This window comes from Xyrauchen texanus, chromosome 29, assembly GCF_025860055.1.
Source record: "Xyrauchen texanus isolate HMW12.3.18 chromosome 29, RBS_HiC_50CHRs, whole genome shotgun sequence".
Lineage (NCBI taxonomy): Eukaryota > Metazoa > Chordata > Actinopteri > Cypriniformes > Catostomidae > Xyrauchen > Xyrauchen texanus.
Window position 1 is genome coordinate 16662534 of NC_068304.1, and position 281543 is coordinate 16944076.

A 281543-nucleotide genomic window follows, 5' to 3' on the forward strand; every position below is an offset into this window, starting at 1 on the left:
ATATAATGTATATAAATATTATAATGTAATGAAGTTATGAAGCTTAAATAAAAATGTTAATGTACTGTATATAGGTTAGTGCTATTAATGGTCACCACTTCTTTTTTCAACAGTTTTCCCCCATTTTAAACAACCTTTTGGTTTATTTTGTAGTTTGCATTAAAGGGATAGTTCACCCAAAATGTTAAATTCTCTCATTATTTACTCGCCCTCATGATATCTCAGGTGTGTTTGACTTTGTATGACACATTTGAAGAAAAATAGAAAAATATCTCAGCTCAGTAGGTCCTTAAAATGCAAGTGGATGGTGATAAGACTTTTGAAGCACCAAAAATCACAGACAGTCAGCATAAATGTCATCCATAGGACTCCAGCTGTTAAATTTATGTCTTTTATAGCGGTAAGATAGCTTTTGGTAAGCTTCACGGGGGTGGAGATCACGTGGTCTCTCGTGTGACATTTTCATGTTGCTATGTTACGGATGTAATCTCACGCTCTCCTCTCAGCTGAGACAAATCCAGGATCCAGGATACGCACACAAATGCACCATGTAAACAAACCGATACAAATACAGATCTAAACCAAAACCAACTAAACTTCTGTACAGCATTCCTCCTACTCAGCGCTGCTCTTCCGGGTGTGTCAGTTCTCCCGTGTCTTACGTGCCAATGCGATTGCGTCATACGTGCATACCATTGCTGACCTGAAGTGATGATTTACAGTTATCAAAGTACTTACATATTGATCTTTTTCACATCAAACTCGATCGTGTCACTTTAGAATATATTAATTTAACCACTGGATTCGTACGGATGATGTTTATGCTGACTATCTGTGATTTCTGGAGCTTTAAAAGTCGAATCACCATCCACTTGCATTTTAAGGACCTACTGAGCTGAGTTAAAATTTTCTTCAAATGTGTTCTGGTGAAAAAAGAAAGTCACACACACCTGGGATATCATGATCTCTCCTGGGATATCTGTTAAAAGGAATGAACTACCCCTTTAAATATTTGTGTTGTGTGACAATTTTCATACATTTCTCATTAATTCATTACATTCATGAATTCCATGTGGTGTCTCAAGTATTATTGAGCCATAAACGGCATGAAAAATGTTTAATTACAAATTAGAAAAGAAATGTGAAGTAATTTTAGATTACCATATTACACTGCAGGCAACTGCTCTGCCTTTGCTTGACATGTCATTTTAATACCGATACATACATACAACATACATTCTTTACAAATGGCTCTCCAATTTACTTATTTATTTATCTTGATAACAGGACCGTGGTCTCCAAAGATTATTGCTAGACTTTTGAACATGTTATAGATATGGAAATTACAACTAAGAAAATCTCTATTTGGTTACTTAATAGTATTGTAATGACCAAATGGGGTTCTGTTGGTTTATATCTGTGGTTAGGTGGGGTATCAATATTTGATCTATTTATACATTAATAAATAAATAATAAATTATTTAATAATTTAAAGTGATGAGATGAGTTCTGGGCAGAGGAAACTGAAAACAGCAAGTTTTGCAATTCCAGTGATTCTAACGGAATCCATTAAGACTAAACTTCAACCTTTAAACTTCAACCTGTCCTAAATCTTGACCTGGTTGCCGAACACTGTCCCTCAAGAGCTAAATGAAGGACGCGGTCACAACGATTCATTACACTTACACAGCTACAGTATTTTGTCTAAACTTCTCCCTACGACCTCCCATCTTTACAAGCATACATGCCACATATAGTGGATGTGTGCAGGTACTCTGCTACTTATCCATAAAATTCTGTTTTTTCTTCATTAAATTCTGGAAAGGACGTTATGTAAGTACATAAGAGTTATGTAACAATGTGGTTGAGAAACAGAAGGAACGGGTCTATCAAATAAACACATTCTGCCTTTGAGACATTTTTTTCCATCACAGTTTGTACAAAAGCACTTAGCATGAATAAAGAATGCAGTAGAATTGTTGTGTGATTGTGATTTCCAGAATGATTCCAGAACTCTCATTTAATATAAAGAGTGAATAAGATTTTCTTCTGCTTATTTATTTTCTATGAAGTTACTGTATCCGCAGTTTTTATTCACTTTCTTAAGCATTAAAGTTCTCTTTGTTTACCCTTGATTCCTGACTAAATCTTTCAGTTATTTATCTTATTTGTTTTTGCACATCGCTGCATTTAAATATATTTTATAGCCAAAATATATTTCCATGTTTCTTTAGCCCCCAATCCAAAATGCTCAGTAACAGATATTATTTTTTGTCTGACAGACTCAACAGTATGTGTACAAAAACATTTTAAACCAGTAAAACAAATAATAACATTAATAATATAACTTACTAAAAAAAAATCAAACACTTCAAAAACTGAATATCTTCTTTGAAAAGTACTCTGCTGCTCACAGCTGAATAACTGTCAGGTGAAGCATCAAAACGCTGGTTTGATATACACTTGATATTTGAGCCAATGGAATATAACTGAGCTCAGTGAAACATCAACCACAGTTTCCTGGACTACTGCTAAAGAAATCTAAAAGCCCTCCAGAACATTTCCAAAGGAGTAGGATGTTGTATTATTCTTGTGACATCACAACCAGGAACATTCTGTTCTTTAAACCAGCTTAAATCCTTCTAAAGATAAAGTCAAGGAGCCACCTCTGACCTCCACAGTGTTTAGGCAGCTGTATACATTATAACTTTGACACGTTCACTCTGAAGCCAAGAAGGAAGCTTTATATTTTTCAATCTAGTTCAACCCTTGCATATATGACAGCTTTCCTTTGTATCTTGGATGAAATAGTATCACCACACACACAGCCTATCAGAGAATGACCCTTGTCGGTGAAAAAGTTTGAATAGAGAACATTTCCTGCAAATTAAGTCCCTGAAAACAGTCCTGATACATTTTAATCATAAGTCTCAAGGAGGTCATAAGAATGCTTAAACATAATGAAGGCAAAAATCAAAACAAAATTGAGTGAGTTTTATGCTTAAAACAAGAAAAGCTATTTGCCAATAGAGTGAGACAAACAAAGGTTATTCAAGATACATTCTCTGAAAATAAGTCTCAAAGGGATAGAACATTTTGGCATCTATTGCTCACCCTCATGTTGTTCCAACTCATATAACTTTATTTTTTTCATGGAACATAAAAGGAAACGTTAGGCAGAATGATAGGCGTAGCCACCATTTACTTTCATTGCAACTTTTGTTTTCCATATAATGAATGTGAATGGTGACTGAGGCTATCATTATAGAAATGCTAGCCTTTGATCCATTAAATAAATAAAGTCATGCATGTTTAGAACAGTGAGAGTAAGTAAAAGATGGCATCATTTTCATTTTTGGGTGAACAATCATTTTAATATATCATTACATTTGTCTTCTCTAGTAACTTTATCTTGTTTTAATGATGAGATTTTTTTTTTTTTTTTTTTTTGACTGGAAAACAACAAAATAATGATTAAGTATTATTTTTCATCACACACACAATTTTGATATAGAACAACAGGAAGGGAACTAATGGAAGTTTGATTCTGGGTTCATATATTCTTAATATGAACATACGTTTGAGTAACACTTATTTTTATGACCATGGAGATACTTAAAATACTCTGCTGACTGGAGGAGACCCATCTGCGGTACAGAAAGTTAAATCCTCCTGGCCCCCACGCTTCCACTCCAGAGGTGTTGGTGGGATCCTGGGTTCTTGATCAACACTGGGGCCTTCGCCTAGAACATTTGAGCCTGTGGAATTTCCTCTTACACAGCCTGTTAAGCCAAAGGATATAAGGTCTGCTAAACAGCATTGAGGCACGTGCCTGTCCCTGTACTTGTGCAAGAGATAGAGAGAGAGAAAGAAATGAAACAGAGCAAATTATGCAGAGAAAGCATGAAGTAGAGTATATTTATAGCAAATAGGATGGACAGGGTTTCAAAACAAAAAGAGTTGGAGAACAGTGCATTTGAAATAACTTTAGTTTTGAAAAAAAAAGAGCTGACAGGAATAATAAATGCAGAAATGTCCCAATACTTAAATGTAGAAAGTCATGAAGACACTTTTGCAACACAAGGTCTTTCAATATGAGAGCATATATTCGAGTTAAATGCAAACTATGTCAACATATAAGCAAACAAAATGAATGATTGTGTTTACAACAATCAAGTGTTGCACAACTGAGTATATGGGATGTGTGACAATGACAGATAACAAAGTCTAATTTCTGGAAATAATGTTCTCAATGTAAAGCGATATCTGTGAGAAATTATCCAATACCAACTTGGCATTTTTGAAAAAGTATTTGCCCCCATAGTTAATAAATCCCCAAATCTGTGAAATTGCATAATGGGGTTTAGCTGGGCTAGACACACCCAGGCCTGATTACTGCCAGCCCTTTTCTATCAAATCAACACCTAAAAATAACTTTTTCAGCAGCACGAAGTTGGCTAAAAGATCTCTCCCGTAGCACACCACGCCAAGGTTGAAAGAAATTCCAGAAATGATGAGGAAAAAGGTGAATGAAATACATCAGTTTGGGAAGGGATACAAAGCTATTTCAATGGCTCTGGGACTCCAAAGAACCACAGTGAGAGCCATTATCTCCAAATGGAGAAAACTTGGCACAGTAGTGAACCTTCCCAGAAGTAAGTGGCTGACCTTCCAAAATTCCTCCAAGAGCACAGTGACAACTCATCCAGGAAGTCACAATAAAGCCAAGGACAACATCCAAGGAACTGTAGGCCTCTATTGCATCAATAAAGGTCACTGTCATTGACACTATCAGAAAGACACTGGCCAAAAATGAAATCCATGGAAGTGTGGCAAGGCAAAAACCACTGCTAACCCAGAAGAACAAAGAATTTAGCCAAAACACACCCTTAATTTCTCTGTAAGGACACTTACGTGAACTTTAAGGGAAATTATTTCATAAATACTAAAACCACTAAAAACACGTTGACACTAAAAATAGCTCAAAAAAGGAAAACTAGTTCTTAAATATGGTCAAAAATATGTGCTTGCAATGGAATTTCATTTTATATTATGACATTTAAAATTTGACTGAAAAGCACAAAATTCAGAGCTAAATTTAACAGTCCAAATGTACTCTGACCTGCATTATAAAGATGGAAATTGGCTTGAGTTTAATGAGTGAAATTCTTGAAAACCCATATTGTAAAAATTCAGTGTTGTAATGGCCCTAGATTTTTAAAAGACAATTACTTTTCCAATACTTTAAACAACATCTGCACTGTACAGCCATTTGTTCTAACAAACATTAGATATTTGTGTTGCAAAATCAGAGTTCTTTAAATAAACTGGCAAAAATAGAGAAACTGCATGATTTGCATTGTTTCTCTCTTCCTTTTTGTGTCATTACATCTGGCTGCCAAGAAGAAAGCAGAAAAAATGTATTTTTCTCCACCTCTGTTTTCTTCTTGACCAGAACACACTCTGATATTCACATGAACCATACAAGCATTCTAAACAGAGGCCAAAAAAGTTATCCATGGGACAGGGAACCGTGTCCCTAAACTAGGTACTTGTGAGCAAAAGGCAACATACTGCAACACAATCAAGACACTGAGGATAAGAGGTGACCAAGGACCCAAAGTTGACATGCACTAAGTGCCTAGTGTAACACTGCAGCTTTCTGAAAATGCATTACATGCAAATGTTGTTAGGGGAAATGCCAAGTGCAAATGTTGCCCTCTGCTGGAATTCATGAAAAATTCAGAAATTCCAGAATTTTACTAGACTGTAATGACTTCTTCCCCTTCAACAAGCTCAAGTGTCAGAGTTCATTAAATAATTGTTATTGCACAAAGAGATGTACAGGTATAGGCTTACAGACGTTCACATTACAAGTACTGAAATGCAATTAAATTAGTATTAGCAATAACCTGTAATTTTCCTGATAGGATTCTCTCCATAGAGAAAGTTTAGTACTACTACAATCACATATTTGCCTAGATCTATGCCCTCCAACTCTCCAGCAGGTTAGTTGCAGGTCTGATTCAAGTTGGTAATTTAACTGTGCATAACACGGGAGAAAAACGAGTTGAAACACTAAATAAAACAGCACACAACTCATTTTGTGGATACAAAACAGGTTTTGTTGGACACAAAACCAGTACAAAGAAAATCACACACAAGTCTGTATACAACAAATGGTACAAAGAAAATGCAAAGCCTTGCTGATGTAAAAATATTGGCATGTTCAGTATTAGCAATCTCAGAGAGCTGTCTCTTTAGATTCTGTCCCCGCTGGCCTTGGCTGGAAGGTCAAAATTTCAGTGAAGGTAAGTCCTGGTAAAAAGAAGAGAGTGATGAAGAAGGAAAGAACAGATATGGACAGATGGAGAAACAATGGAGGGAAAAGTTTGAAAACTGGTTATTTCTTATTTCACTGGAATGAACCTGAAACTAAAAAACAATTTTACAAGTATTACCAGAGTCAAATAAATATAACATTTTTGCATTTGGTGGATGTTTTTATCCAAAGTGGCTTACAGTCCATGCAAGGCAGGCCTTGCCCCTTCTAGCTTTGCCATTTGAGTTGCAAGAACACAGTAAATAAATACTGATTAATTAAACAATAAGAACTACAAATCTTATTGTTGTGAATCAAACATCACTCATACAGTATGTTTTCAATTTCAAGTGTGGAACATCCCTTTCCCTAAACCTACTTTTCCATTGGTCCACTGACTGATCAGCCTCATCCAATGAATGATCATACGGTGGGGCCTCAGTCTCCTCCTCTGGTTCACGGAATTCAGAGAAGTAAGGAAGGTCCAGTCCTTCTGCTGCTGTTACTCTACTTTCAGGGTCCAAGAGTAACATGCAGTCTAACACATGGATCGCTGAGACAGAGAGCAACAAGATTCAAGAACAGACTTATGTGATATTCAAACTTGATTTCAGTAAAGACATGCATGGCAGTACGCTTGATTTTTTCAGGAGCTTCTGAAAATGGGTAGTTGATGCATAACATGTCCTAGGACTTTTTTATATCCACATCCAGATTTCATGTTAAAATGTATATGATTGTACAGTACAGTATAAGGGAAAGTGTATATATTTTAGGTCCTGTAACTGCAAACCATTTTCTTTCAGTTTTTCAAAATTTTAAGTACATTTTTTACCTTAATGGTTTGTTTTAAATGGTCCTATAGTGTGAAAAAGAAACTAAATTAAAGGGATAGCTCCCCCCAAAATGAAAATTCTTTCATCATTTACTCACCCTCATGCCATCGCAGATTTATTAAGAATTACTTGTTTTAACAGAATATCTCAACTCTGTTGGTCCATACAATGCAAGTAAATGGTGACCAGAACTACAAAATATCCAAAAATGACAAAACAGAGGTATAAAAGCAATCTATATGACTCCAGTGGTTAAATATATATCTTCAGATCAATATTTAGGCCATTTTTACTATCAATCTCCAGCATTGACCAGCCTCAACCAGTAGGTGGCTGAATATGAAAGTCACTTTCACACCAGAATGTGGAAATGAAAGTGAAAGTGTAGATTTACAGTTAAAAAAAGGACAAAAAATATTGATCTGTTTCTCCCCCACACCTATCATATCACAGAGCTGAGATATTCTTCTAAAAATCTTTGTTTGTGTTCTGTAGAAAAAAATAAAGTCATACACATCAGGGATGGCACGAATGTTCATAAATGATGAGAGAATTTTCTTTTTTGGGTGAACTATCCCTTTAACAGGAGGTCTAAAAAGCTGCACACACAATAATTATTTGCAAATTTCTTAATAAAATATACTTATATAGCATGTCACAACGCAGGACATGTCAACAACCAACAAGTATGCTAATAATAATTAACAACCTTTAAACATGCATGAATCCTCTTCTTTGCATTTTATCAATTTAATTTAGGACAACAATTAAAAAACAAAAAGGTCTTACCTTGCTGGTTAACATTTGGTAACAATGCCCGAAGCTCTCTCTTTCTAAGTTTTGGTAACTTTGTAACATAATTTCTAGCCTAGAAAAAAAGATCACATCATTTTGGACATTCATATTTCTACACATTTTGCATAATATATCTAGTGAGAATTCTGCAAACTGATCTTTATAAGGAAATGCCATTGAACACACACATCTTCAGATTGTAGTTTGGCAGTGAACTCTTTTGTGGGGGTACCAGTAATCTTCATGATCTCCATCAACTGATCCAGGTCTGAAGGTATAGGGTCAAGGATAATGATAAACTCAAATAACTAATCTAGTGAGTTGCTGTTTGAACATAAAAATCACAGATTTGCTGCGAGAAAGGATACGGTCGTTTCCTTTGAACAGTGGTTTCCCTAGCAGCATCTCTGCCATGATACAACCAACCGACCAGATGTCCACTGAAGAGAAATGTAATAAAATGTGAATTGTTCAATAAGTTTCTCATTTATTAAGTAGCTTTTATTGCCTTTATGAGGGAAATAAAACAGAGTAACAACTTTTGCCTAATTAAAGATATTTTTAGATCATCTTTAGTTCATCCAAAGCTACAACAAAAGAGTACTGGTAATTACAAGAACAGTCCCACAGAAGCAATCTGAGCTCAGAATATACAACGAGTGACTAACCAGTCTGTGTGTAATGCATCCAGTTAAGAATGACCTCAGGTGCTCTGTACCAGCGTGTCACAACGTAACCCGTCATTTCACTGTCTGCTTGCCTTGCTAGGCCAAAATCCAGGATCTATTGTATAAGACACAAGACTTTATGATGCTACCAGATGCAACAGAACATATACTGCTTTCATACATACACATGGTGACATACCTTGAGCTCACATTCTTCATTTATTGCTAGATTGCCTGGTTTGAGATCCTGCAAGTTTAAAGAGATAAAGTCAGTGATTTGTGGAAATAAATACAGTTATATATGTGGATAGAACAAAATGAAACATACTCACCCTGTGTATAATCCCAGCAGCATGGATGTACTGTTAACATAAACAGATCCTTGAAAATATGTTTGAAGGAAAATGAGCATGCTTTACCAAGGGCTTAAAATACTCACTTTGAGCCCTCTTAACATTTGGTAGACCAGATACTGAACCCTGTCCTCTGACATTCTCTCCATTTTCATCAACTTCCCAAGATCAGTACCCATGAAAGGCATGACCAAGTAACTACACAATGGGATGGGAGAAGGGGAGAGGAGGAGTATAAAGCTTATTTCAGGGAAGGATCATGAATCTAAGGATCACTATGCATCCTTCAACATGCAGACAAGAGTGATGTACACACTGACAAGAGTGATGTACACTACCGTTCAAAAGTTTGGGGTCACTTGCCTGAAAAGTTTCCCATGATCTAAAAAAACTTTTGATCGGAAGGCGTATGCTTAAATGTTTGAAATGTTTGTAGACAAAAATATAATTGTGCTAACATATTCATATATTTAATTACAAAACAAAATTTTATTTAAAAAAGACTTGGACTGAATAATTAAGAAAAGCAGACACAAAGTACCCAGCATATAGATGGGAACTCCTTCAATACTGTTTAAAAAGCATCCAAGGGTGATACCTCAAGAAGCTGGTTGAGAAAATGCCAAGAGTACATGTATGCAAATATCACAACATAATTCCCATAGTTCCATTTCTATTATTCCATAGATGTGATGACTTTACTATTATTCTAATATGTGAAAGAAAAAGTAAACTTTTGAAAGGTAGTGTATGTAGTCACAAAATCAGTGGTACTCGATCACACATGGTCACTGGAGATGTAGTGTTATTACCAGGTGTAAACAGTGATCTGTCTTGTCATTTGACCGCTTGTGATCAAATCGCTCGAGACGGATGTTAAAGCAATAGTTCACCTAAAAATGAAAATTCTCTCATTTACTCACTCTCATGCCATTCCAGATGTGTATGACTTACTTTCTTCTTCAGAACACAAACATAGATTTTTAAAAGAATATATCAGCTCTGAAGGTCCACCCAATGCAAGTGAATGGTGATCAAAATTTGTAGCTCCACAAAGCACATAAAGTCAGCATAAAAGTAATCCATCAGAGTCCAGTGGTTTAATCAATGTCTTCTAAAGCGGTCCAATCAGTTTGAAGCTCCAAAAGGAACATGAAGGCATCTTAAAAGTAATCCATATGAAGTGTGAGTGAGTCAAGTGAGAGCAGACCAAATAATGACATATATTTCAATAAAAATCTTTACATCAGTAGTCTCCTTGGCAATCATGATTTCAAGCTCGATTACACTTTCAAAAACCATCTAGTGCTCTGCGCATGTGTCAAGCACAAGGAGGTGTAAACGAGTTTGAAAACATGATCATGCCTAGAGACTGCAATGACAAGATGTTTAGTGAAAAAGGAGCTACATTTTGGTCTGTTCTCACTGAAAACTGATCAGATCACTTCTGATGACATAGATTTAACCAAAGGAGTCTTATGGATTCCTATAAGCTGCCTTTATGTGCTTTTTGGAGCTTCAAGATTTTGGCCCATTATTCATTATTCAGAAAAAGAAAGCCATTCACATCTGGGATGGCATGAGGGTGAGTAAATAATGATTTCTTCTTATTATTATTTTTTTTGTTGCTTTTGTTCAATTAAAATTTTTGGGTGAACTATTCCTCTAATTCCAGGTGTAAACAGTGCAAGACAACCTGAAACAGTGACCAGACCACATAGTTAAATATTAGACCAAAATGACACAGCACAGTGGTTAGAGATAATTAAATCCTTACAAGTCATGGAATTTGTCAAGAGACAGGTCTGCGGTGAAAACATCCAGGAGTCCAATAACCTGAAGCAATTACAAAAAGGTGCTTGTCAAACAGAGTGTGACGTAAAGCCTGCAAATCTGTTAATTCAAGTAGAAATGAGAAAGCTTGAACACGGAGTGTCCGTCGTTGGTTTCCTACATTTTCATGCTTCATGTGTTTGAGCAGCCTGAGCTCCCGATAAGCTCTTTTGGCAAACAGGGCAGACTGGAAAGGACGATGGAGCTTCTTGATGGCCACCTTTGCCCCCATCTTCCGGTCAAATGCATAGCTGAGGGACAGATCAGTGTTAAATGCTTACAGGCATTTAGAATTAGAATAGCTGGTAACGCTTCACACTAAGGTTGTATTTGTTAACATGAACTACTAATGAACAATATTTTTAAAATGAGAAGTTATCTGTTCACATTATTTATTGTACTTGTATTTGTTGTATTTATTGTATTATACATTAGTTATTGCATTATGAACTATCATGAACAAACAATAAATAACTGAACTTTAAAAATCAACATTAATAAAGATTAATAGATGCTGTAAAAATATATTGTTTATGGTACGTTATTGATACCTAATGCATTTACCAAGGTTTAATAATACAACCTTATGTAAAGCATTACTGAATAACTTTGTTCACCACAACAAATACAGATGAGTTTGCTTCGATTATCACTAAGAATAGCACCTAACATTAGAACACATGGTAGAATAACAGTCCCCAATCCATGCTAGATACAGTACACAACATTATACATTACATGACAGATTTGACAGACAATTGATGACTGATGTTCACAACAAAAGCTTATGCAAAACATAAGAAGCAATTTTATTTAAACACTGTTGTAAAATACTCTAGAATGCACTCATATTGAACCATTACAAAAAAAAAAAAAAAAAAAACGTATTGTTACATGTAGCACGGCATTTTAAATACATTTTATGAAGGTAATGTGTGCCTAAAATATTTGCATGTATAGAGTAAGAATTTTTTGTGTTAATCGAAATGCAAGTGTAAAAAAATTTCATGCGCAAATAACGTTTTGTAAAGGTGTAACAATTGCATGCAATTGCAAGTTGCATGCGTAATAATTTATTTATTTTAATATTTTGTTTAATATTTTTTAATCTGTATCTTCATGTAAACACTAACTAAACGTTTTTAACCAACCAGGTCAGAGTAGGCTAAACTTGTTAACGAAAACATAATTTGATTGGTTACAAGAAGCATGTAGACCCGCCTTCACCTTCCCGCTTGCAAAACTCTTCTGAGTGAGAAATTCTGGAATATTCCTGGAAAATATTTATGCCACAAATACAAGTCATTTACACATTTACAATTGTTTATTTTACACATACAGACTGCTGTTCATGACACCCTTTCTTTGCTTGCATATCGCTGATTACATGTTTGCCATGTTTTTGGCCGTGTTTTGGTGAAAAATCTGTGGCAAAAGTGTAAACTTCATTAACACCTTTACAAAACATTCTGTGCCTATGCAATTTTTTACTATTGCATTTCGATTTAAGCTTTTACAAACCTTACTCTACCCACGCAAATATTTAAGGCACTAATTTAGGCAACCTTCTATGTTTTATTACCAGAAAATACATTTTTAGAAGCGTTTATTTTAATTACTATTAAGGAATGGCATGGTAAATAGTATAGTTTGACCTCAAAATTGTTTTATCTGTTAGCCTAATATCCTACCGATAATCCCTTGATAATAATAATGTTAAAAAAAGACAATAGATACATTTCCACCAATATATTGTGAAGCATTTAATTAATTTATAATGGCAAAAACAATCACATGTACTCATGCCATTTTTTATGTAAAGCTGGGAGAAAGGGGGACGGGGGAGAGAGAGAGAGAGAGGCAATATTGTATTGTTTACAGAATTGAATTGAGAGAGAGAGAAGGCAATATTGTATTGTTTACAGAATTGAATTTAGAGAGAGAGAGAGCGCGCAATACAAACAAACATCAGCGCACGCTTTGAAGAACGCATATAGTTCAGAGAAAGAGAACGGACGACCGACATACAATAATCCACAAACAGCATTCGTCAACAGCTGCCATTTTAAAATAATAACAACATAGTAATGTCGAATAAGCAGTGCAGTTTTACAGGCACTTTTGTTTCTCTATTCATAGTTCAGGTTTTGCTTAACTTTATAAAAACACAAGCATACATCTGAAACAGAGAGAAATACACAATGCCCTATTCCCAATTGTATTGTAAAACTGACTCTGAATCAAAACATTGTGCACCTTGTATCTGACTGTAAAGTAATCTTACTTTCACTTGTGCGTGACAATTTTTCTTCACATCACTTATTTTGAATAGAATCTCCCTACACGGATCTGCCTCCAGTGACAACATGTATTCAGTGTTTTTTTAAAAGAGACACCATATCAACTATGGATCATATCAGGAAGTTGTGAAAATGAGACGCACTCACCATACTGTACCGTATGCCCCAGTCCCCACCTGTTTCAGATCTCTGTATCTCTCCGGCACCTCCCAAACTGTTTTATTCACTTCCTGGCGAAAATAACCAGGTCTTGAGCGGACTGACATATTGGTAAATACACCTTTAAACGTGTTATTTCGAGTCCAGCGGCCGTGATTTCCAGGTTTACCTGAGCACCGATGTTAGTAGAGCCTACCTGTGTGCGTGCATAGACTGTGAGTGTGCGCGTGACCGCTCCCTCTCCAGCGTGGCCGTGCGTTACGTCACTGAGACAAAACATCCATGAACATGTTTACCCTTTGGTGCGTGTGAGAACTGCTTTTATTTAGTTTTACAATAAGAACAAAGTGTTCCACCCTCCATATGAGATATATTCATGTCTACAAATACTTGATAATGTTTATAATAGATTTGCAATACTTTTTAAGAGCACACCTAAACCTGTATAAACATGTTCCCCAACTATTGGGCCCCAGGCACAGACATTCCAAAGCTTTTTCCTTAACACTCTTACAATTAAAATGTTTTGAGTGTCTTTTACAAATGTAAAACTTTAGCATTACCAATATAATCCTGGTTTACATGCTGTAACGAGAACAAAGAAATTAGATATTTATTTGTATTATGTTTCTTTATCTTTGAAGTATTGCATATTACTCAGGACAGTTAATAAAAACAATTAAAAATTATCATGTAAATAATGCCTGAAATCTGAAAATCATATCCGTAAATCATATTTTTTAACAAAACTGAAAGTGTATTTCAGGAATGGGAACAAACGATGTAAAAACACTCCAGCGGTTGACCCAAAATAAAAAAAATGTATTAAAAGGTCCACACTCAATTATTTATGATGCATTTTGTTATTACATTTTTTCCAGAAATATGGTTCAGTTTTGCCAAAGACAAAAGACAAAGACCTCTATTGCATTCTGGGTGATGTAGTTTCTGAGTACCACATGTGGGTTGGTGCGGTTCATCACACAAACTCTCACCTCCTGTACAGCTTTAACATCAACCGTTGACTCCCACTCACGAGCAAGTCGCCACCTTATGAGGTAAATAGACAACATATGAGGTACACCACAATAGTTTCCAATCAATAAGGGTAGAATCAGTAATTAATATAAGTAAAATAAATTAAATTAAAGAGGCCTACTTAGGAGTGCCATCAGAAGTGAAACAATCACTGATTCTAAGAAATCAGAACTTTGTGAATGAAATTGTCTCATATGCTACTTATGCTTCAGTTTCAAATAAATGTTTATTAAAAAAATAGCAATGCCCTTAAAGGAATAGTTCGCCCAAAAATGAAAATTCTCTCATCATTTATTCACCCTTATGCCATCCCAAATGTGTATGATTTTTAGAAGCATTTCTCAGCTCATTTGGTCCATACAATGCAAGTGAATGGGTTCCAAAATTTTAAAGCTCCAAAAATCCCACATGTCAGCAAAAAAGTAATCCATAAGACTCCAGTGGTTAAACCAATGTCTTCAGAAGCAATATGATAGTTGTGGGTGAGAAACAGGTCACTTTCATTTTCTTCTTCTTGAGTTTTTGGTGATTCACATTCTTCATGCAAATCACCCCCTCCTGGGCAAGGAGAAGAATTTCAAGAAAAAAAGGACTTACATATTTATCTGTTTCTCACCCACACCTATAATATCACTTATGCCAATATGGATTAAAACACGGGAGTCATATGGATTACTTTTAAGATGCCTTCATGTTCCTTTTGGAGCTTCAAAGTTTTGGTCACCATTCACTTGCATTGTGTGGAACTACAGAGATAAAATATTCTTCTAAAAATATTTATGTTCTGCAGAAGAAAGTCATACACATCTGGGATGGCATGAGTGTGAGTAAATGATGTGAGAATTTTAATTCCTGGGTGAACTATTGTTTTAAAGGGCACCTATTATGGCATTTAAAATGTTCCTAATATTATTTGGGAGTCCCCAACAACAGTTTTACATGCATGCAATGACAAAAAACACTTTTTTTGTCTTATAATATGCATTTATGTTTACCTGATTTGCTCACCGACTCCCAAATGATTCAAACAACGACTCATTTTTCCAAACCCCTCCTTTGCGTGACGCTAATCTGCGGTGATTTGTCAGATGACCCAGTCAGTTGTGATTGGTATACTCTGTGCAGAGATTGTTGGAAACGGAACGCCCATCACCGCTTTGAAGTAAAAAAATCTAAATCAGAGAAGGATTTGAGTTGATTTATGTTAGCGATCATAGCCCAAAGTTCGGTGGTAAACACCCAATCAGTTATTGTTTGCGTTAGCCCAACACATAAACATATTGGTAAAGCACTGCATTTCTACAAGTTATTGCTCTATTCTTTATGACAACTCCAATAACATCGACAAACATTTCACATAATTCAAAAAAATTGACATTGGAGACCTAGAAGCTGCGCTGAGCGTAACTTACACAACACACACAAATACTTATTAAGCATGCTAAAAAAACACATAAAAGCAACAATTATTAATAATACTTACAGGTTGTGATTCGGAGGAGGAAGCTGATCCAAATAAACTTGGTACTGAACCTTCCTTCAGTATCAACCGGCTCGCGAATCCACACTTGAAAGCATTCATGTTCGTAAAGCAATCGTCATTAAAATGACGCGAACACAGCACAAGGTTCGGGCTACACTTGTGTGGTATAGTTGTAAATATAAACTCTAGCCACTGATTCTTCACATGCTCGTCCCTGGGCAGTGAAAAAAATTTCACTTTTGATATGCATTTCAGATCACAGCGTCTTGTTGTCGACATGATGTTTTCAAGTTTTCCCTGGTGTCTGCGCTCGCAATGAGTGGGCGCCCACAATTTGATAATTTTTTGTCTTGACGTCACAACGAAAAGGAAAATGACTCGTTGGAAAAACGATTCATTACATTAACTCAGTCGACTCCTACTTTTGAGAGACAATAACTTTTTTTACGGTGAACTTTCATATATAAAACTTTGCAGGATGTTTTTGTTCACTTAAATCTATGTTACACACTACATGAAAGGTAATTTTCAAAATTCCATAATAGGTGCCCTTTAATAAATCAGTATAATATATCAGTATAGATTATAAAAATCTATAATTTTGAAACTTGTGCAGATTAAATTTATACCGAACACCACAAAAAAAAAATATATATATATATATATTATAATAAATAAAATATTTAGCTTGGTCGATCTTTAGTGAAATGAATTAACTCCTGATGATGTGACGCCAGTAGGTGGCAACAAATAAACGTCTTTTATGTGTTTTGAGTCATTAAACCATTGATAAAGCACGAGCCATTCACAACCAGTCTAATTATACTTTATTCATATCAGCATGTCTAGTAAGAGACTTTAGCATTGTTTGAATATAATAATTATTTTCCCTGTAAATGATAACAAAGCATATCCTTTTGTGCACAGCTGTGCATGACCATCAAGGAACAGCTATACAAAAAAGACGACCAGGGCCGGCCCTGACCAATTTGGTGCCCTAGGCAAGATTTAAGCTGGTGCCCCTTGCATCGCAGCCAATTCCAGCACTGATCATTGTGAACAAACTATCATTCTTTTTGAGTACATTAGCAGCTTCTTCTGATTATTTCTCCACTGACTAAGTTAAAATAGTCATGCTGACACCTTCTCTTGTTTTTTTGTTTCAGAAATGTGAAACTGTATTTTATCCTCTGAGAACAAATTCTGTTGTTACCTTATATCATTTAAAACAGATGGCCAGTCAGTAGGGTCTATTGGTTCAGTTGTGCTGTGCTAAGGTAGATGGGACAGGTGCAGTTGATGCTGCATCACTGGGCAGTGCTAAGGTAGATGGGACAGGTGCAGTTGATGCTGCATCACTGGGCTGTGCTAAGGTAGATGGGACAGGTGCAGTTGATGCTGCATCACTGGGCTGTGCTAAGGTAGATGGGACAGGTGCAGCTGATGCTGCATCACTGGGCTGTGCTAAGGTAGATGGGACAGGTGCAGCTGATGCTGCATCACTGGGCTGTGCTAAGGTAGATGGGACAGGTGCAGCTGATGCTGCATCACTGGGCTGTGCTAAGGTAGATGGGACAGGTGCAGCTGATGTAACAATGCTACTATAAATGTAGTCAATGTAGTAATCGATGCAGATTATGCGTTAATATTGACTGAAAACTGCTGCAAATATAGTCGCTGATGCTGTCTGCCCCGCTTAAACCCATTCAAACAGGTTGACAGCGCGGATTTGTTTAGAACTATTGAGAGCGTCATGAACCGCGTGGCGGCGAGGTCAAATAGTGTCGCAACCACTGATCTATCTATCTACTGATCTATAAGGTATATATATATATATATATATATAGCAGTAGTCGCAACTCTCTTTTCCAATGGCGCTGGTCCATTCCTGCATGTGAAAGAGATCTGCGTACAATAATATCGGAACACGAAATGTAAAGCCGTGTCAAACGAGTTACAAAAGAAGCCATTCATATCATGCTAGTGTATATAAGCGATCAAACTTGTTAGATAAGCAGATCGACTCTCATCCTTACGTAATGCATGACACAGCAACTTGCTTCCAAATAGAACTCCGGTCCGTCCTTGTTTTCGTTCCCCCAGAAACAAACGCATCCGGAACGAATAGCTTATCTGTTAGAACGGTGCGATTACTTGCACAAGTGTCATTTAAGTTAATATAACAATGTAGGACATACTGTTTGACATGGAATGTTAATATTGCTCATCGTCTGTTGGATAGGGTCTTATAATATGCAATGTATTTACATGTTCTGAAGAGTTTAAAATAGACAAATGTCATATATTGGAAAATGTATTTGACAGTATATTAGATGAATATATAATATTCACATAGTTTTATATATTTTATTAATATACTATATCATAATTAATCAACAGAAAGCTATATTAATTGAATGAGCATCGGCTTGTTGACAATGACAAACAAATAACTATAAGATAGGTTGTATAATCATCATTTTATTCCCCTTTACATACGGTTAACAATGGTTAGATAAAAATGTCATTTGTAGCAGAAAGGTTTAGGGATGTACATTAATGGTGTATCAAGTATTTATTGCCCATGCCCTTTCTCATTTAATCAGAAGTGCATTGAATCTGTCTGATCAATAGTAGTAGAATAGCATGAAGTTTACAGGAAGACAAGACAATAGAAATACACAGTTTCTTTTTTAGTTTACAGGAAGACCACAGCATTTTGAGCCCAATCTTAGGGGAACAATGGAGTCAATTAGTCATTTCACAAAATACAATCTAATCCAAAATAAAGTAAATTAAATGCAGGGAGAGTTGCTCTACTGGTGGCATTATTATGCACAAGGGCACTGACTGACCAATACCACAGAATACTATTGTACATTTCAAACCATCATAATCAGTTTACAGATAGCTTAAACTGAGAGATGATCACAATAAGCCATAAACACGGATAATGGTTAAAAAACACACTGAATCTCTCCATGTTTCAAAACGGGGATCAGTTTCCATTTAGGACCATGTAAAAATGTAAAAGAAAAAAGAAAGGCAACTTTTGGCATTACTCATTCCCCCCACAGTTTTATAGTCACACAAGTGTTAGTATTGTGCTTAGAATGTCCATGTGCCCTATGAATTTTATTTTCAGTCGAATCCTATCACACACAAAAAGCTACATATGGAAAAACAAGTCAAACTGTGATGTACAGGTAAAGGCAGCATTGTATGGATTTGAGCAGACAAACAAAAATATCCCCACCTTCCCACTATGTATGTAAAGCATGATTCCAGAATTGTGCCCTGATGGTCCATGCTAGTGATGGCTTTTCTTACTAAGAGATCTACTGAGTGATATTCTCTATACTCACAACAGCATAGTTTCAAGTTGTATTTGATTGTCTGATTTGCCATTTAGGACTAACAGCTTGAGATAATTGTAGCCTGATGATTAATAATAGAGAAAAAGTTAAATTGCACAGTTATCAGCAAATAATATTTACTTCTTCACCAATTTTGTGAATTTAAACTGCTTCCATGAACTCCTAAATGAAAAAGCTATAATAATAAAAAGCTATTTAAATTGGAACTAACCAGAACTTATTGCTTTTGCAATTATGTTTAAAAGCAAATCATGCAATTCCCCCATTTTGTGACAAAACTTTGCATAAACCTATAAAGAAACATGCCTAATTACTTGTATAATTCACTGGTTCTTAAAAAGGACAGATCAGTTATTAGCAAGATTGGTTGTGTTACCATTACCAATTATGAAGCAGAGACGTGACATACATAAAACAGAGAACGCCAGATTTACTATTACCCATTTATTAGGACTAAAGGTAAAGAGAGCACACATCAGTCTGACCAGTCTCTATAACTTTAAGCCCTTTCCAGGTCATGTGGTTGAAAAAAATTATTGTCTGTCTCTTTCTTCTGTGCTAGCATCTTTACTACTCTATACTGCAGATGTTGAACTTTGTATGACAAATTGCTTGCTATATGTCTAATTTGTAAGTTGCTTTGGATAAAAGTATCTGCTAAATGACTAAATAAAAAAATTTAAACAACTAACAACCTAGAGAGTCGTACTTTAAGAATGAGAAAAAGTGAAAAGGGGAAAAAAAAAAAGCACAGTCTGATTTCTTGGGCAGTACAACTCTGCATCCACAGGTACACACAGCAGATGGACAGTGGGTCAATGAGGTGACAGAGAGCCAGTCAAAGGCTTCCACCCATAAAATGAAGTTCAATTCACATGGGATGCAGGCTATGTCAGCCTCTAATCTTCCATTTATCCTCCACCTCTATCCTGTAGTTAAGGCTATGGGTGTTCAGAGTGACATCCTGATCTTACTGGAGAAATGTCTGTGTCGATAAGCATAGGGTCAAACGGCAGGCGTTCGCATATTTTCAAGCAATGATTGGACAGAGGGTAGGGAGAGTAATGCCCTGCCCACCCGCTTGCTGGCACGAAAACAGGCATAGCCAAGAAGCCCCCACATTCCTCCCTTGAATGCGCTGCGCAATACCCAGCCAAACCGAGATGGAGGAGCAACACTAAGAGAAAGGAAACGAAGATATTTGTCATGACAAATCTGGTACTGTTAGACACCACAGCACATGGGTAGTTGACATGACCTGTGGTGTGACAAGCTATACTCTATCTACAACTATTTTAAATAAAATATGACTAATTCAATAATAAATGTACATGCATCTTTTAAGATCTCATATTCAGTCACACTGTGGGACCATTAAAAATGAACTAGTTGAACTAGACAAAAAGCTTATTAAAAATGGTTAAAAGCCTGAAGACGAAGTGTGCAATTTCTGCTACACTAGTGCTGCCAAACGGAATTGCAAAAATAAACAACGTTTATAAAATAGCTTTCTAAATAAGGCCCTCGTCTGCTGTTGTTCGAACCGTCAGGTAGTCCTGCCCCCAACTTACGTCTTTGGTTGAGTAACATTGTTGGGATGGGTCTAACCGGGTAGCGCTAAACAATCAGCATTTACAAAAAGCTAGACACAGCATTTACAGTTTTCGAGAGAATGAACATCTGAAAGACTTGTAGTTGTCTGCACATTAAGATGGGATAGGACGACATGTTTTAACACTGAAAAAGTTACATACTTCAGCTTTAAAACAAATGGTACACACAGATACACACTTGACCTTGTATGTCATAAATATATATATATTTATATTTTTTATTATTTTTGTTACCTTAAATCTTGATGTTGAAATATATGTCCATGGACAATATAAGTCCATGGACATGCTTTGCAATGCATTGCTATGCATACATAAATGTGACTGCAGATACACACCTCATGATCTCATGAATATTGAGCTCTTTGTCCCAGTTCCTCTCAATGCCAGGGACATGACCCATCCCAACCACTCCAACCACTACAGCAGGCACTTCTGAGAAAGAGAGGGATTTGGAACAAGAGGTTTCATAAAACAACAACAAATAACATGACACAGTAGTTTTAGACTAGTAGTTTTTTTTTTCTTGCACCGATGAAGCACTGGGCATGCCTGAATATTTATTACTGAATTTAAGAAGATTTTCTATTCAAATTAGCTTCCCATTCACTTTTATCAGTGCACTGGATAAGATTGTGGCATTATGAAACAGGACTGCATTACTCACTCTCAGCATTAGTAGGTGCTTCCACGCAGCGTGCTGCCTGTCTAAGTGTATGTGTGAGGTAGATGTCTCGTTCTGCAACAATAGTGCGGTGGAGGGCTGGAAACTCGCCGATCATCTCTGACATGGTCTGCTCCAGAAGATCCTTTTGTTTACACTTCTCTACATCCTCTTTACTAATAAATGCACAAATACAGACATCCAAAACAGATTCACTTTACATGTGAATCTCATCAAACCAGTCAAGAACATTTTACAAAGAAATCAAATGATAATGACAGTATCATTACTGTAATGACAGGATCTGTTTTTGACAGGAAAATTAAAGCTGTTTTGTTTGCCTTCTGAAATTCAAAGACATGACTGTAGTTTAATTGTTAAAATTGTTAACAGATGTTACTGTTGTTAATATCATAAATCTGTATCTCAACCTCAAAATCAATGCCGTACTTTCAAAAGTGCATTTCAATGCACATAACATGTAATATTATTGGTAATTGCATGGGTGATACCAAAGAAGGTGCTGGGGCCACATTTTCAAAGGGTCCCTTTGAGGGCACATATAAACCCTGATGCAGCCCAGGCTGGAATTGAGTTTGACAACCCTGATTTAATCTATACTTTGACCAAAATATGTTAATACAGGTCCAGCGTTGCAGGCGTGTGGATGCGCACACAACAGCAATGCTCCTGAAAAAAATTCTAGGGGATACTGCAATGATCGACAATGTTGGGAATTGACAAAACCATGGTGCTTAGAAGTCACCAAATATATTTATTATTCCAGGGTGTGAAAATTAGCACCCATCAAATGTGGGTATTTCATGAGCAGAGGCAGCTTTTCTCATCAAGTCATCTTATTTTTTTTTGAATAGCACTTTTCACAACACACATTTCAAAGAAACTTTTCATCAAATTGTGCTGTAACAGAAAATTATCCCATGATGACTTTAAGTGCTCATTGTGCAGTTTAAATGAATAACATGATTGAAAAACTTGCTTAAAATAATTATTGATTTTGTGACCTGTAAGACATCTTGGAAAAACATGACAAGAACTGCTGTAAGACAAAGATACACGCATGAAGAAACACTTTATTATATTTTTTAAGAACAGACGACAGAAAAGCCATTAAGAGGTGTAAGCGGGGGTCCACCTATTGGTCCAATGGCGGCATCCAACAGCGTGGATGAAGGTCTCCTGCGTGTTCTGTCTTATCGTGCGCGTTCAGTTTAAGTTATTTCATTCCAATTACATAACTATATTATTCATTTTAAGATCCTCGTTTATTTTATCTGACTCCAATTATAAAAGTTTATAAGGAGATATTAATGTTCTAATCTTAGGTATTATTATTAAATTTGATTTTACATTGAATCATCATATTTAACTCTATTTTATATTGTGCTCATTCATTCGGATTCCTGTCACTTAGAGAGTCTCGCGCCGGCCTTGAACGCGGATCTCACGGTCACAAATATGCCAGTTTTGGTCATTAAAACAGCAATTGACTAAATACTAATTAGATGGCTGCTCCTGCTTGCCCTTTTATCTACAAGTAATTTGTTTAGTCCACCTTAGATAGTAAACACTTAGAGTAACATTTCTACCCAGAGGTAAAACCACTACATTTACAAAGATAGACCAACAAACCCAAGTTCAAGTAGTTTTATATGATCATGCCATAGTTTCCTATGTACACATAACTAGAAAATATTACAATAACCAGAGGTTTAGACTTCACCCTATTTATGCTTGGTCGACACTAAACGGAAATTCCCTATCGAGCCTTTACACATTAAGTACACTAGAATTAATGCCTATTAGTTAGTGGGAGCTCTAAAGTCTCAGTCGGTGTGCCCCACGTTCCACTCAACCGGCTTTAGTCCGCTGGTAACCTGGTCGAAGATTTGCGGAAACAAGAACTTAACGTAATCTACTAAAGACAATAGTTTCAGAGTAAATCAGAATAAACTCAAATGTAACAACTTATTGACCAGGTAACATAATAAATTAATCAATTCCAATTAGACAGTGATAAGTCAAATTGAGATATTTTATCAAAACCTAAGAAATTCAAATTGCCATTACCTGATATAAACTACACACAGTAAACTGTGTGGGATCATCTGACTACAGAGAACCATGAACAATGTGTCACATCTCCTTAAATACCCAAACCATGATCAAAGGGAATTTTGGGAGTGGATAGGTTTGGAAGTCCTGGGGACATACCTCATTAACATACAGGCATACAGAATGGGGACAGACCTCCAGAATTATATAGCATTTGGCAAAGACCTTATAACTTTGTTAACAATAGAAAGAGACCATATACCAGTCACACAGAGACATTTTAAATTATATGCCTAGTCACATTATTTGTATACATCAGTCATGATATTTTTACGCATGTGGATCTTAGGTGAGTTTGAAGTGATTTTGAGCTGAAGGGGAAGGAGGAGTAGAGGGGGGCAGATGTTTGTGAGTTTTAGGAGAATAGGCCTAAATTGGCCTGAGGTGAGATAGAGGTCAGATGTGAGATTTGTGTTTTATTGTCCTTGCTCAGTAGGATGTGTTGACTCAGGTGAAAATGTTCTTCTGTGTGAGTTTTTATGACTTGGTTCTCGCAGAGTTCTTTGACTTTTACGACATCTTGATGCCAGCCTTACAGAGGCGTGCACAGCGCAAGTGTGTCAGGTGGAACACAAACATGCAAAGGATTCTCACAGTTTCCTTTTCCTGTTGTCAGAAAACGGTTGCAAGAATAATGTTGTCTATGAGAATGCTGCGAATGACCTCAGATCATCTCAGTTGATTTCTGAATTTAGATTGCTTTTTCCACAGAGCAGTTCATGCTTAATATGCATTGTGAATGGGAATGCAACTCTGCAGGTTTACTTATATATATATATATATATATATACATGTTTGGATTTGGGGAGGTGGTTATATAAGATTTCTTTTATTTTGATGCCATATCAGCAGCAATGGCTATATTCATGGCAAAGACAACTTTCAAATTAAACAATGTTTACACTAGTTTGACAGATACAAAAAAACAGTAGTAGTAATAACAATTACATCGAATTTTTCAGTTTAGTATGTGATAGAAATTCTAAATGTTTTCCCAGAAAGACCTTTTTAAAAATATCCATCAATGTATTTTCTGAATAAAAGCGTTTTCTAATATCATTTAGATATGGACATTCTATCAAAATACACTATCTCACAATAGTTTTGTAACTATTTGATTATACCTTTTCATGTGACAACACTGAAGAAATTACACTTTGCTACAATGTAAAGTAGTGAGTGTACAGCTTGTATAACAGTGTCAATTTGCTGTCCCCTCAAAATAACTCAACACTCAGCCATTAATGTCTAAACCGCTGGCAACAAAAGTGAGTACACCCCTAAGTGAAAATGTCCAAATTGGGCCCAATTAGCCATTTTCCCTCCCCGGTGTCATGTGACTCGTTAGTGTTACAAGGTCTCAGGTGTGAATGGGGTGCAGGTGTGTTAAATTTGGTGTCATCGTTCTCACACTCCCTCGAACTGGTCACTGGAAGTTCAACATGGCACCTCATGGCAAAGAACTCCCTGAGGATCTGAAAAAAATAATTGTTGTTCTACATAAAGATGGCCTTGGCTATAAGAGGATTGCCAAGACCCTGACACTGAGCTGCAGCACGGTGGCCAAGACCATACAGCGGTTTAACAGGACAGGTTCCACTCAGAACAGGCCTCGCCATGGACGACCAAAGAAGTTGAGTGCACATGCTCAGCGTCATATCCAGTGGTTGTCTTTGGGAAATAGACATATGAGTGCTGCCAGCATTGCTGCAGAGGTTGAAGGGGTGGGGGGGTCAGCCTGTCAGTGCTCAGACCATACGCCGCACACTGCATCAAATTGGTCTGCATGGCCGTCGTCCCAGAAGGAAGCCTCTTCAAAGATGATGCACAAGAAAGCCTGCAAACAGTTTGCTGAAGACAAGCAGACTAAGGACATGGATTACTTGAACCATGTCCTGTGGTCTGATGAGATCAAGATAAACTTATTTGGTTCAGATGGTGTCAAGCGTGTGTGGCGGAAACCAGGTGAGGAGTACAAAGACAAGTGTGTCTTGCCTACACTCAAGCATGCTGGTGGGAGTGTCATGGTCTGGGGCTGCATGAGTGCTGCCGGCACTGGGGATCTACAGTTAATTGAGGGAACCATGAATGCCAACATGTACTGTGACATACTGAAGCAGAGCATGATCCCTCCCTTTAGAGACTGGGCCGCAGGGCAGTATTCCAACATGATAACGACCCCAAACACAACTCCAAGGTGACCGCTGCCTTGCTAAAGAAGCTGAGGGTGAAGGTGATGGACTGGCCAAGCATTTTGCCAGACCTAAACCCTATTGAGCATCTGTGGGGCATCCTCAAAAGGAAGGTGGAGGAGCACAAGGTCTCTAACATCCACCAGCTCCATGATGTTGTCATAGAAGAGTGGAAGAGGACTCCAGTGGCAACCTGTGAAGCTCTGGTGAACTCCATGCACAAGAGGGTTAAAACAGTGCTGGAAAATAACGGTGGCCACAAAAAATATTGACACCAATTTGGACATTTTCACTTAGGGGTGTACTCACTTTTGTTGCCAGCGGTTTAGACATTAATGGCTGTGTGTTGAGTTATTTTGAGGGGACAGCAAATTTACAAGCTGTACACTCACTACTTTACATTGTAGCAAAGTGTAATTTCTTCAGTGTTGTCACATGAAAAGATATAATCAAATGTTTACAAAAATGTGAGGGATGTACTCACTTTTGTGAGATACCGTATGTTTTATACTCAAGAAATTCTTACATGGATCACAAACCAGTTCCTCTTCCCCTTTCAATAAGAATGAATGAGTGAGTCTTGAGTTGAGACATCTCGTATATACAACCTGGTCATATCTATTTTCAAAGAGGAAATAATAAACTCCTTGATTTAGCACTGGGTTTGTACTTCATGTTGTTTGTTATATATACATTCATTCCATTCTACATTTGTTGTAAATGTACATATTCAATATGGGTTTAACATCAGATGCTGGTATAATACATACTGTCATGTCCAACTGAAGTGCTTCCTTAGCCGCTTTAGCTGCCTGTTCATTGCCAGCCAATCCCATATGGCATTATATCCAACCAAAGACAATATTATAATCTTATTTTTTTTTTTTAAGGAGTCCACTTTTACTATTATGCAAATAATTGTAGGTTATTCTGTTTTTAGAGTTTCGAGTGCTTGCAGGCAGGATTTAGAATCTGTACAAATTAGAAAGTGACTTTACTGTTCCTTTTCTATTTGTTCTAAAGCTAGTAACAATGCACAAGCTTCTGCTGTGAAAATTGAACTTTGTCCAGGAATACGTACACTTGCCAAAACGTTTTGGGCCAATCCCAACTGCTGCAAATACTGACTTTGATCCGTCTGTCTACACTGGTACGTGAGATGGTAAGCTACATCTTATGTCCAGGAATTTCTCCTGGTAGACGTTTGGATGATTTATCTTTTTAGTATACTAAGCCAGGTTCATCATGATAGTTGTTTTTTTATATATTCCAGGGCAGTATAGGGCAGAGATTTGTCGATGTTAGGATATCCAGAGTAATGTCCATGTTCTCAAAGTGTGGTTTTATGCAAATTCCAAAAGGACTGGTGTACCTGGTTCTGGCTTCATACAGGTGTGAATGTTGAGGATGAAAAGACATAAGATTTCTTTTACCACTTATTATTAATTGCTTTTTCGTTTCATTTGAATTTAGAAATATTTTTGGTTTAAGTTTTTCATGGCTAAATAAAATAATAAAAATTTTAAAGCAAAGAATATGCACTGATCCCTCACTAGGGGGGTTGACAATGTAATCGGATATCGTAATGTTATTTTTTTTAAATATCGTTTAAGTATTTCTTGCATATCGCCTAGTCCTATATTACAGTACTTTTACAATATACAATTACACTACAATTTGGAGTAATATTATGGGAATTACAAAAAACATACAAATGTCACAATGCAAAAACTCTTAATACCCCAAATAATATATTTTTAAGTAATAAAATATGCTTATTTTTCCGCTATGCGCAACATTTCTTTTTGTCATTAAGATTTGGGGTGAAAGGTGACCTGGATGTGATGCCAGAGTGAGTTTTTGTCAACATGTTTGCCATGGCAGTTAAAGCTGTTATAGATTCATGACACTTCTTAAAAAGTTCCAGGAATGTGACTGCTGTGCATATTGAGACAAAGTGGTGTTGGCAGATATTGAGTTTGTACCTGATGGGGTCAGATAGAAAGCACAGGCCCCAGGCCAGTCGAGCCTTCTGCCACAGACTCAGAGCAGCGATTGCACGTTTAAATGTCACTGGGATGGGCCGATCCCCAAGGTGAAATTTACAGAAGGGCACTTTTCCTGCCTGAGTTAAGTAAAAAGACAAAAAAAAAATCCATATTGTTAATTTGTGTAGAACACTATTTGCTGTGTCATGTATTGCAAAGTCAACAAGTTTCATATTTCAGGATTTGTGACTGAATGCATTTATTGTGCTTTAATAATTGGTGACATCTGCTAGAAGTCAGGCATGAGTTACAGAGCATTTCAGGAATATGAGGAACAGAAATGAGTGTTTGAGTTAGGAAGAGGATGTGTATCCATGCTGACCTCCTTAAAGGCTTCTCTAAACTCTCCTCCGGGGGCCATGCCCAGCTGTTCTGTAATGTGAGCAGAGACTTTGAGCAGCAGTATCTGCATGAGGCCAGACATCACTCCGTTCTGACACAGAAAATGAGAATGGAGAAGAAAAATTTAAATTGAGACATTAGAGATTAGGTTACACTGATAAAATTTCTGATAAAAATGAATGCAAATGAGTTAGAGGAATTAGTTTTAATTATATCAGCACAGTCTTTTCTTTCATGGCTGACCTGTTTAATGGCCTGTTGGACCTTTTCGAAGTTAATGTCTTTAGCCTCCTTTAGCAGCGTTTTCTCATCCATCTTGAGCATTGACACTCTATATTGACATAGCTCCACCACCACCACATCTGGCTGGACCGCTCGAATTGTCTGAGGCAAATAGTGTCAAAAAATGTGCAAACATCTAATAGATCACTCATTAGAACTATTGGATAGTCCTTACAATGCAACTTACAATCAAACCTTGGTCACTACAACACAAAAAAGGCAGTTTTTAATAAATCTAATTCTTACAGTGGCAACGTCCTTCTTGCTGCTGTCGCTGAAGTGGGCAGTGCCAACCAGGTAGACAATACAGCCCTCTGGTGTAGTGAGACATGTCACAGTGTCCGGCAGATCAGGCTCTGCTTGCCGTCGCTGGGCTCGAACCTGCCACAATACTTCCACTGCCTCAGAGTCCGCTAAAAGGACAAAAACATTTCAAACATCCAATATCATAGCATCAGAATGAGGAGTGAGAATGTTGCTTTTGTTACATTGTGGTCAAGTCATTATAGATGGGCAGCTACCTGAAATAGTGAGCTGAATTTAGCACTGGAAACAGATGAAAATTAAAAATTTGAATAATTTTTCTTTTTTTTTTTAAACATCCTTCTCTGCATATGAGCTTGTAATCAAAAGCATTGCAAGTAAGTAGCTGGGTTTCCATCCAACTATTTTTAAGTGCATTTTGAAAGTGTGCAAAAGAAATCCTGAATGGAAACATATGATATGAAAAACTCACTAAATTCACTTTTTAAGTTTCACTTAGTTAAAATGCACATTAAGGTGATTGTTTATTTGCAAAACAATGACGTATTTTGACCATTTGTCACGCGTCATAAGTGTGTGATAGCATGAATAAGATTGGCACACAGTTCTTTAAACATAGCCATGATATTCTGAAGTGTTTAGCCCACAAATGGTCATTACAGTGGGTCCTCACAATCCGCCAGTAGTTTTGAGCACGGGTGCTTGCAGGTATAGCGGGGGCTGCAGGTAGGCATTTCAATTCTCATATCAGACACTACACTTATTCTGTGTCATCTCCTGGCAGCATTTAATAAAACAATGTACAATCCTGCAAATAAAACTTTCCTGGAAGCTAGGAGGTCATTCAGCTGCTCCATCATGACAAGGTGGCTCCATCAAGTTAATGTGTATGATGTAGTGGATGGATTTGCATTTTCTTTACACTAAGTGTGTGAATACTGTAGGAACAAAAAGCATCTTCTTTGCACTAAGTGCAAATAGTGTTGAATGCTTTTTGCAATTTGGTGCAAACAGTGGCAGATCCTATTTGCGCACATAATTAATTTGCGCTGGACTCAAGATGGCACAGAAAATGGCTGCTGCGTTGCGAACTCCGACACAACACTGCAGTTTATTGTTTGTTTTGTTTACAGTTTTTCTTTTTTTCTCTTGGATGTTGTCTGCCTTATTGTATACGACAGACAAACACTTTTGGACATTGGTTCTGCAATTACACCCGGAAACCGGACTTCAAATTCCTCAATGCCGACCCGCTGTTTACAAACACGCCAGCGGAGCCCTTTGTCTGGGCTGTCCGGTCGCGGAAACGCAAAATGAAAAGGGGAAAAAGAGCCGCCGTACTCATCAGAGTAAGACGTCGCGCAAATCAACCCCCGCTACCCAGTATACTACTGGCAAATGTTCAGTCTCTGGACAACAAGCTCAGCGAGCTCAGAGCGCAGATCTCATTCCAACGAGAGATGAGGGATTGCTGTGTTATCTGCCTTACAGAAACCTTTCGATGTCTGCAGAGATTCCAGACTCGGCCATCGAACCCACTGGGTTCTCTGTGCACAGAGCGGACAGAGCGAAAGACCTCTCAGGTAAAAGCAGATGTGGAGGTGTATGTTTTATGATCAACAAACCATGGTGTGTACATTTTCTCAAGTCTTTCTGCTCTCCTGATCTGGAATATCTCATGCTTCTGTGTCGACCATTCTGGCTACCGAGGGAATTCACAGCAGTCATTATCACAGCTATGAACATCCCCCCACAAGCAGACACAGACCAGGCACTCAAGGAACTGTATGGGAGCATAAGTGAGCAGTTAACCGCGCACCCTGAGGCCACGTTCATTGTTACCGGGACTTTAACAAAGCAATTTTAAAACAATCACTCCAAAATACCACCAACACATCAGCTTCAACTCACGAGGGGACCGGGTTTTGGACCATTGCTATTCTCCTTTCCGGGATGGCTACAAATCCCACCCCGCCCACCATTTGGCAAATCAGACCACCGCTTACAGGCAGACACTGAAACAGGAAGCACCGACCCTCAGAATGATCCAGTGCTGGTCGGACCAATCAGACTCTATGCTACAAGACTGTTTTGATCACGTGGACTGGGAGATGTTCCGGTCCACCTCTGATGACGACATCGAGGTTTACGCTGATAGCGTAACATGTTTCATCAGGAAGTGCAGAGGACGTCGTTCCGACCAAAACAACACTGATCTACCCCAACCAGAAACCATGGGTTAACGACGATGTTCGCGCGGCACTTAATGCGCGGACCTCCGCTTTTAATTCCGGGAACGCGTAGGAGCATAAACAAGCCAGTTATGCCCTCCGTAACTATCAGAGCAGCCAAACGCCAGTACAGGCACAAAATTGAAGAACAGTTCAACACCACCGACTCAAGAAGTATGTGGCAGGGAATTAACATCATCACGGACTACAAAGGGAATTAACGCTGCCTCTCTCCCGGATGTGTTTATTACATTTTATGCTCATTTCGAGGACAATAACACCACCCTCGTGGAGAGAGCACTCACGGCTGACACTATAGAGGTTGGTTCCCTCTCTGTCTCTGTTGTGGATGTAACCCGATCCCTCTGGGCTTAAACAGCTCACTGTGCAGCTGGATCCTGGACTTCCTGTCAGGCAGACGTCAGGTGGTTAGAATGGGCAGCAACATCTCCTCATCACTGACCCTCAACACTGGAGCCCCACAGGGCTGTGTTCTCAGCCCACTCCTGTATTCCCTGTACACACATGACTGTGGCAACACATAGCTCCAATGCCATCATTAAGTTTGCTGACGATACGGCGGTGGTAGGTCTGATCACTGACATTGATGAAACAGCCTACAGAGAGGAGGTGCACGCTCTGACACAATGGTGTCAGGGGCACAACCTCTCCCTCAACGTCAGTAAAACCAAGGAGCTTGTAGTGGACTTCAGGAAGAAAGACAGAGAACACAGCCCCATCACCATTAATGGAGCATCAGTGGAGAGAGTCAGCAGCTTCGAGTACCTCGGTGTCCACATTACTGAGGAACTCACATGGTCCGTCCACACTGAGGCCATTGTGAAGAAGGCTCACCAGCGCCTCTTCTTCCTGAGATGGCTGAGGAAGGTTGGAATGAACCACCACATCCTCACAGGGTTCTACACCAGTACTGTAGAGAGCATTCTGACTGGCTGCATCACCGCCTGGTACAGCAATAGAACCGCCCACAACCGCAAAGCCCTGCAAAGGGTGGTGTGAATTGACAGACGCATAATCGGAGGTGAGCTTCTCTCCCTCCACGACATATATTACGTGTGGTGTGTGAAAAAAAGCTTGGAAGATCAGAGACTCCAGCCACCCGAGTCTTGGGCTGCTCTCACTGCTACCATCAGGCAGGCGGTATCGCACCATCAGGATCCGCACCAGCTGACTACATGACAGCTTCTTCCCCCAAGCAATCAGACTTTTGAACACTTGATCTCTCACGATCAATAATCAGCACTGCACTTTATTAATTATTTTTTATATACACTCTTTTTTATTTTTATTGTATGTGTATTCTATATGGTGTGTATTGTTTACTGTACATTGTATATTATTATTGTGTTGTGTAAGTATGTGTATATTTGATATGTAAATTGTGTTGTGTAAGTATGTTGTTTATTGTAATTGTCTCATCACTTTCATGACTGCTATGTTGCTCGGAGCTGCACACAAGAATTTCACCTACTGTTGCACTTGTGTACATGGTAGTGTGACAATAAAGTGATTTGATTTGGATCACTACAATGTGTTTATTGTGTTTATTTAGAGTCCCACAGACACCCTACCCCTAAAACTAGCCCTGAGGGGTCTTCTACTGCTGTATCCCATACATCTCAATATTCAACATTTTGTATATTCAGAAATGCTTTTCTGCATAGCACTGTTGTGTAATGGTGGCGGGCCCAAAAACCAGATACAATTTTGGATTTTAAATAGTTCCAAAAATAATTTTGGGTGCCAGAGAGGTTACTGTCTACTGGTAGATTTTTACCCTTAAGGGATTGCTCATAAAAAAACACCAGTTACATACACAAACAAAAACAAAATACCACAAACAACTGAATGCAGTTCAATATGATATATACCCCGCCCCCCCAATCCATAACACAATCATAAACACAATGTTTAACAGAAACAGTTGTAAAAAATTTTAAAAAACACTGTAGCTGAAAATGTCTATCGGTGATGCACTTTATTCAACTATTATTCAACTATTCAACTATTCAACACTATTTCAAAATTAGCAGATTTCGAGTGTCCTTTTCACTCACAAGTATAAAAAAATAAAAATAACAGGGAAGCAAGAAATAGAGGGTAATTAGATTGGCACGAAGAAATTTCTTGAATTTAAAGAAAAGAAAAAAAACTACAGCGAGGCGCGAATGTGGGGCTGTGAATGTATGCAGTTATGTGTGTGTGCGCGTGTTTGTGTGTGTGTGTGTGTGTTTGCAAAACACTGACCAGGGATGGCAGGGAGAACTATTGTCGGGGCTTGAGGTTGCAGATAAGCCGACACAAGTCGATTACCTGAACTGGTTATTTGACAACATCCTTTGCATAAGATGACACACTCTGCAGCCGGCATTAGAAAGTGCGGCGCGGAACCGCTTCACTCCACACACACAGAGCGCGTCCCGCTCTAGCTTAGGAACCGATCTTGGAACCAATCTCATACACCCTCAGGTAATCCGTGCACCTCGCTTTCTACTTGCTCCTCTCAACTTCCCCCTGTCTCCATCTTTACCTTCCTTTTTATAATTTTCCTTAATTGTTTTTGTTCCATATATGGGCATGGATTGGGCGGATTTTTTCATGCACCGCCACAGTTGTAACGCGTGTTTATTTGGGTTACTGCCACCTTACTGTCAGCTTGGACCAGTCTGGCCATTCTCTTCTGACTTCTGTCATTAACAAGCCGCTTGCTGGTTGTTTTTCGCACCATTCTTTTTATTGATTCAAAAAACAGGATTACACAAACAGAACATACACATACTGAAGTTATATCTCCCGCCCCCTGAACATCCTTTCAAATGACGCTATCTTGCCCAATTCGGTCCACCATTCATAAAAAGAGGGAGCACCCAATGATTTCCAACCCCTCAGAATTATCTGTCTCCCGATCATCATATCGTTGAGAGCCCACCTCTTTACATACCCATCGGCTATATCAATAACCACCCCATCACCCAACACACAAAGTCTGGGACGGGACAGAACAGAACTTGAGTGCCCAAAATTCTGGAGTCTCGGCCAGAAAGCATGTGTTAAACCTCAATCCCACAAATGGCATCGTCTGCAGGTGGGTGTGCCTTTTAGACAAAGCCTATACAATCGAGAGGGGGTCAAATATAATCGATGCAAAATCTTAAATTGCATCAGATGCACCCTTGCATCTCTAGATGTAAACCCGACATTTTTAGAATCCTAGCCCACACGCCCTCCTCCAACACCAAGTTTAAATCTTTCTCCCAGAATCTCGCACATAGCGTGTTAACCTCCCTCACAACCCACTCTGACCAGCAGGAAGTGGACTTATTAATACATAATTTGGGGTTCAGCCATATTCACGAGGCAACATTTAAATAATGTCAGAATTAAACACTCTGGAGACTTTTGTCCATACTACGTGCAAATGTGAGATAATAGGGTGTGACTTAATTTCTCCGGTTAGTTTGAAAGAAAGGCTTTGCAATGGCAAAATAGGGGCAAGAAATTCCTGATCAATACAAAACCAGTGAGGGGCTCTCTCAGGTGGAAGCGACAAATGAGCCAAATGTCTGAGACCTAATGCATAATAATAAAACAAAATCTTGTGTAGGCCTAGACCACCTTTGTCAATCGGCCAATGTAACTTATTGAAATATAATCTGGGACGCTTAACATTCCAAATGAAGGACTTCACTATGCTATCAAATTTCTTGAAATAAGAGAGGGGGAAATCTACAGGGAGAGACTGTAGCAGGTAGTTGAATTTTGGAATACAATTCATTTTAATAACATTAACCATTCCAATCAGAGATAAATTAAATGAAGCCCACCTGCCCACATCGCTCGGTAACCTTTTTAATAAAGGGTCAAAATTAAATCACTAAATCACAAACATTTTTGCCAAAATACTTGATGCCATCTTTGGGCCACTGGAAAGCACCCGCTGAGCCAAAGCTTCAGATTTAGACCAATTATCTCTGTATCCCGAGAACTTGGAAAAGGATAAATAATAAGGATGAATAATAAAATAAAATCTGTGTAAAACAAAAGCTTATGCACCACTCCTCCCACCACCACCCCTGGAAAATCATCTTCTTTTATTATAGCAGCTGCTAATAGATCCAGAGCGAGACAGAACAATAACGGGGAAAGAGGGCAACCCTGCCAGGTATTTCATAATATGAAATTAATCAGTTTGTTTGTAACACCGCTGCACCATTCTCTATACACTCTATAGACTGTTGCACGTGTAAATCCCAGGAGATCAGCAGTTACAGAAATACTCAAACCGCACGTCTAGCACCGTAATCATGCCACAGTTACGGAGATCACATTTTTCCCCATTCTGATGGTTGATGTGAACAATAACTGAAGCTCCTGACCCATATCTGCATGACTTTATACATTACACTGCTGCCACATGATTGGCTGATTAGAAAATTACTTGAGTAGATGTACAGGTGTACATAATAAAGTGGCTGGTGAGTTTATAGTGAGGTTATTTTTTCCCCCGCAATTACTTTCCTTTGTAGTTATGCAATTATTTTACCCCTAACATATTAACCAAGGTGGGTAAATGTGCACTGCACAAGGAGAGTGTAAACATTATACAATACGTATATGTGAACTTTACCTTCCCTACAAATCAAGAATCATTTAAGGCACTGTCATAGTGTACATAGCACTATCACTCACAAAATAAAATATGAAAAGAAACAGATTCAGATAAAGACTAATTACTCACAGAGTCCATGAGGAAATGAAGGTTGTGTGTCATCTTCTGGAGGGCCAACGTCATCCTACAAAAAACAATGACATCCATTTTATAAACTTTAGAAGTGCAAAAGTCTAAGGCAAATAAGATGTTTCACAAAAACATTCATCTTAAGATAGTTATGTATATCTTCAGCTTTAGTGTGTCAACAGGAAATATAAATTTTAGACTCCCAAACATTACTTTTGTAAATAGAATAGAAGAACAGGGAGCCCTACAAAGACCCCCTAATGAACATAGAGTCAGTCTGGGATTAAATGAAGAGATAGAAGCAATTGAGACCACCTAGGGCTGGGCGATAAAACGATATAGATACATATCATGTATCCACGATAAAATCCACGATAAGCTTTTGAGGAATTTTTGATATTTAATGTGTGTCGCTAAAACACAAGCAGTTCGGCTTTTTCAGGCTTCGTTTCCAATGGGGCGGATGAAATCTCAAATATTGAAATCCCTGTAATCTTGAATATTGTTCTCTAGCACCAAACATGCATAGCGTCTGCCCTGTCCCGCTCCGCACGCGTTGCCTCTTTTCCCTGCATGTGTGTAGACATGAAGCGCCGCAGAAGTTAACGTGGTTTCAAAGCAACTTTTAGACCATAATGTTTTTTCCCTTCTAAATGTATCTTTATTAATCAGCATGTTACGAGCCTTTAATAATAAACAAATCGATTTCTTTTCTAATTTTGTGAAAATGAATTAGATGTCTGGAATGAATAAGGAAAGACTAAAATTACTAGTTGGTAGACTAGTCTCTCATTTTAATGAAAATATACAAATGTTTTTTACATTCTTTAAAAAAACGTTTCAAAATTTTCTCTTGGGACACCCCGTAACCCCTATTCAGCATCATTCCACAGTCACAAGGACTTCTATGCCCCATACTTGTGTATCTGAATCTAAAGAAATATAAAAAATATTTTGTTTTAATGTAAAAATATTCCAACAAATACTGGACTGCTGCCACTATTCTTCAGAACAAACAGATGATCTTTTAACATTCATTTTCAATTGATAAACGGTAAAAGACGGTAAAATTGGTCAAATATCCTGCAGACCCCACTGCTTTGGCTGTCTCTGGATCCCCTGTGCAGTTTTGTGGAGACTATTTTGATTGTTTAGAATGTATTTTTTATTATTTTCTTCCGTCAACTTTGAAATAAAAAAAGAAAGTGCAATGTGTAAATGTATATCGTGATAAATATCAATATCGAAACAATATGAAAAAGATTATCGTGATAACAATTTTGGCCATATCGCCCAGCCCTAAGACCACCTAAACGGAGTAGTACCTGACGATATTATCGTCTGATATTAGTCTTTCACCGATATATCGTATCGCCATATATTTTTACCGATATTTGACTGATACTAACCATACAGTACTGATGTTTTTTTTAGCTATTTGTTGTATTTTTATTTATTAATCATTTTGATGGTCAGCATTTTACTGATACTAAACATACAATACTAATGCTTATTTACCTATTTATTGTATTTTTATTTATTCTTTATTTTGATGGTGAGCAATTGACTGATTCAGAACATACAGTACTGATGTTTTTTTTAAGCTATTTATTGTATTTGTATATGTTCTTAATTTTTTCAGTTTTCATTTCTAGAATTTGTTATCAATGAAGTACATTAATAATAATGTCAAATATTCTTTGATAAAAATATTTGTTTAAGAAAGCAGCCTTCTGAGTACCTTTGCATAGTCATTTCGGAGCAAAATTGGTGCAGAATCCACATAGAAAAGGTCTGTTTTCATTCTAGCTCAAAAATTAACTATGTCGGCCACCACATCGGTAATAAGTGAATTTCCCCCCACTAAAATCAGTAATGCTTGGCATTAATTGATAAATGAAAACTTTTATGGCATTATTTTTGAAGGCATCCTCAATATGCAACATTTTTCACCAGTGCCTAAAACTTTTGCAAAGTACTGTACATACATACTAGCAATTTACAAAACAAGTGTGAACAAATACAGAATTCATTTCTAGGAAGCAGAAACTCTGAACATTTTAGTTTCTGCAGTTGAGTGCATGTTAAGCAGATGAAGCATCACAAAAACAAATACGGTGCAAATGCAGTGAATATTTCTTCACCCTGTGAAAAGGCCACCTAAATAAACAAAAAAACTATTTTCCAAGTACCCACAAGGCAGCAGCAAAGAGACAATATCTTTAAGATTTTATCAGTTAAGCCATTTTTGGCATTTCTTTCAGTTATAAAAACCAAATACGCTCCTTATATTTTGAATTATATGTCCATGGGCTTTAATCAAATTCATTATTAGTTACTAAACAGCTTGCATAATAACAGGTAAAATCATAAATTATTTTACAAATAAATATTCCAAATACATTTCCCACTCTCCCAAAGAAGTGAAAGAAAATCCCTCATGGCACAAAGCAGACTTCCTGGGAATCCTCCTGCCAAATTCTTACCTCTGAGTTGTCCTGTTCCATTGTCCGCAGTTCAATTAACTGATGTCTCACCTCACTACCTGGAGAAAAGATCATATATGAGCCAGATGCAAAAACAACCCTTAAATGACTCAACATAATGAGTGAGCCATTCAACAGCCCAATGACAAACTGTTTACTGCTCTATCTGAAATAGCTGTCTTGCTTTACTCAACACTGAGCCTAACTCAGACAGTGTCTGATTAAAGGATTTGAAACTTTTCAGACTTTTTATTAGATGTGTATGGCTGTGTAAAGTGAGTCATCATAAGGACAGGCTCGATTATCAACCTGCCATCTTGACTGGTGCGACTAGACCACGTATACCTTTCATAACTACTGTGTTTCCAGCACACCAGGTTTGCTTATGTCTGAAATATCATGACCAACTCTTTTAAGTCACACTAGAAAGCATTTTTGTGTTGACAAAACAACAGCTCAAATCCTACAGAAGTCAGACATTAAAAGGATGCTACTTGCTGTCATCAGACCGCCTGATTAGCACTTCAAACCAGAGCAAACGAAATTCAGACAACTTGCCACCTATAGTTTTCAAAACAACTTTTGTAAAGTCAAAATTCGAAAATAATTATTAATCCTAAACTCAAATCCTAACCGCCACATCATTTTTAAATGACAGCAGCCGCAGACTGATAAACTATAGCTGCAATCACAGACACCACTCCATAATTTATATAGAAAATCACTCTTACATTTGGCTTTATAGGCAGCTTTCCACTCTTCCCACCTGATCGGACTGTCAGTTTCAAGGGAGGTATGATTCTTGATAAGTTGGTCAGCTACAGGCTAACAGCGAACACTCACAAGCAGCTGTTAGCCGATGCTATGCTAATATAAGCTAAGATCCTTTAAAAACTTAGAAAAACTGACCAAGGCTAAGTTATTAAGGTCTGGTTCTCCGTTCAGTATTTTTCCAGAGTTTAATTTAGCATATTTTCTATGCTTGATAGATAAAAAAAAAAAAAAGCGCACACAACCACCTAGACTTAAGTTTGGATCTAGCCTCGACAAAAAATGAAATGATTAAAGTTAGAGGTATTGTCAGCTGCTTACATGAAGTGAGTCTGTAGCTCCGCCCATGGCAACAATGCTTCCTGGGCAATGTAGTTTATAAAGAAATAGATAATCAAAAAATTATAATTCTGTCATCGTTTACTCACTTATTTTCTTATGCCATTCCAGATGTGTATGACTTTCTTTCTTCTGCAGAGCACAAACAAAGATTTTTAGAAGAACATCTCAGCTCTGTAGTAGGTCCATTATGCAAGTGAATAGTGGTCTAAATTTTGAGGTTCCAAAAAACACATAAAAGCACCATAAATGCAATTCATATAACTCCAATGGTTTAATCAATGTCTTATAAAATGATATATATTATTTTTAGTGCACAGACAGAACTAGGAAATGTTTTCAAGCTTGAAATCATTATCGTGTCAAGAGACTACAAGTGCAAAATATAAAGTGAAAATAAATTAATTATACTTTGTTCTGTTCCCACCCAAAACCAATTGGATTCACCTTAGAAGACTTAAACCACTGGAGTCAAATGGATTCATTTTATGCTGCTTTTTATGTGGTTTTTAGAGCTTCAAAGTTTTGGTCATCATTCACTTGCACTGTATGGAATGTATTTTTTGTACTGCAGAAGAATAAAAGTCATACACATCTGGGATGGCACGAGGGTGAATAAATGATGAGAGAATTTTTATTTTTTATTTTATACCCACAAGTTAGGCTATTTAGAAATCGAATTTTCTGTATTTATGTTTTGGGGCCCCGGGGAAGTAAGTAAAAGTTATAATAGTCATTTCAAAAATTACTAATTTCGAAAAATTATTAATTTAATCTGACCCATTTGACAGCTTTCATTGTTGCTTTTGCCCTCTACAGTGTGTGTGCTATCAGAAAATGATAGCATGTGAAAATTAATTTCATGTTTTATATTAGGCGCCTCTTGAGACAAGATTTTAATTGGCTATTATGGAGGGTTTGTGATGAATGTTATCAAGTTGAAATTTAATTTTCATAAGATTAGAAACAGTCATGAAGTATCAGTATGACAATTAAATGTAAAATTGACTGTTTTTGTGATATTTAATGAGCTTTGGGGCTCCAAACAAATCCTTAGAGCTAATATCATGTTTAAATCAGGTTATATTGCTTAATGTAAACAGTACATTCTTTTTCATAATGCAGTTTAGCAATTTAGAAAACCAAACAGGTCTAAACATTTTTATTACTCTATGACTACAATTCATTACCTCACCACACCAAGGGAGTAGCAGCCAAGGGGGACATGGGGGACACATCCCCGCACTCTTTATAAAGGTGATTTTTGCCCCCTTCACTTTTTCAAGCTAAACCCATAAACCTAGTCCAAATGGTGGATTTGTATACAGCATTCTTTGCGTTTTGTTACTTTGGGCTGATTGAGCGACCATCCAGTCGATCACAGTTGAGTTTCACCACCCTTACATAAAAGGCCATCAATCATACAGTCTAATCAACTAGGCTCCATTAATTTCTACAAAGTTGCTTTCAGATATGTTCATTTATCCATGTTTTTATCGGCATTCATGTTGATCTAAATTAATAATCTAAATACGAGGAACACACAAATGAGAGTTGTTATTCAGCATAATGTTCTTGATTGGCAGCGTTACATGAAATGCACTGAAGAAAAAACAAAACAATGGACAATCCTTCTTTTAAACACACATTGTAAGTGGAGTTTATATCAGCGCAAGAGTCTTCATTAAATTATTATTTTTACATTGTGAGGTAATAGTTTGATCGGTACTGGTGATGTTGATCATTATAATGTTGGTGTGCAGTTGCAGGCATTTTACTGAAGTCTATATACATATGTGTGTGTGTGTGTGTGTGTGTGTGTGTGTGTGTGTGTGTGTGTGTGTGTGTGTGTGTGTGTAAATGTACTGATGTGTCATTGAAACTCAGAATTAGTCTATTATTGTTCTCTTTTGATTAAATTCATGCTCAGCAGCTCACAAACTGTAGGGAAATGATAGATTTGCTTTGTTCTTATAATGCTTAAATCCTCTACTAAATTCTCTTTGTAGGTCTCTAGTCATACACATTTTAAAGGATGAAATGTTTCTTTTGATCGTTGATTCAGTAACTAACTCATTTCACATAAAACACTTATTTGTCACCACCTTCAGGCATCACCAGAAATGGTCTCTGAATCAATAAATGGATCTGAACAAACAAAACACTCCAGCCACTTGGATAAATATAAATCACAAGCACAAGCACAGAGTAAAAAATTAAATTGTGCACATGCACAAATTACATTATTATAATTGATTAAATAATTTATTCAAGGACCAGCTTGTGCTCAGTCTTTTATTGCCATGTGTGAAACAGAAGAAGATGCCTTTTATTTTTGCAGCTAATTTAGCTACATTTTGCACTTAATTGCAATACAAATACTACAAATACTGCAAGTATATAATACTTATATATTAATATAATACTTATACTTGTATATTAATATATACTGTAATATATAAATACTGCACTGTAAGTGTTGGGTCTGTGTGAGCCACCTACTGATAGCTGTGTCATCACCTATTACAGATATTTCTTATCAAACATATACAGTACATTTGTGGGACAGTTCTTCTAAGTGCTTTTAGATCACATGCTTTGTGAATTGCAGTGGGTCAGAGAGATTAAAAGATAAAGGGCTGACCTGTGCAAAAACAGACTAGGTGAAAGATCAAATGATTCAAATCATATGTGTATTTAAAAAATGTAACATGAGTGTAATTAACAACTGGACATACGGTATACAACCCATGTAATAATCTTAGCTTTTCTCTTTTTTAGCATAGTCTAATGGATTTCTAAAAGCAGGTTACTTTCTTGAAATGCTGCAACTCCATAAATATACTGTATATAAATCACATTTTCAAGAAATCCAAGCTTAGTTTGTGGAGCAGAAATAGATAAAAGAAACAAAAAATAAAAGTAATAAAAACATAATTTCGAACTATAAAAATATTCATTTACAACCCTTCAACATAATATAACAAATAGTACAAGGTAATATATATGTGGAAAAAAATAAAAATTACTTTATAAACCTTTTTGATACATACCTTGTCAAACACCATTTGGACATGTTGGCTCAAGTACTAAGTGCTATTCATACATTCACAATTCTAGATTTTCAAGTGTGAGATTAGCACCCAACATGCCACCAAAGTATTTTCTGATTTAAAAAAGCCATGGTTCTTTCCACTCAAATGGTATTGTCATTCATGATCTGTGTTACCTGTATCATATAATTGTTATCAAAATATTGCACTTGGAACATGGTATGTGCTGGAAAAAACAGAGGGCTGCAGTAGTTATTTCCCACTGTCAATCTCATGCCTTGTGGTTAGAGGTGCTCTTGGATTATAAGTGTTGTGAGTTCTTGCGCTTTTCACAATCAGTGTAATTTGTTTTTGTCAAGCTATTTGTTATACATCAGCACATGTTGCTTCAGTGAATATCAAATGTTTTAAGCAGGATTTACAAAGGTATTTACAATGACAATATCCATGAGTTGTGGTTCATGTGATGGTGAACCAGATATAAAAAGCATGTTTTCCTCTTCAATTTGAAAAGGTAAAACAGAACTTTGCAAATGAAGAAATCCACCCTTCATAACCCTGTCAGTTCAAAAAAAGCTGGTGTAAGAATCCCTTTGTTCCTCTGATGATCTAGAGTTTAATGTTTTTAACACTTTGAACCAGAGACCTAGATTGATTCAATTCCATTGAATAAGTGCACAGAAGGTGTGAGGATAAACAAGCCATGGGATTTGTAAATTACCGTAGTGATTATCATTTTTGAACAAGGAAAATGCCTAAAATATTTCATATTATTAAATGAAAGAAGTACTTTTTTTCTATACAGCTTAGTATATACAGTCCATATCTGCATATTATTGCAACAATAATAACGTGAGGTTGCATATTTTAAGAATACATAAACTGTTTTGCGTTGGATAACTCTTGACATCAGTGAAAAAAATGTGCTGTGTAAAAGTGCATGAAACTGCATTGAAATTAATGTTATAAATGAACAAATCGTGCTTTTTGCAAAAAAAAAAAAAAATGTATGTGCGTCTGCCTTCATTTGAAATGTTATAGGGGACACATCAACACATTGGGTAAGCAACAAGGTCTTGGGTGTCTCTCTCCTGAACTGGTATCTCTGGCTCCCCTTTATTTCTCTCTCCTGCTAATTAATTGACTCAGTTCCGGCCGTGCAACCTCACGGCCCGGCCATGCCCTCCGAGAACGGCTCCTCACCTTCCTGGCAGATGGCAGCACTTCCTCCGACTCCCGGTGGCTGGCAGTGACTCCTATTCGCAGCAAAGAGACTCCACAACAGCGCATCCCTCCTCCTTCCCGAGTTTCTAAACCCTCCCCTGGTGGACGGAAGCAGCAAAGAGACTCCACAACAGCACATCCCTCCTCCTTCCCGGGTTTCGGAACCAATGTAATGGGTTAGGGATGGGGACCCGGCAGAACAGTCAACGTAAACTTTAATGACATAAACGCAACATAAAACAACATAAAACAAACATAAACACACACACACACACACACACACACACACACACACACACAGAGTGGCCGCGTGTGTTTCACTCTCTCCCGAACTGGTGTCTCCGACTCCCCTTTATCTCTCTCCCCTGCAAATTATTTGACTTAGCACCAGCTGTGCACCCTCAGGGCCCGGCCATGACCTCCGCCTCGTCATAATTGTGAATGTGTTACTGTATAACATCTCAACATTGCCTACCAAATGTCCCATAATCATTATCTCTGAAAATGTATTAATCAGTAATCCACACATAACTGGAAATCCAAAAACATTACCCTAAAAACCAGCATATTCTTTTGTGCTTCAGTTCATATTCTAAGTGCTATTGCATTTGTGTGAGAGTATGTGCACATGTTTATCTGCCTTCAGCACTCTCCATCAGCAATCAGCTCGCCAGGTCTGGTTAGTCTGGCTCTTTTGCTTTGCTCCTCCTCTTCCTCATGCAAGGTGTGATGGATGCTCAGCAGTGGGTGCGAGGGATTTTTGCTGAAAGGCCCAGGTTGGCTCTCAGGTTCAGCCCCCTGATTGAGAGGATCCTTGACCTTCAGGGAGTCTGAAGGAGGCAGGTTGTTTGTATCACCATTCATATAGGATGTTGTGGAGAATGTGGCTGTGGAGAAGGTGGTGGTTGTGGACAGTGGAGGAGAATCTTTCTTCTCTAAGGGGACAGTAAACAAATAATTTTTAGTAGTACCAATATAAAACCTTCCAGCAAAATCTTATTTAAACATATAGGTAGACAGACAACAAGAGGGTTTGGCTGCCCTGGTGACATATTCTCAAAAGAAATCTCTGCATACCAGTTAGAGAAGAGGAGACATGGCCAATTGTATGTGGGCCCTCAATATAAACATTGTCGAGAGAGTGCTCAACAGGGGGTGGCTCGGAGTTCAACTTTTCTGGTTTTGCTTTCTGGATGGTTAGCATGTAAGGATGAACATCCAGCGTGAGATTAAGAGTGTGTTTCTTCTCTATATTATATGTTTCTGCAGTGGAAAAATTAAATTAGCATCAGTATAAGAAGAGATAATGGGATTTTAACCTCAGTAAAATGAACAATACTGACTTGGACCAGGTTTCACTCCAGCATTACCTTTGGTAGTAGGAGGATGTTGTGTGCTCTTACTATCCAGAAGTGGAGCCATAATGCTTTCATTCTTCCTCCGTACTGGTTTAGGTTTTTCTGCCTTCATACTATTTTCCAGCCTGGTTAGAGTGAGGGGTTCCTGTTCAAACACATTAAAAAGTTAATTTAATCAATTGAAGGATCATAAGAAAAGCAGGCTATTTAATTATTATGATCAGTAAGAGTTCAAAGTGCATTAACCAAAATTTGTTCTAGAAATTTGCATATAAATGTGCTACAATGAATGAGAACTTCATTTCAAGTCTTACTTTAAAGGACTGTGGCAAAGGGTTAGATGTGGGGATCCATTTCATCTTCTTGCGGGGTCTTTTGATTACTGAGGGTTCTCCACTCAGCTCTCCTACACCAAGCACAGATGGGTTTATACTGGGGTCAACAGTCTGGATACCAGAGTCTCTCACAGTCGGAGTGGCATCCTGGTTGGACTGGGCTAAGGCTGCCAACAGCTGCCGCACCACATTATCATACATGAGGTCACTCTCATTAGTGATAAAGTCCAGTCTGTTAAGAGACTTAATGTGGTCTCTGTTCTCATTACAGAACATGGCAAGAATATTGATGTCACAAAACTGTGACTTTTGCCAGCGCCTGCGTGTTTTAATTCCCACTTTGTGCAGCTTGTCGAAGACAAAGTTGGACTTGCGCACCACAAACAAATGCAGCAAGTTCAAAAGGATGATGAGGTTCATAGTACAGAGCAAGGCGATATCCACGGCAGCCATAATGCGCTGGAGCTGCACGGCTGGCAGTTTGCAATTAACATTTAACCGCAGTTCAGGAATGCTGCTAGTGTCAGGTGGCTCGCCCAGGGCACAGGTGAACTCATTCTGCCTCTGACGGGCATAATAAGTACTCAGGTAAGTAATGGGGATTGAGCTGAGGCAGATGATGGCTAAATGCCGTGCCAAATACAACTTAGCCAGAAAATTATTCTGCCCTCGCCTTTCTAGATACTTTTCAAACAGGTTTTGCTCAGGGCTCTTCTCCTTCTCAGCATTCTCAATGATCTCACGTCGCTCGCTTTCTGTAATCCCTGGCCCTTTGGACTGGATCTGCTTCTCAATCTTGGGTGCTCGGCCCTCGGCTGCCCTGTGGTAGCAGTTGTCGATCTCTTGAAGGAGGAAGTTGAGCTCAGAGGTGAGGCGAGTGGAGGCCAGGAACTCCCATCCCAGGACAGGTATGTACATTATGCCTGCAAAGGCCATCAGAGCATAAGGCAGAAACTTGTGCTCAAACAGGGAAGGCCGGAGATCAGGGTCAACACCGGGTAATGCATCCCGCAGCTCTGTCCAGCAGTAGCCTCTGGCATACAGGGCCTGATCTCGTGTGAAGTTGTGTGGGGTGTAGCAATATATAGATTCCTCTAAAAGGGAAAGGAATGATTAATTAACTGCAAGAAACCACAAGAATCCCTCTTGCCAAAATAATGAGGATTATGCCATTCAGCAATCTGTTAAATACCCCAACTGCCTCTGCCCATGAAACCAGTATACTCCGAAGAGAGTTGTCTCTCCTGCTAAAAAGACCAGCTTAACCAGCATGGAATTCCCATGCAGGATAATGCTGGATCAGTGCTGGTCTAGATGGTGGACCGACACAGCCATGCTTTTCACCAGCAAACTAGCTGATGAAGTTAGTTGACCAGCATGGTTTTTCTGGTGAAGCTGGTTAAGTTATTTAAGAAGACTGGTGGGAACACCAGCATCCCATGCTGTTGGACCAGCACACAAAATACAACATATGCTGATCCAGTGAAGAATCAATAATAACATTTGCCTACATTTGTGCAAATTGGACATAGCTAGTGGCTAATTATTTTACAGCAGCTGTAACTCTTCACTCTATGTCTAAGTGGATTGTACTTTTGCCCAGAATGAAACTTTCATTACAAAAAATGCAAGTTATGCAATACAAATTGGTTATAAATTACTTCCGCATTACACAAATGGGGATTTGCACAACTACAATTTTTATGAGTCCATATTAACCAACTTGTGTGATTTCATACAATTACGACTTTTCATGTGTCATGGTATGTCTCGTTTCTGTTCTTTCCCTCTACTCTGTCGCCCTCTGCTGATCGTTATATGTTACTTGCCCTCTCCTTTCTCTCCTCCTCCAGCTGTTCCTCATCTCCCCTGAATTCCTCGTTAATTCTCTTCCCACCTGTTCCCTCTTTCCTCTGATTAGCTCTCTATTTCTCTCCCTGCTCTCGCTGCATTCTTTGTCGGATTCTCACTAGAGTTTCTCTCACAAGAAGCAAACTACAGTCTTGTTTTGTTCTGTTTATTATCGCCCTCTCTGCGGGTTGTTTGTTTGCATACCTCTCAAGGAGAAGACTTTGTGTTCTTCGTTATTGCTTCCTGAACAATCATTAAAAGACTCTGTTTTTGGTTACATCGCCTTTGGGTCCTCAGTTACCGTCATAACAGAAGAATCCGACGACGATGGACCCAGCGACTCCGGATCCTTTACGGTTTGCCGTCAAGTTCCAGGGCGCGATGCTGGGCAGACACGAGATGGAGCTATCTGCTGCGCGACATGCCGTCGAGACCCTGGCTGCTCAAGTCGCCGACCTCACAGGTCAGGTACACCTTCTTCGCCTTTATTCATCGGTCACCTCCAAGACTCCTGTGCCTCTTGAACCCAGGATCAATAACCCGCCGTGCTATGCTGGTGAGCCCACAGAATGCCGCGCGTTTCTCACCCAGTGTGATGTAGTTTTTTCTCTCCAGCCCACTACTTATTCCCAGAGCAGAGCCCGTATCGCCTACGTGATATCTCTCCTTTCTGGACGGGCTCGAGAGTGGGGAACGACCATCTGGGAGGCGGAGGCTGCCAGATACCAACCGTTATCGGGATTTTAAGGAGGAGATGATATGGGTTTTTGACCGCTCCGTTTTTGGTGAAGAGGCTTCCCGGGTCCTGTCGTCTTTGTGTCAGGGTAAGCGATCCATTACTGACTACTCCATTGAGTTCCGGACTCTTGCTGCCTCCTGCGACTGGAACGAGCCGGCGCTGCTCGCCCGTTTTCTGGAGGGTCTCTGCGCGGAGGTTAAGGACGAGATTCTTTCCCGAGAGGTTCCTTCCAGCATGGATTCCGTGATTGAGCTCGCCATCCGCATAGAGAGACGGTTCGACCGTCGTCGCCGAGTTCGTGACCAGGAGTCCACATTTTCCTTTGCTCCCCTCTCCGCAGCACTACCATCCTCCTCCTCCACCTTGGTTTCTGAGCCCATGCAGCTGGGGGGTATCTGTATTTCGGCTAAGGAAAAGGAGCGGAGAATCACCCACCGTCTCTGCCTCTATTGCGGCTCTGCCACTCACTTCGTTACCTCCTGCCCGGTAAAAGCCGGAGCTCGCCAGTAAAAGGAGAGCTACTGGAGAGCGCTACTACTCTGGTCTCTCCTTCGAGGTCTTGCACCACCTTTCCCGTCCATCTCCGCTGGACCGGCTCTTCTGCCACCTGCAGGGCTTTGATTGACTCTGGGGCGGAGGGCTGCTTCATGGACGAGACCTGGGCTCGGGAACACGGTATCCCCCTCATGGATTTAAGAAAGTCCACGGCCCTATTTGCCTTGGACGGCAGTTCCCTCCCCAAGATTCAGCGTGAGACATTACCTTTGACCCTCACTGTCTCCGGTAATCACAGCGAGACCATTTCTTTTTTTATTTTTCACTCCCCTTTCGCCCCTATTGTTTTAGGCCACCCCTGGCTAGTCCAACATAACCCCTCTATTAATTGGTCTAAGAATACTATCCTCTCGTGGAATGTCTCTTGTCATGTGAAATGTTTAATGTCTGCTGTTCCCCCTGTGTCCTCTGTCTCTGTTTTTCAGGAGGAGCCTGGTGATTTGTCGGGGGTGCCGGAGGAGTATCACGATCTGCGGACGGTGTTCTGTCGGTCCCGGGCCACTTCTCTCCCTCCGCATCGTTCGTATGATTGTAGTATCGAACTTCGTCCGGGAACCACTCCCCCCCGGGGAAGACTTTACTCGCTGTCGGCTCCCGAACGTCAGGCTCTCGAGGATTATTTATCTGTAGCTCTCGATGCCGGTACTATTGTCCCCTCCTCCTCTCCCGCCGGGGCGGGGTTTTTTGTTCAGAAGAAGGACGGTTCCTTGCGCCCCTGCATTGATTATCGAGGGCTGAATGACATAACAGTTAAGAATCGTTACCTGCTCCCTCTTATGTCATCAGCTTTCGAGATCTTGCACGGAGCTAAGTTTTTTACTAAGTTGGATCTGCGTAACGCTTACCATCTCGTACGCATTAGGGAGGAGGACGAGTGGAAGACGGCGTTTAACACTCCGTTAGGGCACTTTGAATATCGGGTTCTTCCGTTCGGCCTCGTTAACGCCCCTGCTGTTTTTCAGGCACTAATTAATGACATCCTGAGAGATATGCTGAACATCTTTGTTTTTGTTTACCTCGACGACATCCTGATTTTTTTCTCCGTCTCTCCAAATTCATGTCCAGCATGTTCGCCGCGTCCTCCAGCGCCTATTAGAGAACCGCCTTTACGTAAAAGCTGAGAAATGTACTTTTCATGCCGCCTCCGTTAGTTTTCTCGGCTCTGTCATTTCTGCAGAGGGTATTCGAATGGATTCTGCTAAGGTCCAAGCCGTTTTAGATTGGCCCGTACCTAAGTCGCGCGTCGAGCTGCAGTGCTTTCTCGGTTTCGCCAATTTTTATCGACGCTTCATCCGTAATTTCAGTCAGGTGGCTGCTCCCCTGACTGCCCTTACGTCCGTCAAGTCGTGCTTTAGATGGTCCGTTTCCACCCAGGGGGCTTTTGATCTCCTCAAGAACCGCTTTACGTCCGCGCCCATCCTTGTTACACCTGATTTGTCTAGACAGTTCGTGGTCGAGGTTGACGCGTCAGAGGTGGGCGTGGGAGCCATCCTTTCCCAACGCGCTCTCTCGGACAACAGGGTCCACCCTTGCGCGTACTTTTCTCATCGCCTGTCGCCGTCTGAACGTAACTACGATGTGGGTAACCGCGAGCTGCTCGCCATCCGCCTAGCTCTAGTTGGAGAGGGCGACCGTTCCTTTTGTCGTTTGGACTGACCATAGGAACCTAGAATACATTCGTTCTGCTAAACGACTTAACGCACGCCAGGCTCGTTGGGCTCTGTTTTTCGCCCGATTTGATTTTGTTATTTCCTACCACCCAGGCTCCAAGAACACCAAGCCTGATGCCTTGTCACGTCTCTATTCCCCCGAGGTTTCCACGGACCCCGAGGGGATTCTCCCTGCGGGACGTATTGTTGGGTCGACTGTCTGGGGAATAGAGAGGCAGGTTAAACGAGCGCTCACTCTCACCCCCTCGCCGCGCACCTGTCCTAGACACCTTCTCTTTGTTCCCACCCCTACCCGCCTGGCCGTTCTTCAGTGGGCTCACTCGGCCAAATTGGCTGGTCACCCCGGCGTTCGGGGCACGCTCGCTTCCATTCGCCAGCGTTTTTGGTGGCCCACTCGGGAACGTGACATGCGTCGTTTCGTGGCGGCTTGCTCCGTCTGCGCGCAAACCAAGTCTGGGAACTCTCCTCCGGCCGGACTTCTCAGACCTCTTCCTATCCCTTCTCGGCCGTGGTCACACATCGCCTTAGATTTCATCACCGGACTCCCTGCGCCGGCGGGCAATACAGTAATTCTCACGGTTATCGATCGATTTTCTAAGGCGGCCCATTTTATCCCCCTCGCTAAGCTCCCCTCCGCTAAAGAGACGGCGCAAATTGTCATCGAAAATGTTTTCAGAATTCATGGCCTCCCCTCTGATATTGTTTCGGATAGAGGGCCGCAGTTTACGTCTCAGTTTTGGAGGGAATTTTGTCGCTTGATTGGGGCTTCCGTCAGTCTCTCGTCCGGCTTCCACCCTCAATCTAACGGTCAAGCCGAACGGGCCAATCAGACTGTTGGTCGCATCTTGCGCAGCCTTTCTTTCCGTAACCCTGCGTCCTGGTCCGAGCACCTTCCCTGGGCAGAATACGCCCATAATTCGCTTCCTTCGTCTGCTACCGGTTTGTCCCCTTTTCAGAGCAGCCTCGGGTACCAACCCCCGCTGTTCTCGTCTCAGCTCGCCGATTCCAGCGTTCCCTCCACTCAGGCTTTTGTCCAACGTTGCGAGCGCACCTGGAGGGGTGTTAGGTCAGCTCTTTGCCGTTATAGGGACCAAACTGTGAGAGCTGCTAACAAGTGTAGAACTAAGAGCCCTAGATATTGTCGCGGCCAGAAGGTATGGCTTTCCACTCTCAACCTTCCCCTTAAGTCTGTTTCTCGTAAATTGACCCCGCGCTTCATCGGGCCGTTCCGTATCTCGCAGGTTATTAGTCCCATCGTGGTGCGACTTCTTCTCCCCCGCTATCTTCGCCGTGTCCACCCAGTCTTCCACATCTCCTGTGTTAAACCCACTCTTCGCGCTCCCACCCGTCCCCCTTCCCTCCCCGTTCGTGTTGAAGGCACTCCCATCTACAGGGTCCGCAAGATTCTGGACATGCGCGCTCGGGGTCGTGGACATCAGTTTCTGGTGGATTGGGAGGGATGCGGACCTGAGGAGAGAAGTTGGGTCCCCTCTCGGGACATGTTGGACCGTTCGCTTATCGATGATTTCCTCCGCGGCCGCCAGGTCTCCTCCTCGGAAGCGCCAGGAGGCGCTCGTTGAGGGAGGGGTACTGTCATGGTATGTCTCGTTTCTGTTCTTTCCCTCTACTCTGTCGCCCTCTGCTGATCGTTATATGTTACTTTCCCTCTCCTTTCTCTCCTCCTCCAGCTGTTCCTCATCTCCCCTGAATTCCTCGTTAATTCTCTTCCCACCTGTTCCCTCTTTCCTCTGATTAGCTCTCTATTTCTCTCCCTGCTCTCGCTGCGTTCTTTGTCGGATTCTCACTAGAGTTTCTCTCACAAGAAGCAAACTACAGTCTTGTTTTGTTCTGTTTATTATCGCCCTCTCTGCGGGTTGTTTGTTTGCATACCTCTCAAGGAGAAGACTTTGTGTTCTTCATTATTGCTTCCTGAACAATCATTAAAAGACTCTGTTTTTGGTTACATCGCCTTTGGGACCTCACTTACCGTCATAACATCATGAGATCGAGCTGGTGTATACAGTCCACTTTTTGTCAGTTCTAGTTTTACAAAGCAATGTTTTATGTTTGGCTAGATGAACCTCTAGCTTGCATGCTCTTCTTTAGACATCAGTATTTACTGACAGATGTAATACAGTTTCAAATTATGATTTAAACATACTAACCCTTAACTAAGCCTCAGCCAAGAAAATGAAGATGGTTTGACCTTTACATGTACTCTTTTCTGATCACCATTAAGTGTTCAGGATAAAAGTCTTTTCCCTATCAAAATAAATAAATATATACACTCCCAATGTGAGTGGCAACTCATATAAGATGAATAGGCAATTTTAGCTGCAGTGTAACATGAATTTCAGCCAAAAGCCATCCTTAGCAAAAATTATAGTATATCGCTAACAGCTATTCAGATCTAAACTATTCTGCACGTTTCTCCTCAGGAGGATTCTTGATGTTCAGTCACAGCTGGTTGGTGCTGCTTTGCAGTAAGACTGACTCAGTGTTTAGAGTACACTCCCCAAACAACCTCTCTTTATCATTATCTCTCTCTCACTCTATTCATACTAAATCACCCTACGATCTCCCTAGCAAAAATAAGCACTGTGTTTTAACTCCTCCTTTTCTGGGCAGCATTAGTCAGCAAGAATAGAGAAAGCCCCATAGAGCTGTTAGTAAGAGATGAAAGGTAAGATCTGAGTGATGTCAACAAATAAAAATTGTCACACCGTCACCAATGCTTATTCTAATATATTTCTGAAATAGAATTTCATGCCATGCCATCTAGTTAACATTTTTTAAATGAATGTGTTTTTAGTTGAATGTACTTTATGTATCATGTCATGCATTTGGCAGCGGCCTTTCGTCCCATGTCTGTCTCGTGTTTCGTGTACGTTCTTTGTGTGAGTGCACGGATCCAATTGTTAGTGACTGCAGAGCGCAAGTTACCGCCGCTTGCTCTCCGGTGATGTCACGATCCTGTCAGGTTGGATTTTTGTCTGATGAGGAAAGCAGCATCATGCTGGGGCATGGTGTCTGGATCCTGACTTCCTGTCTGGTTTGGTTTTGGTCTTTGTCGGGATCCGGACACTCACGCTCCATTTGTTTTGTTCCAAGCATGTTGAAGTTTTCGCCCTCATGTGTTTCAGGGGCCGCTGGAATGCGGAATCAGCATTTCCATGGGAACCCTGATTATTTCCATGGGAATGCTGATCATGCCAATTTTCAGCTGCGAGCAGCACCTGCCCCTTGTTTGTTCATGCCTATATTAATCCCCTTGTGTGTCATGTCCTTGGATTGTCTGATTTAATGTTAAATGTAGTTAATTTTCGACTGAATATCTCACTAGATTGTTGTTTTGGTGTGAATTAACTAACCTTACTCTTTCTACCTAGTTGGTCCTGTCTTGTGTATCTGTTGGTTGCCAGCGTGTCGGGTGTGTTGTTGCCTTCCAGTTTGCTGTATGTCAGCTGGGTTTCAAATCCTTTGAACTGTTCTTCTGCATTTGTGTATTTTTGTCTCGCTATCGATCTTTACACCTTTATGCAAAGTAACAGCACATTCAAGGTATACATTTTGCCAGTTTGTGTGTTCCCTTGGAATCAAACCCAAAACCTTTGTATTGTTAACACCATGCTCTACCAGTTGAGCTACAGTAAAACAATGATCAAATAATAAGTGGTAGATATGATGGAATGGTATGAAACTGCAGGGCACAAAACTGAAATTGGCATGCCAAGCAACACAGTTTGGTTGCATCTAGGTGCCCATGAGTGCACTACAAATATTATAAGTAGGGTCAGCTTCAATGAACTGGTAAATTTTTCAAGAAAATGTTGCATAACATGCTGTCGCTGAGGCACACCACTAACCTGCAAAGTTCCGTGTGAACACTAATGTGACCAGTAGTATAGGGATGATGACAGTTCCTATGGTGACGACCCGGTCAAAGGGCAACTCTAGTTTGAGCTGCACCATGAGACCAGCAAGTACCCCACCCTTCTCATCCTGGGTGGAACCCGGCAGGATCAACTCCTTCAGCTTTTCACCCGCAAGCAGAGCCGTGGCCATGTCCAAGTTCTGCTCGAGGATGTTCTGCATTCGGCACCAGCAACCTTCTCGCTACTAACCTCACAGCACTCCAATTGGGATACTCCTGAAGCCCCTCCTCCTAACCCATCAGCCACTGGATTGGCTGAGGGCTGTTTTCTGCAATAATATAATGATTTGTGTTTAATGTAAGAGGTGTTAACTTAAAAGATGAGAGTGAATCTTCTAAAAGTCACAAAGAGAGCTTTGTGTTCAGCCTGAGAAGGCTGACCTGTTGATGGATTGTGCTCTTTCTGATCTTGTCAAAGGTAGACTGAAGAGAGGGAAATGAGAGTTGATTTTTTGTTGGTGCAGCTTATGTGGACAGCAGAGATTAGTGAAACTACGCCACTTCTCAAAAAACCTGTAAATGAACAAGAAAGTAAATTCACTGTTGAGTCAAAATTAAAGCTACCAAAATGCTGTCAATAACATGATATGCTAACTATAAAAGTAGTTTGACTTTACTCTGCATGTTCAGACTCCTTGAAAGTGCACTTTCCTTCAATTCAGTGACCAATGAAGTGTGCATATCTGCATAGTCCATTGAGAGCATGCAGCTTGTGCAAGTCGCACCAAGGACAAAATGACATCCTTACTTGAGTCTTAATCATTCAAGACCATTCATGTTAGAGTACAGAGAAAGTCCAATGTACTGAAGGTATTCTCCAAAGGAAGTTTTGATTAGATCCTTTTCAACAATAGAAGGAAGCTTGAGCCATCACAGAATGTCTTTGCCCTCAACATAAAAACTAGACAAGAAAATATTTCTCGTATATTATAAAATCAGTATATCTTGCTTTGAGTTCAAGAAATCAGCAAGGTACTGCTTTCTAACAAATTACGTTTAGTAATCTTAATATCTGTATTAAATTACATTTCTATGCAATTATTTTGGTGATGGAATAAATCAGTTTTTGGTTATGCAAAGTTCAACTGAATACATTGAAGTTATTTTACGTTCAAATAAAAATGATTTTTGAATATTTATTAAAAGAAATTATATGTAAATTGTATACCATACATCATTCGATATTGGCACACAAAGCTAAACACAGTATTGCAACCCAGTATTATTTTAGGCCACCTATTGATGTGTGAGATCACTTACTGTGAGTGTGTAAAAGAGGGTGTATTAATGCAGGGTTAATGAATGGTTGAATAAATGTCCTTCAAGCTCAACAGTATGTCTGAATTTCCCTATGACCCATCACTGCTCTCTCTCTCTGTCTCTCTCTCTCTCTCTCTCTACACTTGTTTTCTTTGTTCTTTTCTGCCAGTGATAGGATGGATGGCACGTGGGTTAAAGATAACTTTGAGCTTATTGTTTTGATCTTCCATGTGCTATAAATTTCTTCAGATAGTTGATAGTTGATCAGTACACCCACTTCATCTCTGTCCTGCTAAATTCAGTTATTTAAAAGAATACATTCCTACATAAGAAATAACACTGCCTTTTTCACTTGATTGAAAAACCAGGCATTTACTGGTGGTTGAGCATGGTTTACTGTTGATTGTAGAAACTTTAAAAATGAATAATTAGCTTTAAGCTTTTACCTCTGCCAAGCACAGTCTTATAAATATTAACTTGAAATAAATTGGCATAATATGCTATTTAAATCCTCCATGCAACACATTTACATTTATTCATTTGGCAGACGCTTTTACCCAAAGCGATTTACAAAAGAGGAATAATAATACATCATAAGCGATTCATCTGGACACAGTGGTACAAAAAGTGCTGCATTACAAAGTTTCACTTGCACCAGAATAGTATTATCTAAGAGAGATTAGAGTGCAATTATATATATATATATATATATATATATATATATATATATATATATATATATATATATATATATAATAAAATGTACATTGAAAAGGAAAGTCCGGGAATGTGTTTTGGTGCCTCTTTGTGTTGGTATAAGGCGCCGCTCATTAGCCAACAGCAGGCTTCTAGTGGAAACATCTCTTAGACTAAGAAGACTGGAACAGTTGATAAAACTCTCAAACAAGTTGATATTGTAGGAATGTGTCACGCAAGCGCGCATCAACAGTGTGGTATAGGTTTCAGCATAATAATTACACTCTCATAATAGTCTCAGATAAAATCTTGCTTTATCGACACAGCTGTAATGACACGGACCGACATACTGACATTAGGACAGTTAAATGTTTCGGACCATTAAGAGGTCACGCAGTGCACATCGCTTATGCTCAAACGCGGAGCTGTCCATCCACCGGTGCTGCAGAGCATCATCACTGGTTAGAATGACACATAGGAGCTTAAAACATAGAAATAATCAAATAAATTCTCCATTATAGAGCAGGAGTGAAAGAGTGAGAGATGACTGAGTTGAATAGGCTCTCATCTTCATGATGTGTCACATACCTGTGCCAGTCTGCCAGTCAATGGTAATAAGGAATGCGCACCGCCCGAAGCCCATTATCAAATAAACAATATTAAGAAAGATCAACGCACAACGACAGATCCACAAAAACAACGCAGATGCGGTGACTTGTGCTTCACTCAGCGTTGAGCTTCTCTGGCGTCTCAAGGGTTAATCTGCACTGCGGGTGAGCCGCTTCAGCATGTATCCGGGAACACACACCGGTTTGTTCCGCCTCTCGCCATCCTTCTCTCCCTCCCATGGCAAACCTCTCACTTCTCCGATTTAGACGATCATGTTCAGGCAGACTCGCAAGGATAATCGTTTTAATCGCTTGTTCTCCATGTATCGTTTTCGTTCCATGAATTGAATGTGTATGAATATGGAAATACAAACCATAAAAATCGACTAATCTTTAAGGCGTCATTAAGAAATGGTAAAGAACATACATCAGGTCTTCTGATAATATCAACATTATGTGACCTTAGTTGAACCTGATATGAAGATTTTGGGAATGTTCGTGTTTAAAACAACAACAACAACAACAACAACAACAACAACAACAACAACAACAACAACAAACATTCTGTATAGTCCACAGGCTGCACTTAATGTTGCAGACAATCATTTGCACAAGCCCTGGCAATGCATATTCTATTCTATAGGCCTATGTTTATGTATAATTAATGTTAACCTTAAGTTGTGTGAAATGTTAAAAGCTGTAGCTGTTGTAGTGTGGGAAATGAAAAGATTACTCGAGAAACATGCACATTCAGTTAGATTAACATTCCTCACTGGTTACAGTCCTCTTTTCATGACAGCTACCAATAGACAATATAATAAGTATAAAAAGATAATTGATTTTACTGTCATGTGAAGTAAAACGTGATTTAGTTTAACTGATTTGTCTGTCCTCTTAAATGTTTGTCCCCTGTTGTTTTTAGACTATAACAAGTTGCTTCCTAGAGGAATTAATGTACAGGGTTCCACCCCTTTTTGACCAATGAATTTCCATGACTTTCCAGTTATTTGGAATTACTGGTTACAGATTTTTAAAACTTATTTTGATTCCAATTGACACCGATTTGCTAAAGAATCATTTATACTGTTTTGTGAGCTGTTTAAACGAATTCAATGAAAATAACTAACTCAAAAGAAGATTCACTCACCTATCACACGTTATTATGGCATGCAGCACGTTTTCCTCTACACAACAGTAATATCTAGCCCATAAACTATTTTAGAGCAGAGAAAACCCACAAATATAAATACTATGCTATATATAATATAGGCAATTGTGAATTTTTTATTTTGTATTTGTGTAGTGAGAATATTTAAAAAACAATAATGCCATTAATCATTTTTGTTTATCAATAAATTTCATACAGGTTCAGTAAAAATTAAATTTTTTTTAATCAAACTAGGTGTGACCACCATATGCCTTTAGAGCAGCACCAGGGATGCTGTAGTGTTTTTAAAATCTAATTTAAGACCAAACAAACCCAAATAATCTAAATCATGTATCAAATACTCTTACTTAAACAGGGAGGGGAACATATTCAGCATGGCCTTAACATTGCTTATCCCATTATATAAATAAATATAAATTAGAGGTCAACCAATATTGCATTTTGCTGAAATGAGTATGTGTTAAAAAAAAGGCCATTAATCTACCAATAGTTTTTAAAATTTGTAGCCTATATTCAGTGTTGATAGTCTGTCCATCCTGTGATGGGGAGGGCCAGATAGAGGCTATAAGATTAAAAATTTTATTAAATTCCAGATGCAGTTTTAAACCAGGGGAAGAAAAAAACAATTAACAGCGCGGAACTTTAAAGACCTAAGCATACTCCACGCAATTACATGCCACCCAAGCTTGATTTCACGTGTTGTGAAAACAGCGCCAATGTTATATAATAAAGAATATATATATATATATATATATATATATATAATGATCAGTGCTCAATTCATAACCCAGCACAAGTACGCATTGCTTTCTCTGCGTTGCCACAAGGGGAACTAGAGTGGGTTTTCTTCTTTCAGTCAACAACTGTCATGGCGGACTCGAGCAGCAATTGAGTTTATCTTTTTGGAAAAATATATATTACTTTTTGTCCCCAGTCCATTCAAAAGAATGTGTATATTCACCGTGTCTCTCCCCACTTCTCAACTATCGACTCATCTACCAGGGCTATGTGGGGGCCATGTCATCTGTTGCAGGACTTGTTTTTCTACTTCTATTTTATTTGCAAAATAAATGTTTAGGAATTTAAAATTGACATTTGCGTTTCGAACTGTACACTGTATATTTATATCACCTTTGTGGTAAATGCAGGGAAACTCAAGGTCATTGTCCTCACCTGACTAAGGTTCATAGAATGTTTATAAAATATATTTTCCACAAGTCTCTATTTTGTCATATTTTATTGCTTGCACATTAGACTCTTACTAAATATCTCTAAAATTAGTGTACACAATCCACAAAAAACATACTCTGAATTGTATTGATCTTCAATGCCAGTTCAATGTAGAACCTACATTTTTACATTTGTACAAATTTAAAATCTAATGAAGTGAAACTGTTGAAGGCAGCTAAGCACATGGTAACATTCTGAACTGCAATATGGTTTTTACAGTGTCTTAGAATTCATAAAGACATCACATATTTAGCCTCTACTCTGCCATCTTCTTATATAATATACCTGTTCGCAGTCTAAATCTAGATAATGCAGAACAAGTACTGTGGATTGTAAATGCATAGTCGGTTTACAATTTACTTGCATATATACTGGTTCAAATGGTTCAACCATTTGCTCTTCTTATGATTTCTATTTCAGACTGTTATAGTAGACTATATTCATGATTGTGAGACACAACTTTAAACAGCTTGCTAAAAACCTGCCACACATTGTGACTCGGGTTCTTTTCCTGACTAAACTGTCATTTATTCAATAAAATCTTTTACAGATACATGATGACAAGTGTCAGGTGATGGTTATGACAAAATAAGTGTCAGCAAGTTTGAGAACTAGATGATGATTCCAGTTATGTTGCTTCATCCATATCATTCCATTTCCTCTCATGCTTGCAAATGTTTGTTCAATCACTGTCTCCGTAAGCTTTTCCAGCGACATTCTCATCCTCCACACACACTCATCTTTCAATTTCTTTCTCTCTGTTTTTTCCCCCTCTGATTCATGTATCTTTGCTCACTGGGCCATTTGGACCACCACTGCTTTCCAGGCCTTGTCTTTGTCAAACTTATTGAGTGTGCCATTTGACGTCTGTTGCTGTAAATAAAGAATGAGAGGAGAGGAAATGCTGACACCAGAGGTTGAAAAGAAATAACCTGATGTCATATTCCAATGGCCACCTTGGCATTTTACTTTGTCAATCAAAACAACCACCATTGTGACAAGAGTCAGATGGCTGGAACAGCACTGCCATTGCTGGGTGCCTGTGCTTTCATCACACTACAGAGGGTGTAGTACAAAGTTTTCTGTCTATCTCTGTTAACAGTACATGCACAGTCAGTAAGAACAATACACCACGTATACAACACACTTACTGTACTCTTAAAGGTGCTCTGTTCACCCAATAATGAAAATTATATCCTCATTTACTCACCCTCATGGTTATCCCAGATGTGTATGACTTTCTGTCTTCACCAGAACACATTTGAAGAAAAATAGAAAAATATCTTAGTTCAGTAGGTCCTTAAACTGCAAGTGGACGATAATCAGACTTTTGAAGCACCAAAAATCACAAACAGTCAGCTTAAACATCATCCGACTCCAGCGGTTAAATCAATGTCTTCTAAAGTGATACAATCACTTTTGGTGTGAAAAAAAAATCACTATTTAAGTACCATTTAACTTTTTAACTTTAAGCAATCATGTCACTTTAGAAGACATTAATTGAACTGCTGGAGTCGTATGGATGACGTTTATGCTGACTGTCTGTGATTTTTGGTGCTTCAAAAGTCTGATCACCATCCACTCGCATTTTAAGGACGTACTGAGCTAAGATATTTTTCTATTTTTCTTCAAATGTGTTCTGCTGAAGAACAAACCCTTTAAATTGTATTGTTAGTCATGGTATATGGTGGGAAATTTGTGTGTTTACCTCACAATATCTTGTGTCCCATTCAGTTGCTCCCTTGCGGAGACGGCTCTTGTAGGAAGCACACTGCACTATGGTGGCTAATGTCAGCACTGCCTGCACCAGCAGTAGCCCCATCAGGACAAGCTGCAGTATGTCATATGATTGCTGCATGCACAACACACATTCACAACCTTAATGTGCTTTAAACAACCTCTAAAATGGGTGTAAAAATTAGAAAGTATCACAGGTTTATATTTGAAAGGAATAGTTGGTTGCACTTTATTTACAGTACGTGTACATTCAGTATATTTACAGTGAACACTTACCAAAGAAAGTACTGAGTAATATTAGGGAACTACATCTACTTAATATGGGTATCTAGTAATTAATGTAGCTGTTGTAATTATATAGTAAGTAAATATAGAACAGTACTGTAAAATAAAGTCCTACCAAATAGTTTACTTTAAAGGGGCAGTATGTAACAATTTCATGTAATATTCACCCTTTTTTGCCAATGTGGGAACGGCTTGTGATGCAACATAAAAAACGAGCCCTTCCCGGACTTCCTAGGTTGCCTATTAAAGCCTGTAGACTGATTTTCATGCGAACGAAGCGGGACGGTTTTGCCGGGAAAATCCAAAGGATGTGACATTTATGCATGCTCTCGAGAGCTTTGCCTCAGTGTTTCTCTTCTGCTATTCTACAGCGTCAACAAACTGCAACACTAGGTAACGTTGTCTTAGAGATGGAATCCAGCAAACATCTGGCTCCCAGTACAACAACGACTACTACACAAACTCAGAGTAAGCCAAAAAAAAAAAAACATTTATCTACTGAATCCCGTCAAGCTTAGCGGGAATGTGATAGTGGTCGAGTAAAAACTACAGTGAACACCGGCAGAGCATTTGATTCCTGGAGGGACCTTCATTCGGTTTTAGGGATCAAAACCAACCCTGAATTGGCATTCTTCTAATTGGACAGGTAAGCTTACATAACTGCAAAGCATGTGAAATATAGTGCCATTAGGATTGATATCTGTCATTTTAACTAACTTGATCTTTCCTGTTAACACTGACGAAATGCAAGCTACCTTGCTTCGTAACTTTCAAATAATTTAAACAATCTTCTCAAGTATACAGGATCAAATTAAGGAAATATGCTGGTTTCTTGATCATAGTACAACCTATGACATACAAAACATACAATAGTGCAACATAACATTACAGTGCAACAGTAAACTGTCTGGTATAGTTCAGTATGTACCTGTATGTGTTTATCAGTATGCTATGTTAGCAGATAAGTAGTTTTAGTTTAGTCTCAAGTTTTGTAGTAAAACAATCATAACTGTTTAATTTGAATTATGCTACCTCATCTGTCAGCATGATGCCAGTAAATCACATTCAGTCTCTTTGTACGTTACGTCATTGTTTTGGCCGATGCTCGCTCGCTCGTGTTCCTATGGAGTGTGAGCATGAGCAAGAGCAACAGGTAGCTGGCTGCAGTTCACTTAACGGCCACATGTGTCATTAATAACATGGCTTTCTGTATCTTACATACTGCACCTTTAAAATTCTGCCATTATTTTCTCTCCCACATGCCGTTTCAAACCCATATGCTGTTATTTGTACTGTGGAACACAAAGAGAATTTCTGAAGAATCTAAGCATTTCTTTTGCATACATTAACTGTTCATAGAACATCATAAAAGCACCATATACCTGTAATTAGTCCATGTGACTCGTGTGCTATATTCCAATACTACTAAAAATGTTCCCCTTCATTGTCTCAAATCAATTAAGGCAACATACAGATGTATGCAACAGAGCTGCATTAAGATTCTTCAAATGCTCCTTTTGTGTTCCACAGACAAAATAACAGCACGTGGGCTTTGGAACAGCACGATGATGATTAAATTGTGACACCATTTTCATTTTGGGGTCAACTATTCATTTAAGGGGGTCAAAAGTTTAACCGCTGACATATTGGAACTGATTTGATGTAATTCGGTGCACAAAAATAACTAAATTGAACTCACCTTCGCTAATGGTACTTCATGTAGAAAAATCGTAATAAAATTGATCACGCTGCTGGACAAGAATCCAGAGGCTGAGAAAAGCAGTGGAGAGGTCACACTACTTACAGCAATCAGCATTTCCACCTACAGCAGAGTTTGTGATTGGTGGGTACGAGAGAAAAAGAGGGAGACCAAGGGAGCAGGAAAGAAAAAAAAAAGAAGCAGAGCGACAGTCCTTAGAGAAAATCGCACTTTAGAAAAGACAAACAGATGGGCTAAATTCATTATAATTGTTACTGTCCTCCTGGAACGTTTGTCTGGATTGCTTTAATGCTGAAAATACACTATTGGTGACTCACCAGACTCTTGCTGGGGTATTCTGCCACTACATGGCTGGCAATGGCACTGGGGAAACACTGCAGGGGTTATCACGCACATAAACAGTTTAGCAGTGAACCAATATTGCATTAAATGGATTATAAACTGGACTAATATATCTAATAATATTTTTAAATCAATACTCACAGCTACCAGAATCCAGAAGAAAGTGACTGAGAGGTATGGTTCTGGGAGTAGAGCACCCAAATTAAGAGCGATAATCCCTCCAAAAACAGCAGAGATGCCCACTATAACCTCAATTACCTGCATCACAGAAATAGCCGAATATCTACAGTGCACATCATAAATCAGTGTACACACATATTCACACACACACACACACAAACACACACACACACACACACACGCACACACACATGCACACACACACTCATTCGCAGGCAACTCACAGCAAAAGCCTTGAGAAGACGAGTGGGGAACAAAGCCGGGGACACAACCACAGGGCCATCATAGACTGGCTGGAGGAAAGAGATGGATGATAGCAATGAAGAAAAGAAAAAAGCAGAGAGATATACACAGGAGAGAGAGCGTATAAAATGCGTTTCAAATATGCTACAGACAAATACACTAAATCATGGGCATAATATCCAGATAATATCATCCTGGGACCAAGCAAATTTATTAGATTTTTCCCCCATGGCATTAGTGTTTGAAGAAAGTAGGCATGTAACGATACACAAATTTCACGATACGATACGGTTTAAAAAAAACAAAACAGCACCCACAAATGTTTCACTCAAACTTATTCAAGGATTAAACATAAATGTCTTTTAAATTATAAATGACACAACAGTGTCTGATATTGGCGACAAAAAGTAGAACTTTATAATAAAGTAATTTAAGCAATAGAACTGCATGTATTCTGTTGGACTGTAATGACAAAAACTAATATGAACTCACAATTTTCAAGTTTTTCTTGAGGAAAATGTTTGTCTATACTCGAGTTATTTATATTTGTATATCACTTTTAACAATAAACATAGTTTCAAATCAGCTTTATAGAAAATCATGCTTTAATGTCTTAAAGCCCTCAGTGATCAAGCGAAAGTAAAAGAAGAAAGAAAAAACTTTATTTATTTAGTGGAAAAAAAACTCAAGAGGAACCTGACCTCTGGTTTGACGATATATGTACATAATCCAATATTACTGACCATGCCGTTGCATACTGACTCTGTGTTTAAATCAGCATCTCCAGTTTACGAGCTTTGACATATTAACTGTCCAATTTGGGGGGGTGAAGCTAATTTTTAGGGTCGCAGCTACTACCCCGTGCCACCCTTGTGGCCACGCCCCTGCTTTAAACTGTGGGTTGCATTGATACATAAAAATTCAGTTCTCTTCAGAGCACAAAAGTCTAGTTGCTGGGTCCCAGGAGGATTATATGTAAATGGCCACACCTTTCCATGACTGCAGCAGTCCTCAGCCGAGCGTGCTGATAAGATAACAGTACTGGCCGTGAGCACTTCCAGCACAATAAGCAGGAGCAGGTTAAAGTTAATCTTGAAGATAAAAAATAGTATGTAACTGTTACAATACAGGCATTTTTTTTAATATATAGAGATGTAACATGCACATTACAGTTTAGTGGCTGTATTGCTGGGATTATAGTTGTGATGTTCTTACATTGATGGCCGAGGGACTAATAGCGAGCTTACATCCGAACCACACCAGACAAGTTGTTGTCACAGCAAAGGAAGACACATAGACCATTTGAAAATCAGACACCTGCAAACACAGGAAGAGTTACATACAGCAGCAATCTCTTGGCTGCAGGGCCATAGCTGGTGGGGTGAAATGCGGTAACAATTCTAGGAGCTCAAATTTCCAGGGGGCCCACAACAAATTGTTAAACTGTATTTTTTTAATAGATCAGGGGCAATATACAGACAGGGGGCCCAGAATTCCTTGCTATGGCCCTGCTTGGCCTTTTAAATCTATCTTACATGCATGATTCAAGCAGTTAATTTGGCCAAAGAACTTGTTAACATCCAATGTTTATTAGTTCAGAGAAGGCTTTTACAACTTGGCAGAGATGATGTTTATGTATTTGCTAAAAAATATCCTTTCACTCACTGCAACTTGTCTGTTCTTGGCAATAGTGAAGCTCACCACTGCAGCTGGTATGCTCTGAAATCAAGTAAGCCAAACATAATGTCAACTTCAAATCAGCTAATAGCTTCATCTATGAGCATATTAATTTGTGAAGGTCTACCCTGAGGAGAGATACTCACAGATCCAGCTGCACAACGCAGGTAGTCCATTGCAGCTGGAAACACATTACCCATGTATAGGGAGAAAGCTGCTGCTATCAGCAAGCTACTCTGGGGTTCAGAAAAAGATGGACACACTCAATCCTTAAATACAGTGGGATACAAAACTCTATTGCATTTTTTTTGTAATTAAAATTTTAATTACAAGTTATTTTATCAACATAATAATTGGAGTTAAATATTAAAAACATTGAGAAATTAAAATGAAGAAAGTACCCCTTGACTTTAAAGGGATGGTTCACCCAAAAATTGGAATTCTCTTATTATTTACTCAACCTCATGATATCACGGGTGTGTAGCAATGATTAAGAGTTAAAATGTTCTTAAATATTGATCTTTTTTGCACCAATTAATTTAACCGCTGAAGTTGCATCAATGACATTTATGTCTATGATTTTTGGATCTTCAAAAATCGGATCACCATCCACTTGCATTTTAAGGACTTACTGAGCTTAGATCTTTTTCTAATTGTCTTCAAATGTGTCCTGGTTAAGAAAGAAAGTCATACACGCCCATATCCCAAGGGTGAGTAAATAATGAGAGAATTTTCATTTTTGGGTGAACTATGCCTTTTATGAGAGTTTGATTTCAAACTAGACTCCCCGAGTTTATGCAAAACCTGATGATCCATGCAATCCCAGCATGATTTGAAAATGTTTTAAAGAGCATCTTGTGTGCTTCAATGGAAGCAAGGAAATCTGACCTTTTGCACACAGGAGTTGCCATTCTCAATGTCACAAATTCAGTGCTTATGCAATGCTTATTTGAAAAAAGAATATTCTTTCAACTTCATAACATTTCTTTATTTCAAATTGGTCAAAATCCTAAACTCCTAGGTTTGAACTCTTACCCCTATGACGACACTGTAAAGCCATATTCTGTAGCTAAAGCAGGGATGTAATGGACCAGGTTTATCCAGTTGCAGGTCACTGGCCCTGACATCTACTGTGTAACTGTCTCTCTCCAACCTCTCTCTCTCCAGATGCCGACTCAGTGTCCCAAGCCCACTGTTTCGTTCCATGGTGGACATCTGGGCATAGCTGAACACTTCCTGGGCTGATGCCTCCTCTCGTTGCATCCTAATATCCATAGCTCCAAAAAATATACATTTTGAATATAAATCTCTTACATTGACTAGACACAAAAAAACTCACTAAATGCAAAGATTTTAAGATGAAGGTAAAGCATATGGCCTACAAGTTATTGACAGATTTCAATTTGAATTCTCAGTTCACAAAGGACTTTAAATGTCATTCAGAACATGATATTTGTCACTATTCTTGGTGTAATTGAAGGTCAACCAAGAACTACAACAGAACTACAGAGGCCCCCAAAAAGTATTCTGAAACTTAAAGGAATAGTTCACCCAAAAAAAGAAAATTCTCTCATAATTTTCTCACCCTCATGGCATCCCATATGAGTATGATTTTCTTTCTACTGCAGAACGCAATGATTTTTTAAAGAATATTTCAGCTCTGTTGGTCCATACAATGCAAGTTAATTTTGACCAAAGCTTTAAAGTTCCAAAAAGCACATAAAGGCAGCATGAAAGTAATCCATAATACTCCAGTGGTTTAAGCCACTCTGTAAAAAATGTCAGTAATTTTAACATTAAAATACTGTAACAATGCTACAGAAATAAAATGTTAATTGATTAACAAACATTAACAGTAAAATATACAGTAATTTTTTGTATATGTTTTAAAAGACAATACAGTAGTTTTTACAATAAAATGTTGTTTTGTAGATGTAAAAAGTAAGATTTTTCCTGTATAATTAATGGTAAAAACTTACATTATGTTTAACAAGAGAGTACATGTACTTTACAGTAATTATTGTTAAAATTACAGTAAAAAATGTAATCGGGCGTTCCCAGAATTCCCTGTGTGACCCATTACATTTCATTATATTTCATGGGAATAATTATGTTTAATATTAGTTTTAATATTAGTTATGTACTTTAGGTTGTTCTGTTTTATATTTGATGTAGTTTAGTTCATGTTTACTGCATTATTTAAATCTCACATGTGTTACCCTCATGGTGTTTAGTGTTTGCGTGAGTGACACTGAGCACTCTACATGTTTATTGGTCATTGCTCCTGGAAGAGTCACTATTGGTGAACTTCATGTCACCATGTTCCGTTCTTTAGTTACTACTGTGATTAAAAAATACCTTATGAAGTAAAAAGCAGATGTTTACAGTTTCAGAAGGCTTATATCAAGGTTATGATATTTTTTTTACTGTAATTTTAACATAATTTTTTACAGTGCCAGCATGGTCATCTACATTACAACCATTTTAAACTGTTAACTTTACAGGTTGTTCTGTAAAGTTGTTTGCATTTTTACTGTCTTTTTTTTACATAATTATTCTGGCAACCACAGCTGACAGTTTTTTTTTTTTTTGGTAAAAACAACAGTCTTCTGAAGCAACCCAATGGATGTTGGCCTTTTTCAATATACATCTTGACATCAGCAGTATCCTAGGCAATCATAATTCCAACAGTGTTGTTTAAAGTATTCAGGTGTCATACTTAAGAGTAAAAATAACTCATAGAACTCAGGTAAAAGTTAAAGTAGCCCATGAGAAATATAATTAAGTAAAAATATTAAAGTAACTGATATTAAATTTACTTAAGTTTCAAAAGTACAAGTAATCCCATAAATTACGGAACAATTTATTAATCCCATAGCAACTAATTTGATTGCTGGTGCCACTGGAGTTTATATTAGGAGTTAACTCAAGAACTGCTCTGACCAATCAGTCAGTGCGTAAATACACTCATCTAGTGCAAAAATAACAAAGTGCACAATAGGAACAATGTGCAAAAATCAAGCAAATTGACAGTTTAGATTTCATTAATTTTGTGCTATACCTATGAAGAGTAAAGCTTGCCAGAAAATTAAATTCATTTAGCTAGTTTATATGAGGTAACAAAATAACATTGTCCATCAGTACTGTTTATTAATTTGTCTGGAAACAGATTTAAACTTACATTATCAGTTTCTTGTCTTTCTCAGTTGAGACAGACAGAACATGGTGCCCAGCGCACGCTTCCCTTGTGATTTTGATTTTGATTTTGATTCATATTCGTGATTCGTGAAACAAATCATTCAGACCACTTTTTGAATCGTTTCGATCAGTTCAATTGAATAAAATTTAAAAGATTCAACCAAATGGATTCTTTCACGGAACAGACATCACTAACACCAATCTGCATCCAATTTAGTCCTACACATACAGCTAGGTTATTTTCTTTGGCAATGTTCAGTCGCAAAAGTAACGAAAGTGTCTGGAGACATTTACATGACTTTGAAACATGGCAAAAACAATCAGTGTCCAAATAATTTTCGGGTTCCGTTATCGACAATGTCGACAATAAAAAATTGACGTCAAATATGTTCGTTGTAGAATAGTCGTTTGATCTCATTTAACGTAACATGGGATCACAATAAACTCTAATGATGAGAGCAGCACTGACTGAGGAGAGGAAGAATTACACAGCTCACAGTCCAGATGCACACTAAACTTTCCAAACAGCTTCAGGTGATGTAGATTGCAAAGTACATGGGATTTATACAAAATACCAAATAAGTAAATACAAAAGCACTCTCTTTGTGGAATAAGTAGAGTCGGAGCTCTTTAAAGAATTCGCCCGTGTGTTATATTAATGCATTATAGCTTTATTAAAGTTCAAATAATACAGAATTAACTATAAATTCCGACACAATAATTTTTATGTGTAGTCAGCACCTCTTCTATGAGTTGCATGAATGTTCCGATCTAATGCCGAGTTTACACTGAGTTGTGTAATATGAACGTACCACGATCGACATCTTTGAAAGTCGTGTAGTGGGAGAGATTGAAACTGCACCCGGCTGATGCGCACTCTGTTGCGAGGACGCTCATCCCTCGAGCCCGCACTTGCTAAAGCTTGATCATAACGCATTGGCTCACGACTTATTGAATCATAATATATGCGTCACTGTGTTTCTTATCGTGAAGAAAATTGGCAATACACAGCTTTATTAATAAGAGAGAGTTAAAGATGGATTGAAGTGAACAGAAAAGTGAGAGAGGTAGTCTTCGCCCCATTATACACTGCTATAAAATACGTTTATGATTTGTTTGTTTTTTACTTGTTTTCCAAAATAAATATCTAAAACTTATTTAAAACAAAGTACATTTACTTTAGCAGCTATAGAATGTTGAATATAATATTAAAAATACAAATATTTTTAATTATCTAAAAATTCTTAAAAAAAAGATGCATTCACCTGAGAAGCAGCATATAAGATATTTAGACATCTTGAATAGAAGTATATTTTGTCTTTACTGCACTCGCAGAAGTTTAACCAAGTAAAAAATACACATGTATACAAAATACACTTACTGTATATTTAATATAAATTCTCTTAAAATCTAAATATCTTATATGTTGCTTCTCAAGTAAATGTATCTTGTTTAAAGGATTTTTTTGACAATTTTAAATGGAAAAAAGACAAAACACTTGATAACAATATTTTTTTTTTAACAAATTGTGGCAGCGGGGGCGTGGTCAAGCGCCCGTCCGGGAGAGAGAAGCGGTAAGGGCGCTCACACCTGGGCCAAATTATGTCTAACACCTGTGTCTAATTGCAGTAGCGTGAGGAGAGCGGCATAAAAAGCAGAAAACGGAGAGCCTCGAGAGGGAGAGCCCGACACCAAGCCAAGAGAAACTAATTGTTGTGATAATATTGTGAAAGTAAAAAAGATTAAAAGAAGCCTTACCTTTGACGCTGTTTCCTGTCCCTTCCTTAGTGGAAAGTGTTACACTGGTGCCGAAACCCAGGACATAAAAAAAAACCATAATAATGGAACAGAGTCGCCCCATAGAGTCCTCCCAGCTGGCTGAAGTCCTCCAGTCCCTCGCGACACTCCACCAGAGCCACCAACAATCCCTGCTTGAGCTCCGCAAGACCAGGATCGCCGCTTTTTTGAAATCATGCGGGCTCAAGCAGAGGACCGGCTCGCCATCCGAGCCTCCTCAGCCAGGAGGCCGCTCCAGCCGCAGCCGCGACCCCGACACCCACGCCACATTGCCCCCACCAGCGCTACAGAAGATGGGGCCGGCGGATCTACCCAGAGGCCTTCATCGACCTCTTCGAGAGGACGGCGGAGATTTGGGGTGGCCCCAAGACCAGTGGGCAGCCCGATTAGTCCCTCTCCTGTCCGGGAAGCACAACTCGCGGCCCAACAACTGCCGGCAACAAGCCTCCTGGCTTACAACGATCTGCGAAGAGCCATCCTGCAACGGGTTGGTCGGTCCCCAGAGGAAAGTCGCCAACTCTTCCGGCCTTAAAACTGGAGAAATCCGACCGCCCGCTCGCGTCGCCCAACGGCCCGCGTGATGCGTGTCGGAGGTGGCTGCTTGCGCTGGACCGCGGCGCCGAGGAGCTCGTCGACCAGGTGGTACTGGAGCAGTTTGTCCAGCGCTTGCCCCGAAGACGGCCGAGTGGGTCCAGTGCCACCGCCCGGCGCCGCTGGAGGAAGCCGTCCGCTCGCGGAGGACCACATGGCGGCGATTCCGAGGGCGGATGAGCCCTCTCTGTCTGTCTCCCCTTTCCCTGTGTCTTCCCCTGTTTTTTTCCCTCCCCTCTTCCCTCTCGCTCTGCTCTCTCCCCAGGGTCCGCTCCTGCCCCCCGCAGGCGTGGAGCTGCTCAGCCCAACTCCCCGGGTCTTGGGAACGCCCACCAAGCCCTTTCTCCATCCTTCAGCCGCCTCCTCCTCAGGTGGGGGCTCCGCCAGCACGGTGCGGCCGCAGCGCCTGGGCCGGTCTGCTGGAGGTGCGGGACCCGACCACTTCCGGATCAGTGCCCGCTGATGGAAATAGGGGCGTGGTACGGGTCTCCGATGTTCCACAGGCTGCCCCCGATCGGGTTGGAGCGCATCGGATTCCGTAAGAATCCAGGGTACATACCAAGCTTTGTTGGATACCGGCTGTAACCAGACCACCATCCACCAACGCTTGGTTCAACCCGGGCTTTGGGCTCAGCTAAACTGGTGAGGGTAAGGTGGTACACGGGATATTCACAAATATCCCGTGGTGACTCTGGCGATCAAATTCAGGGAGAAAAACATAGTGTAGAGGCAGCTGTTAGTCCTCGCCTCACCCATCCGCTAATTTTGGGTACGGATTGGCCGAATTTTAGAAAGTTATTGGAGGGAGTTTGTGCGGATGGGTCCTGCGCGAGAGTGAAGGGGTGTGTGATGTGCGATGCTTTGGCGGGGAGGCGGAGCCAGGGCCGCCCTCGACTGCTCCGAAGTGACGTGGGAAGGGGCGAGGTGGACGCTCCTCCTCTCCGGAATTCCCGGAGGGGACTTCCCTTGGAGCAGTCGCGGATGATACCCTTAAGCACGCTTTGACCAAGTGAGAGTAATCGATGGTCAACAACTCCGCCGGTGTCGCCGCCTCATATCCGTGATTTTTCGCTTATTAAAGATCGCTTATACAGGGTGACGAGGACGCTCAAACAAAAGAGGAAGTAACACAATTATTGATTCCACGGAGCCGCCGGGAAATGGTTTTCCAGGCGGCTCACTATAATCCTATGGCCGGTCACCTAGGGGAACGAAAAACACTTCTCCGCCTAATAGCCCGCTTCTATTGGCCGGGCATTGGCGGTGACGCCCGCAGGTGGTGTGCGGCGCGTCGCGAATGTCAGCTGGTAAACCCACCGCCACCCCAAAAGCGCTTTTGCGCTCTCTACCATTAATCGAGGTCCCCTTCGAAAGAATTGGGATGGACCTCGCCGGGCCATTAGAACGGTCAGCACGCCGGACATCGCCGCGTTAGTCCTAGTGGATTACGCGACGCGATATCCGGAAGCAGTGCCTCTGAGCAACATCTCCGCGACGTAGTGTTGCAGGGGCACTCTTCAAGATAATCTCCCGGTGGGGATTCCGAAAGAAATCCTCACCGATCAAGGCACAACTTTTATGTCACGGACACTTCGCTAACTTTACGAAGCTCTTGGGCATTAAATCGATTCAAGACTAGCGCTTACTCATCCTCAGACAGATGGCCTAGTGGAACGGTTTAATAAAACGCCAAGAACATGATTCGTGAATTGCGCACGCATGACGCTTAGAAATTGGGATAAGTGGCTAGACCCCTGTTATTTGCGGCACGAGAGGTCCCGCAAGCCTCCACCGGTTCTCCCCGCTTGAGCTGCTGTACGGGCGACGCCTCGCGGTGTCCTCGATGTCATCCGTGAAAATTGGGAGGAGGGACCTTCTAATGCCAAAAATGAAATTCAATACGTTCTTGATCTTCGAGCAAAGCTCCACACACTGGGGCGATTAACACAAGAGCATTTGCTCCAAGCTCAAGAACGCCAACGCCGGCTGTATGACAGGGGTGCTCAGCTACGGAATTTGCACCGGAGATAAAGTGCTTGTATTACTCCCAACATCGAAGCTCAAAATTACTCGCCAAGTGGCAAGGACCGCTTTGAGGTCACACGACGAGTAGGGGATCTCGATTATGAAGTCAAACGCACCGATAGAGGGGGCGCTGTCAAATATATCACCTCAACCTCCTGAAATTGTGGAGGGAGGAGGCGGCCTCTGTGACGTTGGCCACGGTAGTTCCGGAGAGGGCGGAGCTCGGACCGGAGGTAAACAAAAACTACAATCTTAACACTCCGGTCACTTGTGGGGGCCAGCTCTCACCGCTGCAGCTCACAGAGGTTTCCGAAGTTACAAAAAGAGTTTGCGGACGTGTTTTCCCTCTCCGGGCCGTACTGAACCTCATACAGCACCACATCGAGACCGAGCCGGGCGCGGTGGTGCGTTGTCGCCTCTATCGCTACCCGAACATAAAAAGAAAGTCGCTCGGGAAGAATTAGATGCAATGCTCGATATGGGAGTAATAGAGGAATCCCACAGTGATTGGTCCAGCCCGGTTGTTCTTGTTCCCAAGAGTGATGGGTCGGTTCGGTTCTGTGTGGATTACAGGAAAGTCAACGCGGTGTCTAAATTTGACGCGCACTCAATGCCCCGTGTTGATGAACTGCTCGATCGGTTAGGTACTGCTCGATTTTACTCGACCCTGGATTTAACAAAGGGCTATTGGCAGATCCCCTTGACACCAATGTCCCGCGAGAAAACAGCCTTCACCACGCCGCTTGGATTACACCAATTTGTGACGCTTCCTTTCGGTTTGTTCGGGGCCCCAGCCACGCTCCAGCGACTCATGGATCGGATCCTCAGACCGCGATACCGCTGCACGCCGCTGCCTATTTGGATGACATTATCATCTATAGCAATGATTGGCAGCGGCACATGCATCATCTGAGGGCCGCCCTGAGATCGCTGCGACGGGCGGGCTCACGGCAAACCCTAAGAAGTGTGCGGTTGGGCGTGTGGAGGTACGGTATCTGGGGTTCCACTTGGGTCATGGCCAGGTGCGCCCCCAAATTGAAAAGACTGCGGCGACATGCGACTTGCCCTAGACCTAAGACCAAAAAGGGGTGAGACAGTTCCTGGGGCTGGCTGGCTATTACAGAAGATTTGTGCCTAATTATTCGGACGCCACCAGCCCGCTGACTGATCTCACTAAAAAGGGGGCTCCAGATCCGTCCAATGGTCGGAGCAGTGTCAACAGGCGCTTACGCAGATTAAAGCTGCACTTTGTGGGGGCCGCTTTACATGCACCTGATTTTTCTCTCCCTTTTATTTTGCAGACGGACGCTTCAGACAGAGGGCTGGGGGCCGTACTCGCAGCTGGTGGAGGGGAGGAGCCCGGTGCTGTACATTAGTCGGAAGCTCTCCTTAAGGGAGACTAAGTACAGCACCGTGGAAAAGGAGTGTTTGGCCATCAAGTGGGCGGTCCTCACCCTCCGCTACTACCTGCTGGGGCGGGCCTTCACCCTCTGTTCGGATCATGCCCCACTCCAGTGGCTCCACCGCATGAAGGATACTAACGCCCGGATCACCCGCTGGTATCTCGCCTCCAGCCTTTTAAATTCAAGGTGATCCACAGACCGGGTGCAGATGGCTGCCGCCGACTTCCTCTCCAGAAATGGGGAGTGGTAGGCAGGCCGGATGACGCCTCGCCTGAGTCGGGCGGTGGGGGTATGTGGCAGCGGGGCGTGGTCAAGCGCCCGTCCGGGAGAGAGAAGCGGTAAGGGCGCCACACCTGGGCCAAATTATGTCTAACACCTGTGTCTAATTGCAGTAGCGTGAGGAGAGCGGCATAAAAAGCAGAAAACGGAGAGCCTCGAGGGGGAGAGCCCGACACCAAGCCAAGAGAAACTAATTGTTGTGATAATATTGTGAAAGTAAAAAAAGATTAAAAGAAGCCTTACCTTTGACGCTGTTTCCTGTCCCTTCCTTAGTGGAAAGTGTTACACAAATATTTTTATTAAACTTAACAAAAAGTATTTTTTCCCCCTTTAATTCTGTGAATGTCATTTAGAGATATTTTTAAAAGATGATTTTGTCTTTATTGTTAGTAAGCATATTTAATACAACCTTTTAAGTCAGGGCACAAGCTGAATAATAGATAAAGAGCTAAAGATTAATCGTTGCAATAACCTCAGAATAGTCGAATAATCGTTCTAATAATCGTTAGATTATTATCAAAATAATCATTCGTTGCAGCCCTACATTAAAATCTGTTATTTTTGTGAAAATTTTGTATGTGGATTAAGGCACTTTTATAAGTGACAATAATAATAATTGTATTCTATAACTTAATTCTGCTGTTCCAACATTTTGCCCATATTGAGTTTGGATAAGATTGTCTAAATTATCTGATGAAATGTCAGTGCAAATCCATGAAGATCTGTGTTAACTCTACTATAGTTTTAAATTGTGCCTTTCAAAGCATACTACAGTAGATATCAATATTACATCAGAAGACAGACTACTCTCATTCACACTGCCAAACCTTGCGTAACTTTATAAATAGCGCCTCTAAAATATTTAGCCAACATAACAAATAAAACTGAGACGAAATGGTTTCTTGCAATTTCAACATCTTGCTTCATTCAACAAATTTACATGAACATTTGCTTAACTGGCACACTTGAGAAAACATATGAAGCAAAAATATTGGGTTTTACAGTGACATAACTGCAACCTGCTAAGCTTTTGAAAAATGCGTTCTTCACCGTTTAGAGAAAGCAGGGGCTTGGAGGTGCTCCAAGAACACACAAGTGTCTGTTTTGTTCTAAAAGCTTCTATATCGCATCTTTGCACTGATAAATAATCTCATGAGACATACAACATGAGCCCTTGGTTCTACATTTTACCAATAATTACCATAATCTCTTATTTTCAGGGGAAAACAGCAATATTTTGTTCAATAATAAAGAAATAAACTGCAAACAAACAGCTCCCTCTTCAAAACCTGCATGCACAATGAATACAAAGCACTTTCATGGTATTACATAAACAGTGCAGGAACACAGAGCAATAAAGAGGATGAAGTGCAGGGAAAATGCATGAAGGCAATCATTCATCAAAAGTTTGAAAACATCAACGTTTCCTCTAAACTTCATTCTCAGCTTCACTTGCTAAACCACATTCATTCGTTTGATCTCTCTGGTCCTCTTTAACTTGATCTCTGCTTCCCACTCACCTGCCTCCTCCTTAAAGATGTCGTTTGTGTCAGTTTAGCCCACCTGTTCACTCTCTGCTGTGAAGGTGCAAGAACTAGCCAAGGATCTAGTGTTACGTTGTTTTACTTTGTCTTCTTGTTTTTCCTCCTCTCTCTCTCTCTCTCTCTCTCTCTCCGTCCCCTCCACTCCAAGTAAAAAAAACAAATACAAAGAAAAAAAACAACTTTTGGAGCGTTTCAAAGGGTGGAACAGAAAGCGTGTTGCCCTGCCAGCCAGTTTTGGTCTGTGAAAGCAAATTAAGGGGTGAGATGGGGCTCAGATGAGGGGCTGCTGAGCTCAGAGCCCCTTATTGCTCTGTTCAACTCATTGAGGGAACTCACACATAAATCAACACCACCCCCCCGCTGCCATACGCACACACAAAAAACACACACAAAGTGAAAGAATGCACATAATCTGAAACAAGTTGCCCTATGTAGACATGCACACAGTCAGATGAACACAAATGCCTTTTCTCATCCATGAGTATGTCAACACCAGGCTACACATATGTGTTCAAAGATACACACTCATTTATTTTTCGTCCTGATGGAGACTTTACATTAACTGGTTTTGTATTTATACTGAGGTAATGATGATTTATTTTTTATAAATAAATAGACACTATTCTTACTCTGTTGTATTGTATTATAAAAGTATGAACACTGTACATTTTAGCCATAAGCCAAATCTTAACTGTAATCTTGAAATAAGCATTTTCAGAATACAAAAAAAAACAAAAAAACAAACATTTATCTTTATGAATCTTTTTATTTATTTGTTTATTTTTAAATGATGTCTCAAAATGTCTCTAAAGGAAGCTTTTGTCAGATTTAGCAAACTTCTGGGAACAAAGTTGCCCCCAAAGTATAGGAGCAAACCCACTCTCACAATCTCTGGAATTTTGTAAATAACAAGTTCAAAGCAGCGCAGGGCAGTTCTCTCTTAACTCCTCCCTCTTGGGTCCCCTCTTTTACAGGCAGCACTGGAGTGGATAAAACAGGCCAGTGATTCTGGATGTCCCACAGGGCTTCAGAAGTCTGTAAGCAGTGGGCAGTGCACTCTATCACATGCTCCTCAATGTCACATCAAATGGCTGAGCACATTTCAGAAGATTCAAAGACTTTATATCATATGCCTTTGGGGCGAATAGATCCAATCTGTCTTTATCAGAATCATAAAGTTAACTAAGCAGACTTCAGCCACATATTGCTTTACAGACTTGAAAGGGAAAGAGATGAGAAGAGAAAAATTATGTAAAAATGTTGTATTTGTTCTTTGCACATCAGTGCAGATGTTAAAAAGTGTCCTTGAACAGCAGTATCCATGGATATAACAGCAAGCTGTTGCAAAGAGAAACTTAATGTTTCTCTTTATTCTCCCCTGAATAATTAGGAAAATTATTAATTGGCGTCCCACTGGGAATGCTTAAATATAATTTTACCCACACTCACTATGTGGACATTCACTATGCAAGTGGGAGGGTGTCTAATAGCTAAAATAGTATGTTTCTGGCTGTATGTGAGTGTGTGTGTTTTATGGTACACATTTTACGAGTATTTAAAAAAATCTTCCTTCCTATAAAATAGTTCCTCTGTAGGCACTGTGGATGTCAGAAAGAAATATTACAATTCTCCCTTAGTGTGCTGCTTCATGAATTTATGAAACTCAGATTCTTCAGGTTAACAGAGTGCAGGACTATGGCATTAGAATACACTCAGTGGCTCCAAAAAGAATTTGGACACTTTGGCCACAATTTAAAATGCATTAATTTAATAACATGAGATCAGGGGTTTTCAAGCTTCCAGTGCATGTGCCTCTATTTGCAAGCAAGATCCACTGAGAAAGAGATGCGTGGTAACCTTTTTTGACATAGTATTTAAATAGTATGCTGTACACATACTGATAAAATATATGGACTTTCACTTACTGTATTCGGTGTGACGGTTGAGGCTTTTTCTGAGAGTTCATCATACCATACCAATCCACGGTTCAATAGCCTACATAGCAAGTCATAAATTATCCTCCACTGTCAATAAACATGAGATGTACTTGCTTTTGATGTAGTATAGAAAACATGGCTTGGACTGTGGTTTGGCTGGTCATTGTTGATTTTTGGTTTGTCAACTCTGACTTTTTACAGCAGAAAAGGTAAGCTGGCATATCTTTAACATTGAAGGTTTGGTTTGTATGTGTCTGATTAGTCAGGATTTTGAAGGTGCTATATGTAAGATTGACAACAAGCGTTTGAAATGGGTACTGCAGTCCTAATTCAACATATTGGAGAGTTGTCTGCCCCGCCCCTGACTCGAAGCTCATGAGGGTTGCCAGAATGTTGACACTCAAACTAGCCAACTCAGCATCCGTTTTAAAGGATTTCTGGGCTTTAAGCTGTCTCCATCTTCCAAAGGCATCGCCAATATGTATCCTTCTTTTACTAGTTTACTGATTTTTCGACTTATGGAGAGGCTTTTTAGGTCGGTGGAATCTGTTATCTCTGATCCGGTTCGTTTGCTGGCTTCCATGGCTGCAGCACACAGCCAGTGTTTGCAGTGTTGTTTGTCTGCAAACTTGTTCAAATCTGGCAACCCGGCGGTGTCGAAATACTATTGGCCAGAGCCATATAGAGAGAGAGTTGCGACAACTCCATTGACTCCAATGGAACGTTTTTTTTACAGCAATGGCGGCTCGTGGAGCCTCTCAATAGTTCCCGGAAGAAGCAGCAAACACATGCCGCGCCGTAGAGATGCAGCAGAACAAACCGTTTGCGACGCACTTTTTTCTCATATTTAGTTCATATTATTTTTATTTTATTGCTCCATGGTAAAACACAAAACATTTCATTTTCTTCTTTACATAATTTAAATTCCCATGTGCAAAAGGGAGCAGAAAGAAGATAAAATCTTATAATATCTGTCCCCTATTCCAAAATACAAAATAACTTTCTTAAGCAGCTTACAGTCAAAATTACACTGACAAAAAACAATGTTGTTTAAATAACAGCAATTCATGCAGTATAAAAAAGCAGGCAATGCCCAGACAGCAAAACAACAAGTAATCCAATACATATAGAGAAAAAAACAAAACAAGACAACAACATGGATCTCACCATATTAATACTAACCAAATTTACTTTGCTTATATCTCTGCTTATGCTAACCGATATTATTAGACCCAATAAAATAAAAATAAAAAATAAAAAAACTAAACAAAACACAACAACAAACCAAACCAAACAAATCCAGAAACAACATAAACCTCACCATATTAATACTGACTAAATATCTTCTGTTTATGCTTATACTTAAACTGACTAATGTTACTACAACTTTTAAGATTATCATGCAATGAATTCCACAATTTTACTCCCATAACTGAGGGGCACATTTGTTTTATAGTCGTACGTGCAAATTGATGTTTAAAATTATATCTTCTCCTACTGTACTCTTTTTCTAACTGATAATAATGTTGTATTATCTCTGGTAAGATTTGCAGTCTTACTTTAAACAATATTATTAGTGTTTGAAACTTTGAAATCTTCTAGCTTTAATATTCTGGATTTAGCAAACAATTTGCTTGTATGTTCTCGATAATTTACTTTATGAATAATTCTTATAGCTCTCTTCTGTAAAATAGATAAAGGTTTTAAATTTGTCTGATATGTGTTCCCCCATACTTCTATGCAATAAATCAAATATGGTATGATGAGTGAACTATAAAGTATTTTCATTGTTTTCTTATTTAATACCTCCTTCACTTTGTTTAAGACAAAAATATTTTGGGAAATTTTTCTTTTAATGTGTGCTATGTGAGGTTTCCATGTTAATTTATCATCCATAGTTACACCAAGAAAACGAAACTCAAACACTCTCTCAATATCAACTCCATCTATGGATAAAGCTACAGATTCATTTATTTTCCTATTTCCAAAGACCATAAACTTTGTCTTTTCTAAATTCAATGACAACTTATTTACATCAAACCATTTTTTCAGTTTTTTCATTTCATATTCAATAGATTCTACTAGTTTCTGTATATTATTTCCAGAGCTGAAGAAATTAGTATCATCTGCAAATAAAACAAACTGTACTAATTTGGAAACATCACAAATGTCATTAATATATAAAAGAAAAAGTTTAGGTCCCAAAATAGAACCCTGTGGTACCCCACATTTAATTTGCATAAGTTCAGATTTGACGTCAGTTAACTGTACATATTGTTTTCTGTTATTCAGATAACTTCTCAACCAATTTAAGGCCATTCCTCTCATACCATACAATCTTAATTTAGAAAGTAAAATTTCATGATCCAAAGTATCAAATGCCTTTTTCAAATCAATAAACACTCCTACTGTGAATTTCTTTTCATCTATTGCTGTTGTTATTTCTTCAACAATATTCATTAAAGCAGTCACTGTGGACCTTTTTTGCCTAAAGCCATACTGGCTTTCACTCAACAAGTGATGCTTTTCTAAAAAACTATCCAACTTATAAACAAAAAGTTTTTCTAATACTTTTGAAAATTGTGAAAGTAATGAAACCGGCTATAGTTATTGAAGCTTTGCTTATTTCCTGCTTTAAAGAATGGAATAACTTTTGCCCTCTTCATTCTATCAGGAAAAATACCCCTTCCAAAGGAAAGATTACAAATATAACAAATGGGTTTAACAACACAATTAATTGTCTTTTTTAATATAACCATATCTATCCCATCACAGTCAATGGAAGTCTTACTCTTTTATTTAGAAACAATAGATATAATTTCTGATTCACAGACATCCCCTAAAAACATTGACTGCAGTACTCTACTTTCTCCTCTCCACCCTCTTTGTAATGACGTGTCATGTATCTTGATACTATCCGCCAAATTTGGCCCCACATTTACAAAAAAAGAATTAAATTCATTTGCCACCTCATTCAAATCATACAGTGTCTTGTTATTATAAATAAAATGATCAGGCAGGGCTGTATGTGCCGTTTTGTTACCCATTACTTTATTCAAAATGTTCCATGTACCTTTTATATTATTTTTATTATCATCCAGCAGTTTATTATAATAATCCTTCTTAGCCTGTCTCATAATTTGTACTAGCTTATTTTTATACACCTTATATTTCATTTCAGCAGTATTTGTTCTATATTTTATAAAATTTCTATAAAGTTTATTTTTCTTTTTGCATGCATACATCAATCCTTTTGATACCCACGGTTTTCTATTTTCATAAGATAAGGGATGTTATCGGATAACTAACAGATTAGGCAAGGATTGGAGCTGGATAAAGTTAGTAACGAACACCCTAATTGTAAAATCTGTTCTCTTGATTCAGTTTCATCCATCGTTTTAAAAAAAAAAGTAATATCATAATATATTATTACAATTTAAAATAACTGTTTTCTATTTTAATGTATTTTAAAATGTAATTTACTCCTGTGATGCCAAGCTGAATTTTCAGCCTCATTACTTTTGAACGGCAGTTTATATACAAGTATGCTTAAGTTGTTTTAAAGCTGAATATATTGTGTATATGAATAAGTATTGTAAGAATTATACATTAGATATAATTATTTATGTATTATAAATATTATCCATCCATCCATCCATCGTCAACCGCTTATCCTGTGTACAGGGTCGCGGGGTATAAATATTATATATTACTATATATAGAATTGTAAGAATTGTAAACAATAAGCTTCATTTCATTAAATTTTACATTTACGTAACTGCTGCTAATAGTTAATAGTTCATTGACCCATTGTGCGGTGCGAGCTGGAAATCACCTGTCACCAGCCTGTCTCTGTACTATCTGAAAAGTCCTAAATATGACATTAGTTACCATGAGATTAGTGAAAACAATGAACATGAGGTAACATAAAAAGGCAACAGAAACCCTAGCCTGAAATAAGTTGAGGCAAATAACGGTAGCTGAACACTAATCCTCAAATATTAGCTGATTTGATCTTTAAAAAACAACATCACTGTAACAACATACTCATGCTACATACATATGTCGGTGTGTTACATAAATATATAAAATAAATGCATTTATTGACTACTAATTACCAGAAATCGCAGTTCTGTCACTCTACTCTAACAGTTTGAAATGCCCCCCAAAGCACTTCCTGGAACTATCTGAAGTCTACGTGAATCACGTGACGATCAAGCATTTAGAACTTCCGTTGTCGCAACTCTCTTTCTATATGGCTCTGCTATTGGCGAGTGGCAGTGGGCGGGATCACACAGGCCAAACATAAACAGAAATTCTGGCCTGGAATGGAAACTTCAAAGTAGAATATACTGGCTGTAGCATTGTTATGAGAAAAGCCTATATTTCATCTTAGCATGTTTTCTAATTCTCTAATTACATATTATGGTAATTTTATGATTTAGTAGGCCTACAGTAAAAATACGATATATAACACCTTTAAACTGTAATTTGCCAAGGACTCAAAGATGGCAAGCCATTTTAACATTTATTCTTTAAACCTTACTAGTATATATTTTTATGATTCTAGTACTTATGTTTTAGTGACTAAAAATAGCATAAAAATAAAATAACATATTATTTACGTTTTTAATAAATTACTAGTAAGTTTTAAGGAATAAATGTAAAAATCACTTGCCATTCTCAGAACATACAACACACTGTCAATGTGGTAGCTTATTTAGCATAATGCATTTAAATACCTGTTTTATGTAGCCTACTGTTTGTTCGTCATGATACTACATTTGTTTTGTCCAAGCTTTTTCATGCCTAAAAGAAGACGTGTTTCGGTTATTAACAAAGCAGTGTTTTGAACGCAGATTTTAAGTGAATGAATTTTTCTCATTCACCTCCACTGATTCATAAACTACTCTGTGTTTTTAACAAATCGGTTGAATCAATGATTCAGTAACTCACTCATTACACATTACACACATTCATTTGTCGACACATACTGGCAGTGAACTATTTTCGTGAATGTATTTAAAATTTGAGTCAATGGGATGAATCAAAATCCCTGTAATCTCGCTACACTCTTGACCCTGCATTAACAAAATATCAAACATTGGCATCTGCAAACCAATGATGCTTGATGCCGAAGCAGCTGACAAAATCCTAGTAACTGTCAATGATGCACTGGTGATAACTGTGATTCTTCAACAGTATATTACCTGTCCGACACGTTCAACATGGATATTGCAGTGTGTAGGCCTGATCTAGGCAAATTGAACCATGATGTCATTGATCTTCGGCAAGGTTTGTTAATACTTAATTGCTTTTATGGTAGATTTGATTCTATAGATGAAAAAAGGAAAAGTGAAGAGATAATTGAGGAAATGCCTACATGTCATCAGAAACAGAGGTAGTGATGTGCTTAACAAAGCACCAGACCCTGATGGGCAAAAGAGGAAAGAGTTAAAACATTGTGGTGATGAGCTCAAAGGACCTCTTACCCAGTCTTGCAAATGGTGTACACGAGTCATGTGGAGAGTATTTTAATGTTTAATAGTAGAGACTGGTATGGAAATCTGGGACTGAGGAGGAAAAATAAGTTGTCTAGAATTGTAAGAATGGCAGGAAAAATAATTGGGAAGCAAAAGCTTAAACACAAGGACTATTAGTAAATCTGATTCCACACATCCATTGCATTCTGAATTTGTAATGCTCCTGTCTGAAAGGCAGTATACAGTTCCAAATTATTAAAACAAGTTTTATAATAATTTGTTTGCACCCATTGCCATCAGATTGTTGGAGGAATATAATGGTAGTTTTGTTCATTTTTATTTGGTTATGTAACTGTGATTATTATGTAGTTCTTGTGTGTGATTACTGTGTTTTTATTCCTTCTGTGTCTGTGTACTCTTGTTAGAAGCCAAAGAGACATTTCCACATCAGTGGACAATTAAGTATATAGTAAAGCAGACCACTGCTTAGAACTATCTTTACTTTTCTTAGCAATTTTTGCAATTACTTTTAACCTTTTGGTCCCAGGGTTGTTTAATGAATGTATTAAGTCGGTAGCCCTTAGGTTCACACATGTGTCTTAGCAGGTGTATTTTTTTTTTTATGTGTGATGTTGTGTATACATTGTTCCAAAATTAAAACCCAGCAAACGTTTGTGAAATATTTAGCATAAAAAGTGTGCTTGTGCTATTTTATTTAAATGGAGGTTGTTTTGATATTTAATCTAATGCAATGACATTTTTATATGTGGCTTAGTTGTTCAAAAACATTTTAGGGTCAATCTGGGGTTTAGGACTATGCTACTGTATGTGCTGAAAGTCCAAAATAGTGTGGGATGTCAAGATCATAGACCACCCCTTCCTGGATATGAAAACGTTGTTGTCAGAAGCCCAGACCTATAACCATTGGAAGGCAATGCTTCTGTTCCTAAATCCTATTTTCTTTGCACTTTTCAGACTCATGTATCCCTGCCTCTTTCACAACACCTCTTCATGCTTCCATCCTCACCTGCCCCTCTTCCTCCACTGCAACCGTGAACATTGTCTGGTTTGCTGAGATTTACTGTAAACAAACAAAAATGATTTCCCGGAAAACAAGAGAAAAGAATGCATTCAGCCAACAGCATTAAAATGTAGCAACCAGCATTACGATTCCTTAGCTGCTCCTTCAATAAAAACAAACAAACAAAACTCATGGACCACAAGCCTGTCAAAAAAAGACAAAAAGTGTATTTTGTAGTAATCTTTATAAAGAACATTGATTGACTTTACACAAATGTCATTAGAGACAGCACATCAGAACATATTGGAGGCACATTCTGAATCAGTCATTTCTCCTAGATATTCACAGCTACATTTATGCCACTCCATGCTGATAATAATTCAATTTCTCTGACAAAATAGACTCCCTCACCACACACACACATAAAAGTGTAAAGTCATTGTCATGACAAAACCCAAGCATGAAAATAGATGCATACTCATCTACATTTACAACAGTTAAGACTTCAAGAACACTTACATTGTACATTATTGTGAGTTCTCAATGAAAGTCTTATGATGTCAGTGTTATGTACATCTACTTACAGTCGGAGATCAGTGACTCCATGTGATAGATTGCAAATTTATATTTACATTGGCAGCCATATTCTCTGCCTTCCCTTCTAAACATATGGTTGCTGATAATAGGAGCAATATCTGTACAACTGTTACATAATTTCTGTGCGAATGCTTAAAATACAAATCTTGGAAGAAGAACTATAAACATCTATAACCAGTGCAGACAATAACTGAAAGTTGTTTATATATATATATATATATATATTTTCATACATACACATACACAACTCCTCGCACACCCATGTCATGTTGTACTCTACCAAAAGTGTGTGCCCTGCTTGCTGTAGAGCAATGGTTCTCAACTGGTTTTGCTTCAGAACCCAGATTTTACATTGGTCATTAAGTAGTGACACAACACAATACCAGAATTGTTTATTGCACATTAGTAAACAAAAATGTCCTAAAAATCAAACATTGAAATGTATCCATATTATTATTAATAATAATAATAATGAAAAGAAATGAAATCAATAAATATTCAAAATTTACTTGAAAAGCCATCTCGAATGTCAATAATTCACCACACTAACTATATTGTGGTCGGCACAAATCGTGTCAATCCTTGTTGAAAATAAGCCCATATTTCATGATATTGGAAGAGTTTTCTCCTACCTTTTAAAAGTTTATGAGCCTATTTATTTTCCTATCCTAAATATGCATGATTATTTGACTAGTTGCATTTTATTATTGGCATTTAGCATTGTTTTTTCCCTGCGGTCCGTGGCCTTGTCATTACGAGTCGTAACCCACTAGTTGAGAACCACTGCTTTAGAGCCTTTCCTCACCAGATTCCATTAAAAGTAACAGTGCCACTTATGGGTCTATACACTGCTGCTATATTTCTCCATACTGCTTAAGAATTAGTACTGGAATTACAATATTCCAAGAAAGTAGTACAGGTACTCCATCTAGCATCACCATGTTCTGTCACAGGTATTATATAGTTTTGATATGAAATATAAAATGGCATTGTTTCCTTTATGGCTATACTCTAAAAACAGGTAATGTGAACTGGCCAGCACTTGAGAAGAAATCACAACAGTCCTAGATGAAGTGTAAACTCAGCTGAGATACTACAGTACAAGTGCACTGCTACTGCCACTAAATTAACACATTTAGACTGCACTGCTAGAGTCCTGGAGGGAGTGCATATTTGGGATCGCTGCATGCTTTGATGTGGTCCAGTGACAGTTTTAGACGATGGATCCCTTGGAAGAGGACAGGTGAATGGAGCGAATGCGTGTGGCTAATGTCTTCTCCAAGTCATGCAAAACATCGGGGCAGCAGTTCTCCACTGGGGTGTTATAGAGCAATTGTTTAAATGGCTCCAGCTCTATAAGAACTGCCATGTTCTTCAGAAAGTAGCCCTCGATGTAGGCAGACAGCTCAGTTGCCTCCAAGAACTAACAGTGAAATGAGGAAAGAGCACTTCATACACATATCACATTGAAAGATAAACATGATGAAATGATAGAAACATACATACTGCTCTTACTTTAGCATGGTTGTAGATCTCCACACAGGTTTCGGTGTTGATGTTCTTGACGCAGATGATCTCACAGTGTCTCTGTAAGGCTTCCAGCTGGAAGAACTTTGATGCAGAAAGGAGCTGGCAAAGAGAAGACAGAATCAGAGAAATGGTTCCTTAACTCCAAAGGAAATAAACCTCAATATAATAATTTTCTACAAATAGTTCCAGCTGTAAAATTTGATTGGATGAGCCTTGTTCAAAGTCATTGTAATATACGTTCGGTAAACCTTCGAGGGTTTTCGGAAGGGGGGGGTGGTTTGTGAGTATTGCACTCAGAACTGATACTCGCTACTAGCCAGTCAGGTGAAGATGGAGCGGTCTACATCAGAATTTTAACACTGGATCTATAGAGATCATTTCATTTTTAAGGAAACATGGGGCAAAAACATCACTGTGCAATGTAAACTCTGCCTTCTGAAAGATGCAAATCTAATTATTGTTTGAGTAATCACTCTATGTGTAATATAACCATGTGTTGCAATATCTTTAGAAGGGTTTTGGCCATCATATAGATAAAACATCATACACGTCATTTCATATTAAACAGGATTAGCAAATTTCTTAAATTGCTTTTGCAGTCGGCTTCAAAAATGTATATGTATGCACTTTTGGTGTAGTGATAACTTTGAGACGTTCTGGTCTAATCTCTTACTACACGTGGATGGCTTTTGTAAAATGGCAAAAGTCTAAAAAATCGAGACCTATATCACGGGGGAAAACATGAAATTAAATAAAAACGTCCTTCATATTTTTACATTTGCAATAATTTATTTAAATTTGTTGACATAAGCACCACTCAAACAATTAAACCATGCAGAATTCTGTTGAAATTAATCCAAAAATAATAAAAAGTAATCAAATTTGATTAGCCCATAATGTAATCAAAGAGATTACATGTCTGATTGCATTTTTTTTGTCTTGTAATTTGTAATCAGTACCTGATTACAATTCACAAGTAATTCACCCAGCACTGGATATACAGTATGCACACCAATGATCACATCAGCTAAACTCTACATTAATGTGACTAATTTGCTAAATTCTGATGTCACTGTAATTATTAATAAATGTAATTATTTTTAGAGTATTGGTGTCTTTTACTGTTGCTGCTGTTTCAGAAATGCAATAAGGTCATCCGCAAAATCTGTGACCTTTGTGTCCCTCATTACGCCATGTGAACAATGACTTAATAAATAGCTGATGCAACACAATGTTATTGTGGCAATATTCTTAACACATCAGCAAAAATCCAGTAACTTTATTTTTAAGTGTTTTTTTTTTTCCATTGTCTTTCTTTATGAGGATGTCTTTTGGCCTGTCCTCAGCCCTGTTTCCAACTTCTCCTTGGGTTTTAGCAAATATGCACAAATTGATAAAAAATAAATAAATAAATGAATGTCAGCCATGTTACATCACAACTTCCCCTTTTTAAAATAATGTACAATTTCATAAATTATTTAAAAAACAACTGTCATATTGACATCATCATTCTCTCAGGATGTGAACTTTACAAGTACAAGCAAGTAACTACTCTCTTTTTTTTATCTTTCTTTATCTCATATTTTGTTAGGTTTGTCATAGGGAACAATCTTACAGTCTGTTGTTATCACTGTTACCATCATTTTGTACTGAAAAGAAGTCATAATTAAAAAAGTAGGTATTTGTACAAATATCAGGATTACATTCTTTCTAATAAAACACATTTCAGTGTCATCACCTTGAGCATGAATCTAGTAATGGCTAAATTAACTGTAAAATTGCAAAAGGCATGTCTACAGTGCATCCCATTTATATAATTGTTTTTCAATTTAGCTTGAGATGGCACAGTGCAAATTATTAACGCTTACACCATGTCCACACTAATCCATTTAATGTGAAACCTCCATTTTCAGTTTCCTAAGGTCATTGTTTTCCAAAGTATACAATAATGGAGAGCGTTTTCGGAATGTTTTCAGTGGAGGAAAACACCGTTCTAGTGTGTATGAAAGGTGTAAATGTAGTGAAATGTTGGACCTATGCATTTTCAAACAAAAACTTATTAGTGTGGAAGTTCATGGCCTTAAAAACATCCTATGTCTGATAGAAGGTTTAAAATGTACATAATTTAACTTTAAAAATCACCTTTTTGAAATAGAAAAGGCAAAATTGACCCAATTAGCCACAATAGTCTGTGCATTACAGTAATTTTACCATGATTACAGCTTTGTCACAATTAACAACAACTCTTAACTGTGGTACAAATCACTGTAACTCACTGCCTCTCATGGCTTAATGCTTCAACAATCCTCTACAAGAGAAATACTGTATGTGCTATATTGTATTACATAATTAAATGATAATAATACTTTAATGAATAATACTTACATCCATAACTTCTGTGTTTCTAATGTGAAGTGCATCTGTTCCACCACAGTACAGATACTGCATCACCAGCTGTAAAGTAATATACATTTTAAAACAACAGAGTACAAAATAGACTGATGAGCTCTTCTTTCACTCTCAATAAAAGTTGATTAAAAATAGCAAGCCACTCTTGTATATTCTTTTCTCAGAGCATTAGTGGAGCCGCCATGCAGTACCTGAAATACATAGTATTTGACATGGCTGATTTCGATACAGGTGTTCTCCGCAGCCGGTCTGTTTGCTAGAAGCAATTTAAACCTTGGGGAAAAACAGGAGATGTTAAGACATTAACAAATACAGTAAAAATTAATTCAACCCAAAGATTAATTAAGAAGAAAAATAACCTGCTCTTAACCCTCATATCTGTCATTAATGATTAATTGTAATTGTACATCAATTGTAAATAAATTGTAACATTCAAGTTAAACACCAGCCACTTTTCATAATTGGCCAGTGTTTCCTATCGGTTGGATGCAGAACACTGACAGACCTGTTGGAGGCGGTGAAGAGCAAAACTTTGTGAGCGTAGAATGGCTTTCCCTCCACCAGGAAGGTCACATCTGACATTTCCTTATTGTTTAGAAAATGAGGATCTGACACACAAACATATCGCAGAGGTTGACTAAAGTTACAAGTATTACATAAAAAAGAAAAACAGCACAGAATAGGAAAATAATTGTAAACTAAAATGGCAGAACCATCCACAGATGACATTTTTCACTTGACATTTCTTTCATAAAAAGTGTTTAAATGTGAATCTCACACATTTTTAGTGTGTATTTTCCAACAAAAGCGGTGTCTGATGGTATGGTACATACCCAGTCTTGATGTCTGTTTCCTCTTGATCTCTGTGAGCTTGGGGACAGGGTACGGCCCGTAGCACTGAGTAAATATCACAGCCAGCTGCTGACTAATCACTTCATTCTGCAATCCATGAGAAACAGTAACAGGTGAGACCCCACTCATCAAGCACCAATATAAAACATGTTTCTGCCTTTCTTGAGGGTTTTATAACACCTGTGCTACAAATGTGTGAAGGCCGTGCGCAGAGAGCAAATTACCTCCTAGAGGCCAAAAGTGTTAATGTTAACAGCGCCATACAACACAGGTCAAGTTGAACAAGTTACTAAAATCACCAAATAAATGCAACATGGTTTATTAAAAAATGCATGTTTACCTGGGAATCGAACACAGAACTACTTATTCGCAGTGCCTCAAAATTCAATATTGCTTTTTTTTTATTATTATTATTTATTTAAAGGGATTGTTCACCCAAAAATGAAAATTCTCTCATCATTCACTCACCCTCATGCCATCCCAGATGTGTATGACTTTCTTTCTTCTGCTGAACACAAACAAAGCTTGTTAGTATCTCAGCTCTGCTGGTCCATTCAAACCATGGTGACCAGAACTCTGAAGCTCCACAAAGCACATTAAGGCAGCATACAAGTAATCAATACAACAGAAGTGGTTAGATCAATGTCTTCAGGTGCTACTGTACATGATAGGTGTGGGTAAGGAACATGTCATTTGTTCTGTTTTACTATAAATCTCCACTTTCATCAGCTATCATAAGCGCTCTTTTCTCCTAAGAGTTCTTCTTTTGTTTGTGTCAATTTGCATTCTTCGTGCATATCGCCACCTACTGGGCAGGGAGGAGAATTTATAGTAAAAACTGACTTAAATATTGATCAGCTTCTCACTAAAACCTATCATATCTTTTCTGAAGACATGGATTTAACCACTGGAGTTGTATGTTATTACTTATTTGCTGCATTTATGTGTTTTTTTTGGAGCTTAAAATTTCTTGTCACCACTTACTAGTTAGATATTTTTCAAATAAATAAAAAAAATAATTCTAATTTGCGTTCAGCACAAGAAAGAAAGTCATACACATCTGGAACGAATCATTCACTTTAAATGTAATTTATAATTGAGAATTTATTGTAATTTATTTTATGTGTTACACAAAGTCAGCTTCAAACCAATCCTTGTCGGATCACTCTCTCTGCAGTTTGAATGATCAGCTTCTTTGCAGGATTGTCATCAACTTAACATTTTTCTCACCCTGCCTGCCTCTGCCTCTACAAATCACCTGCTGTCAGCGCTATGCTGCGAGTTCCTCCCTCTCTTGCTCCCTCTGCCTTTCTCTCACTCTCTTTTTGTTCTAACAAGAAGATACTCATTGTTTGTGAAGGTTGAGCAGGGAGCTGAAACTGTCAGTCATCACTGCAGGGCTCAGAGTGAGGTTCTTGACTCTACCATATATCAACCTTGACAAATACGCTCACACATACACACACCTAGGCCCCCATGCCCCAGTGGAAGGAAGTTTGCATTTATCTTTTATTCCTGCACAGTCTGATCAGCCGTAGAGGAAGTAGATTGGGACACGTGAGCAAGGTCCAACAGTCTGTGCCGAAGGTATCTGAACAAAGGTCTAATGATACTTTCTACTACCTTCAAAGCAAAACTCGCTATTACATAATACTGCAGGAGGAGGATGTCCACATGCTGCCAATCCAAAATACATGAGGCTCTGCCTTCACTTCCTGTTCATATAAACAGATGTGTACCCCAAGTTTCTAGACCCTACAGAGTTTTGGTTAAGTAAGGGGCTGTTCACACAGGAGGTGTTCTTGCATTAAAAAAGACATACACAGTGCAACTGAATGGAAAAAAGAAGAAGGTTTTTGCCTCATTGTATTGATAGACAGAGTAGTAGAGAGAAAGAAAAGCAAGAGGACATGAAGGGAGAACGTGATAGGAACATGACCCCTAGCTAGGCTAGACTCAAACCCCAGATCTCCCATCACGAGCACCACAGCTCAATATGTCGGGGACTTGCATTGACCACAAGGTCACAGCTCCGACATGAACTTCAGCATCTTAAAAATATTGTGCTCATGGCACGAGATGCAGAAAAACAGTGAGATGCGTTGAAATGGTCAAATATGTTTGCTTTGCGCATTCATGTTTATACATAAAAACTATTAATAAATGGGCATAACATAAGTAACATGAGAATGGGAATCCTGTGTGAACGGCCCCTAACTTGTAGAAATCCCTAAATCGGAAGAAAACTCCTAAGCAGCATGTTCTTGTACTGGTAAAGCATTACACTAGCAATGCTAAGTCATTGGATCAATTCCCAATGAACACAAATTCCAATAAAATATATACTTAGAATCTATCTGAAAGTGAGTTTGGATTTCCAAATTAATAAATGTAATGAAAAATATGTTCTAGTCAGTTTTGCATGTGTGTGGTCACCTTGCTGGCACGCAGAATCTGGAACATGAGTGGGAGACCGTGTGTTATGAGCTCCTCTGTGTACTCCTCTTCTTCAATCGAGCTGAACTCCTTCAGCAGACCCTGGATCAGCGGCCGCCGATGCTGCAGGAAACAAGTTCGCAGGGATTCCAGCCAGGTGTGCAATGTCCAAGGCACCCCTAATACATAAAACAATAAATAACTTTCATTTTAATAAGTTGTTCAGTATTAGGCAAGCTCTGTTGAGTCACCTTTGACCAGTTGTACATATAGGATAAACTAGATTTATTAATTTTATTAATTCAAATAAATGAAAATTCTGTTATCATTTACACAAAAGGAAATGTTAGAGGCAGAACGACATCCTCAGTCACCATTCACTTCCATTGCATGTAAAAAAAAAAAAATGCAATGAAACTGATAAAAGCGACAAAGGCTGTCATGTTACAGAAAATCTATTTGTGTTACAAGGAAGAATAAAACTTGAACTGGTTTGTAACAACATGAAGCTTAGTAAATGATGACAGAATTTTCATTTTTGGGTGAGCTACCTCTTTAACACTTCAGTATAAGCAATAAAAATGTGATGATTGGCTTTAGTGTGATGATAACTACTTAGTTTCTGTTTTAAGCTATTGAAATCCACTCAAGTAGCATTATTTTATAACATTAGATACAGAATAATTAATCACCTAGGCTTCTGATGTCCAACGTGATGTCAACATAGCCATGTTCAGAGCTATGATACATCGCTTCTCTCAGAGCTTTGAGTTTGGCCTTCCCTGTGCGGGTTGCTTCCATCTTTAGGGAATTCCTTTCTTCAGTGTCTGATCCCTCTGCCAAGATCTCCTTTAGAGACAGCACATCCGCCTTTCCCTTTTCTGACTGCGTCAGCAGCTTGCAGAACACGTTCCTGGAGCACAAGAGAAGATGATAACATTTTGCAGGTTTTATTAATAAATTAAGAGACTCTGTGAGTGTCTGCGTTTGACTAATGTACTTATGTGTTACCTGTGTCCGTGTGCTGCAGCCAGGCTGTAGGAATTCATGTCCCCATGTGGTGCAGTGGAGATGCCGTTGCGGTACATGGTCCCAATCACTGGGTCTGCTCCTCTCTCCAAAAGCAGACTGACCAGCTCAAAGTTTCCTACAGCAAGCAAGATGCTGAGTTACCTCTTGTGGCTTTTGCTGGCTGATAATTTGGTAACTGGAGAAGGAAGTGACACTCTTTTCCAGTCTGAAGTGTGAGCTTTCTTACCTGCAGCTGAAGCTAACTGCAAAGGCGTCTCAGTGTAGTTCTCCATCCCATCCTGCAGAGAGCCCTCCACATTAGCTCCAGCATCCAGCAAAAGCTGAGAGAAAAGGAAGAAGAGACGGGTTTAGAAAGAGGCTGGTTCGGGATAGCATACTACCTTACTTCTCTTATTATTTCTGCCACAGACTGATATGGCAGAAGCATTAACAGTAGTATGTCATGTAGCATGTGAGATTTTGTTTTACAGACCACTACTATGGAGACCTTTAGTGTAAAAACTACTACAAAGTACAATTATTTATGGCTTTATCTTACAAAATTTACCCATTTGTATTGACTTGATTTCAAAATTCAAATCAAACCAGTTTGTTCAGAAATTGAGCTATCCTGCTAAATGTTGATTTGATAAACAGTAATTGGAAAAATAATTCCTTTCCCACTTACTGTAACTTGGCGCATTTGGTCAAAGTTGAAGTGTGTAGTTTTTACAATGTTACAATATGTTCTGTCTAATTTCTAAAATACTTGAACAATTTAAAAATACTATCCCATCTTAACATGCACGCTATAAGCAATTAATTTGTAGATCAATTCCCCCCAAAAGTGAAAACACTACGTAACTCTTTTCATTTGCGCATTCTGACCAGCCCAACTCAGCAACATTGGCTCAGCCAATTGCATGATATATGGGCGGGACTCTATGTTTGAGCCACCAATGGAAGATGGGGGTAGTTTTCGAGAAACCATTATATTTGTAATTCTATTTGGTGATCGTAGTGGTGCAGAGATTACACACTTCACTTTTAAACAAATTGTATTCAACAGATATTTATTGTTAGTTTTTTTTTTTGTCTCCAGCACATTCACAAATATGCAAAACTAATTATTATCACCTTCAGGCAGAAACATATGATACCATGCAGCATGAAAGGGGAAACAAACTATTTCAATTAATAATGATGTTAAAGGGATAGTTCACCCAAAAATGAAAATTCTCTCATTATTTACTCTCGCTCATGCCATCCCAGATGTGTATGAATTTCTTTCTTATGCAGAACACAATTGAAGGTTTTTAGAAGAATATTTCAGCTCTGTAGGTCCACACAATGCAAGTGAATGGTGACTAGAACTCAGAAGGTCCAAAAATGACATAAAGGCAGCATAAAAGTAATCCATAAAACTCCAGTGGTTAAATCTACACTACCGTAGATATTTTAGAATAATAGTAAAGTCCTTAAAACTATTGAATAATAGAAATGGAAATATGGGAATTATGTTGTGACTAAAAAAATCCAAATTAAATCAAAACTATTTTATATTTTAGCATCTTCAAAGTGGCCACACTTGTACTCTTGACATTTTCTCAACCAGCTACTTGAGGTATCACCCTTGGATACTTTTTAAACAGTATTGAAGGAGTTCCCATCTATATGCTGGGTACTTTGCGTCTGCTTTTCTTAATTTATCAGTCCAAGACATCCATTTCAAACCATTTTTTTTTTTTATATAATTTTTGTTTTATAATGAAATAAATTAATATGTTGGCACAATTATATTTTTCTCTACAAAACTACTTTCAAACATTTAAGCATATGCCTTCAGATCAAAAGGTTTTTAAGATCATGAGAAACATTTCAGTCAAGTGACCCCAAACTTTTGAACGGTAGTGTACATCTTCTGAATTTTTATTTATTTAACCTTTAATTAACCATTACAAATCTCTTTTTCAAGAGCATCCTGGCCAATATAGGCAGCAGCAAGTCATTTTACAGTTACAAACAGACAACATAAAACAATTAAATTAAAAAAAATACAATCAAGAACCTAACAATACTAGTTAAAAACATTGACAAGACAAAGAATCAATCTTAAAAGCTTTCATCAATAACTTAAAAACCCTTAGATTTTAATTTGAGGCTACCTTGTAAGGCTTTCCAAGCCAATGGAGCAGAGTACATAAAAGCCCTTTTGCCAAGATTAGTTCTAGCATTAGGGACAGTGAGTAAAATAAGGTCCTGTGACCGAAGTGAATAACAGTTATTTTTATAAATAATACAAATGCACAAATAAGACGGGAGAAACCACAGAATGGCTTTATAGATGCAATATGAAGCATTATGATAGGTGTGGGTGAGCAACAGTTTTAATATTTAAGTCCTTATTTACTATCAATCTCCACTTTTCACCAGCCCCAACCAGTAGGTGGCTGAATGTGAAAGTGTTATTGTAATTTACAGTTAAAAGGACTTAAATATTGATCTGTTTTTCACCCACACCTATCATCTCGCTTCAGAAGACATGGATGTAACAAATGGAGTCTTATTGATATTGATTAGTCTTACACTGCCTTTTTGGCCTTCAAAGTTCTGGTCACCATTCACGCATTGTGAAGACCAACAGAGCAGAAATATCCTTCTGAAAATCTTCATTTTTGTTATGCAGAAGAAAGAAAGTCATATACATCTGGGATGGCATGAGGGTGAGTAAATGATGAGAGAATTTTCATTTTTTTGGTGAACTATTCCTTTAATGCCTGTCAGCTCAAACAATAGGTGAGCATCATAAATATTGAAAGTCGTGATATTTGACTTACTGTATATTAAAGGTCGGTCAAACCTTAAAGTGCAAACTTTATAGAGGCCAATCACAGGCCAAAATACGTGACTGTGAAAAACAAACCTGAAGCCGCTATTATTATATATGATCATTTTTCAATAAGTTGACTCAATGAAAAAAATGTGTTGTATTAACTAATTAACATTCAGTTTGACTTTATAAAATGAGTGAAGATTACTTATTACAATTTAATCTCAAATCAATTTCAACTGAAGTTAATAAAACAAGAGGCATTAGCAGATTAGACTAGAGTCATTGGCAATAAAAAAAACATTTAATAAGCAAACAAAAAACTAATCAGAATGACATCATGAATAAATGGTAAATGAGTGAGCACCAAGCACCCCAATTCATGCAAACAAGGTTTTCAGGAGAAAACAGATGCATATTGTACATTACCAGAGTTACATTCTGAATCAGCATAAAATAACTTTACACAGTTGTTTATATCTAAATCTGTGCTAAAGGTCAGGCGGGGAAAGAGAGGTCACTACCTGCACCACAGGGATGTGCTGGTGGAGCACGGCGAAGGTGAGAGGCGTGGCCTGCCGTGTCTCTGGGAAGACTGAGGGGTACTTGTGCACTGTGTTTGGCACCTAAGGGAGATACAGGGGGCAGAGTAGGGCAAAAATGTGAGAGATGGAGACCTTTAAAGTTCTGTCTGGGGAAAAGCACATGCTGCACTCAGCTGAAAATATGTAAATAAGCCCTTTGGCCTTTTGGCCACTTTAGAAAAGCTGAATTCTATAAAAATGTCTGACTGAACAGAGGGGGCCATGTTTTATTTAAAGAAACATTGTTTTGGGATTTTGACAAAGTTAAAACAAAGAAAAGTGATGACATAAAAAGACTAAGAAATATTTAAGATTCTGCATTCTTTCTAGGTCACTATTCAAATGTAGGCACATTTTAGAGAGCACATTTCTTTATACAAAAGGTCAGATTTTCTTGCTTTGGAACATTCTCAAATCATGCTGGGATAACATGGATCACCAGGTTTTGCTCAAACCTGTGACGTTATTAAGGCAAAAAAGTGGCATACCAAAACCCCCCAAAAATCTACTTTTCACTTAAATTGCTATGCTGTTAATAACTTGTAATGTAAAATGATCAAATTAGAATATTGCAAAATAGATGTATTTTTACTAGTATTCTAAGACTTTTGGACCCCACTGTATAAATCATTTTTTTTTATTCTTATTTTCTTATATCTGATTACACCACCACCACCACTTTAAGCTTTTGTACTTGGCAAATAAAGTTTCTAAAGTATAAAGTCTTACACCCAACAAACCAGAAACGTTTCATTAACTGCAGTATATATTAATATGCTGCCCAATCATATGGATCACATATACTAGGACAATAAAAAAACAAACCAAACATTTTGTGATATAGACAAGATAAAGTAACCCTGGTCTCAGACTTTCTGAAGGTGTAAAGCCTTTTGAGTGGGAGAAGGGAGTCTGATTGATAATAGATGTATATGAAATGTTGACACTTTTTATGACACAGTTGCAAACCACAGTATTTCCGGGCTACACTGACTTATGCCGGTAACATCTATGAGACATATTCTGTCAAGCTGACAATAGTGGCACACAGTGAGTGTGTATATTAGACAGAACTCTGCACTATCTTCTAGAGTCTGGGAGAACGTGATGATTCACACCTTGTGACAGTAAATTCCTACAAATATATAACACTCCACCAAGAAAAAAATAACACCTCAGGGGCATGCAAAATAGTCTTGAGATTTCTCCTGTCATACCACAACACCAAAACACAAACACGACACAAGAAGTTCCATGAGGCACTGTGGGCAGGATGGGTGTACAGAATATCTATATAGGACAAGAACACTAGGAAGATATAGTGCCAAACCTCACTGTTGATGTCAGTTCCTGCATCCAGCAGCATCTGAACCATGGCTTCGTCCCCTCTGACACATGCATACATCAGAGGGGTCATGCCCTGGAAAACACACAAAAGACAAATCAAATCATGACTGTGCATATGACGGCCAGGCATGGTTGCATTAAGACAGCATTTTTTTGTTTCATGTTTTTATTATGGGATATATATATATATATATATATATATATATATACACACAGGGCCACCAATAAAGGGGGACAACTGGACATTTTGTCCTTGCCCCGGTCTTGAGGGGGCGCCCCCTCAAGAGAGAGGATTTTGTAGAGTGCATCAAAATGCGGTCAGCGGGAGACGTGATTTTAAACACAGAGAGTGTGCAACAGTGAAAGAGAAAGGTGCCGGTAGCGCACGTTGATGGAATAACTGTCCAAAAATATGATGGAATAACTGTCCGAACTACGTATATATATATATATATATATATATATATATATATATATATATATATATAAATATACAATATATAGAAACAAAACTTGTTTTGTTTCTATTGCCACACTACTCAAATCAAGAAATGGAAAATCAGATGACAAGAGTGATCAGCTGAGAAACAAAGGGAATTGCTAATATTTCCACTCCCTGAGCTCAATAGTGGAGAAAGAGCACTGGTCTATTTTCTAAGTCCTGGCTTTGATTAACATGGTCAACCGTTAAACACCTCGAATGCTCAGAGAAACTGAGTAAACCTGTGAAAACAGAAACAATTGTTGTGTATGCTGTAGCAGCAAGTGCCAGTTTTGAGAGAGCACAGGAAAAAAATGGGACCTGACCGTGAAAGTGTATGTGAGTGTATTGTTCTGAGATTAATTAAACAGTCACTTTGTAATCGTAAATGTCTGTCTTTATTGAATAGAAGAGGCAGAATAAAACAAAACTCATCTGAGGTCTGTTGAGGTTCTAAGAAGGGAAATGATGGCATTGCACAAAAGCAGGTATTATGTATTATTAAGGTTATTCCCTATTTATCATACACGTTTATCCAAAGAAGTTTACAGTAACTAAATATAACCCAGGAATCGCTTCTCCTGGGGATTGAATCTGCAACCCTTGGTTCAGGAGCCCAGATTTTTAACAACTAAGCCCCACCACCCCAGACCGTAGTATCTCATGAAATCCTGAAATGGGTTTTTGCATTTTTAGTCCATTTATGTAAGCTTTAGGCCATGTATTGTGTATTGTGCAATCCAAAAAATTGACAAAATTAACTTTTAGGAGATATACACATTTAAATAGAAAAACGATTGATGACTCGTCCCTCAGGGACTAATAAAATCCTCTCTAGTATAAGAATGACCCACGTATGTGTAATAATGTGTTATTTGCCAATGTTTCACATTCAAACCTGTTCACTCATACTGTTGATTCCGCCTGGCCCCAGCAAGTTGATGGCTTGGTTGACAAGGTCAGTGCGGCCGCAGTTGAGCATGCGAAAGCCAAGATCCTGCAGGAACTTAGCCTCAGTTGAGGCAGCATCCAATTTACGTGACACACAGAAACAGTCATCAGTCCTGGGGCACAAACACAATAATATTTTTCTGATGTCTTAATCCTCTGCAAACAGCTTGAATCACATATTATAACAAAATTATACATTCTCCCTTTGGGTGAATCTTTCATTAAATGGATATTTTATCCAAAAACTTTTATTCTGTCATTTATTTTAATAAATAAATGTATTTATTATTATCTATAATGTATTCTTCCTCCTGTTGTTCCAAACCCATATCACTTTTTTTTTTTTTTTTTTACCATGGGACACAAAAGGAGTTGTTGGGCAGTATGTTAGTCTCAGTCATGATAACATTATTTACATTTTTGTGTGAACCATCCCTTTGAAACTGTACACTGGGTATGCTTTCTAAGCCCAGACTGTTTGTGAGCCATTTTCATTTCACCCATGATGGGAAGCAATATCTTGTAGTGGGATGTTAATTTAATGGCACCATGCTTACTTCAGCTGGCGGGGTTCACAGTCCGCCTCGGGCAGCAGGAGTCTGGCCGCCTGCCGAACATCATCACTATCCACTGAAAAGCTGCGTCGATGCTCTGCGTGTGCCAATGCCACTCTGATCCACTCCATCAGAGGAGGTAGTACTAGAAATGGCCTGCAGGGGAAGACTAAATGTTATTTACCTATTGTTATATGATGCTTAACTTAACACCTTATACCTTATTTTTCTTCTTCTCAGGTTAGGGGATGTACGTTGAATCTGGCCTAAATGATAGACATTTTAAGAATGCTTACAACCTGGACAGAAGACTCCTTTGTGGTATTTGTTCTTGCTCATGATCACAAAACATAAAAAATCAAAGTCTCTGTAGGCAATGTTTTTATAATCAGTACAATTCTATTTACTGGTTACAATTTCTTTTCTAGAAGTCAAAACGATTATAGGTAAATACAAAGTAAAAAACAAAAAAAGTACAAAGTTAAAAAAAGATTTCTATCAAAGGCAATATCAGCAAGATATCTAGTGTTGGAGATACTGTTAAAAATGAAGCAGCATCTGATGTAATCATCATTGCATCAGTCTTTTATAGATGTCCTGTCTAACGGTAACTACTCAGTTGGTGTCGTCAGTTGTAACTTCGAGTTCACCTCCAAAAGTTTATTTAAATAGTCTTCACTTTGCCTCCTTTTTCGACTATGGCGAGTTTTTCTCTGCTGTTGTCCACGATGCCTTGCCTGCAAAACAATACACTCTATCCATTGTAATATATATTTCTTTTAATTCTATATATAAAATTACATATATATAAAGTTGGTCTAACTTAATACATGTTTTTCTCTCTATTCTAAGTCAAATAAAATACTTGTACAACAAAAGAGTCTCGTCTTTATCTTCTTGACCTCGAATTCAACTTCAGGTCTTGCAGCTAGGTCATAAATCTAACTTTGCCAGTCATTTTCTCTCTCTGCTCTTATCTCCATTGGCTGACATTTTATCTGCACAACATGTTCAGACATGCCCAATCTACAGTAACATGTTTACTCTGGTCTTAACTGTATATAGTAAATTATGTTTACCTTATTTAATACATAAGACACTCAGTGGTGATTTCTCAGGGCCAGCAAAGCTTTCTCTGCTGGCATAACATGCCTAATAAATAAATAAATATTTTTCATTGACCTTTTTGCCTATGTATTTTCAATCACTTTCCCCTCCTAATTCATCTACAAATGAACAGCAAGAAACAAAAAGTTTAGCCTATTCAAATTTATTCCTCGATGCTAACAAGCAAAGTCTGACAACTGTTGCACAAATGCTCCTTAGCCGAAGCCGTGCATGAGTTTGAGCTCCACCCTGTCAGGCCTTCACAATTTCCACACAATCCCTCAACAGTTAAGGCGAATAGGCATCTAAAGTCAAATTGTCAGATTCATCAGCCAGTCAGATTGATTTATTTGTTCTTGGTGGGTGTGGCCTTTAGGATATGTCCCGGTCCATGACACAATCATCCTTTAAATAATGTACGTAATTTGAAAGAGTGCGAGATCTTGCTTACGAGTCAGCTGTCATCACTGCTGTTATTGCCGTTGAGAAAGAGATCCTAATGGATTTAAAAACCTGAGATGTTCTGCATGATCGTGCGATTGATTAATTAAACAGGAAAGGAGGACTGATTTTCACTTCAAGTAAATTGGTAAGTAAGTGCTCTTTGCATTGTTATAGCAACATCAGGAGTTTTCTAAGAGTAAATTAGGCTGCTTGAGCATTCGGTGTTGGATCAAGTTTTGAAAAGTAACCGTGTACCCTGGCGATTTATTGCAAGCAGCATTTAAACGCAAATATTCGAAAGCTTTTTATTCATATTAGATCTCCTTGGTTCTGGCTTTCATGTGTGGACATGTTTTGAAAATGTCAATTGTTATTACTAGTTGACTGTCACGTAATGTATGATAGGCATACAGTGTCTTATTCATTGTGAAACTGTGTTTTCTTAATGGCATGAATCACAATGAAGACCTAGACTTAAAATGCACGGGCCACAGTTGATGGGTAAACATACAGTAGTATACAAATACTATATTCATTGTTTAAATGTGTAACACACTTTACAGATAACAGCAGTTCACTCAAAGTTTCATGTATCTATTGTAGACAAAATGTTATATTTAATACATTTCCTAAATATGTGTTATCAAAATATATATATATAAAATAATTAAACAAGGTGGCAGGGTAATTGCATTTTCTCTACATTACACAACATTTTATATCTTTAACGAATATTTCTGCAGTTCATAAATCATAAGAGACAAAAGGAGCTACATTTAACGTCAAAGTAACTGATTTAATCAGTTTAAATGGCCAAAGTCCTTTCCATGACTTTGGAGAAATAACAGTGTGGCTTCTAAGAGTATGAGCTGAATCTCATATTAGCAGTTGAGCAACATCTACAGCGATGCTCATATGTAGCCTGAGAATATACACTGTTAGTGAAACCAAATGTTTCACCAAAGTGACATTCAGCTGATCACAACACCTAATCCTTGAGTAATCATGCTAAATTGATAATTTGGTACTAGAAAATCACTTGCCATTATATTAAACACAGTTGAAAGCTATTTGGTTAAATTAAGCTTAACATTGTCTTTGTGTTTGTTTTTGAGTTGCCACAGTATGCAATAGAGTGGCATGTCTTAAGGTCAATATTAGGTAAAAAAATGGCAATAAAGAAACAGCTTTCTCTAGAAACACTTCTGTAGTACACTACAGTCTTCATAGACAAAGGACAACTGGCTCTAATAAGGACAGAAAGAGATGTGGAAGGCCAGACGTACAACTAAACAAGAGGATAAGTACATCAGAGTCTCTAGTTTGAGAAATAGATGCCTCACATTGAAATCTACCCGCTCAACACCAGTTTCATGTACAACAGTAAAGAGAAGACCTCATGGGAAGAATCGCAAAGAAAAAGACACTTTTGAAAAAGAAAAACAAAAAGAAAAGTTTAGAGTGAGCAAAGAAACACAGACATTGGACAACAGATAATTGGAAAAGAGTGTTATGGATCTTAATCCCATTGAGCTTTTGTAGGATCAGCTAGACTGTAAGATGCGTGAGAAGTGCCCGACAAGACAGGAAGTGTGGGGTGAAATGTCACCTGAGTATCTGGACAAACTGACAGCTAGAATGCCAATGATCTGCAAAGCTGTCATTGCTGCAAGTGGAGGATTTTTTTTATGAGAAATCATTGGAATAGTTTAAGAAGTTCTGACATTTTATTCAAATTGTAATAGTAATTTTTCGCATTATTAATATCCTGACTATACATTGTGATCAGTTGAATGGCACTTTGGTGAATAAAAGTACCAATTTATTTTCATAAGAGCAAAATCTGTACATTATTCCAAACTTTTGGCTGCCAGTGTATATATTCTGCCAAGGTTCAAATGTTCACAAATACACCAATATGTATGTTATGTATTTTTTTTTTAATTGCATTTTAAAGCATGTAATTTCTGTGCTACTATTTCTAGCCGGTTTCCCAGACAATGCCTCTTTTTTCAATTGGTCAGACAAACTCACGCCATTGGTTGAGCCAATGTTGCTTTGTCAGGCTGGCTTTTATGCTTAATAAACAAGGATAGTGTCGATTTTGATAGCGCCATGTACACACTGTTAGGGTGAATCACTTGTAGTCATCTCTGCATTTAAAGTTGGGATCATAGAATATATTTTAACATTGAAAAAGTACACCTATCACCTTTAAGATCTTTTAAGCTAACATGAAATACAGTATCTACAGCCCGGTCATTTTTCATCATATACAGAATGTGAGTGTTTTGAATACTTCTGTATACATTTATGCATAATATGGTATTATTTCATTGCTTTGCTTTTGCTTTGCAGTCTGTTTTACAGCATTTCACATTAACAGTCCTGTGCATTTCATCATTACTGTGTCAGCTTCAATGAATGACTGCATCACTTAAAGAGCCCACATTATGCTCATTTACAGGTTCATAGTTTTATTTTCGGGGTCTACAAGACTAAGTTTACATACAATGCTCAAAAAACACATTATATTTCTCATACAGTACATTGCTGCAGCATCTTTTTTCACCCTGTCTGAAACGCTCTGTTTTAGCTCACGTCTCTTGAAATCCCCTTTCCAAAAAGCCCAGTCTGCTCTGATTGGTCAGCTGGCCCAGTCTGTTGTGATTGGTCAACTGCTTAGAGCATGTGTAAGAAATGTAAACCCCCTTACCATAACCGAGTTTCAGCTTAAAGTAACCCTTAGGCGGGCTAAGAAATAATTCACGGAAGTAATGGCTGGACTGCAAACCAGGTGTTTCAGGCAGTTGAGTAACAGTGTTTTCTGTGGGAGAGAGTAACTCCCTTTGGTGTGGACTATGTGCTTTGTAACTTTGCAGACCTTTTACATGCACAAACAGCTATATTACACAATAAAGGAAAGGTAAAATCCCAAAAAGCATAATAGGGCTTCTTTAAGGCAAGTACCTTGAGTGGCCAGGTGGCACTTTCTAACAAAAAAAGATACCCAGCCATTTTCACCATACTGCAAAAATAACAACTAAGATTCACTAAAATATATTTCGCAAGATTTGAAAGAAATACGTTTTTATGAGGCGTAATTATACAATTTAGTCAAATCTACTTTGTGACATAATATCGCAACAAGTAAATCTCACTTTAAATTTCAGTTTGTAGAGTTGTTTTTACTAACAAATCTGATCTGATATCACTTAAAACATTTCCATGCCCTGGTGCATGCTACACACCAGCATCATAAGGTTAAGTAGACTATATTTCTTTTCAAGTGAAATCTGCAAATAAAGGCTTTCTTACTTTTTGGGATCGATACTTGAGGATTCATTGTGCATATAACAAACAATCCTATAAATGATGACAGAACTGTAATTTTGGATGAATGATCCCTTTTAATTTCTACAAGCTTGAATTGTGTAAAAATGTACAATTTGTTCAATACTTTCAAGTTTGCGCTTGAAATAACACATCTACATCTTAAAGTATTAAATCTATTCTGCTATTCTTCATCACCAAATAATTCTTTAGGGTATGCATGCAGATACAGACCTCTCTGTCTGTAAGGTGACTTTAGAGGGCTCAACGTTGGGGTTCTCCCACTCCATTTGAGGGCAGTGCATGAAGTAACAGAGTGTATATAGAGCCTCGGGCTCCCAGTGGATAATGCTGCTCTTCTGAGGGAGCGGTGTGCCATTGCTGTGGTTCTTTATGCTGAGAGGCTGGAGGTGATGCATGGCTCTGGATACCAAATCACCTGACAGGGCACAACAGACCTTTGGTTTGCTGGGAGTGATTGAAATGATGAAGGACAGTACTGTCATTGAATTGATGCCACAACATAAAATATTAGCCCCTCTGTAAATCTTTGTCTGCAAGTCAGCTGTTTGGAGTTTCTCTGCAGCATGTATTTCAGCACTTAAATTTTCGACCAGTCCGTCAAATTGAACGGTATGGCTGTACTTACCCATTCTGGCATTGTTTTGTAACACACATACATACTGTACAGTACACACACTTCACTCAGCAATTTAAATAGGGACATCCCATGGACATCTATAGTTTTATATAAAGCAAATTATAAATACTACAAAATAACCCTGAACCACAACCTGTCCCTATCTCTAAAATAAAACCTTTAACATTTTAAGAATTAAAAATTGTATTTGCTTTATTTATGAATCAATTGTCAACATGCCAGAATGTCCCTAAAGGGAGGATTTGTCTTATTTAGCTCACATTTAGGGATAATTTTGTCTCCAAACTTTAGTGAAGTACACACATACAGCCTCTCAATAGTGATGATATACCCTAGACCTCTATTGTTTTTATATTACTCTTAATATTTTATTTATATATTTATTTTTACTGCTGTCTAATCCAACCCATAAAGGATTTTTCAGAATAAATTAAAATGTATATATTTTTTATGTATGAATAATTTTTCAGATTGATATTCCCATAAGATGGTCCTCTTAGAGCTTTTGTCAGATTTAGCCAACATCTAACGGACAGACTAATGCTTAGTATGTGTACACATGCACGTTTACTTAACTAAATGAGGAAATATCACAGAATTTGATTGTATTTTATATAATGATAATTATAATGCTACACACCCTACACAAAAATATTTTTTTGCATGTTTAGAGTAAAATTATTATATTTAAAATAAATCTTTTTTTTACCTTTAAGGACATCAGGAGATTTGTCAGATTGTCACACACACACATTTTATATGTGCACATTTCAATGAAATTTTGTTTTGGTAAAAAGCAGACTATATGATATGGAAGTGAACATTATAGTCACCATGAAAGATGAAAAATGTTTCACAAACCTCTTTTCAAACAAACTCAAACAGGCATTCATTACACAGACACACTGAACATTCCCATTCCCACTCACACTCTAATGACTATTTCCTTTCATGTGTGAAACTTTCAGGTCATCCAATGTCTCATTTAATCCATGAGACCTAATTCTTCTGAATGCATTCAAGTGCAACCACTGCACTGCTTTCAGCATTCAATAACTGCAGCAGTCACACTTGTTCTTGAAAGAAAATTTCACATCTCTGTTACTCCAAATGAATTAACAGGCCTGACGACTGTGCAAGATGAGCATTCACAGAAATAAATGGTTTGTCTAACTGTTGGCATTATGATTTTCTTTGTCAAGGCTGCAGATTTAAATAACAAAGCATGAATAAAGCTATTATAAAATAGGAAAATACTGATCGGTTTGAACGGAAACTATGTGGACTATCTGACAGCGAAGGCCAAAGATATGCTCTGTAATTATACAGTAATTACAGGATTATATGGAATACGTTATCGGGCGCTGTAGCATTTATGTGCACGAAACAACAAAATGTAAGAATGCACCTGTCAGCACATAGGCACACAGCGTTAGCAGTCAGAGAGTGTGGCGGGAGGGTTTCGAGAGGAGAAAAGGGACTAGATGCCACCTGGGGCACTTCTGTGACCGACACTCATCTCTTATTCATGATAGCGTGTGACATTTCCTCAAGTCAGGGGGGCGGCAGAGGAACTGGCAGAGAGATATGCTCAAGATTAACCAGCTAAACAAACACAATGACTGCAAAAGGTCTTTGTCTATTAGTCATTTACTGTATCTCACTACCAAGCAGGCCAATCATCTATTTGCAGGATATTAGTATGAATAAACATGGGGATGGCAACCAAAGATAATACAACATAGCAGAACATTTGTGTTTGCTTGTGCAACTTGGAAATAATATGATACTCTCATCCGTAACAGCAGACAAGGTGCCCTTCATCACTCAATAGATGGTGGGAATGGGGGATGCAGAATGGTGTTTTACTATGAAAACTGAGCAGAATCGATATGCTTTTCTGCCTCAGCCATGACATAGATTACCAATGAAAAGCCATGAGAGAGGCAGGTGACGTGCTTGGTTTTACGTAAATGGATGATTTTTTATTTATTTATTTATTTTTTACTTTAGATTAGCTGAATAATTTACACAACTCTGGCTGATATTTGAAAAGTCTGGAAAGTTGCACGTATTGCGTGAAAGTTTAAATGTTTGAGTTTTAACAGCCCCATTGTGACATTTAAATGAAATGTTTTTGTAAAGACCATTAGTATATATATAGTGTTTTCTCTTATTTCTGTTCTTGAGATTTAGGCTTGAGGGTGAATCTCTCAAAAACAGTCTAAAATATATCATCAAAATATAAAACATATTTTACCACAAAATCAAAAGAAAGAAATATGCTAAGATCTAAAAAAAAATGCTAAATTATACAATTAAGAACATTTTGTGTAAATTCACATTACTGTAATAGGCTACAAAAAATCAATTCTCATTACTGTAACAATTATATATTATTTAAATTGTAAAGTATTAATACATCACAGAAATATGCAAAATATTCTCTTTTTTTTATTATTTATTTTTTCTACTTTTTGGGAGAAATGCAACCTGGACCTTTTTGTGTGTGTGTGTGTGAGGTTCAAATGTTCACTATTTTTCTCTTAATATTATTAAAATGAGCCATGCAAACACTAATTGGTCCAGCTCCCATTAAATCACTGTAATGTCCTGGCTTTCCATACATCCCAAAAATGTACATCCTTCCAGCCCTTGTGGCTGCAAGAAGTCCCTACCCTACAACAAAAACACACCAAAATGAAATCTTGTAAGAAAAGTGTAGATAAACAATTAAGAGCCAGTCATTGGGCAGCAACAGTGCTGCAAAGCAATGAAGCAAGTCTAACGAGCATTTTAATGGGGCAAGAGGGAATAGATGCATTAGCAGAACTATGAGAGGAAACAGGGGTTTTGAGAAAACAGAAGATGTTATGGGCGGCATGGAAACACTCAATGATGGCAATGCAGCCAAGAAGGGCTCCGACTGGTGTCGGGCCAACCCAAGAAAAAAAACGAACTCCAGACTGTGGTGCAGGTCTCATTCTGAGAGAGAGCCCAATGGAAGACGTTTAAAGACCCAAGTATTTTGAATAAGAGGCATTCCCATTAGGGCTGCTTTTAGAATTGATGGAGGCTAATGAGAAAATGATTATCAACAAATGTACAATTTCCAATTAGCTGTTAATGGCTGAATAAGTGCTATAGCCCAAGGTAAAATTCCTGCACACACACATAAAGAGTGAAGCCAGAGAATTAGTCTTATTTAGATCAAACAAACCATTAAATTAATCAATTTAAAATGCAGGAGAAAGCCCATAAAGTAAAATAGTGGTTAGCTCCTCTGGAGTCTATTTGCTTCTAAATTATTAGTGAGAGATTATCCAACATAAATTTACAACTAAACTTTAAATATTTGACGCTTATCTTTTCTATACAGCAAGCTATAATCTATCAGCACAATGTACAGTATACTTGCAGGAAAGTCCTGAAAGGGAATAATTACAGAAAAGGATCTGCTAATCCAGTGACATGATTTAATCTTAATGGACAAGAATATGACAAAACATGATTCTTATGCATTGACCTTTTGAACCTCTGGCACTCTGGAGGGAGAAATATCTTCTACTTGTATTTAACTGGCTTATGAGAGACACATAAAAACCTTTGTAATAGGAAGACCTTATCTATTGTTCTGCACTAATGTTATGGGATTTTAAGATTGTAATTATATTCACGTAAAATTATAGTATGGTCGGATACATTTCGGTCTACCCTCTGGATAAACGGCATAAGAAGAACCCGATAAGCCTATGAAGTTTATAAGTATTTCAGATGTTCAGTGACTTTGAAATCGACATCTAAAAGACATTCATTCTGATCTAATAACATGCAGATTTTGTGTTTAAGACTTAAGTGAATAGTTCACCCAAAAAAAGAAAATTCTGGGAATATAATGACTACTTTATGGTGATATTTTGATTTTGACTGTCCCTGGACTCCATTCACTTACACTGAGTGGTATAGAGGGCAGCTCAGATATTTGGCCAAACCTCTAAAATTCTGTTCCATGCAGGTTTGGGATGACATAAGGATAAGTAAATGACAACAGAATTGTAATTTTTGTGTGAACTATACCTTTAAACTTCACAATAACTCTGATCCTATTGCTAATCAGATAAATAGCAAAAGCCCAGTGTGTTGTAAAGAGAAACAATTGCACTCCAATCAAAAAATAAAAAATCTCTAAAGGACAAAATATGGTTAGGAATCAATTGCTGTTCTCTCTGAATATAGACCTGGGGGGCTTTAGTCACAGCATAGAGTACAATTGAATTACATTTTAAATCCTTCTGGACAGACAAACCCTATAAAAATCAGTCACGCATGCACACACACAGTAACAAAAACTCATTTATGTCATTATAACGAAGAACACATAATTCGATTTACATTTGGCAAGTTCAGCCTTCTCTTAAAATAAACTCTGCTCTTTGTATGTGAGCACGCTGTTGTGACTGTCCAACTGTAGAAAGAGTCTCTTTGTGACAGTTGCTGTTTCTGCCCTTGCTGCAAGCAGCATGCTGAATGTGGAAAGCAGGGAGTACCGCTGCCCTTACCCAGAGTTGAAACTGCCCTCAACCTCCCCTATTGGGGGTAGAAGAGTTGGTAATCTCCATGGATACAGTGTCTACAAAAAAGTATAAATGGAGATTTGAAATGTCATTTTTAAAGGAACAGACAGCAGCATTTTGTGCATATCCATTTTTGCTGACTAATCATGAGAGCTTTGCCATTTCCTTTTGAGATATTATACTGTTCCTTGCTGATTTGTTTTTGATGTAAATCTTTGTGTTGGTTCTTACAGAGTTTAAGATATTGTGACTACATTTCTAAAGATTTCTATTTAAAGGTCTGTCCAGTGCCAATGCTGTGCACATCTAGTATTGCATTAAAAATCAATGTCCTCAAGAATAGAGCAAGCTTTTTGCTGTAAAATATATTGAATTACATGACAAGATGAAACTTCTAAGTAAGCAGGTTTCATCTAAATATAGATTAAATACATTATACCATCATTTATGGTTGAATGTTGTTTTCTTTTCTTTTTTTTCTTTTTAAAGACAAGGTTGAGGTGACCATCGGATAAATTGCATACAGGTGTACTAAGTGCTCTATTGAACAACTTGCATGTAGCAATCTGATTTTAATACCCTCTTAAAAGCAGATACTTCCAATCTGGTCTAACAGAATCACATTGCCATCGGGAGAACCAGGACTTTTCCCAGTGGGACGGACGTGAAACAGGACCGTGATATGCCAAAGTGGGCTGCGATATGACAAAGAGAGCCGCGATATGCTGAAGGGGGCCATATTATGCAGAAGAGGACAGTGAAATCTCATTCACTTTCACACATTCAACATTAATAAAAAAAACAAAAAACAATGTGTTCAAATTGCCTTGTTCAAATTTTCGCCTGCCGTGTTCAGCTCTCATCAGCCAAAAGCGTTCATGGTGACAGGTGCGCTGTGCTAATGTAAGAATCCGTTCTAGCGTGCACGCCAGTTTCAAATGGGTGAAGAGGTGAATTAACACTTACATTTTGGTCTGTTCCTCTCACAACATTATCATATGGCTTCGGAATTTAAATCTAAGACATGAGTGTTATGGATGACTTTATGGTGCTTTTAGGTGTGATTTTGGAGCTTGGACAGTCACAAACACAATTCTCCTGTCCCTAAATCTTGTGTTTTACAGATCCAAAAAGTCATACTGTTTTTGAAAGACGAGGGTGAGTAAATAATGGCAGAAAGGTCAGTTTTTATTTCAGTGGACTTTTTTCAGGTACCACCCCAGTGATGGGCACATGTACCCTAAAAGGTACAGTTTTGTTCTTTTATTCTCTGAGAGTGGATTAATCAAGTGTAAATTATTGTCCAGAGGTCCTGATCGCCACCGAAGCAGTGCATAGATGGCAATGCCACTTGATACTTTTTTACCAGGAGTGGATTGGCCATAGGGACAACTGGGGCTTTTCCCAGTTGGCCACCTGCAAAATTGACCCTCCGGTCAACAACATTTGGGCAACTACCACCCTAACCACTGAACAACATTTGGGCTGTTTTTTTTTTTTTCAAATCCAGGGCCAATTTCTCTTCCCAGTCTGCACCTGTTTGTTACTTTTGGCGTTTAATATTAATGGATGAGGATTTAAAAAATACTTTTATAGAGACTGCTGAGGCTTATTTCCATTCAGGTTTGAATCCTTGCAATTATCAGTTTTTATTAAAAATAACTATCTATCTAGTGTAAAACTGTCTCCAATGAGATATTAAAAGTTAGATAAATGCTGATGAATGGAGGATTTGGTTTTCTGATCGGCTAAGCGATCCAAGTCTCATGTAATACAGTCATTGGCTGACAACATTTGCAATTTGTAAAGTTGCTCCTGAGTAGTATAACTTTTATTTATTTCAATATTTTTTAATTAAATAGGCATAATAAATTGTAATATGTAACACAAAGTATTCACAAAATAACAGAACAACCTAGTGACAAAAGTTTAGATCCTTTTTTAGTGAAGATTGTAACTTATTCAGTTTTCATTGTATTTTAAAATGTAAAAATTTCGCAACATGAAGATGTAAGAAAATGTAGTTAAATCTTTTGAAAGAATTAAAATAATTCAATAAAAATGTGAAATATTATTCATTTGATTTGTAATCATATTTGATTAGATTATTTGGCGTGAAGTGAAAAAAATTGGGAAATGCTGCAACTATAGACCATTTCAAGGACTATATGTCGATTTAAGGACGTTTTTGTTCCTTTAACATTTCCCACAACTCATACTCATTCAAAACAACAGTGGGAGGTGTTTCATTTATAGCGCCTTGAACATGATTAACGTTACTAGCACTGACACGATTGTCATAAAATGTCATTATTAAAATGTGGACCATGTTGTTCGGTTGCTGGATTCTCCCTGGATGCCTGAAACTAACAGAAATTAAAATGTTTAGATCACTGAATTAGCAAATACATGCATCAACTGCAGTAAAGCGAGACTAATTTATGCCAACTAATTGTAAGTTTGAGAGGAAGAGCTCTAAAAGTGACTATTGATCGCTCCCACTATGATGAATGAAGCTGCACAAGTAATTTACTATTACATTTAGTCATTTAGCAGATGCTTTTATACAAAACGAATAAAAGAGTTAGCAACACATTTGCAAATTAGCAACACACACAAAAAAGTGGTCAAGCAGACATATTCATTGAATGGCTTCATTAATTATAATAGAAGCGATCAAATATTCCCGATCTCTGCTGAGAAAATCATTGTGAGCCTCTCTTGCATAGACACTCTCAACAAAGTCACATCAGTTAAACTTTTGATGTATTTTGATAAAAAATTTGAACTCAGAGCCTTATTTAAAGGATCCCGAAATGATACCGCGTTCTAACTCTTTGTTATTGTTTGTATCTTTGAAATGGTATAGCACATGACTTGTAGGGTGATTGAATGTGACATTTTAACGTTTGCATTATATAACTAACTGCATTTACAAGCTTGTTTGAATGCGATCAAATTGTGTGCAAGCTCAACTGATCCAAAGGACCGGGGTAGGAGCCCTAAAGAGCATTCAAGTCAATACATGAGCCAAAATTGTCATATAAGCGCCACAAAATTACTACAAAATTGTTATACTCAGAGCATTAACTTTAAAAACGTCATCTATTTTGGAGAAAGTTTTACTTGCTTTTAGCGCCACACAGTGGACATTTCTCCTCAGAACTGCCACAATACTTATATTGAACCAGCTAATTTCATTTTGTGAAAATATCACCACACTACATTTATTATTTCTGAAAATCAAATGGTACTTGAACAAGATTTAAAAAGCAAGAGAGAGAGAGAGACACCTGTATCCTTAGTAGATTGATAGGAAAACACTACCTAATTATGAAAATGCAACCAGGGGTACACTACTTCAAACGTGAAAGTGAAAATACGTGAACATTTCTGTGTGACTCTTTCCGAGAACTGTGGTGTCATACATGGAAACCAAAGAGGAAATCACAAGACAGAACATCTCCTCCATAAAAACTCTTAAAACAGGCCTACTACACATCAGTACATAAAAACACATATTAATTCACATTTATTTGGGCTGTTCTGAACAATGTATAATTGGTACAGTACAAGAGTTTGAAGCAAAAGAGTTTTGATTTAGGTTGAAAAAACAGCAGTCAAGGTTACTTACTGAGCTCACCAATGCTCCCTACACGTGTAGCCAGCAGAGACTGCTCAATAGTACGCTGCTCGGACTGGCTGTAGGCATCTCCGGCCTTACCTGAGCGCTGCTGGTTCCTGTGCAGGCTCAAACTGTCTGGCAAACTTAGGATTCCTGGACACCAGAAACAAACAGAGAGAGAAAGAATGTCATGCATGTACAGCTAAGAAGTTCTGAGAGGAAAGTCTTGGAGATGCAAATGTATTCCTGGGACTCTAACCCATGACACTCTCATTCATAACACCATGCTGTACCAGTAGAGCTTGAGGAACTTTATAAGCAGTGGCTAGAGACAGAAATATTTAAACCTCCAGGGTCATTCAAAGTTGAAGTGTGTAATTTTTGTACTACTACCATGAGCAAGTGAAACTGTGTAAACAATACATTATCTGTTTTCAAATAAATTTCTTGAATCCTTCCTCTGTCTTCCATTGGTTGGACAAACAGATTATTTTGTGCCAAACTCACACCATTTGTTCAGCTAGAGTTACTGTGTCAAGTATATTGAGATCCCCATTTAACACAATATCTTTAAGATTAAACAGGTCCCAAAGTACTCTGGCCTAGGTGGTGACAGGTGAGAGACTTGGCAGGTTGTTTGCTTTGCCTGCTTTCACAAGGAGAAAGGGAGGAGTATCAACTTTCCGGACAACCAGCAATTACTGTAAAGAACTGCCACCCTTTGTTGTGGTTGGGAATTAAGATCTATACACATACATCATCATGACAAGGTTTCAATGATGACACATCTGACAATTCTACGTTGTACTGATATAGCATATTCCGCATCACAAAGTAATACAGACATCAGAAAGTGTTAGAATAAAGGTTTACTTTCACCATGTTCAGCTTTACTGCACCATCACAAAGCTTTTCAGCCACACTCACAGTCGAATCACTGAGGTGAGATGTTGTCAGTGTTTCAATCACAGTGGTTATTGTTTTTAACAGGATGGGTGGGCTCCACGAAAATTGGATTCACTCTCATCTATGTGTAGCAATCACTTCTATTGTTACCGAGCACTTCTGGAGCCGACGGCGTGTTAAATTATGTTGTGGCAGAAACAAATTATCTATTTTGCTGTCCAATGACAGGAGGGCTTCCATTTGACCAATCTCATTTACTCTTGTGAGGCAAATGTAATTTTAGGAGGTGCCTGAGAATGAGAAAGATATCAATCCTAAATCAGTTTGCCCAGGGAGACAGTAGTGTGATGGCAGTGTATGTTATTTACTGTAGCATAATGTAAATACATTGCTTGACAAACTCATCATCATAGCATTTCTATGGGATGCACCCTCAAATAATTGCTATGAGGTAGAGCATGTGGTCCATCTTAGAGTAAATGTGTTTTGCACTAAGGAAGAAACACATTTAAGTGCATCCGTTTTTTTAACTAGGTTGCCATGGAGACAAGGCAGGGGTGGAGTGATGGTTACTTGCCTGCGGCAAGGGAGGATGTACAGGTGTTTAGTAATGCAAGACCGCACCTCACTTCTCAATGTCCAGGTCCAAGTTTCCTACTCATGCTGTAGTAATGATTGTAAAAATAAAATATATGTTTGTCACTTTACAAGGGTATGGGAATACTTGTCCCAAATCAAGAAAATGTGTTTTACCAATCATTATGTAATTTTTGCCCCTTAACTAATGAGGTTGTATTCAGCTCATTAAAATGACTGTGCTGAGAAAACCTTAAATTGTTGCTGATCAACAGTGGACATGTTGATAACTATTAATAACTATTACACTCAATAAATATTAATAGATTCACTCTTTAGCAAAGCCAAAATAATGTTTTATCAGCAAAGCTGACTTGGGTGTTCATGAAAGTTATTAGATATAATATCTGTAATACATTTCCATTCATTGCTCACCTCTAAACTGAATAAGGAATGACTGACAGGTGTAAAAGTTCATAAAATGGAGCAGAATTTCCCCCATTCCCTACACTCTCTTGAGTCCAGAGCTCTTATTAAAACTCTCAGCAGGTTTTCGTGACAGATGAGTGTGCCAGGCACACACACGGCCAGCCTGAAAGACTAAAAGCAATGGGTGATAACTGGCATCTCATTTCTTTTGGCCCCAGTTCCTCACTTAATTCACAATTAAAAATGCATGAATGTCATTGCTCAGTCAATGTCAAAGTTCAGTCATGACAACTCTCTGAAAGATTTAGCATGTTAATGTGGGTATGACATATTTGAAATGTATTCCAATGGAATAAATCCTGGAATTTTGTTCATTGTTCATGTAACAAGATTGCAAATTGGCATTGTCTGTTATGTTCTTCACATTGCAACAGCTGAATAAACAGAAAAAGGCAAGAACCCTTAACACAGCGCTTTAACAATGGACAAATATAGCACAGCCTCATCATGTAATTCATTAATTATTTACAGTAGTTGTATCCGAATAACAAAAGCGCATGTGCATTTACTTCTTTGAATTTGGTCAAAATCCGTTCCTGACCACCTCTGAATGTGGTTTCAGTGGTACGATCACTATCCGTTCACAATGCGTCTTGGGCGTCATTTAATGTGGTCAAGTGCAATCCGATCACCGAAAACGCATGTTAATGCAAGGTGTAAATAGGGTCATTGATGAAATATTGGTCTCGGGGGACTAGACCTTCTATGCTGCTGCTGCAGTGGTAGAGCAAGTATGGAAACTTGCTACTGCTAGAACATACAGTACACAGTCATACTGAGTTAAGCATATGGACATGCTGCTGCACATTTAGAAAAACACAAGACATGCTGCATCATGCAATGATGACATACTTCTGCACAATTAAACATAATTACAATCTCCATGAAGCAGATCTAGTCATGTGAAGCTGGTGAAAAGGAGGGTATCATAGAAAACTATCATGGAGTTGAATGAGAAGCAGTGAAACTGGCTTACTTGCAAACTGAGTAAATGTAAATTTTAAGCAAAGAGAGAGTACACAAATTAGCTACCTGATTACATGTCAAAGGACCTATCAGCTTGCTGTATCTACACATATCACTGTATCTACACATCTGTGCACCTGAGTTGCTCTCTGTGTGTGTGTCAGATTCAGTAATAAAGAATTGAATGGCCCCTTGCCAAATAATAATATTAATGGTTGCAATGGTCAGCTAACTGTAACCTTATGCATACAGTAATTGCAACAAAAGTAATGACAGCAGTTACATTTTAGAAATGAATGATACCATTAATATTTCAGGAGGATTATAGATTGATATGTTATTATTTTGTAAAGAGAGTGAGAAATGCAGGGACAATCTAAGCATTATGGTGCAGGAAAACATTCCTAAGGCATGCAACTGTTCTTTTAAACATTGCCTTCACCACATTAATCACAGGTTTAAAATGTTTTGAAGATCAGAATGAAAATGCATTTGCATAATTCTGCATGATAATAAACTCAAATCACAATACAAGCAACTTCAAGATGTGAAAAGCCACCTATTCATGTCTGTCAGTTTCTGCCAGTGATGCCATTATCGATTAAGACTTAAAGCTATTCAAATTATGTCCAAATTTATACCCATAATGCAAGTCTTTATTCTCAAGGAACTTGGTATTTGATGGAAGGATTAACTTGCCATATAAGTTTGCCACATTCTGACACTCTGCTGGGAATAAATTCAGTCATTCAAAAATATATTTTACTATCAAAGATCCAGACCTCCTTGGTCTAGGCTGTGGTTGAGAACCCAAATTACAACTGGAGTATATTATTATAAGAGTGATAAGTCGTACCATTGTGATGTAGTTTGTTTTTATCAAAGCATTCTGTTTGACCTCAAATTGCCTCGCTATTGTCAAGGGTTTTTACGAAACAACTGCTGGGCTAATCAAAACAACAGAAGCATCTGACATTTAAAACTTTTCCTTTTTATCAAAGTAAACTTTCCTAACAGCTAGCCAATAAATTGAAGGTCTATTGCTAATATACACAAGGGTACATCTAATAAAGGTTTGGCAAAGACATTTAATGGGCTTAAACCAAAGTATTAAAACCAGAGTTCTGGGTGTGCAGGCATCAATGCCCTGTAACAATGTTTAAACCCAATGAATTCACATTGGCAATGTGTTGCACCCCACTCTTAGACAAGAAAATAGGCTTTGGTGAGGAAAAACCAGCATCTATAGGACAGCCAGGTTGGCTCAGATAAGAGGGTCTACAAAATAATTAGCATTTTACCTCTGGGGTGCCAGAATTGCATTTCAGTACTTATCTCATGCTTCACAGAGGACCAGCCGACCAAAAGTCCCCTGACAGGCTGACAGGAGAACATTAGCTGGGTAGCGCAGAGTTGTATGCTTAGGCAATCCCTGGGGCGGAGCTGCTGTATGGGCCAGAACAGTGATTTCTCAGCTTTCCCATGCACTCGTGCTGAGTGTGGATATGCCACTGACCTCATTGGGGCTCTGAGTCTGTATTTAAATCTATTTTAAAGGCCAGTAAATCCCAGCCTATTCTCTTAGCCCGAGCGTGGCTGCATGCACACAGATGGCAGTATAAACACATTCTCTCTGTTTCCTTCTTCCAGTATGAATTTGGAAATTTCTCACAGAACAACGCCAGAATAATAGTGTTGTGATACTACTAACTTGTTTAGTAGTGTGAGTGTGGCCGTAGATCAGTTGTTTAAAACAGTGTAGCTTTTCCAGCAACAAACTACTCTTTCAAACCAGTAGCAGTGTAGTGAGATAAAACGCTATTTGCGCAAGCAAGCGGCATTACAGTGGGCAAATGTGTGTGCCTAAGGTGTACTCTGGTTTAAGCTTTGAGAATAGTATTTAAGTGAACAGTTTGAATTTAAGTTTGAACAGTTCGCCTAAATGAAATAAAAAGTGTGCAGATGCCTTCGCTACATTTTACGTCTTTTAAAGCAAAATATTTAGATAAATTCTAGAAAATAATACAGACCCCACTTAAACCTACACTCACAACACCTATCGTGTTCACTCATGTAGCTATGTGCTTAGTTAACTGCTGGACGGAACCGCTTCTCGCCTTCCGCATACGGCAGTGGTTCCTCCGGCGCTCGGCAGCGACCCCTTCATCCCCATGCTCCTTTGGTGGACAGCAGCGGTGAAGACTCCATGACAGCGCATCTCTTCTCCTTCCTGGGTTTCGTCACTACTGTAACAGTGTAAGGATGGGCAAGGAGGAGGCGGGAACCGGCTGAACAGTCAACGTAAATTGAATGATATAAATGAGCTTAAACAACATAAAACATAAACAAACAGACACACATGAATAGCGGTCCCGTGCGTCTCTCTCTCTCTCTCGAACTTGTGCCTTCGGCAAGTCTTTATCCCCCTCCAGGCTGATTATCCCATTTCAGGGGCGGCCGTGTGTCCTCACAGCCCAGCCCTGCCCTCCTCATCACAAACCCATACATGAGTAAAATAATATCCAATATTTCCTGTCAAGATGGCAATTCAGTGACATACTGGTGACTTTTGCAATAACTACGTAATGGTGGTCTTTCCTACGCCTTATATAAACACCTTCCAATCAGAATTCCTGAGCCAAAATCTTTTTAACCATATAGCAGAGAAGATCGAACAATAGTTTGAAGTGTGTTCCTGTAATAGCTCATATCACACGTGCTCATAGAGCCAGCCAACTCCAGGCTGCCCCAAGCAGATGGAGGCCATCTGTACAACAATGAGAACCAGGAAGGCTGCATTTCTGGGCATCAGAGGGAGGAGTTTTAAGAGAGGGATGCAGGAGAGATGAAGCAGAGTCTACATGTGCTGTGTGACTATGCAGTATGTTGTCCAGTGCTGGCTGAGGAGCCGAGAGAGAAGGTCCCGGTCATTTCAGCGGGTAGTCCAACACTGTGGCAGGAGGGACACAACATCTCATTCCCTCCATCAGGGAATAGTTTACGGAAATAACCAGGACGTTCCCTATCTGTCACTCACTCGACGTTTTGTCGTATGTAGTCGACTATGCAGTATGTAGTCCAGTGCTGGCTGACCACATGCCTTTAATGGTTTTTAAAAGCAGCCCTAGGGATTTGCTCTGAGTTGTTCAGTGATCAGAAAGTTGAATCGGTCCTTGGATTTGTCACTGACGGCATACGTCTGTTTGAATTTAAGACATATATACACTTATCAGCCACAACATTAAAACCACCTGCCAAATATTGAGTAGGTCCCCCTCATGTCACCAAAACAGCGCCAACCTGCATCTCAGAATAGCATTCTGAGATTATATTCTTCTCACCACAATTGTACAGAGCGGTTATCTGAGTTACATTGGACTTTGTCAGGTCGAACCAGTCTGGCCATTCTCTGTTGACCTCTCTCATCAACAAGGCGTTTCCATCCACAGAACTGCCGCTCACTGGATGTTTTTTGTTTTTGGCACCATTCTGAGTAAATTCTAGAGACTGTTGCGTGTTAAAATAACAGGAGATCAGCAGTTGCAGAAATACTCAAACCAGCCCATCTGGCACCAACAATCATCTCTGCGATTATCTAATCAGCCAATCGTGTGGCAGCAGTGCAGTGCATAACATCATGCAGATACGCGTCAGGAGCTTCAGTTAATGTTCACATAAACCACTAGAATGGGGAAAAATGTAATCTCAGTGATTTGGACCGTGGCATTATTGTTGGCGCCACAAACACACACACATGTTATCATGTTGACGTGCAAAAATATGACCTGTCAATGGATGCTGTTTAATGACCATGCTGTGTATGCCTACTGTGTGTGCCAAAGTGATACTGAGCTAAATGTCTGTGTCGTTGGGGGGCCCAGTGGCCCTGTTATGTCTCTCCGGAAAACTCCAAAACAACTTGCAATGGAAAGCACTACCTCCTGCAGTGACCATGATTACATCACCAAAACAGCACATGCAATGCCCCGTCTCTCCCCTGCTGAAGTAAGCCACATTGTCATTAATGATCAAAAACACACTGTATTATCTTATCAGCTATAAGGGTCAAACAGCTATCTGCCGACCCCCTGCGAGACCAATATCAGGGTATTCAGACAGAGGGGTACATTGTTGGAAGAATGCAAGAGAAAAAGAAATAAAGAAACATGTTCTGCATGAACATCCAGATGGTAATGCAGTTCTGAGGGCTAACAGATTCCTCTGTGTGTTTCCTCTGAGGCATTCCTTTTTGAAAACTTTATTTTCTTTTGAGTCTCTGCTCATTACTCTTTGCATTCTTCCTGGTGCGGAGTGGTAATTTGCAAGCAACTGCGCTTCAAATTGCACAGTAATTGTTGACTGGCTCTGCGCGATTCATCATTTTGACTTCACTGAGAGGCACTCTGTGATATTGGGTCTTTAACGTGGGCTGTATGCGACGTCAGACAGTGATTTGATGGAGGTCTTACGAGGGACCTTTGTAACTGAGCTCCCCGGTACAGAACAATATCTCAGACCTCCATAGTCAATCGCAGTTAAAATTGGTAATTTGATATACTTTAATAAACTTTGCATTTAGAAATCAAAGTGACAGTGCCAGTAAAGAGCTGAGCACATTCGCTCGACTGTTAATAGCTCCCTATAATTTTCCAAAGCTAGAACTGAAACTGCCAGTTTCAGTTTTGTGACATTTAAAATAATCACAAATTGTATCTGTTGTCCAGTCATTCAGCCTTCAGCCGGTTCATTTTGCCATCTATTATTGTGATCTAAATCTTCATTGTTTAAATCTAAAAACTAAACAAATCAACTGATGTCATGAGACCATTTGATTGATTCATTTCTGTTTGTCTAGCTGTTCAATTGTGTTACTTAACAGAGCATTTGGGGTTCCATGAAAATATAATATCTGTTGGCACAAGTTATTACTCAAGTTTAAAAAAACATATACAAACCAGCAGTGTTATAGTCAAGTGTGTGTGTGTGTTTGTGTGTGTGTATATGTGTGTATATGTGTGTGTATATGTGTGTGTGTATCAATGTACCATGATACATTTCTTGATAAAATAATAAAAAAAATTTGCAGAGGTGAATTTTATGTGTGGGAATATTCCTTTGTTTTCTATGAGCAAACAAATACAAACAAACACGAAAGAGCTAAAAATCAACTTAACCATCTTTATTCAACACTACTGTAGTTTTCCAAGTTTTACCATCCACCTAAAACAATAAACATTTTGTGCAAGCATTGCATCAGGTTCCCTATCTGTCACTCACTTGACGTTGTGTCGATAAAGTGACACTAGGGGTCACACTTGGGAGCCCTAGACACCATCTGATCTTTGATAAAAGGCCAATGGTAATTGGCGAGTGGTATTTACATGCCACTCCCCCGCACATATGGGTATAAAGTAGCTGGCGTGTGAAACACTCATTCAGATTTTCTCTTCGGAGCCGAGCGGTCGCTATTTGCGCTTTGGCAGAACAAAATAAAAGAGTATATTCTAAATTAGTATAATTCCTAAAAAAAAGAGCGGCACACACGGAAAGGTCTTTTTAACTCTTTCCCCGCCAAACACGGAATTTTCCGTGTTTTATGAAAAAACGCTTCCCCGCCAAACACGGAATTTTCTGGGTTTCCGTGTTTTAGGTGTTATACGGTAAGGAAGACCCGCGCGCATGTTTTGAAAGAGTACGCGACTCTTTGATCAAAAAAACAGACTGCGATCGTCTCAAACATGAAGAAGTGGAGTATTGAGAAGCTCAAAATATCAGACATAAACATGCCTTTTTATCAGCTTTTTGTCTGAAATGTTGTTTTTTGACAAAACCGACCTCTGTTCAAGTCACAATAAAAAAAGAACAAATGAAGATAAAATAAAATCGTTTTTTTTTGCCTAAAAGCAGAGGCTCAGATCTTTATTGTGATATATAGCATCTTCATATATTCATGGAAGAAAATATTCTGCGGGCCATTAAAGTTTAGCGAAAATCATCAAAAACCCTGGCGGTGGCTGGCAACTTTTTTTTAAAAACGCTGGCGGGGAAAGAGTTAAAGATGCCTTTCCGTTTGTGTGTTATTCCTGGTTGTGCTCATTATCTCTCGCCTTCTGATGGCCACGATCGCTGTCTTTTGTGCCTGGGCGCTGCCCACATGGAGACATCGTTCGTGGATGTGTCATGTCTCGGGTGGGCGATGTCCACCTTATTGGTCCAGGTGCGCCACCTTTGGCTCAACCTGGTCGAGATGAGAGAGGCCGACAAGGCACGATAAAAGAAAGTGGCGCGGCTCAAGACCATGCACCCCGTCTGCTCGTTGCCCAGGGCGACCCCTGTGGCGGCTGCACCGGGTCCACTGGATGACTTTTCCCCAAGAAACCATCATTAGGTACAGAATATATCAAACAATTATTCAATACTTAAATATTCACTTTTCTCTGTCTTTTCTTAAACAATATACTTTCCGAGTTGAATGGAATGCAGCAAGAGGCAGATTGCTAACGTTAGATAGCTAGCTGTGCTAGCATCACTTACACTTAGCTTATCTTTCTTTATGCTTCCTTTCTAAGTGCTAATAAAAGTTTGACATGGTCCCAGCAATCTCGGTAAGCATTGCATTGCAGCATTTACATACTGCTGTGTTTTCTTTTGGATGCTTTTTTGCAGATGAACTCTTTATGGTTTAGAAAAAACGCAAGTAACATAGGTATGCCAAGAGTGCTAACTGGATAATGAAAAACCAACAAATTTGTGACTTTTCCAATTTAGATTTGTTCTTGCAAAATAATTCTTGGAACGACACAGCAAATACATTTTATTTATTTACTGTCTTTCCGTAAATAGTCGCACCTGACTATAAGTCGCACCGGGTTAAAATCGCGTTGTTGATAGAGAGAAAAAAGCACATAAGTCGCACTGTGAGCGAGATTACAGCTTTTAGTCTTTGAGTAAAACAATACACCTATTGTATTCTATTCATTCATTCACTGACTGATGATGAAGTATCATTTTGTGGGCATGTGAGGAGTTGCGTTTGACAGCAGACTAGAGTTTGTTAAAACAATAATGTTACAGGGGTTGAGAAACACTGGTTTAGGGAGACAACTTTTATTACAGAAGATTTGGCTGACATCTCTCAGACAGCCACAGTTTCTTCTCCTGTCTCCCGCAGTCAATTTCTTGGAGTGTGTGTGAAGGGGGCATGGAGGGGCAGCCATTAACAGTAACACAATTTTCAAATTAGAAAAATTTGTTAATTTATTGCTTGCATTTGAAGCAGGAAAATATACATCAAACCAGTAATGATGTTAACAAATAAATCAGACAATGCACAGGCAATTTAGTGATATCCCCACACTTGTGGTCTTGACAGGTCGTGAAAAAAATCCAGAGTCCTCTTTGTCTGAGACCGAGGCAAGACCGTAGATTCTGAGACAACACCAAGACCTTCAAAAAGATCTCGAGTACTACAACACTGCAAACCAGACAGGACTATAATGCTCAAACAGGCATCACACTAGCAGACTCAAAACTACTATATTTTGGCCGAGGATGTCACACTGTTTTGCTGAAATCTAGCTCTCTTCATTCGGAAGTATGACACACTTGCTGATTAAGAATGGTGGAGGACTGACTGACCAACTCACCGCAACTCTCTCTCTCCCTCTGATTCCCTGTCACATAGAGCTCGCCAAAATAAAAACAGGACCACCGCGTGAGCATAAACAATTTGGTTTACAACAACTATTGTTCAATCTTCATAAACAATGAAATAAAAGAGTGATTTAGGAAGCGATTTATGGAGTAACTTTACCTTGTGAAAGTGTGTGATTGTATATTTATCCCCTCTAGACTTGCCATAGAACACATATGTCCATATGCAGCTTTCAGTGGGTAAAGAAATTAAATTCAATAAAAAAGTTTTTTAGTATAGGAGATAAACACTGGAAAAACACTTGCCCTGCATCTGAATATCCATACTTCCCTACTATATAGTATGCCAAAAACTGTATGCCAGTGGAGTAGTATGTCCGAATTCATAGTATTCATAAGACAGTAAGCGTGAAATGCCTGGATGACCAACTACTTCCGGCGGGAATCTGAAGTGTGGATAGGTTGAACACTTTCTCACAATGCATCGGGCGCTGAGGAGATGTCACGTTAAAATGTCTAAAAAGACTTTTGAGAACTGGATCTTGTAACCAAGAGTTTTTGCTACAAAATGATGTGAAACCCATCCTGATCACTTACTCATACAAAATAATTGAGTCATTTTAGTCAATTTAGTCATAACTTTTGTAAGACACTTTTAGTGTTAGAAAGGTCATATGTGCGGATGCGTGAACTATCATGAATATAGATTGTAATTCACACCTGAGGAGACAAAAGACCCCTCCCCTGGGCCTATCAATGAGGAATGTGACAGATAGAGAATGAATGTGAGGAGACTTAATGATCAAAATCAAGTTCTAAGTTAAAAGAAGTAATCAGACTATACATTTTCTTTCTACACTACCGTTTAAAAGAAGACTCTTCTGCTCACCAAGACTGCATTTATTTGAGCCAAAATACAGTAAAAACAGTGATATTGTGAACTCTTTTTACAATTTAAAAGAACAGTTTTCTATTTGAATATATTGTAAAATGCAATTTGTGATCAAAGCTGAATTTTTAGCATCATTACTGCAGTCTTCAGTGTCACATGATCCTTCAGAAATCATTATAAGATGGTGATTTTCTAATATGGGCATATGTAAAGTGCATTTTACTAATTTAACCTGTACACATATTTGCAAGCACAAGCATTGTTGATGATAATGAGGCAGCATAAATACTAGATAAAATATAATATAAACATGCATATCATTTTTATATCATATTACATATCATATTTAAATCATACAGCATACCTGCCATAAATACCTGCTTTAGCCGAAACAACATTTACATGTAACTAAAACTTGCGTATTAGGACATATTTCAAATGTCAATACTCTGAATCCTGGCTGGCAAGTCTGGAAACAGTCCCACTAGTAAAATATGTACATGTATATATAAAATAGCATGTCAACTAATGAAAACTAAATGACTTGCTCGTCCCAAATTGTATCCTCGTCTGGATCAAGTCTCTCTTCAAAATACAAACGTTCATCGGAGTCCCGCTCTTCTTCTAAGGAAAATGTTAACTCTTCCTTACTATCCAGGAGTTTCCTCCCTGTGTATCATTAAAAACACGCAGTAAAGTGAATTAATTGTGTTTATATCAAACCTCACTGTCAGGGGCGTTTACCATATGCATCGATCACCTCAGCACATTAGCGTATGAATGGCACGCTCTGCTGGTGGGTGTGATCACATTAGCTATAATGAGCTGAGCCAGTAAAAAGCTGTACATCGCTTTGTTTCATACAGATTACATTGCAGGAGAATATTTGTTTTAAATTTGAATTGTTTTATTTAAAAGTAGACATTTTTAGCTTTCTTTAGACATATGTTTCATGTTTGTGTTCACAGAGTTTCAGTTCATTTTTATGACGTGTTTCAGAAATATGCTTGTGAACACGGAGACTGCTGAAAGCTCACCCTTTTTATTTTCTTTATTTTACAAAATCACAAGGTTTTGTTGTTATTGTGAGTGTACACAAATAAAAGTAGACCCTTTATCATCTCTAATGATGTCTTACACTTATCTGTATGCCCAAAATATTGTTTCCGCTTTAATGACGAAAAATTCCAACAGGACGCGCCGGCGCGTCCGTTGACCTCAGAGAGTTAACTACTTATTGTCACAGCTTTTCATACAGGTATAATAGTATTACAATCACATTACTGTTGCACTCTTCCTCTCTGATGCAAATACACATACAACCTAATTGCACCAGAAAAGCTATCCACTCTATCGCAAGAACACATACAACCTAATTGCACCAGAAAAGCTATTCACTCTATCGCAAGAACACATACAACCTAATTGCACCAGAAAAGCTATTCACCCTATCGCTCATACACAAAAACAAAGACAATACAGATGTCAAAATATAGTAATTGTTTAATATTTTTTGCATCAATTCTCATTAAAATATAATGTGTGGCAGGAAGTGTTAGGGTGCTCAGCTGTGTAGAGTATGAACGGAGAATCATGAACTCATTAATTCTAAATACAGGGCACACATTGTGTGCTAGGGGTCCTAAAGAACACCCCTACACTGTTTCTCCCCATCTAAATCACCGGGGAGCGCCAGCGAGTCTGGAGTAGAATGCGCTATTGACGTTTTTACGACCCAGAGAGACACTCCAGAGACCCTCGTGACTTCGCCTTCTGAACCCGTACCATGTGAGAAAGGAATGTTCAGAGAAGTGCTGACCCTCACTTCATTCTCTTACTGAGAAAGAGAAATGAACCCTGTTAATCCTATATATATATTCTATATATCCATGTGATAAATATTGACATGTATCTAATGTGCCATCTCACATTTTCCCTTAAATGTGCTTGATCTATGTTTTCTTGCAAACTAATGGGTTAATGTTTCAGACTTTGCATACTATGGTTAACCGAAATCATATGTGTGGCATATTTGGTCTCTATAACTTGGTATTTTGAAGATTGAAATGACTGTGTACATGATATGTCGATAACAACAACATATTAGTATTACAAGTATATTTCCTAGTTTTCTTTCTTGCACATGCAATGAGAAATGTGAGAACAAAGAGCAATAAACCAAATTCCCGCCTGGAACCCAAACCCTTCTCATTGGTCGAGCCAATGAGAGGTGGGACATGTTTTCTAAGGGTATAAAACTACTGCGCCCACTTCCTTCTCTCTCTTAATACTTAGTAAGAAAGACATTTCCCATGCCCCGGAAATGTACCTTTCTATTAATTAATTAATTAATAACCAATATTGAGTATTCACGGGATGAACCGAGTATTTGGTTGTAATGTTAATGTAGCTACATCAAGTTAACCCGATTAACTGATCCAAGTATTCATAATCGATTATAACAAGTTATGATTGATTATTAATATTTCATAGAGCTGATTCGCTACAGCTGGCAAAATATGCTAGTTTAATGAATTTGACTGATGGTGTGAATCAGCTCTGGTGTGTTTAGAGACACCAAACTTTATGACCTTTGTAAACAAACTATGCAATGTTAGCTGAGCGTGCAAAACAACAGCTGGTGCTCCTTCCTACGGCAAGGGAAAAGTCTGTATAATTTCAGCACATTCTAGTTGTGTCCATTAAGACAACAGAACCTGTGTTTATGGAACAAACGTGTACGTATTATTTTGTTGGACATCTTGGCCGTGATTCATGCTGGAAGCAGATCTCCACTAGCATCATCCTGACTCAAAGCTTTGAGTTTGGCTTCAGCTCCTAGTCTTACAAAAATCAGCTCCAAAACAAAGACTCTAGTAGATGAAGTGTTAACTTGTTTTCCAAATATTCAACTTGCCTCATTCTTCCCCACTGAGCAAATTCCCCAAACTGAGAGCCAAAACTGAGTGAAGTTTATGCAATACAAGGATAAAAAAATATTATTGGAAACAGAGGCTCTTAACAGCAGATTAAAGTTCAACATACTTGCTCCCTTCGGAAACCATTTTTCACGATGCAAAACTCATGGCTTTTAGGTTATATGATGCCTACAATCGTACCTTTTATACTGTTATACAGCTAGAGTTACTGCTATGCTATTTAAGAACATTAAACCCAAGCTAAAACTGTTTCAATAGGCATATTCACATGGATTACATAATACTGAATTGACGCCAGAGAGGTCACGGCTGCTAATATTGTTTAAAAATAGGTTGGAAAACCCTTAAGAAAATCAGACTAGTCTCCTAGAGGTTTTTCCAAATTTGAAATTCGAGACAATTGGGTGGATCAAAATAATGTTTTGAGTTACTCATTAGATTTGTGGACACAAGACTTTATATCAACAGTGCACTGTCTTTACATGCAACGCTAGATGGTCTTGTTATACACTATGTCCATTGTAGGCAGAATGCAAGACAATACTCAGAGTATACTAAAAATAGCTGCTAGCTAACTAGATTCCAGTGGTGTGACAGGAGTTGCTCTGCTATTTTCTAACTAGTGTAACTTTTCCAGTAGAAAGCTTTTTTCAATCAAGTAGCACTGCAGCATGACAAAACACAACATCAATATTGTTTACGTCACATTTTATTGCTTAATCTCCCAATTAAATCAAACGTGTTCCCCTTATAAATATTAATTTTGGCGAATTGGTTCGTTCATATGGTTCATTTGAATGAACTGGCTCTAAAAGCTGATTGACAGATTCTTGTGTGTAATCACAAAACAGCTTTCTTTTTACAGACTTATCTCACAGTGAAATCAGAAAAAGTAGGTTGAGTTTTCTTTATCTATTTTCTAAAATCTGTCTGCTTGCCGAAATTCAAAACACTGCCTCCAAGCTGTAATACAGTGAAGTGGAAATTATATTTTATAGACTGAAACCCCAAACCAAACCCCAAAGCTAAAACTTACCATCAGTGGAATAAAAATGACATGTTGGAGCTAAAAATGCAACCTCCACATTGCGCTAGTCAATGATTAAGTGAAAGTGATTACTTCCTGGTTTCAACTGGGGATCCGAACCAGGGTCTGGTTCGCAACACACTTCCAGTCGAGCCACAAGGGAAGGTAAACACACTGGTGTTGCAATGCAAAAATGTCTTATAGGAGATGCCGCTTGTCAGTGAGTCGACATGGTGTGATCATATTTTTGAATCAGTTTTACAGCTGAAGTGTGTAATTTCTGCGACACTAGCGCCAATGAACGGAACTGCAAAAATAATACATGTTTTCAAAATGGCTTTCCAAATACAGTCCCACCCTCAACTCGCTCCATTGGTTTAGTAAAGTTGTTGAGGCCGGACTAAGCGGGTTGCTTAAATACATAGGGATTTTAAAATGCCACTGAGACACAGAATTTACAGTTTTTAAGAAAATTAACTTCTGAATGACTTATAGTTGTCTCTGCATATTAGGCTGGGATAGAAGGACATATTTTAACACTGAAAAGTTAAAATTGTAATTTACAGTGATTTTGCAGTTTAGCTAGTTGTATTTAGTGTCACCCTTAATGAGATTCTCATTGTGGTAAGTACTGTTCTAATTATCTTGTAATTATGTTGTAGTGTAGTAACCTACTTTTCCAAAAGGGTAGACTGACTGTGATTAAACTACTTTAAATTATGAGTATCTTAGCTTGCCAAGTTACAGTTTCAAAGTAGCTTTCCCAACATTTCTCCCTATATCTGTCATGATCAATAAATTTAATACATGAAATCTTCAACATCTAAGTGCTGTGGCTTGTGACTAAATAGTCCTTTTTAAGCTTGTAAGATGCATTAGCCTTGAGTTTATTTGTCTGGCTGGGTGAGGAACTTCCAATCTTTCTAAGAGCTCAACCAATTACCATCACGTAACAGATTGTTTGTCAAGTAACAAGATCAAATAGTTCTAAATAATGTTATTTTAGTTTAATACTGTCCGACTCCAGGCCATGGACTCAAGTCTCGAGTCCTTGCTGTCGGTGGACATTAACCAGCCCTGACATTGCAGTGCTATATCACAGTCAATGTCCTGCTTCTTTCCTTCCAATGCTATTTTAAGTTGTATTATACTTTTGGCAATGGTACAGATTCACAGAACAGCTTCACAATGTATTTTTTGGAACTCTGAGGTGGTGAGAACATCTATCAAGATTAAATTATAGATTTCATTAAATTGTACAACAAAGTTCCCATCATATCATTAAGTTGCTGACATAAACATACATGAATGAGTCTCAAAGAGGGTGAGATAGAAAGAGAGAGACTAACGTAAATAGATTTTTTCATACATACAAAAATACACCAGGGCCCAAAACTCTGAGACCTAACGAAAATAAGTCAAATAAATAAATAAATCAAATTTAAAAATTTCTTAGCATTTGGCATGTCCCCCATTTGTTCTAATGTCAGCATGCCCTCGAGCTAGCATGGACTCCACAAGTTTGTGAAAAATGAATGATTACCCATGTTATCCCAGTGTGATTTGAGAATGTTCCAAAGAGAATATTATGTGTTTCAATGGAAGCTAAGATAGCTGACCTTTTGAAGTTAACATGGTCAATATATCAAATTTGCTTATAAAGAAAATTTGTGACAAAGAAATAGTGCAGAACATAAAAAATGTAATAACATTTCTTTGTTGGTATTATTTTTAATCCTTAAACCTTCTTTTTTTTTTTTTACAAGGTTTTTAATGTAGTCTCATAGTTTTAGATTTCCAAAGGTCCCATTAAAAATCACTCTGACAAAACCGAGTGATTTAGAAAAAATAAGACCACACAAATATGTAAATGTCTGTTCCATCAAAATACTGGAAGAGAACGCCAAGGCAGACTGTACCATAGTCATCTGGAACCAACTTCACAATTAACACAAATCCACACAGCACCTGGAGTGATACTCTGCTTATACCTGTAAAATATCGCCCTCTCATTATTTCATGTTGTTTCCATGGTGCTTTGGTATTGTTTACACTCACAAGCAACAGCTTTGCAGCTTTGTGTGTGCAAGTGACAGCATGTGATGAAAAGCATGGCTTCTGCTTCGATGACAGCCAATATCCCCCTCCCTTCATCTCCCCTGTCATTCACGTATTATCTTGCCTCCACCTCCCACCCAAATAACACAAACAATTAAGCTTAAACAGAATGGTCCAAACCACACTTTTCATAAAACGTGATTGCTGCAATTATGAGGCTTGAAAGCACTGAGAAGAATAAGATTGGGAAAAGTTCATGCTGTAATTACAAGGTACGGGATTTGTAGACATGTCTAAAGAATAAAGGACCTTTTGGAGGTGCTGAGATCAAGTTGAGCCATTACTACCAAGCTTGATTTTGGAAAGCTTTGTTGATTTTTCAACTTCAAAGAACAAAAAACTAGACCCATAAACCTAAACTTAATTACTGAACAACTCTCAGATAGTTCTCAGTAAACTTGGACGTTGAATTACCATAGGCATTTAGATGCTTAGCTAGAACTTGGTTACCATGCAACATTAATTTGAGGAATTGTTTAAACACTATATAATAGAATGATAAGGAATCTAGCTTGCTAAAACTCAAAACACACACCAAAAAATTTCCAAGAGTGAAATGTCTAGAAGTTAAACGTGATAGGGTTGTGACCATGAGACGAGACATTACATCCGCTCTCAATATTGTGCAGTGTAACAGACCCGTGAGGCTTCATGCTTTGGATTGAATGCCCGTCTCTGGAGTCTCAGTGACAGAGTGAACCCGCTAGAATTACAGACTTCCTGAATATGCAGATGAGAGTTGAGAGAGAGCCAAAGGTCTAAGGCATAAAAATCCACCACTTTTATTCCATAACAGGGGGAATATAAATGGGGAATGCAGAGGTTGTGGACAAATGTACTTCCAGCTTCCATCTCTGGTCTTAATTCAATCAATGTTCCACATTAGCTGAAATTAAAAAACAAACACTTATCATTTCCACAAGAGAGCACATTAATCGAATAGTGGTATTATAGTGTTATTTTTCCCATGCCATAAAACACCAACCTTGGTTTAAATTGTGACTCATCCTCTCACTTCTGCTACTAAATCTGTTTTGTAGGAAAACTTCTTCAGATTTTTCTTGAATTTCAATCATTGCATGGATTAGAGCAGAAAATGTGAGATGATGAAATGTGTCTTGTAGTGCAGCTCCAGAGACCTGGAGTTCATCTTTAGGCTAACACGTTGTCTACACTGTGAACGCTGTAATCAACGTTGCATGCTTGGAATGTAGACAGCTTCATCGATTATAGGGGGACAGTTCTAGTTTTGTTGCATTGCTCGCTTGCAGTGTACAAATAACATTACACATTACACCATAAATCTGCCCTGTACATACTGTAAAAGTGCATGGAAATGAAAATTTTTTTATGCAATTTGGTGAAAGACCATATGCTATTACACTTCCAAGGAAAATGTGAATCACTCACAATGAACGTGTTAAAAATATGTTATTTTCTCAGCAACTACTTTCTTACCAACTTGCAATAAAGTGCACAGTTCTACCTTGATGAGGAAAATATGTACATTTAATTTGTAGACAATTGCCTGCTTGTTAATGATTTAATTAACAACACCTGTTATATTTTCTAGATAAAGCAACTTGTGTTTGCTATAACATCCACAGATTTTCTCCTCACTGGATATTAATTTGCAAAAGACAAGAAAAGATTAATTAGAAGAAAAAACTTTAACTGTTATGATGTGTGTAATGTAAATATTACCTCCATTAACTCACTTTATACTGTATCTTAAAATTAAAGGACCCAAGACAAAGTAACAAAGAGGATTGTCTTTATAATCTTTTAGAACATATTTTGATAATTAATGAGTTGGTGGGTTGCCTGAATGACAATTTAACTAATCAGTCTTAAGGAAGCCTAGGCTGGTTTGGGTTCACTTAACCCCAGTCGGACTCTTAAGAGGCATTTACATGAGACGTATTCTTGTCTTGAAAAATAGCTAGGCAGAATGCAACAGAATTGTGCAGAATGGAGGGGTCTCGAGAAGCACTTTTTATAAGCACTTATAAAAAAATAGCTTGGGATGCGACTGAATGTGTATGGTTGTAGTGGCAGTTATTTTTTTTATCCCCTTTTCTGCCAATTTGGAACGCCCAATTCCCACTACTTAGTAGGTCCTCGTGGTGGTGCAGTTACTCACCTCAATCCATGTGGCGAAAGACAATTCTCAGTTGCTTCCGATTCTGTGACCGACAAGTCGCGGATCTTATCCACGGTGTCATTGTGCATGACACCGCAGAGACTCCGCATTTGGAGGGTCATGCTACCCTCCGTGATACATGCACAACTTACCACACGACCCATTGAGAGCGAGAACCACTAATCGCGACCACAAGGAGGTTACCTCATGTGATTCTATCCTCCCTACCAACTGGGATTTGAACTGGATTTGAACTCATGACTTCAGGGGTGGTAGTCAGCGTCAATACTCGCTGAGCTACCCTGGCCCCCTGTAGTGGCAGTTCTTTAAAGATAATTAATTTGCTGAGAAAAAGGTGGATTTCTCTCTTCAGGTAGGGAGAGAACAGCTGCCCCAAGTGAAGGAGTTCAAGTATCTTGGGGATTGTTCACGAGTGAGGGAAAGTTGGAGCGTGGGATTGACAAGTGTATCGGTGCAGCTTCTGCAGTAATGCGGTCGGTGTACCGGACCATGGTGGTGAAGAAGGTGCTGAGCCTGAAGGCAAAGTTCTCAATTTACCAGTCAGTGTACGTTCCAACCCTCACCTCATGAGCTTTGGGTAGTGACCGAAAGAATAAGATCGCAAATACAAGCGCCCGAAATGAGCTTTTTGCCAAAAAACTGAAGATTTCATACAAAGGTGTACACTACAGTCTTCAAAGTCACAGGACAACTGGCTCTAACAAGGACAGAAAGAGATGTGGAAGGCCAGATGTACAACTAAACAAGAGGATAAGTACATCAGAGTCCCTAGTTTCAGAAATAGACACCTCATATTTCCTCAGCTGACAGCTTCATTGAATTCTACCCGCTCAACACCAGTTTCATAACTTCAAGAATTTCAATAGAGACTTTTCGCCATTTTGTCTCATCTCTCCGGCTGCAGTACGGAACATGACATCCGTGGCTCACTCGCCAAGTTTAAACTGTAACGCTGGGTTCACACATCCTCCGTGAGCGAGGTGCGAGTGGCATGTGAGCGGGCGATTGCGTTGGATGTTCACATTGACCACATCTTTTCCGTGAGAAACATCAGCGCCTGTGTGCAGAAAATAAAGTTACTATTATTACTGCTTCAAGGAGAATAGTGGGCAGTCACGTGCACTTCATCTTTATCAGCACACTTGGTCGTGATTGGTTTATGTTGTGTCTATACTGTGCACCAATATAACAGAAAGGCAAAATGTCCGGCAGTTTGGTAATTATTTCCTTTATTAAGTTATTTTATTCAGTTTACTTGAATGCAGACATATAAATTGTAGTGTACTATAGATTCAATTTGAATAATTTTGATTTGCTTTTGTGTCTTTACTATAATCTCCTAATTATTTTTGTGGGATTCACGCTTGCAGTGTGAACTGTATATTCTGTTAACATGGGCACCGAAATAAAATGTGCCACTTATGCCTCGATCATGGAGGATGTGTGAAAACTGTAAAATGCTGCCTTCAGAGGCTGTATAAGAATGGATGAAGGTAGGATGAAATAAGGTGCTTTTTAAACTGTTTAGAGAGTTCCATTCATCCAAAAGCATTTATGTTTAAAACATTAACTGATAAGGTAGCTGCCTACATTTTCCAATGGAGCAAAAGTTAATATAAAACAGCACTAAACAAACAAAAGTGTAGCTCCGATACAATAATAGATTTCATCTAGTATTGAAATTATCAATACTAGATGACGTCGCTACAATGGTACTGAATGTGAATACAACAGGGGAAAAGTCTCCTCAGGAGTTCTGTTCCTCCATTTCTCATCTAGAACTTTACTAAGGGAAAAATAACAGGACTGTCGGTGGGAAAGGGCCTAATGATGACTTGGCCCTTATGACCTCTATAAATGCTATGAGGAGGTGGATAGTGCAACTGAAAATTGCAGCTGAGAAGTAGGGCTGGGCGGTATATCTACGTTTAAGTTATATCGATATATTTACAAATGAGATACAGGATGAGACAATACTGTTTATATCGATATAGTTTGATGTTGCATTACATAACCCATTTCTTCCATAAAGCATCTCTCCTCAATCACTCTCTCCGCACAACCCCGCCCCCACTCTCCTCTGTGTCTGAGTGCAATCCCGGCCCCGCTCGCTCACAAGTTCTCCTACAACATAGAGGGAGACACAGCGCCAGTTCACACTGCTGAAGAAGACCTGGTTAGTAAAAAGAAAAACAACAGTTCAGTTATTTGGAGATGGTTTGGATTTAAAAGATCATAGGAGAAGCAAAACAGCAGCGCGCTGTTTGACTGACAGGCAGCTTGTGTGTGCGGCGCGCTTAACGCTCGTGCCTGAACGGTAAAATACAATTCAAAAATTATACCAAAATTATCCTAGCTGATTGAACAAGTATAATACTGTTAGGATGGCCATGTCGTAATTATAGAAAACATACAACAGAAACTCTGGCATGTTATTAGAGCATGTAACCAATACATGTCCTTTTTTCTCTCTGGACAAGAAACTTCTTTACTCAGATAAGTGAAAGACTAATGGACAAGCCCATCACAATGCTTAATGTTGAGCCCTGAATGTCATCTGTAGAGAATGCCACAAACAGGTTGCATCCAAAAGTGGAAGCACTTCAAATCTCTTCCCCCATTTACAACAGCGCCATAAACTGTAATATGTGTTCAACTTCGTGCTGCTGCTGCAACCCCGGCCTCGAAGCCTTTGCAGCCCGAAAATTCTTCTGCCCTGAAACAAAGCACGTCGCAAGATTAATTTACCATCTCACATGTGGCTATGGCTTACAACTGAACATTTAGTCCACTTTGTAGAAAATACATATTGTGTATCACCATTCAGTCTAAAAATAGCTGTGGCAGGGCGGAGGGCGGGGCATGGTCGTGATCCTACACACCCGGTCCCGTATTAGGCTAATCAAGCCTCTGAGGTATAAAGGTCGACTGCAGAGGATCGTGCGGGGGAGAGAGATTGTTAACGGACATGTCCGTCATGTTGTCTTTTAAGTTTATCATTAAAACTATTATTTATATCGTCAAGCCAGTTCTCGCCTCTCCCTTTCCATTGATCCCTTTACAATAGCTAAATATGATTTTTGGTCCATATCGCCAAGCCCTACTGAGAAGCAAAGTAGATAGTGTCTACCCGTCAAACAATATAGACAGAAAAGTCTGCAAAGGAAAGCATGAGATGTACCTGCATAGAAAAGCATTTGTTGCAGGAGGATATGAAATACAATCAGTCCTTTGTCAGCTGGAGAGCTGATTCCATCAGCAGTTTTCAAAACCACAAAACACAAAAACCTCCCTGACCTTCACAAAACGCAATTGGACCACTAAATCCTTGCTTCTATGTTGATTATGAGTCCATTGTTTCAATGTATTTTTAGCATGAGGGTATGAGAAAGAGGCTCTGAATTCATAAAGGCAAAAACATTTTTATATTTATGCATGTCAAATATACAGTGTTGAAATCAGTTTGATTAGTTCAGTTTTTTCAAAGAGAGTCCTGTATTTGAGACCCTTTTCACGTATCACAATATGTCTGAAATGTATCTTCATGTTAGTACTTCTATTACACAAATGTCTAATTAAGTTGTGAAAGGGTTTTAAATAGGTGGCTGATCTGGGAAAAACTGGACACCCTAGTTGAATGAATTGAGTTTGGTGATATCCCCAGTTGTTAATTTTTTGAATGCACTTTGGTTCTACATTCATCGTCTTCGTCATTGCCTATGCCAGCAGCATCATTACAGTGCCCTCATGAAAGACGGTAAGTACACAGACTTGTACATTTGTCTTACGGTCGGACTTTCAAATACTTTTTTGCATTAAAACAAAGTCTGTAATTTTGCGATTCACCTCGGAGCTAGTTGGTTTGGTTCATGGACTACAACTCTTTAATTGAGAATTTTGTGAAAAGTTTATGGAAGAAATGAATGGTGAAAATACTTCCGGAACCCAGGTGGCTGAAAAAGTGTGCGGGCACTGTTGAGCTCTGTTGGACACAAATTTGTAAAGTCAGTGAAGTTTAAAATCTATTTCTGTTAGAAAAAGACCACACAATTGATTTCACAGGCTCTATAAGTCTTGTAATGTTCTGATCATTGTTGAGTATTTGAATAATAAACTCTAGGCTATTTTTTAGACAAACACATATATCACATTGGTTCTTTTCATCATGCATTCAAAGCTGACAGGTGTTCTGTGTTCTAACTGAACCCTGGTGTTGTTTCTATAATGGCACAAATATCCAGTTAAATTAGAGGGAATATTTTTATCAGTTTTGGCTCCATGGATTTCCAGGTGGATTGGTGAAATAATTTCCATATGGCACTGACAACAACATGGGAAAACCATCCTAGTGCAGGCAAATGTACCATGAACAGAATTAAATAGGGTCTCAAGAGATTAAATCACACTGGATGAAATGTGTTCAGTAACGGAAAAACCCAATGTCAGCAAGCTTGATGAAGTGGACTAACTCCATTTTACGAACCTGATCGGGGCAGAGCCTGTTTTCAGTATTCTTTTTAAGATGATTTCTAAGTCGTTTTAATGTCTCAGCAGACTGCATTTAGCCCATCAGTTTAATCAGCACATTTAGTGATAACGCACTAGAGAATCTTACTTTGGTCATTCTGAATTATTCCCTGTTAAACAAAATGTTATGTGGCACTTTTGCAGATGTACACCTCTAGATCTTGTACTCCAGTTTTGAGTCATAGAACTATCCATAGATTGTCCAAATGACAGATGGAATTTGTTCAGGGAATTTGTTTGAAACAGTCATACTGTTAGTTTGAAAAAGTCAACATACACTCTTTTACACTTTAAGCTGATAGGGTTGTTCCAAAATCTCTAAACAAAGACCAGACTTATGACTGTGACTTCCTTGTTTAAGCTACATACACCAAACAGACCTTAAGACTGTTCTGCAATAGTGTCCTGTCCAAACTGATCAGAATTATGGTTTTTGCACAGCGGACTATCAAAACTCTGTACCAGATAACATACGGTGCATTCATGTCATATCGGAATTACTGTAATTATGAGATTCCAAATTGTAAAAAGAGTTCACATCTTCGAAGAACTTGTAATTACCTACTAGAGGGGTGAATTAATTAATTAACTAATGTAGTGATAAAAATGTTGCTGTTATTAGCCGTTTTGGAGTTGTGAGATTGTTATATAAACAAATAACTTCTGACGTCCCAGGACGTGAACAGCTTCAAGTAACTAAGATCTAACATTTCTGTCTAGTTGTCTGTCTGTCTGTCTGACTGTCAAATTTTCAAACAAGACTTTGTCAAGCCAACATCCACTTTTGTCTTGACAAACTTCTAATTATGTTTGCAATTTATTTTGGTGCCGCTATAGGTGCAGAAATTACACAATTTAATGTTGTATTTCGCTGTCTTCAATAACAAAACAGCACATCTATCTGTAATGAATTTGTGAGGGCAGCAGGACAAGGCAGACAGGGGTGTGGATCCAAATGCGGCTTTTATTGCTGAGAACATAAAGTAAACAAACACTGGAACAAAAGAAAGGTCCACGATGGGAAAAACTAAACTAACACACAGATGAACATAGGTAGGAGAACATCCACGAAGGGCTGGGATAACATGAACGGGTTAACAGGCAGGGAACACGAAGAGCAGGGTAACCTCCAAAGAACAGGGAACAACAGGCAGGGAACATAAACCGAGAGAGAGTGGTCACAGAAATAGCGCAAACATGAAACGTCACCATGAGACACGAAACGTTAACGCACGACAGCGGGAAGGGAAAACAGCGGGGTTTAAATAAAGAGACACGGTAATGACAAAATGACAGACAGGTGCGGACAATCACACGCAGACAGGGCCGGAAACAACGGGAAGAAGGGAAGTGTAGTTTTCACAGAGACAGTGAAACACGGGCGGACAACAAGGAAGACATGACAGGGAGCGTGAACGGTAAAACAGAAAACACGGGCGGACGACAAGGGAGCGTGACATGGAAAGTGACTAGTGACGGGTGAAACAGAAAACACTTTACACAACAAGGGATCGTGACACGGAACGTGATAAGTGAAAACGGAAAACACGGGACGGACAACACGGGATCGTAACATAGCCCCCCCTCAAAAGGACCGGATTCCAGACGGTCTAAAGAAACCTAAAAACAATAAACACAAAATGTTCCAGGCGAGGGGGGCTAGAAGAGGTCGGAGAAAAGACAGACCAAAAGGGGCACAAGGGACACAGAGACAGACCAAGGAGGCACATGGGACACAGAGACAGACCAAGGAGGCACAAGGGACACAGAGACAGACCAAGGAGGCACAAGGGGCAATTAGGCAGTCCATGGAGGCACGAGGGACGGACAGGCACACCAGGGAGGCCAAGAGGGCAGACTGGCAGTCCACAGAGGCGCAAGGGGCCGACAGGCAGACTAGGAAGGCCGAGGGGGCAAGCAGGCAGTCCACGGGGGTGTGAGACGGGGCCAGGGTCAGGTGGCCTGGGGATCGTCCACCGGGCAGGGACAGGTCCAGGAGACCAGGGAGGTGGCCACAAGGCAAAGACGGGTTCAGGAGGTCTGGGGGGCGTCCTCTGGGTAGGGACAGGTTTAGGAGGCCAGGGAGGCGGCCACAAGGCAAAGACCGGTTCAGGAGGTCTGGGAGGCGGCCACAGGACAGGGATGGTTTAGGTGGTCTAGGTGGTGGCCACTGGGCAAGGGCCGGTTTGGGGGGCCTGGGAGGAGGAGTGGCCACTGGGGAAGCTGGCGGAGCCAAGGTGGACTTCTGAGGCGAAGCAGTCATGGCCTTGGGTGGCGGCGCCGAAGGAGGCGTAGGCAAGGACGCCGGAGACCCTGGGGGCGGAGCAGAGACAGGCAGAGCCGTGGCAGACTCAGGCGGTAAGGCCTTGGGCGGGTCAGGAGGCGGAACAGTGTTAGGCGGAGCAAAGGTAGGTGATGGCGTAGAAGGCTCAGAAGGCGGAGCTGGGGGAGCCACTGGAGGCGGAGCCGGGGGGCCTCAGGAGGTGGAGCTGAAGGAGACTCCGGAGGCGGAACCGAGGGAGGTTCAGGAGGTGGAGCCGAAGGTGGCGAGGGCGAAGAAGGCTCTGAAGACAGAGCCAATGGAGGCTTCGGAGGCGGAGCCGGGAGAGGCTCGGGAGACTCCGGGGGCGGAGCCAAGGGAGGCTCAGGAGGTGGAACCGAGGGAGGTTCAGGAGCCGGAGCCGAAGGAGGCGAGGGCGAAGAAGGCTCTGAAGGCGGAGCCAAGGGAAGTTCAGGAGGCGGAGCCGAGGGGTTGAGGAAGGCGGAGCCGAGGATGGCTCTGAAGGCTGAGCCGAGGAAGGCTCAGGAGGCGGGGCCGAGGAAGGTGGCGCCGTAGGAGGCTTAAGAGGCAGAGACCTGGAAGGCTCTGGAGGCGGAGCCGAGGGGGCGCCGTAGGATGCTTTAGAGGCGGAGCCCTAGAAGGCTAGCAGAATCGTAGGAGGCTCGGGAGTCTCTGGGAGCAGAGCCGAAGGAGACTCGGAAGGCGGAGCACTGGGTGGCTCGAGAGGCGGAGCACTGGGTGGCTCGAGAGGCGGAGCCCTGGAAGGCTCAGGACTCGAGGGGCCCTGGGAGGCTCGGGAGGAGGAGCCCAGGAAGACTCGAGAGACTTGAGTCTGGCTCAGGGACGGTCGAGGCTACAGACGCTGGCTCGGGGACGGTCGAGGCTACAGACGCTGGCTCACTGACCTCTGAGGCGACAGGCTCTGACTGGTTGACCGTGGTATGCGCTGGCTTGGGTTGCGCTGGGCGCTGAGGGCAGAGCCACGGGGGGTTTAGAGCACGGGGCTGCGGCAGGTGGAGGCTGGAGAGCAGAGGCCTTTCCCCTTCTCCTCTTCCTCCGGGCTGATGTGACTGGCGACGCTGGAACGCTGTTCCTGGTCGGCGTGGCTTCAGGCCAGGGGCAGGCATGGGCTCTGGCTCGCAGACCGGGGCAGGCGTGACAGGGAGAGCCCGAGATGGCTGAAGGGTCTCCACAGTGGGTGGAGAGGTAGGGTCCTTTTCAGCAAGGCCCACAGTGAACGATGAGCCGCACAACAGTAAGGTCACCTCCAGGAAGTCGCGGAGAGTACAGCCGCTTGATGCCGGTGGCAGCCGCTCCTTCAGCCAGCCACTCAGGTTGTCCCTGAAGAAGACCACCAATGCTGAGTCCGGGAAGTCTGTGATGTTCGCCAGATGGAGGAAGTCGTGAACGTGGTCCTCTATTGGACGGTCTTCTTGCCTCAAACTGAGCAGGTGGTATCTACATTTACATTTATGCATTTGGCAGACGCTTTTATCCAAAGCGACTTACAGTGCAATTATTACAGGGACAATCCCCCCAGAACAACCTGGAGTTAAGTGCCTTGCTCAAGGGCACAATGGTGGTGGCCGTGGGGTTCGAACCAATGACCTTCTGATTAACAGCCCTGTGCTTTAGCCACTACACCACCCACCACTCCAACCACTCAGACTATCTGGCTCGTAAAACCGCTGGATCCATGGTTGGTCGTGCGTTCTGTAATGATTTTGTGAGGGTAGCAGGACAAGGCAGACAGGGGTGTGGATCCAAATGCGGCTTTTATTGCTGAGAACATAAAGTAAACAAACACTGGAACAAAAGAAAGGTCCACGATGGGAAAAACTAAACTAACACACAGATGAACACTATCGTTTTTTGCATTTGGAACAGTACCATAGAAACAAATTATTTCTGTGTCAGATGACTCGGAGTAGAATACTCAAGAGTAGAATCATAGAGATTTTATAATGGTTATTCCAACACAATGTAAATGCAGTTTACGTCCTTCATGACATGATCGCGATCATGTATAGGGCCCTTAAAACCCTAAAAACGAGAAATGTAAGCGCAGCGTAGTTCTAGCAGGAAGACTAGCAGCTGTACATCATCGCACCATTAGCTGTGTCTGCTCACAATCTATCACATTGCTGTTTCAGTGTGCTAACGCGGCAACCTCCACCACCAGTTGAGTCCCATCCTGCACTGGGGTAGGCTCCTCGCTCCTGCCTCCTATCTCCGGCAGGATATGACGGTTCCGAGTACTACAACTTCGGACTGCCAGACGGGGCCTACGCCAAAGAGAGACATTACTTTTCCGTTTTATATTCATCAAATAAATGTCATCTTCAATTTCACTCAAGTCTGCAAGTCTTCCTGATAGAACTTAAGTAGTTTTAATACTGCATAATAATCTATCAACTTTGGAAAAACAACAAATAATGAGGCTATAATTTTCACAGCATTTGCTGGACATACTTTGAGCACATTGAATTCATACCATGTTGTAGTAAAGGAAATGTTGTTTACTTTAGATACATAAGGGATTATGTCAGTTTTCTGGGGGTTAGCAATAGATTCTTTCAATGGTTTCCAGTTATGTTATGTTATGTTATGTTATGAAGTGAATGAGCCAATCAAGCATGTCATCATTGTCTCTTATCAAATAAGAGAAATTAGCCTCTCTGACTCATGCTGTACCCCCCTGGCCAACAGATAGCAGTTACTAACACAATAAACTTTATACAAAATATTGTAGCTAATGAAAAGTAACCAGAGGACCACCACACCTGATAAGAGAAACCCGATATCAGAAGTATTTAAGCACGTACTGAACTGAGCAGCAGGGGAGAAGCTGCCTGCTGGTGGTTTATTTTTAGAGCCAGCACTATGTGGTCAAACAAACAGGTATCAATCCAAAGCATACCGGATGTGAACCCAGGTCAGGAAATAACGACTCTGGCAACCAATCAGTCACTACACTAGAAAGCCATTTGACAAAAAACTAGGGCAATGAATAAAACAATATTAAATAAAGTAAAAATAATACCACAGGGGGGAATTCACTAAGAAACAAATTATGATTGCATATGCTGTCTGCGTTCTTTTAGAACCTAATTCATTAAAATAATTATGCAAATCAGGTAACGACATAAGCACCCATAAATTAAGTGCTTAATGCAATTTGTAAACCTTTACTGAGACTGTACAGCATCACTCCACCACTCATCTCCATCATTAGATCATAATTTTATGAATTAGTGCCAATATGATCAATAGAATATATATACAAACATCTATTTTTAATAAAATTCAGTTTTCCGCCTGCTTTCCGTGGCAGAATAGTATGACGTTAATTGTGCAAAGTTAAAAGTGCTGAGTTTTATGAATAAGATACAATCTATAATGAGACTCTTTTACATAGAAAGGAGGCATGCTTATGCTGTTCAGTGATATCACTGAATGTCAATAATTTTATTTTCAGCACATTTTGCACCAAGTTAAATTAGATTGGAGATGGTCAGTTAATAAGACACAGGTTTTTGCGTTGAAGTACTATGTGCAAAAGTGACGCAACAGTTTAGTCAATTAGCCCCATAGAGTTCTGTGGAATAAAGCAGGTTACTTGGAGGCTGACGACAGGAAATGAAGAAATGAAATGGAGAAAGATAGAAGAAAAAACAACTCAACAAACATTGACACTCTGACAGATGTCATTATTGTGTTTGGCAGAGCCGTTGAAAAGCTCAGCTCCAGTTAGCCATTTCAAAGAATCTTTTCATATATTATTTCTATCTTCTGTAAACTTTAAGAAACTGTATTTTCTTACAGAATAATGCATAAACGTGTCCATCAGATGTCAAAGATCCACAGTGACATTCAAACAAGCATGTTCTTTTCTTTTGTGTAATTTATCTGAAGGCGATAGGCCACCATGTCAAAGACAGTGTACAAGAAACCGATGTTCTACAGCAATATTGCAAGGAGAAGGTTTGACAGGCCCTGCTGCTTCATGCGCAAGATTCTCAGTTGGAGACAGTTCAGTGAGTGCTGTTCTTCGTGAATAGCAGTCTTGCACTTGCATTCTGGAACAATTTTAATTGAATCCCCTTCACATACACACTATCCCATGTTAAGTACCTGCCATAAAGTTCAAAAGTAAATAGCCCATAATCTGTAGGCATCCCAGAGAATAATTTGCTTAAAGGAATAGTTCACCAAAAACTGAAAATTCTGTCATCATTTACTCACCCTCATGCCATCCCAGATGTATATTACTTTCTTTCTTCTGCAGAACACAATGAAGATTTTTTTAGAAGAACATCTCAGCTCTGTAGGTCCATACAATGCAATTCAATGGTGGCCAGAACTTTGAAGTTCCAAAAAGTACATAAAGGCAGCATATAAGTAATCCATAAGACTCCATTGGTTAATTTCATACCTTCTGAAGTGATATGATGGTTGTGAGTCCTTTTTTACTATAAATCTACACTTTTGACCAGCCCCAACTAGTAGGTAGCGATATGCATGAACAATGTTTCTTATATTGCTTCTGAAGACATGGATTTAACCACTGGAGTCGTATGGATTAATTTAATGATGCCTTCATGTGCTTTTTGGACCTTCACATTTCTGGTCACCATTCACTTTCCATTGAATGGAGATACAAAAAAATCTTCGTTTGTGTTCTTCAGAAGAAAGAAAGTCATGTACATCTGGATGGCCTTAGGGTTAGTAAATGTTAAGAACATTTTCATTTTTGGTGAACTATTCCTTTGAAGGAATCTTTTCATCCTTTTCTTTCATACAGTGAAAGTCAATGGTGACTAAGGCTAACATTCTGACTCTTAACACCTTATTCAAGTTCCTCAGAAAAAGAAAGTCATAAAGGTTTGGAACTATATGGGATTGAGTAAATTATGACAGAATTTTCATTCTTTGGTGACCTAACCCTTTATTGTGTTTTCACCCTGAGAGCCTCAGTCACAATTCATACATGGAACAAAGATGCAATGAAAGTGAATAGTGACTGAAACTATACTGCATAACATTCTTTTTGACTGGTTCATCATTAGCATAAACATAACACATTTTTCCAATCTACTGTGCAACTCTACCACAGGGAAATGCCGTGCTGGCAGGAAGATTAATATAAAAGGAACCAGGCAGGAGCGTTTCAGAGGGAGAGTCTCAGGACAGATGGACTGGTTGCATGAGTTCTGAATAAAAGCCAGAGGGATTGGCAGGGGCACTGCTTTATTGTTCGCTGATTTCTTTTGACATGAGGCCCCTTCAGCACGTTGAGCTATTTTTTGCGTAAACATCTACCGACATTCTCAAAGGAGAGACTCAAATGTCTCTTCATAGGCAAGCAAGAGGAGAACACTTACAAGCCTAAAGGATCTCCAAAAAAAACTGTCACATAACTAAAACTGACCCAATAGCAAGACGATGGCTTCATTTGGTGATGGTTTAACAGTGTGAATGCAATGTAAAATTGATAACTGATGTACTACTTTTGAGTATGTTCTTTTCTTGCCACATGCACTGTTGCAGTATTACTTCTCTACCAAACTGACCATGGTTAGGTACATGTTTGACTAAAAAGCTTACTAAATGACCATTTTAAAAATTGATCTGATATAAATGTAAAACAATTACACTGCTCTGTGTTTTGACTTGGAGAGTTTTTTTCAGAGTATGCTGCAGTGCTGTGGAATGTTCAAACAATGGATTCTTTCTAGTTAGCATTTGTTTGGTTCAGCTAGTGAATTTGAAATGTTCTCTGCAAAAGTGTCAGTGATCCATTCTAAGATCACCTCAGGCTTAGACAGTCGAAAGATTTCTTGCCTCATGCCAACACACTGAAATCGCTATTAATGATGAAACAATTGTGCATTCAGTTCTTGAATCACAGCACTTAACTGGATGGACATCAGACAGTGAAAACAAAGACAAGTATGCCAGAGGCTTCTACTGAATGTACAGTACTCTTCTTTTATTTCCTCACAGGACATAATACCAGATTCTAAACCACAATGTTCCTATCCTTACAAAAAGTTATGAGGTAGTGGTACCATGGTACAGTGATGATGTCAGATGATAATACCATGGTATTCTGATATATACTATGATGCTGAATAATTACCATATTCAAGTACCATGGTACTTTTGGTACATTTGCATTAGTGTATGAAGTCTAGGACATGTTACACACATCCCACAACCACTGCTTCATCTACTGAACTGATTCGACACACAAATACCTATAATGTCAAAAACCAACTGATATTCACTGATGTAACTTTGCTTTGTCTTCAAAGTGGAAGCCCAAAATATTTAGGCAGCTCATAAAAGCAGATCAATAGGTGCTACATCCTTGTTGATTTCGAGAAATTCCTCTTTTATCTCTTTTAAGGGAAGTTTTGAAAGCTTCTTTTAAAAGGTTCCTTTATATAGGTCGCACATCTGATCAGCACAAGGTGATTTTTGAATGAGTCACATTTCTTTCACTTTTATTTTTAAACATAATAGAGTTGTTGTTTTTTTAATCAGGGCAGAATGAAACAAATGAATCAAATTAAAAGCCAAATGTTCATTTGATGTCCTCTTTGCATGGCAGATGTATTTAAAAAAAAGGATTTCTTCCTTTTAAGACAGATCTTGTGAAACTATGGCATTTTCTTTTGTCTTGCATTGTAACGATGGCTAACTTTATGTTCAAATCATCATGTTTGTCACTTCTTAAGACTGCCTGTAAGTGTAGGAGGAGAGTGTATATCTGAGTCACTGGTTAGATGTTCCAAACCTCTAAAATTAACTGTAGTTGCTCTCTTTAATTTCCATTATTTATTTATTTATTTCAGAAAAAAGTGTGAGCATTTGGAAGTCCATTTTAATTTTAAGATAATATTTAAGTTTGTATTTAAGGGGTCATATGATGAAATTAGGGATGTGCACTGTCACTGTTTTTTAGCTGTCAGTTAACAGCAAAGTTTCACAATTAATCAGTATTTCGTAGGGAGTCAGGACTCAGGAACTTTTATTATTGCTATGGAATTTCCTCAAACACTACTCAAAATAGCAGTAAATAAAGTGCGTGTAAAGGGATTAAAGGGAAAGGAGGAGGCGAGAACCAGCTTGACAATATAAATAATATTTTAATTAGAAACTTAACCAAAAAGGCAAACACACAGGTGTCGGACATTTAAATCTCTCTCTCTCTCTCGCACTGCCATCCTCGGTCGGCCTTTATACCTCTCAGAGGCTTGATTAGCCTAATAAGGTTGGGTGTGCAGCATCACGACCCGGCCCCGCGCTCCACCATGCCACATTACTCCCTCGTTCTCTCAGGCCGGGAAGCCCCAGGTATGACGTACATCCCACCCCCTCTTTCCGTGGGCCAACTTGTAGAGGCAGCAGGAGAGAGAGAGGAGAGTGAGAGAACAAAAAAAAAACACTTACTCCCGGTTCTCTGATACGTTGTAGCTTGGTCCTCGGCCACTCCTCCACCCTCTATCGGACGACAGCCGCACCTCCCCGGGTGGATCGGAGGAAGTCATCCGGCCCCTGGCGGACGGAACGCCCCACCGCGTTTTTGGTGGATGTAAGAGTCTCTGGCAGCGGTAACCGCTCCAGGCAGTTGGTTGGGAGCCCCTGCTCCCCTTGCGGTCAGCAGCTGTTCCTCCACTTCCAGGTGGCCGGGCTCCTCCGTCTCCCAGCAGATGGCCGTGGGTGTTCCTTTGGGGTGGATGGTAGCGAGAACTCCACTACGGCGCATGCCTCCTCCTTCCCGGATTTCGGCACCAGTGTAAAGGGATTCATGGAAAGGAGGAGGTGAGAACCGACTTGATAATATAATTAATATTTTAATTATAAACTTAACCAAAAAGACAAAGACAAACACACACACACAGGTGTCGGACAGCTGTCCGTAAATCTCTCTCTCTCTCTCTCTCTCACACACACTGCCGTCCTCAGTCGGCCTTTATCACTCTCGGAGGCTTGATTAGACTGATTAGGGATCAGGTGTGCAGTATCCCAACCTGGCCCCACCCTCCGCTCTGCCACAGTGAGATATGAGCCTAAACAGCACAATACATAGACCTTCAAATGATAAAATCTCACATTAAAGTCAATCAAAAATAAACTGTCACTGCCTGTCTATGTGCTCTGCTCATGCAGATTCACATTTCCGTGAGGCAGCAAAGCCTCTTCTGGGTCCTTTGTTTAAAATAAAAGGAAAATTAACTTGTCTAATCACCGTACATAAATATGCACACCAAAGCAAAAAGGGAAAAAACTATGTTTTACAGTTTATCAAGCGCTGAAACTTTGCTCTATTAAAAACTATCTGGAATCATATTTTATGGTGTAACAGTCACATTAAGTCCTCTTTGCAACCTGAACTTCTTCAGAACGCAGCACAGCGCAGGTGTTTCATGATGCATTTACAAAAATGTAAGTTCTTTTTAACTTTAACTGGTGTCAAAAAAATGTGGCGATCCAGCGTAAGACACTGAAAGAAAAATACGTGAGATTCAACAGTCAAAGACGCCGTCCAGAGCATAATAACAGTATATAGAAAAAAGCCATAAATGCACACAAAATCATGCTTGAACAGCCCCTCACTCACCCTATACTTAAACTGAGCCAAACAGAACTCTGGTTTGTCAGAACTCATCAAATTCAAGTTGGGTTGAAGACCTCGCTTGAATGTGTGGAATAAACAAATAGTGATTTTGGTATTCGAAAAGTGGCACCTGAATGTCGACAATCTGTGCACATCCCTAGATAAAATGTCATGTGAAAAAAATGTATTATTCATTTTTCACTTCTGGCCAAAACAAACCTTTCCACATTTTAATCTTAACAGTAAAACTTTTCATTCTTTTGGGGTGATTATGAGCATGGTGAGAAGCGGTTCCAGTAGCATTTCCATTTGAGCACGGTTCGGCATGGCACGATTACAAACTGTTCCATTCAGCCTGATGGTGAAAAAGTGACTATATTCTCTCTTTATTACCTCACCGTGGATGGGTCTAGTTTCTGACCCAATAGGCATCAATAAATGTAGGCAGTCTTATATTACTATTTCAGTTTTTTGACATAAGAAATCCAAGGATGTCTGAACGAGCCGTTTTTGCAGCTTTGTTTCAATAAATGCTATTTTCGTTCAGTAGAGGAAATATTGAGATATGTTGCAGTATGTTTTTTTACAGTAAAAAAAACATTTTATCTCCAAACTTCAGTAAATTTAATACTTCATATGACCCCTTTAAAGTCAAACACAGCTTGGTAGTGTGCTTTTAGATTGATGTGGAGAAGGGAAAGTTCAACATTTTATGACATAAACTTTAAAATACTATTTTCCAGATGGTCACTCTCTTTATGACAGTACCTACTAAATACTATGGTTTGGTGCATGTGCAGCTATGGGGAGACGTGAGAGGATCTCCTCTTTATTTGACTATGTCTCTATCTGGCCCAGGTTGAAATGACTGCCAGCTCCAACTCCATCTGTCCATTCGAATAAAGGCTTACCCAGTCAGCTCTGCGTTTAGCCATTGGCTGCCCTACTTTCGGCCTCAGCTACGAGAGTGAATGGACTAAATTGGATGGAAACGATTTACTCATTTGTGCAGGAAGGGAACTCAGTTCACCACAAGGCTTTTGGTTGGTCAGGCAGACATTCACAGAATGATTACTTTCTAATACAACTTTTACAACCCACTTTCTAAGGGTAAGAGACACAGTTGGGAGCATGCCTTCTGAAGACAAATGGGAAACTGCAGGATAGTTTTCTGTATACACTTGGGTAAAAAAATTGTATAGCTTTATATGGCAAGCATAAAGCGAATTACTTCAGATTCAGAGAGGACCTTTCTGAAAAAGTGCTTCAGGGCATTATTTTGATGTGGAGATAAGGGGTCTCTCATATTATTACATTATGTGCAGTAAGTTAGCCTTCATGGGCAAAGTGAAAACAGTCTGAAGCACTTTCTTTCACTTGTTCCAAAGGGCATGTGTAAACAGTATTTGCTACAGTATCAGTGATCTGGTGAGCACGCAGACAGCCGAAAACAGCTAAATCCACAGAAAGTGGGTTGTAGGTACAGTATTAACTCTGACTTTCCTCTGCTGCTACATACAAATTCAAAATTCAGAATTGCCTACTATTTTGCTATTCTAACAATTTTCTACCATATGGCAAAAATAGTAAGAGTAGTATGCGATTCTGAATTCATCCAAAGTCTCTTTAAAGCAAGCCTGTTCACTAGGTAGCCATCTTGATAACACCATTTATTTATTGAATAAATGTGTTTTAAAACATAAATTTAATAAATTAAATACATAAAATAATGTATCTAACAACAATGATATCATATATTATGTTTCTTTAGCTTAAATAACACTAAGAATAACTTTTTTTGCTGATCCAGCTAATATGGAGGCACATTCTAGATAAAACAAACTGGAAAGGACTTCTATTCCTGCAGCCACCATATTAGCACTGTAAGGGTTGTGATTTCTTCCATTAATTTTTCTACAAGTGGTCAGTCTCCCCCCTTTATACTGTCTATAACCAGTAGGCTAAGAAGTGCAGCATTTGCTAACATGCCCAGGCATGCAATCATTTTTATTATGCAGGCCCCTTGTCAGGTTCTTCCTCACAGGCAGCATTGTAAACTAACTTCAGAGAGTGAGACACCTATGTTGAGCATATAAAAAGAGTTACATACAAGTTGAAGACAGAAGTTTACATACAGCTTAGCCAAATACATTTAAACTCAGTTTTTTCACAATTCCTGATTTAATCAATTCCTTATAATCGTAGAAACATTCCCTGTCTTAGGTCAGGATCACTACTTTATTTTAAGAAATATCAGATTAATGGTAGAGAGAATGATTTATTTCAGCATTTATTTATTTATTCACAATCCCAGTGGGTCAGAAGTTTACATACACTTAGTTAGTAATTGGTAGCATTGCCTTTAAATTGTTTATCTTGGGTCAAATCTTTTGGGTAGACTTCCACAAGCTTCTCACAATAAGTTGTTGGAATTTTGGCCCATTCCTCCAGACAGAACTGGTATAACTGAGTCAGGTTTGTAGGCCTCCTTGCTCACATACTTTTTCAGTTCTGCCAACAAATGTTCTATAGGATTGAGGTCAGGGTTTTGAGATGGCCACTCTAGACTTTGTTGTCCTCAAGACTTTTTGCCACAAATTTGGAGGCATGCTTGTGGTCCATTTGGAAGACTGATTTGCAACCAAGCTTTAAATCAATGGCTGATGTCTTGAGATGTTGCTTCAATATATCCACATAATTTTCCTTCCTCATGATGCCAACTATTTTGTGAAATGCACCATTCCCTCCTGCAGCAAAGCACCCCCACAACATGATGCTACTACCTCCATGCTTCATGGTTGGGATGGTGTTCTTCGCTTGCAAGACTCACCCTTTTTCCACCAAACATAACGATTGTTATTATGACCAAACATATTTTTTCATCAGACCAAATGATATCAAAGAAGATCTTTGTCCCCATGTGAACTTGCAAACTGTAGTCTGGTTTTTTATGGCGCTTTTGGAGCAGTGGCTTCTTCCTTGCTGAGCAGCCTTTCCTTTATGTTGATATGGGACTCGTTTCACTGTGGATATAGAAACTTGTCTACCTGTTTCCTCCAGCATCTTCACAAGGTCCTTTGCTGTTGTTCTGGGATTGAATTGCACTTTTCGCACCAAACTACATTAATTTCTAAGAGACAGAAAGTGTCTCCTTCCTGAGCGGTATTATGGCTGCATGGTCCCATGGCGTGTATACTCGCATACTATTGTTTGTACAGATAAATGTGGTACCTTCAGGCATCTGAAGCATTTGGAAATTGCTCCCAAGGATGAACCAGACTTTTATTTTATTTCGGGTCTTGGCGTAGTGACTAAAGCACAGGGCTGTTAATCAGAAGGTCACAGGTTCTAACCCCACGGCCACCACCATTGTGTCCTTGAGCAAGGCACTTAACTCCAGGTTGTTCCGGGGGGATTGTCCCTGTAATAATTGGCACTGTAAGTCGCTTTGGATAAAAGCGTCTGCCAAATGCATAAATAGAAATAGAAATAGAAATATATTTCCCCATGATGTCAAGCAAAGAGGCACTGCGTTTGAAGGAAACAATACACCTCCTAATAGCTAATTGGCTAGTTACCTAATTGCTTGACATAATTTTCTGGAATTTTCCAAGATGCTTAAAGGCACAGTTAACTTAGTGTATGTAAACTTCTGACCCACTGGAATTGTGATATAATCAATTAAAAGTGAAACAGTCTGCCTGTAATCAAAATTGACTCATGTCATGCGCAAAATAGATGTCCTAAATGACTTGCCAAACTATAGCTTGCTCATATTGAATCTATCCTGCTGGATATTTTCGTCAATACAACGGAAACAACTTAAAATACTCCGTCATTTTGGGGCATACAGATAAGTGTAAGACATCACTAGAGACTATAAAGGGTTTATTTGTGTACACTCACAATAACAACAAAACCTTGTGCTTTTGTAAAATAAAGAAAATAAAAAGGGTGAGCTTTCAGCAGTCTCCGTGTTCACGAGCATATTTCTGAAACACGTCACAAAAATGAACTGAAACTCTGAGAATACTTACGACACAAACATGAAACATATGTCTAAAGAAAGCTTAAGATTTCTACTTTAAAAAAAACAATTCAAATTTAAAACAAGTATTCTCCTGCAATGTAATCTGTATGAAACAAAGCGATGTACAGTTTTACCGGTTCATCTAATTATAACTAATGTGATCCCACCCACCAGCAGAGCGCAGAGTGTCAAGGCATATGGTAAACGCCCCCGAGAGTGAGGTTTGATGTAACCGCAATTCATTCACTTTACTGCGCGTTTGTAATGATACACAAGCGAGGAAACTCCTGGATAGTAAGAAAGAGTTAACATTTTCCTCAGAAGAAGAGCGGGACTGCGATGAACGTTTGTATTTTGAAGAGAGACTTGATCCAGCCGAGGATTTTGGACGAGTAAGTCATTTAGTTTTCTTTAGTTGACATGCTATTTTATATAAACATGTACATATTTTACTAGTGGGACTGTTTCCAGACTTGCCAACCAGGAATCAGAGTATTGACATTTGAAATATGTCCTAATACGCAAGTTTTAGTTATATGTAAATGTTGTTTCGGCTAAAGCAGGTATTTATGGCAGGTATGCTGTATGATATAAATATTATATGTAATATAATATAAAATTATATGAATGTTTAGAATATATTTTATCTAGTGTTTATGCTGCCTCATTATCATCAATGCTTGTGCTTGCAAATATCTGTTCAGGTGTAAATGAGTAAGATGCACTTTATATATGCCCGTATTAGAAAATCACCATCTTATAATGATTTCTGAAGGATCATGTGACACTGAAGACTGCAGTAATGATGCTGAAAATTCAGCTTTGATCACAAATTGCATTTTACAATATATTCAAATAGAAAACTGTTCTTTTAAATTTTAAAAATAGTTCACACAATGTTTTTACTGTATTTTGGATCAAATAAATGCAGCCTTGGTGAGCAGAAGAGACTTCTTCTAAAACTTTTATATGGTATTGTAAGTATAAAATTAAGTAAAGTCTTTATGTAAAGAAAATGTATAGTCAGATTACTTCTTTTAACTTAAAACTTGATTTTGATAATTAAGTCTCCTCACATTCATTCTCTTTCTGTCACATTCCTCATTGATAGGCCCAAGGGAGGGGTCTTTTGTCTCCTCAGGTGTGAATCACCTCAATATTCACGATAGTTCATTTCTAACACTAAAATTGTCTTACAAAAGTTAAATTAGTTTATTGTTTTGTATGAATGAGTGATCAGGATGGTTTTCACATCATTTTGTAGCAAAAACTCTAGGCTACAAGATCCAGATCTCAAAAGTCTTGTGGACGAATGTTTAGTATGTGTTATATGGCCTTATTTCAATTACTTAAAAATTTTGTTTTTTCAAAAACCATGCATAAACGTTATTTTCTATATTGTAGCCCAGTTTGTGCTGAATATGGTATTATCAGACTTTAGCCATTAATATGTTTTTAAGCAACTGAAAAAAGCACAAATGTCAAGGCATGTCAAAACTTCTCCTGGGCCCAAAACACCCTTAAAACATTTGTTATAATGACTTATAAATGAGTGTACGTAAACTTCTTACTTCAACCGTAACTGAGGAAATGAGAATCTTCAGTCTTATGTAAAATTTTCTTTCAAACAGCTGGTTTACAGTAAAACAGCATGATTAATGGCCACAATATGATTTAGTGCCATCTGCATGTGGACCAATTCCCCTATTTACATGAAAGGATGGTCACCTGAAACCAGTAAAATTACGCAATCTTCTCTAAAGCAATTGAAATATAGTGACTTCCTTAAATATATGTAGAAAGCACTCTAATTAGTCACTGTCTAGTAAGATGACTTTATCTTGTCTGTTTTTGAAGGTTGCATAGATGAGATCTGATCGTTTCTATAGAAGTATATATTTATCCTAATTTAATTCATGAACGTGAAATTGTACTTTTTTTTCAACTTATGATTTAATTTCTACCAAGAACTAAACATAGTCATTAAATATTTGTTTGGTTTCACTAGAATTTGTTCTAGAGTGACAGGTTCTAGATATGGGAGGCACCTTTATACAGAAAGGTACTGTATATAGCTGCCTTTGGTTTTGGACACAGAAATTTCTTCTTTTTAGTCCTCACACACACAAAACAGAATACCTACAGAAACAATGTTTTTGTGTCATCATTTTGGAAAGGTCACAATGATGCTGAAGAAGCCTTTCCAATCCGTCACGTCCAAACATCTCTCACAATAAAGTGATGCTGTGATCCAGATGTGTTTGACATCTCAGACACTGTGCTGGGGTAATTTAGTCATTAATTAATTCTCTGTTTGCATAAATCACACTCTCCGTTGTCCATCAGCCTAATTGAAGACACCAGGCCAGGCAGGATTCTACAGCTGGGGCACAAAATATGAATATTCTAATGACTCAGTTACAGAACTTTCCCCATGGCTAAGCTTCATAAACAAAAAGCATAAACATAAAGCTGAAACACATGCAAGAGTAGAACAACAAATATATACACATGCACAGACAGATTTTGTACTGCTCAAGCAACCTCAGGCTCAGGGCAGTATCACGAAGACACTTGCCTTGTGTCAGTTCTACGGACTATACCACTGGTAAGACACAGCAGTTTACAACAAAATTCAAAATAGCCAACTGAATAGTGTATCGAACGACTTTGGAAAATTGGGTATCATTTGACTCCATGTGACCCAAATTTGTTGAAGATCTGAGAAGTGTAGGAGGTCCAGTTAGGAGAAAAAGAAGTTGGGAGGAAATTTGTTTCTATGAAACACATGTCAAGAGTTACAAGCTGAGCTATAAGTGTAAATTTGAACTGTTGGTGGTGCTAGAGGGTTTGAGAGTCTGACCCCAAATTTGGTCAATTTCAGAGATTCTGCCCTATAGCTGACCCAAATTTCATAACTTTTTACCATATGGTTCTTGGGGCTGTAGGCACCCATTAAGTGAAAAGAATAAAAAACAAACAAACAGAATAGACATCCATTAGCTCAATTGGTAGAGAATGGTACTAGCAATGCCAAAGCCTTTGGATCAGTTTCCATGGACCACAGATACTTACAATAAATGCAAACTTGGAATAGGGTTGCTCCGATATAAAAATTTTGGCTTTGGAATAAAAACAGCCCTGGTACCTCAGTATCTATACTAAATCGATACTATAATTAACAAATAAAAAGCATCAGATTTTTTTATGAAATTACACGGAAAATTATTTGATAAAGTCTTAAGTCAAATAATGCATTTTCCATTAAATATTTTCTGGATTCCATGTTATATGTTTTAAATAAATATTATGATCAAATGGTTTTAATTAAATTCATACATACAGCTTTTATCAAATAAAAATATATATAAAAAATTTTTTAATTTTTTTACAAAAAAATTCTATTATTTTTGGTAAAGTAAAATACTGCACAAAAGAGCTACACAGTATTAATGAAAACATGAATAAAACACAAATCTGCTTAATCGCAACATGCTGATAATACACTTGCGTTTGTGATATTGCTTACAGATAATAATAATAATAATAATAATAATAATAATAATAATATTTATATAATAGTTATTACGAGAATTATTGATACTTTTTGAATATTACAATTGTATACATTAGTTATATTTTTCTGTCTTCTATTTCTCACATCCAGTTGAATAGAGCTTTCAATTTAGCAGGATTTTTATTTTGACTGACTCTTGATTTCTTCCTGTTTTTGACAGGTTAGTTATATCAAGTAATGCTAGGAAACACCCATCAAAACTCTCAAGCTGAAATCTCTGAGCTGCACTGGAGGAGTTTAAGTGACAACAACCTTTTATACTCTAAAAACTTTGAATGAAAATTAAGCACCAGTAGTGTCTTACGTGTGTGTGTGTGTGTGTGTGTGTGTGTGTGTGTGTGTGTGTGTGTTTATGTGGTTTATGAGGACAATTGTTTAGGTTACAAACTGGCAATTACAAGGGTATTATGCTATCAATGTAGTTTCTGAGGACATTTATAGTGTCCGCATAATTTAAATAGCTTAAAAAAAACATATCAACTGATGTTTTATTGAAAATGTAAAAATGCATAAAGTTTTTTGTGAGGGTTAGGTTTAGGGGATAGAATCTATAGTTTGTACAGTATAAAGTTCAAGTTCTTTTAGTTATATAGCACATTTAAAAACAGCATCAAGGCTGACCAAAGTGCCTTACAATACAAAATTATAAAAACACACAATATTTTAAGAGCAGGACATTACATACTATTAAAAGCCAGTGAAAAGAGATGAGTTTTAAGAGAAGATTTAAAAACAGATAAAGAAGGTGACAATCTGATACTGATAGGCAAACTATTCCATAAAATAGGACCCACAACAGAAAAGGCTCTCCCTCCTCTACGCTTTAGCCTCGAGCGTGGGACATCGAGGAGATATTGATCACAGGATTTCAGACTTCTAGGTGGATTGTAAGGTTGTAATAATTCAGACAAGTAACTGGGAGCTTGGTTGTGTAATGATTTGTAAACAAACAATACAATTTTAAAATCAATTCTAGCTTGAACCGGCAGCAAGTGAAATTATTTTAAAATGGGGGTAACATGATCGTACTTCCGACCTCCTTTTAGAAATGTTGCTGCTGCATTCTGAACTAATTGAAGTCGAGCAATGAGTGATTTGGAAATTCCACAACAGAGAGAATTACAGTAGTCCAGACGAGAAGTGATGAAAGCATGAACTGCTATCTCCAATGATTTCTCAGACAAAAAGGTTTTAACTTTACTGAGTAGATGTAGCTGAAAGAAACTGGAACCTATGACAGCACTAATATGTTTGTCAAATTTCAGCTGGTTGTCAAACTGGACACCCAGGTTTCATACTGAGGCAAGAGGAAAGCATTGAGATTTCCACAATCAGCGTTACTGACATCAAAATTGTCTGTAGGACCAAACACAATCACCTCTGTCTTTATTCAGAAACAAAAGTTTTTGGCTAGCCAACCCTTTATTTCCTCCAGACAAGCTAGAAGAGATTGTAATGCAGTGTGATAATTTCATTTAACCAGTAAGTAGTTTTGTGTATCATCAGCGTAGAAGTGATAGGAGATACCATGCTGTCTGATAATAGAATCCAGAGGGAGCATGTAAAGAGAGAATAGAGCTCTGAGGCACACCACAGGTGAGGCGGGCCACAGAAGAGGTACATTTGCCGAGCTTAACAGAGAATGTTCTATCAGCTAAATAGGATTTAAACCATTTCAGAACATTCCCTCTTAAGGCCACACAAGATTCAAGTCTGGAGAGCAATATATCATGATCAACAGTATCAAATGCAGAGGTCAGATCTAAAAGAACTAAAATCACAGTATCACCTGAATCTGTAGCTACTAAAATGACATTTAAAACTCCAAGAAGAGCAGATTCTGTACAATGTGAAGATTTAAAACCAGACTGAAGCTGCATAAGCAAAATCTTCTCCATTATTTTGGAAATAAAGGGTAAGACAGAGATTGGTCGGAAATTATTTAAAACAGCATCTAGTGAAGGCTTCTTGAGTAAAGGAGTGACAACTGCCATTTTGAGGGATTTGGGGATGGACTCTGTAAACAGACATTTATTCAAAAAGGATACCAGACCAGGACCTACTGAATCTACTATTTGTTTGAAATACCGAGGGTGAATAGTATCAAGGGGGCAAAGGGAGGGTTTAAGACTGGCAGTTATTTGTATAACTGTGTTTAACGTGATAGGGTCAAAGGCATCCCATGAGGCTAGTGACTGCATATAAGCAAGTTAGTAATTTTGTTACTAAAAATGTCAAGAAACCTTCCCATAATACAATAGAAGGATTAGGTATAACATTAACAGGGGGGTTCAAAACAGAAGTTATAATAGAAAACAAAACCTTGGGACGATGGTTATTATTTGTAATTAAATTTGAAAAGCAAGCAGCTTTTGCTGATTTTACAGTTCTCTGATACACCAATAAGCAGTCTTTGTCCTTTTTCGCTCAGCTCTTCTGTATGCCTGTCTAGAAGAGTGAGTAATGGAGTTAAGCCAAGGTTCAGATCTACATTTAGATTAACATTGTTTTAGAGGTGCAGTATAATTTAAAACATCCAACCATACAGAATTTAGCAACCTGAGGTGGTGGTCAGCATCCAAATCGAGTAGCGGAGATTCGAGGGACAGTGATGTACTGGATATATTAAAACTCTGATTAAAATCCTCACAGAAATGAGGAGAATAATAACGGACCAGTTCTTCAGCTGGAGGTGCTCTTTGAGTGAGCATAGGGAGAGACATAGAAAATAATATCGGCAGGTGATCGGATAACAACGTATCAGAGACTGCTAAATCAGCAATGGACAAACCATATGAAAGAACCAAGTCTAGAGTGTGACCATGAATGTGTGTGGGGTCCTTTATCCACTGGACTAAATTAAAAGAGTCAATAAGGCTGAGAAATTCCTTCGCTAAAGGTTTTGATTGACAGCACACATGGATGTTAAAGTCACCAACCAGTAAAAAGCGGTCACATTTTGTAGTAATAAATCCCACGAATTTGGTGAATTCATGTATAATGTATTTCACTGAGTGTGGAGGTCGATAAACCACAGCTAGCATCACCGGTCCATTCCACTCCAGCCGTAATAGCTGCGCTTCGAAGCTACAATACCCAGTACACAATACGGTCTGGCAGAGAGACTTAAGAGTTTTTCTTAAATTACCGCTAATCCACCCCACATCCAATAAGTCGTGGGGCATTAAAAAATGTACAGTCTACAGGAACCAGATCAGCAAAAGGACTTAAATCTCCCACATTTATCCAGGTTTCAGTAATGAACATGAAGTCCAACTTGTGCATATAAAAATAATTGTCTATGGATTGTCCTCATAATGATAGGTAGACCAACATTATAATTGATTTAATCTCAAACCAGTCACATCTCATATCATTTTGCTAATGAAAGGATATTGTAAAACATGGTACCGAAATTAGCATCAAGATAGTTTCGAACCGTTTACATTTTTTGGGTACCGCAATCTATATATTGTTAGTACCGGTAAACTGTGCAACCCTAACCTGGAATGCACTATAAGTTGGATTGGATAACAGTGTCGCAGAATGTGTAATAAAATATACAGTATAGGTGCTTGGCCCCTAAAATTGCAAAGTCATTGTCGTCTCTACCTATGCTAGATGCTTTTATGTCAGAAACAAAGTAGTACAAGCCTCATTAATGGAAAAAGAATTAAGGAAAGTGCAAGCCAACTTCAGTGATTGCACACTGATATCTCTACTTTGTGTCACTGAGGAAAAAAGGCAGTAGGCTCTTTTTTAAACTTAATTTCCTGCAGTAATCAGTATACTTTTGGTAAATCTTTCCATTCACTGAATGCATCTTTGTCTGTCCTCTCCATAAAGAGGCCTATGATGGTACAGGCCTCTACTTATCATGTTCACTTAAGCTACTTTCTTTTGCAGTGGCCCACTTTTTACATGAAATAAGACTTATTCAGAAATTATCATGTGTTTGCAATAAAAATGTCATGAAACAAGAAAAAAATACATGCACACACACCTTGAAATAATATAAACCATATGCCTACTGCACAGGATTAAGTTGTGCAAATCAGTCAAACAAGACAACTGACTTTGTAAAATAGCTCTCTGTATCCTTTATTTGGAATATGGTTTCTGTTGTTTTGATTCGGTATGCACATTTATACATTTGATCTTGCGCATATGGCAGTTTCCCACACACAAATCTTTCATGCACATACACACGCACACATATGCATGAACTCAGGCGACACACAAATAATTTTTAAATCCTTCTATCCACAAAGCAATGCATTCCATCAAGACATTTGTGTGCTGGAAGTCAGCAGTACCTCTTCATGTGAACAACACTCCATTCAACATTTTGTGGCAAAAAAAAAAGACTCTTTCTTTTTCTCTCGGTCTCTTTCTTTATGTCTCTCTCTTACAGGGTCACCGCTCTATTCAGTCACAGAAAAAAAGACCTCCACAAGAGCTAAGCAGTAATTCCACCTAGATTAGTAGTAAACAGACAGTAACACAATAAACATCCCTCATTTGAAAAGATCAGCATTGCATTTTGGATGCATTTTGCATGAGTTACTGCTATCCCTACCAGTTCTTAAGCCTCCCTTGGTCAGTCACTAAATCAGAAAGACCATGCTGGTTAACCAACAACAACACCATGCTGGTCCACTAACCAAACCAGAACCATACCAACACTGACCAGCACTGCAGCATATACAACAAAAAGTAATGTTGACTTGTCCCTGAGTTTTTTGTTTTTTGGGAGATATTCAAGCACATTTGAATTAATATATGTGTTTAAACAAAAATACCTGCACATTTATGCTTTCAAATGCTCTGGAATGCCTTACCAGCTTGTCCCAACAACTTCCATTGTAAACATGATTTTTGTTTGTTTTCACAAACTGAGGGACAGGATTTACTTTCTCTGGCATTCAAGAGCATGCAACCTTACAGAGTCCTTTAATATATGACGCAAATAACTATGAAATATACCAAATGTAATACATCCAGAGTCGGATTGGCCATTGGGAGTGTCAGGGCTTTTCCTGATGGGCCATAAGGATGCTGGAATATATATAAAGAACCAAGATTTAAAAAATCTCCTTAAAAATATACATTATTGCTGAACAATATCTTTAATTTTGAAAATAAAAAACAACCCCCATTATGCTTCATTCCTGAATGTTTCACACACCCCTTTTGTAATATAGATTCTTGTAAAATGTAATATATTTTTTAATTTGTCATGTGTCTAAGAAAGCAGCACTCCTGCACCAGACACCGAACAACAGCAAGACACTTCACAATGATCAAAGATGTCCATCTAGCGCATGTTTACATGGAACAACAATTGAAAAACAGTGCAAATGGATGCAAAAATTTACAATTAGGCTTGCCAACAAGTTCTTAAGTTTCTTAAATTCTAAGTGGAATGTGAGAGAAGGTTTGCACTGAAGTTCCTAAAAAACAGACTTGATCAACCGGATGACAATTGACAATTTACTTAAAGGTTTTTTAGCTGTGTATGATCATTCGTTTTGTGATCTTAATATGTATTGGATTTGAAATTGCATTGTGCCATAGGACCTCAATAACAGCAGATGTGGGAAATAGTAAAACCAAGCAACGTAGTTTTTCTGTCTTTACTGAAATTCATAAAATGTATCTGATCAATAAATGATTTTCGAATATTGCCATATCACTTTTTTGTTTCCTAAATAATTAAACACATTTTTACTATTGCTATTAGCCTACTTACCATCCAGCTGCTTAAAGGTAAGCACCCGAGAGTAAATGAGCTTGTGTGTCGTGTATTATAAAAATGTCAAGACATCGTCAATAACATCAGTCAGTGGGTTTGCAAATGATTAATCGATGATCGATTAATTGTTGTAAATAATTTGATCAATTAAGCTTATCGATCTTTGATTCATTTATTTCAGCACAAATGCCAGAAGACATTGAAAAGACTGCCTATACAGTCCTCTGCCATTAAAGGGCACACTGCCGCTGGAGTGCTGTCTTGTCCACAACACAGAATAAGAAACACAGACACGCATCCTCCACTTCCTCTCCTGTATAAATGAATCTGGCTCAATGTAATCAATCATGGAGCATTTCTCAACATTATGTTTTCTGCATACAAGAAACTTTTATGAGGAAAATGCCAATACTTGCATTTCTTAAGTGTATTAATTCAAATTAGATTTAAACAGTAGGCTACATGCACATATTATTTTGAGTACTCCACATGTGTTTGGAGGTATTAACATTAACGATTAATTGATTGTCAATTTCCACAACTATTGATTATGCAAATGTAAAAAAATCAACATCCCTAAGTGGAACATAGCATGGATTTATCTGTTCTATTTATGTGCAATACCCATAAATACGAAATCAATAATGATAGATTAATTAGATATCTATTGCAGTGTGCAGTGAGCCGCAAGAATCCTGAATGTCTCTGAAAGATTTTGTTTCCTAATCCGACTCTGAATACACCCATAGAAAATTGTTAGAACTATTGAACAAAGCAAAAGTTACTAGTGAATTGAAACCCTTTGTGGTATTGATTGCTATTGAAGGAGGCTATCTGACCTCTGTCTGACCTTGGCTTGTGGGAATGTTGTTTCATACTTGGCACTGGAAAGCCACAGACTGATCTTTGTCATTACTGTCTACTGCTAAGAGCATGCTGATAGTGGTCACTACAACTGCATCTCTAGTGTCATTGTCCACTGGGCTGCCTTAATGGTGAATTGTGATACGTTCAGTCTGAGCATTTATTTGATACGGATCTTGGCTGTCCTCCAGTCTTGGGTGCCTGTGTTTGGCATGACTCTATTTAAATGCAGTTTGATTGATTTGTTGGAGTGAAGATTGCTTGTAATCTCCATCCAGTCTTTGGGGAAATACAAGGACAGCTTTTGTGCTTATAGATACTCAAATACATTGTCAGAGCATGCATTATTGACCTTATTATCAATTGCTATTTTTATTATTATTTCCAATTCCTTTTGAATATGTTCTGGACCAAACTTACATACTTTTAAGAAATAGTGTTGTGCCAAACTACTTAATAAAGGTTTTTATTCAGGAATTTCCACCATTAGATTGTATTTAATTTGTTACTATAGCGGGACAATTATACAACTTCAACATTTCACAATTTTACAGCCCATAAAAAGCATTACAATGACATGTTCATCATAGAAGAGGTGTATTCAAATAATTTTCTGAATGAATTGCATTTTTTGTGTTTCTTTTTCTTTTTCTCAAATTAATAGATCCAGGCTGAAAACAATCAGTGTCACATCATTGACCTATAAACTGATATGCATTGCAAACAATATGTTGTTTGTGCATGTGTGTTTATTTGTGTGAATGTGAGTGCTCTCACTCCTGCCATGCATCCATATGTGTGTCGGTTTATTTACAAGAGCTGGAATGTGTGCGCATGCATATGTGTGTGGGTGAATCCACACATAACCGTTGTTGAGTGAGAAATAGTGTGTGTACTGCTCAGTTCATTATCTTTCATAGTTCAGTCCATTTTGATGAACAGAGGAGTGTTCTGCTCTCTTAGAACCTGCCACATTGGACCTGCTGAGAGCCATCTGTGCAGTTGGGCTTCACTCTCATGCATACTGCATCACATGCCTACAAAAGATCATCATCTGTACATTTAAGACTCTACCCTATCAATTCTCACATATATATAAATAAAACCAAAGGCCAAGCTGACAAGACAGAATGGCATAGAGTTAATACTGTAAGTGTGGCTTTGTGATAAAATAGAGACTTAAGTTATATCACACATTTGATTCAATGAGGTCCACTTATGTTAGTATTTATTTATTTATTTTTGTGCCACAAACATTCAGAACATAGATTTTCATGATCGTCCCTGACCCTTAGAATTGCATGGGCCATTTGCTGCTGTGCTTTTAAGACATCTGTAAACGCACTCTTCATAACGCTGGTTTCACATTTCCGTGAGAAGCGCATTTTCTATCGGTACACATATTAACAAACTGCACCCGTAAGTCACGAGTTGAAGCGCCCCAGAAGTATCCCAGATGTGGCAGCGAGCAGATAGTTTCGGTGTTGAGCCTATTTTTGTCATGCTCTGGGTGTAGAAAATACAAAATAATCATAAGATTATAGAATTCAATTGCAATTGAAAAATAATTAAGCCGAGCCTTCACACACTACAATCTGCATAAACAAACACAAATGATGTGTTAAGAATGAATATCATCATCACAGTGAAACATAATAATTAGGTAATGTGTAAATAATGTCATATAATCTTTTACTGTTTTAATTAATAGTTATTCTTCATGAGCAATTCAAGCATATTAATTAAAGAGCCTATATTATGCCCATTTACAGGTTCATAATTTTATTTTGGGGGTCTACAAGAATAAGTTTACATACAATGCTCAAAAAACACATTATTTTTCTCATACAGTACATTGCTGCAGCATCTTTTTTTTACCCTTTGTCTGAAACGCTCTGTTTTAGCTCACGTCTCTTGAAATCCCCTTTCCAAAAAGCCCAGTCTGTTGTGATAGGTCAGCTGGCCCAGTCTGTTGGGAATTTTTCAACACATATTATCCTCTGAAATAGTTTATTTCAATTCTAAAAATATATTTATACAATTTATTAAATTCCCCAATGTCTTTGATAAACTGTAAAAGATGACAGAAATACATTTAAGTTGCACTTAATGGACTTAAGATGGGTTCAAAGCTCTTGTTAATTTTTACGAAAGTTTTTACAAACTACTTAGATAACGATGCTTTTGGGAAATGCGACTTTAAGTTGTACTTAAGTGCTACTAATCTTCAACTTGGAGCTTCAGGAAACCCAGCCGACATTAATTAAGATGACTGTAAAAACTCAAGTTGCAACTTTTTCGTGAAACCCAACCCTCGTCAGTTGTTTGCTTGCACACATTTGACTTCTACCAGTCGATTTTGCTTTAAAAATTTAATTCATTAATTGATATTTCTAAATTATAATTACACTTCAAACAAAATGAAAATATAGTCACAATAACGGGGCATATACATGCAGAGTAAAAAGTGTAAGATTGAAGTGTGCACAAATGTGTGCCGGTGCCATAACAATGAAAAGTCTGCAAAAAAAGGAAATAATCAATATCTCTAGCATAAAGAAAGACAAAACCGTCTAAAGCAATTCAAGGACTTTTCAAGCACATATTTATTTGTTTTCAAGGACTATGCTCGAGATGTCATAAAATTTTGATTTTTGTTCATTGTAAATACAAATATTTTAACCATTCAGCTAATTTGTTTTTATAAAAAAAAAACACTTATTACAAGTACAACAATGAGCATCTTTATCTAAATATTCTCACAGTAACTATTCTTGGTTCATTCATGATGAAATTGATGTGCAATTGTAGTGCGCTCCCTTAAAACGCACTTTCAGTGCGTTTTGCTTTCCAGCAAAAGTGAATGACTTTTTTTTAAACCGTAGTCCATATGACTCATCATGTGCTGTGTTCCATGTTTTCTAAAATCACACAACAGATTTGTGTGAGGAACTGGCTTTTGGGTGATTCTCAAAAAAATAATATTTCTAATGTACAAAATATTTTCCATTTAGTTCTGTGTTTGCCTATAAATGCAGAGAGTAAACATTTTGTAACATATTGACATACATTTTATTCAAATCAAATCAAATCAAATCAAATCAAATCACTTTATTGTCACACTACCATGTACACAAGTGCAACAGTAGGTGAAAGTCTTGTGTGCAGTTCCGAGCAACATAGCAGTCATGACAGTGACGATACATATACCAATTACAATAAGCAACATACTTACACAAAACAATTTACATATCAAATGTACACATACTTACACAACACAATAATTATATACAATGTACAGTAAACAATACACACAATATACAATACAATAAGGAGTATATGAAATATATATATATATATATATATATATATATATATATATATGAAGTAGTATATTGAGGAGAATATGTTGACAGTCCAGTGTGAGATATAAGATGAATAAAGTGCAGTGCTAATTATTGATCGTGATAGATCAAGTGTTCAACAGTCTGACTGCTTGGGGAAAGAAGCTGTCATGTAGTCGGCTGGTGCGGGTCCTGATGCTGCGATACCGCCTGCCTGATGGTAGCAGTGAGAGCAGCCCATGACTCGGGTGGCTGGAGTCTCTGATGATCCTCCGAGCTTTTTTCACACACCGCCTAGTGTATATGTCCTGGAGGGAGGGAAGCTCACCTCCGATGATGTTCCTGGCAGTTCGCACCACCCTTTGCAGGGCTTTGCGGTTGTGGGCGGTGCTATTGCCGTACCAGGCAGTGATGCAGCCAGTCAGGATGCTCTCTACAGTGCTGGTGTAGAATCGTGTGAGGATGTGGTGGTTCATTCCAAACTTCCTCAGCCGTCTCAGGAAGAAGAGGCGCTGGTGAGCCTTCTTCACAACGGCCTCAGTGTGGACGGACCATGTGAGTTCCTCAGTAATGTGGACACCGAGGAACTTGAAGCTGCTGACTCTCTCTACCGGTGCTCCATTGATGGTGATGGGGCTGTGTTCTCTGTCTTTCTTCCTGAAATCCACCACAAGCTCCTTGGTTTTACTGACGTTGAGGGAGAGGTTGTGCTCCTGACACTAGCGTGTCAGAGTGTGCACCTCCTCTCTGTAGGCTCTTTCATCATTGTCAGTGATCAGACCTACCACCGTCGTATCGTCAGCAAACTTAATGATGGCATTGGAGCTATGTGTTGCCACACAGTCATGTGTGTATAGGGAATACAGGAGTGGGCTGAGAACACAGCCCTGCGGGGCTCCAGTGTTGAGGGTCAGTGATGAGGAGATGTTGCTGCCCATTCTAACCACCTGACGTCTGCCTGACAGGAAATCCAGGATCCAGCTGCACCGTGAGCCATTTAAGCCCAGAGCCAGAGTTTCATATCAAGCTTGGAGGGCACTATGGTGTTGAATGCTGAGCTGTAGTCTACAAACAGCATTTTCACATATGTGTTCCTTTTTTCCAGATGGGAGAGAGCAGTGGTGTAGTGTAGATGCAACGGCATCATCAGTGGAGCGGTTGTTGCAGTAGGCAAACTGCAATGGGTCCAAAGAGGGGGGCAGAACAGAGCAGATGTAATCTCTGATTAACCTTTCAAAGCATTTGCTGATGATGGGGGTCAGAGCAACAGGACGCCAGTCATTTAAGCAAGTGATTGTGGCTTGCTTCGGTACAGGCACAATGGTTGTTGTTTTGAAGCATGTGGGGACTACAGACAGGGAGAGGGACAGATTGAAAATGTCCGTAAAAACACCAGCCAGTTGATTTGCGCACGCTCTGATGACGCGGCCCGGAATGCCGTCTGGGCCCGCGGCTTTACGGATGTTCACCCGTCGGAAGGATCGGGTTACATCCACAACAGAGACGGAGAGTGAATCAACCTCTGTAGCGTCAGCAGCGAGTGCTCTCTCGCGAGGGCGGTGTTACTGTCCTCAAAGCGAGCATAAAATGTATTAAGTTCGTCCGGAGAGATGCAGCGGTGTTCACAGCGGAGTCTTTATTCCGTTTGTAGTCAGTGATGGTATTAATTCCCTGCCACATGCTTCTAGAGTCAGTGGTGTTGAACTGACCTTCAAGTTTGTGCCTGTACTGGCGTTTGGCTTCACTGATGGTGTTACGGAGGGCATAACTGGCTTGTTTACGCTCCTCCGTGTTAGAAGAATTAAAGCGGAGGACCGCGCGATTGAGTGCCGCTGAACCTCGCCGTTAACCCATGGTTTCTGGTTGGGGTATATCCGTATTGTTTTGGTCGGAACAACACCCTCTACGCACTTTCTGATGAAACACGTTACGCTGTCAGCGTAAACCTCGATGTCGTCATCAGAGGCGGACCGGAACATCTCCCAGTCCACGTGATCAAAACAGTCTTGTAGCGCAGAGTCTGATTGGTCCGACCAGCACTGGATCGTTCTGAGGGTGGATGCTTCCCGTTTCAGCTTCTGCTTGTAAGCGGGCAAAAGCAGAACGGAAGAGTGGTCCGATTTGCCAAATGGGGGACGGGGGAGGGATTTGTAGCCATCCCGGAAAGGAGAGTAACAATGATCCAAAACCCGGTCCCCTCGTGTGTTGAACTTTATGTGTTGGTGGTATTTTGGAGCGATTGTTTTGAAGTTGGCTTTGTTAAAGTCCCCGGTAACAATGAACGCGGCCTCAGGGTGTGCGGTTTCCTGCTCACTTATACTCCCATACAGTTCCCTGAGTGCCCGGTCTGTGTCGGCTTGTGGGGGGATGTACACAGCAGTGATGATGACCGCTGTGAATTCCCTCGGCAGCCAGAATGGTCGACACAGAAGCATGAGATATTCCAGATCAGGAGAGCAGAAAGACTTGATGAAATGTACGTTCCTCTGATCACACCATGATTTGTTGATCATAAAACATACACCACCACCTCTGCTTTTACCAGAGAGGTCTTTCGCTCTGTCCGCTCGGTGCACGGAAAAGCCCGTGATTTCGATGGCCGAGTCTGGAATCTCCGCAGCCAGCCAGGTTTCTGTAAGGCAGATAACACAGCAGTCCCTCGTCTCTCGTTGGAAAGAGATCCGCGCTCTCAGTTCGCAGAGCTTGTTGTCCAGAGACTGAAAATTTGCCAGTAGTATACTGGGTATCGGGGGTCGATTTGCACGACGTCTTACTCTGATGAGAACGCCGCTCGTTTTCCTCTTTTCCTTCTGCATTTCCGCGGCCGAGTAGCCCAGACAAAGGGCTCCGCCGGCGTGTTTGTAAACAGCGGGTTGCCATTATGGAATTTGAAGTCCGGTTTTCGATGTGAAATTGTAGAACCAATGTCCAAAATCCTTTGGCTGTCGTAAACAATAAGGCAGACAACATCCAAGACAAAAAAAACAAAGAACTGTAAACAAAACAAACAATAAACCGCAGTGTTGTAACGGAGCTCGCAACGCAGCAGCCATACTCGGCGCCATCTTGAGTCACATTTCATGAAGGACAACTTGGCTGTTGTTCTTTTATTATTTAATTTTGTTTCACAAATGAAGCAAGTTAACACTAATAAGGTTTCAGTGGGGTACAACACCAAATATTTTTGTGTGAAAATATTAGTTAAATTGTGAATTATCACTTTTTAACATGCTGTGAAAAGTCACCTTTAAGCAGCCTCTAAACTTTTAAACCTTATTAACATTAATAAAACCAATAACATGAAATCAAGGACCAAACATTCTTTTTAAATTATTAAAATTAATTAATAATAATTATGTTATGCTTATTTGTACACTTGTTTGGCCTTGCACTAATGCTTTTATTAAAAATAAGTACAAAATAAATGCACAAATAATTGTACATGTCATAGAAGTCATGTACCAGATGAAGGGGTCCAGGATTTATTTTAGGCAATTGACAGTTTCAAAAATAGTTTCTGAAAAATTCATGCCAATTCATATCATTAAAGGTTATTTAAAAAATAATTATATTTGAAAGCTTTTCATGACTAATAAAGTCAAGGGACATGTTTGTCAACATATTTTGATATTGGCCCAAATGTTGTCAGAAATAACCTATTTTTAGAGACACAAACTTTCTTTACAGAATGGGGCACTAGACTACTCACAAAACGGAATCCTCCACTGATCTGCATTCAAGTCTCAGAACGTTTTACGTCTCATATAATTCTTTTTACTCTGGAGAGTAAACAGTAATTAAAACTGAAAGTTGCAAGGATTCATACTTGTTAAATCTGCAACAGCATTATCTATAAAATATATTTTTTTTTAAATCCTCCAGAAACACTTGATTGTGATTGGCCCATTCTGAACAGCACTGCCATGTGACAGTGCCGTCTATGCGCTGCCTGCTTCAGCAGTGGTCTAGTGGTCTGTCATCGTGTTTTTCCGAAAATAAATAAATGCATTTAATTTATTAAATGATTTAAGCAACATACTTTAAGATTTTGTATAATTCAAGAACTTTTTAAGTACCTCTTGTTAAAAATAGCTATTTTTGCTAATAAGATGTTACGTTCACATGCACTTATCTGCCGGTGGCACTCCACCACTGCTTTTGGTCGGTGGTCACAGTGATCCTAGCCCTATGCCCATGCCCCAACACTATGCCTGTGTCCAGGGGAGGCATACATGCGCTCTGCCCTTGGTGGGGACACTTCTGTTTGCATTTTGCTTTGCAATTTAACTGGAAAGGAGCACAAGCTGCTCAATAGCAGAGCGGGTAATTGAGCGTGCAAATTGGTGCACTAGAGCATTGCTAGCAGTCACTCAACATCATTGATAACAGCTGCAACTAGTATTCATTATAACAAACTCAACTGCTGAATTGTCACTTATTATAATACACACAAACAAAATGGAAACTCCTACTCAAGGACTGGAGATATTTCTTCCACATTAGACACTTTCCAGACCAAAGGTATTTCAAAAAGTGGTGGGGAAATGTTCCACCCGTCCCACTCGTAAATGACGCCCTTGGTTGAAAATAGCCTTCTCAATCAGCAGATAATAAAAATGGCATACCAAGCCTAAAACAGTAATGTTCTTGGCTAATTACTCAAAAGCATTTTTTTTGATAAGCAACATTAACACGTCAACATGGTTCGATGAAAGACGGGACTCGACTTACCAGAGGCGACTGTCCTGCGCTTGAAAAAAGCCTGCTCCGCGGAAACTCAAATGTCGAAACATCAATAGCGACTTTCAAGTCAACATTTCGGAAATACGCTTATGTATATGAAGGTAAAATAGTGCCTTAATGATTTGCAAGCGCAGAGTAAGATTTGTAAAAGCGTATATGAAGTTACAAGAGTGACAGAAAAATCTCCATGCACAGAGTAAGAATTGTGAAAGTGTAAATCAAACTGCAAGCATAAAAAAAAAATGCATGCACACAGAATTTTTGGTCAAATTGTAAATAAATTTGCAAGCATAAGAAACAAATATTAGCAATACTGTGCATACATGTAATTCTTATCTGTGCATACACATTTTTTATCACTCTTGTGACTACGCTTTTACAAATCTCTGCGCATGAAATCATTTAGACACAATTTTACCCTCACAGATAAACACGATAAACCGGTAGAAATTTGCCTGATTTAATCCTGTCTCGGAGGTCTACAGACAATTCCTTGGACTTCATGGCTTGGATTGTGCTCTGACATGCACTGTTAACTGTGGGACCTTATATAGACTGAATTTACCACAGGTACAATCAAGTTGTAGAAACATCTCAAGGATGATCAGTGGAAACAGGATGCACTTGAGCTCAATTTTGAGTGTCATGGCAAAGGCTGTGAATACTTATGTACATGTGATTTTTAATAAATTTGCAAAGATTTCAAACAAACTGATTTCACAATGTCATTATGGGGTATTGTTTATAGAATTTTGAGATAATTTCAGGCAAATTGTTAAGCAGGTATCTCACTCTAAGAGGTGCCAGTGTATGTTAACTTTAACTTTCCTGCATTGCAGCATTGCACAACATGAGGATCATGGTGAATTTATAACAGCATTTTTAGCAAAGTCTTTGGGCAGATAATCTGACGGCCAAGAATTTTTAAAAGATCCTGAAAAAAAGAATCATTCCTAATGCACTGCCTTTGCAGTTTTCATTCTTTCAGGAAATCATTAATAATTCAATATTATATGAATTCTTAATTGACTTTTAAATCCAATAAATTGGTAGTTGACACATAATGTGTCCATGGACTTTCGTTTCAAGATTTTGGATATAAATGTATATGAATGTCACATGATGTGAAACCAAGTATCAGACTCCCAGATCAGTTACCTCATCTTCCAACATTACCCTAAATTGTGTGTAATGCCTTCACCCTTCAGCAAACCGGCCCCAGAAGAAATCCCTGACACCCAAAGCTCCAGACACCTGCTGTGTACTGGGGCAGCCTGGTACAGCTAGAGCTGTGTCAGGCTTGGGTGACCTAACGCTGCCTCCCTCAACACACACACATACAGCTCTCTCACATCCAAACACTAAGACACCCCTCAGTGCCAGGCACAAATCACACACAGTAACACACAGCAGGCCACCTCTGCAGTTGAACCAACAGCCTCCACACCTCCACCACAGCAGGAGGAAGCTCATAAATTCCATTAGGGAACACATTTATTACATTTATGCATATTCTAGGAAATTGAGAGGTTGTGTAACAGTTGCATGTCTAAAGCTACTCTCACACGGATACAAACTCTTGCGCTAACATATTTTAAAGCAGATGTATGCTCTATGTGTTTCTCAAAATAAACCCAGAAATTAAAACTGCTCTCCTCAGGAGAACAAAGGGTGGGCTATTATCTAGTAGCCCATCTTGAAACAACCCTTAAGGAAGAAATATACCTTACTCTGGAGGAGACATAATCTCCTTGTAACTGGGTTAATGTAACACTCACCTCTTAATCTATGCAAAATGATGCATTCCGACAGAGGGGAATGTGATACTAAAGTCTGCCCAATATACATTAAAACATTAAAATACATTAAAGATCCCTTCACTTTATACCATCACTGTCTGATTTCTGTATCTCTGCGAAGTATAGATGTATGTTTGTGCCTTTATCCTATACATCTGTGGTAAACAGTATAAACACAATATATACCATACTGTATATGCAGTGTGTATAGTAGGTTAGATATCTTTGCAAGTGGCACTGGTCCATATATAATCCTAAAATTGACACAAAAAGAAACCTCTCTGTCAGGCAGCTATATTAAATCAATAACATCATCACTCTCTAGTGCTGCAATACTGTCAAGTCCATATTGTTGCACAAGCATTACTGGAAGGTTATACATTGAATATCCCCTTCCCTCCAGGGTCCATCACTTGATTTTCTCTTCATGGACATAAACTACAAAACTACAGCCAGGACACACTCTGAATGATATATTTATGTGCTGTAAATGTACAACTGATGCATTTAAAGAGAACAAATGGGATTGTGAACTAATTACATGTGCCAAATGCAGCTGAGCAATATTCTATGTTAGAAATGAACCACTCTCTAACACACTGTTACATTAAACACAGACCGAAATGTCCATGTCCATACACACAATCTATATTCAAAGCACATCCTTGAAAAATTAAGTTATCTCACTTCACTGAGCTTTATGAGCCAAACATCGTTGATGAGACTGTAATATATACACACACTGATGATGCCAGTCCCTGAGCAATGAACCTAAATCTTAATTTCATTGTATAAACACCATAGCTGGTTACTGTTTTTTCTTTCATTTGTTCCACATTATAATACTAGACTCTAAAAAGAAAATAAGGATAGAATAAAAGCATTAAAAAAATCCCCTCTCCCAGAATAAAATACATTAGAACAATCATTCAATCAATTAATTTGCATTGGCAAAGGACTTTTAATTTTGTAAGGTTGTAAAACTGCTTTTCAGGTGGAGAACTTACCATTGGCATTTTTCCCACATATGAGATGCTTATAGGGTAAAAGCAGGCCGTACAACTCTGAATCATTGCTCAGAGCATGTTCAAAGGATTCCAGCGTAAATTTGGGGATCCCGTTATCTTTCTCCACCTCCGAGCTATTCAGTACCCGGGTGAAGACCTCTCGGAAGAGGCTCTCCATACAGGCGGTCAGGTATATGGCCGCATGCTCGTGGATGCGCACCGCGACCCTGCTGTCCACCATCCACCTGAAGAACTTCCCCACGGAAAACACCAAGCCGCATCTTTCGGATTTACATTGGCTGAATTTATCCTCAGTGCTCATGTTGTACATGGAAAGCGCGCTGAGCGCCGCGGCGATGCAGTTGACCGAGATGGTCCACGATAAGATCATCTTGATGGCACTTTGAATGTCATATTTGGTGCATTTGCCGTAGCGCAAACTCAGGCGCTGCACTTCCCTGGCGATCCTCACCAGCGCGCGGCTGACGAGCGCAGAGAGCCGCGCCAGCAGATCCGCGGAGACGACCCCGAACCTCAATTCTTCCTCCTTGTTGAGCGCGTTCTCCACCTCCCCGAGGCTCCAGGGCACATCCTCAAGCTCGGGAAGTTTCGCACAGTGTCCGGAACACTCCAGGGTCTCGCCGTCTTCAGCCAGGACGGTGTTGACGGTGTCTAAGCTGTTGTGTCGACTGTGCATGGAGTCAGTCAGTTGCCAGCAGTGCCCTCCATGCGCATAGGAGATGTGCGCCTCGGAGCAGCACAGAGACAAGCTCGATGACCTGAAGGAGTCCGCGGCTCCACCGTAACCCGAATCCAGCGTTAAATCCTCCAGGGTCCTCACCACGGATTTACCCCTCTTTGCCATAACTGCACTTCATATTGTCCATAAGCCTGAAAGCAAGAGGAAATTCTCCCTCGCAAAGAAATGCCACTGCTTAACTGTCTTCTCGGTTCACGATTCTGTTAGAATGGCACGAGAGAGTGAGTAGAAATACAGGCAAGTTCCCAAATTGTTGCATTCACTGTTGAACATACGCCCCAACTTTGAATGAGTATTAGTGTTGTTTGACACACACACACACACACACACACACACACACACACACACACACACTAATGTGTTTGAAGGCTGCGAAGTACAAGGTGGAGGAGGAGCCACAGACATTACTGCATACAGTACGCTGTCGGAACGTTGGTTTTCAAATGACAGGTTCCTGACAGTTATGTGTGCCGTTAGGCCTGTTAATCTGGAGATCCCCTGAGAAAGTTTTGGGGTGTTTTAGACACTGTTTTAGACATAGAGACTGGAATTTCCCTTTTGACACCTTGCTTAAATTTAGCTTTTTTTATGGTATAAAGATCACTTTGATAAGATAGATAGATAGATAGATAGATAGATAGATAGATAGATAGATAGATAGATAGATAGATAGATAGATAGATAGATAGATAGATAGATAGATAGAAAAAGAAAAGAAAGAGTGACAGACAGACGTCAAACAAATTGTTAGACCACATACTGCTAGTTGTCAGCATGCACGAAACAGCTCTGGTCAAGTAGACCGAGCAGGGCAACATGTTTGAGGACAAAAAGCAAAGGGATCAAATGAACACCTGTCCTCTTCCCTGTCCTCCTTTTCAAAGATGGAGCTCAGAGTAACAAGATTCCTATTCATCAGTAATGAAGAGTATACATAATATATCATCTTGAGTGGAGGGTTCTTGTGAACTTCACTCCCACAGTCTGCAAAGATCATACATTTCCAATGTTAAAACTATTATATAGAGACTGTTAAATCAGAGCATAACAGCATAAATCAGAGATTGTATAATGAGCAAAAAGCACATTATGCTATTCTGAAGAAAACACTTCAGAAGAACACTTCATTGGTCAAGTGTATTTATCCCTCCTTCAGTAAAGAAAGGTGCATATTTTACTCAATAGTGACCTCTTGAGACACAACTTTTTCTTGAGACATAACATTTTGTAAGCTGTTTTGCCAACAGTTTTGGGGGTGAGGCGATAAAAGTTACACGTGTTATGTAACTATATTACTTTCCCTGAGTAACAAGTAAAATAACACAATATTTTTATTTTAGACCATAAAATCTGAGTTACTTTTTAAATATAGTAACGCATTGCTTTTGTACATCACTACTGTCCCTGTATTGCGAGAAATCAGGAGTAAAAGTGTGCAAACTTTGGGGAGGAGACGCAGTGCATGATGGGCATTGTATTTCTATAGTGTGAGGCCAGAGACTATTTAGCAGAAGTCACTTCTATATAAATGAATGGGAGAAATGGGACCGCCCAACCAAGAAGCTCTAGCACCCAACAGTCAATGGATGTAGAAAGGAAGTTCCGCCTTGCAGGTAAAAGAGCCAAACATCTTTTAGATACAGACGATGCCTGTCAATCAGCTCGCTAACGTGCATGCACATTTCATGTTTTTAGCATGATACGAGGTTCAACAACATTCGATTGAGTGAAACATTGATTCATGTGTTAATACACACTACATTAAAAATAATCAGTAAATGCGTTTAGGCAGAGGGATTATAAGACTAGTCTTCCACATGATACACAGGGTGAAATACACACTCAATTCACTGACTTATGCAGCCGAACTGCTCTGTTAGAGCTCGCTGTAACTGGGAGAATGGGATGAGAAAAGCTGACTTTGGATCAGCGACTCCAAGCAACGTTCTACATTGATTGTGTACACATAGAAAATGTCTTAATTTCTATTATTCTAAAAAAAATATATAATAAACAAGTAGTTTGATTCTTGAAACAAACCGTTTTTATGACATTTTGGTAGCATTAAAAATGATTCCATTCAAGTTGTATCAACAAACACCTTTGAAGTTGTGGTGTGCACCCAACTCAAAACAAGTGTGCACTAACATGACTTAAGTGAGAAATATTTATTTATTCATCAGACTTATTCCTTGAACATGTTAGACTGGCATTCCCCGCTGAATTTTATCCTGACTTTTGAAAAACATCTGAAGTTGATTCTGACATTGTCGATGAGCAGCACATGATGACATGCATGATGCAGGTTCAAGTGTTGGACTTTGCTGCTTTAGGGAAGACAGTTATTCTTCATTATTCATTTTGGCTGCCATGTTGATGGAAAAACAAATCATGCATATTCATTTTATTGATTCTTTTTTATAAATATGATGTGAAGACCTACTTTCTAAATATCTGTTTGTTTACTATGTTGTTTTGACAAGTGTTCTACAGTAGCATGACCTGTAATTTACTTATTTGTATGGAATGCATAGCATATCAGAAGAGAAAGTGGCTGTGAGAAAAAAAAGTAACTCAAAAGTAACACTTTACTTTCCATAAAAAAATTTACTTTTTAATTAAGTTACTTTTTAAAAGTAGTTACCCAACACTGTTTGCCAAATTTTACTTAATTAACAGTCTTAACCCTCAAATTGTTTTTTACTTTTCCATTTTTAATCTGGAAGTTCATCCATATCTCAAAATTAATAATCAGGATCAGACCAATAAATTATTTAAAATTGGACTGCATTTCACAAATTGTCATGGTAGACTGCCATCTAGTGTTCCTACAAACTCCAACACAATACAACCATCACTTTGTGTATTATTTTCAGTACTCTATATCCAGAAAAGGAGCAATATTGACAAGACAGAATGCGTGGCATGGATCAGTGACATTACAGATTACCATAATTCACCTGAAATCTGTCAATTATTTCATAAAGGATGAAAGATTTATGTTATATCAAGACAGCTGACATTTAGGTCTGTCTAGACTCATTTCAATGATTAAAACAACCGGCTCTGAACCTAAATCATCTGTAATGTTGTAGTTGAAAGGTAGTAGGCTTGATAATTCAGTGATAAATTGTCTCATTTTGTTTATTGTATGCTAATATTCTCTGTATCCAAAGGCAAGTCCACGACTTAATCAATAAACTAATTGTGTCTCGGATCAATGCAGCAGTTACCATTCTGAATGAGAATGTTTGTTTTTTAGCACACGGATTACATCTTTCATTAATTATTTATTCCCTCCAAACACAAGATTTGTACCAAATTTACACTAACATTTTGGGTTAAATATACTGTAAAATAAATTTACTGTATGTTTACCAACTTTACCGTAAAATACAGTGGCATTTTGGTCACTGTATATTTTAGGTCATAATAATCATAGTATATATTATAAAATGTGTGCATATATATATATATATATATATATATATATATATATATATATATATATATATATACACACACACACACACACACACACATATACACATACATACATACATACCGATCAGCCACAACATTAAAATCACCTGCCTAATATTGTATAGGTCCCAAAACAGTGCCAAACCGCATCTCAGAATAGCATTACGAGGTGCTATTCTTCTCACATCAATTGTACAGAGTGGTTATCTGAGTTACCGTAGACTTTGTCAGTTCGAACCGCCATTCTCTGTTGAATTCTCTCATCAACAAGACATTTCCGTCCACAGAACTGCCGCTCTCTGGATGTTTTTTTTTTTTTGGCACCATTCTGAGTAAATTCTAGAGACTGGATCCCAGGAGATCAGCAGATGCAGAAATACTCAAACCAGCCCATCTGGCACCAACAATCATCCATGCAATTATCTAATTAACCAAATCATGTGGCAGCAGTGCAGTGCATAAAATCATGCAGATACGGGTCAGGAGCTTGAGATAATGTTCATATTAACCATCAGAATTGGGGGAAAATCTGATCTCAGTGATTTGGAACGTGGCATGATTGTTGGTGCCAGATGGGCTGGTTTGAGTATTTCTGTAACTGCTAATCTCCTGGGATTTTCACATGCAACAGTCTCTAGAATTTACTCAGAATGGTGCCAAAAACCAAAAACATCCAGTGAGGGCCCGTTCTGCGGATGGAAATGCCTTGTTGATTAGAGAGGTCAACAGAGAATAGCCAGACTGGTTCAAACTGACAAAGTCTACAGTAACTCAGATAACCGCTCTGTACAATTGTGGTGAGATTTGCGCTGTTTTGGCAGCACGAGGATGACCTACACAATATTAGGCAGGTGGTTTTAATGTTGTGGCTGATTGATGTATATATACTGTACAGCTCTGGAAAAAATTAAGAGACCACTGCAAAATCATCAGTTTCTCTGGATTTTCTTTTTATAGGCATGCGTTTGAGTAAAATTAACATTTTTGTTTTATTCTACAAAGTACTGACAATATTTCTCCCAAATTCCAAATAAAAATATTGTCATTTAGAGCATTTATTTGCTGAAAATGACAACTGTACAAAATAAAAATAAAAATATGCATTGTTTTCAGACCTCGAATATTGCAAAGAAAACAAGTGCTTATTCATTTTTAAACAGCACAATACTGATGTTTTAAATTAGGAAGAGTTCAGAAATCAATATTTGGTGGAATAACCCTGATTTTCACAGCTTTCATGCATCTTGGCATGCTCTCTACCAGTCTAAACCTTGTCAACTAATGGTTAGATGGAGAGCTGGAGAAGCCTTCAAGCCACAGTATCTCGCATCCACTGTGAAGATTGGTGATGATCTGGGGGTGCTTCAGCAAGGCTGGAATCAGGCAGATTCATCTTTGAAGGATGCAAGAATCAAGCCACCTACAAGGTTATCCTGGATGAAAACTTGCTTCCTTCTGCTCTGACAATGTTACCCAACTATGAGGATTGTTTTTTCCAGCAGGACAATGCTCCATGCCACACAGCCAGCTCAATCAAGGTGTGGATGGAGGATCACCAGATCAAGACCCTGTCATGGCCAGCCCAATCTTCAGACCTGAAGCCCATTAAAAACCTCTGGAATGTTGTCAAGAGGAAGATGGATGGCCACAAGCCAACAAACAAGGCCAAGCTAATTTAATTTTTGCCCCAGGAGTGGCATAAAGTCACCCAACAACAATGTGAAAGACTAGTAGTGAGCATGCCGAGATGCATGAAATCTGTGATTGAAAATCAGGGTTATTCCACCAAATACTTATTTGAACACTTCCTAAGTTGAAACATTAGGTTTGTGTTGTTTAAAAATGAATATGAACTTGTTTTCTTTGCATTATTCGAGGTCTGAAAACACATACTTTTTCGGTTATTTTTACCAGTTGTTATTTTCTGCAAATAAATGCTCTAAATGAAAATATTTTCATTTGGACTTTGGGAGAAATGTTGTCAGTAATTTATAGAATAAAACAAAAATGTTAGTAAATTAGTAAATCTAGACAAACTGCTAATTTTGCAGTGGTCTCTTAATTTTTTATATTTTATATATATATATATATACATATATATATATATATATATATATATATGTTGCAGGGCAGAGGGCAGGGCAGCCCCTAATCAGGCTAATCAAGCCTCAGAGAGGGATAAAGGCTAACTGGAGACTGCAGTGGTACAGAGAGAGAGAGAGAGAGAGAGATTTACGGACAGCTGTCTGACACCTGTGTGTGTTTGTCTTTTTAGTTAAGTTTATAATTAAAATATTATTTATATTATCAAGCCGGTTCTCGCCTCCTCCTTTCTATTAATCCCTTTACACTGGTGCCGAAATCCGGGAAGGAGGAGGGATGCGTCGTAGTGGAGTTCTCGCCGCTACCATCCACCACAATGGAGCAGCCACGGCCATCTGCCGGGGGACGGAGGCCTGGAATTGGAGGAACGGCCGCTGACTGCAAGGGGAGGATGGGCTCCCAACCAACCACCTGGAGCGGTTACTGCTGCCAGGGGCGGGGGAGACCCCTACCATCCACCAAAAACGCGGCGGCGTTCCGTCTGTCATGAGAGAACGAGGGAGGAATGTGGCAGGGTGGTAATTCCACATACCTGGCCCCTAATCAGGCTTCAGAGAGGGATAAAGGCCGACTGGAGGCTAGTGGGACAGAGCGAGAGATTTACAGGCAGCTGTCTGACACCTTTGTGTGTTTGTCTTTTTGTTTAAGTTTCTTATTAAAATATTATTTATATTCTCAAGCCGGTTCTCGCCTCCTCCTTTCCTTAATGCCTTATATATATATATATATATATATATATATATATACACACAAACACATTGTTGGGTAGTAACGGATTACATGTAATCTGGATTAAGGAATCATATTTGGAAGAGAGGGGAGGGTTGTGAGTATTGCACTCAGAACTAAAATTCGCTACTAGCAAGTCAGGTGAAGATGGAGCGGTTTACCTCAGCATTTAACCACTGGATCTATAGAAATAATTACATTTTTAAGAATTAAATTACTCCAATGGTGAGCATTCACAATGATTTTAATTGCTTTAAAGGGTCTAGTGGATTCCATCTCCCACAGGTTACACAATAGTTCATCTGCAAAATGTGCAGCAAAATGGAACAAAGCCCATCACTCTACTGTTGATGCTGTGGAGTCCACTGCATGAAAATTGACATAACATTTAACACAATTGTTCCTTGTGTGACTCGGAGGATCTCTGCTGTTTTTAAATATTGTACTCATTTAGAATATCTTACAGAGTTCAATTTTTGTTTCATCAGACCTGAGGAAATTTCTCCAAAAAGCAAGATCTTTGTCCCCATGTGCACTTGCAAATTGTAGTCTGGCTTTTTAATGGCGGTTATGGAGCAGTGGCTTCTTCCTTGCTGAGCAACCTTTCAGGTTATGTAGGTAAAGGACTCGTTTTACTGTGGATATAGAAACTTATCTACCTGTTTCCTCCAGCATCTTCACAAGGTCCTTTGCTGTAGTTCTGGGACTGATTTGCACTTTTCGCACCAAAGTACGTTCATCTCTTGGAGACAGAATGTGTCTCCTTTCTGAGCAGTATGATGGCTGCGTGGTCCCATGGTGTTTATACTTGCGTACTATTGTTTGTACAGATGAACGTGGTACATTCAGGCATTTGGAAATTTCGCCCAAGGATGAAACCAGACTTGTGGAGGTCCACATTTTATTTTCTGAGGTCTTGACTGATTTCTTTTGATTCTCCCATGATGTCAAGCAAAGTTTGAAGGTAGGCCTTAAAATATATCCACAGTCACACCTCCAATTCATTACATCTATCAGAAGCTAATTGGCTAATTGTCTAACGGCTTGCCATCATTCTCTGGAATTTTCCAATCTGATTAATGGCACAGTTAACTTAAAAGTGAAACAATCTGTCTGTAAACAATTGCTGGAAAAATGACTTGTGTCATGCACAAAGTAGATGTCCTAAACGACTTGCAAAAACTATAGTTTGCTAATTTTTGAACCACTCCACAGATTTAATATAAGTATTAATGACTCCAACCTAAGTGTATGTAAACTTCTGATTTCAACTGTGTATATATATATTAGGCGGTAAATTCTCTTCTCAATCGACACTACATCACTCAGACCTATCATTAAGGCACATGGCTTCTCCAACCAATGCTACACAGATGATACGCAGCTCTACCTGTCATTCCAGCCTGACGACCCCACCGTCTCAGCTCGTAGCTCTGCCTGCCTCTCAGAGATCTCAGCCTGGATGAAGGAATGTCACCTACAGCTCAACCTTGCAGAGACAGAACTTTTCGTGATCCCAGCCAACCCCTCTGTTGACCACAACCTCTCTATTCTTCTTTGCTCAACTGCACTCATGGCAACCAAGACCGCTCAGAATTTGGGAAAGTTGGTGGATGACCAGCTTAACTTCACTGCCAACGTCTCAACAACTTCCCAGTCTTGCAGCTTTGAGCTTTACAACATCTGGGAAATCAGACTGCTCATGCCTGAATATACTACACTGCTCCTGATCCAAGCTCTGGTCATTAAAAGGCTGGACTACTGCAATTCCCTGTTGGCCTGTCTGCTTTCAAGAACGACTTAGCCACTGTAGAAGTTCCAGAATGCTGCAGCGAGTCTGGTCTTCAATCAGACATAGAGGGCTCACTTCACCTCACTCTTGATTCACTGCCCTCATCAATTTCAAGGCTTTGACTCAGGCCATCAGGACAGCCAATGTAAGAGTACCCTCTACTATTCACTCCTCCAGGTCTATGTCCCAAATCACTCTCTGTGGTCAATGAGCAAGCAGCGCCTGGTGGTCCTGACGTAAAGAGAAACAAAATCAATTTCATGATCATTCAGTCTCTCTGTAACTCTGTGGTGGATTGAGCTTCCAACCTCCACACAATCTGCTGATACGATTTCAGCAATCAAGAAACAGCTGAAAACACATCTTTTCCATGAAAACTTAACCAATCCACACTAAATGCACTTAATATTTACCACCTTTCGAAATATTTAATTATCGACAAAGTGAAATCGCGACATTTGCCGCCTTCTGTCCGTTTCCATTCAAATGGCCTTTTATCGATAAAAAGGGTGTGCGTGATGACGTCATGCCTAAAAATGCACTTTGTCGCATAAGTTTTGGTTTAACGCAAACGAAATCTGCCCTGTAGCCGTTTCCATTCAGAAATGTGTGTTTATAGCTAATTCGCCTCCCAGATGCCCCTCATTTTTTTCCTCCGAAGTTTTGGTAAAATAGGGAGATTATTGAGACAATACATTAAAATTAGCCAGTTTACTATAATTTTAATTTCACAAATAAAAGCAATTAGAAGAGGAATTGCAGTCAAACGGGAACAGTTGCCCTTCTGATAGGACTGTAATATTGGTCCTGATGTTGCACATATGGTTGCCACTGGTTGCGACCGAAAGTGGATCGTCATGGTCCTGTTCAAGCTAGCAACTTGCACCAAGTAGAGGTGGAAACTTTCTGCCTCAGTATAAGGACCATCCATCGATGTGTAGCCTATATGCGGTGTGTACAACTATTAAAGAAAAAACATTATGTGGTGTAATATCAGGGATTACATATGATACATTCCTGATATTCAATATTTTGAACAATCATTTAATCTAAAGCATCGCCATCACAACTGCATTATGTCCTGCATATTTCTCCAGCAACTTTTAATGACCAACTCAACTTGATTATCTTCTAAAATGTATTTTAGCTTCATAATGCAAATTTATATTCTCTGAAGAAGCAGTAAATGCGATCTGAGGTAAAGAGGGTTAGATTTAAAGTATTTAAACGTTTTTAAAAGTTTACATTTTCTGAAAGTGAACTCAGCATTGGACAAATAGTTCTGATAGTTTATAGTCTTGCAGAACATTCCGAGAACGTCATTTAGCCGACTTTATTCATCTACAGAACATGGTAAAGCTAATGTAAGTATGAGAAAAGAAAAGGCATATATACTGTAGATAAAAAAAATAAAATGTTCTTTTATTTAATGCTTTTTTCGTTTGGTAATTTATTTTATTTAATACAGGGGATTTTGCCGGCATTTTTCACAAAGTAAACAAAACAATAATTTCATAGTATTGGGCTGTAAGTGTTCACGCTTTTCACTGGCTATTGTGTATTTATTAATTGAAAACGTCTTTGTGCACAGAAATTATATGTTTTATGGGCTAATTCCGTGACTGCCGTCTATTATTTTGAATGGTGATTCCAAACCATTTTTTCGCGACATCTGATGTATCGACATAGAGTTTATGCGCTTGAGTTAAACGGAAAATATTATGTCGATATTAGTGTCATTTTAGCGATAATGTGCATTTCCATCAGCTTTATTTTGATGCGCTAAAACATTTTTTGCAACAAATCCATGGATGGAAACTTAGTTATTGTTGACTTTTGTATGACAAATTGCTCGTTATGTTCCACATTTTTAAGTCATTTTGGATGAAAGCATCTGCTTAATAACTTGTAAATTAAAAGGCCATATTATATTATAACTTAATTTAAGTAAATAAAATTGGCATTAACAAAAATTATATACAGTGTTACCCACACAAACAAAACACCACCAGGATATCACTCATGACATTAAAATAAAACATTCAATGTCCACAACCAAAAAAAGAGAAAGAAGAAGAAACATTATATAAATATAAAATAATCAAATGTGGACATGAACTTCTGGGAGTGCTCTTTTGATGTGAAAATTTTTTAAATGTTTGAAATGAAAATGTTTTGTTAAAGATATTATAAAATGTATATGTACTTAAATGATGTCAATAAATAAATAATCTTACTTTACAATACGATACGCAAGTAATTACTAATTATGTATTGTCAAAAAATATTAAATACATATTTTCACTGTATATGGTAAGGTAACTTGCTGTTTAAACAATTAGTAGACCTCCAAGCATAATTAAAATTTTAATTTTCTTACAGTGTAATGTCAATGTTGATCTGGAGAAAAGTAATATCACAGCACAATCTAATAATATTGTATAATGTACTACATTACCCAACTATATTAAGTTATCTAATGATTATATCATATCACCGAAATACATTTTATGTTCACTGAAGTTATGGCACTAACACTGTATAGACTTGAGGTGAACTACAGTTAATGTCCTACAAAGTTTTCTTGTACACAAACATGTCTTATGACAAAACTTGTACCCAAGTTACCTCATGTGTTGTTCCCTCGTGCCTGGCCTGTGTTCATGTGCCTATACGGATAGCCTACTCATAATCAGAATCGAGCAGCAAATACGCACGGACCAATTTTAATATGTATTTATCTCATTTTAATTATCATTTTAGGGGATCATAACACTTAACGATTACAGATAATCAAAAACTCGCCACTAACTTGACCAAATCAACTTAATCTGTAAAATTATAAATGAATACGATGTGCGGGTTTGAGCGACCACACCACAGAAACGTGATAGTGAATTACGTGTGCGGGCGGATTTAACCAATCAGCTGCGTAGGCGCTAAAATGCGTCAGCATGTGGGTGGAGTCGACTAATGGCTGTCTGTTCACAGGCTGTATGAAAATTGAAATTCAAGTTATTCAATTTAAGTTATTCAATTTAAGACAACAACAATTGCGGAATATGTATCCCTTCAATCGACGTGATTGGTTAAGGCGCATTGTGTGAATAAAATATTCTAAATATATTGTTTGTGTACATGCATCGCGTCAATCACAGGGTGAACAAATCAACTATATGAATTTAAACTGGTTGATACAGCATTCACGGGCGCAGAAATGCTGCTTCAAAATGGGGAAAGTTTTTCTTGAGCAAGGTTGAAAAAAGCACGTTTGACTGTTTTCATACACGTGCTGTGATCTCAGTTTTTCATTGTCTTTGGGAATTGCCGGAACATTCGTGATTACAGGGTTTACAAGATACTTAAACAGGATTAATGGTGGTCAATACGATCTACTGGTTCAGAAAGGGGTTGAGGCTCCATGATAACCCAGCTCTGCGGGACTCGATTGCGGGAGCAGACACTCTAAGATGCGTTTACATACTGGACCCCGGTTTGCGGGATCGTCCAACGTGGGAATCAGCAGATGGAGGTGAGTTTCTATTTGGAACAAAACACATGCACAGAGGGTCAGAAGTCACCACCTGCATACAGTGAGGTGGGTACTAACACAACTGGACTACACTGTAAAAAGAAAAGGTGCCTGGAGGAACCTTTTGGGGTTCTTCACTTTGCCACACCGGCGGAACCGTCTGTAGATCCTCTAGGCACCCTTTTCAAAAGGGGCGGTTCTCTGAGGAACCTTAAAGGGGTCATGACATGAGAAACCAAATTTGCCTTGATCTTTTGGTATATAAGAGGTCTTTGTATCATTAAAACGTCCTGCAAGTTTAATATTTTAAGACGTCCTCCCCATTCTAAACGAATCATTTATTTAATCAAGCTCAAAATACAGCTCGTTCTGGATTCATGGTTAGAAGTGACGTGTCGGTTAGAAGTGACGTAACAGCGTTTGCATATGACCGCCTCCAGCACAAGATAACTACGCTTTAAGCGCAAGACAACTCACGCTCATTTCAGTATCGCCGTCGCCTCACAAGTGTTCAGTCGATGGACAGCGAGCTCTGACAGAGACTACTTGTGAACAGAAAAATTACGATGCCACACAGATGTGCTGTTCCTGGCTGTGGTCAAACAAAACCTCTGAATAAGCTGCCGAAAGATCCAGGCGTCAGGGAAAAATGGATGCAGTTTATTTTTTGCGGACGTCCCAGTCACGGCAGTGTTAACTTAAGCGTTTGTTCTGTACATTTTAAGGATGACTGTTTTGAGAACAAATCTCAATATGATGCTTTCTTTGCCAGAAAACTGTTGCTCAAAGATAAGTCCGTGCCGACTATTCTGGGAACAACGACGGCACAAACTGTAAGTAGGCCTAATCTATTTTAAACTTTAAACTACTTTTTAAAGCGCAATTTCATTCATTATGAATAATCACAGTGTTTTTACTTAGTTTACTTGCATATTGTTCTGGCTGGGAGCGTCAATAATTGATACATAGGCACTGGCGTTAGCCAATCATAACAGTGAGCGTTAACACTGAAGTCTTAAATGGAAAACGCCCCCAAAACAGACTGTTTGAATCAGAGGATGAGAAACAGGGTGGGAAAAGGTCATAAATCACTAGATTTTAAAAGTTTTTCTTAAAAAAAAATATATTAATACTATAATTGCACCTAAGGGAACATAATAATACAATAAAAAAAAACATGTCATGACCCCTTTAAAGGCTTCTTGAGGAACCCTTTTATTAAGAATGATCAGGAACCACCTCTGGTGCTTCAAGGCACCATTTCCCAATTTGAATTCTATTTCTTGTCCCCACCCTCCCCTCCCTTTCTTTTACTAATAAATAAAATTTATTTATTTATTTACATGTATTATTATTTTATAAACACAATGAAAAACTGAAACCAAATACAAAACAAACATTGTTTATTGATAAACAACAATAACATCCATACAAATAAAAAGTTCAATAAATAATCACCTTATAGTCAATAAATAAATGTATCAACATCTAATTCATGGAAGCACATGTATAATGTTAATATTGTGATACATTAAGAGTTTAAATCTTGACAAAACTGTAAAATATAAATATGACTCAAATATCTTAAAACTTTCGAATATATTTCAGGTTCCTCAAAAACAGTAGCCTAAAATTCAAATTGACTACAATTCAATTTACAATGCAGTCAATGGTAACATTTTCACTCTGGGAATATTCACACAGGACATTTTAAGAAATTGATAAGCCTCAACACAACTGTAGGTAGCTTGATGCTCTCCTTCTGAATGCCCAACAGATACTGCAGAAAAGTCAGTGTACTTTTAGTTGGTTTCCTGTACTTAATGTTGAACAGAAAGTAGGCACTCATAGTAAGGCCTACACCCATTGTTATGTCATCAGGTTCATCAGCAAGCAGTTCTTCGCCATGAAGAAAAACCATAATGCTGCTTTCACCAAATGGGTCTCCTGTAATCACCATTGTTGGTGTGAGGTTCTGTGGAGGCTGTTGGTTGAAAAAAAGGGATAAGATAAATTTTTATTACAAAACATTTACATTAATTAATTTTCCACAAACATTTATTCAAAGTGTCTTAAAAATTAGGAACATCAAATGCAACTGGTCACAGAGTTAAAAATATACATAATATCCAATGTCCTTTTATGGTTGTGGAGTAGTTAAATGCACAAAATCACTAGCAATAACTGGCATAATACTGGCAAAACTTTAAGCTGATTATTTCAATTGTCAATGGCCCAAAACATTTGCACGTATAAATAAAAAAATTCAAAACAATCGTGCTCAAAGTAAATTTGAACGACAGTATTTGCAATTAATGGCTAAATATTTTTTAACACACAGCCTATTGTATTTAATTGCACTGCCATAATCTTGGTCACCACACGTGATAAAAAGAACCCTTGCACAATTATTTTAAATAGATTAAGTAAGCTACCACTACTGGTCACATCTATGTCGCGCACAGTTTTCACAAGGACGCACGCTTCAATCTATCGCCGTTGGGGAGACTCTCTATTCGTTCCGGTGAAATCATAAAAAACATGCACACAACGTGTCCCTGCTTGATATACTGTAACCACTGATGAACATTTTCAGTTTTGATGAGAGAGAAAAAAACTATACGAGTGCGGATTAGAACCCGTAACCTCTGACACGCTTGGCAAAAGATCCACCACTGGACCATTTAAAAACTCAAACAAAATGCGCATCGATGCATTTATTTACGGGTTGAGCAGAGAGGTTGCACAGTTTGACAAGCGGGCAGCGTCGCGACACCAGGCCACCGGATGGTGTTGCTAAGAACTTGCAATGTATAACTATTATCAGACCGGCCCTCGCACCCTCAAAACACTACCGGCCCACCGGAAAAGTCCCGACTCTCCCGATTGCCACTCTGCCCCTGGTGATCCATGATGGACACAACAGCTATAACCACCACTTCCGCATTTGTCCACGTGATATTGCGGAAACCAAGGATAGCGCGGATATTGCGTCATTGACATGCAACATTTTTTTCCGGGATGGACCATTATTTAAAAATGGGAATTTCTCTGAAATTAAAAATCTTTGTGGACTTTTGGGGTATTGTAAGTAGACAACTGCAGGAAATATATCACACTGTGCAAGTGATTTTTGGATATTTTATTACAAAAATCTTACATATTGTATCTTCAATATATTTAAAAGTATATATTATTCCTGTGATGTCAAAGCTGAATTTGCAGCATCATTACTGCAGTCTTCAGTGGCACATGATCCTTTAGAAATGATTCTAATATGTTGATTAGAATAAATGAAGAAAAAATATAGCCACAAACGGCAATCATTGGGGTCCAAGCATCAATGGCCCGTGTGGGCGATCAGTGATTCAATTGAAATGTATCTTATGTGGTTTTTATAGCAAAGTCCATGAATATGATATTAGGCTCAAAAGATTCAGAACAGTTTAGAATTTGCTGTTAGCTTCCTGAACATCTGAATTTCTTTTTTAATTAAACTAATGTTTGCTCAGAATGACTTGTTCTTTCGGTGCTTGGACCCCTAATTCATAAACTGATTTAAAAAATATTTTTCTGCTAGTGTTTTAATGAATAAGACCTGATTGACAAGCACCATTTCAGTTATTTTGAAGTCCAGAAATACACTTACATTTGTTGCAGCTCAGTGAAACCTGTATTTCAGAGGAATAAAGTATACTGGATGTTCTGAGGACAGAAAAAGATCAAAGGAAAGGGTTAGGGTAAATATTAAATAATAGTATACAGTTTGTACAGTATAAAAATCATTATGTCTACCCTAACGAAAATTAACCATGGTTTTACTACAAATAAAACAAAAACATGGTTATTATACCATAGTAACCACAAATGAACCATCGTTTTGCTACACTAACCATAGTTTTACCATGGTAACGTTAGGCCTATTTGTAGTACAACTGTGTTTAAACAAATACTAATCAATCCGACAGAAAACAATGTTTACTACACTTTTACTATAATAAATCCTTGGCTAATTTTCGTAAGGCCATGGAATGTCCCCTTAAAACATGTAAACCCAATTTGTGTATGTTTGTGTAAACAACGAATTAACACAAATGCCAATGACAACAAATAACGTTAGTTAAATAAAAAAAGAGAGCGCTAACGTTACATTGTCTAAAAGTTAACAACAAAACTAAAATCATTGTTTGTGATTTAACAGTGCTCATTTCGACCCACAAAGTAATTTCGTTTAGGCTACATTTCGTTAGCATCAGCAGCTAAAACAGTTAGTCCTATTCTGCTATAGGCCTAACTTACTGTCAATGTGTATGGTCAATATACGTTCTTTGCTATAAGCGGTTAAAAAGTTTAAAACATACATTTTTAAACAGCCATACAATTAAGCGTGTTAGTGTGTCAATGTGTGTACACATAGTATATATTTTGCATAATAATTTTGGCGACTTTACTCACCTTTAATGGGGAAGTCATATGAAGCCGTTTTTTTAAAATCACCGCTTCTTGCGTTGCGCGGGAGCAGAACGCACGAGAGCACTTCTTCTTCTTCTTCTTCTTCTTCTTCTTCTTCTTCGTATTTTTCTTCCGATTAATAATTATAATAATACTACACTTTAAAAATATATATTCTGATATATATAGGCTATATATATTCTGATATATATTCTGTAATAGGTTTCATCATGGCAATAACAACATAAAGATAAATCACTGTATTAATTGTTGACCAGTTTAAGCAATAGCCAGTCCTGAAAGCTATTTAATTCAGAATTACAAAATACTCAATTTAATATAGCCTACAGCTGTTCGTTTGAGTGTCACATTTGTACTGTTTGTGGTCAAATGCATATTATTATTATTATTATTATTACTATTAAATAAATGTAAAATCTATATTTCATTTCATGGTAGCCTACTAAACAAAATTTCACTTTTAATAATGCACTGTTTATTTCAATATGAATTTTTTAAATAATAGAAGAAAAAAATTCTATTTAAATTAGTGACGTATTTTGTGGACATGCTGTACCACTAGGCAAGGTCTGTAGGCTATAGTAGCCTATAAATCTGCTTGGTTGTAAAATGTCTATTGCTTTTTTGTCTTTTTATGTTTAGGCATTTGAAGTGTAATGTTTTACATGAGTACAGTCAAACCTGAACACAAAGCATTACCCATAATCTGTTCAATAAAAATGTAACAAAAATGTACAAAAATGTGTGATCTGATCTCAACCTTGTCTTCTGGCTAACTGGTAAACAATCTCAAAATCTCTCTCTCTCTCTCTCTCTCTCTCTCTCTCTCTCTCTCTCTCTCTCTCTCTCTCTCTGTCTGTGTGTGTTCATTAATAATTATGAACAACAGTAATAATGATAACAACAATAGGCAAATAAACTGTACATCTGAATGGCTGTACATCTTAATGTGGCCTCACAGAACTTTTGGGTTCCTCCAGATTCTGGCTTTTACAAAAGAGATCTTCCAGGAACCACGTATATGTTACAGGTCTTTCAAGAACCCTTTCATAGAATATGAGTACCTCTAACTTCCCCAAAGCACCTCGACGTCTCATGGTAATGAAAAGGAGCCTCCAGAACCTCAGAACTGAATACAAAGTGCTTAAAGGATCCCACAAGTTCCTGCAAGAACCGCAAAGACAGTCAATGGTTCAACCAGTAACCCTACTATAGGAGAAAGAGCTTTGAGGCACCTAAATTACATTTTAAAGTTCCTTGAGTATCCGACAGGATATTTGAGGCACCTTTAGTTTTTACAGTGTACAATCTAAATTAATAATTTAAATGGTGTCATCAAACAAGTATTGATGATAATTGATTGTGCTTGCATGTGGAACAATGTTAAAGAGGATAATGTGGTTAATTCATACAGAATACACGATGATACGGATTTATGGCTAAAATTACCTCCTCACATGGCCACTTTTCACTTTATCATTTTTCACTGGTTGAATATCATTAGCTCAGTATGTAACATGTTTTGTATGGCATGCTGTGACATGATAAAGCATGCAAAGATATTATATTACATTAAAATGTAGTATATTCCCACTTTAGAGGTGAGGTTTGTTTTTATAAGAGTAAACCCCTAAATCTCTCGTATTTTTCTTCCCCCTAAAGATTAAATGTAAGCATGTTGGCCATGAGTGGGCCTGTTTTGTGTGGTTTATTTGTGGACATTTCACAGACCTTGTGTTTAATATTTTATTTTATTTTCCTTGCTGGGAAAAAAAAGGGTAGGCTACATTTTAAACTTTCATTTAAGCTGACCTGCTGGAAAGTCAGCTGGGTCATACAATTTGGTCCCATTTTGGCTTTAAAACTTTTGAAAAATTTAACATACTTTTCTGAGTATGTTTTTGTTTCATTATTAAAGGGACATGTTAAAGATTTCATAAGTCATACCAGTCAAGCTAAATGACTTAAGATGTCCATCCAGTTAAATGGGCAATGTCAGGGTGAAAAATGACTGGTTGAACGACAATGGGGTCGAAATTTAATGGATAAATAATTCGCCACTACATGGTCTGTGAATGATATCTTGTGAACATAATTGTGAACTTGTATTGATGATTTTATTTCTGTTAACATAAATATAGGGAAATTAAAAAATGTCAATACATGGTGTGGACATGTTAAGTTTGACCACATGAATAACATCACAAAGGAAAACATCTATAACAAAAGATTTACAAACTGCATATATCTCAAAATAATTTTGCAGAATGGCTGACGTCACCTCCGGTGTGTGTAATGTCATTTCATAACATACATCTTCTATAAAGGTCATAGTATCATGGCATTACAGGGTGGGCAATTAGTGAGAGAATGTCATACTAACCACTTAATTGGATGGAACAAAATTTAGAAATCTGCTAATTTAGCACTTATTTTTGTCAAAGATGTTTAACGTGCAGCTCTGGGGACATGAGTAAATGACATTAGTGCAACAGATGAAAGTTATTTTCAATATTTAAAATGTGACTTTTATGCCCACAGTAGTGTGTAACATTACTGTTTTTTATTTAATTTTTTTACCAAGCTTATTAAAATTGTAATCAGGTGAAATTAAACAATATATGTAAATATCATATTCTGTAATGGGGACTTGCTGTAAATATTAGTAAATTGTTGGAATGACCTAGCTGTCTTTTCTGTGCAGGATTACTATTTGGAAGGACTAATAGAGTAAATGTGAACTACTGCAATAAGAAACTGTCATTATGGCCTGTTGCTAGTGATCAAGGTATTTCCATTTAAGAGTATTCTATAATCAGAATGAGCTTTATTGTCAAGGAAGTTTACACACACAAAGAATTTGTTTTGGTGACAGACACTTCCATTGCACAGATAATAATAAAAAGATATAAATGATCGAGAAAAATAATGCATATAAAAACAGCTACGTGCAGGTATACAGTTATGTGCAGGGGTAGAAGTGTGTATTGTATATCATCACCCTATAGCCTATGTGATGATACTTTTGGTCTGGGGTGGGATTTTCTTGTGGCAGGCTTCGGCGGTCCACTCATAGCTGAATAATGATGGAACGTCTAGCTCAGTCATTTCTCTCCCGGGTGCAGGAGATTAAGTAGGTCAGTGTGTCAGTAGATGCTATTACTTCCCCTTTCAGCACTGACCTACTTTCCCTCCTTTCACCAACATTCTCTTGCTTGCACCACCACTGCTCTTTATAATGGTTAGATATAATGATCCATTGCCAAAATAACACCCCACACAGAGGCTTCTTTTGGGAGGTTATAGTGTTCTAGTACCCTGGATTGCTCTGTATACAGTCCTTTAGTTATTTAGTTGAAGACGATCTTGATGATAACCTAGTAAAACTTTAACAACAGAGAATTTACATTCACTTTGTAAAAACAGATTCAATCTAGTTTAGCTCAGTATTAGACCGCAAGCAGAGTACAATTAGAAAACATTCAGTACCCAACCCAGCACATCTTGGTCATGTATTAAAGGGGTCATGACATAATCTTTTATATATATATATATATATATATATATATATATATATATATATATATATATATATATATATACACTCACCTAAAGGATTATTAGGAACACCTGTTCAATTTCTCATTAATGCAATTATCTAATCAACCAATCACATGGCAGTTGCTTCAATGCATTTAGGGGTGTGGTCCTGGTCAAGACAATCTCCTGAACTCCAAACTGAATGTCAGAATGGGAAAGAAAGGTGATTTAAGCAATTTTGAGCGTGGCATGGTTGTTGGTGCCAGACGGGCCGGTCTGAGTATTTCACAATCTGCTCAGTTACTGGGATTTTCACACACAACCATTTCTAGGGTTTACAAAGAATGGTGTGAAAAAGGAAAAACATCCAGTATGCGGCAGTCCTGTGGGCGAAAATGCCTTGTTGATGCTAGAGGTCAGAGGAGAATGGGCCGACTGATTCAAGCTGATAGAAGAGCAACTTTGCCTGAAATAACCACTCGTTACAACCGAGGTATGCAGCAAAGCATTTGTGAAGCCACAACACGCACAACCTTGAGGCGGATGGGCTACAACAGCAGAAGACCCCCCCGGGTACCACTCATCTCCACTACAAATAGGAAAAAGAGGCTGGGAAAGAAAGAACGCACTCAGCAACACCAAAGGACACGGAAGACCACGGAAAACAACTGTGGTGGATGACCGAATAATTCTTTCCCTGGTGAAGAAAACACCCTTCACAACAGTTAGCCAGATCAAGAACACTCTCCAGGAGGTAGGTGTATGTGTGTCAACAATCAAGAGAAGACTTCACCAGAGTGAATACAGAGGGTTCACCACAAGATGTAAACCGTTGGTGAGCCTCAAAAACAGGAAGGCCAGATTAGAGTTTGCCAAACAACATCTAAAAAAGCCTTCACAGTTCTGGAACAACATCCTATGGACAGATGAGACAAAGATCAACTTGTACCAGAGTGATGGGAAGAGAAGAGTATGGAGAAGGAAAGGAACTGCTCATGATCCAAAGCATACCACCTCATCAGTGAAGCATGGTGGTGGTAGTGTCATGGCGTGGGCATGTATGGCTGCCAATGGAACTGGTTCTCTTGTATTTATTGATGATGTGACTGCTGAAAAAAGCAGCAGGATGAATTCTGAAGTGTTTCGGGCAATATTATCTGCTCATATTCAGCCAAATGCTTCAGAACTCATTGGACGGCGCTTCACAGTACAGATGGACAATGACCCGAAGCATACTGCGAAAGCAACCAAAGAGTTTTTTTAAGGGAAAGAAGTGGAACGTTATGCAATGGCCAAGTCAATCACCTGACCTGAATCCGATTGAGCATGCATTTCACTTGCTGAAGACAAAACTGAAGGGAAAATGCCCCAAGAACAAGCAGGAACTGAAGACAGTTCCAGTAGAGGCCTGGCAGAGCATCACCAGGGATGAAACCCAGCGTCTGGTGATGTCTATGCGTTCCAGACTTCAGGCTGTAATTGACTGCAAAGGATTTGCAACCAAGTATTAAAAAGTGAAAGTTTGATTTATGATTCTTAATCTGTCCCATTACTTTTGGTCCCTTAAAAAGTGGGAGGCACATATACAAACTGTTGTAATTCCTACACCGTTCACCTGATTTGGATGTAAATACTCAAATTAAAGCTGAAAGTCTGCAGTTAAAGCACATCTTGTTCATTTCATTTCAAATCCATTGTGGTGGTGTATAGAGCCAAAAAGATTAGAATTGTGTCGATGTCCCAATATTTATGGACCTGACTGTGTGTGTGTGTGTGTGTGTGTGTGTGTGTGTGTGTGTGTATGTATATATATATATATATATATATATATATATATATAATTTGTATAAATGTAAATTAATTTTATTATCATTTTAATATCTTCCCCTAGATTTCAGTAAAGCTTTTTATGCACCAAAACTGTCATAATTTAATCATATATTATCATTTTCAACCCTGTCTCTTGCCCTCTGTCTAAAAGCTTGGTTTAAAGCTATCTGGCCCTTTAAGACTTTAATTTAAAAAAGTTCTGATTGACAAAGTTCAAGCAGTCCCTCAAATACAGCCATATTTGAAACTCAATTGAAAGAAAACGAGCAAACTTCACATTATAATTTATAAAAGTACATTTCAGGGTTAACACATTACGTACACCCAAAATATTTCATCTGAATGTATAAACATTTTCCCTAATGCACAGCGACTAAAAACAGTCATGACATTTGAAGCATTCATGAATGAAACTGTTTACTCATGGTTTTGGTAGTGTTTAACTGCCCCATGTTTCAATAACAGTTCTTTTGCAAAGCTTGAATCGTATTGTGACTGGTTCACATGCAAACTGCACTGAAATGAGCCATAAGAACATATATCAACGCTGAAATGTTCTGAATATGCAAACATTATACAGTCCATGGTGACATTTGGCGCTTCCATCGGCAACAGGCCAAAGCAGAGATGCTGGTCACAGTCATTGGCAGCAGCAGAATTATACATGTTTTTAAAAGTTGTGCTTGTACTGCTCTTAAAACGTGCCACACAATGCCAGAAATGCATCAAAACGATTAAAGATGTCCATAGTCCATAGTGCATGTGTACAAAAGACTAGCAACCAAAAATGGCACAGATGGGTGCAAAAACGGTCCAGGATGCATTCAAAACAGGATGGTCTTCTGTTTAAGAGTCCTAACTTAACATGATATTGTGTCTTTTAAAAGCGGCACGAGATGAACGATAATGGTCAAAGCCATTCATCTAATGCAAAATCCAGATAGGCATTTGAAGGTGTCGTGTGTATGTCCCCTTTGGATGAATCTCCCATGAAAGGCCCTCTCTCCTCTTCACCTGTGTGAGTGTGACTGTCTGAGCACCAGTAGGCCCCCTAGGGTGCAATGACAAAAAATGTTATTCATCATGTCATGACCCCTTTAAAGATAATGACATCATGACATGTTCTTCCTCCCTGGTGCAAGTTGCTTTCATCTCAATCTACAATTGAAATTTGAGTAAACAGAAAACATTTCTTGGTGTAGTTGGTGTAATTATAGATTTCCGTAGTGCTGAATTATGTGAAGTAAGCCAAAGTGTGTGCTTTTGATTTACAGATGTGCAGTTGACACTGAACATGTCCTTGGACTCTTTTATTTGTTTGTTTGTTTGCATCAACATCAATATTTTAGGTTAAAATTGAAATGAATGTGTAAGGAAAAGTGTACATTTTATGTCCTGGTTACTATTTGGTCCGAGTTGTTCAATTTTTTTTATAACTTTTTCATTCATTCATTTTGTTCATTTAAATGATCCTGTGGTGTGAAATATTAATTTAGAAAAAGTACAAATATTTCCTGTATTGTCTCAATTAATTAGATCATACAAGCTGCCTGCATAGTTATAAAAGAATGAGCGAAATGCTATAAAACATTTTTTTTTATATGAAGCACATGATGCAGGACATGTCAGTTTCCCAAAAGTGTTTCATGTCATACTACCCATACCATTTTGTAAGAGCCCATGGCAGTGACTTTAAAGTTCACCCAAAAGAAAATTCAAATCCATAACAATGAAGATGTAGGTCTGTTTTCTGTCACAGTCCTGCATGAGTGGGTCATGCAATGATGATTTTCAGGGTAATAAAAACTATTTTAAAACAATAGTGGTATTTTTGACAACTATAGCTGTTTTTCATTGCACCAGCAGGAAAGGCACAGCCCACTTCCAGGTGTGGGGAGCAGCAGCTCCTTTGAATTTAAAGCAACAGACAATAAAACAGTCTGTTTGGAATAGGTCTTTAAAACAGGGGTATAAAGGCATGGTAGAATAAACAATCTGTGAGGTATTTTGAGCTGAAACTTGACAGACACATTCTGGGGACACATGAGACTTATATTACATCATGTAAAACGGGGCATAATATGTCACCTTTAAGTCCTTTTTTACTATCAATCTCCTCTTTCACTTTCAAATTTTTCTTTTGTTTTTTGTTATTCACATTTTGCGTGCATATTGCCACCTACTGGGCAGGGAGGAAAATTTATTGTAAAACTGGATTTAAATATCGATCTGTTTCTCATCAACACCTTCATATCGCTTTTAAAGCTATATATTTAACCACTGGTGTCTTATAGATTGCTTTTATGTTGCCATTATATACTTTGGGGGCTTACATTTATTTTTATGCATTCACTTGCATTTTGAGGTCATACAGAGCTAAAATATTCTTCTAAAACATTTGTTTTCAGCAAAAGAAGGAAAGTCATCTTGGATGACATGATGCTGAGTAAGTGATAAGTGAATACAAATTTTTGGTTGAACTATACCTTTAAGGAGGCATGCTCTGATTTATCGTCACCTTGGCCCTGGTGCATGCTATGGAATCAGACAACATAAGGTAGGTTGCAGACAGGCTGAACTGGATGTTGTACTGCTGATCCAGTCTCACAAGAGAGACCTCTAGTCTGCCAAAGTAGTGCGACTCTAGCTGAGATGGGGTTAAGCTTATTATTATTTCCAAATTTTCAGTGTAGCCAACAAAACATTATAGAGGGCTTTCAAATCTGTCCAGTATTCTTTTCAATATTTAGCCTAGTCATCTATGCAACAATCCAGGTATAAATGTGTAAGGTTATTGAACCAGATCATGACCAAAGTTTGGGTTATTGTTGAATCATTTAATAGTGTATAATGATGTTCTTGTTTGTCATATTGTGGTATCAAAATGTGTGCAAATATTTTTAGCTCAGTACAGTGTAGAGACTGTAGCAGTATACAAGCTTCTTTTTTATAGCCGGCTCCTTCATATTTTCCATGCACAATGTTTTGTTGAATAGAGGTGAGACGAATTTGATAATTTCCATCCTTAATGCATCCAGGAATAGACATATAAAGATCATATATTATAAATAAAGATTGCACCTTGTTTGCTGAACTGACATCTATTCTGGCTCAGAACTTTGTTTTGGTCAAATGTAAGCTGTCCTTGATGTAAGTTAGCTCATACAAATATCATAAAGAATCATAGATACGGTATATTATGCAGCGTGTCATAACCACTCAAGTACTGGTGTGCTTTTCAAACCAATAGAATGTTACTGCCCTCTGTTGGATTCACACTTTTACTGCAGTTCAGATACGTTTAAGACTTATTCTTAATTGTGAGGAAAAACACCTCTGCTTTTTCTGCAGACCTTTATTTAAAGGTGCACTCTGTCATTTTTTTCCTCATTAAAAAAAGGTTTTACTCCTAAAGAAACCAGCAGGAAAGGCACAGCCCACTTCCAGGTGTGGGGAGCAGCAGCACCTTTGCATTTAAAGCAACAGACAATAAAACAGGCTGTTTGGAATAAGTCTACAAAACAGTGGTATAAAGGCATGGTAGAATAAACAATCTGTGAGGTATTTTGAGCTGAAACTTGACAGACACATTCTGGGGACACATGAGACTTATATTACATCATGTAAAACGGGGCATAATATGTCACCTTTAAGTCCTTTTTTACTATCAATCTGCACTTTCACATAGTCCCCTCATTGGGGCTGCATATTGGAATCCCATGACCAGCTGAATAATAGTACTCAATAATCTCAAATAACTGTCCTGTTATTGGACACTTTCACTCATGCATTAAAGTAATCATGTCTGACTGTGAATAGTTCATTTCTGCAATGGCATCAGTAACTGAAAACTAATGATTTTGAATTAAGTCACATCCATGCCACGAGGTCTCAGTGCCACAATTCCAAGATGACACAAACAAAAAAGTTACTGAGTGCACATTTAAGGTTTTTTAATTTTTTCCAAAGCAATGTTAAGATTTTTAATGTACAGTTGACATCAATGTTATAAATCTATTGAAGGATGATTCGTCACTGTTCATTTAACTAAGCGTTTGGCACTTTGTGTTCTCTGGATGCAAGCCTCCGCAAACTTAACTCTCGCCTCTTCGTCATCAGGGGTCAACCCACTGATGTCTTTCCAAGGCTGTTCAAGGTCACTAAAAAGACTGCCTAGAGACTAGTCAACAATGAATAGCTCTGTTCTACTAATTGTGTGTGTGTGTGTGTGTGTGTGTGTGTGTGTGTGTGTGTGTGTGTGTGTGTGTGTGTGTGTGCGTGTGAGTGCGTGCGTGTGTCAGGCAGAGCTCTTTTGACTTCGCATAAAAGTTTGACTCTGTACACTTTTGTTTCTTAGGAGTGGAAAATCACCCGGCTGTCATATGAGTATAACTCCGAGCCCTTCAGGAAGGATCGAGATGCAGCCATTAAGAAGCTGGCCACTGAAGCTGGGGTGGAAGTCTTCCTCAGGATCTCCCACACACTTTATGATCTTGACAAGTGAGTGTGTGTATGTACTCATTGCCATATGCCCATATGATGCCCATGTTTGTTGTTGCCAGCTGTCATGTGGGAGGTTATTACCAGACCCTCACAAAATCTGCACCCACAGAAACATGTCATCCCCAAAGTTCTAAACATCTCCATGATGTACAAGGTCTGATTATACATGATAGCCCAATAAATTAACTTATGAATATTCTGTGTTTTGATATACAATAATCGAAGTTTTGTTTTTTATTTGATTAGTATTATTAATTTATTTATTTCAGTTTCTTAATGTTTACTTGAATAATTTATACTGCTCTTAGATACCTGAAAACTTCAAGTACTCTTTTAGGTATTGTTCATCCAAAAATTAAATAAAAATGTTTTCATAATTTACTCACCCTCATGTTCTTCCAAACCCGTTTGGCTTTCTTCCATTTCCGTTTCTCCAAAAAGAGATGTTTGGCACAATAACAGCCTCAGTCACCATTCACATTTGTTGCTTCTTTTTCCATGCAATGAAAGTGAATAGTGACTGAGGCTATCAGTCACTAACATCCTCTAACATTGATTACATTGATACTTAACACATGAAGGTGTTATAAAGGGTTTGGAGTGACTGAGCCATTAAAGATATATTCAAAAGTGTCAAATATTTTAGACCAGAACTCTGCCAATCCTGGACAGGACAAGAAAGTGTAAGAATGATTGGCTGGAGACTGTCTGCATCTATTGCAGGTGTCACTTCGATCGGGGGATATCTTTGCTAATCTGGCGTTGGTGTAATGTACTCAATGCAGGATCTTGCATTGTATCAAACCAAGTCGAGCACATATAGATGAAGAGTATACTAAGTCAAGTATGTAATCCCACTCTACTTCTGATAAGACCACTCCCAGTTCCTGCTCCCAGATGTTCTTAAGAGATACAGTGGGTTCTGGATTTAATGAATCTATGGATTCATAAATGACAGAGATGAACCCTTTTTTGTCTGGATTGAGAGCTAGAAGGGAGTCCATTTCAGAATAAAGAGGGAAATTAGAAAATTGAGGAAATAGGTTTTGTACAAAATGTCTGATCTGAAAGAAATGAAAAGTTGTGTTAAGAAGATCAGATTTATCTGATAATTTTGAAAAAGATAAAAATATTCCTTCATCATAAAGGTCCTTGATGGCACTAAGACTCCTAGAATACCAGTCATGAAAAACTGAGTGTGAACATGATGGCTGAAAAGAATAATGGTTCAAGATTAAAAGACGATGGACTAATCAAACCAAAATGCTTTCTAAATTGGACACATATTTTAAGAGTATTAGTAACCACTAAACTTTCTGAAACATCTTTGGTAGTTATAGGAAACTGGGAGCAAATCACTGAATGAAGGGAATATTTTGTGGATGACATTTCCATTTGGGCCCAAATAGGATATTCGGGAGCACCTGAGGAATCAATCCAATTAAGAAGTTTATTAATATTGCAGGCCCAATAGTATTGTTGGAAATTAGGTAGGGTAAGGCCCTTAAGGCCTTAGACTTTGGAAGTTGGTGAACCGTTTTCTTAATGCGTGCATGCTTAATAATAATAATACTAATAATAATAAATAAAAGAGTTTGTTTGTTACAAAATTACCATTTCAACCAAATTAACACTACCTATTAACGATATTGGGAGAGAACACCATCTCTCTATATCTGCTTTACAGATATCAAGCAAGTAGTGAAAAGTTTTTGTGAAGATGGCTGTGAATGACTTGGTAATAAATACACCTACAGTTGAAGTCAGACGTTTACAGTTGAAGTCATTGAAACACATTGTTTCACCAATCCACAGATTTCATTTTCGCAAGCTATATTATTTTGGCAAGTTGTTTAGGACATCTACTTGTGCATTTCCAACATTTGTTTACAGTTAGAGTGTTTCACGTTTAATTGACTATATCACAATTCCAGTGGGTCAGAAGTTTACATACACTAAGCTAACTGTGCCTTTAAGCAGCTTGGAAAGTTCCAGAAAATAATGTCAAGCCTTTAGGCAATTAGCCAATTAGCTTCTGATAGGCTAATTGGCCAATTGGATTCTATAAGTTTCTATATCCACAATAAAACAACCTATGTCAACATAAACTGAATGGCTGCTCAGCAAAGAAGTAGTCACTGCTCCAAAACAAGTGCACATGTGGACAAAGATCTTACTTTTTGGAGAAATGTCCTATGATCTGATGAAACAAAAATGTAACCGTTTTGCCATAATGACCATCGTTATATTAAGAGGAAATGGCTTGCAAGTCGAAGAACACCATCCCAACCATGAAGCATGGGGTGGCAGCATCATGTTGAAGCGGGGCTTTGCTGAAGGAGGGACTGGTGCACTTCACAAAACAGATGGCATCATTACGAAGTAAAATTATGTGGATATGTTGAAGCAATATTTCAAGACATCGACCAGGAAGTTAAAGCTCATCACAAATGGGTTTTCCAAATGGACAATGACCCCGAGCATGCCTCCAAAGTTGTGACAAAATGGACAAAAGGACAACAAAGTCAAGGTATTTGAGTGGCCTTCACAAAGCCCTGACCTCAGTCTGATTTGTGGTCAGAAATGAAAAATCGTGTGTGAGCAAGGAGGCCTACAAACCTGACTGTTACACTAGTTCTGTCTGGAGGAATTGGCCAAAATTACAGCAACTTATTGTGAGAATCTTGTGGAAGGCTACCCACAACGTTTGACCCAAGTTAAACAATTTAAAGGCACTGCTATCCAATACTAACAAGTGCATGTAAACTGGGAATGTGATTAAAGAAATAAAATATGAAATAAATAATTCTCTCTACTATTATTCTGACATTTTCACCTTCTTAAAGTAGTGATCCTAACTGACCTAAGACAGGGAATGTTTACTATGATTAAATGTCAGGAATTGTGAAAAACTGAGTTTTAAAGTATTTGGCTAGGGTGTATGTAAACTTCTGACTTCAACTGTAAATATCTGAAACCTTCCTAAGCCCACTTGTAGGGGAAACAGATACTGAGAAAGCTTCTCAGCTGGTAGATTATGGGAAGCAATTAACTTTTTTGAGGGTTACATTTATAACCAGATAATTAGCCAAATAAATCAAGAATATTAAGGTTTGATTGTAACGAAGAAATAGGGTTGGCTATGTATAAAAGAAGATAGTCTGCGTAAAAGGGAGAGTTTATGGGTGATTCCAAACAGAGAAATGCCCTCAAACCTCTCCTTGCTACGTAGCCAGATGGTAGGTGCCTCGATGGAGTGGAAAGGGTTTAGAATGGGTTGCATTAGTATCCAAAGATGCGACAGAGAAAGAATATAATAACCAAATCCATGATATTGGAACCAAAACCAAACTTTTTTTAAACTAAAAACAGATACTCTCACATGACTCTGCCAAAAGCTTTCTCAGAATCAAGGGACAGAACAACCTCAGTGTCAGAGCTGGGGGAGAGGATAATATTAAGAAGCCTTCTAGTGTTATAGAAAGAATCTGTCTCCCAATCATGAAACTTGTCTGGTCTGAGGAGATTATGGCAGGCAACACTTGCTGAAGATGATGTGCGAGGACCTTAGACAGAATTTTTAAATCCACGTTTAACAGAGAAATTGGCCTGTAACTTCTACAAAGTAGAGGCTCCTTATCTTTCTTAAGGAACAATGAAATGAATGGCTCTGACATGGTTGATGGGAGCCAACCTGAAAGAAAGGCCTCATTATGTATTATATATCATTATATATGTATTGCATATTTGTAAAATTGGGGCTAGCACAGAGGAAAAGGACTGTCGGGGCCAGGGGATTTGCTGCTCTGAAGGGAATGAATTGTCTCTTGCACCTCTGTAATAAATACAGACTTACCCAGATCATATGTAGGGTCATCATTAACACTAAGAAATATTAGTTGATCAAGAGGGTTTGCACCATTCCAAAACTTTGAACTGCATTCTGAGTAGTATTTTGAAAAAATCTAATTAATTTCCTCCAGAAACTATCTCACCCATATGTGACTTAATTTTAGGGATTAGTCTGGATGCACAAACTGATCGGGATCTAAATGCAAGTAATTTTCCAGCTTTTTCATAAAAAAAAAAAACAATGCCTTGTGTTCAACAGTTGCTTTTCAACTTTATGGGTTAGAAGTTAGAAGTGGGTTAGAAGAAAGTTATATTCTGAATGAAGTTGAAGATGTTTTTTATACATTTTGGATGAAGGGGCCAAAGAATATTGAGAGTCCAGTTTAGAAACTTGGTAAGATATTTCTGTCATCCTGGAGGACTCAGATCTCCTCATGACAGACGAATGCAATTACTTGTCCACGTAAATAGGCTTTGAATGCCTCCCACGGTGTGCTGCTGCTGATGGTAAAACTGTTGTTAGTTTCAACATACATGTTTATATGAGATGTGAGAAAAGGTTCTAGCTTGTGGAAACCTTAAATCCAAAGAAGTTTGGGAATGACTGGCGATAACTATGCTATGATACTCACAGGAACTGACAGAGTGCATCAGTCTATATTATCTAACAGGGAAAAAATCAATCTGCAAGTATGTATGGTGAGTGTGCGAGAAGAGAAAGCTTTACTTTACGGAAACCTAGACCTCTAGGGATCTGACAGGCCCATCTATTTAGTATAGGACTCTAAAAGTCTTGCAAAGTTTGATAAAGTGGCATGTTTTGAAGTAGATCTATCAAGAACTGTGTTTTGAACCAAATTAAAATCCCCCCTTATAATTATATATTAATTATATTGTGACTATCAATATTAGGTAGTGCAGAAAATAAAATTGGAAAGAATGTGTCGTCATAACAGTTAGGACCATATATGCATGCCAACACAACCGGAATCCTTAGAAAAATGCCTGACACATCATATAATGCTCCAAAACCTTAGGGCTGTAGTCCTCGTAAATGCCTATAGGTTTCCCTTGAAACTGCAGCTCTCTTCGTTTTTTGCGTGCCTCCTGGACTACTTTATCCTTTATTTCAAATGGTTGAAAGTGGACTATGACCACTATTGGCCTTTCACCTGGTTTGGGTTTAGTGATAAGGGATCTGTGTGCATGGTCAAGCTCCGGGGGAGAAGACAGCACTTGATTTCCCAAAACTTCAAAGAGTAACTCGGATAAAAATGTCATGGGCCACGGGCCCTCAAACAACTCAGGCAGGCCAATGATCCTGATATTGTTCTGCCTGCTACGGGCTTCGAGGTCCGTGGCCTTGGCATTTAAGCTTTGTGTTGCACATGAGTTTTCCAGACATTCTACGTGCTCATCTAATAACTCAGTGTTGGACTCGAGCGTGGTAAGTCAGAGTCCATGGTCAGACACTGGTCTGCACACAGTCAAGCTTTACCTCCAAAGATTAAATTGCGGCCCTGAACTTAGCTGCCAGGGCTGCTCTATGCTCCTCCAACAGGCCTGTTAGTGCCACCATGTTCACTTCATTTGGCACAGTGGGTGACTCTGCGCTCGTATTGGATTCTTTCTTGGATGCTTTCGCTTATTTAGTTGCCATTTTTGATGGATGCTGCTGTTATAAAGTTGTCTTGTTCCTTTAGTGATGCATCACAAAAATTTAGTGGGGTTAATAGCTAAATAAACAAAACCAATGTGGGGAAATGAGGCAGACACGTCCACTCCATTGCACTTCCTTCCTACACTCCTAACATCTAATTTTGTGTTCCATTTGAAGGAAAAAAAGTTAAATGGATTTGGAATAACATGAGTTATTAATGACAGGAATTTCATTTTTGGGTGAATTACTACTTAAAAAAAGCAACGTTTGCTTCAAAGATACATGCCATTGTTTTAATGTAATTTGTCCATTTTGATAATATATTACCTTTTAAATGAAGGAGTGTGTTTTATAACATTAGCTTTTGCTGTGTTATTAATCATTGTTTCCAGAAGTGTTATATTTTGACAAGTTTGACGATCCTAATCTGTTATATTGTGTGTCATATTATTGTCCATTTGTCTTAAACATTGTCTTGTGTGCTCATTTATTTATAAAAAAAATAAATTCTGTAGGATCATAGAGTTAAATGGAGGGCAGTCTCCTCTCACCTACAAGCAATTTCAGATGCTCATCAACAGAATGGAGCCTGTGGAAATACCAGCAGAGACAATCACTGCTGAATTCACTGGCAGATGCAGCACACCTGTCTGCGATGACCATGACGACAAGTTTGGGGTGCCATCACTGGAGGAGCTTGGTGAGACACCTGCATTTCCTCACTTTGTGTATGTGTGCACGTGTCTGTTGTAAATGGGTGTTTGACCGAGTAATGCATGTGTGCTCCAGGTTTTGAGACCGAGGGGCTGACCTCAGCAGTGTGGCCTGGTGGAGAAACTGAAGCTCTGACACGTCTAGAGAGGCACCTGGAGAGGAAGGTAATCATCAAGTATATTACATTGTCATAGCGATGGAGAAAAAAAAAAGTATATATATACTATATATATATATAGACCATTTCAAGGACTGTTCTTTGGTGACGTCAAGTGATGTCATTGTTCCATGAACATTTCCTGCTTGTCAAAACAGAGACTATTTAGCAGTGATGGGCCACTTCTGTTAAAATTGATGGGCGGTAGCCAACAGTCAACGGATGTAGAAATGAAGTCCTGCATTACAGGTAAAATAGCCAATTACCTTCTAGATACAGAAATCGCTTGTCAATCAACTCCAACACGCATTAGCTATACAAGACGTTTTTTTTTTGTGTAATCTGAGTTAAAGACGCACAATTTATTATACCATTATACCTTTGCTGTTGAGCAATGTCGCCCGCGGTGACTTTTCTCCATTTCCCCAGGAGTGGGCTACGGTGCCGGGGATTGGAGCGCGTGTCACGGCCGACGGGCCAAGATGCCGGGCTGCTATTCCCCTCAAGTGCCGAGGGCCAGGGAAACTGGGCTACTCATTTTAAATAAATGCCTCTCCGAGGCCTGACGCCACATCCACTGTGTCCGTCTCTTGCTCACCCCACCACACAGTGTTGTCAGATTTGACTGCTTATATGAAATATGTTCTTTTATCGCAATCTTGACCTTTTTGGAGATTTCAGTCTTTCTCCATTCACAAAGTTAACTGTGCCCAAGTAGATGGGAGCAGAACTTTTTCATGATACTTGTTTACATAAAAAAATAGCTGCCCAAACTGCCCAAAAGCATTCCAAAGATGGCTGCTGAAAGGACTGACTTTCCTTGACAGAGAGACTTTGTTCAAAGGATCCAGAAAAGATCCAGACTATTCTAATTCCTTTGATTTGTTTTACATTCTTGAAATGGTCTATATATATATATATATAGGTAGTTTTAGCATAGCTATTTGTTAAATGTTTTCTTGCAGGCATGGGTAGCTAATTTCGAGCTTCCCAGAATGAATGCTATCTCCTTGTTGGCCAGCCCCACAGGCCTGAGCCCTTACCTCTGCTTTGGCTGCCTCTCCTGCAGACTTTTTTACTTCAAACTTACAGACCTCTACAAAAAGGTAAAGAGAGTATCATTGGCTTACTGGTAGTTAAGGTAATGTTTATCATTGTGAAGACTGATTGAAAGGTTATTCAGTAAACAGCTGCCTGGTTTTTCCTCATCTTTTTCTGGTTTTTCAATTGTAGGTTAAGAAGAACAGTATCCCACCACTGTCACTTTATGGTCAGCTGCTCTGGTGTGAGTTCTTCTACACAGCTGCCATGAACAACCCACAGTTTGACAAAATGGAGGGCAATCCCATCTGCGTGCAGATCCCGTGGGACAGGAACCCTGAAGCTCTGGCAAAGTGGGCAGAGGGCCAGACTGGTTTCCCATGGATCGATGCCATTATGACCCAGCTGAGGCAGGAGGGGTGGGTCCATCATCTTGCCAGGCACGGTGTTGCTTGCTTCCTCACGCGTGGAAACCTGTGGATCAGCTGGGAGGAGGGCATGAAGGTACTACAAAAGAATCTGCTAAATCTTGGGCATTTCTATTATTTTTCAAAATATCTTTGAAACTCTTGCTATGGTTCCTCCTATTAATGTGTATGTTTGTATGTGTATATATTAGGGCTGTTGATTTAACACATTAATTCAGTGCAATTTAATTTTACAAAAAATAATGGGTTAAAAAAATGTATGCTATTAATCGCATGCCCACAGACCATAATAAGGAAGATTCCTGAGTAATGCAAGCTTGTAGTACCACCTGTTTACTCCAGAGGGCAGTAAGTGAAATTTCATCTGTATGAGCAACACAGTTTATACAGTCAAGAAACCACTTCAGTAGGCAGAACAACACAAACATTACGTTCTTGCGTTCAAAACACTCTAAGGAGCGCAAATGTGATCTAAGGGATTTCAAGATGTGTTTAAAGATTGAGTATTAAACTATATTTAACTTGACACAGTGACCTGAACATTTTATGTTTATGACGCAACACACCCGAGATGTCTGATGTAGGTGTACATTGACAGGTCCTTAAACAAGCCCTCATAATAAATCTCCAACTGATTGACAAATTCACTTGAGAAATGGATTGCTGTGAACTGTATGAGTGCACCTAATGATTGACTTATGATCAATAATATGGTAGTAAACAATACATTGTATTGTAAAGCCACTTTTTAAATGGTCTTATCAATGATTAACTCTTCTGCTACAGGAATGTAAAGCATTTTAATTATCTGAATATTTATATATATATTATATTAATATAAATATTTGTATATGCGATTAATCGCAATTAATTAATCAGGACACCATGTAATTAATTCGATTAAACATTTTAATCGATTGACAGCCCTAGTGTGTATATATTTGTATTTTTTTACAAATGGCTTTCTTTGCAGGATTTTCACTATAAGGACATAATATGTATTTAATAAGTAGTTTTTTTGTTTTGAAGGTGGTTGAGGAGTTGTTGCTGGATGCAGACTGGAGTGTAAATGCAGGCAGCTGGATGTGGCTTTCATGCAGCTCATTCTACCAGCAGTTCTTTCACTGTTACTGTCCAGTGGGCTTTGGTCGACGTACCGATCCTAATGGAGACTATATAAGGTGCCACCCCGACCCCTGCATTATAGTCACTATTGTTAAAATTACTATATATACAGTAATGATATCATAATATAAATAACAATATACTCAATGATGCGAGCCTCAGATTTTAAAACATTGAATTCTGTTCTTATTATTATTTCATTCATTTTTTTATTTTTGTTACAGGCGCTATTTGCCCATATTGAGGGGCTTCCCTGCCAAGTTCATCTATGACCCTTGGAATGCTCCAGAAAGTGTTCAGAAGATTGCCAAGTGCATAATTGGAGTGCACTACCCCAAACCTATGGTTAATTACGTTGAGGCAAGTAGGTTAAACATCGAGCGAATGAAACAGATCTGCCAGCAGCTATCCTGCTACCAGGGCCTTGGTAAGAAAATGATGTGGCATTACAGAGGAATGATTAGTAATGCTTGCTAAGGAGATGTGTGTGATAACTTTTCTAAGCGATCAGACTTGTGATTTTCACCTGGTAGTTGATCAAACGGGCGAACCTAAAGAATTGTCTATAGACTTACATAGAGAAAAGAGGGTGGAGGATGGGCTCTTTTGACATGGGCCAGTACAGGTATGCAACTACTTAGCTATGACACAGCACTCCCAATCACCAACCATTCAAAACATCTTAGCAACCACATAGAAATGCTCCCAGAACACCCTAACATTGGGGCAAGTGTTGCGTGGGCAAGCGTCACATCACATATAGTTTAACAGTTGATCTTTAACTAGATTCACATGAGAGACTCAAAGCATTTATTGATGCTGTATGCCAGATTAAATGCAGCCATTGGGATTTTCATGGGTCTCTCTGAATGTTTCTCAGGGCTCCTTGCAACTGTTCCAACCAACACAAGCAACATACCAGGTACCAGAGCAGCTTGGAGAGCAGATCCTTCCTCAGGATATAGCACACAGGAAAGCAATCTCAAAATAGGTATACACACAAGCACCTTTTACACTATTCTTGACGTGCATCTTCTATTTTGTTTGATCGCTATGGAGATGTTAAGGATATTTTTCCATTTTATTTTCACAGCTTTTTATGTACTTTCTCTATTAGAAGTTAATTATAGGATAATTTCAGTCCCGCATTTCTAGTGTTCTATTTTCCAGTGCACCCTGCACCAGCAAGTTCTCAAACAGAGTTTCCATTAATTACATTGTCATGTGATCATCAGTCTCTCAACAATGCCCAACAACCAGGTGTGTATTGACACATTAGCTTACCATTGCATCTCTCAACAGTTATGTAGAGGGTGCTTGGAATTTGCATGGAGAGATAATGAGATATAATTCCATAAAATTATTATAATAGGAATTAGCTATAGGAATGTCAAATAATAGGAATGGCTTCACCATATGTTTTTGGAGAATTATACTAATTATGAAAGCACAGACACCTAGAAATCAAGGCTATTTATCATACACTTCAAGAATAATGGCAGATTTCATCATATATTCTTGTGTACAGTCTAATAATCATTTAACTACAACGTCATTTCTTCACCTACAGCCAGAGGGATGAGTACTTTGAAGCGACAAAGTGAAGATCCAGCAGCAGCCAGTGCATCAAAGATTCTGAGGCGAGACAACTAGCCACCTCTGACTTCTAGCCATACACACCTCTCCTCAGACGAGTGACAGGACCTGTTTTGAACAGAAGCACAGAGAACAGCTTCTCGACATGGCCATCATCAACTCCTTCATACTTCACTTTGCCCCATGGTGTCGTTCCACCTGTAGAGCTTGAATTAGCATTGAGGACTAAGCCACATGACATACTGTATGGTGTTACAGCATTTCAAATTTGTACATTATTTGTAAATTGTATGTGTATGAATTGTGGAGCAAAATGGTTTTGGTGTTTGCCCATGCATTGTCATAGTCACACAAACCAAATGTTATGCATTGATTTCTCTTTCCAAGTGTGTGATACCATTTAGTGTCCATTTTTGTGTTGTTTTCTGATTATTTGACAATAGCTGAAATTTAAACACAATGAGATGTAACTTAAATGAAGGTTTTGGGTTTAATACAAGCTCAATTAACATCATTTGTGGCATAATGTTGATAAACACAAAAATTACATTTTGCCCTTCATTTATAAAAAAACAAAAGGCAACATCACAGTTAAAGTAAGGCACATTCAATAGGCCCAGTCCATAAACACTAAAACACACATTATTTCAAATGTATTTCGAGACGTAAACATTGTACGTTAACATTTTTTTTGTGATAAAGTCACTTCATAACTTCATCTGTGTAAATTTACATCCAATATGGAGATTTCATGGTTTTGTTGTCATGAAAACAAAGTTGTAATATTGAATATAACAATATATAATTATCTAACAATAAAGTATTTGTCTTGTGACTATGCTTTTGAAACTGTGTGTATTTATGGACTGGTGCTATTCACTTCAATGAAAGTGCCTAACTATAACTGCATTTCTTTTCTTTTCTTTTTGGTTTGTGGAAATCAGCATATGTCACAAATTATTTAATTGATCCCGGAAAATCCATTAAAAAAGGATGAGATAACCAGGTTTGTACCAGCCTAAAATTATTGTTGCTCTTTGATATGAGAAATTGGATATTATTGAACAGAATTTTGATTAATTTAACGGTTTCAAATTTATAAAGAGAGACATGAAAATGTCCATAAAGACCACAGCAAATATATCTGCTGTATATTTAGTCTGATTTTTGCCTTCTGTTATTGTGGCCTGTGACTCAATAAGCACAAGAGGATTTGTTTGAACATGATTACATGAGAATGAAAGGCCTACTAAGTTAATCAGTCTGCAAATCATTATAATTAACTTTTTTCTTGCTTATTTACAGACTTGCAGTTATATATTTTATATGACAAACAAAACTTTTTATTATTATTATTCTTGTGTTGTTTGGTCTTCTTTTTAAATCCCAATTAAAACATGATTGACCTGTTACTAACTTGCTGTGCTTTTGAGGTTATTTAAAGCATGTTCATAAATGTGCCCATATACAGATGAACTGTAATAGCAATTGTATTTTGAGATGGCCATCACTGAAGCATTACACAGTTTCCCTTACGACTCAGTACAATTGACATTGTGTTTATTAACGCATATGGGGAGTGCCTTCTTACACGACCTAGTTGAAACCTCTCTACAATAACGGCAATATTCTAATTTTGGTTATGGTGTTTGAGCCTGCCTGTTTTGGCGCCAAACTGTCTGCTAGAAAAACAGGTGCACTAACACCATTTGCTCAGAATTTCTTCCTTCAAGACAGCAATAATCTTGTCTAGAAGCCCTGAACCCTTCGCCGTCGATATGCACGAGTCAGCAGGTGGAATCTTTACAGCAACGAGAAGACTTTGCTCCCCTGCAGTGCTCCGGCAAACATCACTCCACCTCGCAGCTTGCCGCTTCATTGGTGAACAGGCCTCAGCATCCTGATTCCCTGCAGCGCTTCGGCAGGTGTTGTGTATCCTTACAAAGCAATTGTTTATTGTGTGATAGAAATATATATGTATTTATGTATACACTTACTTGTTTGCATCTTTTTAAAGATGTCATTCCGTAAGTGTTCCTTGTTCGAGAGGCACATTCTGCTGTCAGATCAACATGACAGATGTATTTACTGTCTGGGCCGTGCCCACACAGAGTCAGCTCTCATGGAGACAGACGGTCCTCACTTATATTCCTCACTTTAATACAAGCTTCCCATCTTTTTACACAACCGCCTGCATTCAGGCTGTTGTAATTTAAAAAGTCACAAACACTTACATTATAAATAAACTCCCTTCCTGACTGGGTTCGTGAAGGAGTTATTTTATACTATATGACTATATTTAATATATTAATTCAGCGTGCTCCCCTCTTGGCCCAACACAAGGGTCACTCACTACAGCATACTCATGTTGGTCACCATCCCACGAGACTGCGGCGTCATGCTTCCTTTCTGGGAGGTTATGTTGTGTAGTGTGGCGTGATGGGATTCTGTTCCCCATATGTGTTAATAAATGCAATGTCAAGTGTACTGAGTAATAAGGGAATGTCTCGGTTACGTAAGTAACCTCAGTTCCCTGAGACGAAGGGAACGAGACATTGCGAATTCTAACCGCACTACAAGACTCAGAGTTCTTGAGGCACGAGTGATGCGCTCTGTTCTCAGATTGAAATTCTGAGGAAATGGTGATTCTGCACCTGTTTCGACAGGCGGGGCTCAAACACCATAAACAGTTTTAGAATATTGCCGTTATTGTAGAGAGGTTTCAACTAGGTTGTGTAAGAAGGCACTACCCATATGCGTTAATAAACGCAATGACTCGTTCCCTTCGACTCAGGGAACCAATGTTACGTACGTAACCAAGACCTTCTTCACTGATAGACATTTGGTGGTACAAACAAGGATTCCAAAATTTGGACCAATCGTTTTCTATTATTTTCCCAGTTATTTGCAAATATTGGGTTAGGATTTTAAAAAAATGTGCACTCACAAAGAGAAATGTCTACTAATTACTGAATATTAAAAATTATTATATTGACTAAGTAAATAAGGCATCATATAAAGGCCTGGAAATCACTCATTTCAAATGTCCTGATATCTGCAGGGTTTTTCTTTTCTTTTCTTTTTTCAATGATTGTTGAAATCCTAATTTTCCTTTAGGATTTGGGCAAATTCCATTTGGATGTTTGGAGATGTATGATGATATTACTTGGAATCTGTGAATTTTCTTTACGTTTGTTAAACAAACTGATTATAAAACTTAAGATACCAACGCATACCATAGAAAAACACAGGCATGTATTTTCTATTATCTGTCATTTGCTTTTAAAAGCAGAGTACATTTAAGTTTTATTTCACTTCTGTAACCCATCTCAAGCTGTGCCCGGCACCAAAACCTCAATCGGTTGTGTGGCTCTTTAACCTGTATACACTATTGATTGTGTTAGTCAGCCACGCCCTTTAGATGTCACATGGTCGGCAACCAGGTCCAGACGTTGAAACCTATTATCCGGAACTTGGTAGAGAAGAAGAACTCATCTAAAGCCCAATGGACAACAGTAAGCCGCATAAGCTCCCCTTTGTGAGGTCGTAAATTATGAACATCGCGAAAGAGATGCGGAAACCGATCCGGCTCATCGCGGCTGCATGCAGAGATATGGGCATCGGGAAGAACGGACAGCTTCCCTGGAGTCTTCCGTAAGAAATACACAATAATAATTCAAGCATTCACCTTAGTTTTGTGATGGAATTATTGTATTAGACGAATTGTTGGTCTCCATCACCGGTTGGGTGGGTGATTAGTGATTATTAGATTAATTTGTTTTTAATCGGCATAAAATAGATTGTCACGTGGCATTCCGCAGAAAGCTGACAAAGCACCCAATCTATCTACAATATCGGGTTAGTTCGGATATTCGACTGATCTTTGGATCTTTTGGATCAATAGGAGTGGTGGAAAAAGTGAACCTACACCGCCCCACCCCTTTTAGATAAGAGTCCATGAACTTGTTATTTGTGAGACTGGTGTTTTACATAAAAAGATTAAAAAGCATTACTGAAAGACTAGTATTTAAGACTGAGAGGTCTGGATGGACTTGTTGTAACATTTAATTGAGAGTTATAGCATATTAGTATTAGAGAGTGTAATATATTATATTAAATAATGTTTTTTTTTTTAATGATTGTATAAACAACTATGTTGGTTATATATACATTAAACAGGAACATATTAAATAAATCAATTATATAGAAATGAAAGTTGTAAAAAACCAAAAATGTTTACACAGCCTTGTTTACTGAGTGAGAAACAGTGGCATAGTCAAATGAGATCCAGGCCCACACAGAATATTAGAGATAATTTTTTGACTTCAAGTATATATTTATAAAATAGTTTAGAAAATGCATAAATTCTGATTTCTGAAAGTGTGAAAGAACTGTTTGAATGTGCCACATCTCTGTTGTTAACCTTGTGTAAGAAACCTCTAATTGTTTTTTTATTGTATTGATACCTGTTTGGTTGTAATGAGTAGTCTCATTTTCTATGCCGCTTTAAAAAATCCATTTATTTTTGCACGTTAGCGCACTGATAAAGATGAAGTCCACATATGTGGAAATTAGGGCTGCATTCCCTCAAAAGTTGAAAAAAAACATGGTTGTTATTTAAAATATTTTTCACCATTAACACATCTGTAGGTCAATTTGCTTAATTTTAATATAAATTATGTTATTGTTTTATTTTGTTATCACTGTACAATGTGTAATTAACATTAGTAAATGCATTCCTACATATTTACTATGCATTTTCACATTGAGAATAAATGTATACAAAATGTTATATGGAGTTAAGATGAAAATAAGGTGCATTTCTAGACCAGTGCAGATAGACAGTACACTGAATGTTAAGTCATTCACTAAATAGGGAGCAAGGGTGCATCCTAAAGCTCTCTATGCAGCTAAGTGCATTCACTCCTAAAATCCGAGCATAAGTTCAGTTTCAGGTTGCAGATGATGTTTGGTAGACATGGAACAATGACAATCAGTACATAGATTCAGAATTATATAATGCACAAATTAAAATGTCATTAAAATGGCAGTGATTTGATGATGCTGGCCATTAATTTTAATCTTAATTATTTAGTCAGCTTTATAGAAAATTAGCTATAATGTCTATAACGTCTCAAAAACATAAATAACCAACACTCCTGGACATGCAAACTATTTGATTAAATAAATCGGACTTTTATAGCATGGTATTATTTACAATGTCACAACGTAGACCGAATTTTTAGGAAAACTATTTGCTCTAGATTTTTTATTTATTTATTTGCTTGTTTATTAGGTGCTACTAGTTACATACAAATCTTAAAGGGAAATGGAAAATGCACACAGCACTCATGCTGGGGTCTCAGGATGTTAAGAAAAATGTGTAAAAAGAACATTTTATTGAGGCCCACCCAAAAGTAATTTCCTGGCTATGCCCTTGGTGAGAAATCCAGATTTAATGTTTTCTTTAAGCAAGATAATGGTGCAGAATAGCCTTGCAGCATTACATTTTGAGGAATATTGGATTTAGCCCTGCTTTTTAAAAACGTACTAAAAGAAAGTGATAAACATGTGAATGGTATTCGTCATGCAGCTGAAATTGCATTTTGCACATTATGCAGTTGCATTCATATCTAAAGGCAAAGGCACACAATATTTCTCATGTTGTCCACAGGAAAGAATTTCAGTTTTTTCTGGACACAATTACAGCTGTGTCAACACCTGGTGAGTGGCTTTGACTTATGGGCATCCAGTTTCGACTTCTTTTGTTCTTTCTTTTTCATTTGCAAAATTTTTTACATGCAGTGGTCTTGTGACATTCTCTGAATTTGTCAGTAGAGCTGTTCAGCCGTGATGTCAATTTGTAGGCGAACCCAGAAGTCTAATTCGCCCTGGACTACAAACTGAACTGCTCTATTAAGGTGTAAACTAATTGTTTTAATTATACACTCTGTAACTTTCGTGTTTGTCATCTTGGACTCGCACTGACACCTAGTGTCTTGGATGCAGCATCATTCAAAATCGAAAATAATTTTCCATTTCAGATGCCATTTGAAAAATTTACTATTTGATCTTATCTAATTAAAAAAAATTACTATTGTAAAATGTAATCTTTGAGTGAATGTGTCCAATAACAGGGCAGTTACTGAGATATGTTACAGCGAGAAGTATTCGGCTGGTCATGTGATTTTAACATGGCAGCCCCCATGAGGGGACCCTCTTCATGTGAAATAAAACAGCTTTTATCAGGTTACAGCTACAGTATAACTATAGTCTTCATCTTTGTGAGTGGTTAGGATTTTATATATATGTTTCAAAATGACAATTCATTTTTTAGGAGTAAATCTGTATTGTGAGGAAACATTTTTTATTTTTATTTTTTTTTTTACTGAGTGCACCTTTAAAGTGTAAAAATGTAATTTTATATAGACTTGGATATAGTTTAATCATGGAATATTGTAAATGTGCCATTTTTCCCCTTGTATGCTTTTCTGTGTTATAGAGTTCAATTTACAGTTTGGTAAACGTTTGTTTGATTTATGTTCTAGTTTAAGTAATACTCTTATTTTTTTAAATGATTTATATGAAATTAATATAATAAATTAATATTTTTGATACACCACAGGGAAAAATAACCTGATTGTCTGGGGACGAGTGTCCTGGTTTTCATGTCCTGAGAAGGTCTTCCCTTTGGCCAATGGCATCAATGTGGTGTTAAGCAGAAAGCTGAAGTAAGTATATTTAATTATACACATGTTCCAGATGGTCAGATTAACATGAAGTTTATAAGAGCTAATCATACTGATAAATAGATGAGTGGATCAGCAAAATAAAAAATTGCATTGTAAATTGTTTTATTTGGTTATTTTGTGTATGACTCATTTCAGGTCAGTGCCAACAAATGCTCACTATTTGTGTAAGGATTTCGGGTCAGTAATTCGTCTGGCTTCTGAACCTCCTCTATGTCACTTTGTGGAGACCATCTGGCTTTTAGGGGGCCCTGAGATATATAAGGTGAAGAGTTTGATTTATACAATGCTTATCATTGCAGTCTGCACAGATATATTCCGACATAATAAAGATAAAGAAAAAACTGTGGTATTTATTTCTCTGGAACACCATTTATCAGGAAGGTCTTGAGCATCCATGGTGTGATCTCATTTATCTCACTGACATCATGGCTGACTTTGACTGCGATGTATTTTTCCCAAAGTTCGACCGCAATGTTTTCACAAAACAAAAGGGGTATGATTATCTTGTATTCCTTGTGGGGTACAAGTGGGGTCCAAGTGACTGAGCCTACTTATGACCTTTTGTAGAAAGTTGTTAATATGATCATTAAATTATATTATACATCATAATATGAGTAGTGTAACAAATTTGCTTACATTTGATTGTGACATGTTTACCTTCTTTGGCCCTAGATCATTGGACCCCACTTTAAATACATTGAAGCCTGTATTTATCAGATAATGCCTCATATTACATTTCCATTGTTCTGTCTGTGTCTTATTAATTGTCCATTTTCTTTATATAAGCTTTCCTGGAGTTCCAGATGAAATTCATGAAGAAAATGGAATTAAATTTCTATTTCAAGTCTTCAAGAAGGAGACTCAGTCCTGAAGCAGTGAGACACAGTTTACAAGTCGGTCAAATATGATGGAAAATGTACAAGTTGTTTTATGTTTACATAGTCTGAAATAGTATTTTATTAGTTTTAATACAAACATTAGAGTATACAGTATCATGCAGAGTTCAAGGGCTCTTTGATTACCTCTTTCCTGTTGTACTTCACCATGCAAAACATTTCTGAACAGCTAGTTCTTCATATTGTCATAGACTCCATTACCTTCTGTGATAATCTTGCTTTATTATTACACAAGCAGTCGTGCTATACATGATATGAAACAGCAGATGGACTAGCAGACAATGCAGCCAGCGATGAACACTACCTCCCTCAGTATTACACATGCAAAAGTTTGTGACCACTCACCAGATTCACTGTTACTCATGTCACCATGGTGACACAAGTACAATGAATCAAAGCAGATCAGGGGGGTGGGACACAGTATGAGTCATGAATGTGTGCTCTTGAACCTTATAACCATCTGCTGTGTGCCTTACTACTACTTCTTAATTAGTAATATATTTTAAACCAAGCTTTGTGTAATGTAATAAAACGTGTGCTGTTTTCAGTAAAGTGCACTTGAAGTGTAATGTAGATAGTTCTCAGTGAAGTGTTATTGTTCATTTAGGTTTCTGATGTCATTCGCACATTGTACAAGCCAGACAGCACCTGTAACTATGTTTTTGTGAAGAGCTACATTAAAGTATTTTATAATACAATTTACAATTCAACATGTGCAATACACTTCCTGACCATATATAATGGGCGGTCAAACTTTAATGCTGCACTTTATTGCAAGGGCATTAGGAGGGTGAATGTTATTCTCCACTAGATGGAGCCAGGAGCTAAGATGAGATCTTGAGGCATGTTTTTATTTGAGAACTGGAGCTATCACAACCAAACATAAAAAACAATAAATAAAAATAAGGCTACTTTTACAATTTTGAGGTTACATTTACATGTTCAGTAAAATACAGGTGCATCTAAAAAAAATCCAGTATTTCAAAATATTAGAATAAAGAATTTATAATACAGAAATGTCGACCCTCTGAAAAGTATGTTAATTTATGCACTCAATACTTGGTCGAGCTCCTTTTGCATGAATTACTGCAAATAATTATTGCTCGGTGGTTCAAAGTCCTCTTTTCAGATGAAAGTAAATTTGGCATTTAATTTGGAAATCAAGGTCCCAGAGTCTGGAGGAAGAGTGGAGAGGCACAGAATCCAAGTTGCTTGAAATCCAGTGTGAAGTTTCCACAGTCAGTGATGATTTGGGGTGCCATGTCATCAGCTGGTGTTGGTCTACTGTGTTTTCTCAAGTCCAGAGTCAATGTAGCCATCTACCAGGAGATTTTAGAGCACGTCATGGTTCCATGACAAACTTTATAGAGATGCTGATTTCCTTTTGCAGCAGGACTTGGCACCTGCCAACAGTGCCAAAACTATTAACTGGTTTGCTGACCATGGTATTAATGTGCTTGATTGGCCAGCCAATTTGCCTGACCTGAACCCCAAAGTTAATCTATTGGGTATTGTCAAGAGGAAAATGAGAGACAGCAGACCCAACAAATCAGACGAGCTGAAGGCCGCTATCAAAGCAACCTGGGCTTCCATAAAATCTCAGCAGTATCACAGCCTGATTGCCTACATGCCACGACACATTGATGCAGTAATTCGTGCAAAAGGAGCTCGACCAAGTATTGAGTGCATAAATTAACATACTTTTCAGAGGGTCGACATTTCTGTATTATAAATTCGTTAGCCTATTATTTTGAGATACTGGATTTTCCATGAGCTGTAAGCCGTAATCATCAAGATTACAACAAAAAAAGGCTAGAAATATTTCACTTTATTTGTAATGAATCTGGAATATAACTTTTCCACGATATTCAATTTTCTTTAGATGTACCTGTAGTTCCAATCAGGATTCCCTCAGTAATGCAAAAGCTGGAAATATCAGGTTTTTAAAATCAGAAATATCATTTTATTATGGTGTTTTCCAGGCCTGGAAAAGCCATAAAAAATGTATCAAAACTTAAAAATCATGGTCATTTCTATAGTGAATATAAATGTTCTGGTTATGCATTGCTCTGAAATATTTACTATTATCGATTTGTGTGTGAAATGTATTTTAAAGTATTTTTTTTCTCTCAATGATTTGTTTGAACCAGTTGACACTCAGTCTGACTGATACATTAGCAAAAAGACTGAATCTAAAATATCCTTTAAAAACCTTATCCAGTAATAATGGATAGTTATGGATCTTAATTGGTCAGAAAGGATGCTGGATACATTACCACAAATGGTTAATTCATTTTACTAAATGTACATAAATTAACACTTGATATGCAGCACTGTTTTTCTGGACACCACTCTGATCAGGTACTCTTGAGAGCAAGTGGCACAGAGGACAATCTGTATGACATCAGACATGGAATATTTACCACCTTAATATCCTACCTTGCAGAACCCAGAGCAGGAAATTAGAGATTTGAATTGCATGTGTCATGTTTTCATATTTTCCTTGAATTATACTCCATAAAATAAATGTGTAACATTTGCAAATAATAGCCATCATCACAGAGCTATTTATACCCCCTCTTATTAACCTCCTATGCGTTAGGGTATAACTCAAAGTGTCATCTGCAGGATAAAGCAGTAATCCAGCTGGCGCTGTACACTAGAAGTACAAAGAATAGCAAACAAAAGACAGGTAGAGGCAAGAATTTGGAGAGGTAGAAAAAAAAGGGCAACAATACATATGAATGAAATTCGTTCATTTTGGAGTACCAAAAAGGTGACGCATCTTTTTACTCATTAATGTGTAATTCACTTAATAATGTGCTTTGATTATTAGCACTAATCAAGATTAAAAAAATGTTTTGTTTTTGTTTTGGGAAACTAGAATAAAAAAATTAAAATGACTGTACAGAGGTTGGAAGCCTTGTAATAATGTAATATATTTCTCTATTAAAGAGATCATGAAGTCCAAAGTGTATACAGCAGATGCCACAAGGCAATCTGTAATATAACTCATTATAGATACCAGTAAAGTCTTTAGTCTAATCATTAAAAAGCACAGAATTATCTCAAAATGTTGCCCAGAAGACAAAATATTGAGAAATGCTTGCAAATTAGATTTTGCCTGCATAGAGTTCAGCAGCATACATGTAAACATTCACTGATATGAATATTTATCTACATAATGCATACCTCAAAGCAGTATTTTATATAGCTTATTATTAGAGACTTTGATGAGGAAATTTAAAGCTACACAAATGGCTTGGCAAAGCACCATTAGGGCAAATCTCACAAAATCGTTCAAGATCACATCTGCACAAATCAAACGACAGCTAAATATATTCATATATCATGGTATTATATTGTTGACTTTGTCATGGTTGACTAAAAAATGTATTACAGTATTTTTTGCTACAATACAGTAAAAAAAAAGTCTATATTACTGTAATGAGAATCTAATTAGAATGACCTGTGAGAATATAAATAAAATTAAACACTATAAGCTGTAATGAGAATTGCTGGAAATGGTTCACTTAAATAATGTAAAAATTAATTCAATTCATACAAACAATGGCTCATGCCAAGAACTTTTTCTCTATCTTAATCCAGCCAGCCATCCATCCATCGATAGATAGATAAACTATACACAGTAAATACTAAATATGACGAGAAGGAGAGAAAATAAAATAGCTGCATTTCTCTGAGCACAGCGTGTAGCAATGAATTTTGGAAAATCTTTCAACTCACCTTCATCATTTTAATCAAAACATTCAACCATTTATTCTTTTCATCACATCAATTTTACCAAAATAAATAATAATGAATAAATGAATCTATTCATACAGAAAACCTGAGTTTCCCTTGGTGATGACAGACACGACTGTTAATATTCTGTGTAGCACCTTGGCACTTCAATACAATGCTTGTAACTTAATGGAAGTGCAACAATCTTAATCCTCTGTGCTAAGTGGTGCTACTGGATTAAAAAGCGGCCTCTCTCGCCTAAGATGCAGTTTTCCATAGTTCATCTCAAAGTCCTTCTTGGTGCCATTGAGGACTTCTAGGCTGCCAGTCCGTATATCATAACCATAAGAGTGCAATTTCTGAATGCGATGCTGAACTATATGGGTTGTCAGTTCTAACACTGTGGGTGTTGCAGTGATCTGCTCCATAGTGACTCCAGCAGAGAGAAGACCTTTGAACCGATCAGCTAGTATAGGCACGGAATAGTATAAAAAGGCTGGACACTGAAGTACAATCTGCCTGAGCTCTGCTTCTTTGCATCCCAGGGTTTCCTGTGAGTAGCTGAGGGTGACCTTCATGCTTTCAGGGTTGAGTTCAGTGACAAACCCCCTTAATTTGGACAGTAGCTGCAAGAGGTCATTACTGGTGAAGCCCATTTCACGTAGGAACATCAAATTATTCCGCAGGGCCTCTGGGTGCTTTAGAAGCACATACGGGTTCTGACTAAGCAGCTTCTGAAGCCAGGCCTTCACATTGTCCTCTCTGCCACCCAAGTCCAAATATGTCTTCTGGAGCGCTTGAATCATCTCCTGATTTTGCTCCACCGGTCGGCTGAAGCTCTGAGGCGCGATGGCCATGAGCTTACTAATTATGCGTTTGTTAAGAAGCAGCGTTTGGAAATACAGAATATTGGCTGTCTGGTTGTCATGATCAGAGGATGGTGTGAAAAATGAGGCAGGGAATTTTTCGATGATTCCTACCAGATCCTTCTGGCTGGCGCAGACTGTCATCCACAGTTTTTTCTGCACCTCCATTTGTTCAGGTGTACAAAGGATGGCCTCTGGGTAGAGCTCCAAGACACGGGCGATGACCTGGCCATTGGCCCCCATGTCCCTCAACAGTGTAGCGATCTCGCTCACATACACAGGACTCTGCCGCAACACCCAACCCTTTAGCTTGCGGACTTTACTGATGTCTACAGACAGGTCGTACAGGGTGTCCACAGCAACTGTGTTCTCTTCCTGAATGAACGAGGAGGAGGGCCTCATGTGTAGCATAACTTGAGCCCTCTGGCAGTAGAGGCACATTGATGTCCTGACTAATCGCAGCATGTTTGCACAATCCACAAGTCTATGGGAGGGGCTGTTGGGTAACTGTGTGCATGCATAAACCTCAACCTATGCCCTTACTCCTGAAACAAATGGAAAAAATATTTAAAAATCCACTTCCGGTTACAAACTATTTTAATAAAAGACGTTTATTCATGCACAGTTTATGCTAAGCTGATATAATATTCAGAATATATTTAGATTAATCAGCAGAATGTGCATTTAAGGGTTAAAGGTCCATTCAAGTGTTCAGACACTATAACCCACCAGCCCACGAGATGTTCTTTTCAATCAAAGTTGCAGTGTTAACATTAATGACGGTAATATTTGCATCTGAACCTAAGTGGTTAGGTTACCAAATGTGGCTGACTGAAATAAAATTCTAATTTCTTGAGGCTCAGCAAAAGGCCAATGTCAAAGAAGTGCCGAGTTATCCTACACCAAACCGTTAAGATTACAGAATTAAGATGAGATATTAGCTAGGGGAAGACAGGGGATATTACACAGAACGAAAAGGCACACAATGTAAACAAGATACCGGGCACTGTTAGACAAGGTTTTTTTTTTTTTTTTTACGTAAAATTATGATTTATTGTTCTACAGCATAAAAAAAAAACTGATTTATAAGTATTTTATATAAATGTTAATAGTAATAATTGGACGATATTTGAGAGATGTTTTGACAAGCAGACTTTGCTTTTAATATCAAAAACAATATGTCGTGATCTCGCGATAAAGAAACAAAAAAGGGGTTCTCTAATCGTAGGTACACAGTAAGCAACACTAACATAACTGAAAATTAATATGTTCAATACCTCTGCAATGACAGCGGTCAGTTTTCTTCAGAGAGGGACATGTCATGAGGAACCTTTTACAATCGTTACTCCTCTTGTTCTGGTTTTATAACCGTCATACAGTCTGAACACCACAGCGCCACCGTCAGCACGGGAAGAAAAGGGAAATCTGCCCACTGGCTGTCCAGTGAGATTTTTGATTTTGCAACAGAAGGAAATATAGATTGACCACTGACCTAAACCTCTGCTATTGCATTCACAATCTGCATGCACCTTTTGCATTAGTGGGTCAATTTTGACCCGGTTTAATTTAAGCTTATAAAACATTCTATAAAAATATAGATTATATAGTTTTGCCATTTTAACAGACAAATATAATTGTTATAATGTAGTGTGCCATTTCTTTTTAAAATGCAAAATTGATAAATTATTTGACATTTCAAAATATACACTAACTATAGCCAAACCAGTGTGTTACATGTGAAGATATATTTTTTCAAGGTTTATATGAAGCTATATTTAAATAAAATCTTTGGGAAAAAATGTATATCAATATCTAATGAATGAATTACTTGTAATCAGATTTTTTAAGGGACATGCTTTTTTATTATTATTTTAATAATTTCCTTAAGGCTCACTTGTAATCTTTAGTAAAGTTGTTTTGCACAAAAAACAAATCAGTCATATATTTGTAAAACAATCATTTCCACTTTCATTCTGACCCTCTGTCAGACTTACAGTGATGGCCAAATAGATTGGCACCCTTGGTAAATATGAGCAAAGGAGGCTGTGAATATAAATCTGCATTGTTTATCATTTTGATCTTTCATTAAAAAAAAAATCACAAAAATCTAACCTTTAATTGAAGTAAAACAATTGAAACAGGGGACATATTTCATTATTAAATAATTATTTTTCTCCAAAACGCATTGGCCACAATTATAGGCACCCTTTTATTCAATACTTTTTGCAACCTCCCTTTGCCAAGATAACAGATCTGAGTCTTCTCATATAATGCCTAATGAGGTTGGAGAACACTTGGCAAGGGATCTGAGACCATTCCTCCATAAATAATCTCTCTAGATCCTTCAAATTCAGAGGTCCATGTTGGTAAACTCTCCTCTTCAGTTCACCCCACACATTTTCTATGGGGTTCAGGTCAGGGGACTGGCATGGCCATGGCAGAACCTTGATTTTGTGGTCATTGAACCATTTTTGTGTTGATTTATCCAAACAAGATGTCCATGGCCTCTGCCAGAAAAACAGCCCCACAACATTAAAGATCCAGCACCACATTTAACCGTGGGTATTGGGTACTTCATCATATCTGTGTGTGCCAAAGCCATCTCTGGTATTTGCTGCCAAATAGGTCTTATTTAGTTTCATCTGACCATAGAACCCAGTCTCATCTGAAGTTCCAGTAGTGTCTGGCAAACTGAAGACACTTGAGTTTGTTGTTTGATGAGAGCAGGGGCTTATTTTTCTTGAAACCCTCCCAAACAACAACTTGTGGTGATGTAGATGATGTCTGATATTTTTGGGGGACATCCTGACCTCAAGACCAAACACATTTCTGCAATTCTCCAGCTGTGATCTTTGGAGAGTCTTTAGCCACTTGAACCATCCTCCTCACTGTGTGTGGCGACAATATAGACACATGTCCTTCAACAGGCCGAATCTTCAGATCTCCAATCGATTGGAACTGGTAAATTATTGCCCTGATGGTGGAAATGGGTATTTTCAATGCTTTGGCTATTTTCTTTTAGCCACATCCCATTTTTTAAGCTCAACAACTTTTGGCACACATCAGAACTATATCCTGTAGTCTAACCCACTGTGATTGATGATTAAGGGAATTTGGCCTGTGTGTTACCTCATATATATATATATATATATATATATATATATATATATATATATATATATATATATATATACCTTTGAAATAGGAATTCATGGCTCTTTGATTTACAAAAAAAAATGTAAAATATGAATGGGAATATACTTCAGATATATTTTACTCATAAGAATTTCTTGGGGTGCCAATAATTGTGGCCAACGTGTTTTGGAGAAAAATATTAATTTAATAATGAAATATTCCCCCTCTTTCAATTGTTTTACTCAAATTAAAGGTTAGATTTTTGTGATTTTTTTTTTTTTAATGAAAGATCAAAGGGAGAAATAATGCAGAATTTGTTTCATAGCCTTTGCTCATATTTACCAAGGGTGCCAATATTTTTGGCCACCACTGTAAGTAGACGTCCACTGTTATGATGGCTCTCTGCTCATGACTGACCTGCTCTCTCCTTGTCATCTCAATATTCACAGCTACTAGGTGGGGCTACAGAGGTTATAATGTAAAGTAGGTGTTGATGTGTTGTTGTGGAGGTGGTCATTGAGGAGGAAGTTTTGAGTTCTGAAAGTTACAGTATGTTTTTATAGTACAATGAACACTTATGTTAAAAGATCAAGGAAAATTAACTGCTAGAAACAACTCAGTAGTCAAGATGTAAACAGTCTATAAAACCAATATATTATTTTCTAACTAAACAACATTAAATTCACTTTACATAACAGCTATTCAACATCGATACTTCTTTTCATTGTTTTTATACAAAATATATTCTGTTTACCTGCATGAACTGCTGAATGTTAATGTGTAAGTTCTGTATGCTGCAAGCTGGTTCAACATCAGTTAAGTCTGCAGATGGCTACAAAGTAAAAAGTTGATGCAGTCCCATCGGGACAATTATTTGATTTATTTTTTTTTTAAATGAAGAAAAAAAAGAGCATGGGAGTGAGGCTAAATGTAAGTAAAGTATTCATAGATGTACCAAAAATATACATATAATATCATGTGTAAAGCCACAGTTGATGGCCAGGTCAAATTTGATCTGCACTTGCAATATATGTAACAGCTTGTTTTTATATGGTTATACCTATTAAACAATTGTATTAAAAAAATAATAAGAAGAAAAAATGTTTGTGTCATTTTGATAGTCCTGACAAAGCCACAAAGGTTCATGTATTTAAAAACGATGTGGTATTTAAAAACTTGTATCTACCTCTCCCAGGTCCAAAATGACCCTGAACATAATAGGAGGGTTAAACTAGTAGTCAAGGTACTAGTCAAAACTGGATCTTCACTTAATGTAAAGATGTATTAGTTGGGCAAACTATTTCTAGCTATACTTACATCTAGGTTAAGTTCACTATTTCTAGCACAAATCAATATTTGGGAACATAAATGTTGCTCAAAATGGTATCAGGGGCTGTGAGTTCTATTATCAGTAGAGAGAGCAATTAGTTTGAATGGCAGAAGAGAGTGAGTCACAGTCGGAGCTTAATCACAATGCTGGATCATGCCTGCCTACTCAAGCTGTTCACTTAGCCCACCCTTGAATCTCTACAATCTGGATACACAGAAAGATCCCCTCACAAACTACAAGGTACCTAAGACACAAGGCACGTTGTAAAATGAATTCACACAAATCTGTTTTTGAGAAACCATACTAAAATTGGTATCTCTCAAACACATTTTGATACATATGGTGCATCCTGTTCTCTCTTATATTATATTTAGAAGTTGTTTGACACTAATCAACAAATCAGATTTTGGGTCAGTTCCTAATCAAAGAAAATAAAATGTAATGCATGATCCATGATGCAATGAATGTGAAATGCAATGAAATTTCCCCTACAAATTCAAAAGAGGTAATAAGATCACCATCAATGCAATATATCCAGGGGTTTCAACCCAAATGGTGTTAGTGAAAGAGATTCATTTGTTCATTTCGAACTATCTGAATGAACATTTCCTAATTATCTGTTTAGCATTATAACATTTCATAGTGCAAGTTAATGTTCAGATCTGATATTTAACATGAGATTTAACAGCATCCATTTCTTATTTAGTCACTGATATTTACATATATAAATTATATACTGTAATATGTATCATGTATATCAGTAAATAAGATGCAAACCTACTGTTGCTATTAAAGCTCATCTGAATAAAAAATGATTTAGTCATTTAGTCTGACTCATCTAACTTGTAAATGTTTGGTTAAACTAATTTTAAAACACAATGAAATTAAACCCTGTTCATAGAAGACAGGGTAATGTAGGAAATCTTTTGGCATAACTACCCCCTCCCCGATAATCAAAACAAGCAAGTACAACATCTCCAATATTTATACCTTGAACAATTGAATCATGTAAATTCTTCATACAAATATCTCTAGTGTTGCAGAACGTTGCTGAAATGCAAATAGGACATGTGTTTCCTAATATGGTTTCACTTAAATGGACATACACTGAATTGCTTTTAAGATTAGTACATCAACAATAACAATTATTATTTTTAACATCACCTCTGTTATGCTTCAATAATACTGTAGTTGTAAGTGTTATGTACAATCTCTTGCAAATAAGTGCTCATTCACACATGAGAAAGCCAGGAAGAGTGTGCGAGAGTGAAAGTAAACCAGTTTACCAGACTATGAAATGCTTCAGAAGTTTGTCTCTTTTAGATTCATGAAAAACTGCACAACAGCACACAAGTTAAAGAGAAGAAACTTAAATGAAAAGATAAATAATAACCATGTGGTCTGGGTTAAAAGATAAAATATTGGCATGAGGAAAGCAAATTTGAAAACTGCACCTGAAAAACAGAGGGAAAAAACTGCACCTAAGGACAACATCACAACGTGGGTGGATCTTAGTGCCAAACTTCAGAAACAGGTTACTCAAATTCTTCCTGAGTATATAGAATGCACCAGGCAGAAAGCAGACTTGTGGATGGATAGAGTGGAACAGGATGAAGAAAACTACCAACTTTGTAATACTGCTTGTTCTGCTGCTGGCAAGCACTCTTGCTGAGGAAGATCCAAAGCCTATTTTCAAAGCACTTGGTCAGGAACTGGATATGGGATATTGCTTTGGGGACTACATTGCTGCGTACAGAATAACTGCTGAAGGAAGGCTGCTATTGGGTCAGTCCTCAAGCTCAGTTTCACCGCCTGATGCCTTTAAGGGTCGGATCAATATCTCCAGCCAAACTGAAGGACTGCTCAGCCTAAGGATATTAATTCTTGGCTTCACTGATTCTGGCATCTACATCACAGAGTGCAAGAGCGATAACATTACGCAAAATTATCATAAGCACTATCTCTATGTGTGCGGCGAGGAGATCAGTTCAAAGGAAATTGTATTGAATCCAGCCACAGGTGCAGACCTGGTATGTGATATCGGTTTAAGCAAACAAGCTACAACTACAGTAAAATGGTACAGAGAGCTGCAAAACACATCATTGTTTTTGGATACTAAGACTTCACTGGAGCCATTGCAAAAGGAGTTTAAAGGACTAGTCCAGGTGCGTGGCAATGGCTCATTACATGTTTCAGATGACTTCATCAGAGACAGACCAAGTTTCTTCTGTCTTGTTATGGAGGGAGAACAATGCAGGAGCTTCCAAGCCATAAGACTACCAGAAGAACCTAAAATGAAGTATATTTACCGTTCTGTTGGAGAGAACATAGCCCTTTCATGTTCAGTAGACCACCTCAGACAAAACTACTGGGAAACACCCTTCGGACAAGTTAGCTTATCAGCACCAGTAAATTTCAATGGTTCAACTGGAAATCAGATGCAAGTGACAAATGACATGAGCACTGGAGACTACTCCCTGGTCATTGACTCTCTCACACCAGATCACTCTGGGGCTTATAAGTGTTTCTCCACAATCCTTGTTGAAGACTATTTTGTGAATGTTTGCCCTTTACGTGAAATGACTAATGTTACATTTTCTACAGGAAAAGAGAAGGTAGTAATTAATTGTAACTTCATGAATTCCACAGCTATCAGTGGTAAATTGGACCTTGCCAGAATTCTGTGGTATCAAAACCGTGGTGAAGGAGACATCCTAATAATGGATTCAAGGGACCCTTCTATACACTTGCCTCATGATCTAAAGGGCAGAGTAAACTTTAGAGAGGTAGATTCCTCTCTTGTCATTACTGATCCCAAGGCAGAGGACATTGGAACATACTGGTGCATGGTAATACTTAAGAATGTGGAGGTTGGTGATGCTGATCCTAATGATACATACTCCAGTTATGATGATGCAGATATGGTGGAGGACAAGGAAGAGGGTGAAGATAAACCCGATGATTACATTGGCATGTGTCCATATAAGAAGATCACCAATCTTCATCTTACAATTACGCCCAAGCCTAAATACGAGCCTGACACTAACTTGACAATTACTGCTGTGTGTGGAGTGCTTATAGTCCTATTTGTATTGGCTTTAATTGGCATTGTGTTGGATATAAAAATGAAAGCTAAGAAAAGAGCTGCATCAAGTCAAAGAGGAGGTGTTGAACTTTCTGGAGAGGAGGGAAAGCCACTTAGATCCAACACCACTAAGACCTAGATGAGTTTAGTGTACCTGACTTCCTTTATGAATTATGAAGTCACTCTATTGCGCTGGAATATGTCATTCTACTGCTTTTTTCACATTGCCTTATGAATGAAAGGAATTGGCATATACAATGACTTGAACGAAAAGATCTTCTGCTCTATGAGCCACCACCGGACTTATGGATGACTATATAATAATGTAAATAACACTTATAATTTTAGTATCTTAAAAGGGTACTAACGCATTTGACACTTGCTTTGCCTTGTTTTTTGTTAATTTAATGCAGTTTTTCACATTACACATTTTTTTAACAGCTTACTAAGTTACAACAACTTGAGTGAAAAGGTGAATTTCTCAGCATTTAGTTTGCCCCCATTTTGCTTTAATGATGATAGCAAGGAAAACAATGAGTTAACATGGTCGATTTCGCAAATTTGCTTACATTTGATTAAGGATCTAGAAATTGTGCAGAATCTGAAACGTATCTTATTCATTTAACATAATAATGTAATTAATGTAATTTGGTTGTTTAATTTTTTTTTAAATCCTAACACTTTGTTTATTTTCAGTTATGAATTAGATTTTGAATCCCATGTTTGGACACCACTGAACATTTCTAGCTCTGAACTGCTACCATTAGAATATTATCTCTCCGATGACATTGCTCGTGGTAATGATGAACAACAGATGTGCAATCACGTTTATGAACATTTTCATCCTTCTCCTGACTGAGAATGAGTAGTGCATTTCCAGTTGTAATTTCTCTTTGGCTACTGTTAATGTGTCAAGGCAGAGTTTGAATCTATTGCTGATTCTTACAACCTAGTCTAACAGTTGGCTTGATACAGTTTTGATGGACACAGTTATGACATATAATGTAAATCTGTATCAGTGGTCTTGTGTGAGAGATGTATCAGGGAACTCTGATTAGGGAAACAGCTGCATATCAGATATGACCAAAGCACCCTTTGTTACCAGGTATTAAAGGCATTTGAGTTAATGTTTGGAATGGTTTGAAAACTTTAATCCATAGTTCTGTTTATTATAATGGACTGTTTTCCTTTGTTAATGGACTGTTTTTTTTTTTTATAAAAACACCTTGATTACTTCTACAAATGCATCCAAATGTGTAAAAAAACTGATTCTTGAACTGAAAAAGCCAAAGCAACAGAACCATAACAAAACAATGTGCTGAGAGAAACACAAAGAAACATTTGAAGAGGTGTTGATGGTGTTGACCACTACACAACAACGTTGTTTATGTTTCAAAATGGCATAGATTATAAAAATGTACAAGCAGACTCAATGTGCATAATTGAAGCCATTATGGCAAGTAATCTCTCTTTTACCCAACTTCCAGCTGTTTTCTTTTCTATTGATGTATGTCAATGTTTCATAACGAAGTTCCTAATCATGTGTCATGCAGCAATGTAGACCTGTTAGACAGGCAGGTTTTCTAATGGGCCACAGTCTGCTTTCACTTGTCAAAATAGACTGTCAACCTCCCTAAATGTCATTTTGCATCATGCTAAGAGACAAGAGGCACATTTCATGGGTGTCATTTGTGCTATAATACAATCATCTTAAAACTTTTTTCTGTGCTCTCTTTCTGGACTAAAAATCTATAAACCTGGATTACCTCAGAATATATAATGTTGTCTTATATTTTTATATTAATATCACATGGGTTTTACAGTTAGGACATATTGTATACCAGCAGTGATCATATGGCCTGGTCAAATGTAATGGATATACATCACATTAACTGAAAAACATGAAAGACATGTTTCATGACCCCTGAAATAGCCCTGGAACAGCACTAAGTGCACTAAACACACACTCAAATTCTAGTGCCTATAGTGCCTTCTAGTACAAAATAAGAAGCCACCAGCATCATATGTCCTTTGCTTTCTATTGGGACTCAAATAAAAGGGATAGTTCACCCAAAAATTAAAATGATCTCATAATTTACTCACCCTCATGCCATTCCAGATGTGTATGACTTCCTTTCTTCTGCAGAACACAAATTATTATATTCAATGCAAGTGAATATAATATACATAAAGGCATCTTAAAAGCAATCCATACGACTCCAGTGGTGAAATATATTTCTTCAGAGGCGATATTATAGATGTGAGTGAGAAACAGATAAATATTTATGTCCTTTTTTGCTATAAATCTCCACTTATGACCTGCCCCGATAAGTAGGTGGCAATATGCATGAAGAATGCAAATTGCCCAAAAAAACAAAAACAAAAGAAGAATGTGGATGGGAAAGTGGAGATTTATAGTAAAAAGGACTTACAAATTGTTCTGTTTCTCACCCATACCTATCATATCGCTTCTAAAGACATTCATTACATCACCAGAGTCTTATGGATTACTTTCATACTGCATTTATGTGCATTTTTGGGTGAAGTATTTCTTTAAGGAGAGATGCACACCAGGGCTTTACATCACTTCAAGCAGAAGAACGTATTGACATTTGGGCTTCTAGTTGAGGTAAAGGCTATTGTGACAACTCAACTGAAGATTTAGGTTGACAATACTGGAAAGTCAAAAGGTTTTGCATAGGGTTTTGTTATTTGATTTAGTAAAATCACTGGTGGCAACTAAATAGTTGTCTTGTTGATTTCATTCATTACTATTCTTCTCTGGGTATATTATTTTGCTATATTTATTCATTTTATTTTGTGATCCAAAATGCCTAGTGTAAATAATCTTTGTGTACTTTAGTCTCTTGTGTACCGTGCCTCCTCAGGGTGTCGGTGGACCTGCAGGCTCAGGTTGCTGCAGCACGATACTTCATTTCTTTCTCCCTGCGTGAGATTTTTCCCCTTACCTTGCATGGAATGTGTTTGCTTGTTTGTGGTTGTCTTTTCACAGGCAATATGGTGGTGCTGAACTCCATGGGGTTATTTGTAGCCTTGCATCCTGGGTGTATTGTTCTCGCCTTGGTGTCTATGAACAGTAAATACAAGTCTTTGAGTTATAATGGGCATTATAGTGCCTATGGATTTGCCAACAAGTCTGTATTAAATAAATAAATAAAAACAATTATGCTTCAGGCTGTATTTGGTTATACAGGTTATACAAGTTTCTGTTTATAATTTCTTATGTACCTCATTGAGCCTGTCTAAAAGATACTTTGCAATAGACCTATATTAGAGGTCAATATTCATTGAGTAGTTTGAACAGTGTTCTTTTGCTTGGTCTCATTTTATATTACAAATCAGCAGTGACATGCACAGACATTTTGGGGGGCTCAAGTGGAAAAAGGGCACTTCTCATAATTATTTATTTTAAAAAATTTTTTTTAACAAAACGCTAAATATATTAACACAACTCTGACTTCCTTACCAAATTATTCGAATTCCCTCACACTGACATAATTGTTTCATACTCAACAGATTTCTACTAAATAATCAGTTCACACACAGATCATGGTCTTCTTTAGTATTCACTTGGTTTATCACAAGAGCAGGCAACAGCAAAGGAAACTATGCCACAGTGTGCATGTTTTCTATGCTACTAGTTTCAAGTATATATTTAGAATAAAGGACTGCATCAAGGACAGGGACATAGTTTCACTAATAATTTGTTTTATTTTGCAGAAGGCAATGAATCATTTGAATTCTTTTGGTGTTATTCGAATACACCATATGCTTTATGGGTGATATGCTTTAGTTATTTTGTTTATCCTATTCACCTGGAGTGTCTCGTCAAATGTTTGCAAATTAGAGCATTTTAATTAGTTAACACCTAATTTGCATATCAATGTGGCAATTGTGACTAATTACGTTATTAGACACAAATTTTACTGTATTCACCTGCAGTGTCTCCATTAATTACAGTACATTAGCCTGTATGGCCATGATATATTGCCTTAGCTAAACTATAGCTAACTTATTACATTAGCTAGTACCTCATGAGTCATGCATGATAGCAAGACACAAGTTAACTATATTTGTCTTTTGGCTAATTAGGTGTTAAGTCGAGGCACTGTTAGCTTAGTCTTTTGTTCATCACCACTGACCTCCACAAAAGCCAAGAAAAACAGACCTGGGATAGGAGCTGGGAGGGGCTGCTGCCTGCCTGTCTGTGTGTCTGAGGTGTGCTGCACTGCTGTGAGGAGATGCGGAGGGAGGGAGAGAGGAAGAGAGAGAGGGAGAGAGGGAGAGAGGGAGAGAGGAAGAGAGGAAGAGAGGAAGAGAGGGAGAGAGGGAGAGAGGGAGGGCATCGGAACTCAACAAAGTCTCATCTCCGGAACTGATATTTAGATTTTTTTATTCAACAAATATATTTGTTTGACAGGTAAGCTGTGCGTAAACAGGAATGTATATATATATATATATATATATATATATATATATATATATATATATATATATATATATACACATTTATTAAAATAAAATTAAAATAAAAAGCACCCCAGAAAAAAGGGCATTTTCTCTCTTGGAAGAAAAATGTCAGGTGCTCAAGCCCCCTTTGATGTCTATTTGTGCACATGCCTGCAGATTTAAATGAATTATGCAAAGATAAATGCAAAGAACTTTTTATAAAATAGGCTTACATTTACATTTAAGGGATAATGTTCCAAAACAACAGAAAGTGTATTCAGTTAAAAATTTTCATCAATATGCACATTACCTGGGAGTGCCATGCTCTAACTGAGGAAATTATAGGGGGAAGGTATCTGTCAATAAGCACTCTTCACCAAAATTAACTCATTTTTAAATCTGGATAACATTTTAAATAAGGTTAAATTTGTGAACATTGGATAACTAGATTAATGTTTTTTTTTTTTTAATTAGAAGTTATAGGTGCCAACATTGGTAAATACTTAATTGACATGGACTTACAATGAACAATTATATTTTAAAAATTAGCATTACCTAAGATTAATAATACATAATACCTAATATATTTACTAATGTTAACAAATCTGTAATGAGAGGTGAACAATCTAAATCTGTAATGAGAGGTGAACAATCTAAATCTGTTTCTCTAATGGTTTTACACCTTAGCCAACTTGATCAGAAATAATTTGTAGATCAATGTCTCTTTAAACGATTCAAGGAAAGATAAGAAGCAACTGGTTTTTACTCTAGGCAACAAATGACTTATTTTTGTGTCCCTTTTCAATAAAGTCGTTTGACTTGAGTAAAGGTAGAACTCATGCAATCCAATGACAGAGGCAGAGAATACCCCACTGGTTATGCACGAGCGATGCACACCCCCTGCTTTTACACAAACCCAACATTATCCATCTGTCATTTCAAAGAGACTGCTCAGCGCTCGAATCTTTTGGCTGAAATTAATGAACTGACACGAGGACCGTTGGAATATCTGAATAACAACTTTACTGGATTTATTGCCATGTGTGTTTTACTGGGGATGCATTTCAGCAGATCGTGAATGGTAAGATGCGCGCCTATCGCTCTCTCATCCGCGTCCATTCTCATGCAATACCTTTCGTCGGCTCTTATCGAAGTCGTGTTTTGGTCATTTATTTTACTTTAATTATATCTGGTCGTGATCAGACTAACTTCTTGGCTTCAAATGTGTTCCGAGTGCATCTGATACAGCCGCAGTAGGAGCTTGAGCAACTTAGTTGTGTCAGCAGAGGCTGTGACAAATGGCCGATTAAAGTGGCTGGGTTCAGTGGTTCAAACAAACTGTAGTCAAACGTAAAAAGCGCGGACGGACGCAAAAAGTGTTTGGTGTGACCAGCCCCTGACTCCATCAGTACTGATATGTTATAGGATACTCTATATGGAATTTGGAATATGTAAGATATTAGTTATAGCCCATTTGTAAACTGCACATCTTCTTGAAAGTAAAGCATTATTCGTTTTCTCTATCAGTGTAATAGCCTATGATAAAATATTTAAAGGAGTGTCTATTTGTAAATAATACAAATAGCACATCTTGTTGGCAGAGGCTATTTATACTAACTCCAACCACCACTGCTCATACAAAACTCAAGACAGCCACGAGTCACGACAGATTTATTTGGGGTCATCTGCTGATCAAATGAAGGTGGACATATTTGAATTTTTCGTGATGGAGCAGAGACGTTAAACTGGTTTACGGGTCAGACAATTTGTGGATTAAGAGATTGAATAACAGAATGACTATTTGCGCTCCAATAATTTGGTGGAAACAGGATTTTAACGATAAACTGTGCCTTGGGTACAGCTAGCTCTGGGTGTAACCTAGTACGTGTACGTTTTGTCACACTAGAGATCCAGGTTCGAATCCCATCCCTTGAAACAAATTTCCCCATGTGTCTACTCTTAATATTTCTTATAATACTACTTATAGTTATCCATTAAAAGCGATTCCTAGTAGTGATTTGGTCACAGTGAAGATCAGGGAATTGATTTAAAAAAAAAAAACATACAGTTTTACTGTAGTAATATTACAGTAGTAACATACAGTTTTACTGTAGTAATATTGTAGTAACCATGTTTTTTTTGGTGGAAACTATAGTTTAGATGCACTAACCATGGTGTTACTACAGTAACATGTTACTAGTAGTTCATAGTAGCCATGTTTAATTTTGTGGTTACTATGATTTTAGAAAAATACCATGTTGATGCTATGGTTACTGTAGTAAAACCATGGTTAAATTTTGTAAGGTAGGGTTATGGGTAGGGATTGGTGTAGGGTGTCTGTGGGACTCCAAATAAACACAATAAAAATGCTAGGGGTATAAGGGTATCTACCACTATTTGCACTAGAGTACAAATATTATCTAATGTTATTTGCACGTAGTGCAAAGATGCTTTTTGTCACTTTTTACACTTAGTTTAAATGGCCTCTGCCAACATTTAATGCATTAAAGGGATATTTAGGTTTACAAATATGGGTAAAACATAAAAAATATTTCTTCAGCTATGAGCCATAAATATAGGCTACTTTTAGTAAATTCTGCAAGCAAGGTGTAGAATAACACACTACAGACATTTTAATATCTTATTTTTATCAATAGTGTTTCTTTTTTGGATATTATGGATTGGTTGTCACGTTAGTGTCCCCTGCTGTATTACATTAACCTCAAATAGTGTACTGTCTGTATGCAGAGGGAGAGTTGGGGAAAGATTAGATAAATGAATAAAGTGTGTATCTCAAGTCTTGTATCAACACCTTAACTGTACATTTGCAAACAAATTTACCAAAATTAACAAGATTTTTTAATTAATCTAGTCATGCATAATTTGTATGTTTTTGTTTTATGAAAATAGATAAAAGTATTGATGTGCAAAGTATAAGGGATGCCAGGTCTGAGTTGATTTTCTAAGAGAATGACAATACTGTATACAGTACTGTAGATGTTTGAAGATAACTCCAAATCCAACTTTTTATTTTAAACAGATATCTGGTTTCCTGCTTAACTGGTTTCAAAACATGAGAGGACATGTTAAATCTGACTACAAATTCAAAGAGTTAATGATAGGCTTCAGATATCTAAAAGTCAAAAGATGTTTGTCCTTTGTAAACTGTTTTCATCTTATTTCATGCTTTATCTTTTTTTTTCTTCTTCAGTTCATTAGATCCTCTTGAGTATTTAGAGATTTAATACATTCTCTAACTATTCAGACATGTGTTAGGTGAGGTGAAAGTAACTATTTGAATGACATTTTCAGCTCAGGGACATTAACTTTGTTAATTGGTTGTACTGGTGTTTTAAAACATATTAATATGGCTATATATATTCACAGTAAGGTCAAGAGATCCAAAGATATTTATGTGGGAGAATTGAGACAGAGAGAAATAGATATACACTTTTCTACCAATAACAATCTCATGGCTGAAAGTGCTGGTGTTTGATTGTCTTGGTCGATGTGGCTGAAGTGATTTTTTCAAAGAGTAGAGAAAGCTAATCGTAGCTCCCAGTGTGCACATTGATAGAGATAAAGAGCATTTTCCCCCTTATGCTTTCTGTAATGTGGTAATCATTTATTTATTTTTTTGACTGAAATAGCAGAATAATAGGAGAGTTTATTGTAAGAGACAACCATGAAAATCCTGTAAATGGTATGAAAAGAGCTTTAGCCAATAGGGCTTTCAGGATTGGAATGACTGAAGAGAGAAACACACTGGAAAATTGTATTGCCCAGTGGTTTCACTTTTGTTACTTAAGCAGTTCTCAGTTGTATTTCATATATGTATAAACCTTGTCTCAGTTATTCCTCCTAAAATACTTTTGGAGAAATACAATAAGACACAAATGAGACAATTGCTGCAACCTAGTTTCACACAATGAATGTTACTATAGACCTTTTCAAGAATTGTTCGTCGTCGGAAGTGATGTCTTGTCCCTTGAACATTTCCGGCTAGTTGTCCAAATCATTCAAAACATGTAGTGTAAAGCAAGCGCAGAAGAAAGTGACACACAAGGTATGTTTTTTTTTACACTTCATTGATTATAATAGGGGCGATCCAATATTCCCGACTTAACCATTGAGGAAATAATTGAGTTTCTAAACTGCAATACAGTTCCATCGCCTCTCTCGAATAGACAAGCTCAATATTATCAACACGTCTGGAGAAGTCATTATTGGTAAACCTTTGACATTCTTTAAGAAAATTTGTTGATTCCTTATTTAAAGCATCCAGTAATAACACTTTATTGTTCTGTTTTAGTTAGACTCTAAAAATATGCACTAGTCATTTTATTTTGACAGTTCTGGGTAATACAATTGAAGCTAATGGAAATGCTTCAGGGCATGCGCAGGTTGCTTTCTAATTCCTTTGATATTGTTAACATTCATTAAATTGTCTATTACCACATTTTTGCAAATTGTCTTTTACATGCTACGTTCTACATTTCACAGTTTCCTGGCGAAATAAATTGTATTCACTTTCACACAAATTACGAATGAAACGGCTGATTATGACTTTATTAACACTTATTTTCTGCACATGTACGCACACAGTGCTATGTCATGATATTGAAACACTTTTACTATAACGCATGATTTTAACAACTTGTATTACGACTCCCCAACATTTACACACTTGTTGCAATTAGATTAGTTCAGCAGTAGCTCACCTTATTTGGCAGACCGCGGAGACAGCCCAGCCAAAAACACAAGCGGACATTTGAGACAAATGTGTCATAGAAGAGACAAAATTACGTGGTTTCTTCAGAAAGTGTGCTTTTCATGTTGCGTTTGCTTTTTCCACACTATTGATTATGTTTAGGCATTGGTTAAAGGTAAGGATGTCTGTTCTGTTCACCACTCATTTTCTTTTATAACACTATTTGGTTAGATTTAGGCTCAAGTTTTAGGTATAGCTATATTCCCGGGGGCCTGGGTAGCTCAGCGAGGATTGACGCTATCTACCACCACTGGAGCCACGAGTTTGAATCCAGGGTGTGCTGAGTGACTCTAGCCAGGTCTCATGAGGATCCAAATTGGCCCGCTTGCTAGGGAGGCTAGAGTCACATGGGGTAACCTCCTCATGGTCGCGATTAAGTGGTTCTCGCTCTCAATGGGGCGCGTGGTAAGTTGTACGTGGATCGCGGAGATTAGCATGAGTCTCCACATGCTGTGAGTCATGCACAACGAGCCACATAATAAAATGCACGGATTGACTGTCTCAGAAGCGGAGGCTGAGGGGGAGACTTATCCTCCAATCTAGACCGCGCCACCGCGAGGACCTAGTAAGTAGTGGGAATTGGGTATTCCAAAATAAAAAGGGGATTTTAAAAAGTGTTTAGCTATATTCCCCTACATTAGGGAGGTACGTTACTCATTAAAACCTCCATCTTTTATTCACCTGGAAAACGTGTCTGATTATGATACCATTTCACTCGCTTTTGGCTTTTGGTAGTGAAAGGTGTAATGAAGCATGTAATTTTGTTTTGCAAAAATGTTGCCACAGTCACTTAATACATTCATTAAACTCCTTAGACCCAAGCACGACTGCTGTGCGTATTTCTGTAACTAGTAGCACCTGATGAGTATGCAAAAAAACAAAACAAATCTAGAGCAAGTAGTTTTCCTTATATGTGGACAGCAGCACTAATTTGTGAAATTTAAAAAAATACCAATTTCCAAATACCAAAAATACCATGTCTGATTTTTTTATTGCAAGTTTATTATGTTTCCAGGAGTGTTAGTTATTCATGTTTTGAGACATTACAGATGATTTTCTCTAAAGCTGCTTTGGAACAATTTGTATTGGGAAAAGCACAAATAAAAAAATAAAAAATAAAAATGATTTGACTTGACTATTGTTTTACAATGTTCGACTTTGGCAACAAAATCTCAATGTTCTCTCTTTGCACTGTCAAACAAACAAGTGATTTTCAGTGCTGAAGCATTTTACCAATCAGAAATTATCATAGTTATTCCTGATTCAAAGTAATGGCCAGAATCATCCACTGCCAACCATGTTAAAATAAAATATTTTATAAAAATATTTTAAAACATTATAAATTCTGAATCTATACCATTGTCCCATGTCTGCCAAACATGTGGAGTGGTCCAGATATCATTTGCAGCCTGAAACTGAACTTTTGGTCAGACTTTTAATGCAGACTTTTTACAATTGAGATTTGAGAGAAACAATCAAGACATTATGAGATCTCATTTGTGATTTTTCTTTTCTATGGGATGACACTTTACTCATGTCTAGACACTAACATATAGGTCAGATATTATTTATTTTCTTAATTTTAAGAACAATCACGATCATGATAGAGTTGCCCTAACCAGACGTTCATACAACCACCAGGTCACAGTCAGCCCTAAGATAGATTTATAGCACTCAAATGATCTCAATATATTGATTGTTACAGAAATAAAATAATTGGATCAATATACTGATGGCGCTTGGCTGTTTTAGTACACCATTTCTGTCTCTCATGCCATTAACTGTTCTGTATATAACTGTCATTTTAAATGCTACTGCAGTAGTGACTGGGCTTTGCAATGTATGAGCCACAATCTAACATTGAACTTACAGGCTAGCCACCACAGATCCAAAGAAAGGCATAGGGAATGCACAATTAGCAGGCTAGCAAGTGCTTTTTCATGCAAAGTTCAAGGGACCTCAGGCAAGCCAACATGGTTGTTCACTGATAAGGAGTGCTCGGCTGCTATAAAATAACCAAAAAACATGCTATGTGTTTGAAATTCTAAGTACATTGAAAATTGTTATGCTACATTTCTCTGACATGGTTTTTACTTCAAATTCGATGCATGAAGAGAATACTTAATATGGCATTTTCTACTTCTCTTAAAGGTGCTGTAAGTGACTTAGATATTTTGCTAACTTGCACTAAATTTGAATTAATAAATTAGACCACCTTATCCCTTCAACCACATGCCCTCTTGAAGTAAGTCTTTTTGGATTGGCCAAAAAGTGTGGGCCTTCCTTGTTTCTTTTTTACCATTTACAGAGAAGGCTGTCACAGAGACAGGTGCGAGTTCTCAGAACACCTATTTTAGTGATTTGTCAGGTAGTAGTCAAGTCAAGTCAATTTTATTTGTATAGTGCCTTTCACAACACACATCGTTTCAAAGCAGCTTTACAGAAGATCAGCATTAACAGACGATAAAACTGTAATGTCTATAAAGTCGATGAATCATCATTGTGCAATTTAGATAAAATATGATTCTTAATCGTGTTTAAAAATAAGTAAATAATAATTGTATTAATAACCCCAGTGAGCAAGCTGTAGGCGACTGTGGCAAGGAACACAAAACTCCATAAGATGTAGATTAATGGAGAAAAATAACCTTGGGAGAAACCAGACTCACTGGGGGTCAGTTCCCCTCTGGCTAGTGACAATTTATTCAAGATAAAATAAAAATAATAATAATAAAATGCTCATAGCACCTTTCAAACAATCACTTAGTCCATGGATTCTGCACACCTTCTGAAATTCTTTAATGGAAACAAAGAGGAAAATGTATTTGGAGGCTAACTGTGTATTTTTTGTGCTACCTGTGATTGACAAAATGGTTTTAAGAGGTGGCTCAAAAGAAAAGTGGCAACATACATCAAAGCTAGAAAAGTCACTGCATTATTTAGGATGCAATTTGTCATGAGTTCAAGAGAGATGAGACTGTGATGAGAGGCAGGGAGTATGTTTCAGATTTCTCATACCTCAGCTGGCCTTAACAGAAAACTGCTGCCAACAACTGATTAGTAGTATATTGAGACAATGTGGGAATTTGAAAAGAGGCAAAAGACAAACAACTGGTTTAGGTTGTCATCTGTGTACACTCAATGGGCTGATACAGCTTTGTTAACAGACCTTCCACATTTAGACAAGGTTACTTGCAAAACAAAAAAAGGCCACTTTTGAAGTTTTGAAATTATTTTAAAGTGGTTTTAGAGAGGTATTTGAATTTACCTGGCTTGAAGCATATGCAAGCCGGTGGTTTCATGGATAAAGCCATCATGTAATGTGATAATATTCTCCTCCTAATAGTCTCCTCATGATAGCTACCACCTCATTTGAACCTCGAAAAGCTGATTTTGAGTTTATCTCACACTGGTACAGGTGACAGTAGTGGCCACCTTGTGTTAAGGTCACAATTCAATTGTCATTTTAAAATGTAAATAGTATGCTAATAAGGACAAGTATACAGATAGTAATGTATAATTTTGTAGCTCTCTGATTTCTAAAACAATCCCTGGGAGAAAATTAGCACCCCACTACTCCTTGTTTAGGCTTTAGCTCCCGCAATGAAATTGCATCTCACTCCTCAAACGTTTGCATCTATTTCTCATAAAACCCCACAAGTACTTCAGTGTAATGATCTCCCAACAGCAGTCAAAGCAATATACTTGAAACTCTCTCAAATGCAGCTATCAAATTGCATTAAACACTGGGGGGACAACAAAGAAAGTGTAATGCTTCCCTAATTCTACAGAAGTTGCTTTAAACTAGCCATGGCCATACAAAATAAAAGTAAAACATAAATGTGTCCCTGCATGCCTTTCTCATAGAGTGAAGAATGTGATTGTGCAGGAGCAATATGGAGTGCTCTTGGAAGACTCTATTGCTGCTGGTGTGCACGTCCATGGGGGTGCAGTACACTGCCATCCGCTCCCTCCATGACTCCTTCAGTGGCCCATGCCAAGACTTTGCCCACTGCAAAGGACGCCTGGGTAAAGGTGAGTTACTGTCCTATAATTCAAGCAGTGTTGATTTTGCAGTAGTGCTAACTAGAAACATTGCAATGTATAAGATGAAACAGTGTATTGTAAGGTAACAGGGTAATTTTTGATTAAATGATCACCTTCAACATTTTCAGGTGTTGACATCTAATGATTTGTAATCAACATTTCTTTCATGCATTCCAAGCAGTATGTTGCAAGATACATTTTTGGACATTTTTAAAGGAATAGTTCACTTAAATTTCATAGCTCTGCCTAAATGATGACAGATTATTTTTTTATTTTGGGTTGAAATATCCCTTTATATTCAATTATAATAAATGTTTGCTTATGGGAGAGCTCTAGCTAGTTTGACAATATCATACCGAAGAAGACAATCTCGAAATAGGAGTATCTCTCTTACAGCATCAATTGTATACTTAGTATGTTAGTAAGTAAAGAAATTAACTGCCATCGTCTAGGAGAAAACTTTAAGAGACGCAACCTGGAAATTCCCTCCTCCACATTGGAAGAGAGCAAAAGATGGAATATCAATCATTAATTCTACAATTATCTCATCATTAATCTGCAGTAATATGTCCTCCCGGACCAACTGTTTGCACTTGCAGCAATTGTCTACTCACACAACCTAATGTGCTACGTGCAATCAGACTCTCATCAACCATAATTACAAATGTTATCACTCTCTCCCACCCTTTCGCTATAAATAGTAATTGTTCATTTTGAACAAAAGTCACATAATCTTTTTTCTTATGTGGAGAAATGCATTTATTGTTTGTATTTCAATTTTCCTAGTTTTTTACCTTATTGCTTCCAAATGATGAAATGATTACTGCCACAGAATGAGGCAATCCAGATCTTCAAAACAACACGATTATTGCCATACATTACCTCTCAGCAGGAGAGAATAGGTTTCTGAATTGCACTGGACTTAAACGTTTTGCAAAGATTATGCATTGTCTTCTTTTATTTCTAAACCAAAGCCCCAGGTTTCATAACTTAGCCAAATAACTGATTGATTAAAGAGGTAGAAGCTGAACTAATTGGGTCTTTTGTGGCCCTCTAATGTCCTCTGTGGTTTTAAGAGCCGAGTTTGATCTCACACTCTCTTCTTCTCTTCCCCAGAGCAGAGATGGAAATCTCTGTGCGATGACAGTCGTGTCTCTGCTGAGACTAATGCAGCTCGGAAACACATCCTTCTATTTGCGCAAACCCGTAGTGGCTCTTCCTTTACCGGACAGCTTTTCAATCAGCACCCGGGCATCTTTTATGTTTACGAGCCACTCTACCATGTCCAGCAGGCCTTCACTAATTCTAGCAGTCACCTGCAAAGGGCTTTGGATGGTAGAGCTCTTTTGGGGGCCTACAGAGATCTCCTTCTCAATCTCTACAATTGTGATATCAACTTCCTGGAGAGTTATATTCGCCCTGAACCACAGAATCACATGACTGGGGCCTTTTTCCGCCGCAGCTCTAGCCATGCCCTCTGCACGCCTCCTGTATGCCATGAAGGAAGTGAGGAGATCCTGGGAGGCCAGCCAGATGAAACCTGGTGCCCCAAAAAGTGCCAAGCCTTGAATCTCACTCTGGCCTCTCAGGCTTGCCAATCAAGGAACCACATAGCCATCAAGACAGTTCGTATCCCTGAAGTAGGAGATCTACGTACGCTGTCAGAAGACCCCCGTTTAGATTTGAGAATTGTACACTTGGTGAGGGACCCCCGAGCCATTCTGGCCTCACGTATGACTGCCTTTGCAGGTAAATTCAGGGCCTGGAAGATCTGGAATGCCACTGGCCGCCAACCACGGTACGTGGATCTGACACAGATAACGAGAACATGCAGAGATATAGAGTATTCTGTGGATATTGGCCTGCAGAAGCCTACTTGGCTGAGGGGGAAGTATCTTTTGGTGCGCTATGAAGACTTGGCCCTGAATCCGGAGGAAAAAGTCAAGGAGATCTACAGATTCCTGGGGGTGGACTTGCATCAAAGAGTGCTCACATGGATTGCTCATAACACCAATGGCACTGCCCCATCTTCTTCAGAATGGAACTACAAGTACTCTACCACAAGAGACTCTAAAGCCACTGCACAAAGCTGGAGGGTGCATCTAAACTTTGATATTGTTAAGACAGTTCAATCTTTATGTAACAGAACTCTTGCCTTGCTAGGCTATACTATCGTCCATTCCATAGATGAAATGAGAAATATAACAAAGAGTTTAACAGAGCCTAGGACATAGTGAATTAAGCGTTTAGTGAACTACTCAGATTTCACGACAAATAATTTTTGTTTACACAGAATATTGTGCTAAATTGCACTTCATATTTCGCACTGTTCTCATAACATGCATACTAATTGTCAGATCTGCATTACTTCCCCCAAGGTCCGAGGCTAACGCACTCCTCCCATGTGCCATTTAATGAATCCTACTATGGTCGAAGGCTTCCGTGTGGGAAGTAATTATGTCATGAATACATTGCTTGGTAACCTTCCTTTAGCACCCCGTTACATGAAGTAATTAATACTCATGAGTCAAGCTATTAGCATAGCAGGATTCTTTCATTCTCACCAGGAGCCCTGTTCCCATCATTTTGGGTAAACCAAATGTACATTGAAGAACAACTACCAACAATAGTGCAGCAGACTCGCCAGTAACAAAAATGCCAAGTTGGTCAAAAAGTCTACCTGAGACTACTTGTATGGCCTTAAGTATGAATGTAGATCAGAAAGTGACACAAACTGTGCACATCCTTGGTACAACAAGCATTCAAAAATGTAAAATAAACTTGTGCAATCATATTACAACCACATAAATTAATCTAAAATAAATTAAATGTCACTCACCACTATCAAAAACCTCTCTTCTGATCTTAATAGCAAAGTCCCCAATTAAATCTTTGAAATCAGCCTGGCACAGAAGGTCATTATCCGTTTGAAATACTGTCACACATTTCAATCTGTTTTGATTTACTGAAGTCCTCATCTTGTTTTTTCCTTGCCCTAACTTCAAAGTCTCTCTCCAGTGGCATTTGAGACAGTGAGGCTAAAGTTGTTTCTAAATGTAATCTCAACCTTGGGAAAACAGTTTGGAGCTGCTGAGTTACTTTGCAACTTGTGATATGCAAATCAAAATCCCTATTAAATTAATATGCTATCTCCTGTTCCCCAGGCCCCCTAGAGGTCTTGTCCAGGGCTGCAGCCCTTGTGCCCATTGGGTAAACATGGCCCTGCTATTTTAATTGCAGTTTTCAGTTTATATCTTGGGCTGAATTACTAATTTACAATACATAACATTTTGGAAGTGAGAGGCTCATATATTAAAGAATATGTAATGAAATGCGTCATTATTACATGTATTGTTTTGGGTACAGAAATTCAGAGATTATGAGGTTGAAAAGGTTGTGTCAGTCTAGTTTAGCCTTAAAGTAATCTTGGATTTCAGGATTTCTTTGTATCTTACGAATTGTTGTTGCTCATGCCCTCCTGTCGGATCTAGAAATGCATAACTTACTGTACGTGACTGTACAGTACAGTACTACACTCTACTCTTACACTTATGCATATAAACTGGAAACATGCTTTATAAACAACTGTTCCTCATCTCAGGTATGCAATGCACTTCTTCAGCCGCACTGCCATTTAATAAATATGCAGAAAATAGAAAATAGCAATGACGAAATAAATTATTGTCATCTTTATTTTGTGATTCAATATGCTACATGAATATGTTTGTTTCTTTTAATTATTTATGGATGCTTTTCCAAAAAAGTAACAGAATTATGTGGAACATTGTGCACTTATTGAATTGTAACAGTAAACATGATCAGTCTTGAGTGATTATTTGCCCATTTGTAAGCTTTTTATGTTTGTTTCTAGTGTAAACACATTGATCTGCCTTGTTATTAATAATTGAGCAGGAAAGGTGGAAAATGTCTATAAAATGAACCAGACGATTTTGTTTTAATGTAAGTGTGATTTGCTGAAGCTCTGTGTAGAACATCTGAAGTGCTAATAATCTTTTTCAAAAGGAAAAAAAAAAGAGAGAGATTGCAAAGGGATAATGACTCAAAACCGTACTTTTTTTCTCCGTAATTTATTTTGTTTTCAAAGGTAAGATGAGCAAGGCAGCCTGCCATTACCATAACAAGTGGATGAGAACAAGTGGACCTTCCACTGAATGGATGAATACAGAATCCTTACCATTTCCCCACCTACATATTTTTGTAATGCATATGAACACTACATCATTGAAAGGTTTCTATGATCTTTACTTTCAGAACTACTTTTTTAGTACCAGCACAAGTAAGCAGTTTTGTTGTGATTGTGTTGCAGTTCTCTATCTAGGAGGTCTGTAATACCTGGTAAAGGCTTTCTGTAATGGCTGTTGCTTAGCTGGTGCATTATCTCATGAATGTATGTGATTTGAATTTTGCTATATTTTCTTATGGGCTGTTCAGTTCAGTATTCAGACCCTTTTTGTCTTCACATTTTGTTATGTTGCAGCCTTATGCTAAAATGCTTTAAATTATTATTTATTTTTCACATCAATCTACACACTGTTTCAGTTTTTACTTATTAATACATTTGCAAAGTTATCAAAAATCTGGTTTTTGCTTTGTCATTATGCGGTATGGAGTGTAGAATAATGTGGAAAAAAATATATTTCAAGCATTTTAGCATAAGGCTGCAACATAACCAAATTTGAAAACTATAAAGTGGTCTGAATATTTTCTTAATGCACTGTGAATACATATAATAATTCCTCTGAACCCACAGTAAAATGACATCTTGACATGTTGACAATGCTGTTGGTTGATGGCATCACAAGAATGCCCACAAGAAGTCCCACATAATTCATCAATGGAGAAAGATGCTTTTTGCAGTATGGTGTAGACCATCTTTGTCCACTGATGGCTATTTAAATGTAGCCATAAACAATGTTTTTCAAAGTAACATATAAATGTTAAATATTTCTTTTTATGTACTGTATGTTTAGCCAAGGCTTTTTGAGGGCTCCTAAAAGCATGAACAAACACTTTGACATTACAGCTTTGAATAGTTTCTTATGAATGCCTTAGGACTGTGTGCATTACAGTGTAGATCTTCTCTAACGCAAAGCCAATAAAAGATTGGTTTTGTAAAATGGTTTTGACATTAAAGAATAACAGATTTTCTTCTTTCAGTACAGTATAATATTATTCTGCAAACAGTAAGATAATAAAAAAAGATATTGTTAATCCAAGTGACCCATTCAGACAGTTCAGTTTTTGCATGAGGAAAAAAATATTTTACTCAAGAACTGGATACATCTTTTATGAGTAAATGGCTGCAAAAATAACTTACCACAGAGAAATAGAAATAGAGATAAGTCAGTTTCTTCTAAAGAAAGCCAAACTAAATGTAACCACAAGGTACTATGCTAAGACACATTTCTACCCAGAATCTGAAGAGTTAAAACAGCCCTGAGGGAGTAATCCTCCCTAATTTACAATCACTCTTTGCCCTGCAGCTGCTGACTGCAGGGGTATTTCTCAGAGGCCCTGAGAATATATCCACTGAAGAAACTCAATAGAAACAGGATTTAAGATGGAGGGAGAAGAGAAGCTATCTCTCTTTGAACTTAATCTGCAAAGGCAACACAAACCAGCAATAAAGCCGAGTTTATGACACCCTCTGAGAACTGTTTCATTGGCTTTACCATCGTAACCTGACATACAAAGACACCGGCCGCCTGAGTCAGCCACACAGCTAATCGCCCTTCTCTTCACAGCAAATATCAGTCCCTCTTAGGATGGCAGTAACCAATGTTCAGAGCAAATCCAGCACAATTTATGACTGTGTGTGTGTGTGCGTGTTATAACAGTGTGTGTGTGTGTGTGTGTGTGTGTGTGTATTGTGGGTGTGTGTGTGTGTATTGTGGGTGGTGTGTGGGTGTGTACTGTGTGAATAATGTATTAGCATGAAGGGATGGAGGTAAAGTGGCCATAGGTCAAGCATCTACCATATATTCTCTGCCAAGAGAGGAGTGAAGGGGATAAAATCAACTGGTTCTCCACATCTGACCCATTTTTCCTTAGAAAACATAGATCATATGAAGGTCAGGCACAGACTTGGAAGAAGAATACATATTAACATCACTGCTGAAATCATGGCCACGAGGAAGCAGGATGTAATATTTGAATGAGGCAAATAATAGAGAATCTAAATATTGTTTACATTAAGCAGTTTGATACCTGGTCTATGGTCATTGCTACATCAAAATATATGCTACAATATCTAGCTACTAAACCATACTACAGTTGTACTCAGCAGTCATTGAGTCTCTGCACTTCAATAACTGTCTGGTTTGGTGCAGCTACGAAATCAGACATCAGAAGACTACAAAGGACAGTTCGGTCTGCTGAGAGGATTATTGGTTGCCCCCTACTTTTATGCAGCAGGCGAGTATTTCGAACAGCTAGACAAAACACAGATAAATGTAACAGAACGCAGCGCTTCAAAACTGAACTTTAACTTTCACATATTAAAAATGCGATGGTTACGGGGTCTCCTGTAAAGCCATCCGCGATGGGAAGTGAATTTTCACATAATGACAAAATATGATGCTTTATATAGTCATTATGCAATTTTTTTTTTACATTTCGTAACCGATTATTTTATAACAGCCTATAACAATGAACAGATGATACATTGGAACAACAAGATGCAATGCAGCAGCCATAGACATTTATCAGCCATGTTATTATATATATACAGTTATGTACATGTCATTGCCCCTCGAGTACTCAATGAGTTATTAGTCAGAATACTCAAGTAGACAAAATGACCAAAAGGCCCATCCATACTCTGGGCTATAAATCATTAAATGAGATATGATTAATACTAAATATACATACCCAGTCATCACATGTGTACCGAACTGTGGTCAAACTCCACACATGCAATCTATATGCATCCTTCAAAAATAACCAATAACAAACACTCAATTTTAAAATATGACTCTTCTGAACACATATGTGTGGCAGGGTGGGCCAGGTCGTGATCATACACACCCGGTCCCTTAAACAGAAGGCACAAACACACATGACGAACATGTCCATAAATTATCTCTCTCTCCCGCACAATCCTCCGCAGTCAGCCTTTATCCCTCTCAGAGGCTTGATTAGCCTGATAAGGGACCAGGTGTGTATGATCACGACCCGGCCTCGCCCTCCATCCTGCCACAATATGTTATGTAATTTATGAGCATTTTGTGTACAATTTGATATTTACACAAGGAATTCTCAACCGATGAACAAAACTGGGAGTTTGCTTGCTCAGTGTATGCTCTCATTCTAAACAGCACACATGTGTGTAACACAAGGGGCATTGCAAAACTCATAATGGGGCCACGACCAATTTATGACTTCAATTACATACATTTCTCCACTTGGCTACACTAACACAGATTCAAATTAATTGTAAATAACTGAGACCACTAGAAAATTAGCCTATTTTGCATTGTGCAGAGTGTGGCATTTAACAGGTTTTAAAGTGTCTGAAATTATGTTCTTTCTAAATGAATAAACTGAATGCTTCAGTACTCTCAAGTCTAAAGCCATTTTGGCCGCATAAGCCAATGTTACAGTTATCTGTCAGAGCTGACAGCCTCACCCTGATACTTTGTATTCCTCTCGACTGCAACCCCAAAACATACACACACATACATTTAAAATTTTGTTTAAATGTCTGTGAGCTACCATGTACTCCACAAGTTTGTTCAAAACCTAATGCTCCATATTATCTCAGCATGATTTGACAATATTCCAAAGAACATCTTGTGTTTCAGTAGAGGAAACTAAACCTGACCTGTGGTACAAATGAGTTAACAAGGTCAATATAATACATTTTCTTACATTTGGGCATAAGTGACCAAGAAATATTCTAGAATCATCAATATTACTTCCTCATTTTACCTCAGAACTTTTCTTTGTTTAAAGGGATAGGTCACCCAAAAATTGTAATTCAATACTCACCCTCATAATATCCCAGGTGTGTATGACTTTCTTTCTTTCTTCAGCAGAACACATTTGAAGAAAAATAGAAAAATATCTAAGCTCAGTAGGTCCTTAAAATCCGAGTGGATGGTGATCAGACATTTGAAGCTCCAAAAATCACAGACAGTCAGCATAAACGTCATCCATGTGACTCCAGCAGTTAAATAAATGTCTTCTAAAACGATATGATCACTTTTGGTGCAAAAAAGATCAATTTCTAAGTATGTTTTATTATAATCCATTGCTTCCTGTCAGCAGCAGTATGAGTGTGTGACATAATCACGTAGACGAATTGAAATGCATGCAACACACATGGAAGAGCAGCACTGTTTACAAGTGAGTAGAAGGAATGCTGAACAGAAGGTTAATTGGTTTTGGTTTAGACCTGTATTTGTTCCTCTTTGTTTACTCACAATGGTGCATTTATGTGCTTATCCTGGATGTCTCAACAGATTGAACAACATGAGATTACGTCCGTAATATGCCAACATGAATTCATCACACAAGAGACAACGTGAGCTTGTGAAGCTTACCGGTAGCAATGGTTTATAGTTAAAAAGTATTTAAATATTAATCTTTTTTAGAAGACATTAATTTAACCTCTGGAGTCGTATCGATGCCATTTATGCTGACTGTGATTTTTGTATCTTCAAAAGTCTGATAACTATCCATTTGCCTTTTAAGGACCTACTGAGCTGAGATGGGTTTTTTTCTTCAAATAATTTATAATAACTATCCCTTTAAATTAGCCCAAACCTAAATTTCTGTTTATATCCAAGTTTCAAGGAGAACTCTGTCATTTGTATCCTCATTTAAAAAGTTGTACTTTTTAAGTAATTAATAGTAATTTTGAAACATATGTATATTATGATCACTCACAAGAGATGAAGACTATAATCATATCAGTAACATAAACACTGTTTTTTCCAAGCTAACATGGAGAGATGGTGTCCTCATGGAGCCTGTCTTGATAGAGTAACATGACCAGCTGAATACTACTTGCTTAATCTCAGTTATCGCCCTGTTATTGGACACTTTCACTCATGGATTAAATGAGTCATGGCTGATTATGAATACTGTAATACTAAATCTGTACATTTCAAGAGAGATCTTATGTTACTTAAAGACAGGACCTCCATGTGTTTTATCGAAATAAGAGGCTAAACATACTCTAATAAACGTTAAATCTAAATAGATGCAATCAATTTAGACTCCCCCAATACCATCCTTGAAGAGCATCCACATCAATCTCACTCTCAGATTTTACAGATTTTCAATAGCCACAATAAAATGTAAGATGAATGTCTTTCTAAGCTAACTACAAATGCCACTGTGACTCACCTAGACTGATTAAAGTCCTGTGTGATCAGGCAATAAGCTCTACAAGTATGGTGCGAATAAATATTTGTGTAATTTATGAACGTCCAAGGCCTTATGTTGGGAACATTCATCGGTAAAATAACATTGGCTTCAGAAAAAATCATTTGTTTTATCTATCTTGCTATTCCCCTATTCAAAACAAATAGGTACATCTGGAAAGCTGTACAAAATAGATTCGGGACCCATGAGAAGACAGAAGACTCACAAATTGCCTCATTCTTTCCTCCTGTGGATTTAAATCACAAGTCCACATAATTTAAATAATGAAATCCTCAACTGATGCCCCTCAGGTACCATTTGGTTGAAATTTCTTCTGATGGGGCCACGAGACAATTGCTGAAGCAATTTTACACGGCAAGGAGTAATTAGCCATATTAGAATTTGCAGTAATAGGCACCATAAAATGTAATCCTGAATACTCTATATTTCATGAGGCTGTATCTTTTTATAGTCTGTAGTGGGCCCAGGGCCATAGGAGAAGAGCATGATGTTTTTGTGTTAAAAAAGGAGTGAATCTGAGAGTAGAAATGGAAGAAATGTCGCATGAGAACAGGACTGAGCAGTAGAGGTGAATGTAGTTTGCACATATGTACACAAATATGCAAACTTAGCATCTGTTCCGTCAATATGTTGCTGTACACCTGGCACCCTCAGCTTCACTTCTCCCACACATTCCATGCTTTTCAACACATTCTTTCCTTCACGAAAAGATGATTACATTCAAATCAGTTCTACAAACCATAATGTGCACCATATTGCAGCAGATAGCCAGATAGTAAGGGCTTACTGTGTCTGTTTGTCAGTATATCAGTAGTTTAAAAGCACTAATGTGCATTTGTTAAATGGCACAGTTAAGCACTCACTCATATGCACATGCCCGATTTTGACCATTATACCATGAACTTTGTCAAAAATAGCTATGTTGCAGCATGACTGAATTGTAGCACACAATGAGACGATTCATTTTGACCTGATATGTCAATCTGTTTCCATTATTCCCCCTGAGAGTGTTCACATTTCTTGTTACTTAGAATTCAATTCTGCAAACGCAGACACGAGGACTTCGTAGTCCTGTTATACATACATTACATGCGCTCTTGCATTGCTCTGGTGGTAACAAACCTCGGACCATAAGGGGGCCATGACAGTTGTTAATTGAAAAATAGAAATCCGCTGTAGCGCCCACTTGCGGCAACGCTGAGAATACAGTGTGCACTTGCGTTAGGTTATGAATTGTGTTCTGACATGTTTCACAACCCAACAACACGTGAAATCGAGTTTGCATAGCAAGATGCATCTGCGTTCACGTACTTACGTAGAGCATCTTGAAACATGGGGGAAAAACAAATGTACAGGTCCTTCTCAAAAAATTAGCATATTGTGATAAAGTTCATTATTTTCCATAATGTAATGATAAAAATTAAACTTTCATATATTTTAGATTCATTGCAAACCAACTGAAATATTTCAGGTCTTTTATTGTTTTAATACTGATGATTTTGGCATACAGCTCATGAAAACCCAAAATTCCTATCTCAAAAAATTAGCATATCATGAAAAGGGTCTCTAAACGAGCTATTAACCTAATCATCTGAATCAACTAATTAACTCTAAACACCTGCAAAAGATTCCTGAGGCTTTTAAAAACTCCCAGCCTGTTTCAATACTCAAAACCGCAATCATGGGTAAGACTGCCGACCTGACTGCTGTCCAGAAGGCCATCATTGACACCCTCAAGCAAGATGGTAAGACACAGAAAGAAATTTCTGAACAAATAGGCTGTTCCCAGAGTGCTGTATCAAGGCACCTCAGTGGGAAGTCTGTGGGAAGGAAAAAGTGTGGCAAAAAATGCTGCACAACGAGAAGAGGTGACCGGACCCTGAGGAAGATTGTGGAGAAGGACCGATTCCAGACCTTGGGGGACCTGCCGAAGCAGTGGACTGAGTCTGGAGTAGAAACATCCAGAGCCACCGTGCACAGGTGTGTGCAGGAAATGGGCTACAGGTGCCGCATTCCCCAGGTCAAGCCACTTTTGAACCAGAAACAGCGGCAGAAGCGCCTGACCTGGGCTACAGAGAAGCAGCACTGGACTGTTGCTCAGTGGTCCAAAGTACTTTTTCGGATGAAAGCAAATTTTGCATGTCATTCGAAATCAAGGTGCCAGAGTCTGGAGGAAGACTGGGGAGAAGGAAATGCCAAAATGCCTGAAGTCCAGTGTCAAGTACCCACAGTCAGTGATGGTCTGGGGTGCCATGTCAGCTGCTGGTGTTGGTCCACTGTGTTTTATCAAGGGCAGGGTCAATGCAGCTAGCTATCAGGAGATTTTGAAGCACTTCATGCTTCCATCTGCTGAAAAGCTTTATGGAGATGAAGATTTCATTTTTCAGCACGACCTGGCACCTGCTCACAGTGCCAAAACCACTGGTAAATGGTTTACTGACCATAGTATTACTGTGCTCAATTGGCCTGCCAACTCTCCTGACCTGAACCCCATAGAGAATCTGTGGGATATTGTGAAGAGAAAGTTGAGAGATGCAAGACCCAACACTCTGGATGAGCTTAAGGCCGCTATCGAAGCATCCTGGGCCTCCATAACACCTCAGCAGTGCCACAGGCTGATTGCCTCCATGCCACGCCGCAGTGAAGCAGTCATTTCTGCAAAAGGATTCCCGACCAAGTATTGAGTGCATAACTGAACATAATTATTTGAAGGTTGACTTTTTTTTTTGTATTAAAAACACTTCTTTTATTGGTCGGATGAAATATGCTAATTTTTTGAGATAGGAATTTTGGGTTTTCATGAGCTGTATGCCAAAATCATCAGTATTAAAACAATAAAAGACCTGAAATATTTCAGTTGGTGTGCAATGAATCTAAAATATATGAAAGTTTAATTTTTATCATTACATTATGGAAAATAATGAACTTTATCACAATATGCTAATTTTTTGAGAAGGACCTGTATTCTCAATTATTCTTGAAAGGTGATTATCAGTATACATTTTCAGTATAATGTTTAATCCTAAATAATTACTTGATACATAAACTTTTATTTTGTTTTTTCCAATTCTAGTCTGTTTTGTGTGCATACTTAAGAATCAGTGAGCATTGTTACAATCCATTCAAAAAAGTATGAACTTCAGGGGTGTAGAAAGATTATTATCAAGGAATCCCAGGATCCCAGAGGCTGATATGTCATGGGAGGAGATCACAGATTTGCAAGTATTATATATTCCACTGTGCTATTGGATTATTTTATCAACCTAACTACATGTGCATCACAGTGGATGAACCGCACTATCCCAGTGACAATTATATGATGAAGGGGAGAGGATTTCCGGGACTTCTCTCTCTTTCTTTCTCCCCCACTGGATCAAGGTGGACTAGAACTCAGCAGTTCCACAATTAATTCCATACAGTGCTGGTCTTCTGAGTGAACTCATCCATAATTCAGCCTCAATGTCGATACACAACTTCACTCAGAGAAGCCTTTCAACCACATTTACCTTGTGTTTGTTACCCCAGATGATACACACATATGGGGAAAGGAAAACTCTCAGATTTCCATGCGTCTCTGGAGTGATGGGCTATGTATAATAATGCTATGGTTACTTATGGATAAAAACCTTGTGTTAGCTTTAAAGCCATATATGCTAGTGCACTTCTAGAAGTTGACAAAACTTTCTTTAAGCAGACATTTTAAATTTACAGTATTTCTTTCATGAAAATGGATGGAGTTATTTAGCAATCTGTGGCATATACAAATTTCTGTCCAATTAAATGCTCTCTAGAATGAGAATGTCCCCTCCCCTACAAATTGCCATGAACTATAGCAAGTTGCAAATCATGGTTCAAGGAAAGAGCCCTTCTATATTCTCTGTCCAAACTTCTTATTTCAATTGAAAATGCATCAACACATGAAAGAAAACTCTGCACATCAAGCCATCTTATCAAGAGTCTTCATCAAACATACACGTGTCCACTTTTCTTTGCAAGTAAGCTATCAAAATCAATGGATCAAGCTCAAAACACAGATACAATGGCTATCAATGAACCAATGATGGTGATGCAAATGTCTGACTCGCAAGACTGAAATTTTAGGACTTTATAAGGACAGTCATTTTCACAAAAATATAATCAGGCAAAATGGGATTTTATACAGTATATGAGAACTTATTGTTTAGTGTCCTTGAGCACCAGCTGTTAGCTGCATCTATTAAACTGTGTTGAAAGTGGAAAGGCTAGTAAATAAATGCTGTAGAGTGTAAGCGTCTAAAAAATATAACAGTGAGAATATATATTAGCAAATAAATAGGCTATTTAAGCTAAAATAGCAAATATTTGCACTCCAATAGTCTGGTAGAAACACAGATATTGAAGACAATCTGCATCCTGAGCATAGCTGCAGTGGTGTAAGGTGTGACACTGTTATGGATTTGCTTATTGTATAATATACTTATAATAATAAATAAACATTAATATAATGGTTGAATTCCTCACAGTGATATAGTCACAGTGAAAGTTGGGAAATTGAGAGAAAGGTTTGATCCGGGTAAAATAATGATGGTTTTACATTCTGTAGTAATATTATTGTTGCCATGTTTTTTGAAATAACCATATGGGCATCACTAGAATGCACAAGCAGCTCTCATGGAGACAGACTGCCCTAACTGAGAGGGCATGAATATCTGGACATTGCGCTTTAGGATCAACCTCGTTCTGAGGGAAGATCACCCCTCTCGTGCCCTCCCAACCGCCTCTTCTGTGTTAAGTTGAATGGTCTCCACCAGAAGAGCCAGAAAAATCTCGCCTGGATGAATGGTTTTTGCAAACTGGCCATCGTCAACAGACCGTGGTCCGGAGGAATGCACCATTCTTCCCTGAGGTCCATGTGGAGCTAACAAATGCCTGGTATGTGCCTTCACTCATTCAGGTCAGAGGTGTTGCCATCCTCACTAAAGTGGACCATGCAGATGGCAAAAGCTACTCAAATCTTCCCACGGTGGAACAGGTGGTCGCAGCTCACCTCTGCCATTATACTGCCGTGGGATTTAAATCCTGCCCCATTCATCACTACAAGACGTGTCGACTGACGTCTGCACTAGCTGGAAGAGCTTATGTAGCATGTCAGTGCTCCAGGTTTTTCCAGCTGAGCTCCTTAATCAAATGAATGAGCAAGGCTCTGATCCAGAGCTGTTCAAAGAGCTCTGCACTGCTACAGATTTGGTGCTGTGAGCCACGAAAGCTACCGCTCAGGCCATCGGCAAAGCGATGAGCAAATTTGTGGTTCTGGATCAGCACCAGCACTAGACCATATTGTGCTAACTCTCACAGAGACGCATGACACAGAGAAAGCGGCCCTCCTCGACACCCCAGGGTTGCCCAATGGTCTTTTTGCCAATGCCTTGGAAGGCTTTTCAGAGTTCTTCATTGCGGCGTAAAAGCAGTCTCAGCGATGAAACACATTCTGCCAAATAGAAGTAGCACTTCCCCTTTACCGGTACGCTCCCGATATAATTACAGTAAGTGCCTAGCAAAGAATCCATCTCTCACTGCCCCAGCACAGCCAAAAGCAACTACTGAGCCGTCAGTGAAGCCACGCAAACCGTGGCCCAAGTGTAAGCAACTGCTATCTCAGCACAAAAACGTACAGAAGGGAAAAAACAGTCCGGACAGCAGAAATGTTCCTGACATGCCCAGCACTGTAAAGAGGATCCCAGAGCTTGCTGTTGTTCACGGCCTAGAGCCAAAGAAGGTTCGATTCGAGGCACACAGTGTTTCTCCCCTCTTCCCCAATACTGTTCATCGGGAACGGGACATTGTTAAAATTTTTTATTTTGTTACTCAAACAAACATTGTTCTCACAAAAGAGAAAAAAGTGCTCATTATACAAACATGGGACGCTCAAACATTCTTAGAAAAAGGGTAATTTCCGCTTTTCATACGTATCATACACCCCATACATTATGCTCAACCTCTTCCCTATGGTAAGCGGCACTTTATCTCCTATAGCGAGTGAATCAATAAGCCATCTGTCCAGCTGAGTGAATGTGTGGTGAGTCCTCACGGGTGTTTCAGACTGGGTGTTAAAAGCGATCGAGCACAGTTATACGATTCAGTTTGTACGCCGGCCACCTCGCTTCACTGGCATTCTGCAATCTGTGGTCTGGTCTCCTTTTTAGGAGTTCGTCTCGACTCGAGACACAAACAATCGCATACAGACCATTCTTCGGTGTCTGTCTCAGTTCAAACTTGGGAAAACATTGCCTCTGAAGTCATTTCAGAAAATACTGGGTTTTGTGGCGGCAGCATATGCCATCATACCATTAGGTCTGTTACACATGAGACCTCTCCTGAGAACCTACATGTGATAACCCTGAACGGAGCACATTGGACGAGCCAGAATTGGGTCAGTCGGTGATGAATACCATTTTACAGGCTAGAGTACCGTCCACGAGCCGCCTCTATGCACTTAAATGGCGCATGTTTGCAAATTGGTGCTCTTCACGTGGAAAGATCCAGTGAAACGCCCCAGAGCTGAGATTTTTACATTTCTTCAAGAGCGGCTGGATGCTGGTCTTACCCCATCAAAGCTCAAGGTTTATGTAGCGACTATCTCAGCATGCCTCACCTTGGAGGCTGTCTCTTAGACAGGCAAACATAATTTAGTCATAAAGATCCTTTGGGGAGCGAGGCGTTTGAACCCCACTCGCCCTGCTGTGGTGCCGACTTGGGATTTGAATCAGCTGCTGAAGGTACTCACAAACTCCCTGTTTGAGCCACTGGAATATGTTGAGCTAGGAGTGCTTCCCTTAAAGACCACACTCCTATTGGCTTTGGCCTCATTTAAACAGGTGGGTGACATGCAGGTGCAGTCAACTGACAGCTCATGCCTGGAATTTGGAATTAAACCTATAAAAGGCTACATTTATCAATGCCCTTCAGGGCTCAGGTGGTTCAGTAGCAAGCCTTCTTTCTTTTTTTAACAGGACATATGTTTGGCAGCAGGATGGTCCTCACAAAACACTTTTGCAAAGTTTTATAACCTGGCCGTGGCATTCATCTCCTCACAAGTCCTCTCTGTATAGAGCGCTTCTTACTTTCAAGCGGGTGAGCCCAAGCCCTTATTATGGGTGGGCTACCGACTATAATCAACACAGCCACCTAATTATATGCTGTTGAACTGCCCTCCCATAAGAAATAAATCCTACTTTACCAACCTTGTTGTGAGAGGGTAAATAACCCATACTGTGAATATCTATAGGGTTCATACAGATCCCAGACAACATTCAATTCCATTTGGCATCTGCCATGTGGGACTATTCATATACATGAATTATAATAAATATATATACATGACTTATATAATATTACTTGTAAGTCATCTGCCTGTGGCCCGTGACTCCTTATGAATATATCTATTTAGTGTGATAACTCTAGGAGTGTAATGTTACGTTGTGCGGCATGATATCGTTCCCCATATTGCTTATAGCAATGTAGAGTGAACTGAATCTAAAGGGAACATTTCTGGTTGCACATGTAACCTCAGTTTCCAGAGATGAAGGGAACGAGACATTACTACTTCAGAGTTTCATAATACAAGTGACTCACTCTTGTCCCTCAGTCAAAACATTGCTGTGATTGAATAAGGATTTCAACAAGGTCATCTAAGAAGGACTCCCCATAGTGCTTACAGCACTGTCTTGTTCCCTTCACCACAGGGAACCAAGGTCATGTGTGTGTGTGTGTGTGTGTGTGTGTGTGTGTGTGTGCGTGTGTGTGTGTGTGTGTGTGTGTGTGTGTGTGTGTGTGTGTGTGTGAGCGTGTATTTATCACTTTGTGGGGACCAAATGTCCCCATAAGGATAGTAAAACCCGAAATGTTTGACCTTGTGGGGACATTTTGTCGGTCCCCATGAGGAAAACAGCTTATAAATCATACTAAATTATGTTTTTTGAAAATGTAAAAATGCAGAAAGTTTTCTGTGTGGGTTAGGTTTAGGGGTAGGGTTAGGTTTAGGGGATAGAATATAAAGTTTGTACAGTATAAAAACCATTATGTCTATGGAAAGTCCCCATAAAACATGGAAACACAACATGTGTGTGTGTGTGTGTGTGTGTGTGTGTGTGTGTGTGTGTGTGTGTGTGTATGTGTGAGCGTGTATTTATCACTTTGTGGGTACCAAATGTCCCCATAAGGATAGTAAAACCCGAAATATTTGACCTTGTGGGGACATTTTGTCGGTCCCCATGAGGAAAACAGCTTATAAATCATACTAAATTATGTTTTTTGAAAATGTAAAAATGCAGAATGTTTTCTGTGAGGGTTAGGTTTAGGGGTAGGGTTAGGTTTAGGGGATAGAATATAAAGTTTGTACAGTATAAAAACCATTATATCTATGGAAAGTCCCCATAAAACATGGAAACACAACATGTGTGTGTGTGTGTGTGTGTGTGTGTGTGTGTGTGTGTGTGTGTGTGTGTGAGAGAAAGAGAGAGAGAGCGAGAGAGAGAGAGATTGACCATGTGCGATTACTTGTGTCTGTCTGTTGCCACTCCCAAGCTGGGATTCTGTATTGAGTTAGTCAGCTTTCTGAAGATAATGTCATTTTGGTCAAATGCATCCATATTTCATGGTAGCCAGTGCACAAGAGTCATTCACTATAGAAACCGCAATCTCCTCCGACATTTTGAACAGTATGTCCTCTCCAATGTGGAAACTCTGGTAAGAGGTAAGCACCTTGAGTTTGTGTAATTAATCAGTCTGTTTTGTCTCTCAGCTGTGATGAGCCTTGATGCTGAAGTTGTTCATTTAAAGCTGTTTAAAGCTATTTCCCAGCTTTAGTAGAGTAGTAATACGTGAAATCAAGGAGTGCCAATGAATGAAAATACTGACTGACTGACAGCGCTGCTGCTGACTAAATGCACATCGCCGCAGCTGAAAAATCTTCTTTAATATGCAATGTCACAAAATAAATGTAAAGAGACACATCTAGCTCTTTTCACATCTGCACTGCTCTTACACTTTAGTTTAGAATGGGGTGAACACAAGCGGAGTGATACAAACAGTGAATCGTCTGGTGTTCAGAGACATCAGGACTCATGGAACGTATCTCATCCAATCAGATTTGAAGACCGGAACTAACTGTTGTATATTTAAATATTATGTGTGATTAGATTAGAATAAATTGCATAGACCCAGCAATATATGCATTTATATTAACAAGCCAAACAATAAAATCCACAATTTTAGTTTCTAAATGCTTATGTAGCAGAGTGGAAGGCAGCGCAAAATAGAATGATGTGACCAATTGAGGTTTAAGTTATAAACTCTGTGCCACACTGTTGTTAACAGGGAAATACTAACCCAAACACAAATAGAAAGGGCACACAGATTTGTTGTTTCAAATCAAAATGGCAAGAGATGTGGATACCAAATTGTAAAAATATTGTATTTATTTTAACATTAAATGAGTCAGATGGGCACTGTATAATCATTCCATCATTTAAAAGGAATTGTATTAAAATTATGAGCACAAGCAATAGCTGTGTGGTTCGCAATAAGGCTTGACACACAAAAGTGCACATTTGCTGAACACAGAGAGCTGAGGCTTACCAGAAGCAAGTAGGTTATCCGAGCGCAGCTGCATTCCACTTCATTTTAACATCCACTTGCTAACTCGGGAATCCACACCGCCATTTTGGAAGTCTGTTCTACTTCGTTCAGTGAGCGATGGAAGTTTCTGTTGACAGACCCTCAACCCCTTGATTTTGACAGAAAGAGCGAGCCTATTCTGATGTACTCTTCAGGCAGCTCCATATCCCACAATGCAACTCATTTGTGATGTGACAGCATATTGCGCTTCTTTAACCCCACCCCCACACAACTCTAATGTATGATGGAAGTGAAGTTAGGTCAATAAAGCTGTTTAGAAAATGTATATTGCGATTTAACAGCATAATACTTGTAGCTCCCTTAAACTTTTTATCACGCAGGAGATACAAATTTGAAATGGAGCACAGCCTGTGAAGCGTATATATTTCTTATTATTATTTTTAGGTTTATTGGCAGTTGGCAAACAACGATTGGTGCATTACCGTCACCAAATGGTGTGGAGTGTGTATCAGAATGTCTAGTATTTCAATATCCATTAAAATAATTATTCTTCCTTCTTTTCCCTCTTCCCACTTAACTTCCCTTTTTCCTGCCTCCTTTCCTTTCCATTTTGCTCCTTTTCTTTTCCTTAATTATATCCTCTCAATCAAATTATGTACTCTAATATATTGAAATAGAACTAATTTTCCAGGCTCTTTTGGAGAATATCAATTATATCAAAGTGTACTTTAATCTTTCTAATGTATTGAATCATATTCCTTCTTTCTGCTTCATATTTCTGACAATGGATCATAACATACTTTATGGTTTCATCTTGCCCACAGTAGTCGCATCTGCCTGTATTATGTGTACCTATTTTGAATAGTGTATGATGTAGTCCAGTGTGTCTAAATCTAAGTCTTGATATTAATATCCCCTCTCTCCTGTTCTTTCCTGCACACCTAATTTCTCCCATTTTCCTTTGAATTCTATAGAACCATCGTTCCTTTCTTCCTCCCATTGCTTTTTCCACCTTCAGCATTTTCTTAATAGTGCTCTTCATTTCTGTTCTGCTGAGGATAACTATCAAATAAAAATGCTCATTATTTTGTGGCTTGCTTTGCCACCTTATCTGCCATTTAATTTACTTTGATACCAATATGTGCCAGCACCAATACAAATATTGCTGTAAATCCCATCATTTGAATTCCGTATAATATATGTTGCATTTCTATCAAAATGTCTGGTCAGCTGTCTGAATGACTGTACTGTAAACTGGTTAAAATTGATTGCTCTCAATGGTCTTGCATCCTCTATCCACTATACTGCTAACAACATTGCAAGCATTTCTCCATTATAAACTGAAAATCCTTCACTGATCCTTTTCCCTACTGAGATGTGAAACTCTAGAACAATAAATACAACTCCTAGTTTACTAACTACACTCTAACTACACTCAGGCATCTGTGTAGATCTGGACATAACTGTGGTAATTATCAAGATGTGTCTGTGTGGTATGTGTATTAAACTCCATTTCATTGTTCTTCTTTTCTAATATTGTAAAATCTACTGTGGCATCAGGAAGTATCCAAGGTTGTATTGTTGGCAATGGCACTGTTAGACTAATGTTTAACTGATCTACTTTAAGTTCTGTTGCTTTCTGTGTCACTGTCCATCCAAAGATTTTGCTTCCCACATCTCCTTTTGCCAACAAGATTTTAAAGTATAAATGTTGGTGTTACGATCTCGTGTTGTCTGCCCCGTGTTTTCTGTTTCACTCTCCACTGATCACGTTCCATGTCACATTTTTCTTGTTGTCCGCCCTGTGTTTCACTGTCCTTCTATAAACTACATTTCCCATAGTTCCCTGCCTTCATCACTGCCCATGCCCTTCATTGTTCTCACCTGTATGTCGTTTAGTCATTAGTGTGTCTGTGTATTTAAACCCTCTTTGTTTCTCCATTCCCCTGTCAGTCTTTGATGTATGTAGATGCCTGGTTCCCGTGTTTTCCGTTGTTGGTTTCCCCGCCTGTTAACTCCTTGTGTGCCTTTCGTGTTTTTGTTTTACTTTTTCCCATTGTGGATGTTTCATTTGTTCGTGTTTTTTCCGTATTGCCCTTGTTATTCAATAAAGTCCCGCTGCATTTAGATCCTCGCCCCTCGTCTGCTTTCCTGCTCACCTATATCACAACAGAAAGACCGACCAAAAAAAATGGATCTAGCGGCGGTATTTACCGAACTGGCCCAGGCAGAGTTGACCATTCGCGAGTACTCACATCTCTTCTCCACTGTTGCCATCTACACCGGGTTTGACGACGCTTCCCTGAAATCCATCTACTGGATCAGGTTACCATCATGCCGGCGGAGGGAAGCGCCGGAACCCGGAGAGCACACGTGGAGGGAGTATGTGAGTCTCGTGGTAGAGAAACTCGCTGCCGAGGAACCACCCCTCTTGATTCCGGCCTCTGCCCTCCAGCTTCTGCCTACCTCTGCCAAGTAGCCAGCGCCAGCGGCCTCGACCGTCCCAGAGCCAGCGCCAGCGGCCTCGACCGTCCCAGAGCCAGCGCCAGCGGCCTCGACCGTCCCAGAGCCAGCGCCAGCGGCCTCGACCGTCCCAGAGCCAGCGCCAGCGGCCTCGACCATCCCAGAGCCAGCACCAGCGGCCATGACCGTCCAAGAGCCAGCGCCCCTCGAGTCTTCCAGGGCTCCTCCTCCCGAGCCTTCCAGGGCTCTGCCTCCCAAGTCTCTCGAGTCTTCCAGGGCTCCTCCCGAGCCTCCCAGGGCCCAGCCTCTCAAGCCTCTCGAGCCTCCCAGGGCTCCGCTTCTCAAGGCTCCCGAGCCTTCCAGGGCTCCTCCCGAGCCTCCCAGGGCTCCTCCTCTCAAGTCTCCCGAGCCTCCCAGGGCTCCTCCTCTTGAGCCTCCCGAGCCTTCCAGGGCTCCTCCTCCCGAGCCTCCCAGGGCCCCGCCTCTCAAGCCTCTCGAGCCTCCCAGGGCTCCGCCTCTCAAGCCTCTCGAGCCTCCCAGGACTGCTCCTCTCGAGCCTCCCGAGCTTTCCAGGGCTGCTCCTCCCGAGCATCCTACGGTGCCACCTCCATCGGCTCCACCTCCAGAGCCCTCCAGGCCTCCGCCTCTAGAACCTCCTACAGTGCCACAGCCTCCCTCGGCTCTGCCTCCAGAGCCTCCCTCGGCTCTGCCTCCAGAGCCTTCTACGCCTCCGCCTCCCGAGCCTCCCTCAGCTCCACCTACGCCTTCCACGGCGCCGCCTCCCAAGCCTTCTACGGCTCCGCCCACAGTGTACCCCATGGCTCTGCCTGCTTCTGCTCCGCCCCCAGGGTCTCCTGCGGCCCTGCCTGCGCCTCCTTCGGCGCCGCCACCCAAGTCTTCGACTGCTCCACCTCAGAAGTCCTCCTTGGCTCCGCCTCACGCGGCTCCGCCAGCTCCCCCAGTGGCCACCTCTCCTCCCAGGCTCCTTAAACCTGTCCCTGCCCGGTCAACACCTCCCTGGGCTCCTAAACCTGTCCCTGCCCGGTCAACACCTCCCTGGCCTCCTAAACCTGTCCCTGCCCGGTCGACACCTCCCTGGCCTCCTAAACCTGTCCCTGCCAGGTCGACGCCTCCCAGATCACCTAAACTTTTCCCTGCCTAGTCGACACCTCCCTGGCCTCCTAAACCTATCCCTACCCGGTGGACGCCCCCAGGCCACCTGACCTGTTCCCCGTCTCATACCCCCATGGACTGCCTTTCGGCCCTCTCGGCCTCCCTGGTCTGCCTGTCCGTCCCTTGTGCCTCCGTGGACTGCCTGATTGCCCCTTGTGCCTCCTTGGTCTGTCACTGTGTCCCTTGTGCCTCCTTGGTCTGTCTCTGTGTCCCTTGTGCCTCCTTGGTCTGTCTCTGTGTCCCTTTTGCCCCCTTTTGTCTGTCTGTTCTCCCCCTCTTCTAGCCCCTCTCTACTGGAACATTTTGCTTTTGTTATTTTTGTGTTTCTTTCGACCGTCTGGAATCCGGTCCTTTTGAGGGGGGGATATGCTACGATCCCGTATTGTCTGCCCCGTGTTTTCTGTTTCACTCTCCACTGATCACGTTCCATGTCACATTTTCCTTGTTGTCTGCCCTGTGTTTCACTGTCCTTCTATAAACTACATTTCACATAGTTCCCTGCCTTCATCACTGCCCATGCACTTCATTGTTCTCGCCTGTATGTCGTTTAGTCATTAGTGTGTCTGTGTATTTAAACCCTGTTTGTTTCTCCATTCCCCTGTCGGTCTTTGATGTATGTAGCTGCCTGGTTCCCGTGTTTTCCTTTGTTGGTTTCCCCGCCTGTTAACTCCTTGTGTGCCTTTCGTGTTTTTGTTTTACTTTTTCCCATTGTGGATGTTTCATTTGTTCGTGTTTTTTCTGTATTGCCCTTGTTATTCAATAAAGTCCCGCTGCATTTAGATCCTCGCCCCTCGTCTGCTTTCCTGCTCACCTATATCACAGCAGTTGGATGATCTTGCTAAAAACATGCTCTGATTCTGTATGTCATGTTTAGGCCACCGTGTGTCTAGTTGACACGTAGCCGGCCTAATATATACCATGAATGCACAGTGATAGGATACCAAACCCCTACTAATTCCAAGGGGGCGTTATAAAGTCAACAATACAGTCAGAAGCCCTGTGTCTTCTCCACATGGTTTAACGCAGGTCGCATTAGAGTTAAAATATATTATGCATAAAGGGAAAGTCACCATTATACACAATATAAAAGAAATGACAGGGGAATACTACAATACAGTAGTCTGACTCACTACACTTAGGTAATAATTTACTGCACAAAACATATTGTGGTTGGCACAGACCAAATTTATCCATGTTTAATTTGAGGGGTTTTGATGTTTTTTGTTTGTTTTTATCTTGCATCAATTTGTTCATGGTTTTCGAGCCTGTCAACCAGCCTGTTCATACTAGCATCTGCCTAATTTGGCTAGCCTTATATTGCCCCAAAATACTGTAGATGATAAAAGATTAGAAATGTTTTATATTTTATTTTCCTATCATAAATATGCATTATAATATGGTTATTGTAAAATTATGTGGAATCATATAATGAAAAATTAGACTTGATAGAGTGTGGCAGACCTTAACTAGAGTTAGTGGGAGATTTTGTATTGTGTTAGTCACACACTGCATCAGTTAGCAATTGGATTATATCTCCAGGACATCATACTTTTGTTCCAGCCCCCCTTCAGCCACACACAACTGTTGATGCTAACAAATGACAGGCCTCTCCCTTGACAAGCAGGCCATCTGTCTGTGTCAGAATTATTGAATTCTGCAAAAAATAATCAGATAGCTCTGTTATGATACATTTTGAATGCTTCTCATCTCTGTAGTCTGTTTTGTGGAGGGTATGACATATAATTTAGACAGACACAAAGACAAGGGCCACATTTGTGGAAAATTCAGTACAGTAACCCTTAACAGTGCATGACCACAGCTAAAACACTGCTTGATACTGATGACCTATTAAGTCCATTTATCAGAGTTCAATCACCTCTATAATGTGGACTAACAGATTATGAGTGTCAATATTTAAAATCATCTGTCATTTACAGAATTCCATAAGCATAAGAAGATGAGATTTATCAAAGCTGAAGTTTGGAATTTCTCTGCCACCATAATGAAATAATAAAATGAAACAAAATAAATATTGATTGTTTTCAAACAGGTTTCCCTAAGAGATATTTCAGCCCCACATGTTGGGATGGTGGGATCGGATGCTTGTTTTGATCTGCGGTTAATTAGAAAATTGGAATATATGTCAATTGTTTTCACACAGATTCTGATTAATATATATACTCCATCTGCTTTTAGACTTAATTTCAAGAGTCGTAGCTTCCAGCATCACATACAGCTCCTCTCTTATCCCTTTGCTCAAGTCATGAAAAACTTTCCTGCTAATCATGCACATGACCTCTAATGTTTACTGCTTGATCAAATGCCCTTGTAACTTTGTAAGAGCTTGCGTCTTAAAATGACTTAAAATCATCTAATTTTACTGTAAATAATTCATAATGTCCTTTGTATCTGATCATCCTTCAAAAGAACTTTGTTTAAAAAGCAGCCATTAATTAGGGTTTACTATGGGCAGGCTCAAAGCAAGCCCCAACATATATAATCCCAGCTGAGGCATCTGAGCTAGCTAACTGAACTGATTGAGAAGCCCAGCTATTGTAAATCGATCTGGCTATCACAGCTTCATTGAAAGATGATCTGCGGTTAGTGGGTGAGGACAGAGAACACCAAAAGCACAATTGATGTTCTGAGCAGCGTCAAGGCACTAAGGTTTAATTAAGCTTCAGTGAAAGATAAGTAAGATTTTCTCAAAATCTCATAGGATCTAGATCAGTGGTTCTCAACTGGTTTTATTTCAGAAGGACCCAGATTTTATATTGGATAACAAGCAACCCAATACAGTTCCAGAATTGTTGATCATACAATAAACAAAAATGTCCCTAAAATCAAACATGTGCATTTATTAATATCAATAATGTTATTTTAATACAAAAATAATAATAAACAATTAAAGAAATATTCATTTTGAAAGCTGATAATTTACCGCACATTTACCCTTGTTGCAATCAAACCCTCATTTAATGTAGTCTAGGTCCTATTTTCTTTTATCTAGCTGAGTTATCATAGTTTTTGACAATAAGGGAATATTACACAACCAATGTTGGGTAAGTTACTCTGAAAAAGTACTTCACTACAAATTACCAGATTACCAAATTACTTCTCAAAATTGTAATTAGATTACGGAATTTACTGATTACTTAAAAAGGAAAGGAAACAAAAGATTCAAAGTAGTCCATTTCTTTTTATCCCCTTTTTCTCCCAATTTGGAATGCCCAATTCCCACTACTTAGTAGGTCCTCATGGTGGTGCGGTTACTCACTTCAATCCGGGTGGTGGAGGACAAGTTTCAGTTGCCTCCGCTTCTGAGACAGTCAGTCTGTGCATCTTATCACGTGGCTCGCAATGCATGACACAGCGGAGATTCACAGCATGTGGAGGCTCATGCTACTCTCCGTGATCCATGCACAATTTACCACGTGCCCCACTGAGAGCGAGAACCACTAATCGTGACCACAAGGAGGTTACCCCGTGTGACTCTTCCCTCCCTAGGAAATGGGCCAATTTGGTTGCTTAGGAGGCCTGGCTGGAGTCACTCAGCACACCCTGGATTCAAACTCGTGACTCCAGGGGTGGTAGTCAGCGTCAACACTCGCTGAGCTACCCAGGACCCCAAGTAGTTACATTATGAATTACTATAAGGTTACTTTCTAAAACGCTTTTCACAGAAAAGCTTTTGTTGTTCCACACAACAAATTTTAAATAATGTCTATACTGTATTTCCTTGTTAATTTATCCACTTTAAGTAACTTAAGCAATGTACTTTATAATCTCAGTATATTAGGAATCTCATTAGAAGAATTTGAAATGTAATGTGGTACTTTTTTATAGTAAAAGATTGATTAGATGACAACCGACACTACCCATGCTAGCTTCTACCAAGTGACGGATTAATTTGCTGATGAATTGCATGCACATGTTTTTGATGTCAACAAAAACAGATATTTGATGTTCTTTTAAAAGATAAGCATATTTATTTTTTTCTATCCTAAGCACAATTATAAGTTTGCTGCATTTTATTTTTCTCTTTTAACTTTTTGTTTTACCCTCCCTGTGACCCTTTTGGGGTTTGCGACCCACCAGTTCAGAGAACTACTGATCTGGATTTCTTTTTTACTTTGGCCATCATAGAGGATTAATACAACCAGTAGCTTTCTGATCTCAATGGTAAACCACTTACACACAACATGTGATCAGTACCCTATTTAGCTACATTTGCTTATAGCTCATCCAACATCACAGCTCCTCACTCTTTCCCGAACCCTGCAAACCCAGCTAAAACCAGATGCACGTTGTGTGAACTGTGTGAAATCACCCAATATTTCAGCAGTGAGGTGCCTCACTGGTGCGCACAGCTATGTGTTCCATTCTTACAAACAAGTGTTTGTAAGAGCATATGCCATTTTAGGAGCATGGCAGCATATGGCACATTTAATTAGTGCAAGCTCATTTAATTTACTAACACACATAGGTCTATGAGACCAAGCCTGTTCTGTCTCATGTAGTGACCAATAACTGTGGGCTTCGGTGGGGTTTCCAGACTAGTGAACTTGTTTGTCCTTGCCATATTGCCTTAATGAGCGTGCTTTGGAGACACCTGAGCTAGCTTCACAGGGGAAATTTAACCCCACAAGTTTGATTTATTTCAGAAAACAACAGCTGTAATTTTTTGATTTGCAAAATGTCTGCATAAATGCCTGTTTCTCAGTATGTCATCTGCTTAGGGACTCAGGGTGAGGGGTCAAGTATGGCTGGTTTGCATCAGACCATCCAGTTAGCTTCTGCTAGTAGATGACGTAACCACACCATCTTAACTCAAAAGGCATCTTTCTCCATTGACGGCCATTTAAAAATTGCCATATATCCTGACAAAATCATTTTTAAATTGTATAAATTGGAAATATTTCATTATAGTAGAGGTTTTACCTGTACTCTGTTTCCTTTGGGAGGGCTTTTGAAAGCGTGAAATGGACTTTACCACCATCTGTATATGCATACTTCCCTACTATATAGAATGCCAAATGCTGTGCATCAAATGAGTTGCAGGTATATGTAAATCCTAAGTATTCATTGTATAAATGTCAAATAACATATTCTTTATTTTAACCATAATTTTCCATATCACTTTTTTTCTTTCAAACAATCACATTCAGAAGGGAATTTCAGTTCATGTGTGATATAGACTCAGAATATATATACTGAAATGCATAAAAACACACATTACTTAACAGTGTCTCTAGATGGTTATGCTGTCTGCTTTATTCATAGGGCACCTTTTTTCCAGCAGCTCACTCTCGAGTGACACTCCCTAATGGATTTGCACACTAAATAGATCAAGAGAAGTTTATTGGCTTGTACACATGCTGAACAGGCACCTTGCAAAATCAATGGAAAGATGTGGCATATGAAATTAAACACAACTGCAGACTTATTGCTGAAGCTTTTATGTAATCAATTTGTGAAATATTCAGTTTTGTCACTATTAACCCTTTGTACCCCTTTTAACCTTCTTGTATCCAGGACATATATAATAATCTGTTGTTGCAAGTTTCCCAGGAGGTGTGGCACTATATCATAAGTCTTTCATGTCACTTCCTGAACTAGTCTACCATGCACTCAAAAAGGGACCAAAGATTTGTGTATGAAAGCATAGTGTTCATGATGTACAAAACATACAATTTGATGTATTAATTAGCTGTGCTGAATGCTTTTTGTAACAAAATCTATGCTAAAGAAAGGTTTTGATACCTCAGCCCATATTTATTTGATCAAAACTGTTTGCCCTTGATACAGCTTTCAGACAACTTCATATTATACTGAATGCACAATTACATTTTTTAATAATGGAGAAACAAATAATATGCAGTATTTGTTAAATATGCTATTTAACAGCATATTTATTTAATGCAAAGTAGGTATCATCAATACTCCATATCAGTACTCTTAGTCAATATTTGAAGATGTGTGGCAAATCAAGTGACCTGAAAATAAAGGACATTCCATTCCTGAGAAAAGCTTTATGGATGGGTGTGAAATTCTGTGCTCTGAGGCTTTTGGAAAGATCGTAACATTATGTGATTGCTAACGAGAAATCTCTTTTAAGAATTTTCTTCCGCTTGAAAAGAATCAATGATGAGGTCGAAAAAAGAATAATGGGCTACTATAAATAAAGTACAACCTTTGCTTGTTCAATACACAGCTTATTAAAACATAGTGACAGGATAACTTTCAGGCAACAGAAAGCAGATACAATTTGGCTATAATGCCATCTGAGCATAGCTACAGTTCATGATGGAAATGTTGCATTTTAGCCAGTCAACTAAAAATTCATGCCTCCATCCAGGGCATTTACATGGCAACTGGCCCAAAGCATTTGGGGTGTTCGCTGTCCTTTTCTGTGTATCACGGTGCCGTTTTGTGGTCTGCATAATGCGGCAGCTCATTTCAGCTTATCGTGGTCCACTGACGTTGAATGTCTTTTTAAAGACACATCTTTTTTAGGATGTCTTTGTGTCATTCCTGGATGGGGTCGTAACCTCTCCACTCCTGACGGCCACAGTCGCTGCCTCTCATGTCTGGGCAGACATCACAAAGAGGTAGCGTTTTTGGATGGCAACGTTGCGGTCACGGCTCTCCTTCTTCCAAGGGAAAGCCACTCCAGCCACTCCCGCACCTTCTACCAACGAGTATAGGGCCTGCGCGGCTGGCGATGGGGGCGATTTTGGCACGGTTTCGCTGAGTAAATCCCAGCGGACCACCCGTTCCACAGCACAATCGTTTGCCCCTGTCCGGTTCCAAGATGAGACTGACTCGCCTTACGGCCAGTCTGATGTCTCTCTCGGAGCCCCCGAGCTGGATGAGAGTTTCGCCGCAGCATTGGAGAGCGTCTTGGCGTACTCCGACTCTGAGGACTCGACTGAGCTAATGCCTACGCGTGTGCCAGTCTGAGGCAGACGCCGAGATGTTCACTATGCTTACCTGGGCCGCCGCGAGTATCGGCCCAGACTGGAACCCTCTGCCCTACCCCCCTCAGCCCTCGCAGCTAGACAATTGGTTCCTGGGTTTGGGGCTCACAGCCACACCCCCCCCCCCCTTCCTTTCTTCCCAGAGGTGCATTATGAGCTAACAAAGTCAAGTAGGGCACCTTTCAACACTCTGAAACCGACTCCCTCGCTCATACGCTCTCACTACCCTTGACGCCGGGGCGGTCCATGCATACACGGAACTCCCCAGCTGGATAAGGCAGTTGCCGTGCACCTGTGCCCGCAAAACACCTCCACCTGGTGGGATCGACCGTCACTCCCCTCCAAGGCCTGTAGGTTGATGCCGTCTTTTGTGACCAAGGCCTACAATGCCACTGGACAGGCCGCCTCTGCCCTGCATGCTACAGCCCTCCTGCAAGTCTACCAGGCCAAAGCGCTAAGAGATCTGCACTTGGGTAGTCCTGGTCCTGATGTGCTGCAGGAACTGCGCTCAGCGACCGACCTCGCCCTCTGGGCCGTGAATGTCACAGGGCATGCACTGGGCCATCAGTGGCTGAATCCATACACCCTGTACTCCCATTTCCCAGATTGGCCTATTCAGCGACACCATAGAGGGCTTTGCCCAGCAGCTCTCAATGGTGAAGAAACAGACATCGGTGATTCATTACATCTTGCCCCGCTGCGGCTCAAGATCCCGCATTCCGTCTACTCGCCGAGGGCATCCCCCTGCGGCGGTGAAACACCAGGCAGCTCCGCCCAAGCCCGGGCCCAGCTCTCAGCCCCAGCTTAGAGCTCCCCGCAGGAAGTGGACTCCCCCTTCTCACGGACCACCTCCCGGACCCAGAAGGCTCCCAGAGACGGGCAACCCAAGGAGAGAGACGTCTACCACGGAGCTGGTATCCAGACCACTCCATTCCCCGATGGAGGGCCGGGTAGATAATCTTTTGTTTCCTTTCCTTTGTTTGCAGCACCCCTAATGGGCTGCGGTACTATGTTGTAACAAAGGAAGCAGTTTCCTCACTTACTGGGTCACTTAGCCGGTGCCCACAACCGCCATTCTCATGGTGATCAGACACCAAGCACTTGCAGTCAGGCCCCCATGAATGCAGACCCTCCGACTTCACGTGCCCAACTGCACCACACTCGCTTCTCAGGCTGGAAGGTGATGACAAGTCTAGAGGTCTTCACTACAGAACCTCCTCCTCATTCACCTACCCGCCCCAGGCTGGGTACATGGAGCAAGGTAAATGCTTCGAGCTTCTCCTCAGCACAACCCCTGCTCAGATTTCTGCCATTGATCCGCAGCAAGCATGTGTTGATTCGTTGAGTGGTGGTGGTGTAGTGGTCTAAGCACATAACTGGTGATCTGGTAGGACGCTGGTTCGAGCCCCACAGCCACCACCATTGTGTCCTTGAGCAAGGCACTTAACTCCAGGTTGCTCCAGGGGGGTTGTCCCTGTAATAAGTGCACTGTAAGTCGCTTTGGATAAAAGCGTCTGCCAAATGCATAAATGTAAATGATTCGCTTAGACAACACAGCGACACTAGCGTATATAAATCACCAGGACGACGTTAGCTCTCGGTGCATGCCCGCCATCTCCTCTTTTAGAGTCAGTAGCAGCTGAGGTCACTGCACACCTCTCATATCCCGGGCAACCTAAACACCACAGCGGACACGCTGTCACGTAATGTAATGCTCAGCGGAGAGTGGAGACTCCACCCTCAGGTGGTCTAGCTGATTTGGGCTCGGTTCGGCAGAGCACAGGTAGATATGTTTGCCTCCTGAGATTCCACCCACTGCCTGCTCTAGAACTCTCTGACAGAAGCCCCACTCGGCACAGATGCGCTGGCACACAGCTGGCCCCAGGGGCTACGTAAATATGCATTTTCCCCAGTGAGCCTACTTGCACAAGTCCTGTGCAAGGTCAGGGAGGTCGAGGAACAAGTCATTCTCGTGGAACCCCCACTGGCCCACTCGGACTTGGCTTTAGGATCTCACAATCCTTCCTTCTCAGGGACAGGGCACTCTCTGGCATTCATGCCCAGACCTATGGAACCTTCACGTCTGGCCCTTGGATGGGATATGGAAGATCTAAATGGTCTACCTCTAGCCATCGTAGACACGATCACTCAAGCCAGAGCTCCATCTACCAGGCAGCTTTTTGCCCTAAAGTGGCGCTTATTTGCAAATTGTTGTTCTTCCCGATCTGAAAACCCACAGAGCTGCGCAGTCGGCTGGTAAGACCATGTGATGTTTTTGCCACACGTTAACCTCCCCTGTTGGCCAGGATGTGGTCTTCGCTGGGTCTTTTCCTCCTGAAAGTAAAAGATTGGAAAAGAACACCTTCCCCGATGCATTTTATAGCATTAGATGGCCCCAGCCACCTCTAACATTCTAATGGAGAGAAAACATAGAGAGAAAAGGCTGCGGCTGGCACGTCCTGCTCCCAGGCTAGTTACGTCACTTCCCTCCCTCAGGAATGTGGGGAACTATATGACGTCTCTTGGGGCATTGGGAAAGGTTACGTGCGGTCTGATGCACCTACTATTTTCGCGCGCAACAGCTTGCTTGCACCTGCATCAGCAGTCCACGTAACACGTTCAGCGCTGTGGAATTTGAAATAGGGACCACAAGTGTTACTACATTGACACAATGTTGAGTGAGTGACAGAAGGGGAACGTCTGTTGTAACCTCCGTTCCCTGATGGAGGGAACAGGACGTCGTGTCCCTCTTGCTACAACACTGTACAGTACAACAGTAACCGAGACGTTTCATCTCTATTTTATCATCCTCTGGCTAAAAAATAAATAAATAAAAGTTTTTTATCATTTTAGTGATTAATGATTTCTCTTAAGGGCATCGACAGGTGGCAATCGGCACAGCCATTTTCATCAAGCCTTTGATAGATTTAATGAATGGCTCTCTGTGTTCACAAGTCTGTCCTGCTGTAGATCGGTGGTGACTGCTTTAGGAGGGCCACGTTGTTCCTTCCAATAAAGACAGTTGAGAAGCATGGTCATCTGCTGCTCACAATAATGACAGAATTGTTGTCCAGAAATTTGGCCGAGCTTTAAAGCAAGTCACTCCTCCACAAGCAAGTGTACTTGTAAGAATGGAAAAGATTTCTTGACATGCTGTCCATGAAAAAACATTAAATATTAGGTGCAAGCCTCATGGCAAATAGCATTAATTTTTGATTTCTAGTTCAGAGACATATAGACTACACATATGGTATAGAATAGTGTTGTTTTTGATGAGGTGAGCCACATTGACAGCTGGAGATACATTTAATTTAAGGTTCACATATGAAGCTATAAATGTTTACAAATTTTAGCATTCAAGACCTCAAAAGGATCTCTGTGTACATGCAGAGATGTTTGCTAAAGATCTGGTACTTTTTGTTTCATACTATTGATGACCTGAACAAAATCATGTTATGCTCCTGTCTTTTGTGTGCTACATAAATAAATCCATTAGTGCAAATTTCCTTTTAAAGACTATATAGAAAAATAGGGTTTTATGAGCAGGTTCTGCAGTTCTCAAGGTTGTGATGTTTTTCAAAGCATCTTTCATCTCTTATGAGTTAATGTAAAATTACAAAAAAAATGTAAGACCACTTAAAGCCACAATGGCATCTAAAACTCATAAGAACATGCAGTTGGAATGAAAATACAGCACACACTAGAAATGGCATGTGCACGCTATGCGCGGTATAGTAAAACCCTGATCAAATGAACACACTGTACAATAATAAAGTATTCCTTTGAGCAGGTTAACCCTGTTCTTCAGATCGTTAGCACACAGCTCTTTGTCCACAGCCTAAGGTCCAATTTAAACTTTAAGAGGTTTTCTGAGTCACAGAACTCATGTTGGGGAGTGATCAGAGGTATAAACCTCAGGACATCTGGCCTGACATTGCATCCATCACACAACACAAATAGGATATTTTTAATGAGAGAACATTACATAATTGAGTAAGAGAAGACCACACCATGACAGCTTTAAATAAAAGTCAGATACTAGATTACTTTCCAGACATTACATATGACAATGATGTCTCATTGGATGGTGTAGGAACAGATCAAAGCATGTGACCTGAACCACAGATGCCATCCCAAATTGCATTAGATAAAAGGAATCAACACAAAATAAAATAACAGGCACCTTGCAATTCAGAAGATTGGTGGTTACATCACCATAACTCAGTTTCTATGCAGATACCAAAAATCTCATATCCATAAATAAATGTATTCAATTCTATTTGTACAGGTTAATATATCTGTAGGCCTCGGTTGTATCCCTCAGTCTTTTTTCATTTTGTTGGTGCCAGGAACATTTTCAATGTTCAATAACTTTAAAGATATTAAAAGGACACTCAAAGGGGTTGTTGGTATTTATTTCAGATCAGTCTTTGGAAAATTATAACAGTTACATTGTGCTAATTGAATTGAATGCAATAATAGGAATCAATTTTTCTTTTTTTCTTTTTTGGAGCAATACAGAAACTGAAACTATATTTGGACAAAACTCAATGATCCAGTCTTTTGGAGTATGACATAGCCCCATTTGGCAAAAGCTGTGTAATGTAACAAAAACCCATAGCTAGACAGCGCATACATTTCTTTATGACATGCTCTTTTGTCATAACTTGTGAGGGACATCAGAGGACAAATATGAATAATAATGACAGTAGTTTAATAATGACATGCTTCTTTGCATTCTGTATATCTAAATTTTAGGCTCTGTGGAGTTTTTATATTCTTCTTCAGTCTGCTACAAAAAGTATCTTTCAAAGTCTTATTAGAAAAGAAAAATGCAATAGTTGTTATGGTAATTAACATGGTATGACAAAGGCTAGTGGGTAGAGCTTTGTCTTACGATTAGGGGAATAGTTCACACATGAATTGAAATTCTCTCATGATTTATTCATCCTTATACCAACTTTTGAAGGATGTATGAGCTAATTTTGTCTATATAATGCAAGGCTTTGGGTGAGAATTCCTTGTCCACTATACAGTAAATCTAGACATCCACAGACTCCTTGGCGCGTTCATGAGAGAAGCTTGTTGAAGAGAAAAGACTTCCTTGCACTTGATGCATGCGTAGAGAGCTGTAAACGATTTACCATCACATCATCACAAATGTTGTGTCCACAGTAACGGTTCAATGATTTTGCAGTATCATAGTGTGCTTCATTATAGTAAATTGTTTGCCATGCTTTCTCGATTTAGCCTCTAAGTGCTTTGATGATGAATTCAGCATGCATGGACACTTGGAGAAAACATAAAATCTGAATGCATAAAGGCACAGCTTTATACCTTTTTGTAATATGGAATTGATTGTTATTTATCATTTTATGATATGTCAATATATCTGTATTAAGTATAGACCTTTTTGTATCTTAACTGTTACAAATACAGTACACATATTTTTTGTGCAGTTTTTATTTTTGTATTCTTTCACCTGTAAATCACTTAGCATGGCATAAGTTGCAATTTGTATACCATTGTAAATTGTATATTATTTTTATGTTTTCCATATTTTAAGTTTTTCCTCACAAAGGCACAGAAGGTCTAATAATAATTATATATATATATATATATATATATATATATATATATATATATATATATATATATATATATATATATGTACAGTTATTACTCATTATTTGTATTGTGTTTTAATCAATAGTTAAATGAACAGAAAAGCAATGAGCAATGATTCTTACCCAATCTTATGTGAATTTCACCAAAGAGAAAACTTTAGAAAACTTTTTGGAATCTGCATGCTTTGGATATAAGGAATTTGACGAACAGAGTTTTGTCTTACAGGACATCCTGAGGGTCAATGCCCATACATAATCACTGTTGAGGACACACAGTGACACTTTTTACTGAAGGAGAATAAGAAAGATATAACGTGCAGCAGTTTGGCATTTCAGATTAAAATTGTAATTTGTTTGCTTGCATAGAACCCACACAATAAAGCTGCCATCTCATTAAACATAGCTCTAAATGTATGGAAGTCAGGAAAAGCAGGGCTGCAACTTAAAATGTGCAATGTTATTATTACGAGCCATTAAATATAACTCTACAACAGTCATGCTCTGCTAAAAAAAAAAAAAAACAAAGCCAAACAAATTCTTTGATTGTTTTTTGCTCTGTGGGTCGAAAACAGTAATGATTAAAAACATACCAAAAAATGTATTCCCTATTGCCTGTTGTTTTAGGCTCCTTTAATCAAAGAGCAGGCATGTATATAAATGATCCTTTTTCAATTTCCTGTGTAGTGTCTTGCTCTATACCGCTGTAATTTATCGTTCAGAACTCCATGTGCTGAGCCTAAATACTGTCATGTATATCTGTGAAATGAGTCTCAGAGCTTACAGTACTTATGTCTTATGAATTTGATCCTAAACATAGCTTTCATCCATGAAATATACGAGAGTTGACACACAATGTGGTTAATCCTGTAGCAACCATTTTACATTCATCGTCTGCTTTACTGAGTGGATTTTTTGGCTGGCAATGAAAGTGAACTGCATGACCAAGTACAGTATATGGCACCAAAGAAGTCCTAGTCCCATAGTACATATGCCAACAGAGTCTGATGAAAAGGGAATAGGAGATGTTATGAACTGGGCATGAATTGTTGCCAATAGATCACTTCTCTCACAAGTTAAGAGTATTTCACCTCAGATGGCAGCTGTGTGCTGATTTTCAAATAATAATGGCAGATTTTACATCTCTTTCATCATACTTTTTTACCTATTTTGATAGAAATTTATCGAAATATTGCCATTTTCTGAAAGGTGCACAGAGAATCTATTTGTCATTTTATTATTGAAAATAAGATTTTTTCTGATGCATTTGATCAGTTACATTTTTTAAATAGTTTGGATTGTAACTTTCTGGGTAGCTTTGCCTATACCTCTCAAGATTATCTTCCATCAAAGTTTTTATCTTAAAAAATGTGAAATACCTAGAAATAAGCTAGAAGGATTTAAAAGGAAGAAAAAAAGGGCTATTGTTTTTATTAAGATAAAGGTATTATAACTGCAAACAAACAAAGTTAGCCTGCAGAGATGAAGAAATTAAAAAAAAGAAATTCCCATGTAACATGAAGCATTTCATTTCGAAAAATTTTGGGATTGTGTCTTAAAGAACAAGTGTAACCTACATGAGTACATGCCGTTTTCTTAATGCTTCTTTAACCCCTTAAGTGTTGCGTATCCTCAAACTTTACACCTAATAAATATCCAAGCTCTCGTGATTTCACATTTGCAGTTTTTCCTCCCAGCTTGACACATTTGAACATTACTCCTGAGCTTAAATTTCAAAGTGCATTTAAATTTATTTTTCCTCAAGGTGTAAAAATCTGTTTGTTTTTTCTGTTCTGTTCTATTCTAATTCAAAACACAAA

General features: G+C 38.6%; 8 protein-coding genes, 1 long non-coding RNA gene and 1 pseudogene across 13 annotated transcripts; 3 read left to right on the forward strand and 7 right to left on the reverse strand.

Annotated features, from left to right (window-relative positions):
- Positions 1–892: 892 nt before the first annotated feature.
- LOC127622897 (mitogen-activated protein kinase 12-like) lies at positions 893–15976 on the reverse strand. Of its 3 annotated transcripts, XM_052097045.1 has the most exons (14): positions 15788–15976; positions 15300–15476; positions 14262–14316; positions 10929–11058; positions 10752–10810; positions 9061–9172; positions 8954–8983; positions 8821–8868; positions 8622–8736; positions 8322–8393; positions 8142–8221; positions 7948–8026; positions 6702–6875; positions 894–6318 (listed from the first exon to the last, which is right to left on the reverse strand). In XM_052097045.1, the coding sequence occupies exons 3-14, from the start codon at positions 14279–14281 to the stop codon at positions 6245–6247; spliced, it is 993 nt and encodes a 330-aa protein (XP_051953005.1). In that variant the 5' UTR covers positions 14282–14316; positions 15300–15476; positions 15788–15976; the 3' UTR covers positions 894–6244. The 3 variants fall into 3 exon arrangements, with proteins under 3 accessions (XP_051953006.1, XP_051953005.1, XP_051953003.1); XM_052097046.1 differs by lacking the exons at positions 14262–14316; positions 15300–15476; positions 15788–15976 and adding an exon at positions 9787–10670 and having other exon boundaries at positions 893–6318; positions 10929–11013; XM_052097043.1 differs by lacking the exons at positions 14262–14316; positions 15300–15476; positions 15788–15976 and adding an exon at positions 13255–14213 and having other exon boundaries at positions 895–6318.
- A 2280-nt stretch (positions 15977–18256) lies between these two features.
- On the reverse strand, positions 18257–39221 carry trabd (TraB domain containing). 2 transcript variants are annotated; one of them, XM_052097384.1, is made up of 10 exons: positions 38913–39221; positions 38182–38236; positions 35696–35750; positions 28688–28854; positions 28403–28543; positions 28140–28250; positions 27755–27894; positions 21445–21617; positions 21116–21212; positions 18257–20341 (listed from the first exon to the last, which is right to left on the reverse strand). In XM_052097384.1, the coding sequence occupies exons 2-10, from the start codon at positions 38200–38202 to the stop codon at positions 20170–20172; spliced, it is 1077 nt and encodes a 358-aa protein (XP_051953344.1). In that variant the 5' UTR covers positions 38203–38236; positions 38913–39221; the 3' UTR covers positions 18257–20169. The 2 variants fall into 2 exon arrangements, with proteins under 2 accessions (XP_051953344.1, XP_051953343.1); XM_052097383.1 differs by having other exon boundaries at positions 38182–38240.
- Positions 39222–42926: 3705 nt separating this feature from the next.
- panx2 (pannexin 2) lies at positions 42927–46472 on the reverse strand. Its single transcript, XM_052097227.1, has 5 exons — positions 46454–46472; positions 45241–46355; positions 44939–45071; positions 44646–44831; positions 42927–44503 (listed from the first exon to the last, which is right to left on the reverse strand). The coding sequence occupies exons 1-5, from the start codon at positions 46470–46472 to the stop codon at positions 44211–44213; spliced, it is 1746 nt and encodes a 581-aa protein (XP_051953187.1). The 3' UTR covers positions 42927–44210.
- Positions 46473–58947: 12475 nt separating this feature from the next.
- Positions 58948–76188, reverse strand: mlc1 (modulator of VRAC current 1). Of its 2 annotated transcripts, XM_052097422.1 has the most exons (12): positions 75970–76186; positions 66192–66433; positions 65303–65392; positions 65145–65198; positions 64695–64796; positions 64469–64570; positions 63461–63529; positions 63198–63314; positions 63032–63088; positions 62694–62816; positions 60681–60824; positions 58948–59845 (listed from the first exon to the last, which is right to left on the reverse strand). In XM_052097422.1, the coding sequence occupies exons 2-12, from the start codon at positions 66429–66431 to the stop codon at positions 59765–59767; spliced, it is 1179 nt and encodes a 392-aa protein (XP_051953382.1). In that variant the 5' UTR covers positions 66432–66433; positions 75970–76186; the 3' UTR covers positions 58948–59764. The 2 variants fall into 2 exon arrangements, with proteins under 2 accessions (XP_051953382.1, XP_051953383.1); XM_052097423.1 differs by lacking the exon at positions 63461–63529 and having other exon boundaries at positions 75970–76188.
- Positions 76189–84678: 8490 nt separating this feature from the next.
- On the reverse strand, positions 84679–175068 carry btbd11b (BTB (POZ) domain containing 11b). Its single transcript, XM_052097369.1, has 17 exons — positions 174044–175068; positions 113770–113913; positions 105135–105339; positions 100020–100172; positions 99410–99575; positions 98014–98103; positions 96624–96725; positions 93517–93610; positions 93270–93405; positions 92951–93171; positions 92259–92437; positions 89804–89909; positions 89476–89578; positions 89162–89243; positions 88947–89015; positions 86547–86660; positions 84679–86454 (listed from the first exon to the last, which is right to left on the reverse strand). The coding sequence occupies exons 1-17, from the start codon at positions 174906–174908 to the stop codon at positions 86245–86247; spliced, it is 3039 nt and encodes a 1012-aa protein (XP_051953329.1). The 5' UTR covers positions 174909–175068; the 3' UTR covers positions 84679–86244.
- An 11217-nt stretch (positions 175069–186285) lies between these two features.
- On the forward strand, positions 186286–212603 carry LOC127622708 (cryptochrome-1-like; annotated as a pseudogene).
- LOC127622715 (uncharacterized) lies at positions 188364–190931 on the reverse strand. The gene is made up of 3 exons (XR_007968001.1): positions 190898–190931; positions 190092–190147; positions 188364–188426 (listed from the first exon to the last, which is right to left on the reverse strand). It is a non-coding gene; the product is annotated as an uncharacterized LOC127622715 (long non-coding RNA).
- A 2202-nt stretch (positions 212604–214805) lies between the features above and the next one.
- Positions 214806–219860, forward strand: zgc:153031. Its single transcript, XM_052096761.1, has 6 exons — positions 214806–215015; positions 217036–217085; positions 217987–218092; positions 218249–218375; positions 218491–218606; positions 218900–219860. Exons 1-6 carry the CDS (start codon positions 214915–214917, stop codon positions 218982–218984), a joined length of 585 nt encoding a protein of 194 aa, XP_051952721.1. The 5' UTR covers positions 214806–214914; the 3' UTR covers positions 218985–219860.
- Positions 219861–221343: 1483 nt separating this feature from the next.
- mterf2 (mitochondrial transcription termination factor 2) lies at positions 221344–224966 on the reverse strand. Its single transcript, XM_052096760.1, has 2 exons — positions 224897–224966; positions 221344–224164 (listed from the first exon to the last, which is right to left on the reverse strand). The coding sequence occupies exon 2, from the start codon at positions 224082–224084 to the stop codon at positions 222960–222962; it is 1125 nt and encodes a 374-aa protein (XP_051952720.1). The 5' UTR covers positions 224085–224164; positions 224897–224966; the 3' UTR covers positions 221344–222959.
- Positions 224967–236580: 11614 nt separating this feature from the next.
- Positions 236581–247052, forward strand: si:ch73-62b13.1 (Carbohydrate sulfotransferase 1-like). The gene is made up of 3 exons (XM_052096758.1): positions 236581–236720; positions 244278–244445; positions 245574–247052. Exons 2-3 carry the CDS (start codon positions 244307–244309, stop codon positions 246689–246691), a joined length of 1257 nt encoding a protein of 418 aa, XP_051952718.1. The 5' UTR covers positions 236581–236720; positions 244278–244306; the 3' UTR covers positions 246692–247052.
- The last annotated feature ends 34491 nt before the right edge of the window (positions 247053–281543 follow it).

Excerpts from the sequence above, each read along its gene's own strand:
- zgc:153031 (XM_052096761.1), top strand. The coding sequence starts at position 214,915 with ATGAACATCGCGAAAGAGATGCGGAAACCGATCCGGCTCATCGCGGCT. Across the intron at positions 218,093-218,248 it reads GTGTTAAGCAGAAAGCTGAA|GTCAGTGCCAACAAATGCTC; the intron begins GTAAGTATATTT and ends GACTCATTTCAG. Across the intron at positions 218,607-218,899 it reads GTTTTCACAAAACAAAAGGG|CTTTCCTGGAGTTCCAGATG; the intron begins GTATGATTATCT and ends TCTTTATATAAG.
- mlc1 (XM_052097422.1), bottom strand. The coding sequence starts at position 66,431 with ATGGATATTAGGATGCAACGAGAGGAGGCATCAGCCCAGGAAGTGTTC. Across the intron at positions 63,315-63,460 it reads GTCTTCTCAAGGCTTTTGCT|GTAATTGAGGTTATAGTGGG; the intron begins GTGAGTTGCCTG and ends TCTGTGATGCAG. Across the intron at positions 59,846-60,680 it reads GGGACACAAGATATTGTGAG|CAACAGACGTCAAATGGCAC; the intron begins GTAAACACACAA and ends CTTTATTTACAG.
- btbd11b (XM_052097369.1), bottom strand. The coding sequence starts at position 174,908 with ATGGCAAAGAGGGGTAAATCCGTGGTGAGGACCCTGGAGGATTTAACG. Across the intron at positions 93,406-93,516 it reads GCAGTTAGCTTCAGCTGCAG|GAAACTTTGAGCTGGTCAGT; the intron begins GTAAGAAAGCTC and ends TGCTTGCTGTAG. Across the intron at positions 89,579-89,803 it reads GAAACAGACATCAAGACTGG|ATCCTCATTTTCTAAACAAT; the intron begins GTATGTACCATA and ends TTTGTGTGTCAG.
- panx2 (XM_052097227.1), bottom strand. Across the intron at positions 45,072-45,240 it reads CTTTGCCACAGTCCTTTAAA|GAACCCCTCACTCTAACCAG; the intron begins GTAAGACTTGAA and ends GTGTTTGAACAG. Across the intron at positions 44,832-44,938 it reads ACATCCTCCTACTACCAAAG|AAACATATAATATAGAGAAG; the intron begins GTAATGCTGGAG and ends TTTCCACTGCAG.
- si:ch73-62b13.1 (XM_052096758.1), top strand. The coding sequence starts at position 244,307 with ATGGAGTGCTCTTGGAAGACTCTATTGCTGCTGGTGTGCACGTCCATG. Across the intron at positions 244,446-245,573 it reads CAAAGGACGCCTGGGTAAAG|AGCAGAGATGGAAATCTCTG; the intron begins GTGAGTTACTGT and ends TCTCTTCCCCAG.
- LOC127622897 (XM_052097043.1), bottom strand. The coding sequence starts at position 13,373 with ATGTCAGTCCGCTCAAGACCTGGTTATTTTCGCCAGGAAGTGAATAAA. Across the intron at positions 8,027-8,141 it reads CCAAACTACAATCTGAAGAT|GCTAGAAATTATGTTACAAA; the intron begins GTGTGTGTTCAA and ends CTTTTTTTCTAG. Across the intron at positions 6,319-6,701 it reads GTCAGTGGACCAATGGAAAA|GACTTACCTTCACTGAAATT; the intron begins GTAGGTTTAGGG and ends TCTTTTTACCAG.
- mterf2 (XM_052096760.1), bottom strand. The coding sequence starts at position 224,084 with ATGCTGCGATTAGTCAGGACATCAATGTGCCTCTACTGCCAGAGGGCT.
- trabd (XM_052097384.1), bottom strand. The coding sequence starts at position 38,202 with ATGGAACAGGACAACTCAGAG. Across the intron at positions 21,618-27,754 it reads TTTCTATCTGACCCCATCAG|TAAAGAGGATGTAGAGAAGT; the intron begins GTACAAACTCAA and ends TGCATTTATTAG. Across the intron at positions 21,213-21,444 it reads AGCACCTACTAATGCTGAGA|AAGTGCCTGCTGTAGTGGTT; the intron begins GTGAGTAATGCA and ends TCTCTTTCTCAG.